Source organism: Paralichthys olivaceus, chromosome 8 (genome assembly GCF_024713975.1).
Source record: "Paralichthys olivaceus isolate ysfri-2021 chromosome 8, ASM2471397v2, whole genome shotgun sequence".
In the NCBI taxonomy this organism is placed as follows: Eukaryota; Metazoa; Chordata; class Actinopteri; order Pleuronectiformes; family Paralichthyidae; genus Paralichthys; species Paralichthys olivaceus.
In genome coordinates this window covers 18,032,333-18,269,988 of record NC_091100.1, presented here as the reverse complement: position 1 = coordinate 18,269,988, position 237,656 = coordinate 18,032,333, and the positions used below count along the sequence as shown (strand labels likewise).

General features: G+C 41.2%; 14 protein-coding genes and 2 long non-coding RNA genes across 20 annotated transcripts in view; 7 read left to right on the top strand and 9 right to left on the bottom strand.

The window, feature by feature from the left end:
* Positions 1 to 6,579: 6,579 nt before the first annotated feature.
* LOC109627561 (long-chain fatty acid transport protein 1-like) lies at positions 6,580 to 13,681 on the bottom strand. Its single transcript, XM_069530273.1, has 14 exons — positions 13,525 to 13,681; positions 13,208 to 13,385; positions 12,972 to 13,110; positions 12,160 to 12,415; positions 11,759 to 11,941; positions 10,739 to 10,808; positions 10,407 to 10,498; positions 9,927 to 10,036; positions 9,624 to 9,833; positions 8,749 to 8,872; positions 8,509 to 8,646; positions 7,674 to 7,838; positions 7,429 to 7,575; positions 6,580 to 7,350 (listed from the first exon to the last, which is right to left on the bottom strand). The coding sequence occupies exons 2-14, from the start codon at positions 13,375 to 13,377 to the stop codon at positions 7,193 to 7,195; spliced, it is 1,962 nt and encodes a 653-aa protein (XP_069386374.1). The 5' UTR covers positions 13,378 to 13,385; positions 13,525 to 13,681; the 3' UTR covers positions 6,580 to 7,192.
* A 611-nt stretch (positions 13,682 to 14,292) lies between these two features.
* On the bottom strand, positions 14,293 to 28,772 carry LOC109627560 (adhesion G protein-coupled receptor E5). Its single transcript, XM_020084155.2, has 17 exons — positions 28,396 to 28,772; positions 24,968 to 25,042; positions 24,436 to 24,594; positions 24,210 to 24,341; positions 22,890 to 23,033; positions 22,527 to 22,570; positions 22,138 to 22,248; positions 21,888 to 22,041; positions 21,621 to 21,740; positions 21,331 to 21,530; positions 21,025 to 21,192; positions 19,730 to 19,924; positions 18,458 to 18,675; positions 18,068 to 18,226; positions 17,380 to 17,560; positions 17,064 to 17,165; positions 14,293 to 16,592 (listed from the first exon to the last, which is right to left on the bottom strand). The coding sequence occupies exons 1-17, from the start codon at positions 28,427 to 28,429 to the stop codon at positions 16,551 to 16,553; spliced, it is 2,238 nt and encodes a 745-aa protein (XP_019939714.2). The 5' UTR covers positions 28,430 to 28,772; the 3' UTR covers positions 14,293 to 16,550.
* Positions 28,773 to 37,694: 8,922 nt separating this feature from the next.
* On the bottom strand, positions 37,695 to 41,585 carry LOC109627252 (basement membrane-specific heparan sulfate proteoglycan core protein-like). The gene is made up of 8 exons (XM_020083722.2): positions 41,435 to 41,585; positions 40,626 to 40,772; positions 40,014 to 40,148; positions 39,190 to 39,362; positions 38,909 to 39,095; positions 38,635 to 38,814; positions 38,276 to 38,542; positions 37,695 to 38,184 (listed from the first exon to the last, which is right to left on the bottom strand). The coding sequence occupies exons 1-8, from the start codon at positions 41,481 to 41,483 to the stop codon at positions 38,180 to 38,182; spliced, it is 1,143 nt and encodes a 380-aa protein (XP_019939281.1). The 5' UTR covers positions 41,484 to 41,585; the 3' UTR covers positions 37,695 to 38,179.
* A 2,179-nt stretch (positions 41,586 to 43,764) lies between these two features.
* On the top strand, positions 43,765 to 48,896 carry mvb12a (multivesicular body subunit 12A). The gene is made up of 10 exons (XM_020083703.2): positions 43,765 to 43,991; positions 45,290 to 45,379; positions 45,959 to 46,042; positions 46,176 to 46,275; positions 46,748 to 46,877; positions 47,016 to 47,156; positions 47,313 to 47,419; positions 47,508 to 47,566; positions 47,656 to 47,721; positions 47,844 to 48,896. The coding sequence occupies exons 2-10, from the start codon at positions 45,290 to 45,292 to the stop codon at positions 47,928 to 47,930; spliced, it is 864 nt and encodes a 287-aa protein (XP_019939262.2). The 5' UTR covers positions 43,765 to 43,991; the 3' UTR covers positions 47,931 to 48,896.
* A 1,030-nt stretch (positions 48,897 to 49,926) lies between these two features.
* Positions 49,927 to 52,126, bottom strand: LOC109627662 (uncharacterized). Of its 2 annotated transcripts, none has more exons than XR_002202608.2 (3): positions 51,992 to 52,126; positions 51,043 to 51,148; positions 49,927 to 50,046 (listed from the first exon to the last, which is right to left on the bottom strand). It is a non-coding gene; the product is annotated as an uncharacterized lncRNA (long non-coding RNA). The 2 variants fall into 2 exon arrangements; XR_011243911.1 differs by having other exon boundaries at positions 49,941 to 50,535.
* LOC109627661 (transcription factor AP-4-like) lies at positions 51,863 to 60,876 on the top strand. Its single transcript, XM_020084372.2, has 7 exons — positions 51,863 to 52,272; positions 54,988 to 55,153; positions 55,350 to 55,448; positions 55,742 to 55,912; positions 57,343 to 57,489; positions 57,617 to 57,787; positions 58,037 to 60,876. Exons 1-7 carry the CDS (start codon positions 52,184 to 52,186, stop codon positions 58,190 to 58,192), a joined length of 999 nt encoding a protein of 332 aa, XP_019939931.1. The 5' UTR covers positions 51,863 to 52,183; the 3' UTR covers positions 58,193 to 60,876.
* Positions 60,877 to 61,456: 580 nt separating this feature from the next.
* Positions 61,457 to 77,712, top strand: LOC109627431 (sarcalumenin). The gene is given in 9 exon segments (XM_069530819.1): positions 61,457 to 61,522; positions 61,524 to 61,599; positions 68,033 to 68,923; positions 71,752 to 71,853; positions 72,506 to 72,601; positions 74,112 to 74,228; positions 74,912 to 75,145; positions 75,490 to 75,839; positions 76,386 to 77,712. Coding segments are annotated over 9 exon segments (2,418 nt in total). The 5' UTR covers positions 61,457 to 61,471; the 3' UTR covers positions 76,887 to 77,712.
* Positions 77,713 to 81,888: 4,176 nt separating this feature from the next.
* On the top strand, positions 81,889 to 120,275 carry adcy9 (adenylate cyclase 9). Its single transcript, XM_020083952.2, has 11 exons — positions 81,889 to 85,724; positions 104,030 to 104,229; positions 104,936 to 105,043; positions 105,180 to 105,448; positions 106,062 to 106,164; positions 107,452 to 107,669; positions 108,567 to 108,726; positions 112,270 to 112,412; positions 113,204 to 113,233; positions 114,241 to 114,511; positions 114,687 to 120,275. The coding sequence occupies exons 1-11, from the start codon at positions 83,843 to 83,845 to the stop codon at positions 115,707 to 115,709; spliced, it is 4,407 nt and encodes a 1,468-aa protein (XP_019939511.2). The 5' UTR covers positions 81,889 to 83,842; the 3' UTR covers positions 115,710 to 120,275.
* Positions 120,276 to 120,804: 529 nt separating this feature from the next.
* LOC109627432 (uncharacterized) lies at positions 120,805 to 121,432 on the bottom strand. The gene is made up of 2 exons (XR_002202597.2): positions 121,290 to 121,432; positions 120,805 to 121,191 (listed from the first exon to the last, which is right to left on the bottom strand). It is a non-coding gene; the product is annotated as an uncharacterized lncRNA (long non-coding RNA).
* A 410-nt stretch (positions 121,433 to 121,842) lies between these two features.
* On the top strand, positions 121,843 to 164,389 carry crebbpa (CREB binding protein a). 3 transcript variants are annotated; one of them, XM_020083950.2, is made up of 31 exons: positions 121,843 to 122,132; positions 136,089 to 136,795; positions 140,885 to 141,064; positions 141,477 to 141,732; positions 144,069 to 144,182; positions 145,514 to 145,780; positions 146,113 to 146,212; positions 146,356 to 146,493; positions 146,604 to 146,721; positions 146,847 to 147,018; positions 147,284 to 147,346; positions 147,705 to 147,826; positions 148,962 to 149,174; positions 149,529 to 149,831; positions 150,155 to 150,334; positions 150,908 to 151,079; positions 152,450 to 152,568; positions 152,694 to 152,933; positions 153,352 to 153,440; positions 154,759 to 154,839; positions 155,519 to 155,575; positions 156,297 to 156,374; positions 156,466 to 156,533; positions 157,074 to 157,224; positions 158,402 to 158,548; positions 158,644 to 158,757; positions 158,888 to 159,053; positions 159,255 to 159,422; positions 159,694 to 159,855; positions 160,339 to 160,620; positions 160,835 to 164,389. In XM_020083950.2, exons 1-31 carry the CDS (start codon positions 122,045 to 122,047, stop codon positions 163,088 to 163,090), a joined length of 7,371 nt encoding a protein of 2,456 aa, XP_019939509.2. In that variant the 5' UTR covers positions 121,843 to 122,044; the 3' UTR covers positions 163,091 to 164,389. The 3 variants fall into 3 exon arrangements, with proteins under 3 accessions (XP_019939509.2, XP_019939507.2, XP_019939510.2); XM_020083948.2 differs by having other exon boundaries at positions 149,526 to 149,831; XM_020083951.2 differs by lacking the exon at positions 149,529 to 149,831.
* A 2,146-nt stretch (positions 164,390 to 166,535) lies between these two features.
* On the top strand, positions 166,536 to 179,311 carry slx4 (SLX4 structure-specific endonuclease subunit homolog (S. cerevisiae)). 2 transcript variants are annotated; one of them, XM_020084188.2, is made up of 14 exons: positions 166,536 to 166,745; positions 167,375 to 167,844; positions 168,179 to 168,377; positions 168,534 to 168,749; positions 169,096 to 169,319; positions 170,063 to 170,358; positions 171,405 to 171,663; positions 172,805 to 173,001; positions 173,126 to 173,272; positions 173,547 to 173,716; positions 174,015 to 176,437; positions 177,221 to 177,320; positions 177,533 to 177,844; positions 178,497 to 179,311. In XM_020084188.2, the coding sequence occupies exons 2-14, from the start codon at positions 167,430 to 167,432 to the stop codon at positions 178,861 to 178,863; spliced, it is 5,325 nt and encodes a 1,774-aa protein (XP_019939747.2). In that variant the 5' UTR covers positions 166,536 to 166,745; positions 167,375 to 167,429; the 3' UTR covers positions 178,864 to 179,311. The 2 variants fall into 2 exon arrangements, with proteins under 2 accessions (XP_019939747.2, XP_019939746.2); XM_020084187.2 differs by having other exon boundaries at positions 166,549 to 166,745; positions 167,301 to 167,844.
* Positions 179,312 to 179,313: 2 nt separating this feature from the next.
* mcrip2 (MAPK regulated corepressor interacting protein 2) lies at positions 179,314 to 184,513 on the bottom strand. Its single transcript, XM_020084189.2, has 5 exons — positions 183,928 to 184,513; positions 183,730 to 183,799; positions 182,488 to 182,621; positions 180,661 to 180,768; positions 179,314 to 179,769 (listed from the first exon to the last, which is right to left on the bottom strand). Exons 1-5 carry the CDS (start codon positions 183,977 to 183,979, stop codon positions 179,699 to 179,701), a joined length of 435 nt encoding a protein of 144 aa, XP_019939748.2. The 5' UTR covers positions 183,980 to 184,513; the 3' UTR covers positions 179,314 to 179,698.
* Positions 184,514 to 187,066: 2,553 nt separating this feature from the next.
* Positions 187,067 to 194,489, bottom strand: gde1 (glycerophosphodiester phosphodiesterase 1). Its single transcript, XM_069529906.1, has 6 exons — positions 193,940 to 194,489; positions 192,882 to 193,057; positions 191,290 to 191,395; positions 190,629 to 190,721; positions 189,388 to 189,599; positions 187,067 to 188,567 (listed from the first exon to the last, which is right to left on the bottom strand). Exons 1-6 carry the CDS (start codon positions 194,207 to 194,209, stop codon positions 188,420 to 188,422), a joined length of 1,005 nt encoding a protein of 334 aa, XP_069386007.1. The 5' UTR covers positions 194,210 to 194,489; the 3' UTR covers positions 187,067 to 188,419.
* A 24-nt stretch (positions 194,490 to 194,513) lies between these two features.
* On the top strand, positions 194,514 to 196,298 carry tmem186 (transmembrane protein 186). The gene is made up of 2 exons (XM_020084466.2): positions 194,514 to 194,655; positions 195,527 to 196,298. Exons 1-2 carry the CDS (start codon positions 194,653 to 194,655, stop codon positions 196,166 to 196,168), a joined length of 645 nt encoding a protein of 214 aa, XP_019940025.1. The 5' UTR covers positions 194,514 to 194,652; the 3' UTR covers positions 196,169 to 196,298.
* A 2,182-nt stretch (positions 196,299 to 198,480) lies between these two features.
* On the bottom strand, positions 198,481 to 201,365 carry hmox2a (heme oxygenase 2a). Its single transcript, XM_020083835.2, has 6 exons — positions 201,283 to 201,365; positions 201,055 to 201,175; positions 200,045 to 200,212; positions 199,486 to 199,809; positions 199,238 to 199,364; positions 198,481 to 198,862 (listed from the first exon to the last, which is right to left on the bottom strand). Exons 1-6 carry the CDS (start codon positions 201,363 to 201,365, stop codon positions 198,735 to 198,737), a joined length of 951 nt encoding a protein of 316 aa, XP_019939394.2. The 3' UTR covers positions 198,481 to 198,734.
* Positions 201,366 to 232,732: 31,367 nt separating this feature from the next.
* The window catches only part of cxcl12b (chemokine (C-X-C motif) ligand 12b (stromal cell-derived factor 1)), a 13,232-nt gene continuing 8,308 nt past the window's right edge, over positions 232,733 to 237,656 (bottom strand). Inside the window, exon 4 of the mRNA XM_020084401.2 lies at positions 232,733 to 236,157. Coding sequence (XP_019939960.1) covers positions 236,118 to 236,157 — 40 coding nt within the window. The 3' untranslated portion in view covers positions 232,733 to 236,117. The remainder of the gene's footprint in view (positions 236,158 to 237,656) is intronic.

The window sequence follows — 237,656 nt, the reverse complement described above, 5'->3', positions numbered from 1 at the left end:
GCTGTCAACAACCACCTGATTTACCTGCATACACACACACACAAACACACACACACACACACGCAGGCACGCACACACGCACACACACACACACACACACACACACACTTTCTCTCTCACACACACACACTCTCACACACATACATAAACGAGTGCATTTATTTGAATAGACTCAAACAATAGCTACAATGTAGACAGTCAGACTGGCTGGCAGATAGAATCTCTAGTCTAATAGCATACCTGTGATGTGTCTGCACATGTCATCCATTAACTCTGCTCTTGTATGGAGGTGCAGATTTGACAGCCAGAAACAGCCAGCTCTGTCCTACACCCCCAACCACCCTCAAATACCTGGAGCATAAGTCACAAAAAACACAACACATACATATCCTCAAAAATATATACGCATAACCTTAGAAAATTTGGATTTAAATATGTCTCACAGGATGGTGGATCAGGGGACGGGGTGGGTTGGGCACCATGTGTCTGTTCCTCATGTTGGTCAGGAGATTTGAGCTTGTGGCGTCGATAGAGAAGGTTCCAGGTTGCCCATGACGTCAGTAATGTGCTCTGTTCTACAAAACAGGATGAAATGTAATGATTGAAAGCCGAGACTGACACATCTTGATACCCTGGCACAGATTCTGGCTCCAGATTTCCGTCTTTATATACAGTCTATAGTCTTCACCAGACTGACCCTTCTTGGAGATTTTTCAGGTAACGTGTTAGAGAGCGCTCTCCACCACTATTATCAAAACGTAGAATGTGGGAATATAGTTGATTTCTATGTGACTCTATCACCTACTATCTCAACAAGGGTTCACACGCACACACAGCGGATGCTGTGGGTGTTTGGTAAGCAGCTTTCTCTTCCTTTGCGCATGAATGACAAAGGACAGAGAGAGAGGTTATATGAGGATAAGGTTATTAAATTTTAGATCTCAGTTTGATAAACACTGAGCAGACGAAGCGAAACGTTTATGTTTACAGTCAATACTTGAGAAACACAGGTATAACTCATACTCAGCAGCAACATTTTAATTAAATAGTAAATTGTCTGTATTTATATTGTGCTTTTCTTATCTTGATGATTTGTTGTTCAGTATCGTGCCCAAAGACACTGGCATGCAGAGGAGTGGGATCAAACCACCCCCCTCTACTGGTTAGAGGACACCCCCGTTCTAACCCCTGAGCCACAGCCGCCCAAATTAAACAGAAATCACTATTAAAGAGTGACTGAGGATATCTCACAGAACTCGGAACAGGGACCAGAGAACTATACCAGAACTATGATGTTGTGTCGCTGATATTTATATGCAAGGTAAAGTTAGTCACTTCAATATTGTTCACTGTTACGCCAATCAGTGTCTCCAGGAAGAGTTGCCAGGGCTGTGTGCAGCCTAGACAAAGCATAGCTAAATATTTATTTAAAGCTGAACGATGCTGTGATGATACACAAGTGTAAAACAATTGCAGCTGAGAAAGTCATTATTGGCGCTCCTATGGGAGAAATGTTGGATATGTTGACATGAGTTCAATACATTTTTAATACTCTTTTAATTTCACTTGATGTTACAGTCTCTGCTTTTGCCACCTGGACAAGCTGCTTCTAACATCTGAGGTTGATGAAAACTCCAAGCTGCTGCTGCTGCATCTCTAGAGAACTTTGAGAGTCCATTGTGTACACTGCTTTTTTAAGAGGGCGGGGTTTATATAGATATTGCTAGTGATTGGGCAACACATCTGACGCACCCTCAAAATGAGAGAAAACGTACCTCCGGGTCAGTTGCACACCGTCTAGCAAACATGTCGTTCAGCCAGGAGCAAAACAGTGAAACGTTTGGAGATTAAAACTGTAAGTGTAAATCCATCACAAATGGACGTAGCCACTTGTTGCAGGGGACGGGGTGAAGTCTTTGTCACATCATCAGCATCTAAGAAACAAATAACGGAACTGCAGACTAATATCAAAAGAAACATCTGGTTAACTGAGTAAATTATTTTCCAGGGTGTTCGGTATAATCACAAGTGTCAGATGAAATCCTGTCAAATAAAAACTCTCTGTCTCTCTCTTTTCTTAGCTTCCTGGATCTATTTCCTTTTCCTCTCTTTCGCACTCATGACTCATGAAACCCTCTTCTCTCTTTTTTTAGTTTCTCTGAGCGTACACCTTGTCATTGTCACCACCTTAAATAAGCCTCTCTGACCTCTGGCTTGTTCCAGCTTCATTTGTTCGACCCCTCTGGCAACATAATGTGGAGACATGGCAAGTTAACAGATGGATGGAAGTGATGGCTTTTTGCTAAATGAGCACATGAAGGACTTTTCATCCCCTGAGGTCACACTGCCACTGCCTCAGCTCACACATCTGCAGCTGACAGAGAGTATGGGCTGAGTGAATTGTCACCAACCTGACAGCAATGGCAAAGAGGGCACGGGGGGGTTTTGCAGCGCTTCACCCATCCTCTCATTACCTCGGAGTCCAGCCATAAAATCCATTTTCTGAGCACAATGTGACTAATATTAAGTGGCACGACGCAGATCAGCTGTAATTGAGCCGACTAATGACAGAGGTGAGCAACCGTAAGAGGAAAATCGTGCACTGCGAAAAATGAACCGCAGGAGCTCTGCAGTGATGCCTTCCACTGCGCCAAACACAATTTCCTGGAGAGAGAGAAATAACCCTCAGCTGTCTGAACAAGGAACGCAGAGCTCTATATAAACTGGAAATACATGCAAACACATGCAGAGACACCGTGGTGTGTTTTCATCTCGTCAGTGAGCGAGGGGCCACTACTCAGCCAGTTTAAGTATGTATGTTGTAACAAATAGTGCAGACATAGATAAGTCTAGGATAAATGATGAAGGATAGCATCTCGGTTTTCTTCAAGTCTGTAACAAAACAGTATGGATCTGCTCATATGATCATAAAACAGTACTTATTCACAGATCCCCACTGAACACTGTTTCAGTGCACGAGGACAAAATTCACTTTCCTCTCCCTGTGAACAAAAGGCTCACCAATGTGTAATCAAAGTTGATGTCAGGCTTCAGCAGTTGTTGTAACAAAATCCACTCCCGAGCCCAGCTGGGAAACACAAAGTGCCACTGAAGTGATCACAATTTGAAGATACCCAAGTGAGTGGACCAAGTCAGATTGCAGATGCCTTAGTTCACCTTCGACTAATTTCAACTGGACTGACTATGTTTTTCACAGAGGAAGAGACTGTGGATCTTTGTTACCTCTGCCAGTGAGATTCTGTTTTCATAGGCATTTGTTTGTGTGTTAGTCGCTGGACGGATTAACGTAGATTTATGTATCTTGAAAAAAAAGTAGTTGTGGTAGTTGATTGATTAGATTTAAAGTAGATTTAAATGTGCTGTCATTAGAAGACTGTTGGGCCTTGGTGGAGGTATGTGCTCTGTTAAGAGCCATAGTTTTTTGGGGTGTCGCTTCATGCCAAGTTTTAGCAGGAATGAATACAGCAACCACAATGCATTTAAGTATATCAGCAATGTAGTAAGACTGAGCTGATGTGAACTCATTGAACCTGCATACTGGAGCAGTGAAATGTGATTAGAAATGTTGTTTATTTCAAATCTAGTCCTCACTATAAATAAATTTCAGGTTTTGCCTGTTACAAAGTTTCCATGATTAAAAGTTCATTGACACATACTGAAAGTCCTGTCCATCTCTTTTTAAAGGTACATTTCATGGAGAATTATCTGTGATTAATCTGTGGGATGGCATCACAGTAATATCACATATATCTGCAAATAGAAAAAAGCTCATACTTTATATTTAGTTACACATTAATCATCTATTTCACTTTCAATCACATGATTAAATGAGTCATGACTTACCTGTCAAAGCTAAGTTGTTCTACATGTGCCCAGGATATGAGCAGCTCAAATTATTCAACGCCAATGAAACTGGATCCATTCAAAACAACTCAGACTTGGCAATCAGTTCAGTACATGAAGTATTACTCTATTCTGTACACTCCAACTTGCAGACTATTTCACTTTTACTATCACATTCTAAGTCAGAGCGACTTGAACTTGATTAATAATAAAGATACAACTATTTTTAAACACGGTATCAGAGTTTATATTATATATTTATTAGTTTATTTGAAATTTTAAAAATAGACAACAGTCTTTATTACACACAAAATAATTTAACAAACATTAACAACTACATTTAAGAAGAACTTCATCACGCCAGAAATTTTCATGCAAACTCTGCCAGTCAGTGAAAGAGCCGCTGCACCACCATGAGTGGAAATGGGTGAGAAATGATGAGCAAAGGCCCAGGAAAGAATTTGGCCTCGGGATGTGATGATATAACATAAATCACAGAGGCATATATGTCAGACTGACACTGCAAGGTGATGAATGGCTGCATCTGGTGTAGGCATGTTGGCTAAACTTCAAGTCTGAGATGGAGTCTGAACTGCACATGCATCACTGATCCTGAAACACAGGGTCCCACTGCTCCTCGCATGTGTTCTCTCTGACACAAACCAAACATATCTGAAGGCTCCGACCACCAGTAGCCCCCCCTCCACGAGAGCTGCTTATTTCCTCTCCCTGGATCAGAGGGAGAAGGCCACATGTCTCCGGTTGGTTGACTCAATGTGAGGAACATGAAGAGAGCCTGTCTATGCTCTGCTTGGATGACCTGGAGCCTTTTTGTAAACAACATGCAGCTGTGAATCGTGTAGGACACGGAGTTTACCCCTTAACTGAGGCTGCAACGGACTGTGAAGAAGGAATCTAGTATCAGTAAATCTCTAAAACAGTTTCAGTGCACCGAAAAGTTTAATTCTACTAGTTAGAAAAACAATTATTGATCGAACTCTTGCAAGAAAAAGAAATATTAGTACAAAGCAGGGAGGAAAAGAAAATGCTATTTAATAATGAACAAAATGCTTTTCATTCATGACAGTGAAATTGGATTTAGAGGTAAAACAATGTTGGATGTTCAAAGACTTAAAAAATAAGTGTGTTCTTGTTTCTTTAATGTGTATTTATCTGTATATAATTGGTGCTGGATTATTCGTTGTGTTTTTTCTTCAGTGTACTTTCAGTGTATTTTCCTCTATTATATCTAGGATGTGACTGTACTATCTCCTTTCCTGTTATTCCCCAGGCCTATAAATGTCTTGTTCTTCCTTCACTTCAGGTTAGTCACCCTGATGAAGGTCACTGTGCTGGAATTAATAGGTGATTTTGTTTTCTTTACCACAATGAAGGCTTCAAAATGCCCAAAAGGGTGGTTGGATTATTTTATTTTTCCGTATCTTAAACTCACACACACACATTTTCTTCAAACAAATCAACTTTTCTATAAGACCCCCCCATCACAGTTTTATTTGTCCATGTTTCATATGCAGTTTAATCACAGTGTCATGCAAAGTATTCAAGATGCAGTATTTCACAATAATAATGAATTATGCATGAATGTATTTTTTAATAATATAAAAGAACAATAAGCCCCATTACTTATCTTGTGACCAGTGAAATGTATATTACAATGCCATGAGGGTACCACTGAAGTAAAAGGCTTTAAGCAGACTGACTTGTTCCTCCTCTGTACTCCTGAAAGCCACAGAACATCATGCTAAAGGATCAGACACAGAGCAGCTGGCAGGGATTTCACTGTTTTCCACAAGGACACTTCAATAGGGTAGATAATCGCCAGTAAGAGTGTTTGAAGGCATTTTTTTCTGGTTCGAGTCGCGCCCGCTGCTACAGAGCCAAGCCAAACAGCAGCACGGAGAAATCAAATGACAGTGGAGCTCTCAACAGCAACGGCTCGTCCAAGATTTGAACCCTATCTTTTACCAAGACAGAGGGGGCCCCCTCATGACATTTTACATTTTAATTTAGATGCTTGCTGCGACCACAGCAAGAAGATATTTTAACCAAGACGCAGTCAAACATTTTTTCATCCTCTGCAAACATTCATTTTCCTGCCCAAACAGATGCCGCCTTGTGTTAATGCAGGATTAGTTTATCCAAGCAGAATTTAGAGTGCGTTTTTAAAGAGGCACCGAGGTTGAAACTGAGCTGGTAATTACTGTTTCTATCCTTGTATCGAATGTACACGTTTAGATCTCATGTCACATGGAATTTGACCTGCACATAAAGCAAGATGATGGTGGTGTTTCTGTAAATACTGTCAGCATACAGGGCTGACTAATGAATATGTTGCAGGGGAACATAAACTGAATCTGTCTCCTGTACTGAAAGGTAGGTTAAAGTTGTACTCAAGCAGCAAGGCCTGCTTTATAATCAAATGGTACAGTTTCCACAATGTGGCCACTTTAAGCAACATGACTGAACACAAGTTTCAAACACGCTGGATGAAGGGATGTCTTTGACCTCCCGGTGTTCCAACAGACACAGATGGAGCGGCATTTCAAAGTAATTCTCCTTTTGACAACTAGGAGGAGCTGAGAACATATACTTAAATGGACTGAAGGAAAAGATGGCTCACATTTAAAGTCACACCTGAGTTTCAGATTCATGTGTGATGTAAAAAAAAGTTTAAATGATCAAATAACATAACCGTTACAGGCTTTAGTATGTTTTATTAAATGTATTTTACAGAAAATGGAATTACATGAACACATAGTATAATACAGTGCATTACGGTTGGTTCATTTATGTATGTATACAAACAACCATTCAATCATCAGTGCCCCAGAACATTTGTGTATCTCAAACTGACATTTCATGTATTATAGATTTAATTTAGGGTCCAGAAAAAGGACTATTCTCAGATTTGCAACAACAGACCTTTCCGCTTTCCATGTGGGCCACTTCAGGCAATGATGCAGCTCTTCTGGTCTTCTTATGTTCTGAACAAAATACATGCCAGCAATTTCACTTGTGAAATAGCAAATGTGTCTTTTCTGTCAAAAATACAGTGCTCTAGGTTTACAATCCTGATGTGAACCTTAAGGTTGAACCTTTGGTTGGCATGCGGTATTGCTATGGCTTTACACATTTTGTCTTATTGATCCAGGAAGCAATCCATGTTTCCACAGTCATCAGGGATAATCAAGATGTATTCATTATTTCTAGGAGGGAAATATATCTGTGTATTTTCTTTCTTTCTTTCCCTTTGAAACTTACAGTTCATACTATCCTCTTCAACAGTCTATCTATCCATCCTCCTGCCTCATAGACGCACCTCTCCCTCATTGATGGCACGGTACAGTTCATCTGTAACAGGCTCGTAACTCCCGGCCCGACTGTTCAAAAAATATATGTCTTCACTCGACTCTTGTGGCCTGTATCCTTCTCTCTGTAGCCGCATCTTCTGAATTTTGAAAGTACCTGAGGGCAAAGGTTAAAAAATAAGTTGACAGTACTTTATTAATGAGTGTATTTACACGTCCTTGCCATGTTTCTCACCTGTTGTGTCAACAGATGGCATGAGCCGAAGGAAAACAGGTCGTGCGTAGGATGGCAGAGCTTCTTGTAAAGCGATCCCTAATGCTTCAATGTCAAACGGGCCTCCTGCATGAGCAATGGCTGCCATGCCAGCCTTTCCCTCCACACCTGCACACGGTGACGGAATAAGCAGAGGTCAAAACAATTTGACACCCACATAAAACTGTTAATCTTTTTTTTCCCAGTGTTTTTTGTCTCATTTCTACCTGGTACAGAAATTCCATAGACAGCGACATCAGAGTGTCCCAGCAGGCCACTGAGGACCCCCTCCACCTCTGTGGTGGACACGTTCTCTCCTCGCCATCGAAACGTGTCGCCACTGCGGTCTCTGAAATACATGTAGCCATATTCATCCATCACCAGCACATCACCTGGAAGACAGACAGAGGCAGAAATAATAAGAAGTAGACACTCAGTAGAGTGTATATCTCCGCCAAGGCCCAACATTCCCTTTAAGAAATCCCATTTAAATTCACTAGACTGAGAGTTTATTTGGATCTGGACCAAATGGCACACATTCATTTGTCCCCTCAAGATACCTGATTTTTTTTATCACCAAGATCCATAAATGATTCTCTGGGAAATCAAGGAAAAGTTGAAAAAGTGAACAAAAATCTAGGATCCACTTGCTGAATTGAATTGGACACCAAAATTGAATGGGTTCTTTCTTATGGGTCACGCCCCACCCCTCCACAAAATTTCATTGAAATCACCTGAGTAGTTTTTTGTTTTTTCCCACTAACTGACAAATAAACATAGACGAAAACATAACCCCTTTGGCAGAGGTACTCTTCATCATCATCATCATCATCATCATCATCATCATCATCATCATCATCATCATCATAATAATTATATTCCTCATTATCATCATCATCATCACCCACAGGGAGTGCAGGGAGCACTGTTAAAAGATTCCTAGTATGTCATCAGTGACTCTCCTTCACCTCAGGGCAATTTAAAGTTAATTAATTATGTGTGTCTGGACTGTTTAATCATCTCTATTCTGACTGTATATTAAAAAGACAGAATAAAACATGCCTGAGACATAAGCAGTGTCTCCGATCTTGAAGACATCTTGAGCTATTTTCTGATTGGTGGAATCCTGATCAGCGTAACCATCGAATCTCCTGAGCGGATCAGTGTGGTTGATGTGTCCCATTAGCATTCCTGGCTCACCTGCAGAGAGTCAGAGATGGGAGGGGGGAAACATTTCATACTCAAAATTCTACTTTTATAAAACGTTTGTTTGTTTGTAGTGTTGGGGTGGTGTGTTCTCACCAGGAGGACAAGGTACACAGAGTCCCTGTGAATCCCTGAGCAGCTTCCCGTCCTCCTGCATCCTGACCAGTCTGATGGGGTAGAAGTCGGGCAGGATGCGGCTGTTGAAACCACATGACCCCACCTGGACATGTGATAACATATGTACATGAGATAGAATGAAGCTGAAAAAACTCTTCAATCTATACTTAGAGCAACACACACTTCAAAATGATAATGACAGTAACAAACTTATAGGAAGAAGTCTGTCACAACTGCACTATGCAACTCTGGTGCCAGAACATTACGACCTGCTTTACGACATATGTCATACAGCAATAACCGGAGCTGGGCTAGCAGCCATAAGAGACAACTAGTTCTCCATTCTTAATGTGGACATAATGGCAAAAACAAAGAAACATAAGAGGACAATGTATGAGGAAACAAAGAAGAGGAAAGGAAAAATGACAGAGTAAGAAACCAAGCAAGAGTGTCGTCAGAAGCAGGTGAACTAATTTCAATAGAGGTTTAGCAAGTTAGCAAAACAATTCGATGTTATTTGATGCACATCATGCTCTGACATGAAGAAATGCATAGGCTACTTACTTGCAGCGTTAGCTTGTGAGCTTGTATGCTGCTGTTCTACTCTGAGGTGAGTACAGTGAATGTGCAGATGATTACTACCAGACCCCAAAAACTGTGTGAGCCTTCTGAGGTGCCAGTGTCTCCGTCAGCTTGTCAACAAATGCGTGTGTGGCTGCATGCACGAGGAGGCTCAGACTGCAACTCTTATTTACGACAGTGGATAATGCATCCAAGATGTAGGGGGAGTATAGCCAAGAACAGATTTTTTTGTATTGTGTCACTTTAATTCATTACAAAAAGCACAAACACACCTTTCCATCTATGTTGATCAGGCTGCAGTTGCACTCTGTGGCCCCATAAAATTCCCCAACTCTTTGAATTCTGAATCTCTGGACAAACTCTTCCCACACAGAGGGACGGAGGCCGTTACCAAAGGCAACACGGACTTGATGATGTGCCTCAGATGGCCGGACCGGCTGAGCCAACAGGTACCGGCAGATCTCACCTATGTACTGGATCACCTAAAACACACAAGACAGATCAATAATGCCTTCAAAAATGTGACCAGTCAGTATTGATTCAGGAGCATGTTTCCTATGGCAGTGAATACTCACAGTGCACTTGTATTTAAAACAGTCATCCCAGAAGCGAGTGGCTGAGAACTTCCTCCTGATTACAATGGTCAAACCAAAGAGCAAACACTGTCCTACACCCATGATGGTTCCTGTTAACATCCACATGAACGCATACTCACACAGTCATAAATAGTTTAAATTGATAAAGACAAAACTCATTCAGGTTTTCCTAAAGCTTAACATGTGAGCCTTTACTTTCAGTAATCTGGTCAGAAACATGGACTCAGATGTCACCATTCAACCGATTTGACTGTTATCAGACCATTGAATGGGAATATGCTAGGAGAAGCCTATTAAACCCACTAGTAGGTTCATGTTGCTGTTATCAGCCATGTATTTCAGTGAGCCAGAGTAAGTGGAGCCAAGTTTGCTTACATGACTGCCACCAACGAAGAAGATGTGTTGCTTATGATGCCTATTAGCAAGGAAAATCTGTCACTCAGGCAAAAGATGGCCTACCTGCAGAATGATACAGTGGGAGGCAGTTGTATATGATGTCATCATGTCGCAGGCCAAAGGAGTGGAAACCAAAGGCAGCGATGCGAAAATACCTGACAGGAAAGATGGGAATAGACTGACATTCATCTTCACCACAGCTCATCTCATCAGGAGACACTGGTGGCTCCTGATTCTAATTGAAACACTTGTAAATGCAGTTGATTATGACGTCATGATTTTAATCTACCTACTGCTCCAAATGTTTCTACTGTAAGTGTCATTAAAAATGTGCTTTGTCCAAAGATGCATCATTGCAGAAGAATCAGTTCAGAAGAGATCACAAATAAACTCACCGACTGTGCACCACCACAGCTGCCTTTGGCATTCCTGTTGTACCAGACGTGTAGATGTAAAAGAGTCTGTCTGCACAGAGAGAGACATAAAAACCCAGCTGTTACAGGAGCTGATTTTCATAAGGAATGTTAAAAATGCATTTCACCTTCATGCTTTGTCTTTTGTTTATTTGCTTTGTGTCTCGTGTGCAGAATGCAACCTCCATCATTCCGTAACATGTTTCTCCCAACCTTTACTCTGTGTGACAGAGCGAGCAAGCAAAGACTTGACAAGGAGCTACTTAGGAATGTTATGTGATCACACAGGTGAAACAAAACAGTTAAGCAAATCAATAGGAGAAACGTTGACATTCAAAAACTTTGAATTTAGGACATACTGTCTGAAGAAAGAGAAGAAGGTAGGATTCAATTCATTTTGTAGATTTATTTTTCTCTAGATTTAAGTTTAACAATTTAGATTATTCAATTAATAGTACTTGTGGTTTATACGTTGTTTATGTTTCCTGGAATCTGAGGCAACATTGTTGTTCTGGTAAAATAAACAGAATACATATTGTCTTCTGCTCCTTGATAGATCTGGAATTGGGTGCACCTTGTATGCATGTTATGTTTGTGATGATAAAGGTTGGCGAAGTGATATGAGGTATGAGGTAAGATGTGATGTAATGTGATGTGAAGTGTGTGATTTGATCATTAAAAGTTAGATGCAGTGGCACAGATGCAACTGTCTGTTAACTCGTGCTTTACCCAGAAATGTATGTTACAATATCTTTCACAATATGCTGGAATTTTGTATATCAATCAATTTGTGGGGGTTGATGATTTATTAGACAGTCGTATGCACATGAAGAATAGATTCAAAAGAATACCAGAGATTACAGTCTGGCTGTGAGCAGTTTTGCTCTTGCAGGCAAAGACTTGCTGCAGAGAAGAAGATGTTGCAATCAAAACTATTTGATGTGTAACACAAGTCTATAGTCTGGCAACACAGCCATACATACACACTCTTCAGACCCTCACCGTTAAATTCCTTCCTGAGCGTGAAGTTTGGTGGGTGTTTGGGTGAACAGGCCAGCAGGGCATCAAGGTTCTGGACACTGAGGCTGTGAAGCTTCACCTCCTTTTCCTCCTGCTGCTGCTGCTGCTCACCACTGCTGAACAAAACCATGCTGGGCTGCAGAGAGCTGCTCACCTCTGACACAGCTTCAGCGTCACCAGAAGTTAAACGTTACAAATGCAGAAGTAGCATGCTGCCACACATTATTGCATTAACTGAGAGCAGCAATGTATCTTCAGCCTTGCTTGATTTCATTTTTCTCTTTAGTTAAGTATCAAACTCGACACAACTGCATATCAACTACCCATCACACATAACTGAACTCGCAGCATCTTTATCTCTTTGATTTATGATCTGTTCCCACCTTCCGTCAGCTCTGTCCCAAACACCATTGCCCGAGCACCAGACACACTGATGCAGTGCAGCAGCGAGCGCTGTCGAAGGTTGTAGTTGATGAGTGCGGCCTCCACGCCAACTGTAGCGAGACCCAGCCACAGAGCAACCACTAGAGGCTGGCTCTCCATGTACAAGGCCACCACATCACCCTCAGCCCAGCCTTGTGCCAGCCCCCAGTGTGCCACAGCATGGCATCGCTCCTGTAGTTCCCTGAAACTCCAAACCTGGAACAGAGTGATAAGGGAAAAGTCCAAAGTCTGTGCAGGGTGTTTGTGTTTCATTTCCATGTCAGTGGAGGTGGTGATGTCATTGATGCTGCATTTATTTGTTGTACTTTTAGTCCTCATCAAATCTATTAAAAGAGAGCATATAACTTCCATTTCAGCTTCTCATCATTGATTTCCGGTACATTTTAGACTTGATTTTAAGATTTTATTGCTGACTCTTAAAGCCCCTTCTGGACTTGCACCAAAGTACATTTCAGATCTTATGTCACTATGTACGGTTGTAACCTGAGGTCTCCATGAAGGCCCTCTTTATCCTCTTTTAAATCTCACTTACAGACACATTTTTATAGATGTCTTTTCTCCTAGTTCTGTTCTTACCAAAAATGTTATGTTTTATTTTATCTTGATTTTACTCTTTTCTTATCTCTTTTTATTTCTGTATCTGTACTCTATTGCTGTGTGATCTTCTAATTTCTTTAATGATTTCATATTGTTTGCCTTCATGTGCTTTTCAAATAAAGTTTATTATTATATATTACTGGTATGTCTTTACCTCTCCTGTGGCCTCATAGATCAAGGCCGGTTTGTCGGGGTGCCGTGTCACTATCTGGCCAAACAGGGAAGGGATAGTGCTTCTTTTTCGCAGATTACTCTTCATGGAAAACCTCACTCTGAGTATGACAACTAGACACCTTTCAGATGGAGGAAAGACAGTTAGGACTAGATAGGACTAAATAGGACTAGAGTGAGAAACACACATGCACAATCATATCCACACAAACTACTTACATTAAGTCTCTTTTGATGGTGCGTAGAGCCACAAGAATGAACTTACAGGAACCCCTCGAGGCCATACAGAGCACCAGCCCCACCGGGAGTCCCCAGAACAAGGGGAGAGACAGCAACTTTAAAGCCCCCAAAACAGTGAGGCACAGTATGGCCCCACTAATCGGATGCATAATGTAATCTGTGGAAATACAAAAAGTGACTCCATGCAGTAATTCAACCAAAACAAACACACTTCTTATGATTTGATGAGAGGAAGCTTATCTATACAGAATTTTCAGCCCTCACTCATCAAGAAATAAAATAAGTACTTGACTTACCAGCAGCAGTTGACTCTGGAGCTCCTCCACAGGTCCTTATAAAGTGAATGTCAGCTAAGTTTCCGGTCAAGCCACAGTGTAGCAGCTCAGAGAAGCTATCTGATGCTCGCAGAGCAGTTGTCAGAGACAGAATGCCTGATAAGTGGCAGTGCTCAGCAGAGAGCAGCGCAGGTTACAACTCATGAAGTCCTGCGTCAGTGTGAAAATGCTCCTGTGTTAGTCAGAGTGATTCATTACCCCTGGGGGCAAGTTGTGATACAATCTCAGTTATAACACCACAAAAATACAAATTCTGAAGCCATTGATGTGGGATTGCTGACAAATGAAAAAGGTAGATGGTAAACAACATTCCTGCCTAAAAAATACATAACCCTAACCCCAAAAAAGAAAAGGCTGAAAATGAATCTGAAGTTTTGGCTTCAGTGTGTAGGGAGAAGATGAGTTCAAAAACTATTTCTCCTAAATTTGGAAAGATATCACAATTGCACAGTTGCAGTGTGTGTGTGTGTGTGTGTGTGTGTGTGTGTGTGTGTGTGTGTGTGTGTGTGTGTGTGTGTGTGTGTGTGTGTGTGTGTTTGTGTGTGTGGTCCTCATATATTCTTATATATTGCTTTCTAACAATTGGAAAACTTGTTGGCAAATTCCAGGCCTTTATGCTGAATCAATTAAAAGTAAACATGGTTCAATGATCTTGCAGAAAAACCCATGTTCCTTGGTCGTCTAACTTAACTAATGTTAACATGCTGCACAAAGATTTTTCACACGAAGTAGAAGTGAATGTTTTTATTTACTGCTACATGTTCTTTAAAGAAAATACTACCAATGTACAACAAAATAAAGTAGAAAAATAGGTTCATATACCTCCAAACTACAGCATATAAAGTAAATTCTAACAAAAACAATCTTACATTCACAAAATTCTGCATACAGCATGGTAGCTTTTTCACAGAGAAATACATTTCGCAATGTATGAATAATCCATGTCATTGGTCAAGACACAGTTTTTGCACTCACACTTGAGAACCAATCTATACAGATGTGGCATTCATTAGGGTCTCAAAACAAAAGGGAGAAACAATTTCAATGTAAACAAATCACATAAAAAGAGATTTTAATCCAAAATATCAAAAGAATCAATGTCTTTCAGATAATCCAATCAATTTCTATCAAAAAGTTAAAAAATATATATTTGTAGAATAAAACTAAGCTTAACTTAAAGAGTTCTGGTTCTGTAAGTGGGACTGGATGACTCAAGGGTGTGCTGGATGATCATTTTGTACAATTAAAGTGCAATTAAATACAATTTGTACAACTCCCATTAGACTTCATCAACATGGCTGAAGTTCTCATTTCAGGAATGTGAGACCTTACACTCACTGACAGTGTGTCGAGGCACAGGCTAAGTTGTATAATCACATTATGATTGCAGGAAGCTGCAGGCTTATCACAGGGGTGGGTCTGTTTTGTGATTGGTCAAAGCAGTCATTTTGGACAAGATTACTTTGTTTACAATTTCAAGAATAAAAGAAGTTTCATATACACAGATGGAATTAGGCACAGCTCATTTGCAAGCCAAGATAGATTATTTAAAAACAGCCATAAGTCCTTTTTAAAAAAGAACCTATTTTGTTTTAAAGCAAGTAATAACAGACAGAAAATCCTTGCAGACGCCCACATGGGAGGAGCCGTCAGAGGCACTTCATGGGTAATTTTCATCATCAGTCAGTTGTTACCACTGGCACAGCATACTTTTAAATACAGTACATGGAGACAAAGATATTCTGTGAAGCCCCCCTGAGCAAAAACACCCACCTGTCCAGATTTTTACATCAAACGTTTATATAAAACTGTATGCTCATGCTTTAAACAAATTGCCTTGTAGCCTACATAATGTAGACTTCATAGTCTGCTCTTGGAAAATAAATAGTCTGCATCACTATCACTTTTAACCACTCCCATGAGTAATACAGCTTATTCTACAACAGTGATATGTTCTGGTTCAACTGATAAGCTACTAAAATATCTCCACTTTCACTTACAGAGTTCCCAAATAAACACTTTTAGCTTCTCTTTGCTTGCTGCAACAATGACAACATGTAAAGTATTAACTCACACCAAAATAGAAATTCAGTCATTATCAATATACTTAAATTTTACCATTAGTGATGTACATGATTATCAGTGGGTTTGGACGTAACTTCTGCAAGTAACATGTTTGTTTAAAGCATAGACTTTATATGAAGATGGACGACACACCTGCTCCCCAAAAGTGAAGCCAAAAATTCTTGATTGCCCCCTGGTGGCTGGCTGCAGAATAGGCCTATAGGAATAGGAATAAATCCTTCCTCTTCCATGTTAGAAGATGGTGCATGGACCAAAGTACATGTCAAGTACATTCTTCTCAAAAAAGGTGTCTGTCATTTTAGGTAGTTCCTATCACACTGATGTAAGTTTTGTTAGTTAGTAATTTTATACCATAAAAATGAGGTGAAACAACATGATTGACAGCTGAGACTGACTCAAGATTGGTCATGCGTAGAACCCCACTATCCCCTGATGCTAACTCTGGCTCCCAATGCACAAGATGGCAGCTTTTATATCCGTATATTTCCGATATTTTGGCTTAATTTTCAGGACAGTGGGAGGAAGTGGAGATGCTTCGTCCATCTTTAAAAAATAGTCTCTGATTTAAAGCAACATTTTTCTTGTGTGTCCTTGGTGCAGGGTTGATGTTAATTTCTCTTTGATGAGGCCTGAGCAGATAAAACTCCCCACTGATTCCCAAGTGCAGTGCACAATCATTGTCAATACCAAGACACTGTATGTTTGTTATTCCTTAATTTAACACCTGTCTGTATTGTGTATTTTTTTTTCTGTACCTTTGTCTAGCATATGATTTTGCTGCAATACACAACAGCAAACCAGAGTTTAAACTCACATTCAGGTGAATGAGTCATGACTGAATTTTTATTTGAAGTGATCCAAATCGTTCAAGGTCTAGGAGGAGGAATAAAAGACGGACCTCTTTATATTTGGGATTCACTGGTGTGCTGCCCACTTTTAGAGCCCTGAACAAACAGAAAGAAGACAGGTTAGAACAATGGTAAGATAATGTGTCTGCAGTGGTGGAAGAATGTAAATAATATTTCACTGAATTAGATTGTTTTTTAGTAGTACCTTGTAAGCTATACTATCGTACTCACTTTTTTAAAGTATGAAACATTATAGTGCTACCTCTAACGATTACCATTGCTGCTCCCTTCATCTTGGTTAAACATTTTCTTTTGTATAAATACCTCTTTTATCATCAATGTTATGTTTGCTAAGCATTGTTCAGAATCACAGGTTCATATCAATATGGAAAATAAATAAATAGGTAAAAAAATACTGCACCAAAATATAGACTTAAAATCATCACACTTTTTCTGTCACACTGTCAATATAGTGGAGTATATATATATATGTTTAAGTAACAGCAGTTGAATAAAAGTGATAATGTCTTGGAGATGACAGAGTGTGTGTAATCACTTCATGCTTACTTGTGACTGAGTGCTGGAGGGATTGGTACTGCTGAAGTCTGAGTACCTCTTCTTCTGTGGTTTGCAGATGCAGGAGAGGAAATGTGCGTACTCATCTCTCACCTGCAGAGGTCAGTAAAACATCAGGGATGGAAACAAAAGTCCACTGATTATCTACTCACTCATTTTATACTTTTTTAAAATATCTTGAACACATTTAACAGCTCCCAGTTACACACACACACACACACACACACACACACACACACACACACACACACACAACCTAACTATAAAATAAATTCTTGTGTGTCAGAGAGTATCTTATGTGCCCTACCTGTTTGGACAGTAGGCAGTGCAAGATGAAGACTAGCGCCCCCTGCACGCTGTTCAGAATAATGAAGATATACGCTGCCACCCTCTTGAAATGCATGGTGCCATCTTGGAACAGTAAGGTCCCAAACACCCACATGAGACCCAGTATACACATCTGGGCTATAGCTGTCACTGTGAATGCTCTGGATGTGGGTGGAAAAGGCAACAGATAGAGAATGAAAGAGATTATTATCATGAATTCAAAGACACTGATGACTCACTCACCACTTCAGTTTCTGGAAAAACCCCTGAAAAGTGAAAGTAGGACAAAAAGGGTTCAACAAAGTATCTACAGGACACAGACAGTGCCCTGAAGTGCCTCAATCAAATCAGCAGCGACCTTATCGATAGCCGGTACGCCCATGCTGTTGTGTTTTGTGATGTGTTATTGTGTTTTCTTATCTGCAATTGTAATTTCTTATTTGCTGTTGTTTTCATATTTGTCGTAGTGATTTGTCGTTGTGATTTGTGTTGTGTTTTGTGATATGTTGTTGTGTAGTTGTATCCCCATGAGAGAGCAGAGCTGGTAAATATATAAATAGAAAATATTCCTGACGTTTTTCCATCGATGTATGTCTCAATTCCTTTCTCAAGAGAGGACGCACAGAAAACAAACTTTGTCACACAGGAAAACAAACATAGAGACTCACTTGATTTTGTTTAGCTGAGAGACATCCGGGTTGAGGCTGTTGAATTTATTGGCAAGCTTCCAAACAGTGATGATGAAGAAGAAGACATTGGTGCCGATGATGAAGCACACAGGGCCAACAAAACTCCAGATAAGACCGTCCTCCAGAGACAGCCAGCAGCTGGTTAGAAGGAAGCAAGAAAAACATGTTCATGATAAGGTTTTCTGTTCATAGTTGACAGATAACAGCAGGCCTTTGTAATCCACTGATGTAATCGCTATAACACAAGCAAGATGTGCAAACACAGAGGCACACACACTTCCCTCTGTCTGTGTATCTTCTCTGCACTCACTCAAACACACACACACAGTTTTTATCACCACCCAATTTATTTTTTCTTCACAGACTCACAATTTGTCAGTGCCGTATCCTTTTGGTCTAATAATGGCAGATATGATGACGATGACAAGGGGCGTCCCATAACCGGCGACAAGTAGGTACAGGGGTCGGATGGTGGTATTGAACACCAGGACCACCATTCGGTAGAGCTGCACGCCTTCCAGCAACATCCAGGTGAAGACTCCCAAGAAGAAGTAATGGAGCATCGCTGCAACAAACCTGCAACCGCCCTGTAAAGTAATGTGACAACATAAAGAACAACAAGATCAGAGAGGAAGGAGCACTTGATAGAGAAATCTTTGACATGGCATCTACTGCTAATGTGATAAAGATAATACTTTAAATTAGAAATGTCTAGACAACAGCTTTTTGTAATGATTAAAAACTAATGAGTTTAATGAAATTATTCATATATTTTGTATGTAAAATACAAAAGTAACTGTATTCAGTAATATTTTCTTCTGACATATTGTGGAGATGTGGTCATCAAGGGTCTATTCATGGCCCTTTACTGTTTCTTTCACATGTTACCATTGGATCAAGTTATTAGTAACTTCAGCTTTTGTCCAGCATTTTTATGCAGACATAAGTCTACTTATCCATAAATCCATCTAATCCATCTGCTTCAGTTGCCTTACTGGCATCCACTCTCACCAACATAAACCTAAACCCTTTTGGGACCTAATGTCCCAAAGACATTTTAGTAAAACCATCTAATCAGCTATCAGTTAAATCATGAATATTGTCAAGATCAGATCACTCCTTTCATTCAATAATGCACAAATTCTCACTCATGCCTGTGTCCCCAGCCTTCTAGATTACTGCAACTCACTATTAGCTGCCTCCAACAACACAGTGTAGTAAGGGTTCTTACAACAAGTCAAAAATATGATCACATCACACACATTGATTGAATGGCTTTGCACCACTTTACCTTAGACCTTCTTTGTATACCGTTTTTCTTAAAGAGCTCTATAAATAAAGTTTATTTATATCAAATATTCAAGTAAAGCTCTCTGTACTTATGTTTACCTTACGCCACTGGATAAGACACAGGTATTATTTTGGCTCATTCATTGTAATAGGAGAAGAAAACAGGGTTGAGGATTATTATTACAGAGTGGCTGTTATAGAACAGGTGGCTGCTATAGAACAGGAAGCTGAGTGAAATAGGTCAACCCAGTGTAAATATTTCAACTAAACTACATTCTTATTAATGATAAAATAAGCAGTCAGATGATTCCTCCACATGATGGAGGTAAATATTTGCTTTTACGAACATACCACAGTCTCAGTTCGTGAAATGCCGGCCAGGAAGATGAGGTCAGCCAGAAAGAGGCAGATACAGAGGTGCAGGTGGATGGTGGTGCGTGTCCCTTGGATGGAGCGGCAGAACATGAACGTCAGGATGGCCAGCAACAGACACACGATGGAGATGATCAGCATAATTTTGTTCACCAACAGGAGCCCAAACGTTTCCTAGAGGAGAAGACATGTCAGATCCTGATGTGACTAACTAGACTCATCAGGTGATGGTTCACACTCTACATTTAACAGCTGCAAATAGAAACAGAGTTTGTGAGAGTGATGAAATGATTCTGCTTCTGTGTTCAGCTTTTGAAAGACTTTTGATTTGTATTTAGACCCTTGGAGGAAACGTTTTTAGGACTTCTGATGTGTTTGACTGACTTTTTCTGGACTGTTTGATTTCTTTGTGGAGGGTAATGGTGCAGTGGTTAGCACTGTCACCCCCCACAGTCCAAAGACAAGCATATTGCAGTTGTGCTAATTGGAGTCTCTACAGTAAATTGACTTCAGGTGTGAGTGTGTAATTTCTGTTTGTCTACCCTGCCTCTTGCCAAATGTCAGCTGTGATGGCTCCAACTCTCTTTCTGACCCTGAAAGGATAAGCAGTATCGAAAAGGATGGATCTTTTGTTGGACTCTTATTGTGCTGATGGAATTTTTGTTGTCTTTCTTTCTCTTGGCTTTTGGCTTTGTGTCTCTGTTGTTTTGCATATTCTTAGACATTTCTTCTTTGTCTTGGTACTTACACCTGTGTCTTATTTCAGATAACTTCCTGCCTTTGTTTACCTGCCTTGCCTTGATTAGTTGTACCTGGGTCTACTTAACTTTGTGTATTTACCTACCATAGTTATTTACCTAAGTCAGAATAAAGATTAGGTTCTGTCCTCACATCGGCAGTTAGATTCTCACCTGATTCGAGACGTGACAAGAGACGGGTGTTTTTACACAGCATTACACAGCAGTTTAGCCCATATTTACCTCTACCAATTGTTTGTCTGTTACCTAGCACCATTGGTCAAAAGCTCCTTGACAGATAACTACAGAACTTGGTGGAAGGATGTCATATGGGTTTGTTGTAGATCAGGATCAGGGGGCAGATCCAGGAATGTTTTTAATTTCCTTTAACATTGTGAGATAGGGCATTTTGTTGACATTTTCACAGATCTTGATGAAATTCAAAGGGACTGTTAGGCCTTAATGGTTGTAATGTGCTCTACTGTGTGCCATTCTTGTTGAAGGTTTTTTTAATACATTGGTTTGTGTCCTTCTTACCTCAATGGGATACAGGGCCATGAGCACAGCAAAGCTACTCAGATGTTCACATGTACACACAGTGTGTGTGGCGTTGGAGTGCTGTTGATAGCAGCCATCTGTGGACCAGGCCTCTCTCTCATTCCAGTAAGCACAGATGAACCTCACCTCAGGGGACTCCTCTGTGTTCTAACACACATAACAAAACCAATATGTTACAGACAGACAGTTTGTTTTATTCACAACCTCATATTTGATTACTCATAATTGTTTAAAATAAGTAACACGGATAGAAGACACTTGAAAGACTGGGACAGGTGGAGCTACCTCTAAATGTCTGAGTGTGATATTGACAGAGCGACTCAGATTCTGAGTGGAGGGATTAGAGACCACAACAGACACAACTCTAGAGAAGATCTGGAAGGACGGATCCATGCCATCTTTTTCTTGTCCTTTAAGCTCCTCAAAAGACCTGTTCACCGAGTTGTGAAGGTTCTTATAGCTCAGCAATGCAGCCAAAGCAAAGCCTGTGAAAAACAAATATATATGGTATTTCACGGTAGTCGTGACTTTTGTCAGAAAAGCAGATGAGACAAAACAGGGGAAGAAGAGTCTACCAGGGTATGTTCCTGTCCCTGATGCTGTTTCCCAGTCGGTGTAGAGTGTTGCGTTCTCATTGGTCAAATGGATCAGTCCATTGGGTCGTGTGTTTCCCCTTTGAACAGCAATCTCTGCATCTATTCCAGCAAATAACTCATTACAAATCAACCTGCACAGTTGAAGTTAGCTTCCAGAAACATTTCTATTTTCATTCATTCATTTATCATTAAAGTTAGTGGCCCATGTGTTCTAATGGGCAGAGCTGTGCTGATGGAAAATGTTACCTGTCTCGGTGGTGTTTATCTTGGTGTGGTTTTTTTTGAGCTGAGGACCAATGAACATGATGGAGTTATCCACTGTGCTGAGCAACACGCTCACATCCTCACCTCTGTCCTGACGACCGGGGGACAGGACGGCATTGGTGGCTGTAAAAAGTTTCTGTTGTAGCACAAAAGTGAGAGGGGGTTTAAGAATATTGCCTGTGTTTTTGTGTGTGCATTAGTGTGTGTGTGTGTGTGTGTCTGATTTTCTGACCGCCAGTAGAGCATCTCCATCACCCATCTCTTCACTGGCAGCACTTCGATTGGACAGAGCCAAACAGCTGTTTCTCATCAGGGACAAAATATTTGCCAAGCCTCCGAGCAGCTGAGAGAGAGAGAGAGAGAATAATAACACCATTCAGCCCGATAGTAAACCTCACATACACTAAACCCTGCAGGGCCACAGTGTGGTCTAACTAATATTAAATAAAGGAAATGCTGATTAACAGGATATTTGACCCCTGGGATGCTGGACTTTAACTAACTCTACATTCGAAGTTGCCTAAAGGAGGACGAAGGCTTGAATAAATCTGGTATAAAACCATAACACGTTTTATTTATCTCTTGACGTTGCAGTTTTACATCACGCTACGTGCAGCTTACCGGTGTAGGTCCACTATCAGCCCTGAAGCCATCACAGTTAAGCTCTGGAAACATGGAAACATCACATTAAAACATGTGAGTTTGATGCTTCATCACAGTATGATTAGAAAGTAGAGGAGTGTTGATACCACTCCTGTTGTCTTGTGATTCATAAACCACAGAGTACTGTGACATTAACAAGTTACCATGAGAAGCAGCATAAAGGCAGAGCGAGCATTCAGAGCAATGAGGCAACTGTGTTATGAAGCTTATGCAAGGAGGATGAGAACAAGTAGAAGCTTAACATGAGGAAATAAAAGCCATTCAAAATGCACTACTATGAAATTAAGTCCATACAGAGGAACAGTGTACACCTACACTAACCTGAACATGGAGTCCTTTTGTTGCCGTAGTTGGTGTATCCTTTTTGACACTTGCACCAATAACTCCCTTCCTCGTTCTTACACAAGCCTCTCTCTCCACAGATGTCCTCTCCATTAATTTCAGCTTTTTGACATTCATTTATGTCTGTGAAAGGATAAGTAGAAACAGTTCTAAATATATAATGTATGGCTTTGGTCCATATTGGAACAAACATCAAAGTATCTGAGGCACAGTGGAGCCATTAGGATCTTGAGAAAGGGTTCTGGACTTGCCTGGATGGGAGATTTTGTTTCATTTCATTCAACATGCAACACTATTCGTATTTGCAGTAGGAAAGAGATGTCTTTATTTTATGATACACTTCATAGCTAAATCTCAATTGAAAAAAATTATGCAGGACATTTCCAAAAATCAGCTCCGGGCAGACAGATTTCCTGTTTTGGAAATGTTCCTTAGGTGGAAGAAAAGAATTAGGCTATTTTAAGTTTTATTTGAATGATAAGGATCATTTTTATATGACATCATTACTACATGTATGTAAAAAAAAATGTCCACTAATAATCTGAGGAGTTGTGAGACTAATCTGACCAGTGACTTGTTGTGGATGTGAACTGTACACGAACTGGACGCATATCCATTTCCTCCCACTGTCCAGAAATGAAGACAAAATATCCCTGATGCAAACGCTGCCATCTTACACAATTAGGTTAAGCCTGTGCAACAGCCATCTGGGGATGGAGCCGCAGTAGCAGGGCTCTGCTGACACATGTACTTGACCATTCGAGATTCAGCTGTCAATCATGATGTTTCACCTCGTTTTTGATAGCATCAAGCAACTAATGGAATCAAGAAACTACTATGGTTGTGGCTATTATAAGCAAAAATAAAAGTGCACAGTGTTATGTGTGTTAGTTAGTATTAACGTCTTGTATACGCCAAACAAATGTTTTAAACCGAAACTTTTTACATGCGTTCTTAATGGTGCTCCATCTGGCCATGTCAAAGTGTTGCTTTTCACATATGGACAAGGACAGAATTTTTATCTCAGCTGAAAATCAAAGTTTAGTTGTACGCTCATAAAGTGACAAAATCGCTAAATGTGAAAAAATAAAACTTAAGAAGGAAGATGACAATATGTCAACTTCCACTTTTCATGATTTCCTTGAGTATGTTGTTTTCTCAGCAAAATCCAAGCACAGCAGAACTCTTCTTAAAGTGCAGTCAGGATTTGTGTCCAGGAGGTTTTAGCTTTATTTCTGGATAGTGGGGGGAAGTTGTGTCGACCTTAATATACAGCAACACAAAGCTGTAACTACTCACCTCTACAGACTTCTGTGCCATTGTTGCCACTGGTGTAACCAGATTCGCAGGTGCACTTGTAGCTCCCAATCAGATTAGAACAATTACCCGCACGGCCGCAGATTTCATCGTTATTCATACACTCGTTCATATCTGACAGAGTGAAGATGGTGGTAACAATGAGCATAGAGAAGCAACTGGTTGCACACACACACACACATTCACACACACACACACACAAACACACCTAGGCACTGTCCACTTGTCAACTCTCCACCGGTGAAGTTGACCTTCCCAAGAGAGTTCTTGAAGCCCTTTAAGCACTGACAGTAGAAACTGCCAATGGTGTTGTGGCAGCTTGTGTGGTTCCCACACTTATTTTGCCAGTCTTCACACTCATTGAGATCTATAGATTTGAATACGAAAAAACGAAGAAGAGAGGAAAATACATCAAAACATGATATTTTAAGCAATCTCTCTAATCAGCATTTTTTCTTCTACCTCCTCTGTGCACCATGATTATCACTCTGAAGTTACAGCACTGCCATCATGCCAGGAATTTGTATTTCTTTTAGCTGCTTGCTTTTGAATTGTGGTGATCGAGGAATTTAAACCTCCTCTATTTATGTTTTCATTGTAAATTGCCCTGGAAATGAGCATTGCTTCGATGCCTAAAAAAGGAAATAACCAAGTGGAGTGTCATCAGAAACATTTGTTTTTCAGGTAAACTCCAGTGACAGAGGGGATAGTTAAAATCAGAGGTCATAGTAGATTATTACCAACACATTTCCCTTGTTTGGTTTCGTAACCGTTAGAACATTCAGGGAAACATTTCTCCAGCATACACAACAAGCCTGCAGGGGAAAAAAAAAAGGCCAGTTAGTTTTATTTTACAATAGAGGGAGACGCTGACAATAGATAGATAGATAGATAGATAGACATACTTTATTCATCCCCAAGGGGAAATTCTTGAAATGATGAGGACGACACATTAGTTAACATTTATTAATATTATACCACAAGGGAGGTTTGAAAAGGACACTTCTATTTGAGTTGGCCACTTAAAAAAAACTCATACTAATACTGTAACCATGCTTCCTCATATTTGCCCCTGCAAAAATCCCTGCTCTTAATGCCAAATATTACAAAACATCCTGAGAGTGTTTTTATTCTCAATTTAGGAAGTGATTTTCTTAATCAGGCGCCATGAAGGGTCCTTAATTTACACAGAGGGACCAATTACATATCCAACATCCATGCAAAATTTCTTTAAGGTGCACATTTAAGTCATTTCTTGTTTACTTTTAGCTGATGAATAAATCTTTCCTTGGTCAAGAAGATTGCATCAAAAAAGCTTAGAAAATGAAAATCTTTAACAAAATGTCATATTTATTATTACTATTTGTAAGTAAGTGAGTACTTTATTTAAAACTACAGACAGGACAGGGGCATTTCAGGGGCCAATCAGATTTTAGCCCCCCCCCCCACACCGAGAAATTGGATTTTATTCTAATATTAGCCGAATGCACGTGTTTGTGTGTCTGTGCTGTGTTCATCGGAACATGACTGACAGTGTATCTCTCTCTTTATGCTTGAAATTGAGGGTTTGTACACTGTATGCTTATTATGTAAATAATGTGACTCCCTCCTCCTGCTAAGTTCCACCCATGACTCCCTGTATAATAGATTGTCTCCACACCACTGCAGACACATGTCACATTTCTTTGACTCAGGAGTCACTGGTGCAGCAGAGCACAGATCCTGCTACATATGGTGTAAGTCAGAAAATACATCCAGCTCCCTTCCCTGGGATAGAACACAATAAGCCCTCTGTTGTTGTTGTGTGATGAGGCCGGAGCTCTAACAGTAACACCACTTTACCAAAACCAGACAGAGTGTGTCTAACTGAGTAAAACAGTGGGATTGATTCTAACTTTATCACCACACAACTGCAAACAGACACAAGGCCTGACTTCATGTGACACTGAGTTTCATTCATCAGTAAGAATAGATTGTCTCTCACAGAATCCGTCTCCTCTGTCTCTGTGTAAGCTGCACTTCTCTCTGTCTCTCTCTCTCTTGCTGTTGCTTTACATTTGGGCCTGAGAGAAAGTGGAGGTGCGCAGCTTCTTCCTCTGTGCTCTCCACAAAGTGATTCATGTTTTATTACGTCTCAGCTGGATTTTTGTGAAGCTGTGTTTACAGGCCAGAACCAAAACATGATCGCTCACTCTCAGGGTGTTCAAGAGGCAGCTGCCAGACTCTTGACCAAATCATGTACGCAAGATCGCATCTCCCATATATCAGCTTCCCTTCACTGGCTGCCTGTGTGTTCAAGAATGGATTTTAAATATTGCTGTTGACCTTCATGGCACCAAGCTACTTCACTGAGCTTCTAAATCATTCCTCCCCAATATACTGTATAATGATGAGGCCATGATAGATATTCCTCGGTCAAGACTGACCAAAGAGGACCAGGCTTTAACATGCTTGTTTTTATCTATTATAATGTTTCTTTTAGCCTGTTCTTTTTATCATTTTATTTCTTGACTTTGATTTTTTAGATTTTATATTAGACTATATAATTAGCTGTCTCCGATTTTGAATCTTTTATTATTATTTAATCATTTAAATAAGTTTTTGAATTATGATTATTCTAGTTGTCTTCTATGTTTTGTAATGAAGTGCGGTGCTATTTCAACTATTTCATTATTGTAATGATTTTAACTATAATTATTATAATTATTATTAATACTCATTTCAGAAATTAGGGTAATTTGTGTTTCTGTAAAGCTTTAAAAAAACGGTTCTGAGAAACAATAATTCCTCTTTTGTTGGATTTATTTTTTATTGATCATAATTATAACCTATTCTTTTTTCGTTTTGTGTTTTTTCTTTGCTTCAATATAGATTTATTGAAAAAAGCAGCTAAACAAAATCTTTGGATTAAAAACTTATGTAATATTGTCATGCTGAAATATTTTTGTGCTATAATTGACTTTTGACCTTTGGTAATTGATTATCTACACAGTATCTTGTGTTGTAATTGCATACTAGGTTTCCTATACAGTATATGCCAAAGCCAAAGAGTTCAAATCTAATAATATATTATCTAATACTGTGGCAACCAGTTTCGATTTACACATCTAGCAGTGTTGCTACAAACATGAACTAAACAGTGTGACCCAAAAATTATGCTTTAGCTGTGAAATCAAACTGTGGCTTGAAGATAAAATACACTTATAAATAAAGATTATTACTTTGTATTAAGCATTTTGTTTTACATCACAATTTGCACACATATATCAACTATCATAATACATAAAGGCTACGGTCTGTATAATATTTTAAACATTGTGAAACATGGTAATGGTGTGTATTTGATAAATAGCATGAACTTTGGTCCTAGTACTGTGTGTTTTAATATAACAATCAACATATATCTCTCTATATAATAACATAATTTAATAACATTTCTATATACTAAATCATCTATGGCAGCCTATACTGATGTAACCACCTTAACTTATTCACAAATCTGCCAAGTGTATAATTCTTCCAATCAGGTTTGTGGTTTGTTTAGAAAAGGCTCATGTATTCTTCCTGTGGTGACTCTGCGGCTGCCATCAGGCCTTGTTGATTCTGACTGACATGTTCAGTGCAGCATCAGTGCAGTGACAGAGGTTTTTACAACACAGCAGCCACCCTGACCTCCATCCACACTTCACCACTGTTAACACGGCTGCACAGCGCTCAGTGCCTGACAGGGTTAACATCACTGATGCTGCCCAGGTGAACAACAGTCAGCTTTTTTATCCATCCATCCATTATCTATTTATCACTTTAAGGGCAGTGGAGGGGATGCAGCTAGAGAGGTAGGTCTGAATATAAAGAGGAACAACCATTCACCCATTTGGTCAATCTAGAGTCTCCAATGCACCTAACACCTACTGTATCTACGTGACTTTGTACTGTGAGAAGAAGCAGGAGATGAACCACAAAGACACAAGGAGAACATGCCAACAACAGAACCAGGGTTCAAACCAAGAACTTGGAGGCTCTTCTAATGGGATATACTATGTCTGCTGAAGAAATAAGGGGAAGTAAATTAACTGAAGTCTAACACAATGTCTAAACTTCCATGTACATTTCACGAAACCTTCCCACACACACACACACACACACACACACACACTCACACACTTACCGAGAATGAGTAGCTCCTTATTCCCTACCCCCATGGCAGAGGCAAACAGTGTCCCACACGGAAGACAACTTTGTCAGAACAATGTATTCAGTTGTTGATGTCCAGTGATCAAAGTATTAGGTAATCTCACAAAAAAGTCCAGAGAGATATTAGGATTTTCAGATGCAGCTGTTGTCCAAGAGCAGCGCAATCCACAAAGTATGAATAAAAAGTGTAAAAGAACTGAAAAAGACTAATGTAAAAGATGAGTCCTGGATGTAGAAGTTATATTTATATTTTTTGTGAGGGAGGAAGCATAACAGTGAACCTTCAACAGCATTCTTCCTCTCTGATTCAGATTCAGACTCTCAGTCTGAGCACACCCTGCCCACCCCCCCCCCCAACCCCCACACACACCCCCTCCTGCTCTCTCTCTATGTTTCCCTCCCCTTCTCTTATGAGTGTGGCTTTTACTCCTTCAGAGTGCTCCTTCTTGCTCTTTTCCCTCGCTCTGTTTCTTTTTCCATGTGTCTCTCACAATGGCAACGTATCACATTGCCCTGCACAAACCCCTCCTCTGTCTACACCACGGTCTTCCACATCCCCCCCCCCCCCCACGCTCCAATGTGGCCTCTATTTCATGAGCTATTTAGGAGACTCTCATGAGAGAGAGAGAGAGGAGGGGGGGCACAGAGACTGGAGAGAGGCCGATGACTAACACTCAATCCAAACAGCTGCTGCTTTACTTGAGTTTTGTCAGTAATCATAGATTCATTCCCCTGTATACTCCCTCGATTCTTACTCCATCCAAACCGCCTACTTCCGTTCTCAGAGTTCAGCCTTTCACCCAGAGCCAGACATGTTCTCACAGACAGAGGACAGAAGCAGGATAAATGAAGTACTTAGAATGGCCTGAGTCTCTGAGTTAAACCTACTAAGAACATTATCAGTTCATCAAGGAGAAGATTCATAATGACTCATCAAGCACAGTTGTTAGTTTTAACTTTAAATGAGTTAAGCACCTTTTAATGTCACTACAGTGACAATGACAATAAAGTCTTATCTTATCTTATCTTATCTTCTGTATGTGAGAAAGCAATAAAAGTCTGAATGAGTTGCTCAAGGACATTCTGCTGAGTTTTTAGTCTCAGCCTCCAGGGGAAAACTCTGGATAATGACACCATGTGGGAAAACAGGATGAGTGCGAGAGAATTCACCGTGGGTGGGCGCATTAATGACGTTTCTAATACGCATCCATATCCATGACATTGCACCTCTGTCATCCACAGTGTCCACAGTCAGCTGTAGAGACTGACCAATAGACAGAGCAACCTACTGATGACGTTCACCGTTGTCTGAGGGTTAAGGCAGACGTAATGAGAGGTTAGAAACTGTAACGCTGGACCAACGAAGGAATCAGAAGATCAGAATTGAATTGAAACTGTTTGCAAAAGGCAGCTGTTAGTAACGCAATAGATTGCATAGTCTCCTGAAATTATGTTGTAAGTGAGAACGCATAAAATGACAGAGTTGGCCTTAGTTGACCTGGAGTTTTTTCTCCCAGCCCAAGTTTTCAAAAACGTGATGTATGCAAAACTGTATGTATAAACACAATTACTACAGATATCTCAGGACGAAAAAGAGGAAGCATGCACGCAGAAGACGCAGACAAAGATGTCAACAGAAAGACGATAACATTCAAGAGGTTTGACATATTCAAGCTTGGCCCTTTGACTTTAATATTCTTCAAATGATATTTTATCTGGACTTATGATTGAACCAGATGAGTTTAAGGTAGGTCCAAGCTCTGTGAGACTGTGAGTCACCTGATGGAAAAATTAATAGGGCGCAAGAAAATAGCTCCTCCCAGCTCACAGCTCTATACAGTTAATATGAAGAAGTAGACTAGCATTTAGTTCTAACTCTGGCTGCTTAGCGTAACATTACACACTCATATTTTCACATAACTTCGTTTGACATTTCAGAAGAGTTTTAGGGGAATAAATGACGTTGATGTTAATGTAACAATACCTTGGATAACTGATGAGACACTTGCCCAATCCAGTGAAGAGCAGAACAGAGCTGCAGTGTTTCAAATATGACATACAGCACTTTTCTTACCAAAGTTAGAAAGTTCTTCACAGAAGAAAAAATGGAGTAGATATGGTAGTGTCCAGGATCAGGTGACATTAGGAAATATTACAGTGGATGTGTTAGTTCTGAACATGCCTTTTATAATGCTCCATGTGAAATCCAAGAAGACAAATGCAGCGGGTCAATTTTATGCTCTTGGCCTTCTGTTATAAATAGCATTCCCTTACTACTGTAGGTAGAGAGCCACATTGCTTGGCATGCAGCAGAAGTTAGAGCACATAAACACTTACACATTTGCTCTTGTGTTTTGAAATAAATGCTGATTACTAGTTAGAACTCTGTTTAAATACAGAGTACTGCTCTTACAACCCTCTGCCTGCACATTAGCAAATGGTCAGATGACACATCACAGCACGGCTGACCCAAAAACAAGTAAAACAACAGCTGCTGTGAAGGAGAGGACCCAGGAATCCAGATGGGAGGAGGATAAACCAAAGACATTAACTGAGAGTAAGAGGACAGTGTACATAACAAACAAATGTAAGTGTAGGTAGGTGAGTTGTCATACACTAACCTACACATTTCTTTGATTTATGTGGAGATAGCGGAAATGCTCAGAGATCAGATGTTCTTGTTGCAAACAGCAGTGACTGATGCAGAACCGCAGCATACAGTTGCAAAACATATCCTGCTGTATAACACTTTCCACTACAGGCTGATGGTCTATCTTCAGATGCAATCTCATACATGGTGAGAGAAACTCAAGCTGATACGATCTCTTTTCCTCCCCTCAGTCTCTTATCGTCTCTCTGTCTTGGTTTTGCTAAGCACCGACTTGACTCTGTTGCAGTTTTTCATCATATTCTTGCCGACAGAGCAGAGGGCCAGACACACAGAGACAAATGAGCAGACGCATGGAGACAGAGCAATCACGAATCGCTTGGAGGCAGGAAGAGGATGAGAGAATAAAAGTTCATGTCCCTTCAACATCTGTAATAAGAGCAAGTAAAAAAAAAGGCAGATGCAGCTTGTTAACAAAGTGCTGGTGTGTGTCTTTGTGTGTGCTTTATTTATTTTTGTTATGTCTTTGGGACTTTTTTCAGTTATAAACAGTGACCTGGTCTGGACCAGAAGACCTTATGGGGACCAACACCTGGTCCTAATGGGACAAAACATCATGTCTGTGCTCCTGGTTAAAGAGATAGTTCACCCAAAATGAAAATTCACTCATTATATACAAGAATACCAATGGAGGGGTGGGTGAAGAGTCCACAAAAAACATTAGGAGTTTCAGGGGTAAACATCGTTGCAGCCAAATCCCAAAAAATTGGTGACCATTTGTTCAAATGTAAAATATTGAATGCCTCCATACTGCTTGTGTGGTCTTATCCAAGTGTCCCTAAATGGAGGCATTTTAAGTTTGTTTTTTTAACGTTTGAAAAAGCGGTCGCCAATTATATTGGATTTACCCCTGAAACTAACGTGTTTTTTCACTTCACACACGCCTCCTTCGGAACAGAGGTGAGTAGCCAATGAGCACATTTTCATTTTTGGGTGACCTATCCCTTTAAGGTCAGTGGTAAGAAGTGAATAGTGGTTAGGTTAAGGTTTGAGTAAGGCATGTATCGGTCATGGTTAGGGTTAGGGAAAGATTTTGGTCAGGCTGTCCACAATAAATGGAAGTCACTACCGTCTCCTAGCAGTGCAAACTTGTGTGTGTGTGTTTAGATGGTGTTTATCCATTGAGCTCTTTTTTGCCTCTCATTGAGTCAGGCAGTTGAAACCAACTGTAACTTTATCTGCAGCTGAACTACATGGTGTGTGTGTTTGTGTGTGTGTGTGTGTGTGTGTGTGTGTGTGTGTGTGTGTGTGTGTGTACGTCTGTCCACTGACCAGCAGTCATAACCAAAAAGGAGAAATGACAAAAATGTGTTTCATTTGTACAAGACTTACTGGATATAAGGAAGCTGTTGCACTTGACCTTCTCCTTGTGATCATAAATCATGTTTAAAACAAGCAGAGTTGACCAAAGTACTGTACAAAAAAATCAAAGAATAGTTAAAGCCACCTAATAAGCCTGGGATTAATTCACAAACACTTTGTTGAGGGCTGTTCAGGAGAGTTTGACACATTATAATTTGGTGACTGATTTAATAAAATGGCTCAACCCAAGAACAGAGGACTGAGTTCTGACTCAGCTCATTGCTGCTCTTGTTCCGACTCGCGTAATGCCCAGAAATACACCTAAAACTTCCACATTAACTTTTCTACTTGAGTAAAAGCTAATACTAAAAACTAAATACGTACAAGTAAAGGTCTACTGCATCATTATTGCTGAGTCTCAGCCTCAGTTCATTTCAGGTGTTTCTTCACCAGTGATGCTGCTGCTGCAGGTTCAGTACTTTCATCAGAGGAGGCGGGGCCTAATGTTACCTGCCCACTCTGATTGGATCAGTGAGTGGAGTAAAAAGTACAGATATGTGCAGATTAATGTAATGGAGTAAAAGTGAAAAGTAACGGAAAGTACAGATACATGAAAATTGTACTTACGTACAGTAATGAAGTAAAGTAAAGTAGTATTTTGTTACATCCTACTACTGGTGATGATTTGCACATATTTCTGTTGTATTTAATGTTTCTGCAGAATCAAATATTTATCAATGTTTGTCAACTTATCCACCATTTGTTTTATGAGAAGTTAATACAAGAGAGATCTTGCAATACAAAAGCATTAGCAAAAAAAAATCATAACCAAACTGATACTCTCCCCTCACCGCCTTTCTTTCCTGACACAGCATGTGTGCACCATCCGTCCATCTAAAATAAATAACTTATTGCTCCAGGTGTAAACACATGTGCAGATTTGTCTTTGATAAACATGACGTACCTGATGGTTTTTCCCAACTTCCTCTCATTTCGTTTTTTGTTTCCACACAGCCTGACTCACCAGAAGGAGAAGTTACATGTCTGCAGTATTTTACAATTGTTCTTACTGTTAGGGTGGGACCCCAACCCAACCATTGGGCATGGGAGAGAGCAAACGCTTCCCACTCAGGGGTGACAGGGGAATGAAATATTAATCCGCTGCTGTCAACTACAGACCAACTGTCAGTGACAGTGTAGGATAACAAAATTCATCGCCATGGCACGTCAACGTTGCTCCACTGTTACATCACATGACTATATGGTGGAAAGTTCCAGGACTTTGAATTGATGCTGTGGAATAAAGCTTTATAATACTGACCGATGTTACAGATGTTAGTGCCCAGAGCTGCAGGCACACACACTCACACAAACAGGATCTTTCCATAAGGAAACTGAGTTTATGATTACACAGTTGAGGGACAGACAAGCTCTGGTCCACTAGTATTTCATTTTCCACCGTCGAACATATCATTTAGTTTGAAAACCTGAGAGGATTTTACTTTTTTTTTCCTCACCATGCGCTCCAATGCCACATCCTCATACCTCCCCCTCACATCCTTTTAGACACATTTCTTCTCTTCTTTCTGCCTATTTCTTCTCTCTCTCTCTCTCTCTCTCTCTCTCTCTCTCTCTCTCTCTCTTCCTCCATCACTTTTTATTGTTCATTTTAGTAAATGTTCTTTTGACATTTTTACCCTTGAGGAAAATGTAAAAGAAAAAGAACCAGTATGAATCATTTTCATATCTTTATTTCTAGTTTCAATACAGTAAATTACCTATTATGAACAAATGAATCACATGTTTTCATATGAAATGATGATTGATGGTGAGTCACTAATGGTCACTTGACGATAGAAGATAATTGCAAAGACAATAGCTGTTTTCATTTTATCAGATTTTAGTGTTTTTGCTGGATTACTGTTAAAGGTCCAGTGTGTAAGATTTAGGTGAAAGGGAACTATTGGCAGATTTTTAATATAGAATAATTCTCATGATGTTTTCACCAGTTCGTTTCATCTAAATTGTATGAATTGTAGTTTTCTTTGCTCCAGAAAAGACCCTTTATATTTAAATACTTTATATTTACATCGAGGGGGTCCTCTGTACGGAGGCCGCCATGTTTTTTACATTAGTCCAGACTGGACAAACTAAACACCTTTTGAGTTTTTATGACAACTAAAGGCGGTCACAGTTTCTTTTTCACTTTTGGAAGGAGAGATGAGGTGAGGGGATTTCAACTGCAACATGCAATTTCAACACTAGATATCACAAAATTCTACACACTATACTATAACACAGTTCTTTACAATATACTTTTCATTTTTGTAAAGCCCTTCTGTAAATGTTCGGTTGAAAAAACAAAGGATGTGAAGCAACATGCTGTACATGTTGTACCTTTGGCTTTCGATCAGTCTGCTATTTTTAGTCAGATGTTTTTTTCCCCCGACCTCAAGCAGCTGTTTTCTTGTGTCACAAGTCACAAGTGACATAATGTCAAAATGAAAAAAAGCTTGAAGCCTATGTAGGCTGTATTGACACCACCCTGCAACAAGCAGCAGCCTCTTTGCAGCGGCATTAAGCTGGCAGTGTTTTAATGTGCTATTTTAAAGTCTGTAAGACAAATAAAATCAGAGAAACAGATCATAATTAACATATCAGGGACACAAAGATTAGTTTACTCAGTTATTGTGATGACCCCACTCACACAGGTTTCTCCGATTTTCCCAGTTTTACCAAGGATGGTGAAAGTGAGAATTCAATATATTGAGTCACCCAAATCAAGTTCTGTTATTTATAGATGATGAATCATTTACGAATTTGATTTGTTTGGAATATCCTGAGACCTTGTCATGATTGGTTCTCTGAATTGCTTGACCGTAAAGAAAATTAAAACATATCTTGCATTGTTTCTCTGTTTCAGAGCTGATGTCTCTGTGATGAACGGTGTAAAAGGGGACCACAAGTTGTCGAGAATGGAAACAACAGAAAAATAAAGATGTTCACAGTGCAAGCTCTGTGTAAAGTGTCAAACTAACATATGTGTGTGTGTCTGTGTGTGTTTGCATGTGCGTGCAGGTGTTAACCAGCCTTTCACAACCATCAAAGCTTATAAACCAAAATGCAGAATTCAATATTGAAAGTTAACAACTCTTAAGTGCAGTGGCCTACAACCTTTTTGGCTTGTGTGAAATAAACTATTGTTAACTTTAAATCTCTTGGCAGTTTTTAAAGTTGAATGAAATTAAAGTGTAAAACTTCCACAAAGTGAGGAATTTTGTCTCTCAGCTTGAAAATGGAAGTATTGTGTATTTCACAAGAGAAGAATAGTGAGATAAGCCAAGAAGTTTATATTTTTCCCTTCTCATCCCATACAGTGTTCAAAGCAAGGACAGCCTGAAGGGTCACAACCTCATGACTGGGATTAGCACTGATTTCCTGGCTGTAGATATGTAAAGGTTGTGTTTCAAAGACCTTTATATGTTTCTTTTTTCTTCCATATAAGGGAGAAGGCTATGAAAATCGCTCCTCTGTGTCATGCAGCCTATTTTTCCATCCTTAGTGACCTATTTGGCCAAGAGAATGTCTCCTTCCTGTCAGCAGTCAAGCCCCACTTTCACAGACAACTTCCTCAGTCTGTGAAAGACAAAAATGTAACAGTTAAACACTATTTTTAAAGAGACAACGTGAGTTTAGATATAAAGCAAAGTGCGATATGCTCTCCATATCATCGCATCGGTCTGCCTTTATATCTTATGCAGAATATGTGGATACAAAAAAAAAAACACTGCTGCAAAGCTGCAAGGTATCTGGGTTCACCAAGTGAAAACCACAGCCTCCCATCACACCATTTCCACAGGACGCTCTAACCTCATTGGGGTGACGTGGTTTTTGTTGCAGCAGGTACGGCATGCTTAGTATTTTTCCAATGCAGTAAAAGTTTGTCATTATTATTACTGTAATAGAATGTGAAGAAAAATGAATATGTGGGACTTTGTTTTCTCTCTTTGACTGATACGGCCATGACACACCATCTGTTATCTCTGCCTGTCCCCACCTCTTAAGGCCAACATAAGCAAAGTGTGGTCTAGAGTTAACTCTGCTGTGTTTTGTTTCCATCAACTCCCCATTCCTCAGTGGCTCTAAGAAGTGAGGGGGTGAAGCGAGGTGACATACGATAGATGTTTCCTCCCCGACCTGAAGATGTTGTAAAGATAGAGAGGAACAGTGGAAAGGCTGAGGCCTGTAACTCCATGGAGGTTGGGAGGTTTTTACAAAGGAGGCCTGAGTCACCCCTGGGTCCTGGCAGCAGCTCGTGGAAATGGTCGTTCTCTTTCAAACCCCCTGCTGTAGCCATAAAACCTAAATGTCGAGCTAGCACCTCATATAGGCAGAGCTGTTTTAGATTTCATGCAACCAGCATAACCATCGGTGCTTCATCTTGCAACACGTCTGTGTGATCAAACTGAACTTTGCCTGTTCAGCAGGAGTTTACAGTCCATATTTACACAGAGAGCTGCAGTGATCGGACAGATGCTTTTATTCTGTTTATGGACTACATGGAGGCATTTGGAAAACAATAGCTTGTTTGACTGTGCACTGCATCTGTCCCTCGGCTTATTAAGGGTGTGAGAGCTCAGATTGCTCTTTTTCTGGCTTGGAGACAACACAAGTGCCTGAAAGTCGAATGTAAATCATTTTTTTATTTACATGTTAAACCTGATTGGTGACAGTGAAGTTTGTTTTGCTTCGAGTGATGTTCATTCACATTGTACCTTGTAATGCAATCATTTTGATGAAACTATTTATGTAACTAGAATAGCACTCAGAAGAGCCCAATAGTATTATGAAACCTCATTCAAATTCACTAGATATGGATTTTTATTCAGATATCTGCACCAAATTGCACAAACTCATAAATCAGTCCCCTAAATATGCCAGATCCAGATTTCATCAAGATAAGTGAATGATTCTCTAAGAAAACAAAAGAAATGTTGAAAAATGCCCAAAAAAATGTTGAATAAAGTGAAAAAGAATAATTGCTGGATCCGCCCCCTAATCCAGATCCACATCAAAATTTATTGGGTTCTTTCCTGAGTTTTGGTCGTGATCCGTTCAGTAGTTATTGTGTAATCCTGCAATCTGACAAGCAAACACACTCTAATGAAAACATAATAATTATTAACTTAACTGCGAGGGAAGACTTTTAGCATCATTTAGCAAACTTACAGGTCTCTGACACCCCTCCCTCTGTTAATACCTTTTATCTACAGTCCCTATCATGTATACACTGTAAACAACAATTTCATAAATTATTCCCAACTTTATTGATTTAGCATTCGGTGTCACAATAAAGACTTTCTTTTTTATTATATCAGATTGTTGTTTGTCTTGTGGCCTCATTTCAAACAGTGCAACAGTGTAAACTCAGCAGATGCCATGAAGGACAGGGTGTAGAAGCATTCCAGCAGAAAACCTCCCACAGACACTGCAGCATGTCAGACGTCAGCACAGACTTCACACAGAAGAGAAAAGCTCTCTGAAGCCAGATATGTGACAGAAGCAGCAACAGCAACAGCATCCATTTTTTATAAAAGTATAAAATTAACTCATATGCACAATAATACCAAACATCTAAACTGTGTTGCTGTCTAACCTTCATTCATCAAAGTGTGAGAATCGATAAATATGATTCTGTGTTCAAAACATTTAAAAAGTAATGGATCCAGGCTTGTAGAAATTGGATTGAATCGATGGATTGTCAATCAGACAATATGACCACAATGGATTAAGCTGTAAAAAAAAAAGAAAGGAGACAAGATGAAGGAAAGAAAGAGTCGATTTTAACGGTCTTTAAATTGAGCAAACATAAAGGCTAGCTCACGCTTTATGATGACTCTGGCCAGTGCTTCACTGGAGCCGATGTGGTTGGTTGCCCCACATTTGTATGTTCCGCTGTCGCTCAGTTTAACGTGAGCCACCAGCAGCTTTCCATCCTTTGTGGTTACTGCTCCTGGGGGAAGGCTGGCCCGGCCCTCCCGGCTCCACACGAACTGCATGGGGTGAGAGCCGTGGGCGAGGCACTGCAGGCGCAGGGAGTCCCCCGGCCGAAGTCTCACCTGGTCGGGCAGGCAGGTGGCATATGGAGGAGCTGTGTGAAGGAGAAGACACCTTTTCTTAACCTGAGCAGGGACAAAGAATGTGGATCTACACTATCTGTTATACTCTGCTTCTTCCACTCACTGTCCACCTCCATCTGCGTGTACGCCTCACTGTAGCCATGGATGTTGGTCGCGTTGCAGATGTATTGTCCTGAGTCTTGTCGCCCCACACTGGTCAGTGTCAAAACACCACCGACCATTGTGTGTTTCCATGGCAACGGAGCTCGCAGCTTGGACCAGGTGATGATAGGAGGAGGGGAACCTGGGAGGAGGAAGAGAAAACAAAAGTGAGGGGAGAAATGAGAAGTGAGAGCAGAACTGTTACTGAAATATATTTGAGCACAACAACATCTTACCACTGGCCTGACACTCCATTGTGACTGTATGTCCCTCCACCACCGTCATCTCTTTAGTGCTCACTGTGGCCACTGGTGCTCCCGGCCCCCCCTCAACAATGACTTCAACTTTGACCTCTGTCACCCCTTCATTGTTCTCAGCCTGGCAGATATAAACTCCTGAGTCCTCTGGACGCACCGCAGCCCACTGAGGAATGAGATTGCAAGTATTGTTTTATATCTATTCAACTAAAATGAGGAAATTAATTCAAGTTATTCTTATGCAGATGTTCGGAATTCACCTGTATGGTGTTGACATCGTTTGTTTCCGTGGTAACCAGCTGCAGAGTGGAGCCTTGGCGTATCCACTTCAGCTTGGGGAGTGGTCTGCCTGTGGCACGACACCCAATTGACACAGGGTCACCAATCCTGACATGCAGGGGCCCCGCGGGTGTCAGCCGCACTTTAGGAGCATCTGAGAAAGAGAGAGGACACAGCGATACGATAACATTCATCCTTCAATTTTTAAATAGACATCATGATCTTTTAAGTTTATATGGCAAATTGTTGGGAAACTGTTATTATTATTGTTTTTATTTTTATTATCATATACTCATCTAGTTATGGAGCAACATTATCATTCATTAGGGGTCACTTTTCAGGTCACTTGCCAAATTTTGGTTCTGTATTTCTTCTCTTTTAGCTCTTTTTTGGTCTCAACCAACTCTTCGGGGAAGAAGCTGAGTCTTTAGTTGCTAAATATTGAAGTCTAACTGTGTCTACCTGCAGTACTTCAAAATAATATGTGATGCACTCACACACAAGTGTTATGTTTGGGGCTTCAGCATTGATAGTAACACTCCAAAGTAAACTCTCATCTGAAATCAATTAATCAGTTTCCCATTGTAGACATGGGTACTGCACACTATTTTCATAAAGTACTTTGTATGTTGCCTCAGTCACGGCTCTACTTTCATAACATCAGCATAATTAATGTCAAATATAATACCATCTATTTTGAACTTTTTGATAGTATATATAATAGTATAGTATGCAATATCTATTCATGGGCCCCAGAGTTGCTCACACACAATCAGTCGTGGAGAAAGTGTGAAGACAGGCTTACATTTGACGTTCAGCACAGCTGTGGTGGTGCCGCGGCCTGCAGAGTTGGCTGCCACACAGCGGTACTGGCCCTGGTTTCCGGCTCGGGCGTTAGCAATAGTCAGCACAGAGGAATCAGGACCAACCTTAGCATTGTCTGTAGGGAAAAAAATCACTTTACTTTGTACTTCCAACATTTTAAATTAGAGCAGAAGGATTTCAAATAAGCCAATCAATCTTGCAGTACATGTATAGGTACTGGGGGAAGGTGTGTGTGTATTTGTGTAGACACCATGTGCATTTGTATGTACTTTACATGTGTTTCTGTGAGTGGATATGTATTTGCATGTGTATATGTATGCAAATGTGTACTCTGGTCAGTTGTACTGCTGCATGTGTATATGTATGCAAATGTGTACTCTGGTCAGTTGTACTGCTGCATCTGCAATTCATGTTATGGTCTAATTCTAATGTTTTCTGTTTGTTGTCTTTAAAGGCTCCTCTACAGGCATCAAGGGTTTAGCAGTTGCTATAAATTCTGTGATGCATTGCATTGGATTATTACTGTGCATTTCTCTATTTATTATATCGGACCCTATCACATAAACATTCAAATTTGATTACTGCCCCTGACCTGGCAATGCTTGGTTATTGGCTCTCCTCCACTCCAGTTGGACTGGCTGTGCACCGCTCCCAACTTGGCACCTAAAGCTGACAGACTCCCCCTGGCGCACTGTGGCAACCCGGGGCTCCACTGAGACGACAGGAGCCTGGCCAGCCACTGCACAGAGAGAGGAGAGCTGGTGATACCACACATACGCACACACATGTTCTATGAACCTTTAGTCAGGTCTGGGATAAAAGCGTGTAAACAAACAGCAACCCAAAGCAAACAGTCTGAGCAAATACACTGATTGAACAGAAGTTATTTGATGGCAAAGGAAAAAGGAAAAGTACAAATGAAATTTGTAAATTTCTCTTCAGAAAGTGTCACGTGTGTGGTATGTATTATGAATAATCATTAACATCATTAACGTTAGTATAGTCAGTGTATACAAAATTGTCCCTGTGTAGATTATTCTACTGATATGTCGGGAATCAGAGTTTTCAAACTTTCTTATGGAGCCATAAAATAAAAGAAAGTCGTTCCAGAAATGATTCTGCTTAAATCCACAAAAAGACAGACAGACAAAGAAAGGACTTTTTTAAGTAGAAAATGATTCTTATAAAATCTATTGACAGCAACATTTGTGGATTATCCAGATTAATATCACATATTGGTTTAGTTGCTGTTCGACCCTTTAAAGTACAAAAAGAATCCACTGCACATCTCTACAGGCATCACGCAACAGAGAGGCTACAACAATGAAAGACAAACCTGCTAAATCCACAATATTGCAGTCGATGTTTCTTTGCTGTTTTTAAATCAAATCAGATTCGTACCTGAACATAACAGTGAGCAGAGGATCAGAGCCCCAGGTGATAAATCCATGGTGAACAGAGAACAACCTCACTTTCTCCCCACAGTTAATCCCCTCTCTCTGTCTCTCCGTCTCTTTCTCTGTCTCTTTTTCATACAATCACTTTCAACCTTTAACCCCTGGCTTACCATTTACCCCTCTCCTATTCAAACACTGTAAGCTTCAGTCGCTTATGAAGCATTTCATTCCAATGTTGTTTTTCTTATTTTTTTAATTAGTTAATATTTGCTTGCTCACAAAAGTTATCTTTTGGGCCTGAATGATGTCAAGTGAGTCAATTCTAATAAATAGCTCATGTCACCGACATTACATGTGCAGACATTGTAGGATATGTTCTGTTGAAAAGAGCCAAAGCTGGACTTAAGGATTTCATTTATTTTACTTGTGATTAACTACAGTACACAGGGATGTGGATTTAACTTTGTCATTCTGCTTTCCAAGAAAATGATTTAGCTACGTGCGTGTGTGTTGACCTATGAACGTAGCCTTACAGCGGCTGATCAATCAGACCCTCAGACTTTTCGCTTTGAGGCATAAAAATAAAGAGAAATAAACCTACGATATCAAAAGCTACTACTAAACTTCCAGATCAACAAAACTGTGAAATGTCACAAAAAAATCCAAATGGTTTTTGAGTTCTGCTTCAGAAACAATATGATTAAAGACCTACTAATGGACTATATCTCCTATATTATATTCTGAATCATGAGATAAATACACACACAAATGAACAAGTATCCTTCATGCACACTCACACAGAGCTGTTAGTTAACACCAGCTCTTAAGGAGTCACTAAACACCCTTTGAAAAATGAAGACTCGTTTTAGGGGTTTTTAATGTGCACAGTTGTGCAAATTGTCTGGCAATTAGAATGTGGTTCCAGAGATCGTTTCATTCATAATCCTATAACAAGTGCAATGACCGCCTCCTCACACACACACACACACACACACACATGCAAACACAAGAGTCTTGCAGCAATGACATCTGACCAACTAATGTGGCAGATTAACCAGATCACTCTAAGCCTGCAAAAAAGCACACAGACACACACACAGATACACACACACACACACACACACACACAGATACACACACACACAGACACACACACACAGATACACACACACACAAATCAGAACAAGGTATATATTTATATTCATATATACATGAATATAAATATATATGCAAAAGTATGTATGTGAACATAAAACACAACAACAATGACGATGAAATGGAGAAATAGTGCAATGATGCAGAGTGCCGGTTTCGTTTTAAAATACTCCATTATGAGACAATGGATATGTGCTGTACATTGTCGCATACAAGTATTTTCCAAATTGGGTTCTGGTGAGGGTAGATTTCCGTCTGATGCAGATTGATTTCCTATTTTTTATTTTAAGATTAATTAAAGGACATTAGTTCAGATATGACTTCACATCAGCTCAGCTTGTGTGTGATCAACCAATGAAGCTAAATGTCCTCACACAGATGGAACAGTCCACTTGCTCGCAACAAAAAACGGTCTGCGGTCTGTTCTTCATGTTGCCATGTCAACAAGGACCTCCAGTCACGTCTCCAGTGTACACATGAGCACACACAAGTTGATTCAGACGAGTGTTTGAAAGAAGGTGTGTTTCCTGTAGCTACCAGGCAGTAAACCTTTGGATCAGTATGTCCTCATAATCCATACTATGGACTAAACCTGTGTCTGGAGGATTATTATAAACAAAGATAAAGAAGTATTTATATATATATACATATATATATATATAAACATATGTATGTGTCTATGGTTGGGTGTATGTATGTAGAGAAGACAGAGGTATTTAAAAGACAGCTGTGACATGGGAGGCAGTAGCTCAGTCCATAGAGACTTGGCTTGGGAACCGGAGGGTGGCCGGTTTAAGTCCAGCATGGATGGAAGTTGGAGAGGTGCCAGTTCACCTCTTGGGCACTGCCGAGGTGCCCTTGAGCAAGGCACCGAACCCCCCAATTGCTCCCCGGGCGCCTTCATGGCTGCCCACTGTTCCGTGTGTGGTCGGTGTGTGGATTGTGTTCCGTGTGTTCCGTGTGTGCTGTGTCCACACTGATGGGTTGAATACAGAGGTCTAATTTCCCCATGTTTGCATGTTGCATGCTGTGAGTGGGATCTTATTCTTAAATCTTAAACATGGACATGTTTATTCTAACACAGGTGTGATGCTGCCCTCTTGCGTTCAGCTTCAGACTTGAGTTGGTGGTATTTACGTCTGACCGTATGACGTCATGCCCCGTGGCCTGACGGGAGTTGCAGTCAGAATGGATTCACTACTTCCTGCTTTGACGAAGAAGACCAGGACGTTTCGACTGGTCCCTAAAAAGTAGTTTTCCTGTGGAACGTCAGCTTCCTGAAGAGACAGAAGCGAGCACACACTCAGAGTGAGTTTGTCTCTGAAGGAGTTCACTTGTTCACTCAGCACACGGGACCTGAGCTCATTTCAAACCAGGAACAGCGAAGTTTAGTCAAAGGAACAAAGGTGAGCTCAACTCTTCTTCTCATGGAGGGACATGGAAAACGACTCAACACTCCCTGTTATTATGAATCGTGTAAAACTGTGGGAAGTGTGATCGTGTTTCGTCTAAAGCAGTGAAACTGTCAACACGCAGCCAGGATTGATTCACCTGTACATGACTCGTGTGACTTCACACCCTGATACTAACTCACACTGATGGGTGCAATACACTGGTGTCTGGTTCGAGTAACGAGCTCTTTGTTCGATCAGCCGATATTCTCATACTTCTTGTTCACTTCCTTTTCTTTTCCTCATTGTCATTTATTTATTTAACTTTAGTATTGATCGAGTTTTTGAGGATACAACAAAAAAACAACAAAATAATGTTAGATTATCATCATCCAGGGTGATTAAGATAAATGCATGACAATAATAAAAATATGTAATGATAAAACAGAAACAAACACAAAACAGCGATGGTTGCAAGTGTCTATTCTGAGGAGGATCTATATAAGAATGCTTTGTTTATTGATGATATATTTTTTCTTACTCTGAGCTGATAGGCCAAAGGTGTCATATTATATATATATATATATATATATATACATATATATATATATATCTTGCTTATATATTTTAAAACCACTGTGAAATAGTCAGGGTTCAGAGACCTGATTTTCATTTTATTTACTAAACTTTTCTCCATCTCATGAAAACTGAGGTCAGTTTCAGCCTCTGAACGTATAATAATCAATAATAAATATCAAGCAATTTTCATATGTAAATGAGAATATGTCATGAGGAGAACTGGTCAGCAATTGAAATCAGCAAACTAGGAAGGATGTTTTTGACTAGAATATGTTTTTTATCAAATAAACTTTAAAAAGGTTGGTTAAACAGTCACTTTCTCATGAACTGACTCGCTGCTGTAGTCAGGATGAATTCTTGCACTGAACACTTTCCCTCTGTCCTTGAAAGTTTAGGGTTGATGCAACTATTTAGACTGAATTGGCTCTTTCTGTCCCAGACAATGTTGCCTTGAGATAACAGATTTTTAGGCTGGGAATGGTAGCCTGGAGGACACAACAACTCTCATGATGCCATCAAGTTCAGACAGAGCACACACTCCTGCCCCTACGCCACCACAATCGTGTCGTCTGTACACCCGCGAAAATGCTTTTACTGGAATGTAACATTACTGAAAACTGCGGACAGTGAAAAGACTGACAAGATTTTATTTACACATCCATGTGTGTGCCCACCATTCTGTTCTCTTTTCCTCCGAACTTCCTGATAAACATTTCTTTCCTTTTCTCCCTCAGATGTCCATGATGGAGCGTGGGGTCATCCGGCCAATTACGGCAGTGGCGTGGACCTCCAACACCAGCACCTGCCCCAAAGACTTCATCATGGTACAAGCAGAGATCTAGAATAAAGGCTTATAGAGAGGGCCATACACAATACCTCTCTGGAGTGTTAGACCATTTAGGTATAGCTTCCAAATAAATATGAGTAGTGTGAGAATCTTTTATTCCTTGACTGATAAAATTATGTTAAAATGTTATGTCAACAATGTCAGATACTGAGAAAATGGTGCAACAGTTGACATAAAATTGTACCAGACGTAGCTGCACACTTCATGTAGGTCAGTTTGTGTTTTGATGAACTGTAAACCTGACCTTCAGAAACACGCTGGTTGTTTAAACGTTCCTTCAACTGACTGTAAACTTCCTCTTCAAAACATCCTGACAGAAAACCAGGATGTTCTGCAGCTGCTCAATGTAAATGTCTCATCATGTTATTTGAATGAACAACATCAACAATCTATTATATAATAACTGTTTTCTGAATGGCACCCATTGGTGCAGGGTTTGTTTTTCTCTTGTCTTCAAGTGGACATGTGTGTTTCTGAATCGCTGCTTGCTTCTGATAAACAGGTATATACTTAGGCCTCGTTCCGTTGACTCTTCTCTCTCTCTGTCCATCTGCAGATCAGCATCACAGAAGACGGATCAGCGGCGAACTTCACACGCAGCTTTGCGATAAAGTCTGGATATTACCTCTGTTACAGCAAGGTAACAGTTCATCAGATTAAAGAGACACTTTTCATAACCATTTTATTTCTGTCTTGTATGTATGTTTTCTTTTGTTCTCTGCACTCGTCCCTCCTGTGGTGCACACATGGACTGAGTCTCTCTCTTTTTATAGGACTTGAATGGTGGTATGGTGATTTCTGACATTCGGCTTCTCTCAGACAAAGACTCGATTCCCCATGGTTACTGCTTTATCGCAGAGCACCTTGAAGCAAGTGAGCATGCACGCACACACACACACACACACACACACACATTTCTATATTTATTGCAGATTTTATGATTATGTGTCTTATTTACTTTTTGGATTTTTTTATGTTCTCTCGTTAGCAGTTTTAATATGTGCACTGAAAACATGGAAAATTCACGGCATTGGCGTACTGATGGGTGCACAAAATTAAATAAAAACAAAAATAATACAAATAACTCAGGGTGAAAAGAGGTGTCATACATTTAGAAGACTGCAAAGAAGATGTGAACTTGTAAAGACACGTTTAAAGAGATTTTGGTGAAAAGGGCCAAAGCCGGTGTGGCTGTAAACAAAAACACATGATGATTTCCACAGCAGAATTTATACGTCATGTCCCGCCTCCTGCGTGCTCTACCCAGACGCCAGCGTTCGCCTGAATGTTCTGGACATTTTCCAGAGTTAATGTCTGAAAAGGTTTTTCTCTGTTTGTGTGTCAGAGGCCTGTGTCTCTAAGAAGAAGCGGGTGTGTGCGCGTGTCGTCCCAGTCGGCAGCGTTGACACAGCTGTGCTGGACATCAAACTGACAGCCAAAAGCAAAATGATGTTGCAGCACTACACATACGTGGGGTTGGTAGCACACACACTCCAACATTTGACTTGCACAGGTTGTGTCGATGCATTTCTTAAATCCCATCAACAGAGATGAGCTATTCTCTTTTGTACTGTACGTTTATCAGTGTATCATTCCATGTGTCCTCACCACAGAGAAATCAATGGTTACGTGTTGTGGTGCAAAAAGGGACCGTTTTCTAACCCCATGCCTCAAGCCAAACCCCGAAGCGTGAGCTTGGACATCCGCAGAATCTCACTGGATCAGCAGTTTCCTCCTCTGCCCCTCAGACCCAGGTATAACACTTTTTATAAGACATGACTAGATAAGATAACAAGTCAGAGGGATTTGAAAAATCATCATTTGACTGTGTATCTCGAAAATCTTTTAAAAAATAAAAGTGCATGAATGATTATTTTATTCTTGTAATATCTTTGTATTTGTTTCCACAGCAACCCCCCTCCACAGCCGTATGGTAAAATTAGTCAGAGACGCCGCAGCCTTCAAATCAAGGACAACTTGGACAAACCTGCTGACAGCAGCATCCAGGGAATTACAGGTACTCAATACTGTTATGGATGTGTCACAGTTTGTCACTGGAGGCAGCCCACTCACACTCTACTGTAACCCCCCCCCACTCTCTGCAGCTCTCGATGGAGTTCCCTTCAGTCTGCACCCAAAGTTTGATGCCCAGGCGAACGGGACGGTGGGTTTGATATTGATGGATTCCATTTAAAAACACAGCAGTGTTTTTGTTGTGGTCCCTAAACATGTGCTGACATCTCTCTCTCATAGGCTCTTCAGCTGAACTCTCAAATAAACAACATTCGTATAAAGTCCCTCCAAGACATTGAAAATGAGGTAGGCTCACATGTGACACTTGATATCAGCCAGATTGTTGAGAACATATTGTTCATATTGTTTAACCTGAGAAGTGATGCTTAAACTTTTGGATGAATGTACTCACTGTGGTATTTCTTTAGTATAACTACACATTTGCTGTGGAGGAATTTGCTGCCAAGAGGACCAGACCATCTCTGCCAGCAGGAGGCGTCACATCAGCTCAGTGATCTTTGCACTAGTCAATATCAGGGTTTCATGCTTTACTCTGTCGATGAAGGATGATCAAACCTGCATTTACGTTAGTAATATAAAGCTTTAAAGGTCATAATTTATCATAACGGAGCTGTTGAAGGGTTATTAAAGGTCACTACTATTCTCAATGACACTGATAGTCATTTGATGATTTTAGATTTCTGTTTTTTTTTTTTTGACAAGATTTTGTCAAATCTTTAAACATTCCAAGTTTCTCTCTGCCAAAGGAAACGCCTGTTTGAATGCATGTAATCATAACGTCTGAACACATGTTCAACTGTTTACTTTTTGTAAGAATGCAGCCTTCATGGATGTTAGGGAGTTTAGTATGTAATGAATCTATGGACCTGTATAGTATCTGCTGTGTATCTGCTCCTCGTCTGCAGCATCAAGCCCATCTTCACTTTTACTAATGTCATTTTTGAAAATTGAGAATTATTGTGTGTTAAAAATTAAGAATGCACTTGCCATTTATTTAAGATGTGTTCTCCTGCTCTGTTGTTAATGATGCATGTGACGCATCTCGGAATATTTTCAATTCTGAAGTATTTCCTGATGTGGAGCTGTAATACTATGTCAGTGCTTTGTGGAAGAGTTGCTGCATCTGATTATCTGCAGATAGACTAACATATCTAAATGTAGGATGGAGTGGATTTCTTGTATGAGGAGTAGCCCATTATTAGGTTTGTTGTATTCCAAAAAATATGCTATTTTAAGGTGAAAGGAGGAAGGTTATATATGTTGCGCTTTGTGTTTGTCATACTCAAACAAGATAGGTGGAGAAAAGGGGAGAGAATCATTTTTATAAATTTGGGCGGGAATAAGGGACAAATATTTGTATATGTCCTTGTACAATATATAATATATAATTTTTTTAGTTTTTACTATGGTGTTGTAAAGATTTATTGCATGGGGAAAAAATAAAAACCTATGAAACCCTACTTCAGGTGTGTTTACTTTACTTTAGCTTTTTATTAAGGAACAAACTTTTCAGCATCCAGGCAAATTTCATGAAGTAAGACTATGAGAAACTCAGAAACGGCTTGAGAAAGTGGATTGATGACAAGCAGTAGGCAAAGAGAGGATGAAACAATACAATACAGGTAGAAATATATATTATCGTAGCTCGCTGTGAGCAGTGAACATGGTAGGTTGAATTGAAGACAAAGAAAACCATGTCTTGACCTGTTAATTTAGATAAAGTTGAATGGGCATGTACTAAGTTTCTTTGCAAGGCTCCGCGTCAGTCACTGTTTGAACATGAGTACACTGGAGTAAACTACAACCACAACATCCCACTGAGGAACACCAGGCCGTCCTGCAGGTGGACATGAGTGTCCTGCAGGTGGACATGAGTGTCCTGCAGGTGGACATGAGTGTCCTGCAGGTGGACATGAGTGTCCTGCTCAATGGAATCAGTGGCTGGAAGCGTTCTGTTTTACTCCGAGTCCTCTTCTCATGAATGTCTTGTCTCAGGAATGCCTTGAGGGGATTTCTTCAGTTTTGGCTCATACTTTCACTTGACCTTAAGTTGGACTGATTCGATTTTGTTGATCAGAGATCAAAGGTCACTGTGACCTCACCAAACACGTGAGGAATTCATGCAAGAATTAAATTCAACACAAATGTTGAATAAGACAAAATGATGAGGTGTTGATATTTTATATGCAAAAGGTCAACTTCACTGTGATGTCATTATGTTTGATGCACCATGTGATGAAGCTCACATTATCAGCCCTCTGTAAAAAAGAGTCACTGACTGAAGACAGCTTCTCATTGGAAAGTATTCACTGGATTCATATACTGCAGTTTGACGACAATATATTGAAACCTTACCTTTTACTTACCACTTTACCACTAAAAAACAGTTACACACTAACCCTTACCTTAACATACACATTATCAAATTCCTTAAACTCTAAAGTCTTCACTATATACACATGTATGCACAAAACCACGAGCCAGTAACTTTTAGTTCAAAAAGGTTTTTTTAACATGTTTATTTTTTTAAGCCTCAAACTAGCATGGATGCAAACGACAGGTCCAACATTTTCTGAGCTCTAAATCAGAGGAGCCTCTGTAGAAGATTATCTAGACCAGTCAAGATGAGAGAGAACAGGGTTAATTACAGTAATTAAGAGGTTGTGATAATTATTTTGCCGAAAAGATCCGGGAAAACAATCCCTGTCTGTCCCTACACATGTAGATTTATCACTCCAATTAAATAAAAAAAATATTTATCTCAGGATTAGACATTTTTCTTTTTTCAATTCAGGGTTAACAACTAAAAATCATTGTTGTTGTTGTTGTTAATTATTTTGGATCCACTCTATTCATTATTTCCATTACTATCTAAAATTTCATTTCACTGACAGGTTGTTTTGCATCTATGCACAAAAAGTGTGGCCCTACAGTTTTGACAGTATTTGTCCACGTAAATGACGAAATCCACATTGTTGGAAACAAACGTTATGGTGCAGTACTGCCACCTGCTGCTCAATGCTGGTCTGTTCATGCTGTCAGCTCTAACATAGAGGACATTACCTCATTGTCTCCCTCCATAGCTAAATGTTGTCCAACCTGGAAATGAATGCACCTTTTAATAAATCATCTATTTTTCAGTTTGCAACTTTTGTGTTCAAGGAGCAAAGTGGGCATTGCAAACTACAACTTCACACAGTTGTGTGCATGTAAGGCTACTAAAGACTATTTAAATGATCTAATAATATATTGCTTCATTTTAAGTCACAGAGGCACATTTCACTGCTGCTAAAATTAATTATGAATTATTAATTGTGTCTAACAGGTTCTAACTATAAAATGAAAAGCTGATTTTGACCAAAAATGGAGAAATGCATTTTCTATGGTCATTTAAGTTATTAGTCAACTGTTCTAATATGCCTTTTATTAACACACAGAAAGATATTGTTTGAACAAAATAATGTAATTTTCACATTCTGTGCTTTACAGTATAGTGTAAAAAAGTATTAGGTTAGGTTTTATGTTTGGAGCCAGCACTGGATAAAAAGATTGGTGAGCATCTATTGATGTGGATCGAAGATGTAATAGTAATAATACAGGTGTTACCTTTAGATCTTTATCATTTCAGTTTTCTATCTGGTTGAGTCATGAATTGATTATCCAAAGGGACTGGTCCATGGGCCCAATGGCTCAGAGGGCCCCTGTGCTTTACCTGCCAAATGTTACAGACACACAAACAACCACAGAGAGACCCAAGGAGATGGAAAATGATGACAAAATACAGCCACAACATGGCGTGAAACAACCACACACACACACACACAATCACACAAAGAGACAGAAGACAATAGATACAAATGGGGTTTTGAATCATGTTATGCAACTGCAAATAAATACATTCAAATGAAATGCAAACTATAGTAAACTTTCAGCATTAGTGATGTAGTGTTGTTCCTTCCTCACTGAAGATAGAAGAGGTTTATTGACACACACTGGCTAAAACAAATGCAATCATGTATAAAACTATAGCAACAATAAACTGGCTATAGTAGTAAAAGACAAAACAACAGAAAAACCAATATACTGTAACAGAATAAAAAGTGCAATTATGAAATAAATATACTAGATAAGAACACTCAGTGTGAAGATGTAAAAAGAACAAGTGAATACACACAATAATAATAGTCACTCTTTTATGAAGTGGATCAATTTCATTCTTGCAAACAAACAAAAACACACACACACTCACATATTCATATATGCATGTGTGTATTTGTATATAATGGCTGGGGTATGTGAGGGCTTGATTTGTTCCACCGCATTTACACAGAAAGGTTTGTTTGTTCTGTTTTCCGGAAAACGGTCTCTGATTCCAACCAGCTGTTTCCCGCCTCACATGGATCAGCTGCACGCACACACACACACACAGAGTAGTAGGCGGAGGCAGCAGACACACACACACACACAGTGAGGCAATAGGCGGAGGCAAGAGGCCACACACACATTGGAGGGAACCCCATCAGCTGTGTGAAGAAGCAACACAGCTTCAACTTACGTGTGTTTTTGTGAGCGCAGCTGTCGAACATCCACACGCTCCTGCCGCGGGATCCGCAGACATGCGCCGCTGAGGAGACGCGTGAGATCCGTGCGGGCGAGGAGCAGAACATCGTAGCGAGCGAGCGAGCGAGGGACGCGGTGGAGGCAGAGGAGACGGGAAACACGGGCTGGAGAAGGTGGCTGTGAAAGCATGGAGTATTTCATGATGCCCACCGAGAAGATGTCGTCCTTGCAGCAGTTCAAGAAGACGGAGAAGGACGTGATCGGGGGTCTCTGCAGGTGCGTGAGCAGATCTGCGGCTACACACCGCGCCGCTCCTTCATGTGCCCGTAGCGCGTGTCTGTCCCCGTGTGTGTGTGCGTGTGAGAGCTGCGGTCTGACTCCGGTTAGCATGCTAGCCGTTAGCTCCGCCGCGGTACCCTGGCGGCACGGTGGTTGTGGACATTAGCAGCTTGTTGTGGCAGCTGCCGCCGCGCTCCTCGGCGAGGGGACACGCGGTGGGTACCACCCGCGTTGTTACGCGTAGCTCCCCCCTACGACATGTTGTGCGACACCGGGCGCGTTTAGCAGCCGCTCGGCTCTGGAATATGTAAATCCTCCGCACGAAGTCAATACATCTGAGTCCAGATGAACAGCAACCACGTGGTAGTTAACGAGCTGCCCGCCGCCGCGCTGCTCTGAACACAATCACATGTCGGAGAAGACACATTTGATCACACAGCTCAACTCGCTTTATTGCAGTGGTGTGACGGGGGATTTGGTGTCGAGGGGGTAGATAATGACCTCGTGTGTTTGTGTTTCCTCGTCGTTGTAAACCTCCGTGGTGGCGTAGCGTGCTAAAATTAGCTTAGCCTGGCTAGCTAGTTAGCTGGCAGTGTTTTGCTGCTGCGCTGCGGATGAACACACGTCGGGGTTTTCTCTCACGTGATCCCGCTCGTTTTCACTGTCGTTCACAGTGTTATCAGCTGGCGGGCGTGTGTGCGAGTCTGTTAGCGGCAGGCTAACGACGCCGTGCTAGCTCAGTTAGCAGGAGGAAAGCATTGTTCTCCATGATGCCAGGGGGCCTGCGGCTGGAGCGGAGTCACATTTCCCCCCGCTGCCGCCCAGGTGCGCCCTCCTCCGGCCATGGTGGAGGTGCGCAGCTCCTGGCGGCCCCAGCTGTCAGCGGCGGATTTCATCTCCTCCAGACACGCTTACACATGTGGTTGTTTCCTGTCTGATCCATCCCAACCAGGGTTTTTTTTAATGACTTTTAGTTTATTGTTTTTTTCCACAACAATGATCTCAAAGGTTTAGTGACAAGAATTTTAGCAAATTGACGAAAAATCAGAACCAGGTAAAAGAAGAATAATGAAGAAAAACAAACAACCCATAAAACAGACAAAGATATGCATCAATACACTCACATGTGTGTAGCTGCAGTTCTCACCTATACAAGCAGACCTTACAAAGTGTATCTGTTATAGAAGTATATAAGATCATTATCAAAGTCCTCCACCTTATCAAGTAGATCTGATTGTTTTAAATGTCCCCATGACGTGAGCACATGTTCAATAAATAACCTTTCATTGTTGATTAATTTAATCCTAATATTAACTTTTAAATGTTGCAGCCACCATGAGGGGTTTATCCCATTGATAGATATATCGAGGAGCTTTCAAAATAAAAAACAAGTACGGATATAATCCATTTCAGGAATATAGAGCTTTTGACATTGTCTCGACTGCTGTCTGTGCTTTTAGTTGATTTGTAAACACTCACTCACTTGTAGACACACAGCTTTAAATCAAGTCAGACTATTTAAATTTAGCTCCCCCCCACACACACACACACACTGATCTTTTTGTTGAAACAAGCTCGAGCTGTGCCCTCTGTGAGACCTTTGTCGGTGTTGTAAACATCCCAGATCTGGTTCTTCAAGTTTGTTGTCTTCTTGGTCCCATGACCGTCTTTTTGCCTTAATGGTTCACCTATTTCCCAGCCTGAGTAAATATGTTATGAGATGGTATTGCCACTATAGCATCCAGCCTCATGGGGGGGAGTTGAGTGAGAGGGCACCGAGTTCAGTCAAACTCAGAAGACCCCCATGCAGCTCGCCTGAGGAATGTAGAGAGGTCAGGAGTGAGGTCTGTTAAAGCCGCAGGTTAAAGGTTCTGAGTGTCAGAGATGGCTGATGATCATGAGTTTCATTGTTGCAGTGCATCAGTTTTATTTATCCATCCGAAAATTAAGGATTTTTTTTTTATCTATAGAGCTGCAACAACTAGTTGATCTAAACACATTTTAAACTACAGCTTGAAAATATTTCAGTTTTGTTAATTGAAAGAAAATTTGATGGTTCTCAAGTTTGAGAAATGATTGCTTTTCTTGATTGTTGATTATAGTGAACAGAATGTTTTGGGGTGATGAGTAAAATAAGTAAGTTGATAATGTCACCTTGTGAAAAATGTTCAGGGGACAAACCGTTCTTTTATTATCAAACAAATAAAGGTACAGTGTGTAGAATTTAGTGATATCTAGTGTTGAAGTTGCAGGTTGCAGCTGAACACCCCTCACCTCACCCTCTCCTTCCAAACATGAAAAAGAACCTGTGGTGGCTTCAGTTGTCATAAAAACTCAAAAGGTGTTGTGTAGTTTGTTCAGTCTGGACTAATGTGAAAAACATGGCATCCTCTGTAGAGAGGACCCCCTCCATGTAAATATAAAGTATTTGAATATAAAGGCCAATAGAGCCATTTCACCTAAATCTTTCACACTGGACCTTTAAGTAATTAACTAAGTAAGTAAATCATATAAACAATTTTGAAAGCAGTCTGATCAATACTGAAATCAACATTGAATACCTTCTTTTTGATGCAGTACCACATGTACATTTTAATGATGATATTTCCACAATTTATCTATGACACGATTATGTAAACAAGGAGCTTATACAGCCTCATTGGGGACAACACTTTTATGGACTGAATAGTGATCATCTTTCTTTTTCTTCAGCCTGGCCAACATCCCGCTCAGTCCGGAGACGGCCCAGGACCAGGAGAGACGAATCCGCCGCGAGATCGCCAACAGCAATGAACGCCGGAGAATGCAAAGCATCAATGCCGGCTTCCAGTCCCTCAAAACACTCCTGCCCCACACAGATGGGGAGAAACTCAGCAAGGTGTGAACACTTGACTTGTTACGGTGTAGATTATAACTCAGGATGATGAATCTTTAAAAGCTGGGGTACAGGTGTTGGGGGAGAAATTACATTTTTGACACATTGGTCATGATTGTAGTCTCCTCTCGGCTTCAGCAACACTTTTGTGAGTCTGTAAGGTTAAATGTCCATGTGCTGCTCTTTTCATTTCTGCCAGGCGGCCATCCTGCAGCAAACATCAGACTACATCTTCACCTTGGAGCAGGAGAAGACACAGCTCCTGGCACAGAACAACCAGCTCAAGCGCTTCATCCAGGTAATAGCTGGTGCCATATTTTTTACCTTCTTTGTGTCTCTCCATGCGGATAAAACCAGGTTGCCCTATCCCATTTCAGACTGATCATATATACTGTACATTACCACCACTGGCAGGTTTACCTTGTTCACATGCACGACACATTGAAACTGCAGAAACTAAACTTTAGCTTCTGATTTCCTTTTTGACAATGAATTTTTGTTCTTTCAAATGTATTCATGTTGTGGTTCATAAGTTGCAATATGCACGTTGACTCTTTTAAATTGAACTCTACGTGGTCTCTGTTATTTCAGGAGTTCAGTGGTTCGTCACCAAAGAGGAGGCGGGCGGAGGAGAAGGATGAAGGGATCGGCTCTCCAGACACTCTGGAGGAGGAGAAGGTCGAGGAGTTGAGGAGGGAAATGTTAGAGCTGCGACAGCAACTAGACAAGGAGCGCTCGGCTCGAATGCAGCTGGAGGAGCAGGTGAGACTTTATGACTCATGTCCTGTTTGAGTTCTATACTCAGCTAAATCAAAAGGTTCTCAGCATTTATTTCAGTAGTGAAAGAAGAAGTAGATTTAACAATGCCAGTAAGTTTTTCATTCTCAGACTAACTTCACGATCTGATCCGTGTCTATGGTTTGTGATGCTTTGTTTCTATATCTATTGTCAATTGAAGCTGAAGGCCACACGATGAGGATCATGATCTAAGACAACCATAACACATCCTCTTCCTACTTAACACTGCTTCTATTCCAAATCAAATTTTTACATTTTAAAACAGGCAATTGCTCAAGTTTCAGTTCAATTAGAAATAAAACCTAATAGGTAAACATAGAAAGAGGAAGTATCAGAGATGGAAATGAAGTCCACATCTTTAGGTCACAAACTTATCTTATCTAGAGGTCTCACTGGGTATTAGATGTCAACATATACAAACCAGTTTTTCAGATATAGCAGCCATTTTTACCCCATGTGATCACCAGTCCACTTCAACATGGTGGGAGCTGCTGGTGATGACAGATTTGACCATCCTCCAGCCAATGCCTGGCATCCTGCTCACATCCTGGATCTACCTGAACAGCAGGTTATGATAGAGGCAACTCAATAGTTGGTAAAGACAAACAGAAACTTTAACAGGAAGTGAAAGAGGAATGTAAACAGAAGGAAAGATGCAGGAGTGAGATATTTCTCATGAGTCTAAAATAAGAAGGGGGAGTAATTCTGTATTTTTTATTAATAGAAGATTTCACTGTGTGTGTTAAGCGTCTCATATTTTAACACTTGCACTCAATGCTTGTCTATCTTATTGTATGAGGGGTAGAGAAATGAAACACAATTAAAACCAATTTTCACAACTCAGGAACTTTTTAAAGGGGGGTTACAACAATTTTAGTATTGTATTTAAGTAAGTTAATAACAAGAAGGCAACATTTATTATTACTGTTCCAAAAGTTTGCAGTTGTGAAATAGAGTCGAGCGGTGAGGATGATTTTGAAAACATTGGGTCCATCCAATCCTGAGAAGCCGTCGGGAACAAAGAGAATTCTATCCTCTGATCAACGAGCTGAGAAATTATCTTGAACGCATCCAAGTCTATTTGTGTGTGTTGTCAGTGGTCCAGTTTGTATCATTACATTACACATGCTTAAAAATGCAGCAAATCAAACCTGTTCAGAAAACAGTAATGGCAGACTAAAGCCAAGTGTGTAAATGTGATTATTGATCATATTCATTTTTAGATTCCTAATATGTAACACCAGTTCTCAAGATTATTGTGCTACCACTTGAACCGATTGTTATATTTGCTCGGTTTTTTATGTATATTTGCTCAGTAGTTTAAAAGCCTTGGATGTGTGCGAAGTGGTGTTTGATATAACAAACATACCTGTGTATTTTGTGTGTGTGCACAGGTGCGCTCTCTGGACACCCAGCTGCACCCAGAGCGTCTGAAGGTGATCACCCAGCAGGTGGAGGAGGAGCAGGCGATCCTCCAGAGCCAGACGCTGTTACGGCTGCAGCAGATCCACGCTGTCGACAGGCAAACACACAGTCCGCAGGTTAGACCAGCAAACACACACACACACACACACACACACACACACACACACACACACAAACACAGAAAAGACACAAAGGAAAAATGCATTTTTATTTTAGCTCATTCATATCTTGTCTGTCCTCCAGGTGCTGTCTGCTCCCACTCACCCCGCCCCAACCCATCACCCCACAGTCATCGTCCCAGCTCCGACACTAACCCAGCACCCCCACCATCACGTTACCGTGGTGACCATGAGTCCGTCTGTCCACACCAGCACTGTGTCCACGTCCAGACAGAACCTGGACACCATTGTGCAGGTACGTGTTTGTTGTACTTTTTGGGGAAGTTTTGAAGGGTATGGTGGTTTTTTTTTTTTACTCCTGTCGGATTGGGTGCTAGTTTGTAAAGAAGATTACACATAGCTGAACTGATTACCACGAAACTCTGTTGAAGAATGTGATGTGGGGAAAGAACCTATTCGATGTCGGGGGGGGATTCAGGTTTTTTTCCTCCTGTCATTTCTAGATTTAATTATTTATTCTGTTTTCCATCGTCTCTCCTCTCAGGCCATCCAGCACATTGAACGCACTCAGGAGAGGAGAGCCAGCGCCGAGGAGGAGCAGAGACGAGCCGTCATCGTCAGCCCCGCCCACGCGGCCATGGACACCGCCTGCTCAGACACAGACACCGACACAGAGGGAGAGGACTGCTCAATGAACTGATCCACCCCCACCCCCCCCCAAACAGACACACATACACCCTCTCTCTCTCACAAACACTTAAAATGCCTACTCACTGTAAAATTCCCTCCAGGAGCTTGACTACTTTTTTAAAAGAGAATTTGTCTTTGGCATTATCCAAACTCCTACATCCAGTGGTTAAGCTCAGTGTCAGTCTTGTACTGTAAAATCTCTGAAGATTGAAAACATAGGATGGTCAGCGTGTGCAGGAGGCTCTGTGGGAGTTCTCGAGGCTGTTTTTTAGTGTCTGAGCCGGTCTGTCGCTACTTGAAAACTTAAGGGTCTCCTCTCGTAAACAGCTATCATTCATCCGTCTGCCCTACCCGTCTTTTGTGTTGGTGTGTGCTACCGTCACAGCATCAGTAACCCGTCGTCACTGGCACACTGACAGTATTATTTTTGCTACATGTTAATGGGTTTAGTGTAACGGAGAGTTGAATGTAACGACACAATAAGCAAGCAGCTCTTGATTCTGAAAAGGGATGTGGAGTTGCAGTTATTTCTTCCCCTGTCTTGACCTTGTTTTTTCCTTTATCTCCTTTTAAACCCAACTTAAACTACAACAGAGGGCATTTCAAAATTTTAACTTTTGGGAAAAAACACACTTAATCGCAAAGTTAAATTGAGAAAATTCCACCGGATTTACTTGAAGAAAAAAAAGCCCTTAACAAATAAGCTCTGGAGCTATTTACATGAATCATCTTTTGGTTTTATTGTTGTCCATGTGTTTGTTCACTTTTTCCTTCGTCATTGTTACTGAATGTTTAAGGTGAACGTTTTGTTATAATGAGATTAACAACTTTAAAACTGGAGGTTTGGAGGCCTTCACATGAATTCAGAACTGTCTCAACCACAGTCGGCCAGTTGATCTGTTTATTGGCTGGTGATGGTGGTTGTAGCTCCCCTAGACTAAAAAAAACCAAAACATATTTGGTTTGTGAACCTGAAAACATTTACCAGCATTTTGTATCAGATGGGCGTTGATTTTTAATCAATTTCATACAATCTCACTGAATAGGATTTTGTGAAAATGTAAAGTCCGGCTGATGTTGAAAATCTGAAAAGCAGATTTTGAGGATTGACATGCGAACGAAGCATGAAGGCTTCCAGTGTTCCCTCCAACTTCAGTCTTATCTTCTGCTCTTGGTTTGTAGATTTTAGTGACTATGCACTCGAGTTTTTTGCTATTTATGCAAACCCATATTCAGTCCATTCGTCGGTGCCATTTATACACGAGGTGAAGTTATCTATGCATCGTTGGTAGGTGTGCACATTACACCTACAGTACATGTATGAAACTTGATATGCTTGTATCAAAGAATGTAGTCGTCTCTTTTTCAAGGTGATTTGTCAACCTGGTGCTCCACGGACGAGCAGTGAACCCAAGGCCAGAACTATTTACGTAACTTCACACTTAATCATGTTTCCTGAATTTGTTGTTTCCATATTTTGGAATTAAAGCAGGGGATCAGGGAGGATACAAAAATGGCAGCACATTCTATGTTGTTGCGTTGTGATATTTGCTCACTTCAGAACATAAGAGGTTCACTTCTCACTGAACTCCATCCCAGAAAGCATCACTTTAACAAAATAAAACTGTCAAACAAGAATTCGGCAGCTGTAGTTATTAACTTAGCACGGTGACGATAGATCATGTTTTTTTAGTGCATTAAATGCCCCAAAAAAGCGCTCCATCAGTGAGACTGAAATATGAACCTAAAAGACTGAACTGCAGATTTTCCTCTACAAACTCCGTCTCTCTTTAAATCGCATCGAGTCTGTCCACCTCATGTTTCGTCGTTTGTATTTCTCCCGGGAATCTGACTGGAAATCCCTGCTCCGGGCGTCTCTCCTGTCACACTCGATTTGATTCGCCGACTTGATGCTGTAAACATTCCTTTTCTTTGGATTTATATCTCGTCTTTTGATCTCTCTACGTGTTCTGTTGCCAATTGAATGCATGTTACTAATTGCTGTTTCCTCTTGTCTTAAGTGGGATTTTGTTTTGACATTTAGTTTATTTTTTGTGTTTTACATCTTTTTTTTTTCTATAATCACATGACTGATGCGTTCAGTGTGAAACTGTCTTGTGTGGACGCTTCAGTTGCTGACGTCAGTTTTCATGTCCGGTTAGATTAGTGTTTTTTCATGCCAAACCAGGGGGGAGGGGCTCATTTTGTTAAAGCATTTGTTGTTCTGCAGACAGAAGCTAAACCACAGCCGGAGTGTAGCTGAGGTTTGTTGTTGGTCAGAAAAACACTTGTTTCTGTACTTTGTGTTGCAGCACTGCTGTCTTTTGGTGGAACTTTGCGATATTTGATATGAAGCACTTGCTGTTCTGTACTGCCTGAATCAATGATGAGTAAGGTTGTTTGTTTTTTTTTTGCCATTTATTTTTCGTAAGCCCTTCGCTGTGACGCAATTTGTCATCTGTCTATTGTGTACTGCTTTTCTGACTTTTTCATTCGTTTGTATTTGTCCCGTTTTCCATTTTTCGGTGACAAGCTATTTTTTATACATTTTTTTGTGTGATTTTTGTTTTGTTTTATTTTTTTCCATCAGTCCAGGTCGATGAGAAGCTGTTATATTTTGTTTATAAAAAAACTTGGGTAAACAGGCCTTTGTAAAGATGAAAAAAAAATAAAATTTGTACTTTTTTTATTACACCTCTTCTGTTTACTGGAGTTCTTCACATGTGACCCTTTGACCACCAGGTGGTGATTTTGAGCAGCCTCATTTAGCAGCAGCTCGAGGCCTAACAGTCCACTTATGGGACAAAATTTGAATCCACTAGATCTGGACTTTTAGTTGGATCTGCACCATATTGCACACATTTGTTAATATGAGCCTGCTAAACATGTAAGAGTTTTTCATAAAGATCCTTGGCTCAGGCCTCAACCATCCACAACATTTGTTGGTAATCTCTTGTGTAGTTTGATGAAAACTTAGTAAAATCAAACAAACAAAAACATAACCTCCCTAGCAGAATGTACTACAATGGCAACTTCATCAAATCCCATCAGTGGCCTAATTTCAATCAAGCTTCACCAAATTGAACACACTCCGATATCGGTCCCCTAAATATGCTGGATTTTTTAAAATCAGGATTCATGTATTTTCCACTGGCAAATATCAAAAATGTCCTATCTCATCAGTCTTTTCCTGTTTCTCTCTGACTCAACATTCCTGATTAGACCGGGCAGCTGCTGTGACACACAATGTCTGATGTGGGTGCAGTTGCTGCGCCCCACCTCCACAGACATGCCCTCTGACCTTCAGCCGGAGGTATATATAACGGCGGTGGACAAGAGGACGGCCCCTGGCAGTCAAGATGAAGGCTCTGGTGTCTGCGTGCTGCTTGCTGTCTCTGCTGGCCCTGTCTGCTGCAGGTATGGTGGAGGAAGATATGGCTGAAATATTAATGTGTAGCTCTGTTAGATGCATTGAGGGAGTTATTTCAACAGGTGTGCTGTGCAGAGGGAAATGCTGATCCACTGCTTTTGGATGGCTGCTGAATGAATTTGGAGTGTCATTGAACCTATCAGAGCTTTATGTACCTTGTGGAGACTTGGAGTGACTGTGGGTAATGATGTGTGAGTCATTAATGATGGAGCAGCTAAAAGATACATCTGGGTTTTTGAATTTTTAATTTCATCCGTGTAACACAATGATGGAAGGTATGATTATTTTGGACCCGTACACGTTCTGTTATAAAACATCCAAAAGCAAATATCTTGTCAAAAGGGGGTCTGTGATCTCTTGTGTCAGTTACGGATCCTTGAGGTGCAAAAGATTGAGAGCCACTGCTATATGTTACTGTGTGGTGCAGTGCAGAGCTTTGTGCCAATGTCAGGGCTGAGGTGTGACACCAGCTGATGGAAACTGTCCTGTCTGCTGCTCATTCTCTGTGCCCTAGAGAGAAACGCAGCAACAGAGTGGACTTGGACTCGCTTCTGGTCTCACACTCTGTGCTGCAGCCAAAAAGCTGAAGCTGGAAGAAATAGCTTCATTTTTTCCCCCCACTCCATTTCTTTCACCGTCCTTTCACAGCAGTTTCACGCCTGAATGCAACTCCACTCTGCCTTGAGGATGATTTTTGGCATTTCACAGAAACTTTTGTTCCCTGTTAAACCAATAAATTAGTTTGAACTGAGAAAATCTGAAATTACAGCCATTGACACGTTCATTTGAGGTTTCCAAAAGTTTCAGACCACTGTCATGTGATCCTTGGTTAAAGCTGAAGCAGAGAATACCCTTGTCTGCCCTTGGCACCGACTCATTTTGGTCTCCACAAGTTGCCATAGTCAGGTGTCTTGCACCAGTCGTCATTAGATACTGTGTGCACTGATACACGTCTCTTTAAGACCTCCAGGAATGCACAGATGTGTTTATCATGTATATATACACATGCATGAAGATTTACTCACATGCTAGAAAATATAAAGGCATACAGGAGTACAAATACACTGTATTTATTCAGCTTAAGCTTCACCGCCTTTAATGTCTCAGTAGAGCTTCATCACTTCCACTCTGCTCTGTCTACAGAGCTGCTAATCTCTCATTCCTGTAGGCCAGCTCTGAGTACAGGGGATGTCCCAGCTAAAACAGGCCTGAGAGCCACAGAGCAGAGGGCATGTAGGACCAGGGTACAGTAGCCCAACTGTTGGGCTGTTAAAAGTTACATAACTAGAGGAGCAAGTGCTCTTCAAAGTCGAGGTAAAGGGGAATAAATGGAAATAGTGACAGACCCCAAGTGACAGCAGCATCACAAATAAATAAATACAAATCTGTCCCCTGTGAAATCAAATTAAAATACCTAAAAAAAAGTCAGATCCTGTTATGTTAAAGAAAGTGAAAGAAAATTCCTGGATTCACCCCTTGATCCAGATCCCTCACCCATACCACGTCCTTCCACCAAGTTTCATATTAATCCGTCCTGTGGTTTTTGTGTAATCCTGCTAACTCTCAAACAGTTGCAGATGAAAATATAACCTTGCAGATCACAGTGCAATCCGAAAGCAGCTCGCCTTGCTTGGGTTAGCCAGCCATTATTAATTAGAACGGGTGCTATGATGGGTGCAATTCCTTTTTTTTCATAAATGAATCAGGAATGTATAACCACGGCTGTTTGCATGTATGTTTGCATTCCTGGTTACTTTTGCTTTAAGAGGAGTAGGCTAAAAACACAAAATGTGCATGTGTGCAAGCAAATCAAGTCATCATTTATTTGGCCGGTAGTTACACGCTGAGCAGGTTGTATGTCATCATCCCTGGTGCTGATGCATTTTACTGTTCTTGGTCTGTGAAAAGATCCTGCGTCACGCTCGGCCACAGCGTTACAGGAATGTGTAGCAGCAGGCCGGCCTCATGACAATCACAGGGAGGAGAGGAGCGTCACACTCTCTGAAAATAGGAGTGGAATTATCTCCCCTTCTTTTCACCCACTGACTCATTGTGGGACTATTTCTGTCTCAAAGAGGCTCCATCCAGCACCGCAGGCACCTGTCCCACTCTGTCCCACTCTGTCCCACGACACCGCATGCTACCCAGGCTCCACTGCAGCAGCAGCAGGAGCCCAGAGTGAAGAACCACCACAAAGGCACATTACGTTATACTTTGATAGTCAAAAGATCTTCACACTGCACAAATAAATCCTCTTGTAATGAGTACACTACATTAGAAACAGCCACTAGCAGCCAAAAATACATTAATACTGCTTCCAAAAGGGGGGGAGGGTGTGTCAACATGCACTAAATATTTTGGAATCACTGATAAAAACAGAACCTGACTGAGGAACTGCAAATGTGGTTTTCCAAATTTTATTTTATTCTAATTGATCGTTTTTGCTTCTCCCCTCTTTATTCTGCCAAACCGGACAGAATCTCTCAGAAATTCCACTGTCTTATTTTCACGTGTTGTGTCTCTCATGTTTTCCTCCCTTGCTGCCTCATCTTTTTCCGTCTTCCTAATTTTGTTAACTTTAATTCAATTTGGCCTTCCACAGCTCCTCGCCCAGCAGAAACTGATCCCTCTAGTTTGTCTCCATAACTATCTCAAGGCATGCAGGGTGGGGGGAGCAGTCGGTAAACTAAATTTAGCTTGTACGATGGCAAAAGCCTCAAGTTTACATGATTCATGTGAAAAGCAATTGTTTTAAATCAAACATGAGCTCTTTCAGCAGTGAGAGAGATGGAGCGTTTGTCTAATTAATGACGTCTAATGACAGTGTTGCTGCTTCCTACACAAGCCAGGCAATAAATGGATCATTTATCTCATCAGATAAAAGAGAAACAAACTAGTAAACAGTCATTAGGGACTGACCTTGTTATGTAGTGTCACTTAACTCATCCTCACCTACTCACTTCAGGATCTTGGCCACCAGCCTGTTTTTCCTGTTACAACACAGACGATGCTGCAGCATTATGTCTCTGGACAGCGTCCAACTCGCTCTCATGGCTCAATCAGATCAGCATCCAACCGCCCTTCTCAGGTTACCCCTTTTGCTAATGCCCAGGTCATTCTGTTTCACTCGTTTAGGAACACCTACGGTACAGTTAAGTCTGGCCAAGACACGTTTTATGAGCCCCCCAGGCCACGCTGGATACCAGAGTGCTGGACAGGTCTGGCTCACACCTCGACCCCTGTCAGTTACAGCCAGCAAGTGCACGATGAATACATAACTGTCTCCTCACCGTCTGCAGTAGCTTCATGGCATCCTGTTAAAATCTCACTGCAAAGACGATCAGCAGATCTGTAAATCTTCAGTTCCTGCCTCAGGCGACCTGTGTTGGACATCATTCTCTCTTATGATTTTGATTTGAGGCATAAACTCTTCAGCCTGTTAGAAAACATTTCCACTGTGATCAGTGACGGCCAAGATGAACACTGGAGAGTTTGACTGCCATGACCACATTCTTACCTTTGCTCAGACCTGACGTAAGCCTTTATGGATTGTGACTGTTAGTTAAAAAAAAAAGCCAAGATCACAGTGCAGAAGACATTATAGAACCAAACAGATTTTCACACAGTCTGCAAAGAATATGCTGTGAGAAAATAAGGTTGATGTTCTGGTCAACTATGCTGACAATCCTGTTAGAGGTGACAAGCAATGTCATTACAACAAAACTGTCTGCTGTGGGATTCAGGGCCTTAAAAAAGGGGAAACCCAGATAGCATACAGACGTGGGCCACACCAGGTAATGATGCAGCACTTGACAAAATGGACGAGAACCTTAAGTGGCCCATGTAGTAAATGGTAAATATGGCCCAAATAGCACAGACATATTCAGGACACCTTTGGAACCTTTGATTGACATGGAGTATTGCTGTGGCTTACCTGTGGCTAAGATCTGGCAAATAGGAGTGGACCCCACAAGTGCTATCATTCGATACAGTATCAGGGCCAGATGACAGTGTGGGCCAAATCTTGGTGGGCTCATCTTCAAGGCTTTACAATTCCAAAACAACCTTATCAACTTCATCATAGATTCACAGAAGCAGTACACGTGGAGGTTGAATCTGCAGCTGATGGCACAGTCTCATTTTGATAGAGTTGCTCATGTCAGCCAGTAGTTGCAAACACCTGTGAGGCTGTGCGTGGCCCTTTAAGAGTCAGGACTACAGGCCGATTGGTTGATTGGTTGGTCCTAGTTGCTGAAGCAGCTTTTCTCACCCACTTATTCATTACCCCCTATAGTGACTTCTATGTAGAGGACTATGTACTGAGCTCATCAGCAACAACCTCTCGCACTCTACTCGGCACATTTTCTCTGTGAAGGTAACTATGTAATTATAATAATATGCAAAGCATGTTGGAAGTGGAGGTCACATGACTGCTGTCACAAGCACTTACCTGAGCAGGTGAGCGCCTGTGTCTGCTGCCTCACACATTCACAGTAACCTGCACCTTTGTTGCAGAGTGTTCTCTGTTCAGTTGCCGAGTGTGTTATGTAAGTAGTTAATATCAATTTGTTGACGTTGTTTGATGAAGTAAGATTATGATTTGATTTGAATATGTTTGATTCAGAGCTGTATATTGATTTCTATATTGTGGGAGAATCTAGATGCTGATTTGTTTGTTTCATTGTAGAAAATTAAGCCACAATCACCTGGTTTATTCAATAACTCACACTAAGTATAATAAAATAAAATAAAAATTGGTACAATTTGTAAGCTGACCCAAATATAGACAAGGGGAAAATATACTTAAAGCACTTAAAAACCAGTGTTACAATAAAGAAAAAAAACGTTAAAATAAATAAAACCTTAATGGATCAAATGTATAGATAAGACACAAGCACCTGTTAGGATACAGATAAAGTTAGGCCCATAACTTTATGGTTTTGATTCACTCTTATGCTTCTCGCCATTAGCATCGTTTTCACCCCAAACAGACGGATCTGTGTGAATAAGCCCTGCAAATATACTTTGCCTCCCAGCGCAGCGAAAAAACAGACACTCTTAGCAACTATGGACGTACTGGAGAATATTTCTCTTAAGGAGTTGGTGTCGACCAAAAACAGAGCTAAAACAAATATTTTACCAACAATTGCAAGGTTTCCCAAAACATGTCTCCAAATGAATGATGACTGGTGGATGTGTAAATAATCAGCCAGTTTCTACCAGTTCGTCTTAACATATGTCAATGTTGTGTTCACAACTTGTTTTGAAAACCAGATATTGCGAGTTTAACAGTGTAAGACTATCTAAAGCTGTCATCACACATGCTAGCTTCTTCCTTAGCAATAGTTTGCTCATGATGGGCACCAGTCCAGAATCCTTACGTACATGTAAAACCCGTAACAGCTGCCTCCTGACCCTGTCTTGTAACTCGAACTGTAGACTTACATTTAGCTGCCTGATATCACATTGTGTGCCACTATGCGTCCCTCTGTCGTGAACCACTCACAGGCAGTTATAATTAAATAGAGGTTGTGGCCTTGTGCCCCTTGTGCACTGTGGTTGTGACGAGTATCTAATGTACATGTATGCATATGGTGCAACAGTGAGGGAGTTCCCTGTTTTAGATATGATTGCTTTGAAGCCATATCAATAAAGACATCAGACATCAACTCTGCTCAGCATCATATGATGTTTGTTGTCTGTTTACCTGCATCTGATCTATGTGATTGAGCAGCTTGTAAATGTTCTCTGAATTTTATTGACCTAAAATTAAGAATTAAACCATCTTTAGTTGTTTACTTGATGAAACTTAATGTCAATAATCGAACTAAAAGCCCAATAACCCAGATTTAATAACTTAGTTGAGTTAAAAAGACTATACAGGAAGTTAATGTTCCATATCAATGGCTGTCCTAGGCCCAATTGTAATATATATAGGTTTTATATATTTCAGTTATTGTGTGTTGCTGTTGTTGTTGGGTATTAGAATTTTTCTTTCATATAATGACGAGGGATGGACCACTGACAGTCATCCTGATCCCAGGCCTATAGTCTACAAACCTAATTTATTGATTCACTGATAATTATTGATTTGATATGAATGTAACATGTTGATTCAAACCCTATGAGACAAATTGTGATTTGTGAATATGGGCTATAGAAATCTAAATTGATTGATTGAGCTTTATAGATGCATATATGTTTGGGATAGTTCCTCAAATCTCTGCTGTACATTTAAATACTTCCTCCAATAAACATTCTGATTTCATCTCTTTTCATTTTTACCAGACTTTGGTGGTTAATATAAGTGAAGTTTAGGTGGTCTACTGTCTGGGAGTCAAAGCTTAAACTGAATTGTTTCAAAAAGTAACACATGTATTTCTGTGTAATCACATCATCTTTCTTCTGTCACCCTCACAGATCTCCTGACAGGAGCCTCTGTCCACGATGTGGATCTGCAGCTCCAGCAGCCAGAGGGAGACCTCTTCTCCTGTAGGTGTGACACAACGGAGGAGCACTCTAGCCAGAGCTCCTCCAATGACACTCCGGCCCCAGAGAGGGCCATGTGTCAACCCTGCTCACCACCGCCAGTTTTAGGCACCAAAGAAGAGGAGCCAACCTCCACTCCAGAGCATGAGGAGGAGGAAGTAGCTTCCACTGAGGAGGTGGCAAGTGATGGAGAAGATGGGCAGGAGGAGGAACCTATCCAGGAGAGGGTAGAAGAGGAAAGAGAAGAGGTGATGCCTGAGGAAGCAACTTACGAAAAGTCTGAGGAGGCTGAGTCATCGGATCAAAGTGTGGAGCAGGAGAAAGAAGCCGAGGCTTTGTCATCTGAAGAAGAAGAAGAGGAGGAGAAAACAAAGGAAGGAGAGGATGAATTGTCTCATGAGGACAAGGAAGTGACAGAACCTCAGGAAGAAGTTGCAGAGGAAAAGGAGGAAGCTGCTGCTGAAGAAACAGTTGAGGGACCAGAGGGTAAAGACACAAAGGAGAACACAGAGACAGCAACTGAGGAGGAGGAGAAAGTAGTGGAAACTGTTGATGAAGTCGTGGAGGAGGAAGCTGCTGGAGATGCAGCCGAGGAGGTCGCTGAGGCTGAAGCTGAACCACAAGTAGAACCAGAGGAGGTTGTCGCAGCAGATTCTGTACCTGAAGAAGCGGAACCAGAAATCGCACCAGAACCTGTTGAGGAAGTAGCTGTGGTGGATGTCCCAGTGGAGGCTCATGTTGTGGAAGAGGCACCTGCTGCTGATGTTGTTGTTGAGGAGGAGAGAGTCACTTCAGAGGAGCCTGTAGAGTCTCATACCAAAGGTACATAATAATAATATAATACCATAAAACTCTTTTCACTGACACCTCAAGCCAATGTCTTGTCTTCAGTCTCAGCTCAGAGTACAGGAGGGATCCTGTTGAGGTAAATATGGCCTCATCCTTTTGTTACTCTTGTAATTAATGAAACGCGCCGTGATCTGGTGTCTAGGTGGTGACACTTGCTACCAGATGATGGCTGAGTCTTTTTCTTATTTCAGTTTGTAAGACAAGATATTGACAAAACAAAACAACGACAGTGAATACAGGCCAGCTAACAGAATGGAATGACAAAGCACAGTGTGTGATGAAAATAACTATAACAATGATCATGATGATTTGGCAGAGAGCGTAAGAAGGGACATTTATAAAAATACTAATAACCTTATAATAATAATAATAATAATAACAAAAATTATCATCATCTTCTCGGAAAAAATAACTTAAATATAAATAAATCAAGCAATTTTACAAAATGGTGTATTCATTATTATGTGGTTGTGTTTTGTTGTTAATAATGAGAATAATCAATCATAATGCTTAGAGTCATAACAATGTCAATTCAGTCATGGTGCACACTACCTTGTTGTGGCTGAGTCGGAAAAGGTTTCACATCTCTAGCTCATATCGTACTTTATTACTTCTTTACTTGGACATCCATACAATCAATTTTAATGTTTAATTTAGCTTTTGATTCTTTGCACACTGTGAGTTAAACACAGATATATTATATTGACCATGCTTCATATTCATTAGCTATACCATGCATCCTTAGTAGTGTGTAAAAATAATATGTGGTGCATTTACACAGTGTTCGGTGCAAGCAAGTAAATAGTCCAGTACTTAACCATATAAAACCCCAACATTTTTACACCTGTGTTGTTGTATCTCCACCCCTCCACCAAGGCCACTTTATTACCATATACTTTATGCATGTTTTTTAAATTGGATAGATCCGGACCAAATTTGCCCCTCCATAAATATCAGCACTCCACACATGCTAGATTATTTGAGAAAACCAAACATTTGATAAATGTCCTACTTCACAATGTTAAAGAAAGTGAAAAGCATATTGCTGGATCTGCCCCTAAATTTAATCTGCTCCAAAATTGATCCTTCGAAAAAATCCTTTTTTGATCCATACCACATCCTTCTATCAAGTTTCAAGACATCAGTTTAGGTGTTTTTACATGATCCTGCTAACAGATGAACAGCAATGTAAACATTACCTCTTGGTGTAGGTAATAAAACAACTTCAAAACATGCAGGTGGACGGACATTTTTTAACCTTTGGACAGAGCCTGGCCAGCTGTTTCCACCTGTTTCCAGTCTTTATGATAAGCTAAGCTAGATGGCTTTTGGCTGTAGCTTCTAACCTTAAAGTCATGAGAGAGGGTGTCAATGTTCTCATCAAAGTGACAATGAAAATTTGTTGCAGGCCATATAAACCAAAACTAAAATCAAGTAAAGCTGGAGGAAGATGTGCACTATTCATATTCTAGCAATCCAAACATTATGAATATGTAAAGCATCTCTTATGAGATCAAAATCCTGTTTGGAAATGTGAATAGTTTCACTGGATACATTTAACTGGGTCATGAAAATGACAGCAAAGGTCTCAGTCTTCTTCTCTTTCTCTCTCAGGTATGCCAAACAGCCAGAATGTGACACTGTGTGTAGCTAAAGAGGAATTAGCAACAACCTCTGCTACAGAAATAAGTGGACTGAAATAGCAGAGGAAATGAGCGGACAGATAGACAGACAACAGCATGATCTAACAGTTGGGGCCTGTGCTCAGCCCAGGTGTTCTGGTCACTCAACGCTGAGGAAGCCACTTACATGCGGCGTCACATTTATTCTGTAACCGTGTTTGAGTTCTTGCTGTGAGTTGTGTTGGTGAATGTTAGTGGATAAGAGGCTTTGGTTCGTTCGACACGTAACATTGTCAGCATGATGCCAAAGAAGTAAGCAAAATTGTTTTCAAGGCCTTCTTTGTCAGATGTCTAATTTCCTATAGTCAGAGGTTTAATTCATGTCAGGACAGAATGAATCCAAATGAATAAATATCCGATATTTGTAATGTTTGGAGAATTTAAAGGTTCAGTGTGTTGAATTTAGTGACATCTAGAGGTAAAGTTGCATGTTGCAGCTGAACGCTCCTCATCTCACCCTCCCCTTCCCAACATGAAATAAAACCTGTGGTGAAGTTCAGTTGTCATAGAAACTCAAAAGGTTTTAATTTGTCCAGTTTGGACGACAGTAAAAAAAACATGGCAGCCTCCACAGAGAGAGGACCCCCCTCCATGTGAATATAACGTTTTTAGATATAAAGGCCCATTCTATGGTAAAGAAAACAACAATTCATATAATTTAGATGAAACACACCAGTGAAAACATCACTAGGATTATTTTATATTCAATTACTGCCAGAAATCCCTCTCAGCTAAATGTTACACACTGGATCTTCAAGTACAAAGAAAGGAGGATAAGTTGCATAGATGCCATTAAGAATGGAGTGGAGGTGGTTCTTTGTAATATGCACCTAGTAAAGAAGATCCTGACTTTGTCAAAGAGCTGAACAAAACTTTGGGGGCTAAGGAAGGGCAAATTATTTTATCTGGGGATTTTAACAAAGCACTGGATCCTATTGTTGATAGAAGCTGATTTCAGGGATCAATTATACCAATGATGAGTTAAAAAGTTGGCTGAGGACCTAACTATGGTTTGTCAGTTCAATCTAGGGACCACAGACAAATTGTCATCTGTATGGGAACAGATATGAGAAGACTTTTGACCATGACAGTTGACTGAAACTCTCATCCTCTGACCAGGGCAAAAAGCGGATAAGGCAGCGGGCTCGACCAAGAGGGACCGCTCTCACATTGAGGACACACTGAAACTGGCCACTGCTGAACCCTCGGCCAAGTTCTCAGGTGAGAGACAGATTCATATCATTGACATGGGACTGTGCTGAGTCCTTCATGCGAACGAGAACAACCTCTACCACAAGCACATCTGTACCCAAACATGCCAACACATCCCCCTTGATCAAAAACGGCCCCTTTTGTAATAATAACCATTTCAAATGTCTTTGGCTGCGGAAGTGCCCGAAGTTATGGACTGAAATTAAAATGAGGCGAATGTTTTGTGGACAATAAAGAAAAAACAGATGTTGATGAAAGTGAACGAATGGAAGTTTGAGGTAATCTTCGGGGCTTTTCTGTTGAAACTATTGTGAAAATTGCTTCATGATGTCTCAGTCCTGAGGCCTTTTATAAGTGAGTGCAGCGTGCCGACATGGCTCAGGCAGGTGATTCATCAGTGCAAAAGTGCAGCTCGGCATGGACGCCTCTCTGCTCTGCTCAACCACGTTCATCTTGTGCTGCAGCCAAGCAGAGGCAGCCTCTTAATTCACCTCAGCTTAATTCAATCAACTTTTCTAGGGCAATTCATCACATGCTGCCAAAGCAGATGTTGTAATCAGCAATGGTAGCAAGGACATCAATAATCCTCCTCTCCAAAATGACTTCTCACATTATATTCCGATTAATACATCCCATTTCCCCTCTCTCTCACCCTCTGCAGCTGCCATGAAGAAGCTGTTGGACATCTACCGCACAGCCATCAAGCCAATGGAGCAGGCCTACAAGTACAACGAGCTCAGGCAGCATGAAGTCACGGGTAAGATGCAGTACTGCACAGTTTGCTTTAATAGACAAATATTGCAAACAAGTGTATCAAGGTTTTACTGGTCATCTGCAACAACAGAAAGCTATGGGGTAAATATCATGCCATATTACATTAAAAAAACGTCTTTGAAAGGTTGAAACGTTTTGAAATTTTGCCTCTAGGACCCGACTTTTTTTCAGACCGTTAGTTTATGAGTTTTGGATCAAATCAGCGGGACAAGGCTGCAAAAAAAATCATTTTTGCAGAGATTTGAGGGTTTTTTTCAGTCAATCAAAACATTATGCACGGCTCTGCAATTAATCGACTCCAGTTTTCAGGAAAGTAACAGTTGTTTATAAAACCGTAAGGAGCAGCACATCATACCTGCTCACCTGCGTTCCGCTATCAGCTCACCACACTTTTGAATACAGACAGAACAGTGGGGAACCAATGTAGTCATCACAAAGTAGAGAAAGAGGCAGGAGCTGACATTATTCAAACCAGACACACACACACACACACTCAGACACACACTCAGTCTGTCTGCTGAGGATTAAAGGGGACGTTGTGTTGGCCAGACTCCGGACTACTTTGTTCCAACACTTGAGGCCAGAGAAGAGCTTTATTTATGCTAAGGAGCAGGATGAGGCAGGATGTGTCCTGTGACTCTGGGACACCTTGTGGTGCACAGGGGAAAGACACAGACAATCAAAACGACAGTCATCTAAATGTCAGCTTATTTTTTCATTAACTGTACCATTAAATTAAAAAACTTTGACTCCTAATTTATTGAGCAACTTCTCGGCTTGTTGCTTTTTATGCTATGAGGTTTTGTGTGTTAAATTGACCTTTTGGCCTGAGGGTGGCACTAGAGAGCAGCTCATGAAGGGTCATGGGAGTGTTTTCAGCAGTTATTAGAAATCACACTGGGTGATATGGCCATAAATTATATCAAGAAAACCAACTTCCTATCAGTCGATATCGATAATTATCACGATAAATGTCAGATGATTCTTTCTTTCAAGTTAAAAGACTGATATTTGCTTCTGAGTGAAGGCTTCTTTAAGAGAATGATAAACACTTTATCAACATTTTATAAATTTAAGGAGAATCAATTATATGTTTTACCTCCTCTCTGTGTTTACACAGTGCATAAGCACATATCAATTAGCTGAAGCTTTTATCCAAAGCAACTTACAATAAATGCATTCAACCATGAGGGTACAAACCCTGAGCAGCAAGAATCATGAAGTGCATGAGCTGCAAAAAAGCCAAACTACAACGTGCTACATGTAAGTGTAATATATAAGTGCAACTAGCTTTTTTTTCATATAGTTATGGCTGCATCTTAATAACAATGGTTGTGCAAAGATTCAAGAGCACAATATATTTTGACAACTCATTATAGTATACTGAGAAATGACAATTTTTTTGTAAAGAAGATTTTTTTCCTTCTGTATGTCTTTTTTTCCCAATCTTTCTCATTCTGTCTCTCTTTCTCTCACACTCACTATCATTGCAGACAGTGAGATCCCCTCTAAGCCCATGGTTTTGTTTTTGGGCCCCTGGAGTGTCGGCAAGTCTTCCATGATCAACTACCTGCTGGGTCTTCACGGCACCTCCCAGGAACTCTACACAGGTTCATACTGAAACAAAACAAAGAATAGAACTAGTGTAAATCATCAGGGTTTTGATGAATTTGTTTACATTTCTTGTTTATTCACCATAAGAGCCACCACATCCTGCAGAGGCAAGGAAAGCTGGCAATACCTGGGGCTCCAAGTTAAGAGGGGGCCCCCAAGAGCAGCTGATCCACAGCAATGTCCATTTTGAGAGACTCCCCCACAGTCATTGTTTAGCTACGTACAGGAGACTGCAAGGAAACCTAAGTTGAACCTGTGTGTTAGCTTCCGCTAAAATACAGAATGACAGTAATACAAGTATAGGAGAGCCCGAGATGTCGCAGCCAGTTCTACAGAAATACCTGAAGTTATCCACATAAGCTAGTTGTCATAAAAGACTACGTAAAGCTATAGTGATAAATGTCAAGGAATGTATTGCATTGATCAATGGTGTGGTTTTTTACTTTAAAGTTATCTGGTGTCACATTAAAAACTAGCTGGAGCAAAATCACAGTTTTTTTTTAACATTTTCAAATAATAACATCTACTTATTAAATTAAATGTATCTGGTAGGAAATAGTTAATCATAATGTGAACCTATAGTTAAACCCTTTTTATTCTTTTCTAAAAGTTAAATTTAAAGTTTTGCCCTATGTATATTTAATATATTCAAATAGTTCCCTCTTTATTCTTCCACCAGGTGCTGAGCCCACAACCTCTGAGTACACTGTCATAATGCATGGTGAGAAGTTTCGGTCCATAGAGGGCATCGTCATGGCAGCAGACAGCTCACGGTCCTTCTCGCCCCTGGAGAGGTTCGGGCAAGGCTTCCTGGAGCGGCTGGTGGGAGTTGAGATGCCCCACAAGCTGCTGGAGAGGGTCACCTTCGTTGACACACCCGGCATCATTGAGAACCGAAAGCAGCAGGAAAGAGGTTATTGTTACTGATGGAAATGTTTTCGCATCAAATCAGCAGGAAGCAAATATCAATTTGTTTATCTTTGTCTTGTTCCATTGTTGGGATAAAATATGTTTTCTTTTTACCTTCTAAAATAGCTTTTGGTTTCTGGCAGCATGATTCACTCGAGGAAAACCTCAGCCTTGTTCATACATTTATGTCACGTGCTTGAGGTGAAAGATCAGTAGCATTCAGGGGATGAGCCGCGGTGTAGAGGACCCACTGATATACAAAAATTTTGTGTCTTATCCGTCATGCTGCATTTTTGGAATTTTACAGAATTGGAAATTATATTTTTTTTTTATCCCTCCTATCCTCAGGTTACCCTTACAACGAGGTGTGCCAGTGGTTCATCGATCGTGCTGATCTGATCTTCCTGGTGTTCGACCCCACCAAGCTGGATGTGGGCGGAGAGCTGGAGATGCTGTTCAAGCAAATGAAGGGCCGCGAGTCCCAGATCCGTCTCATCCTCAACAAGGCTGACAGCCTCTCCACCCAGGACCTGATGCGCGTCTACGGGGCCCTATTCTGGAGCATGGCACCTTTAATCAACGCCACAGAGCCCCCTCGGGTTTATGTCAGCTCCTTCTGGCCCCAGGACTACTCTGCTGACACCAGCAGAGAGCTCTTCATGAAGGAGGAGATCTCTCTGCTGGAGGACCTCAATCAGGTACAACTTCCTGAATTGTTTTAATTTACAATATGATTTATTTGGTTCAATAGGGTTTTTTTTTCAACCATGTTTATAAATGTGGATGTGTAAATGAACGGCACTTACAAAAACTTTGAAATCGGCCTCTCCTGGCTAATCTTATGGGGAAACTGTCCACACAAAGGGCTTTGTCTTGGTCTTGGTTTCTAAGAGTCTGACTGGCAACATTGCACATCCCACTCAATGAGGGCCTAGGTGGAAAAAATACATGAAATGAACAGAAATCGATTTAGTGATTGCTTCACTAAACCATGGGTACAATGAATTTCAGTGACGGTAATGTTTTTTAAAAAGTGAAAACCATAATTGTGATTTTTAAAATAACATTCATGTTGCCGACATCATTTGAAAACGGCAGTGCTTAGTGGGACTGTCATTTTCAGTTCAGTGGAAGCAGTAATCCTCTCAATAATTCAAATTGTGTGTCTTTCTGTCTCTCCCCCGCTGTTTATTATTTCTTTTTCTCTCTGTCTGTTCGTGTTCCTCTTTCTTTCTCCCCTGCAGGTGATCGAGAACCAGATGGAGAACAAGATCGCTTTCATCCGCCAGCATGGCATCCGTGTTCGCATCCATGCCCTGCTGGTGGACCGCTACCTCCAGACCTACTACGACAAGCTGGGCTGGTTTAGTGACCCCTACGAGGTCTTCCAAGACATTGTCAATGACCCTGACAAGTATTACATCTTCAAGTCCATTCTGGCCAAGACCAATGTCAGCAAGTTTGACCTTCCAGACAAGGAGGCCTACCAGGACTTCTTTGGTGTTAACCCCATCTCCGGCTTCAAGCAGCTCTCCCACCACTGCAGCTGGTCCAGAGGCTGTCTGCTGGAGAAGATCGAGAGAGCCATCTCGCACCAGTTGCCAGCTCTTCTCAGCAGCGTCAGCAAGACCACAGGCACTTCCGCCCCAACGAAGGCTGCACCGGCAACACCGCCACCTCTCCCTGGCACCTGCGAAGGTCCCGGGTGTGAAGAGAAACCCAAGAATCGCTGGAGGAGGCAGTGAGATGGAGGGGAAGGGTGCAGGAGGAGGAACAGAGGAGGCAGATGGCAGCAGCAGAAGCAGCAGCCAGAGGGTTTCCTGAAGTAATCTCCTCTGTTGTCATGTTCAGGACTGGATGTGGGGAGACTGAGCAGAGAATGAGAAAGAAAGGGAGTAGAAAATGTGAAAAAATATAAAGCACCAAAAGGATCTGAAGTCAGAAAGTATTTAAAGATACTCGTTAGTGCTTGTTTTTATCTGTATGCGTCATAGGGAGGGGTTTTACCAAACTATGACAGAAAATGTAGATGACAGAAAATAAATAAATAAATATTCAAATACTTTTCTATGACTGTATAACTCTCTGCTACTCTCTGTACAATGAAAGTGTTTGCGTTGAGTATTTTTGTAAGACACAAAAGTGTAGCACAAGAGGCATGTAGTCAACTTTCTAAAGCCATTGCAGTCTGCAAAGTGTGAATGTGTGCAGAGGTTTTCTTTTCTTTTCTCCACCCTCCTCCAACAGGGAGAAAAAATAAAAAGCCTTTATTTCTACATAGCTGCTTGTGATACCGTATGTTTGTGAAATCTGAGATTGTTGTTTTCTTGTGTTGTTGAAAGTTATTCTTTTCTTATTCCTCACTGTTTTCAAGTTTGTACATTATGTATTCAAGTGTCTTTCTTCAGAGAAATGTTGCCACTCCATCGTTTGTTTTGTTTGCAAAGTCTGAAGATGGTTTGTCAAATCTGCTGTGCTGTGTATTTACAGTTAAACCAGTGTGGGACATTGTCACGTCAGGGCACATACTGTATTTCCTCATTATTGGGACAATAAAATAGATAGAAGGGTTCTCTGTGTTTTATTTAACAGTGATTATTTACTAACTAAAAACTACAGTAACTTAGTTTTTTGTATGACGCTATTCCAAGTTTATTATAGAAATGATTTGTTATCATAACTAATTGCACTCACTCCAACACAGAAAACCCATTTAAACTTTTCAAACGCTCAGCTTGATCAGGACATCTTCGGATGTACTTAGTTTTCCAATATATTTATGCTTTCAGAACTATTAAAAGAGAAATGTTTCCCATTGAAATTAAGTTATGAAATGAAGTTCAATTACTTAAGCATAGACTTTTAGCTAAAGACCTAATAAAAGCTTTAAACACTCACAGGATTTTCAGCTATTTCATTAAGCTATTTCAGCCTAATTCAACTTTTTTATATTTTGTAAAGTTTGATGATTTTTCTTAGAGCCTTAGCTCATAATAATGGTCTGTGCATCACAGTGAAATGGTGATATATGTAAAATACATGTGAGACAATTTCGAATTGATTTGATTTTTTCCACACATTTTTTCCATTTATAAACTGTGACTTATAGTTGAATGTTCAGCTTCAACCATAGAGCAACTTTTCTGAGTTCTGAGTTCCATAACTTGATGTTTAATTAATAACTTTCAGTCATTTGAGAACACAGAGGAAGGAATTGCAACTAAATTTGCATATTGTAGACAAACACAAACAAAACAGCCCTTTCAAGCAAGTCTGACTGATGTGCATTAGAAGACTTAAGAGCACATAGTTCAACAAGAAAATCTCTAATTATCAAAGATTTAGCAATGAACAAAAATAAAATACAATAAAATAATGGATATCTGGTAATGTATGGTAAGTTTTGTTCAGGCCTAAATCCTCTTTTAGCTGCTTTAAGATTAGACAGCTGTATTTCTACAACTGCAAAACTTTACTACACATTCACAAAGTTGAATTGGCCAGATTTATATTCCTGTGTAAATAATTTTTGGACATGTGCACAAAAGCTAATAAACAACTGCAGACAGAGACATTATCTCTGAACAAGCTTCATTGATCCATATTTCTTTACATTCTTCATGCATTTCTTATATCATATTCTATATTCTTATGATGCATTCCACTTCAAATGCTTCAACTTGCTCAGAACCCAAAATCACACTCCCACAACAGTTTCGAGTAGCCTTCTGTACCTGCACAGTCCTTGTGTATATATTTATTTCTATTTCACTCCCTTGACCTGTAATGGGCTTGTCTGGACATGGCTGCTGTGATCTCTTGAGAGGTCCAGAGAGGCTTGTGAGTCATGGGTGCACAAAGGAAGATGACAAGCGGCGGTTTCTAACTCAAATAATGTACTGTCAGCAAAAGGTTAACTTAATTCCATCAGACAGTGGCTAAACAAACAAACACAGGTATTTTCAGTTGAACTTCTTATTCTCTGCCTTTACTGTAACATAAAACTCTTGCTCTGCTGACTATGGGAAATGTAGTCACTTAACCGGATGCCATGACGGGTTGTAGTCTCTGCTGCAACCACTGGGAGGGGATGTATCTCCCCTGGATGACACTCCCTCTCACAACATCACACTACATGTAACCTGGGTATGTCCATCAAAACTGAATAATCTTTTTTCTCTTGGTCAGTCATTCACTGTATGAATGTGTGTGTGAATGGGTGAATGGCAAAACTGTACTGTAAAGTGCTTTGAGTGGTCATCAAGACCAGAAAAGCTGCTCTATACGAATACAGACCATTTACCAATTTACCATTCTGAAAATATTAATGTTAAGGATATAAATCTGCCATACACAAGAGAATGTTACTAATAGTTATCAAATTATGTTTGTGATGTATTTCAGCAACAAAATATGCATTGAGTTTTTTCAAACATTTTCAGTTGTCCCACTTTATCAAATCTGATTGATAATTTGGTAAAGTTCATTTCACCAGAGCGGTCAGTATAATATCTGACCGCGACCCAATCACACACATACTACATTGACACACCTGGACATACATAGTAGATGTTTCGAGAGTAAATACGGTATGTTATCATATTTATTCAAGCCTATATTCTGTGTGTAGTCTGTGTTTCCTGGGCTGACAGGCCGTACTCCCAGCTTTTAGTCACAGTGTAAACACAGACTTATCAGTGTGGCTTTATCAACTCTGTATACAGACCTCTCTTGTAAGCTCCTCAACACACACACACACAGACACACACACTCATGTCTATAATGAGGGTTATTATTGGATTCAAAGTTTAAACATGATTGTTTCTTCAAAGGTCTTTGTTCAGTTTATTAGCAGGTGGCAATCAACATCAAGATACTGTGTCTTCTTCAACATCAGCATTCAACATTGAAACATCAATATATATTGTAAATATACCTTACACCACACTGACGACAATGACAAACAAGTCATTCATAAGCAGACAACTTATACCACTTTTATAAAACGACTAGTTTCTAAGTAATAAATTAATAAATTATTCAAGTGTCGACACAGTCTTGTTCAATAGCACCGAGTTATTTCAGAATAATTCTCACAAAACAGCCCCCACTAAGTTTCACACTTAGACTTAGAGAAGTTGCTGCAACAAACACCAGTGTTGGATGGGATAAGAACCTGTTGTTTCATGGCATTAACTAAGTTAAACTAGCTTGTGGCATTATAAAGTAATGTTGTAGAACAACTCTGAAACACTTTACAGTTTTTATCACATGTAAAACTGATGAAAAATTACCATAGGCTCAAAGTAGTAAGATAACAGTGAGGGTTGCTCATATTACTGGGGTTAAATATTTAGCTAGAACACTGCGTACATTTGAATTAGCCTAGGATACTGAAACAAACACCAAAACCTGACAGGAACTGTTAACAATTGTGACAATTTATGCAAACAATTGACGGAGAACTGGCAACCGACACATTTTCTCACCTTGTGCTTCTTCTTTGGGTCTTGCTTCGTGCTGGATCATCAATTTTTCGAACCTCAATGTTCTGATCTCAACAGGCTAACAAATTACTGAAAAGACACAAATCTGAAGCTGCATGCATCGATTTTCATTTTTATGATGTCATCAATTGGACTTCTCAGAAAGTATTTTACTATTTTTAAACTACAAAAACACAAAACACTTTATATTATGATGTAAAAATAGTATTTTGATATAAAAAATGAATCAATTTTCATCAAACCTATCAAATATGACAAAATACACTATTTTGTATTTCAAATATGTATTTCAAATACATGTATCATAAATACTGCTCATCCCTGACAATGAGTTTGTTTGTTAAATAAGCTCAGTTTTCATGAAATTAACCCCCATAGCTTGATATGTATGATGATACATGAAATAAATGTTACTGCATGAAATGTAGCCAGTGTAGCGAACAGTGGTTAGCTATTAGCACTTTGTAATTATGATAATTATTGTTGTTCAAAATATTAAATAAAGGTTACAGGAGTTCAATACGTGAACAAGTTTATCTTGTCAACCCACAGCAGATTGTAAAATATTAACCATCGAGGTGAAATCAGCCCATTTATCTAAAAACATCTTTTTTTCTGATGCCATGAGGAAAATTCGGTAAACCACAGAGAGACAGGAGGAGGGTCGTTGGGGTTGGATGGTTAATATATTGATTGGTTGGTTGGTTCATTGATCGATTGACAGATGTCATTGGTATACTTGTTTTAAGTTTTTGTTTAATTTTCAGAATTTATAACCTTTTTATGATTTTATTTTTTCCCCGCAACTAACTTAAAAAAAGTTCAATTAAACCAAAAAACACATGAAAGCAAAACTCCTTTCATCTGTTTCTGTCAAACAGGCCATAAACGTTATCTTTAAATCACGTGTGAAACATTCTAAATTTCTTATCGACCGGAAACCGTGTTTTCTCTCACACTAAGCTTCGCTTGACACGCTTTTCCCACAAACCCACCCCGCCAGCTGAGGGAGGATCTCAGACCCAGTCGCAGCGAAGATGGTGGCAGGTACTGGAGTGGAGTTCTCCCGGGGAAGACGGAAAACCAGCCACGAAACTCCCGCTGAGGGTCTGCTTTCAATTTAGCCCCCCCCCCTCCTTCCCAGGCCCGGCAGAGAGACTGGTGGAAAAAAAGGGGGAGAAAAGGGTGGCAACCAGCGGCGGACGGAAGAGGACGCACCAGAGCGCACAGTGTTGTGTTTGTTGGACCCACGCATGCCAGCGAAAACTAGCGCTACCCAGAGCTGAGGCACTGGCTGAGATACGTTGCTGTTGTTCGTGGGCTCGGTTTTATGTTTCAACATAATCTCATCGAGAACATGTCCGAGGGGTCTCCTGCATCGCTCTGGGGGATTTTCTACTCCTTTGCTCTGGGGGAATGCGAGGGCAGGAAATCCAGCCTCAGCTCCAAATAACCAGAGAACTGGGTCTCCTCTCCAAACGCAGGAAATACGGCCTGGGAACGAAAAAAAAGTTTGGGAGCTTTTGGAAACGAGAGAGGGGCCTATCGCTGACGTTTTACACGCGTTTTACCACTTGTTTTTTTTAAGTGTTGCGTGTTTTTTGTATTAAGCGCTGCTGTTGCTGCAGTAAGTTGGAGAAGATCATTCAAATGTTACACGCCGTTGGTGTTGTTATTGCAAGAGTTTTGATCATCACTATTTATAGACCAGCCTGTTCCGACCGAGGCAGTTCCTCATAGCTGTAGCCCATGTTTTGCCAACTGCGCGCAACAAGTTGCAGACACTCCCAGCAGAGGCAAACCTTCGCCAAACCGGGGCCAGCGGATGGTGTTTTCTGCGCTTCTCTTCGCGGATTACGCGTCTTCTGGTTGCGCACACGCCTCCCCCGACCCCCTCATCGGAAGGCAGAGGGGGAATAAACGGTGGAGATCCGGAGAGGGAGTTCAGGAAAGGACGGGGCTAAATCCGTGGGAATAGGCCTGCCTGTCAGGCCTCCCATGATCGGATTCTTGGACTACATGGACAGGGCTCCGAAATAACCCAGTCTGGAATATTTGCGAGGGCCCGCTGGATTAAAAATGGAAGAAGAGTGCATGAGAAGAAGAAATGCAAACCCATAGCGCACCCGAGCGACACACGAGAAGGGATGTAGTGGAAGGTAAAGCTGCTTGGATTACCACTCATCTACTTTTTTAAACAGTTTACCTACTTTTTAATTTGGCATTAACCTTTTTTTCACACCGTAGCTCTGAAGTCTACAGAGCAAGAGAACAGATAAATTATTACTGGCCTATATTTTTCTAATAGTGTAGATGCTTTATAATTTTTATTGGAGCACTACTAGTTGTTCATTACAATACTGGGAGTGTTTTCACGAAGGCAAAGGACGAGCACATTGACAGTTGTGGAGATAAGAGGGACTCAGTAACTTTTGGAACTCGCTCGCTGCGCACTACGCCAACTGTTGACAGCCTGTGAGTGTGTGCTCCTGTACAATGAAGCCCTGGACCTGAGCGCTGTTTTCCACCTTCTCCCCTCCACAAAATCACAGTTTTCCCGGAATGAAGAAAGAATCTGGGCATTTTCTCCTGAAGCTGATCTGACTGTGTGATGCCAGCAGCATCGAGATATTGCGCACGTCCAGAGGAGGTGATTTCCAGTCATGTAACGTCAGGAGCGAATGGTTGAAGGCGTAAAAGCATGAGCCCGTTGCATCACCGACCAGTCGTTTCCGAGAAGGATGTTCAGTTCAGAAGGCAGAAGGAGTGATGACAGTGTTTTTACCGCAGCTGGAGAGAGAGCCGGGATCAAACCCAGAGCCTCTTCGGAGGAGGACGCATGTGATGTGAGTACTGACGCAAACCGGGCTTGGATAATGACCTGCTCAAGAAACTGGAACGGTGCGTCTTGTGTGAGTGAATGTGCAGACTGCTGTGTGCGTAGAGGAGACGTCTGTGCGGCGCTCACCATTCATGCAGCGTGATTATTCCAACGAACACCTTTGCTCTCTCTCCCCCCTTCTCCCTGTCACTCTCCCGCCGCCGCCTCCCCCCCTCCTCGCCGTGCCACATGTGCACACGCGGCGCCCACGCACCGCGTCTTGTTGCCTGAGCGGCATAAGAAGATATTATTAATATTCAGCGTCCCCCCCCCTCCCCTCCAACCATCGTCTCCGCGTCTCAGAGCAGTCAACATGGCCACTCTGCAACATCACCGGCCGCTCCTCGTGCGTGGCACTGAAGTCAGCTGCGACTCCCGCGGGGATGGCGCCATGACCGTGCGAATTACTAACAGCGCGCCACACGCGCATCAACGTGAGCCACTGAGGGCTGCCAACAGTGGGGCAGGAGGAGGAGCTGGAGGCTGTGGTTCTGTGAGTAAAATGAACCCTGACCTCCACAAATACAGCATCTCCTCCAGCTGCAGCTCAGCAGAGTCCAGGCCTGCTGTGACCTCCAATCCCAGGGTGCAAAGGAAGGCGCCGCCGTTGTTCGAGCGCTCTGCTGCCCAGTGCTGGGACCCCAAGTTTGACTCCCCGATCCTGGAAGAGGCGTGCCAAGATAGGTGCTTTCCTCAGACGCAGCGGCGCTTCCGCTATGTCCTGTTTTACCTTGCAGTGGCTGCTGTACTCTGGGGGGTGTACTTTGGGGTCAACAATGACCGATGCAACCCTATGACCTTCCTAGCCCCCACAGCCTCCTTTTTGGTTCTTCTAGTGCTCCTCTTTTTCTTCACCTTCACCCAGCCCTACACATGGCTGTACAACCAAACCTCCTTGGTCCTGATAGCGGTCACCTTTGCCATCACCTTAGCCCCACAGATACAGACTGCTGGTTTCACTAAGCTGGAGTGGGCTGGTGGTGGGAATGCCTCATATCGCTCACCAGACGAACTAACACAACCTACAAGCCACTGCATCTCGTCTGTGGGCACCTTTTCCCTGTGCATGGAGGTTTTGCTGTTGTTATACAGTGTCCTCCATGTCCGTCTATATGCCTCTGTGATGCTTGGGCTCCTCTATTCTATATTATTCGAGGCATTAGGATGGCTGCCATTGCTTCAGAGGAGTCATGACACTGCCAGCTTGGGAACAGGGATAGAGGGTTCAGGGGACACACTCAGCTGGCTCGGCCCGGCCAAAGCTCTGCTTCACTTGTGTGCTCATGTCATTGGCATCCACCTGTTCATCATGTCTGAGGTTCGTTCCCGCAGTACTTTTCTCAAAGTGGGCCAAGCTATCATGCACGGCAAAGACTTAGAAGTGGAGAAGGCCTTGAAGGAGCGCATGATTCACTCTGTGATGCCACGACGAGTTGCAGACGAGCTGATGAAGCAGGGTGATGATGAGGGCGGCGGCGAAAACTCTGGCAAGCGTTATTCCTCCGGTGCTTGCTCTGCCTCGGCCATCTCTGTGGGTGGTGGAGGAAGCTGTGGAGTTTCACAAGCCCAATGTTCCACAAGCCCCAAAAATCATGCTCACAACAATCACAAACGCAAGAAGACCTCCATCCCCCGTGGACAGATAATATTTAGGCCCTTTAACATGAAACGCATGGAGCCTGTCAGCATCCTCTTTGCAGACATTGTGGGTTTCACCAAAATGTCTGCCAATAAGTCAGCACCAGCCTTGGTGGGCCTTCTCAATGACCTGTTTGGACGTTTTGATCGGCTGTGTGAACTAACCTGCTGTGAAAAGATCAGCACCCTGGGAGACTGCTACTACTGCGTAGCAGGATGCCCTGAGCCCAGACCGGACCACGCCTACTGCTGTGTAGAGATGGGCCTGGGTATGATCCAGGCCATCGAACAGTTCTGCCAGGAGACATGTGAGGCTGTCAGCATGCGTGTTGGCGTCCATACTGGCACCGTGCTCTGTGGGATCCTTGGAATAAAGCGCTTCAAGTTTGATGTATGGTCTAATGATGTAAATCTGGCTAACTTGATGGAGCAGCTAGGTGTGGCAGGCAAGGTCCACCTGTCAGAAGCCACTGCCCGATTCCTGGATGACCGTTACCAGAGCGAGGATGGGCGGGTGGCAGAGAGAGCTGGCCAGAGTGTGGTGGAGAAACTAAAGGGTAAGTGGCTCTTCTGCTATGCTTCCATGTGTTTAGGAAAATCTGAGCCTCCGTGTAAAGACGTTAGATATCAAAGAAACTCAGAGGTTCTCACAAAGAGGGTATTACTGGTCTTGAACACATGATCCACAGATAAATGACTTTAAGAGATAAATGTGCTATTTAAAACTTACCTATGAGTTTATCTTCAAAGTTCAGCGAGTTTGTGATAGCACCTTGAGCACTGAACAGGTGATTAAAAAGTGTGCTGCAAAGGCTAAACACACATACGATGAGGCTATTTTACATTTCTCACACACACAGGGTAATGGTTGAAAAGCTGTGCATTGTCTGAACATGGTCATCAGGGTTTTGTGGGGTCACTACATGTCTCGACGGCACTAGAATGTTATCTGACCAGTTAGTCTTGTTGAAACAGTCTGCCAACAGAAGCAGAAGATCAGGCTACAAGATCAAGAGATTAGAGCACCAGGAAGACAGAGGTGTTTGGGTTCATATCAACTGGATTTCATTCAGTAGCACTCAATTCATTGTTATTCCTTCTGTTTTTACATATAGAAACAGAAATGAGATGACAAATGTTTTTCTTCAAGTACAACAGATGGACATAAGATGCTTGCTGCAGACCAATGTCAACAACTTGCATAGTAAAACTATTAATGGTTGGCCACGGCAAAAGGATAACATGATGAGTATACATTTGGAATATACAGCGGCTAAATGGCTTCAATACTTCACTCACTTATTAGGTTGTTCAAAGTATATCAACTCCATAGGCTTTTAACTGTGCTGTCTCTGAGTGTAGCTTGTTGCTGTGGTTGGCCTGAATGTTGAATGCTAGAGATTGCAGTTGATAACAGGAGGGCTAACCAGCTTTACTGTGCCGTGGTAGGTATTGTCCTGGATTCCATTAGATTAAAGAGTTGATCATCACACCCCATGTAGGAATAGTGGTGGCGTGTTGCAAAATTAGACTTGCCTGTCTGCAATATGTCCATGTTTGCTAAGTGTTACCTTGTTTGCTTTTTTAAAATCAGGATTTTTTTTAGACAACACACACACACACACACACACACACACACACACACACACACACACACACACACACACAGCCAGTCTGCATCAATACTCTGTGAAAAGCAACATCTCTCTAATCTCTCCAGCAGGGAATTCCTCGTGGTCCTGTCTAATCTTAGGTCTCTTGCAAACAGAGACTGTCTGTTCTATTGTCAGGCCTTATGTCAGACTGTATTCACACTTGGCTCTAAACGGTACCATCACTCTCTATTTCCAGACTAGTGAACAGCAACAGAGTGAGATATTGACAGGTTTTGTCGAGGGATAGAAAAGGGCAGAATGGCATCAAGTTTCCCTCTGAAACACAGACCCACATGTTCCTGCTCAGACCAGAAGACAACCTTAACAGTTGGTTTGTGTAGCACAGAGACGGGTTTGTGTAGATAGATCACCATAGTCTTATTCTGAGAGAACACTTCTTGTTGAGAGAAATAAATAGAATCACAGATGCAGCATTGCAACTGCTGTCTGGTGTTGAGTGGCTGGAGAAATATATCTACAAGGAGTTAAACCGAAAATGATCAAGATCAAATCAGTTGTTTTAGGTGTTGTGATGTTTAGCCTTGTTTATGTTCGTTGTTCCTTTCCTTGCACGCGGTGGCACGCACCAGAAATGGCATAATTTCTGCTGGAGCACGCCCTCCTTTCGTCTGGTCTAGACCCTATTAACTTTTTGGATTGGGCAAGTGTGGCACATCTAGCACAAAATGAATGCCAATAAAGTAGCATAGACATTCCCAGATGGCTCCTGGAGTGTGATTGCAGGGACTGTTGATACGACTATTGAAAATCCTCTGTGAATGGATTTTCAAGGCTAAAATAAACATTGCACAAGCCAGAAGCGATGATCCTGGAGGAAATGAGCAGGTACCCAAACCGTTCTGTCTGCATTTCCTTATCTTCTTTGCCTTTTACCGGCAGTGTTGTTAAGCAGGAGTATGAAAGGGAGAGGCGTCGTGTCAACGTTGGCGCATCCAATGTTCAATTCGTCAAGCATAGCCGCAGCCTCAGTGTGCTCCTCTTTAATTGAACCAATTTTTAAAGAGGTTTCACATGATTAGAACACAAAGTTTTAAAGTGTTGCCTGTTGGCGATTTACAGAGTTCATGGTGTTGTTCCTCTCTGAGGATGTCAGAACCATTCACCCTGATAAACTGAACCCAATGTCAATTCTAACATATCATTTTCTCTTACAGCACTTATTGACTTATACAGTCAAATGCTCCTCCTCTCTATCACTTTCCATTCTCTTCCCTTGCATTTAAAATATTAAAACACAGCAGTTACCTGGTTTGAAAGAAGTTGGACAGTAGTTAAAACAAAAATTCCCAATTCAGACAGTTTCCAAAATTAGTTTTTCTGAATATTTTTGTCTCTTGCACTTGTTTGATATGCTCAATATTAGTGTGAGTGATAAGCTGAATAATTTGGTTACTTCTTTCATCCCCCCCACCCTCTTCTAAATGCTTTGTCTGTCATTTTCTTTTCCTTCCACATCTCTCCTTCTGCTTTTCATTTGCCTCCGTTTTGTTATCTTATTTATTGCCTCACTCTCACCTGTCACCCAGGCCTGTGCATGTGGTCTGTTGTGTAACAGTGCTCCAGTGCTGTCTGTCTCTCTTTAGTCAAGGCATGCTACAGATCCCACAGCAGGCTGAATGAGTCGCCTCAGATAGTATGCTGTCAACGATTCTCGCTCTTAGTCCCTAAACACCCGTCATCCCGCTCTCCTTTAAAACAACAACCAGCAAACCATGACTTCTGCCAGGTATACGCCAGGAGCGCTCTCTATGTAATCCGTGAAATGTATCGTGATTCAGCAGCAAACAGTCTCCCAGCTCGGTGCAGCGCATGTAAGGGATGAGTCATATCTCTGTTGACAAATGCATTAATTATGCAGGTATGGAGGGAATTAAAATACAAGGCAGACATTTCCAAAGCTTGCAGCATTTCAGAGATGATTAAGAAGTTTAGGTGAGTTAAAGTTTGAACTGTGCAAAATCTGAATAACTGCACAAGCTAAGTGTACAGGGTGTTTTATATCCACATTCAAAGTTTGAAGCTGTTTCATGAAAATTCAAAACTTGTGACAAGATGGCTCCCAAACATAAAATAAGGGATATTTGGAAAAACAAAGTTGGACTCATGCTTTCAAACTATTATTACTGTTATTAACATACTTACTACATAAATTGTTCATCTGTAGACACAAGCAAAAAGCACTTTCTTATGATGACTCCAGCCGTGTATGTGTAGATGGGAACTGGAAAACATTACTAAAAAAACCACTCCAACCGTTTGTTCAAAGCCACTTTTAAAGTGGCTCACAGTTAATTTGAAATGCTTATTGCTCAGAGTCATTGACATGTTTGCTCGCCACACAAGGGTAATTGCATTAATGGTTGCAATTTCTTTGGAACCTGTCTAATGTGCTACATCCTTGTTTACACAAAACACTGTCAGGATACACTGAGCGACTATGAGACTACTCCGCTGTTTACACACACAACACCATTGTAAATAGGAACATAGTCTGTTTAACAGTTGCTGCAACTTGTTTTTGACCAAATCTATAAAACCAGTCAGTCAATTAGTAAGTGACATTTACGCTTTTAGACCACTCTCTCCTAAATCCTTCAATGGTAACCCAGTGATCATCCCCTCTTGTCTTGACTACACATCCATTATACTGTGTGTGTGTGTTACTAGGTCTTTATATGAAGGCTCTAGCAGCAGGACATTACTTTTGTCCTCACCTGTCTCCGAAGAACACCTACATTTATTGTACAGAATGAGACTGTTTTTTTCTGTGCTAACCGTTATCTGAATCTCACTTGGGTCAATGGTTGCGGCCGGGTCCCCCTGCTCGACATGCTTGTTTCTCCTCCATCCTCGCTAATCCAGTCCTGTGCCGTCTTTCTGTTTGCAGTGCACAAACACACTCCTATTTCACTGCAGGTGTTGAGGACTGCAGTTTTCTGCCCTGGGTTTTTGTTTAGCTGGTCTTTATATCCTGCCTCTAACTGCGGCGTTAATGCCTTTTTAGGTTCCACTTCTCAAGTGTGGTAGCTCAGGGAAATGAGGTCGTGGAGTTTCCAGGCGTGAGTGTGTGTGTGTGTGTGTGTGTGTGTGCGCATTAGAGGTCTTGATTTATATTTGAGAGTGTAGAATAGAGGGAGATTGTACAACTGCAGACTCAAGGGCTTGAACCATGAACTGTTCTCATGGTATCGTACAGTGACACTAGCAGCTTTTCAGTTTCAGTCTGTGAGTCTGGAGGTACTTTCTGTGTGTGTGCAAATGCATAGGTGCATATGTCTATGTATCGTTTTATGCCCCCATGCCAGTGTGGCAAAAAAAAAAATCTGTCACCTAACTATGCAAATGGCAGATCCATTAACCATAAACAGGCCAAATCCACTGGGTCATAGATTTTGCTATTCTACTCTACATCTGTCCACTGTTGTCCTGCAAACATCAGTGACATGTCTGTTTACCAACTGGGTCACTGTGATGTTTCAGTACAAGCCACCATATGCTTACTGCCTCTTTGTAGACTTATGAATAGTGTTATTGATTGGCAGTTTCTTCTCTGGAGACTGAGGACAGTGGAAATCACCTCTTTCCCCTTGTTGTCTCCTCAGCGGTCCTGGAAATTCCTCATCCAGATCACCATAATACACTATCAGCAATTCATTCACCCATTTATCTAAATGTAATGGAAATACATTGTGTGTGTGTGTGTGTGTGTGTGTGTGTGTGTGTGTGTGTGTGTGTGTGTGTGTGTGTGTGTGTGTGTGTGTGTGTGGTAATATAGATAAGGCATTGAACAAAAGACTGATCAAAGACTTTGTGACTTAGATACTTGAACACATACACAAATAGATTTATCACTTAAAGGTGGGCACAGGGGTTAAACACTGATTCAGGTCTTAAGTGTTCTTTGTACTGTAACTCCCTGTGTGCACGTTTCTTTTTTCTTTTCTCTCTTCTGCTTTTTGCACTGCCCTCCTTCTGCACTGTCACTCTCACCACATTAAACATACCCTCTGTGTCTTTGTATGCACACAGTTGTCTCCCTGTGTGTCTGTGTTACATGTGCCTTTGTGAGAAAGTGACGCTCTGTATAAAGTTGCCTGCTGGCCTGTGACCCATCACAGGGCTGCTTCTTAGAGTCGCTGTCACTACAAGCTTCAGGGGTCAACCATGATAATAAATCCCACGGTTCTGCTTTTTTAAAGGCTTTCTGGTCTTGATTCGTATCAGTGGTGGTCAGTGAATTTACATGTTATTCACCTTGTAGTGCCACATAATCATGGGGTGTAACACCCGGGTATAATCGGTGTGTCTGCATCGGGCTCTTAGTGTGTATGATAACAGAAAGAGAAGAAAAATGCCTTGACGTAGTCAGGAGAGATGACTTCTTTTAGTGGTGATCACTTATAAGTTGATTTGTTTCAGCAGCATTTTCACTACTACTTCAGACTTTATCCTACAGTATCAGTGACGGTCATCTCTGTGGTGAGAGTGTACATGTGCAGTCAAGGAGGACCAGGGTTCATGTGTTATCTCTCACCTTCTCTAGCTGAGTCTGAACTGGGCTTCATGTGACTTGATGGTGGAAACATACCAGAGAGGAAAAAACAAAAAATGTTTGACTTTTTAGTTAAATTCCTTTGATAGGCTTCTTTTTATTTCTCTGTTGTATTTAGGATTCTGCTTTGATTAAAGGTACAGTGTGTAGAATTTAGTGATATCGAGTGTTGAAATTGCATGTTGCAGCTGAACTCACCTCACCCTCTCCTTCCAGACGTGAAAAAGAACCTGTGCTAGCTTCAGTTGTCATAAAAACTCGAAAGGTGTTTAGTTTGTTCAGTCTGGACTAATGTGAAAAAACATGGCGGCCTCCATAGAGAGGACCCCCTCTATGTAAATATAAAGGGAGTATATTTCTGGAGTAAAGAAAACTACAATTCATACAATTTAGATGAAACAAACTAGTGAACATCATGAGGATTATTCTACATTAAATGTCTGCCAATAGTTCCCTTTCAACTAAATCTTACACACTGGAGCTTTAACACTGAGTTATTCTCAAAAAATGGAAGTATAAAAGACATATTTTAATTCTTATTATATACAAGATCATATTTTTCCTTTAAAAGAATTACCAAAAATTGATGAAAAAAATAAAACTGAATACAGATGTCTCAGTGTGAAAATATGAGCCAAAGCTGTCATAGATGTACTGTAAAATAAAAACACAAGATCTCCATAGTGGAATTTACACGTCATGTCCTGCCTCCTGTCATGCTCTGTCCTCCTGCCAGAAATTTACAGATACTTCCCTGTTGTTGTGAATGTGTCTGACCCTGAAAATCTCCCACTGAGAAAACTCTGGAAAATGTCCAAAACACTATTTTTGCGGACATTTTCTTGAGTTCATTCCCAAACATTCCCAGTTATAAGAAGAGGCCAGCAGCTCCGATAGCAGGAGCTGTCCACAGATAGCTTTCTCTCTTCTCTTTTCTCACACACACACACACATCCATGTTCACTTTAACTTGTCTTTCCAGGCCAGTTTGCTGTCCTTGTGAATGCATTGTGCTATTTTTAGTAGAAGTCTGAGGATTACATAAGTGTTTTTGGCACATTACTTACAGTCTATACGTGTGTGTTGCCACTATTTATTATCTTATCATCTTTATTGTGGCCACATTAAGCCTTGTAATGATTTACTGTAAAGTGACATGTGACAGTTAGATTCACACCCGACCTTGTCTCATTTGATTTTTTATTACACTGAGTTTTATTGTCTTACTTCATGCCTGCACTGGGTTTGGCTCTGGCAGCAAAACGTGTTGCTAAAAATACCCAGAAAATATTTTGGCATTCAGGAGATAATGATACAGCCGAACACTAATGTCATGTGAAAATACAATTAAAAGCTCATGCTCTATTGGTGTTGTTAAGTACAAAAAAGGTGGGGAGGGAGAGCGAGAGATTACATAAGAAGCAGCTCGGACCACCAGGCCTTTTTACACCTCTGTACTAATGTGATTTTGATACGGATACACTGACCTCGGCCTTGTCCTGATCATACTCTTCCTGGGACAAAGGGCAACCTGACACACCTACCAAACTGTTACTAATTGACCTGTTCATACATAATGCCTGACTCAGAATAACAGAGGTCAAAACATTTTGTGTGTGTGTGCCAACTTGCTGGAGAGGAGCTGTGTTTAACAGCAATTATGAATAATAGATTTGGAGAGTTCAAAGAAAATCCTGGTGGCATTTTTTACAGTCATAATGTCTTCATTTAATTGTTCAAAGCCAGTGGTTTAAAACATCCAAACAAAAGCAAAGACGAATTCACTTTGTCCCTGAGTTCATTGGACTTGTGCAGTATGCTTGTATCAACTTGAACTTAATAATAAACTAGAGTGGCACGAAGAAGAGAACATGCCTCCCAACAGTCCCCTCATGAAACCGCATTTATATTCAATCAATAGGTACCCATTTTTATTTACATCTGCACCAAATTGCACACACTCATAAATATCAGTCCTCTAAACATACCTGATTTTTTAAAATTAAGATTCATGAATTATTTTCTGAGAAATTAACAGAAATGTTGTATAACGCTCTATCCCTCAATGTTAAAGACAGTGAAAACAAAATCCCTGTAGTCTCCCCGTGATTCAGATCAGAACCATAAATGAATGGGTTCTTCCTTGGCTCATGCCCCACCCCTCCACAAAATCTTTTTGTTTTTGTGTGATCCTGCTAAAAAAATACAAAGAAGATGAAAACATGGGCGAAAGCATCTTGTTTTGACTATATTCTCATTGTTAGTGGAGTCCTTCATATGGTGGAGGGGGAGTTGTACTTATACAACATTTAATTCCAGGGTGGGCCAATGTTTTCCTCAGCCTGCTACTTCAGTCAAACATTTCCCCAGCGCACCCTTTGGTCTCAAAGAATCACCATGAAGTCTTTTTGTTCAGTTTGTTGGTGGAGAACGACAGCAAGAGTAAAAGTGTGAGCCTTACATCACTGCTTACAATACAACTGGGATTTCATTGGATTTTGATCAACTGAGGCCATGTTTAGAGGAGAAGCAGCATTTCTATCTATGTACTGATGGATGTCACCATGTTACCATCTGCATTTCCAGGCGGGAAAATCTGCGTCAGTTATGTTCTACCAGAAAAAGCAAATGAAGCGCTGGTCCCTGGTGGTCTGTGGAGAGAGAGAGAGAGCTGTGTGACATTAAAGGGAAGAGGAGAAGAAGATATTTTCTATTCATAACCATTTCTTAAGGATTTCTCACAGTACAGCTCATGGAAGCAGGGGAGGTGTGTGTGTGTGTGTGTGTGTGTGTGTGTGTGTGTGTGTGTGTGTGTGTGTGTGTGTGTGTGTGTGTGTGTGTGTGTGTGTGTGTGTGTGTGTGTGTGTGTGTGTGTGTGTGTTTAAATCTTTTTGTGGACAATTTTAAGCATAGATCCTACAAAGTTAGGACAGTTTGACCAGTCTTGACTTTTTCGATGGGCTGTTTTAGGGTTAGAATGAGGTTAAGGTGAGGGTTAGGCATTTTAAAGGCATGGTTAAAGTTAAGGTAAGGGGCTAGGGAATGTATTGTCAATATGTGTCCTCAATAAGATAGAACTCACGTGTGTGAAGAACTCATGTGTGAGTGTGTGTGACATCTTGAATCCATGGCATAGAGCCGAATGAATCACACTGTGACTCAAATGAGACTTTTAGGTTCATCACCTTAAAGGAAGTTGTGTAAAGTTTAGGTCTTAGAAGGAGAACAAACATCTGTTAACTTGCTGCATGTGTACAATTTATCAAGATACAAGATGATGATAACAAGAGTAAATATGTGGCCCAGTGTGTGAACAAGTGTAAAACTAAGTGACACGCAAGTCATCATTAGCGTCCCGACCTTTGCAGCAGGACCAAGGTCTGTTGTTTCCTGCTCAAGGACTGTCCTCTGCTGCAGAGCGACAGCCTCCCGAGAGAAACTCAGAGCCCCCGTGAAGTGAGACACTAAAATGCCGTCTTAACCGCTGTGTGTGTCTGTTTGTGTGTGTGTGTGTTGAGAGTGACGCAGTGATAGTGACGCAGTGATAGTTGCAGTGCGTCATTGCTTGTGTCAACCCACTGCGCTACATATAACACACACACAAACTTGCAAGGAGCCGCTGATAAACAGATTGTGGATGATGAAAAAGGGACATATGTATTCTTTCATCCATCTTGCCTTTATTACACAGATCAGCGACAGGAGGGGGTTGGGGTATAATTTGGATTTTATTGATGCAAATAATAAAACATGCCTATCAATCTGCTGTTTAATCTTGATAATTATTTAATCTTGGTTTCAATTCATGTCATTTATATTTTTTCACATTGCGTTCCACTCTTGTTGTATTTGGGAGCTGGTTCCTGTCAGAATAAGTTCTTGATGTTTGAGATGGTGTGACAAAGGTCCTGTGTTAGACCGAAAGCCAAGAACTCGTGTTAACGGGGTACATCAGACTTCCCATGGATGTTCTATTAATTCCCTCAGTTGTGAATTAAAAAGAAAAGCTGTATTGAGGTAAATGTCCAGACATTTTTTGGAGTTTATCTTTCACATATAAAGAACGCAGCAGCATTCACAAAAGCAGGAAAATGTTCGGGGCATTCAGGCGAGGGATGGAGGCTGGGCAGAGCATGCAGGAGGCATGGCATGACATAAACTCTGCTGCATAAATAAGGTGATTTTATTTACAGCACATCCACACAGACGCCCGCCCCTATCACCAAAAGCTCCGGGATCTCCCAGTCATTGTAGACATCTTTGTTGGTGTCTTCTACATGTATGGTGCCTCTTTTCGTGCTGAGATATTTGGATTTTTTAAATTTTTGAGTGAGTCGCGGGCACAGTTCTGACCCAACCCTTTGCTGTGTGTCTTCTCCAATTCTCTCTTCCCATTTCACGCTTACTATCCTGTCAAAAAAGGCAAAATGCCTCAAAAAGCATCTCATTAACATCATTAGCACACCCACTCGCTGGCTGTTTCTGGACGTTTTCCTCGCTTGGACATTCTCCTGACATTTTATTTGGATCTGACAGAAAAGTTTATGGAAAATGTCCGTGCGACTGACTCAGACATTTTTGTTCTCATATTTATCCTCTGCAAAATTTCTGGAAAAATGTCCAGACTTTAATGCATCTCTCAAAGCAACTAAAGAGAGAGATAAATGAGGTGGCGAGAAAAAAAAAGGAAAGGGGAGGAAGGAGTGGGAGAGAGTGAGGAACTCCCTAGACTCAAATGATGGCACAAAAGAGGGAAGGGGAGGGATGGGAGGGTATTTGAAGGAGTATAGTGTGAGAGTCTCATCCCTCAGTTCAGTGTGTCCAAATATGGAGGCATGCGCTGTTGCATTGGGGCCTGTAGTCAGGACCCACCACAGACCAGTGGAGGGGAGAGGGTGGGAGAAAGAAGAAGTGAGCAGAGAAAGCAGAAACAAGACGAGTAGTTAGATATAAAGGTAGTAAGAGGTGGAGAGAAACGTGAGGTTTGGCAAGACAAGAAAGGGAAGAATTCAAGACGAAGGTTAGAGATAGAAGTTGGACGCTACTGGAGGGCCGAGTCTCTGAGAAGGGAAAACATGTTGAAGTCTATTTTTAGTGCTGGAGTTGTTTATTTTCTGACTGTTCCAAGCAGTGACATGAAAGTGAAGAATGTGAGAAAAGGTTAGATGAAGCTGGAAGAGAGGAGGGGAAGTTTCGCCGCTGTCTGTCTTCTCCAAGTCCTTCTCCTCTTCAGTTTTTCAGGTTGACTCAGGTTGTTTTAGAAGTGTAACTGGTTTGAGTAACTGTTCAAGTGCCTCCCTCTGTCTTCCATAGTCACACACATGTTCACTTTTCAGTGTTGTGGGACCAGAGGGAAGCTGGCGACCCGTAAGGTCGAAGATCATTTGTCAGGAAGTGCAGAGTCCGGATTGGGATCTGCCCTCTGGGGATTATATGAAATGTCAGCTTCGGTCTGAAACGTTCACCCAGACGCTCTCACAGGAAGGCTGCCGAATGGGGCCTGTCTGTGCGTTTGTGGAGGGACTGAGGTAAGCGAAGATGCGGTGTCACAGACCTGAATAATGCTAATGTTGGTAAGAGCTGATGTGAAATGTAAGGCTGCAACTACCAATGATTTCCATAGTCAAGTAAATAGTCTTTTCTTTAACAAATTCATTAGTTTTCACAATGATGTTAGCAATTTGTGAAAAAGAGCTTTCACAGGACGTCTCCATAGTCCTAAACCCCGAAATATAGTTATTTAGAGTGATATGATAAATATCAGTAATTATCACAATATAATTTTCATCAAAAGTACTATAACAAGAGTTCAATAAATATCGATATAATGGTTATGCATTGTGCAAACACAGTGAGGAGGTATAACACAAAATTGATATCAGTCTCTGCCCCTAAAGAAAGTTTAGAACCACAACCTTTACTCAGGAGCAAAAATCTTTAAAGGTCTGTAAACTTTAAAAGAAATAATAATGTGACATTTATCACAGTAATTATTCATATAGCCTGATATGAAAATGTTTATCTTGGAATAATTTTTGGCCATTTCACCCAGCCCAGAATCCTTGAATCATTGTGTTTCAGAAGCTTGTGGCAGCATATTTTCCACACATTCAAATACTATTTTCTTTTCAGCTTAAGTTCAGTGTTTTTTTTATGTGTCAGTGTGTCAGGAAAGCAGGAGTAACAGAGTATTTTTTTTTGATGAATGTGTATGCGTGTATGCGTGTATGCAATTGCGTTTGCGCGTGTGTGTGTGTGTGTGTGCGCGCGCGCACGTGTGTGTCCACAGTGCGCATGGTCTTCAGGTGTGTATGTGGAATTTGACAGCTCAGCTATGCTTCCTCTCCATTCATCCCTCTGTTCATTCATAGATTGATTCATGTGCCTACACACTTGGTCTGCTCATACTGTGTGTGTGTGTGTGTGTGTGTGTGTGTGTGTGTTTGTTTGTTTGTGTGTGTGTGTGTGTGTGTGTGTGTGCGCACGCCTATGTGTGTGCGCTTTGGATGGATGTGTTTTCAATATGTGAGAATATGAAGTGCAAAGAGGACCGCAGTGCACTACCTTGGATGAGTCATACACGTAGGACAGGCCAGGTTTGTGTGTGTGTCTGATATCAATCCAGTTTGTCTCAGACAGAGCCTCATATTACCTGGAAAGGATATCTTGTGTGTGAAGGGCTATGCTCTTTAGTGGATGATGTTTGTTTATGAACACAAACACAAAAGTTGTTTGATAAATTCAAATTTCTCATTCTCCGGAGCCACATTCATGCATGGATCACAGCAGCCTCCACATTTAGGCTAAAAACATGGTGATCTTGTTTCGAATGTCGTTGTGTTGGCAATCATGACTCGGTTTTCCGCAGTCTTTGTCACTCAGGTGAATAACATGCATCATACCTTTGTAAGTAAATCCACGGCCCCACTCATTTTTGGGTATAGTGTTTTGGTGCATCAAGGCCGATCTGGACGTTCGAAAGGTTTCTCACTATTCCACTGGAACCACAACTCACCCACCAACCCACCAGGCACTCGTCCTTCCTGGTCTCACCCAAAACCATGTAGGGCAGAAAATGCTGCTGGACACAGGTATTCTTGCAGATTGCTCAAATAATAGCTTGGCTATACATGTAAGCAGTTGTTTCATTGTAAAATGCATCATTTAACTCCTCTACACCTGTTAGCAGAGACAACAGGGTCAGCGATGCTTGGAGAACGGCACCACAACATTGCATATATATACTGTATATTAAGATCAGATGCATACCACGCACACAGAAATGTTCTGCAATGGAAAAGAAAGTTTAAAAAAAATCCTTGATCTGCCCCTTTAATTGATTCTGCCCCAAATGTTATTGGATTCTTTGTTGGCCCATATCCCGTCCTTCCACCAAGTTTTAAAAAATCGTCTAAATCGGTAATCCTGCTGACAAACAGGAATGAAAACCTATGAACCTCCTTAGTGGCGGTGAAGACGATTAAGCCACCTCAAATTTAGTAAATTCCATTCTTGTTGTCACACAAAGTTCATGCTGGGATCTATAGGCTCCATCCAGTGCAGTTATGATTATGCACACTATATGTATGTCTGTGTTGTAGCAGTGATGGTCGTAGCAGCAGCAGCTGTCCTCATCTGAACCCTCTCTCCTGCCAGCTGCTGTCAATAAATCAATAAAAACCATTGATCTGAGACTTCAGAGTGCTCGTGTCACTTTCTTTCCGATAGTGCTGCCCTTACACACACACACACACACACACACAAACAAGCACACATGCACGCACGGAGTGATTCAGAAGAAAGGGATTTAATTTGTTTCTTAGAGCTTTAATTGTCACACAGAAGATACATGTAGCACTTAACTGTACATATAGTTAATACTTGTACTTTTACACACATTAACCTCGGTTCATTGGAAAACTACTCATTTTAATCTCCGTCTTTTTGTCCAGCTTTTAAATGCCCGCGCAATTCAAGTGAGAATTGGGCCAAGCCGTCAGAAAGCTGAAATGGAAGTAGACGAGGAATGCAGGTTATGTGAGGCATGCTAAACTCAGTGACCTTCAAGGTACTCACGGTTCCTTCCTCCTCATCTCTGCGCCGTCGGCTGCTCTCTCTGCTTTTTGCTATCTCCTTTATCTTTATCTCTGCGGTGTCTTGAACTCGTCAGCATTGTTCCTTTCATGCAGGAGAGTGAGAAGGAAGATTGCAAGATGCGTGCCTAATGTAGCTATCCACCACAACAGACATAGCTGGCTTTCACTGACGCTTTTGAGTTTCTTTTAACACTTCAGCAGTGAATCTCAGCCACCTGCAAACTGGAAGTATGTACAATATGTTTCATTTTGAGTTTTTATGACCTAGGAACTATCAATACAAGTTGTTGTCACTGGGATTTGCTGTGATATGTTGATAGACTTTGTGCCTTTGCTATTATGGAAGATTTTACCTTTGTGTAACACAGAAAAAAAAAAGCAAAATTACATTTAGCTCCTTCAGTTTATTGGGTCTGGTATTGACCACGCTGCGTCACTGTTGCACTCTTATAACAAACTGGGACACCAACAGAGATGATAAGAATAAGACCAAGCCACCAAGATGAACATTAGATGCACAAAGTAAGCGTTTTTACTTTACTTTTACTTCGAATGTCACAAAAATTATATTTTAAGATAATATAGGAATTTTCTTTGAGCCAACATCTAGAGAAGATGAGAAGTTGGAAGAAGACCATAAAGTGTATATAAAGATGGACAATGTTAGAGGTGTACTTTGACTTGTTGGTTTGTGTCCCATCCACTAACAAGGAGGTAGTTACCTCTACCACAGGATAAGATCTAAATCATTACTGTTGTCAGGGAGGTTATGTTTTCATCCGCGTTTGTTTGTTCATCAGCAGGATTAGGCAAAAAGTACCGGATGGATTACCACAAAACACTTGGTGCAAGGATGCGGTATTGGTCAGGGAAGAGAACCCATGAAATGTTGGTGCCGATCAAGAGGCTTAAACATTGTGAGATAGGGCAACATAAGGTGATTTCTCAATGTGAACATATTTAGGTGGTTGTTATCGATAAGTATGTGCTATCACCAATGTGTTGTAGAGATGTAATGTGGCTTAAGCTGTAAGGATTGTTTTAATTTAAGCGGACTGTTCCCTCATTTGGTGTTTTCCTATGTTTACACCAGCATGTGAATGCCCAGTGCACGTGAGCGGTCTTCAGATTTATCAGGCTTGTTAGTATGAACAGGTAGATGCCAAAACGCTTGTATGGACAGAGTTCGTTTTAGTTTGAAAATGTAGTTATGAAGCCTTAATTGTGTCCTGCTTTCCTTACTGTTTTTCCCCTAAATTGTTTTCCTTGATTTTTTTCCAGGGTTTTTTCACTTATGTACTCCATCAAAAAATGTATGTGGTTTTAAATTTTTTCATAAAACACAGTTGAATAAATCTTGTCTTACATGAGTTTAACAGCAGTTTAACTGAACTTCTCAGTCACGTATTGAAGTTTACACGTTAATAGCTTTTGTTTTAAGTTTCCTAATACAACGTGTAACCAGTAGATTGTGGTTTCTGACTGTGGCGGATGCATAAAAGAGTTCAGTGTTTTAATGGGAAAGACTGGAGGAAAATAATCAATCTTCTAACTTTTAATGCATTATTTTATAATTATTTGATTATTTCCTGTCTCAGTGAGCGACTGGATATCAAGAGATCAAAATAGAAAGAGGCAGATGAGCCATCATTAGTGAATTCACAGCCTTATGGTTGGCTTGTTGTGCAGAAGGTGCCTGTTAACATCCATTAAAATCTTGATAGAGTTGAGTGCCTATGAGCTAATGGACAGCAGAGAAAAGCAGTGGAGCTTTGCATGAAGGTCCATTACATTAAAACAGTTTTTCTGGGTTTAATGTTGTGGTGTGTGTGTGTGTGTGTGTGTGTGTGTGTGTGTGTGTGTGTATGTGTGTGAGAGGCTCGAAATCTCATAAATGGTCTTTGTTGCTGTTTGGCAGAGAACTCAAACCCTAAGATAGGATTGTTGTTGGCCTAAAGGCTTCGGACGTCTGCCAAGTCCACATTGTCCTTGGGCCCGGAACAAAACACACAGTGCTTCCAGTTTCTCGAGATGAGTTCATTGCATTCATAACTGATTTTATTTATGCAAACAAGGAAGCTGGACAAAAGTCTGGTGAAACTTTTTCATGCCCATTGGTTCTGCAGTGGCTGACTTAACCTCTGGTGTATTGTTGTATATGGTGCTGACGACAGATTAACCTTGAATCAGTGAAACAGTCAATCATAGAAACTAAGGTTCTGCCAGTAATGAGATAAATTTATGATTGTTAAGACAAGTCTGTATAATCACAAGTGTTTTATACGGTCACTGTTGGTTTCAGGTGGAAAAAGCAGCACAGCCTTTACTGATATTCAAACTCAGGTCGCTGTTCTACAAATGTCCTATTTGTTATTAGATATTAATGTCAAACTGCCTCACTAAAACATGTGAAAAGTGGAGAGAACAGATGAAACGGATTAACCTGTACAGAAAGGGAGGATTGGAAGAGAGGGACGAATGATTACAGCTGTAGATGCATCCAGTGAAATGAGAGACAGACGTGTGTGTGTGTGCGTGTGTGTGAACACACCTACTCAGCATCAGACTGACGCACATGCCCTTCACATATGGGTTGGGGGCTCATCAGTCACTCTTACACAGACGGACACATCATCACGTTTCTTCCTTTTTCTGTATAATAAAACACTGATGGTCGACCTGAGCTCATGCATCACAGGGAGCAGAGTTTCAAAGTTAATACGATGCTGTGTCAGACAGGGACAGCACAAAGTTTCTCAGAAGATAATCCCAAATAATCCTGCTTGTTTTTCCGTGTCATTCATGTATTTACAAAAAGGTTTTAGCCAGCCCCTTGGGCTCATTCACTTTGGATCATTTACAAAGTCATTTCAAAAAAAGAGAACTAGATAAAAGCTGCTTTTTCCACAGTTAGGTCTTCAGTTGCAAATTTCATTTTTATGATGGAGCAAAAAAATATTTGAGCTACAACAAAGCTGATAGAGATGATAGTTTTACCTCAGCCAAGGAGGTTATATTCTCTTTATTTAACATTGTGAGAAATTCACAGTTTTACATTTTACATTTTCAGCAATTTCTCAGAGAATAATTCATGGATCTTGAAATTAACAAAATCAGGTACATTTAGAGGACAGATAATTTGGTGCAGATCCAAATAAGAATCCAGTTCTAGTGAATCTAAATGCGGTTTCATTAAGGGAGTGTTGGGCCTTGGATGAGATTTGTGCTCTAATGAGTGTCATTCTAGTTTATTTGATTGATTTTTATTTAATATTTGTAAATTATCTGCTGTGATAATCCAACCATAATGAATTCAAATGCATTGATACATTATTTCTCCGGAATGAGCGTCTGCAGGGTTCTTGTACACATGTACGGTGTTGAAAATCACTATCAGTCTGTGCTGCAGGGACCACTCATGCCCAGAAGAAGCCAAATGAGGGCTTTGTTTTCTGAGTTAATCATGTGCATAATAATGAAATGTATGAGGAGTGATCAGTTTGAGGCAGGGAGCCCATAAAGACTCCTGTATGTCCCCTTTATGGTCCACTAGTTGCTTCTCTGGTCATCACCATGCTAACAAAGGTGAACATCTTTAGCTGTTTGAACAAAGAGGCCAGATCGGCAGGTTACTGTGTGTTTGGTCAGGCTGATAGCGGCTGGCTGTGGGCCAACACTTTTATCCACTGTTTGTGTTTTGTCTCGTTGGCCCTGCGGCAGTGTGAACACGGCCAGAGCTCTGGGATGATTTGCAAACATTGTTGGTGAAACAAGCAGTGTTGCATTACCTCCTGCTTGTGCATGAAACATGAGTGGCTTACAACTGCAGGTATGTCTGTAACTATAATAATAATGATAATGATAATGATCCTAATTTTGTACAGCTCTTTTCTCGACAAAGTTACAAAGAGCTTAACAAAAGGACAAAACAATCAAATAAAAAATATATATATGTTATTATAATAAATTATAAAACAAATAAGAATTCAAATTCAGTTCATATTCAAGCTTAATAGAAAGCTATGTTTCCTTTGTTTTCTACAAAAGTCAAATAAATATTTTTTTAATATTTCACCTCAAGTTTAGTCTGATCAGCAACTAAATAAAAAGATTATTCAATAATGATATGAAGTATAAAACAAAGAACCACAAGCTATTTGTCTTTTTAAATTTACTAAAAGACGTTTTAGCAAAATTATAATCTTTCTTGTGTGGTTGACTGATTTATTGTTTCGCAGATGGAACAGGCAGCAGTCCTCACATGAGAGGATTTGTTGCACAGTGAATTTTTTGCACAAAAAAATAATTCCCTCAAGCTTCCTGGCAGGTTTGAATTCTAATGCAATGATGAAGTTCAGTATTATTACCATCACTTTGACTTCTGTGAATGACAACAGATGCTGGAGTTGGTGGAACTGCTCCTGTGCCACTGGTGCCTCTTTTCTGTGTTTTTCTTCTGTCACCTTTAAGTCGAACCAAGAAAATAATGAAAGTTGGGATTATGAAATTCTAACCAGAATGGGTTTTCTGTTTTTCAGGGCTGCAGACCTACCTGATCTCAGGGAGGAAGTTGGAGCTCGATGTGCAGTGTGGCTTTTCTCAGGTGGGACTGCCTGCTCGGGATTTTGCTGCAGTCGGACTGTCCTCCTGTCCTCAGTCCCACACACCAGACCTCATCCCTGGGGGAGCGCAGGCTGCAGAGCTCCTACTGCCCCACCAGCCACCAGACAGGATCGGGGTAAGTCAGGTTCAAAATAAAAAGGAAGACAACTCCTGATGATTGTTGCACCAGTTTCTTTACTAAACTAACCTTCACAGTGCTTGCACTTCATGATAGCTGTGCTTTTGGAAACCTACTAATTTTACTCTCCACACTCTCCAACAAGAAGACAGTCCTTTTCCATTACTTCCTAATGGTAATGATGTCAGAGACGATGCCCTTTGACTGAGACTGACTTAACTGTCAGTCTGCTTTCAGACATGCACTGAACTTTGGAGAACCTGCTGACATTTTCCGGCTGTATATGAGAACCTAAATGTCAGAGTGAGAGGCTCTGGACTTTCCACAAAATTTCTTGGGCCAGTCCCTTAGTGAAAACTCTGCAGAATGTCCAAAGCCGCCGATGTGAGAACTCAGCATGAGATACTCCGCAGGAGTCATTGCGAAAAGAGTGCTGTTGATGACATTTGATGCAAAAAGGAAAAACAACAATCTCTGAGTTAAGAGTGGTTCCATACACGTAAAAGAGGTTAAGAGAGCTGCTGTGATAAGGGCAGACGCTGGTGTTGATGGGCTGCAACAAAAACATGTGATCTACACAACGTTGTTCATATGTGAAACGCAAACTCTGGAGAAAGTCCTGACCCAATTCTGAAGCCAGTCCAATACAGTGCCTTGGTTTTATTAGTCAACCTCTCCCTCGTTGTCCTTTTTCCCTCTCCAGCCTCCCTGTGTGTCCCGTAGCGTGGCCTTGTCTGTGGGAACAGAGCAGAGCGAGGATGTGGCTGTGTTGAATGGCTGCCAGGAAGAGCACAAGACAAGTAGTGCCAAGGTAAACATGCATGCTTGCACAGTAAGTGCACAAGTGCACCTGTCAAACACTCCTCTTGTGTCCTTCGTCTCCATCTCCCCCTCCATCTTCTGACTCTTGTCTCTCTCTTCCTCTTTGCTTTCTTCACCTCCTCCAGTTCATCCCAGGTCACAGCCCCCGGGCGGCCAACGGTCTCCTGAGTCCCCCACTGGAAGACCCAGTGCGGGCCAGCCAGAGCTCCTTGTGTGACATGCTTCAGGAGAAAGAGAAGAAGACCAGCACGGGAACTGGAACCAGTCTAGGCATGACTGGAGGCACGGGGACAGCGGGTCCAGGTATGGACCACTCTGCCCTGATTCAGCTGCGTGCCAAGAGCTTCAGAGAGAAGAGCGACGTCCACTTTGTGGACGTTATCAGAGAGGACAGGTAAGCATAGAGGCTAAAGGTTGAAACTGTAAAATATATATATACATAACTTTTTAACGTTCCATACATGTATGAAAAGACCCAACATTAACACTGTAAATGGCCTGATCACATAATAGAAACATTTAAACTTAATTTGTAAAGGAACAATTCCGTCCCAAGCTTTTTGATCCACATAAACAGTTGATCCTATATACTTGATCACTATAAGCAGTGTCTACTGTATTAGAATGGTACTCAGTAGATCACACCTCTGCAAAGGCCTAACACTTCCCTTAAATTTTAACGGGTTCTTCCCTGACCAATACCACATCTTTCCATCTGTTTCTTTTTTTTCTTGTGCTGGAGGGGTGAAAACATAACCTCCTTCCATTTGCTAACCCACCCATCGAGTTTGACAGATAACACATGAAGATAGGGACAAGCATTCAAACTCACTATGCTCTTAAAAACAGAATCAAGGTGGATGCAGTCCATAAAAACTAACCATGCACTCAAAGAATCTGACATTCATTACTAAGTTATGCACTAAAAAGCAATTTGTAATTTTAGTTTTGTATTGTTTCAGTACAATTTGATTTCAAAATTAAACTCATATCTCTCTGGTTCACAGCCTGATGAAAGATTACTTTTTCAAGCCACCCATCAACAAGATCAGCCTCAACTTCCTAGAAAGAACTCTGGAAAAGGCCTATCGCATCAGCTACAAGGAGGAGGTACACACACACACCCCCCTCAGTCTATGTTAGTGCACCTATCACACTGAAGCTGCTTTCAGACATGCACTGAAACCTGGAAATTTTCTGTTTAACTTTCCGGAGGGGCTGTATGTGAGAACATACATGTCAGTTTCCAAATTTTCCAATTAGCCCCCAAGTAAAATGTCTTGAAACTGTCCAGAAGATGCATAGCAAGTGAATGGGTGTGTTGATGACATTTCTAACATGTGATGGATGCAATGATAAAAAAAAATATGATATAATAAATACAAATATCTCATTAAGAAAAAGAGGTGTCATACATGTAGAATACAATAGACAATGAGATTCCAGAGCTTTTGGTGAAAAGACAAAGGGAATATTCTGACTTTTTCTAATTTACCTTTATCTGCAAATATATTTGTTAAGTCTGTGTGTGGGGAAATAAAGCACCAACAATCCACGAACAGACATGGATATCAGATAAACCATAGTTTCTAAACACATCTAGGGGTCTGTGTGTGTCTGTGCAAATGTGTGAGTGAATGGGTTAGGGATTGTTGTAACTTGTTTCTTGTATCCCCCCCGTTTCCCAAATTTTCTGCCACATTAGTGCCACTCTCACACACCTGGGACCAGTTCCAGTTGCCCCGCTATGACCTCACAGCCTTGCAGCCCTCTGCTGTTACACCAGTATTACTGCAGGACCAAAAAAAGAAAACATGCACCAATAAGTTTGTTGTTCAGTTTGTTATAACACCTATAATTATAATTTGTATAACAGCTTTCAAAAACAATTAAATTCAATTACACAGCATACGATATAAAACGACATTAGGAAAATACATGAAGTACAGAGATAAACAATTCACAACATAATAAATAGAATAGAATATAGATATAGCTTTTATCCATATGTATATGGATAAATATATATAGAATATAGAAATAGAAATAAGTTTTATTGTTTTATTGTCAAATGTTTTATTTTCTCTCTTTGCTCTCAACTTACTTTATCTATGAATAAAACTGGTTGGTAAACTTATATTAATAATAAATAACTTATACTAAATTTATGGCCATATAAAAATTAGGAATCGATTCGAATTCTCTAATATCGCATTGTCAGATACTAAAACAATGATGTTTGACTTTTTGGTGAGAATTCCTTCATGCTTTTAAATCGAATAGTTCATTGCGTCTCTCTGAGCTCTGCAATCATCTCTAGATGTTAATACTGGCAATCTAAAATTTCTGGGAAATTTGAGCCTCAGTGTCTAGTTTTACATTTATCCTCCCCTCCAGGTTGAAAACCAGGTTCAGGTGCAGACGTTTGCGAGCTCCTCCTTCAGCTCCTTCCTGGACGTTCTCCTCAGCTGTTTTGTCTTCTTGGCTCTGACCCTGGCCTGCTTCCTGCCACCTCTCGTGAGCCCAGCCAGTGTGGGCCCTCCAGCCCACGCAGCCCTGGCCCTGGCTCCCCTGGCCGGTCTGCTGGAGCTGATCTCTCTGGTGCTGTCCATACGGTGAGACGACACAGGGATCGACGTCGTGTTTGTTGGTTTGCTTGTGTCTGTATGTGGGAGTCGCTTCTTATGTGTCAGAATCAGACAGACACGTTCATATAACATATTAATCGTCTCAAACTTGAAACAAAAAGGCTGGAATCAGTGTTTTCCACATTTTTTTTCCAGGCAGAATAGAAAAGCCTCCGTCACTTAGGCTGCTGCTGTCAGTGTTGTGCCATCAGGCTCGAAGAATAGAAAAGTGTTTGGTTCATGTTGGCTGCTGCAGTGATTGGTTGGAATAAAGGCCTGTATCTCCAGGGCCTCAGTGGTGCGGCATGTGAAACCACTGATAGACCGTCATGCAGCTCTATGACTCACCACTGACACCAAAGCAAATTATTCTATGTTGTTTGGCGGCAACACCACAATGACTTAACTTCCCTGTTCAGATACAACTGGCTCAAGCACAGGCTTTTGTGAAAGACCAATATGGGCTCAGACATTGGTATAACATCACACAGGTACCAGGTATTACATTTTCCAGTATTCAATTGCAATAGATGTGTTTATTTTGTGGTGTGCTTTCATAGCTGTGTATGTGCCTCAGTGGAGAGTATTTAAAAATGAGTTAATTCCCATTTATTGCCATGCCTAACTGGGCAATAAATCTTCATCTTCTAGCTGGGAATTGGGCAGCATAGTTGTGTTTAATAATGTGTCTTGATTAAGGACTGATGAGAATCTGCTGCAGTTTTTCCATTATTGAATAGAATGAGGGCTGGGAGGGGGTGAGAGTTTCAGGGGAAAGAGTAAATATGTTTTCCTTTACTCTGCTTTCTGTGTAATTTTGATTTGTACAGTTATTGCACAAGTTTTGTGGATTTAACTTTTCCTCTCCTCTCCTCTCTCATGCAGTATGGCCTTTTATCTGGAGGAGGTGATGAACTGTACACGCTCCCTGCTCCTGGTGGTCTCTGGATGGATTCCCCATCATGTGATTGGGGCCGTGTTAGTGTCCCTCCCTGCCATCTCTGTCTTATCCCATCTCACCTCCAGTGTCCACCTGCCCCTCCAGGTAAATGTGCATCAGGTGGTGGCATTGGAAAAACCAGAAAACACTCACAAAGTATTAAATAAACAAAGTCTGCACTGTAGTCTGGGCCCTTAACAGTATTTCCATCACTGTTTTAAGGGCCACATAACATTTTCCAGCTTGGCTGGTGACAGATAAAGTCATCAGTTCAGGAAAAGTCAGTTAAGAGGATTTCCAGTGATTCTAATAAAGTAATAGTAAATACATTTCCTATGAAGAAATATATACTTTGGTACTAATGTTCACAAATCAGGGCTCCCAAGTCTGCTCATACTGTTTACATCCTACACTGAGCATCCTGCAGCATAATCCAGTGAAAATTAACTTGTGGAAGTGAAATATTACATTTGGACCCGGCAGTGAGTTCAGACACTGAAGCTGGTAAGATGCACAGGTTCACTAAGCTCCAATAGTAATCATTAACAAATCAGTGTAGAGAACATTCAGCTGCAGATTCTCATTTTTACTCACTTCTCAGTCGCTGTTAAGTAAAATAATGTTTTGCAGGTGGTTCATCACAGCAGTGCACACTCATCAAACCCACTTTCAGTTTGTGTGTCTCCACACACTACTGTCGGAGCTTGTCAATGATTGTTTTTGAGAGGAGAACTTCATCTGTAACAACACTTGACAACCCCAAGTGTCCAAGGAAGAGCTTCCTCAAAAACCAACATGTGAGATGTGAGAAATCGTCTCTCAAGTGGATCACATCACTGTGAGGGGTGGGATTCTCCCAACTAAAATTAAATTTATGTCATATCAGTAATTTATAAACTGACATCCAGTATTTGGATCAAAAATCCAAACATAAATGAAGTGAAGAATAACTTTACAGTATTAAATGAATGAGTAATTTTATATTCAGTGGGTTAAATGGAGCAGTTTATATTATAGACATTTATCTGTAAACCAGTTATAAAGACATGCAGCACAGGGCCGGGTTGGAACTGACCCGCTGCAGGGGAACTCAAACTTTCACATGAAGAGTTTCTGCAGCTCAATAAGAATCTTAGGTAACGGGGCGCCCACACTACCAGGTGAGATAATGGGAGCCCCATTACCTGAATATCTAAATGAGGTAATGTGTCAACATAAAGCACAACTTCAGCAGAGGAAAACTCCAGATCTCATCTGTCCAGAAAATATCAAACACTTTCCGGTTGCAGCTCAGTATTTGCCGGCCTTTCATCTTAAAACAAAAATATTGAATCGTTTTTTTCTACAAAAATCTTAAGACATATTTTAAACTTTAGACACTAAAAGGTACTACTCTTGCGCTGCTGCTGTACCAGTACATAGAGTAGTTTTCAGACATGACCTCACGATATCCTTAGAATTGGGTCCAGACATTTTACATATTTTGGCTTTCACAGATGCACAACGCAGCAGGACGTTCTCCACTCGGACACATTAACAACAGCTCAGGAATCTCTGGAGTGCTCGGTGAGGGGTGGTACAGCAGGCAGAGGCAGGATGTAACGTATTAATTCGGCGGCAAAGATCAAATGTTTTGTGTACAGCAGGTTAACACTGGTGTTGGCTCTGTTTACATCTTCAATGTTTTCTACGGTGTGGCGCAGCTTTTTCACCCTGAGATATTTTTATTGTTTTTTTTAATATTTGCATCTGTTGTTGTGTTAGAAACGTCTCCCGCTCTTTTCTCACATCGGCTCCTCCAGACCTTCTGTGGACTTTATACTTGAGGATCTCTGTCTTTCAGTGAATGTCTGAAAGCAGCAAATGTCACTGCTTCCTCCTGCTGCTCCCAGAACTACAAAGTCCATCACCATTAGCCTTGCAAGTGATCAAACCACTGCTCCCACTCTCCGTACCACTGTGCTGTGACTGCGAATCATGTTTGTGGTACTATTTGTGATTTCCGAGCTATAATAGATTGTCTTCACTGATATCCCTAAGCTAAAGTAAGCAGAGAGGGGTCTGGCATTTTGAAAGCTCGCCCACAGATGTCTGAAGCCAGAGATCCTCGGAGAGCCGCCGAGCCATAAGCTGGCATTAACACTGATAGGAACTGTCGAAGGAAAATAGCTCGGAGGCTTCAGGAGGCTTCGGCTGTGGACTTTGGCACCGGAGATGTTGACATTTCTCCTTCTCTGAGTCCTGCATTTGAGAAGATTGAGAGCAGCCATTCTGTGCAGCGTTTTTGTTCTGTTTCGAGTCAAGGCCATAACTCTGTGCAAGTCTGACTCCGGCCTTCCAGCTTTTGAGCCAACGGCTGCTCGCAATATGTGTGGTGTTTTGATATCTTGTTTTTCAAGGATTTTTTGTTTTAGCACCCCATTTTTCTGTCAGTTGACTCTCCCTCCGTGCTCTGTCTCAATCTTCCTGTCTCTCCGTCTCTCCGGGGCTCACAGATCAAAGCGTTACTCTCAGGGAAAGTTGTTAATTAGATCTTGCACTTTTCTGGACATTCATTCTTTTGAAGATGTTAAGACCTGATAACGGTGCTTGAGGGGGAGAGAGAGAGGTGTGACGGGGAGGGATCCAGTACATGAGTCGGGATGAGGGGGAGAAAATACATTTCTGCTCTGTTTTCTTCAACAACCTGTGAGGTTACTGCTGCTGTCTCCATGTGTGTTTGTGTGACTCAACCCATGCATATGCATGTTTCTCATCAAATCCTCTTCATTGTTGTTGAAGGATCTTTTCCCTGCAGTTGATTAATGAAGAGTATTTTTGCTCAGGATTTCACAGTTGGTTTAGACTGAACATTATATTTAGATTTTTGATCCCTGTTGAAAAATGGTGCAAAAGTAGTATTCCTATTCTGAACTAACCATATTTACCGGCATACTTATTACTTGTGCTTGTACTTTTACACTTCTTTTGCATCTTTTTTGATTTTTTAATAATATAGTGGTATATTTATTTGTAGATCTTCCTTTGTAAATCAATAAAGGTACAACTTGATTTTAGGATGACACTTTTTTAAATTTCGTTGTGCCCACACAATAACAATCAAGTTCTTGAATTTTGAATCTGGTGGGTTTCACAGCTCGATATATTCATCTTACTATCTCTATATATATATCTAACTGGTCCTCTTATCTCTGATGAATTATTAAAGCAAGAAATTTTATCTGAATAGGTCAAATTGCTTGAAAGCTTTTTCAATATATGTTATTTAGTGACAAAAGGTATTTTACAAATACAATTGTTATGAGCAGAAAAGTATCCAGGGCAGAAGTCGTGGTTTGCAGTGGCACAAAAGAAGAAGTTTGATGTACTTGAGACTGCATGGTAATATAAGCTGTTTCAGCCATGTGCCAACATTAGTATATAACTATATAACTTGTTGTTAATTATTAAGGCCATTTTACAGCAGATTCCACAGTCTTAAACGTAAAGATACATGTAGATGTTTATATATGTTTTTTAATTAATATAGTTATATTTTGGTAACTAAACAGTGGTAATCCACACTGAATAAAGCTGTGGAGAATCCTTTTCGTTGTTTCCTTTGTTTCTTTCTTAAGCTACTTTAACAGCTAGGTGTTTTTTCCTCAGGTGACCATGTTCCTGTGCTGTGCCACCATCCTGGCTATCATCCAGTACTGTAACTTCTGTCAGCTCAGTTTCTGGATGCGCTCGGTCCTGGCCACTGTCACGGGGGTCGCTCTGCTGCTGCTGCTGTACAGCCCCATACACAGGTACAGATGAGCAACCACCTGTTATTTACACATACACACAAATAGACAGTATACAAAGATGGATGACATGCCAGCTCCAAAGTGAAGCCAAAACATCTCGATCACCACCTGGTGTCTGGCTGCAGTATAGGTCATATATCCTGCTTCCTCCCTGTTAGTGGACAGGATATGGATCAAATTTAAAAGTCTAAGCACATATTAATATGCCATCTGCTGTAATTGTTAACACACTGATGTTTGTTCATATGTCGAGAGCTGAGACTGACTCACGATTGATTGAGTGCATGCATCACAGGACCTCAATGCCCCAGCTCCATCCCTCGATCACTACTGCACAGTCTCTGGCTCCAATTGCACAAGATGGCAGAATTAGTAAATGGGATTCTTGGTTTCATGAAGTGGAGACGTTTCATCCATCTTTATATACAGTCTATGATCCACACAAATATCAAATGCAAATAAACATGACCCAGAGAGATTCGCATCAGGAGCTAACAAATGTGTGTATGTGTGTATACATCCACACTTGTGATACTATCCACAGTATGTACAGTTTAAATACTTAAAATACTATGAATTGTGTGTTTGTGTGTGTCTATATATGCCTATTTGATATCATAACATAACATCAACCTGTTGTGCCAGTAAAGAGGATTTTATTTTAATTGAATTCAGGATCTGTATTATATGTGGGTTCATGTGTGTGTTTATAACTCTCTCTCTCTCTCTCTCTCTCTCTCTCCCTCCCTCCCTCCCTCCCTCCCTCCTCACACCGCTCTTGTCTTTTTCAGCTCCGGTAATAACAGCTTGCCAGTTCATGGGTGAGTGTCGCTGTGGAAACAGAGAGATTTGATGGATGAGTGACATTTGAGGGGTCACAATGACACGTCTCTTTTTTATATTTTTCATCACTACAGCTCTCTCTGGCTTTTACTCTTTCTCCTGCTTCTCCTCTCCCCTGTTCTCTTCAGTCCTTCATTGCTCTGTGTGCACCAGCAGTAATGGCTGCTAAATGTCAATAGTGGTGAAAATGCCTTACAGCAAGTTTATCTGAATTGGTTCTATTGATTGAGCTTTATGATGCAGTGAGCCAAGTTTAAGTCAACTTTGCAGTCGGATGAAATTCGGTCTCATACACTCTTACACTGAGGGTATTGGCTTAATGAATTTTTTTTAAAAGTGTGCTATCCGTTCGTCTGTCTGTCTATCTATGAATATAATAATTTTAACCCTTATCTACTTCCACTTATGGATTCCTCACATTTCCCCAAATGTCTTGACACCAAACTAGAAATTAAAAAATATAAATTGAAGTGGAATTAATAACCCCTTAATTAACTCAGAGGTGGACATGTACTGAGGCTCGAGGCTTCTGCAGTGGTACTTTGCCGCATGTCTTCCCCTGTCTCTCTCTCCCTTTCACGCTAAGAATCTGTCCTAACATTGAATATCTTTAAATTATAAAAGAAAGGTTAAAAAATAAAAAGGTGGATATACGGACGTGCAAACAAGTTTTGAACACTGAGTGTGGTTTATTGAGGCCAGTGGACCAAACATGTATCTCTCCCTGCTCCACAATGAATTTCAACATTGGTCTAGAAACATGAGGGACTGACTCTGGCCATCACATTCATTTTGGCTGGACCAGAGATTTTCCACAATAATGACGTATCACCCAGATTTAGCACACATCATCTCACAATAAACTCTGCTCTGGAAATATCTGTATCTCCTTTGTTTCCTTCTGCTGTCACCTCCTAGTAACGTTCATCATAATGCTTTATTCCCACATTTCTCTGATCACTTCTCTCCCTGTTTCCTCTCTCAGTCTAAACATCTCCACATTGAGTGATGGTGGCTCAGAATCAGACCCTCCCACACGACCTCTCGACCTTTTGGTCCCTGAGGCCGTCCTGGCTTTCTTCCTGCTTCTTCTACTGGTCTGGTTCCTCAACCGAGAGTTTGAGGTCAGCTACCGTCTCCATTACCATGGCAACGTGGAGGCTGACAAACATCGCTCCAAGATCCAGATGATGCGCGACCAGGCCGAGTGGCTACTGGGCAACATCATCCCCATCCATGTCGCTGACCAGCTCAAGGTTTTTGTTGTTGTTTGACAGACTTTCCCCTTGTTTAATAATCCAGAACTTTTTCAGAGACAAAAGTATTGTCTTCTTAGTATTTTTTTTTATTGAATGAAGGAGAAAATTGATAAAAGACACAGAAATATTGCCTTTATTTTCTCTCCTAATGTTATTGTCTCTGTTTCCTCAGGTGACCCAGAGCTACTCCAAGAACCACAACAGTGTGGGCGTGATCTTCGCCAGTATTGTGAACTTCAGCGAGTTCTATGAGGAGAGCTATGAGGGTGGGAAAGAGTGCTACCGTGTCCTCAACGAGCTCATTGGAGACTTTGATGAGCTCCTTCGCAGACCTGAGTTCAAAAGCGTGGAAAAAATCAAGACAATCGGCGCCACCTACATGGCGGCGTCGGGACTGAACGTCCAGCAGTTGGCTGAGAACGAAGATGACTCTCCGCACGCACACCTGAGGGCTCTTTTCAACTTCGCCCTGGAGATGATGGGCGTCCTAGACGACTTCAACAAGAACATGCTCGGTTTTGGTTTCAAGCTCCGTATTGGATTTAACCACGGGCCGCTGACAGCGGGGGTGATCGGCACCACTAAGCTGCTCTATGATATCTGGGGAGACACGGTCAATATCGCTAGCCGCATGGACTCCACCGGTGTGGAGTGTCGGGTGCAGGTGAGCGAGGAGAGCCACGCTATGCTTAGCGCCATGGGGTTAGAGTTTGACTATCGAGGTACTGTGAATGTTAAGGGCAAAGGTCAAATGAGGACCTTTTTATACCCCAAAAGTGGGGAAAGTATATGTCAAGATTGCATGGAGCAGGCCATCGGAGGAGCCTCGTCCATGGCATTACCGGCCAATAAGACTTCAGGATCTGTTGCTCAGGCAGCTGCTCCTCCTCCTCCTCCCGTCCCTACTCAGCCCCAAAGTGCTGTAAGGCCTTCAGGAGCAGGGCCTGAGCCTGTCCCAGCTCAGTCTGCAAAGATGAGGGAGGAAGGATATAGGGACGCTCCACACCACCACGGGCAGTCCACTGCCACAGACGTTCACCCCCCTCCCCGCTCTGAACTAGGCCCAGAACCTAGTGCAGCACAAATACCCTCCCAGGTGCAGCCTGCTCCTCTTGCACTTCAAGAGGAGGAGGACGAAGAGGAGGAGGCTAATGAGCTGACAAAACTCAACGAGGAGTTTTATGCTCGTCTGTGATTCCTTCCTCTCCCCTCCCCCCGACCTCCTGTCCCCGATCTGCGTCCCAGGGACTGATTGCAGGTGTGGGGCAGGATGTCCCTCCCATTAGACAAGTGTCTTCAGCATGGTTGAAGTAGAGGGAGTTTATCATGCCAACACCAACAGTGGTCACAGTAGCCACAGTAGCGATTAACGTGGCCACTAACATCTTTCACAGGAGTGCTGGGGTGGGCTAGACCTGTGTTGAGCACAGCAGTTAATTAAATAGAAAAGGCTGAAAAGGATTAAGAGGGAAAAGAAGTTTTTTTTGGAGTTGTTGATGTTTTTTCTTATTTGTTTTTTTTGTTATCAAGTGCCTTCAGGACTAGAAAGTGAACAAACAAATATGAATGCTGAACAAAGTTTTAACAATCTTAGACTACGGATCATGCTGTGGTTTCTTACTCCATGCTCTTATTTTCAATGCAAGTATTTCTTAAAAGACTCATTATTCTTGTGCCATATCATTTGTTCTAACTTGATCAAAGCCTTGACCTTATACTTAAGGGAAAAAGAGATTCTTTATTAGTGCCAGTGCAGTGTGATGAGCTGAGCAGGAAAACTAAGGGAAGAATGAGGGACTCACGTGAAGCAGTGTTAATTTATGTGTTCTTGACATTAGAGCTTAAAACATTATTCATTTGTCCTAGACTCAAATGCTACAAAGCAGGCTGCATAGATTTTAGTTTGTGTAGCAGCTAAATGCACATTTTAAGCACAGGTCTTGCACAGTTTTTTCTCGACCACTTGTATTTGGTAGTTATTACCGGGAGAAGGCTTTTAAGATTTTTGAACAAGAGTTTTTGTCTTTCACAACAAGTACAATCAAAAGCACAAAATCAGAATCAGATAAGGGAATACAGATTTGAAAGAAAAGGTGATCTTTAAAAAGTGGGATCATTACAAAAGCAGGAAGGCACTTTAAATATACTTTAAGTGATACTCCACATTTGAGTAACAGACTCTCACCCCACGTAGACCAAAGAGGCGGCTGTACAAATGTATGTTAGTCTAAAAAAACACAGATTGCAATTGTGATCAACTTCAGTTGATGCTGGTTAAATTTGATTTTGCAGAAACGTATCAAACCAATCCTGCACGATAATCAAAGATGCAATATCAGGGTCATATTGATGAAAAATGAAAAAAATGGAATCGGAGATTTCGAGAAATATTTTGTAATATTACGTAAACAAAGTCACAAAATAATGAAAATAAAGTCGTAATATTGCATGAGTAAAGTTGTAATTCGAGATATAAATAAAACCATTTTGTGATGTAACCAACGTTACCAAACATTTTCTCCTCCACAAAAGAAGCAACGTACCCCAAGTCTGTGTGATTTTATTCCTTTGGAATATACACACTTTCCTAGACAATCTGTTCACAGTCCTGATGACTTGGTGCTGATGTGAAAAAAGGGAAGTGTTTCATTATTTGTAAAATTTATACTGAAATATGACTTGATGTGCCACGTTCCTCATTTTAACATGAGTTGAGCTTCTGTTTTTCCCCCTTTAACATTACATGTAGCCTAAACTACTACTTAATTCTTAAATTCTCCAATTTCCCCCCCCTTTAAATTGTCGCAATACTCTGTCGTAATAATCCACTTTGTCTGCTGTCCGACATGTATTTCCATAAAAGTACAGCAAAATACTCTGCTCCAGTGTCGGTCTGCTTTTTAACTGGGTCAGAACAACTTTAAAGGAGCTGAGCCTCACAGTTGGATGCTGTATGAAAAAAAACTAACTAAAACTTTTTTACACCCACGGATAAGGCTTACAGAAATTTTATATTTTTGTTGTTGCTAAAAAATGTAAAATGACAAGATGAAAAGACCAAAACCAACAAAGTTACTGCATCTCTCAACACTTCCTGACTCTCCTCTCCTCCCTCACGGCTCTCAGCCCAATCTTTTTAGTATTTTGGGGCGTGATGGCAGGAACGACATGCAACAAAGGTGCCCAGACATACATGAACTGCAGGATGCTGTGGTTTATGGTCAGCAGCACCTTAACTCATAGGCCATCAAGGCAGTAAATTGTGTATTTGTTGGGGGACTATTTTCAGTGGTGGATTTGCTGTGGTAGTTTGTATTTATGGCAGCAGGACAGTGCATGTGGGATTAACTTAAAATAACAACTGACCCCTTATTAGTTCAACAAGGGAGTAAGTCTCCCAGCACTAACAGTGGACAACAATGCACCTCAGAGAAATGAAATATATCAGGCTCTGTCTGGATAAGAAGAGGATGTGAACAGACTTAAACTTTAAATCCACAGTGGGGTGAGAGTTTGATACATAGAATACGTTTAGGGTGGAGTAGGCACTGGAAGTGAGACTGTGAGGGACAATCACTGTGTAGTTCTCGATAAATGATAGGGTGGTCCATGTTGCTCTGGGTTGCAGTATCATAGCACAGATCAGCTATGATCTCTGTGTCTTCTGTAAAACCTCAGATTCAAATTAAGGGACATTTTTGCCTTCATTGCTGAATAAAAAGAAATCAACATCTTTCCGTCCAGTAGATTTATTCAGTAGTTCAGTATTGTCTGCCTTTAGTGATTTGTCGTTGAAGGGGTGGGACTTTTCACTTTGACCCTGTTATGGCCCCTTCATTTACTGGAGCCTCTACTGTAACAATATACTTAAATTTTGCCACTTTAATTGAGTGATCTATAGGTGCAGTGCAACCTAAACTAGCTGATTGTTTTGTGGTGCCTAAAACTATGACTGTATTTTTTGGTTACTTTGGTTTTCAGAAAGTTTTTTTATCATGCTGTTTTCATAATGAGAGTAGATTATGATTGTATGTTTGATGAAAGTATGCTTGTTGTGCAGGTTTTGCTGCATTTGTTTGGACAATTCCATCTTTTTTTTTTCTCTTTGCTCTTTTCCAGTTCCTTCATTCTGTCATTAACTGGCTGCCTGGAATAATATGTCGGTGTTCCCATCGAATACCTGGCACATCTGAAGCTCTCTTTGCTCTTTTACTCACTTCATGCTTTGTCCTTACTCCTGAAAACACTTCTTTCCCCTTAGCGTGTGTCTGTGTGTGTGTGTGTGTGTGTGTGTGAGAAAGATATTTAAGTTTTATTCCAATTCAAAGTAAATCACCCATGAGAGATTACTGTTGATGTGAGTGATTCAAAAGAAAAATAATCAATATCATATCAACTGTATGGCCTTTGTTTAATTATGATTTTGCTGACACTGCCTTATCTGTAAAGGATGCACAAAGTTGCATTCTTTGAAAGGGAGAAGAGACAAATCCTAAACTTTGCATAATGACTAGTTTATGATTTGCATAAACACGCACCACCACATCTTTTTAGCAGCAGGTCAACATTTAGGCTTAAGAATCTCCCTTTTGAAGCGATGGCCACACACATAGAAACAAAGACAGAATTGAAATATCTATTTATATAGCCACCCACAAGCATTAACAGCATTCTTGTTTTCCTCTGCCACTGCGCACTCCAAACATACACAACCAGTGCCTTTTGAATTATGAATATGTCAGCTGTGATTATTTGTATCAAATGATCATGATAACCCGAGTAGTATAAAAATCCAAAGACGTTTCTCTATTGGAAATGTCCCCAGAATGACACAAAAATAGCTACATGAGATCTGCTCTGCAAAATCTTTTTCATTGCTTTTCAAAAATCACATCTTTCGCTCCGCTATTGTAATTCATATTGTCACAACACACGAAGTAAAGGAAACAAATGAGCATCCCAAGTATTATTTGTGAAGGAAGGTTTCTTACCCAATGGACAATTTTCTTCTTTGCTCGACACACTACATTTTAGCTTGATTCTGTACCATACTCTCATCCTTTAATTTCATTTCATTTTGTCCTCACTTATGTTGAACATTACACACGGGATTCCTCAATTCACTCATTTCGGGTTGTTTGGATGTCCTCCCTTTTGACTGTGTGTGTGTGTGTGTGTTACAAGGTTTCTTTTACTTTGGGCAGAGGGAAAGTAGTGGCCCCAGACATCCAGTGCTGCGTTTGGGAAAAAAATGCAATCAATTAAACAGCTGAGTGCATTGAGGAGAAGTTAATTCATCCCGTTTTGTTGAAGAAATGCGATTCTGCCCTGTGGCAGAAATACAAGAGAGAAGCATAAAGGAATGTTTAATCAGCACTAAAGGCATCACGGCAAAAAATAGAGTTGCCTCATCACTCATTTAAATAGTGACAGCTTAAACTCTTTTCAGTGTAAAATGTTTTCGTAAATTCAATCCGTATGTGTTTTTAATTAAACTGGGACAAAAAAATAGATGAGAGTTATTTGATTTGAAATCTTTGTTTATTTGCTTTATGTTTATGAATGAGATGTATTATGTATGTTTTGTGCACATTACCCATGTATCATTTATCAACACATGATCGTAATCTGTACACATTTGCACAAAGCACTGTGTTTGTACATATGCAGTTATTTTATGTCACATATGATTTTTTTATACATGTGCATGTGTCAGATTTTGCCAGAAAACAATGAAAAGAGACACATATTATCAAACTGATCCAATGTGTGTCTTATTGAGTAAGTGTGAGTGTAATTATTATATTACTCCATTTTCCAGTAAGAGGGAAAAAATTAAAGCAGACAGTCTTTGAGTTCATAGTGAAGTTTAAAGTGAGGATGGGTTTATGACAAAGGCAGATAATCGGAATGTATTTCCAGGAAATGTCAGGAGGGGTGGATGGTTTTGATCGACCAGCGAATGACCGAAATATGGCCTAGATAGTGTGTAGATATTGTGCTGGACTCTAAATAAGAAGGTTATTTGTTTTAAGACATCTGTAGTCATTCACTTCTTGCAGCAGAGTAGAAGAAAGATGAGCGTAGACATTTAAAAAAAAAAACAGATCAGTAAAATGTGATTAAAAAATGGAAACCTGACTTTTGTGCATTTTGTTGTAGCTGTACTCATCTGCAGGGAGGAGTGACATGGCCTAATATACTGCTGCACCTGTGATACAGTAAATAATACAACTACTATTACTAATAATACTTTTATCATTTAGTTCAAGCTTAATAAATCAAGGATGTCAGTTTAAGCTAACTTTTTTATTTTTTAAATTAAAAACAAGTCTCTTCTACCATTATGCACTTGCCACAACTGTATTGAATTTGATATAATTTAATGTTATAACTAATTTAACAAGAATTATTCTATTTACTACATTAAGTCCAGTGCAAAGTGAATCCACGGGTTACATGCATTTTTAAACACTTAAAGCAAAGTGTGTAATTGTTAATATTCATTTTTTAAACGAGTTACTCGTGTATTTAAACAGTAAAGTTCATGGAGTCATTCATTTGTGGAAACGTATTAGGTCAGATCTATGGCGGTGCTGTAGCGCCCCCAGCGGCTCACCGCGGCAGTGTTCTCACGTAGGGCGTGATTGCGCGGCCCCTCCCCCTCCACCGCCGATCTGGAAAAGAAAAAAAAACTTTTTTGTACCGAAGGAATCAACAGCCGCCATCTTGTCGAGGCTCGGAATTAGGATTTCTGTCCAACACTGGTTTTTACCTAGAAATCGAGCGTCCTTTCTGCGCCATGAGAGCGTCCTTCCCCGAAAAACGGAATCTTAACGTCGCCTCGGAGACATTTTGAGAGAAAAAACGGAAACTGGATCGGTGGTCGTCGGGCAGAAAAGCTCCGTGAATGTGATTTCCCCTTCAGAGTGCGGCGATTCAGCCCCTGTCGCCGTCCGGGAGCAGCATTGTTTACCAGGACAAGCGGAGAGCAGGTCGTGACTTTCGAGGTGGTTTGCAAAAATACGACATTTTTATGCAATCGCGCATTTCTGCGGAGCTTCGCGCGATTTTTGCACGAAGAAATTTGACGTCACGCAAAATGGGCACTTTGAACCTCTAGAAATTGCGACTTTCCCCCCGGAGCGGTGAAATCCACCAGATGTTATCGCATCGTCACTGTGAAGTCGGCTCTTTACATGGGGGATATTTTATTCTGCGGTATTTAACGATGATAATGTGGGTGTTGGGTGTTGGATTATCATGGGGTGAATGGCGGTGGCGAAGCGGGGCGCTATTGCATCTCTTTTGAAAGACACGGACTCTCGCAGCGAGGAGTAGCTAACGCTAACAGTTAACTTAGCTGGTAGCAGGCAATTAGCTAGCTACTGGCCAGTTAGTTAACGTTAGCAGGCTGCCAGCTTGCTAATGCGCTAACCGGGGAGGTTCGTGTCGATAGAACAACTTCCCTGTCACACGGTAAACACAACTATAACAGCTTCAAACCTGCGGCCGGACAAGAGAGCGACTATGGCTGAAAACCTGCTGGACGTCGGACCTCCCAACTCCAAGCGGCCGAAGCTGAATTCACCTGCCCTGTCAGCGTCTGATGGACAAGGTAAAGGCCTCGCCACTGTCTGCTCATGCAAACACACACAACACTCCGGGGTGATCTCCACTTCTTGAATTCACAGGGCCACCCTCGCTGCACAGTGTAAAGTTAGCAGGTCAGCTAAGTGTGCTGAGCTGTAGTAGTTAGTGTCGTTTCACTGCATTTGCTGCATTGTTGTGGATTGCCTCTGTGGAGCATGCAGTTGCAAGGACCTACCCTGTACATTCAGATGCCAGTTTATTGAGTAATGCAGGTCCTGCAACAAATTATAGTCCCATTTATTAACACGCTATGCAGTTTAACCAAACCAACCAAACGACAGTAGTATAAAGTACCACCTCAGAAGAGATCACTGAGTTAAGCCTCGGCAAAAAGGAGGATTATTGCCTCAGTAGAAGTTGGATTTCTTGCTCCATACTGTTTATGTATTTATTTTTAAAAGGTGTTTCTCATTTTGTCAACACTGAGTTGGAAGTTGGTGTGTAAGAGACACTCGTCCAGCTCAGATGCATGGTAAGACTGTGGTGTGCTTTATGTTTATCTGGCACATGCATTACTGCAGGTAACGATGACACGTTAGAGACATGGTGATGTCTTAGACCTGATCGTCTGCCATTCCCAAACAATGCACAACTGGCTAAAAAAATCACAACCCTACTAAAAATCAAATACAACTTCAGTTCATTACGTACTGTGCATCTGACATCTGCATCTAATATAGATAATCAAAGTTCTAGGCTGCTCTTGCTTAAGTGGATTCATTACTTAGACAAGGGGTTACGTTGTATTTATGCATTCAGTGCTTAAGTCTGTCTAGTTTGTTGATTAGATCTTAGTTGCCAGCAAGAGGGGAAAATGGCTGCTAACAGTGTTTGATACTGGTGCTTTATTCAGGTACCAAGTGTATAAACATTTATTAACTCAAACATTTCCATGGGCACAGCAACTCTAGGTAAAGGATATGAAGCCACACACCCAAGTGGATGTCACTGCTTTTTATTGTACAGTAGATATTTCACCTGCTGAAGGTTCTCAAGAGACGTGTGTATTTCTAGACACATGCATGTCTGATTTTAAGACAAACCCTATAGGAGCACAACCCAGTATGCAGTCATACTTTCTCTCTCTTGAGGCGGGTGGTTTTTGGGGGAAAAGATCTCTAACCTTTTTTAAAACCTATCTTCAGACGTATTTTTCTGATGTAATGATATGTTGTTCTGTGATATGTGTTTCTTGGCGGCCTGACAGATGATTCTCTGATTTATTTCTGAGTTAAAGAGGTTGTTCGGAATTTATTTTCACTGCGACAGCAAAATCTTTATCAGCAGCCAACTCCTGTATGCTAAACTGTGTATACTAGACTGTGTTGGGACTCATTTAGCACACATACTTTAGACGGATGGGTGGGATCTTTTGCTTATTAAATTTAGACCGGAGAATTTCATCATACAACACTGTTACCTCTGCACCAGTTGACGTTTTTGATATTAAAATGAACTTGAAGCAGTTTTTGATTACTTACTCAGTCTGCTATTGTAGAGTTAAGACACAACCCAGACTAAGTCCAAGTCTTAAAGCCCAATTCAGGCTTCTGTGTTGAAGCTACGACGTAGCTTACACGGAAGATATTCAACAACAGCATAAAAACTGTACCGCCAAAAGCGTTTCGGCAGTGTAATTGCAGCGTGGCTCACACACACCTATGCACAACTATAAATGCTTGGTCCCGTGCAGAGGCTACGTGCGTACCTACTGCGCTGCTTCGACACAGAAGTGTTAATTGGCCTTCAGTCTCCAGTATTTGTGTTAGTCCAACTGGAGTCCCAATTACCTGAGTCAGGGTCTGTGATGTAATATCAGCAAGAGTTTGGCATTTCTTTAAGTTTTTAGCTCTAAAAAGTCAACATTATTCAAACATATTTTTTTCAGGGAAATAGTTGTATTCATTCCAATTATGTATGTTTTGGAATCATAAGCTGCTTTCAGACATGCACTGGAACGTTCCTTCATATTTTCTCTGGAGAAGGTGCATGAACGCAAATGTCAGAGTGAGACACTTAATCCACCTGACCTCCTGGTAAAAGTCAGTAGAAATCCAGGAGATGTCGATGTGCGAAGGGGATTTACCACTGGATTCACCTCGGGGTGATGGTGCTTCTAGCACGCGACAGACACAAAAAGAAAACAAATATCTCCGGGTGAAAAAGTGGCGTTACACATGAAGAAGACACTGATGAAGATTTCGAGAGGCTTTGTGGTAATTAGAGCTGACGACAGTGTCGGGGTGCTGTAAACAAAACCATGTGATCCCCGCAGCGGAGGTAATATGTCACTTCCTGTCTCCGTCTGTTGCACCCAGGCTGCTCAACCTCACGCCTGAATAATGCGGAGGATTTGTTGCTGTTGTTAACGAAGAAAATCTTCCACTGTGTTGTGCATATGTGAAAAGCAAAGTCTGAGTAAACGCCGTAGCCGATTCTCCAGATTTTACCCCAAGGTCATGTTGGAAAACGGCTATATACTGTGATATTTATATGACTAGATTAAGCAATACTTTTGTAGTTAAATTCGGTATCATATATTTCAAATAGCATGCGTTGTTATTTGAATTAAATTCTGCCTAGTTTGGAAGACAGATAATTCACTGGACAGCCTTTCAACAAAAAGTCACATCAACAATGAATTACAACGCCTGTCCCACATGGCAAAGGCACCACATGTCTGCAGTGATCAATCATTTAACTCGCCCCGCCTCATCTATAGATTTTGCCAGAAGCAGTTGGGACTTAACAGACCCCATGGGACAGCACTGGGCAACACTACCATCAGCCATAAATTACTGCAGATAAAGAGTTGGCATTTACTCTTTGATGAGTGTCATGCCTGGAGCTTTGTGAGCAGCACCCCTTGGCCCTGACCTTTGGCCTTTGCCTTTTGCAGTAGAGCCTGGTTTGAGATGCGTGCCCCATTTTGGAGTGTAATATAGCACATTTTAGAGGGTTTGTGCTTGGTGTATTTATGTGTGCGGTAGAGATACTGCATGCCTTCAGGGCCTGTGATGTTTTTATGTATTCAGGGATTGTGTTTTTGGGAGGTTCCTATTAATTGTTGTGGCGGAGGGTAAACACGTGCCCCCTGTCCTTCTATTGAAGCCATCTGTCACCCTTCAGGGTCCCTCAACTCCCCTTGCTTCCCCCTGTCCATACGTAGCACAAGTTGGTTTATTAAGATGTCTTGATGTTGTAGTGACTCATTTGAACTTGGGGCAGAGTCTGTTGTTTAAATGAAATAATTGTCTTTAAATGGCTCATTGTCTTTAGCCAGTCAAGCTCCTTTTTCTGGTGAAGTCAGGATTGATGTGGGTAGGATGAGTCTCAGTGTTCTTTATGTTGATCAAAGCAGCAAGTGTACAAAATCGTATCTTCAAGTGAATACTATATCCAATTGCGCACCTTTGTATGTGTATGCACACGCACAAGCTTCTCTCTTTCTTTCTCTCTCTCTCTCCCTTGCGCTGACTGGCAGACGCACACAGAGACACGCATATATACACACAGAGAGATACACCGCCTCAGCTGACGTGTCTGACCTGCTACCGTTACAATGTCGATTTGTTTGAAATGACCGCCTCATTATCAACACTGATCGCCGCATAATGATCAATACTTTTCTTAAAAAAGAAAAAACACAGACACACGCACTCACACAAACAAAAGTCTCATCAGACACGTGTAAACTCCAACTGGGAAAAAACGAATTTGTAAACGTAGGCATGTATGGAGACCTGGAGGAGATGGAAGTGCGCACTTGGCGTGGTTTGCTGTGTGCAGCATGAATGGCAGTCACAGAGAGGAGCAGAAAACACTGTAACTGGACTACTTGATCACGACAACCAAATTATTTAAACAGAATTTGTATAGGAATGGTTCACATGGGATGTCTGTTGAGGTGGGTTTATAGTCATGAATCACACTGTCAGAATGTGAGGGAACTTGTTGTATCACCTCTACGTATTTTATCCATCCATAACTGCAGGATTATTAAATTCAGAGATCTATAAATGTTAACAGAATTATATATATATGTGTGTGTGTAAGAAAGGTAAATATTATACATCACAGACGGCTGTCAAAATTGCTCCAAAATGTCGTTCGAATATTCGCTCTAAAAAAACACATATATTCGAACCATTCTAATATATGCGCATGCATCCATGTCAATAACAGGAGGATAAACTAAAACAAGGAGACATAACTACTTGTATAGATATTTTTAATCAGTTTTAACATAAAACATACCTACACATTACAAAATAAGTAAATTAACTAACCGTAAAACTTAGACCGTAAAAAAAGACCGCTCCGTCGCTTGCCCCCCTCTCTCTCTCTATGCGCGATGCGCATACTGATTTAAATAAACAATCTGTTAATAACGGTCGGTAATAACCATAGACTGTAAAGGTAATAATGGGTCTCTGTGGCTGACGTGAGCTGAAGGTAGTGGGAGTGTATGTTGCGAGTTTAGGGGGCACGTCAGCCAGAGCTGTAGTGAGTGTGTATGTGAGTGATTGAGTGAGTGAGACTGCTGCCTGCTGAACAGCGGGTCGCAGGGAGAAGGATATAAAGTGCCCGTGTTTCGGCTACCAAACTCCGCCAAACCGATCCGAAACCAGCTCAAATTTGTATCCACCCGCCTGACAACCGTGGTCGCGTCTCACTTTCAGCAGTGAGTGACGCTGTGCAAGTGGAACTCCTGCGGCCTGTACTGTCATGCACTGCGCCCACTCGCAAAACAGCCGCTGATGTGTTTTTTTCCAAAGTAGAATATTAATTTTCACAATCGATTATTCGTTTTTTTTTTTTAAATATTCGAATATATATTCGAATTTAGAATATTCGTTGACAGCCCTATCACAGACATACCTGTCGGCATATAAACCAAAGTGCTGAGAACTTGTGTTTGTACTGGGATGGTTCGGTTCCTCCAAATCCTTCCATTCACACGGTTACTTCACACATCAGTGGGATCCTAACCTCCACTCTGGGATATTATTTGGAATGGAAGTGAATAGTTCTTCTTTATTTTATTTTTCTTTATATGTGAGTGATCTTCAGTGCGCTCAGTGACATTACAGTCACGTTGACTGCAGCGATTTTACACACACACTCGTCCTTGATGATACACGCACATGTGTTAGAAAATATTAAAAACTATTAATGGCTCGGCAACTCCGCTGTTTAATGGTATCGTAATTGAATGTAATTGGCTGTAAGTTAAATTTTTTTTATTTATTTATTTAAAAAAAAAATAGTTTTCAGTTGAAGGTTCTTATGGAGCTGTTTTGTCGCGCGAGCACAAATAATGCTTAATCTGCTTCAGTTCACCACCTCCCAACTCCAAAATGTTTGCACACACGAGTCAGAGTTAGCATACAAGTGAACTCCTGTCGGGTTCCTTTTTATAAATCCAAAGGTTTGCGTGGGAAGTGGTCACATAGCTTGTCTGCGGCACACAGCTAGTGAGTCCTGAGCAGGGATCGATAGTTCAGACTGTCGAGATCCACCAGTTTATCGCGATTAAGTGGTCAGCAACCACTGCTTTACACAGTCTCCAATGAGGTATTTTGTTGAGTTGCATGTTGTTTTAAGTGATGGGCCTAAATTTTGTGCTGGTGCTCCTGAAATTTTCAGTAAGGAGCACCAGTGCTACTAGTGGAAAAGGTTAGTCTGGAGCCCTGGGCTGGTATGATACTGTAGATGTTTTGCAGGTATTTGCTTCTCAAGGGTTGTATGTTAAGAGTGGCACTATTTTTAGTTGTGCTGTATAAATTCAAATACTTTTGAATGAATGAGTAATAAATGAATTTCACTCAGAAATCAATGTTGATAAAAAATAATATTTCTATCTTCTACATTTTTTTTGTAGAAATGTGGAAAATCTAAAGTATAACAACTTTTTCATAGCACAGTAGCTGTGGTTGGCAGTAATTTAGCCTCTACCTTTATCAAGTAGTCATAATCTTCCTGTCTGTGGTTGGTACAGTCAAAGTCTAGGTTTGCTTGAGGTCAGATGGTTCGGATAAAGTAGCAACTTCAGGCCTAAAAGCAGTAGTGGGGATGTTTTGTTACAATCCTTCATATTCATTTGTGAACCTTTGTTTTTTTTTTACCCTCCATACATTAGCTGTCAAAAGTGGAACAGAGGAAGTTTCCTTACGCACAGCACTTTTTTAGTTAATGATGGTGTCAATGTGTGTTATTGAGTAATGTGTGAAGAGCTACTTAAAAACAATGGGCAGCAGACCCTTTGTTAATTTAGTGTCCTAAAATGTTGGTTGGAAACTGAATCAAAATTTCAGTTTTTTGCTACATTCAAGTGTACCTCTCACATATATATATAATATAATATATATATATATATATACATATACATATATATATATATATATATATATGATATATATATATATATATATATATATGTATATGTATACACACACACTCACCAGCCACTTTATTAGGTACACCTTGCTATTACTTCTGCTTTCAGAAATGCCTTAATTCTTCGTAGCATAGATTCAACAAGGTGTTGGAAAACTTTCTCTGAGATTTTGGTCCATATTAACATGATAGGATCACACAGTTGCTGCAGATTTGTCGGCTGCACATCCATGGTGCGAATCTCCCGTTCCACCATATCCACAAGGTGCTCTATTGGATTGAGCTTTGTGACATGGTGCATTATCCTGCTGGAAGTAGCCATCAGAAGATGGGTACACTGTGGTCATAAAGGGATGGACATGGTCAGCAACAATACTCATGTAGGCCGTGGCATTTAAACAATGCTCAATTGGTACTAAGGGGCCCAATGTGTGCCAAGAAAATATCCCCCACATCATTACATCACCAGCACCCAGAACTGTTGATACAAGGCAGGATGGATCCATGCTTTCATGTTGTTTACGCCAAATCCTGACCCGACCATCTGAATGTTGCAGTTGAAATTGAGAATCATCAGACTAGGCAACGTTTTTCCAATCTTCTATTGTCCAATTTTGGTGAGCCCGTGCGAATTGTAGCCTCAGTTTCCTGTTCTTACCTGACAGGAGTGCCACTCAGTGTGGTCGTCTGCTGCTGTAGCCAATCTGCTTCAAGGTTTGACGTGGTGTGCGTTCACATATGGTATTCTGCATACCTTGGTTTTAACGAATGGTTATTTGAGTTACTGTTGCCTTTCTATCACCTCGAACCACTCTGCCCATTATCCTCTGACATCAACAAGGCATTTTCGTCCACACAACTGCCGCTCACTGGATATTTTCTCTTTTTCGGACCATTCTCTGTAAACCCTAGAGATGGTTGTGCGTGAAAATCCCAGTAGATCAGCAGTTTTTGAAATACTCACACCAGCCTGTCTGGCACCAACAACCATGCCACATTCAAAGTCACTTAAATCCCCTTTCTTCCCCATTCTGATGCTCGGTTTGAACTTCAGTAAGTCGTCTTCACCACGTCCAAATGACTGAATGCATTGAGTTGTTGCCATGTGATTGGCTGATTAGCTATTTGTGTTAACAAGCAATTGAACAGGTGTGCCTAATAAAGTGGCCGGTGAGTGTGTGTAAAAAGCCTTTTTTTTTTCTCTCTCATTTTCTAGTCACATGTCAGAAATGTCATCAAAACACCCACTCGCTTGCACTGAATTCTGTGGAGGATCTCTTTCGAATTGTTTTTACGTGGGGGCTGGCTGGAGAAACTTCCGAGAAATTCTGTAGCCTCTGACAAACAGCCGTTCCGGAGAAAGTTAGGGTATTTTTTCGGAGTTCAGTGCATGTCTTAAAGGTACAGTGTGTAGAATTTTGTGATCTCTAGTGTTGAAGTTGCACGTTGCAGCTGAACACCCCTCACCTCACCCTCTCCTTCCAAACATTAGAAAGAAACTGTGACCGCCTTTAATTGTCATAAAAACTCGAAAGGTGTTTAGTTTGTCCAGTCTGGACTAATGTAAAAAACATGGCGGCCTCCATAGAGAGAGTCCCCTCGATGTAAATATAAAGTATTTGAATATAAAGGGTCTTTTCTGGGGTAAAGAAAACTACAATTCATACAATTTAGAAATGAACTAGTGAAAACATCATGAGGATTATTCTACATTAAATTTCTGCCAATAGTTCCCTTTCACCTAAATATTACACACTAGGCCTTTAAAGCAGCTTCACTACTGAAGAAAAAAGACTTTGCCTATTCCTCTCTGTAAGTGAAACAGAAATCCTATGTAAACTCTAATTTAAAGTTCCTTCTGTAAAATGCACAGTGAAGCAAGATGCTCTGTGGTTTCTGTGGACTATATCTGCCTGATCTCCTAGTGTACTGTCCGTAGAAATCCAAAAGTCGATGTGTAAACACAGCAGGGGATGCCCCTGGATTCACCGCGAGCAACTTTGTGTGGGGGGATTGATGCCGCTTCTTACAAGTGACAGATGCAAAAATGAAAGCAAAAGAAACAAAATATCTCCTGGTGAAGAGCAGTGCCATACACGTAGAAGACACAGACAAAGATATCAAGAGAGTTTCTCGTGATAAGAGTGTAAGTGTGTTGTAAACATCATCACGCAGTGGGGTTAAAATGTCACTCCCTCCCTCCTGCAGCTGTCTGCTGCACCCGGTGACTTCACCCCTTGCCTGAAAAACATGGAGGATTTGATACTGTTGTGAGTGCATCTGTGTTGAGCATGTGTAAAAGGCAAACTGCAGGTAAAGGCCGTAGCCAATTCTCTGGATTTTACCTGGAGGTCATGTTTGAAAACGGCTCTACAATGCTGTGAAGGCCTAGATTTTTCATTCTTCCATACAACAAAATAAAACAAATCTACTAATTCCAGAAATCTCTGTCTGTGTGGGCTGCATATCTTGACAACCCGCTTGTCTTATCAGCTTCAGACTTGGCACGTGTTTTGTTAAGGGCCAGAGGAAGGGCAATCTTGAATGCATATGTTGCATCCAGTTTTATTGGATTAAATAAACATACCCTCTTTTGTCCAATCCAAGGAACCTTATAGTATTTTTATAAATGGAGAGTACAGATTACCTAACCTGCTTTAAGTTGCTTTCTGTCTTTTCCTGCTGTAAGTGAAAGGCTACCACCAGCCATGCTGCACCTGTCCCTTCAGGCAGGGAGCTAAGACCAGAGGCAAAATGACAAACAGCCCCAGTCTGGACCACTGCTGGGTATTTATAACTACTAACTCTCAGGCAGGACCTACAGTGGATATGATAGTAAAAGGAACGAACATTAAGGCGATCAGTCAGTTAAGAAAGGGGGATGATAAGGAAAGGATCATAAAAATGAAGGATTAATTGTAAGCAAATGTAACGAGTGTAATAGGGGTAAAAGAGCTGTGTAAAAAGAGTAGGGCTGTACTCTAGTTCTGTCTCCCCTCCCCCTCTTCATGGTTGGGGCTCCCCTGACAGCATGTGGCGCTACCTAACCAAAACATTGCTTTGCATCATTCGTCTCCAGCCAAGAAGCCTGGGGGCAGGGTCCCACAGAGTGTGTATGTGTGTGAGTCCATTCAGAAATGAATGCAGGGCCAGACCACAGCACGTGTGGTTGAACTGAATGCTGAGAGCATCCATGTGGCTGCTGACTAGAGAGGAGAGGCTGAGAAGTGTGAGTGAAGGAGATGACGGATGGTTCCTTCAGCCTTAAACAAGCGTCTACAACATGGAGCACCTGCTTGCTGGATGCCAGGGACAGACAGCGGGTAGTGTGGCAGATCCGGAAGGCTGTGTTTACTCAGGAAAGGCCCAGTGCCCTCATTAAAGACAGGATCCAGACTGAATCTCAATGAAGACATCCAACAGCAGCAGACGGCAGATGGGACAGTGACTGCCTCCTTCTGTCTGCTCTGTACTACCCTCTCCCATCCTGTAGCATCAAGACCCTGTTTATCTTATTTAGATTAGTGAAAGGCTTGATTTGATTTGAAGATTTCTTAGATAAAAGTCACATTCCTCAACTCTCACTACCTCCAGCTGTGTAGCTACAGTAAATTGTTGCCTCTGTTAACCAAGGTGCTGCCAGACACTACCATGTATACTGATCATGTTTTGTTTATTTCAAGGCAAGAATGTGTTGTTACCTTTTTCCAAGATTAATAAATCACTTCACTACAGGCTACAAGTTGGTTGGGTATGAAGACAATTGTTTTTGTCTACTAAGTCTTGGGAGGCAACCTAATAAAACATTTTGCAGGTAGACTGAAAACAGCCCTACATTAAAGCAGTGCAAAGCTCCACCACCACTCGAATCAATATGGTTTACACATGACCCACTAATTCTGGGGGTAAATGTTAATTCATATCAAGGAATAAGGATTAAAAAGTTACCAACACATAGAGCTGGGCGATAAGACAATATCTATAATAATCGCGATGTAACTTTTCATTGATAGAAAGTAAAGACGTGTCGATATATCGTCGATAGAAATTTATCCCATCGATGTTTTCATGGACAAAATGAACAGCTGGAAAATGTGGCTATAATAGAGTTACGCCCACACCAGGTTAGGTTGAAGCCCAGAGAGATTAGGCAGAGCAGCAGCACAGGTGTTAATGTTAAAGCACCACTAAAAACATATCTGTTCTCATTGGCCTTCTCCTCGAGTTAAGTTTTTATCCCAGCTGACTTTATTTCATTTTATTATGTATCTTATATTTTACTTTATTTAAAAATTTCTATCATTCTACTTTCTCTCTCATTCTGTTTATTCTGATGTGTTGCGTGTTACTATCCTCTTGTTGTACCTTGTACTGTGAAGCACTTTTGTCAGCCAAGTTGCTTTAAATGTGCTATATAAATAAATTTGACATTGACCATCACCGATCACAAGTTATTAGGACATGTACATGACCAACTATCTGTTTGTTTGATTCGATCCAGAGTTTATGAGAAGCATGTTTAAGCTGGCTACACAGTACGAGATGTTACGTGTCACGCACAGTCAGGTCATAGATGGTGAATATCCCATGTGAATATCAATTCATGTCTGAAAAGGGACAGAGGCAAGCGGGGTGACACACACTCACAGACAAAAGTTTCTCCTGCAAATTATGACGTAATGCTGTGTTATAACTTATTTGTTGCAAAGGAAGTGACACCCTGTTTATCCAGGAACATAAATAGGAATTCTTCAGATATTTGTAAAGATCCGTTCTATGTGTGAGTGATTAGAAAACATCAGAGAAGCAGAGTCACTTGTTGACCAGCAGAGTAATGAGCCTCAATGCAGTGGAGCTGATTAAGATAAGATAAAACTTTATTAGTCCACACACTGGGGAAATTCAGTTGTTACAGCAGCAGGTATGTCAGAGTTAGGCTGACAGAATAAAGAAATAGAAAAAGGCAATAGAGATATCGACAGGAAAAAAAATATTGTGATAAAATCTTTTCCATGTGGCCCAGCTCTACCTATACAGCAAACTCCCATTCTAATAGTAATATTGTTGTCAATCTCTGAGTTCATGAGCTATGGCCTGACAACTAATTATCGTCTGGAAGAATCAACCACAATATTTTTTGGCTACCGGTGTTGATGGTTGATATCGGGGCTAAGACTATGTCTTCCGTTCAGCGTACACGGTTTACAGTCAGGCTAGTTTTTTTTATTACATGAGCCAAAAACAAAACATTTTTGGCTAATCTCTATTATTAGCTATCTGCATATAAATGCAGATTAAATTAATAAGACGATAACTGATGTATTTTAGTCAATGCATTTTTGCTCTCCGCATGAACTGCTTACCAGTGGGCAACCAAAGCCTGCTCAAATGCGATTGGTCAAACCAAAAAACAAAAACCAGAAGGCTTCTGGCTCCAAAATCCCCTTGTCCCTCGCCTGCAGTAGAATCTGTTTATAGCTATTATATTATCAATCACTTCAATGGATAATAATGTTAAGTAAAGTACTTTACTAATTGATAGGATTTGCAGTTTGTTTACTATGTCTTACTGTTGATGTTAATGAACTTTGATCATTTTTACAAGGAGTTGTATTGCAATTAGTAATGCACACTTGAAGGCAGCTCCAAAAATGAAACTTAAAAGGGTACATGTTGTTTGCATTGCAAACGCTGCTTTCTGTCCTCTCGGTTGCTTTGTACTGTATAATGTAACAAAGAAAAAGAAATGGTGGTGAAAACAATGACTGGCAACGTAATCTGTGAACTTTCTCAGGGAATTGTCTGGACTTTTGGGGGGAACTCTAAACGTACTTGTGCAACAGTAAGTCATCGGTGTGAAACACAGTGGCCACTGAGCAGTACAAGAGCCTGTCTACAGACATTTGCCAGCAGTAAATGGATTAAACGAAGCTTCGAGGCAAAGAGTTTGAATTGATTATGTTTACTCGATGAGTTACTTGAGGAATCATTTCAGTCCTAATTGCAAGATGGTTAGGGCTGTAACAATGCTCCAAATCCAAGGTTCAGTTTGACCTCCATTTTGAACAGTAAAGAGAACATGTTGGACTTGACTTGACATAAAACTACATCACGAAAATAACCAAAGAATAGGAAAAAGGGTGTGTGTGCATGTATGTCTCCCACAGTCTCTGATTTCCTCCTGACTCCAACTTTAGCAACGAGGCATCTGCTCCCGAGCAGCGACAACGCACAGACTTTACAACACACTTTTGTAAAGGTAAAACAGACGATCCTCTACGATCTCCACACTCCTTGCTCTGAAGATACTAGTCACTTCTGTCTGTTGGTTCAGATTATGAAGGGTTGCGGTCCCAGGGTTATGATTGGATTGAAGTGTACGCACACATGCAACAGGCTGCACCTGCTGCTGTGTCAGCATCAGGGGTGAGGCAGTGAGACGTGTCGTGGTTCTGTCTTCGTGTACCGAATCTGTGGAAGTCTGGACCGCGGTTTTGGTTCGAGATTTGATACACCCCTAGTGATGGCAATACAGAACCAAATATTTGTAGGCCGGTTAGATGAAAAGCTGAACGTGAAATGCATTTTCATATAGCGAGAATGTCCACATACCTCTTACATGTTGTGAATTTTATCAATGATGATGGCTTTCACTGTGATTTATTTCATATTGTTTGAATTCACAGTTTGGGGTAATAGTACACACCTTCCAGATCAGCTGTGAAAGTAACACTAGAAAGATCTAGAAAATTATTCCGTTGTACCATACTTCTGACACAGAATGCAACACTCAAATTGTAATACAAAAATAATGGTAAAGGAAATAAATCCTGCATACTCTCACACATTGAATGCAAACAATGAAACTCACCCAACTCATTAGACTTTGCTTTTTAATTCCCACTAATTGATTAGTCAAACCGGGGTATTTTTTTTATCGAGGACAGCCCTAACGAACACACACCTCCTCCCTTTTCACTGTCTTAATCACTTCATCTCAAATCATGGCTCCCGAGGCACTCAACATCTTGCTCACACGCCTGGATGCTGTTATACAGATAATCCTCTACTGCCCAGCAGAAACCCTGAGTGCTGCTGGATTCTCCCCTGTCACATTGTGTTTGTCAGACAGTAGACACTTTTTTATAATCATGCTACATCTCGTAACCCACTTGTGCTGCAGGGACAAGGCCGCAATGCAACACCACATGCTGCACGCTAATGTTCCATAATTGGGAGTGTTAATGAACATGTGTATTGAGAGAGGGGGTCAACTGAGGAATAGGAAGATATTTGTTTTATTTTTTGACGTTATTGAATGTTCTGTTTGTGAATTTGAGGCTGAGTTTCCAGTTGAATTATGGAGAAGATATAAATACATAGTAGTAAATGCTTTTTTACAGGCAAACCAAATGTTCCCTACGAACTGCGTATGGGCAACATTTTCAATATGATACCAACAAACCTCTCTGAAATCCAGTGTCAGTTTATTTAATTTTTTCTTCTCTTCCTTCTCTCTTAGATCTGGGATCACTATCCTGGGATGATTTGGAGAATGACCTACCAGATGAATTGATCCCTAATGGTGGCGATCTAGGCCTGATGGGTGGGATGCCTTCAAATGGTGGAGCAGCACCTGGAGCTGGGCCAGGTGGCACCCCTGCAGGCCTTGGTGGTGGCCCTGTAGTCCCAGATGCAGCTGCCAAGCACAAGCAGCTCTCAGAGCTCCTTCGAGCTGGTAGCACCTCCAGTATCACAGCTGCAGGACTGAACTCGGCGAGCCCTCAGTCAGGCGGAATAGGGCCTCAGCTGGGTAAACCACTGGGTAAGAGCCCCCTTGGGCAAGGCTCCCCCAACAACCACCCGTCCCCCCAGGCCCAAAAAGCAGGAACACCAACTGGAATAGCAGGACAGAACAACAATAATACTGCAACAATGGGTTTCAACCAGGCCATGATCAACAATAGCCAGGGACATGCTGGGCTGCTGACCCAGGGAGGGAAGCCCCAACCTGGGCAGGTGATGAACGGTGGTCTCGGACCTGGAGCTGGGAGAGGACGGGGAGCAGGAGTAGCAGGCCTGCAGTACCAGGGAAAGACAATGCAGGGAGCCTCGGCAGGAGCCGGAGGAGCACCTAGTGCTTTGGCAGAGACTCTCAGCCAGGGAGGGCAGCAGATGGGAGCTCATGCCACCCTTAATGCAGCCCAGCAAGCAGGCAACATGAACAAGGTGAGTCACAGCTCCATTTCCATCACGGTTCCCTTCAGTGTAGTGTTTGTGCATCCACATGTTAGGTGTGGATCTATCTAAGTGCTCTATAGATATTGAGATTGGACAGGATTTTCTTTTAAAATGTGTAATGTATTTGGTAACTTCACTGTTATGAATTCATTAAGATTGTGGCCACATAGGAAGCTACATTGCGCTTTCAAGTAGGGATGTCAGGATTAACCTGTGCGAGCTACTGAAACATTAGTTGAGAAGAGGGAACTGAAGTAACTTATTTCCACCAGAGCTGGACAAAGAACTCCATCGGAGTGTGTGTGCGTGCGCGTGTGTGTGTGTGTGTGTGTGTGTGTGTGTGTGTGTGTGTGTGTGTGTCAGGAGTGGCTGACACACACACCCTCTCTCACTCTTCCTATTAACCATTATAAATGTAGCCAAGGATTTAATTCTATCCAATAATGAAAGGTTATAGTATAATAAAGACATGAAGAATGTGGCTTGAACCAGGACACGTTTAGTTTTTCAAAATTAGTCAAAATGTCGCTCCCATGAAAGAACAACTACCATTGCTGACCCTTCAAAATAAAACTTCCAGACAGCCACACAGTTTATGACAGGAAAAACAAATTTAGTGACCAACCTTCCACAATAAGGCAAATAAATAAATTGCTTACATAAATTACTTTTATATAGATAAACGTTACGCTACAAAAACTGGATAAGGTGTATGATGATAATAATACATATTTTAGTTAATAAGCTTTATTTTTGGCTATCTATTAGCTTTATATTGCTTGTTGTGAGTCTTTTTTCTTCTATAGTATCGATAATCTTGAAAACCGTGAAGCCGTGATATTTCCTCGGACAATCGTGGCACCAAAATTTTATATCGTGACACCCTAGTTGTGTGTCTTTTTCCTTCTATAGTACCAATAATATATCGTAGAAAATCGTGAAACCATGATAATTCCTCTGACAATAATCGTGGCACCAAAATTTCACATCGTGACATCCTTACTTTCGAGTACTATCATCTTCACTCCATCCATGAGTGTGTTTAATAACGTCCACGGTTGAGTCTTGAGAAGAGGACTACTTAGTTAGATATTGTAGTTTTATCAATTCTTATGGTTATGAAATTAATTAACCCTAACCCCTAAAACCTGTTAATCCCCATGTCCCTAATCACAACACACACAGATGCAGTGAGCTGCTGAGAAGAGACTTTTAGTGAGAGTCAACGTGTGTGTTGAGATTTATTCTTGAATAGAGTACACATGCTATAACCACAAGAAAGATTAGAAGCTCACATAGAAGTATCTTTGAAGGGACTGGCAGTATTTTGAAGGAGGAGGCCTCAGATGTTCTCCTGTGAATATCATGTCACCAACAGCTCAAGAGCAAAAAACCACAAGATCCAGTCTTTGTGTGTTGCTTCCGCTATTGTGCTTTAATCGCAGGTTGTAAATCTCTTTCTGGGCATTTGTGTTGGTCAGAGGCCTTTGTCACTCCTTCCTGCCTCATGCTCCTTTGTTATTGTGTATGTGCGAACACTCCCCTTGCTTTCTCTGGCTCATTGGATGGCTGCTTGCCCTGTCAGTCTCACAGAGGAGGACAGGTATTGTAAACCACTTAATCAGTTAGAATGACATAGGCCGATTGCAGCGAGGAAGGAGGAGGGGAGGAAGCTCAGCTGTGTAGTCAGGCAGGGCAGTAGAGCGGTGAGATGATAGGTGGCAACTGTCCTGCCTGCTGAAGTGTGGAGTCTGTCAGAGAGTCAGGGGGGGCGGACTGAATGGAGAAAGCAAAGCAAAGTGGGCGTTCATTTGTGTGTTCATGTCCGCCTGCTCAGCTGTGTTGAAAGGCTGCCAGTGTCTGGTCGTCTCAGCTGGCTCTTTTTTTATCTGGTCTGTTGGAGCGGTGTCAACAGCCGCAGGGGATACAGCCTGGCCCGGCATGTCGGGGGTCTGGTCTGGTCTCCCAGCAGCTCTGAAGATGGGAGTGTAGCAAGTTGATCAGTGTGTAAAGCCTGGAATTAACAAGGCTTTTAATCACTGGGCACATCACATGTGGATGTATGCAGTCATGATTCTTGAAAGTGGGCAGCATGGGTAAACTCACTCTCATAGCAATTTGTATTGCAATTACTCAGTTTGTATTTTATTACACCTAGCTTAAACTAAAGTCTAATATAACAGCCCTGCCATAAAGAAAAAATACAAATATATATAATATAATATAACATATTTTGTATAATAAATAATTAGATTAGATTAGATTCAACTTTATTGTCATTGTACAGAGTACAGGTACTGAGACAACGAAATGCATAAATAATACAAAATATTGATACTTAATAAACATTTTCTTACCTGATGACATTATTGGAATCATGAAATTGTATATTATAACAGCTGGGTATTGTTTTTCATACCTATACCAATACATTGACTTAAATAGTGCTTTCTGAAAAATACTTTTATACCTTTATGGCAATGATACACACTTGTGCAACAACAAACACTGTAAATGCACACATTTTCTGCTACCAGTGTTTTCCCTACATGCATTTAGCAGCAGCGGTGCACCACTACTGAATTACTACCACCGCTGCTGAACTGACTTTATTTTTGTCATAACACCAAGCACAGAGTAGGCTTGTCGCGATAATTACTCTTATCGACGAATCAAACGATATATAAACAGGAACTTGATAATTTTGCTGTCATGAACATTTAGCCATTCATGTGGCTTCTCTCTGTGTCTGAAAGCGAGGCAAAGTTCACACACGCGCACACCACACACACACACTGGACCGGCCCCGCTCACATTCACTCACACAGAGCGAAACACACAGTGAAGCAGCTGGAGGTGAAGTGAAAGCATTTTGGGTTTAAGCTGGATGAGAGGAGAGCCCATTAACCAGGATCTTAGGTTTGCACACCTTACCTCCGCTGCTACAACTCCATCCTAGGGCAGGCACTGGATACTCAATTGTATCTAAGCAGTCAGTTCTGTTTCATAAAACTAAAGGATTCAAAGTTCAGTACCCAACCCAAAATAATAATAATAATTTTACAATATTGATATTTGCCATGATTAACTTTAAACTGTGTGTTAAAACTTAACTTTGCTTCTAAATATCAATTGTTTCAAAAAACCTTTATAAGATTGAAATACAATATAATAATAATATCATCACAACACTGTTCCACTGAAATAATCTTTTTTTTTTTCTGGGAAGAGGCTCTTAAGTACAAACAATTCTCAGGGGTCTTGCTGAAGAATTAATTTGGATGACAACCCAACAGGATCTTGAGAATACGACTGCCAAATTGCACTTAATTACCTGTCAGAGTGGCTCACAGCTAATTACAAATCGAAGTAGGTAATCTCTTACCTACTTACTCCAGAGCCAGAGTTCTCTCTTGTGGATCGACTTTAAAAATTTTGCTGCTATCTAGTTGTAGAAGAGAGGGAGGAGACAGAGGGGGAACATTTTGAAATGTGTCTGTAGTCGAGGGATGGGGAAGTCCATCCTGCCAGTAGCTGGTGTCGTACTGAGCTGTGCCATAGCATCAGTGAGCTGGTTTAGGCCTAAACAGCACAGTTAGCCTGGCTATGTTGGTGCCTGTGCTGGCAGAGGGGGTCTTGTAATGACAAATTGGCTTTAGATTTCAAGGAGAACCTTTATTGGCATATTGGTGCTGCTTTGACAGATGTAGCAGATTATGAACACACAAGAAAATCATCATCCATCATATCATCTGGACTTCTCAGAGTTCAAATAGAGTCACAAGTCTTTGTTTATGGAAACGGTTTCATTGAAAACATCACATCATTATCACATAAATGTTAACCTCTGGCTAGGTAGAAGTAGCGTGTAAATGACTGGTGGATACTGTGAGTTGTAATCTGCCAGGTAAACGTTCAAGCTTATTAAATCAATACGTTAAACTTGTAAATACTTTGACCAAGTTAAGTCAAGCCTTTGTAATGTCAGCATTGTAAAATAGCTTTTCCTGCCAGTCTTTAGAGATAATAATGCTTTACTATTACATTTACATTTTGCTCGATAAATCTGTTTTCCAGATGGGCCTAGGAAGCAATGGGGGTCCGTTTGGCACTCCACCCTACGGTCAGGGTGCCACTGGGCCGGGCCAGCAGCTAAACCCTCAGCAGCAGCTCCAGAACAAGGCTGCTCTTGCCAACAGTCTGCCACCCTTCCCCAGCGAACTCAAAGGGGCTGCTGTCACAAGCGTGCCAAACATGGTTAGTGCTTTTTACACATTCAGGCATTGCCATACAGTTACTCAATATATTTATAAACGTACTGTACTATTTAAGTGTTATAGTTTCCAAGTTTATTGTTGACAAATTGATTCATTTTATTAATTAAGATACAAGGACCACACCACGTCTGTGTCTTGATGTTTAAATCTATTTAACAGCTCATGTCTATTTGTCTGTAATCAGTGTTTCCGTGTCGATTATATATTTAATAAAGATACAAGCTTGAATTTTGTTCTTCTTTTAGAATTTTCATTTAGTGTTTGCAGAACTCGTACAATGTTGTCCATCGACTTATAAGAATTGGTAGCACCACAAGTAAATGAGATGGACAGCTTTATTTTAACCCATTACAACTTTCACATGTCTGCCTTTTTCTTTGTCAACCATGCAGCAGCCTCAGCAGCAGGCCGCGATGCTCCCCCTGGCTGGCAGCGGAGGTGTGGCAGTGCCTTCGGCAGGACCTACAGCTGACCCAGAGAAGCGCAAGCTGATCCAGCAGCAGCTGGTCCTGCTGCTTCACGCACACAAGTGCCAGCGACGGGAGCAGGCCAATGGGGAGGTGAGGGCCTGTGCCCTGCCTCACTGCCGCACCATGAAGAACGTCCTCAACCACATGACCCACTGCCAGGCCGGCAAGTCCTGCCAGGGTGAGTTGGCATATTTGAAATAAATAGGCGCGAATTAAATCGATGACTTCCAGGTGTTCAAAAGTTTAAAACAATTTTTTGATGCGTTTTCAGTGTTCATTGTTTCATTGAAAGCTCTTTTTTAATATATGATATATGTATTAATCGCAGCCATAAATTAATCAGATCAGGAATTATTGATTTATTCCAAACAATCTAAACATTTTAGCTTACGTCAGTCATTTCCAGTTATACCTCATTAGTTGTGCAGACTTTCTTTCTATCATCTTTTCAATGAATTGATCAAATTTTATTTGGATGGGCCATATTCACAAATCACTATTTGTCTCATAGGGCTTAACAATGTGCGACAGCCTCTGTTCTTAAAGTGATAGTTTACCCAAAAATGATAATTCACTCATTATCTACTCACTACTATGGAGGGGTGGGTGAAGTGTTTGAGCCCACAAAACACTACTGGAGTTTCAAACAGTGTAGCAGCCAGGTGGCTAAGCTTATGGACGTTAACATTTTTGACAGTCCCTGAATGTGTAAATGACAACTTTTGGAGTCAAATATGATTGTCGGGGCTTGCAGGCACCAATATCCCCAATATCTTCAGTTTAGCAGTTCAGTCGACTGCTAAACTATTTACTACTAAAACTCCATAAGTGTTTGTGGACTCAAACACTTCACCCACCCCTCCATCGGCAAAGGGGTGAGTAGATAATGAGTGAATTGTCATTTTTGGGTGAACTTACCCTCAACAAGAGTAAAATCTCCATTAACAGTGGAAAAAACCTCAGAGAGAGCCACATGTGAGGGATCCCTCTCCCAGAACGGACATAAGTGCAATATAACTGAGATCAACGAAATAACAGTATATACATTGATTAGAGGCAGTTTTTAGAAACAGTTTGTAACATAATGGAAAAGTGTGTCAATGTTTTAAGTATTCGTACATAAGAAAATGTCTGATAGAAATGAAGGGAGCAGCTTGGCTATAGATTGTCAATTTCTGTCTGCTATTGAAACCCATTCTTCCTGTTTCACCCTTAGCATTGATGTGATGAAAAATTCTTCTCCAGCTTCTCTTATTTAAGTTTGACTCATGTGTTTTTGCTGTGCTTGGACTCTAAAGTTATATCTTAAGTCAAACACATTTAGAACCGAAGGTGCGTGAAGTGTAAAGGCGTCTGTGTTTCTGCTCTCTGCATGCCAGCTCATTTCCTCTTGCCCAGGATCTCTGCTTCTCGCAGTCACTGAAACAACAGTGGCGTGAGATTTTGTTTCCTAACACGTAGTTATCATCTGTAAAATTTTACATTCATCTTGTGTCTGTTGGCATTGTCAATTTTTCACCTGAAGAAGCCCTGGAGTCTGCAGACTGCTTGGTTTGGCTTCGGACCTAAATTTGATGACTTTTTCTTTGCATACATAGTCGCAGAAAACCACCAAAGTGATAGTGCTGCTATGTTTGAGTTTGCCAGTATTACTGGCATTCTCACAAAGAAAATATGATCTAATTGTGTTTTTTTTTCCACAGCCCTTGAAGCTTGAAGACATAAGTGTATATGGAGCTATAGTCAAAAGTACCAGGCAGCAAGCAAATTTGATGTTAGCCTGCTTATGATTTCTTGTGAGAAATCTAGCTGCTAGCACATCTAGTGATGTCACGATATGAAATTTTGCTGCCATGATTATTGTCAGAGGAAATATCACGGTTTCATTATTTTCACGATTACTTATACTATAGAAGGAAAAATACACACAACAAACAATATATAGTGTATAGATAGCTGATAATATAGCTAATGAACTAAAATATTTACTGTTATAATCAACAATATCCAGTCAGTTTTTATTGTGTAACATTTAGCTATTTAAAAGTAATTTATTTAAGCTTTCTTATTTAGTTGCCTTATTTTGGAAGGTTGGTCATTGAATTTGTGTTTCCTGTCATCATAAGCAGTTTATCTGTTTTGGACTTTTATTGTGAAGGGTCACCGACAGAAGTTGTTCTGTTTTGGGAGCGAGGTGTTGACTAGTTGTGAAAAAGTGGTAAACTGTCCTGGTTCAAGCCACATTCTTCATGTCCTTCTTAAACTATTACTTCTCAGTGGGTGAATTAAACTCCTGGCTACATTTAAAATGGTTAATAGGAGGAGCGACAGAGAGAGCTTCAGTAAACACTACATGGATCATTACTGGGTTGAATATAATAACCATCATATTGATTTCATGGGATATTGTCCTAAGCATTGCTTCAATTACTGGTTGGTGAAAATCGTCAGGATAAAGGTTTTATAACTTGCTGCTAACTTTTCTCCCTTATCTCCTTCTGCTTTCCCTTGTAGTGGCTCACTGTGCGTCGTCCAGACAGATCATCTCCCACTGGAAAAATTGCACACGACACGATTGTCCCGTCTGCCTGCCGCTGAAGAATGCCAGCGACAAGCGCACCCAGCAGCGTAAGTACGAGTAGCTGGCTCTGGTCTGCTGCCACATAAACATTGTCAACTCTTCATCTTTTACCACACTCACCAAACACGAAGTTGAATTATCTCCATTGACTGTATTTAATAAGTTGGACGAAATGGAGACATTGTAACCTCTGAGTTTGTTTAACAAAGGCCTCAGTCTTTTACACAGCCATGACAGGAAACTATACAGAGCTTTAATAGTCCACAGTGACATCTTTAGAAAGAGTCAGACCTGCATGTTGCTTTCCTGAAAGCAGTCAAAAATGTTTGTGTGTAGAATGTGTTTACTTATAGCCATTCGGACAAGTCTGGCAGTTTATTTCTAGGCTTATGCTCCTCCGCGACGACTTAAAGCACTTGATTAGTAAGAGTGCGGTCCTGCTGTGCCTGTAATCTGACACACAGAAGTAGCAGAAGTGTGATGGCGGGACAGAGGGTGGAAATGGAGAGCGTGCGCTCGAGAAGTCCCATGCAGCCATTGGCTGTTGTGCTGTTTACCGCCACTCCCCACTCGAACAGAGCTGAGTCTGACACCATCTACCTCGTACAAGAACTGTTTTGTTTTTCACTCGATCCATGTTACTGTTATTATGCGCTCACAGTCTGTTTAGTTTTTTTGCTAACCACTGTTTTCTTCTCTGGATTACCTAATTTAGTTGCTGGAACATTTATGTTAGTTGCTTAAAACTTTTTTTCTTCCATTTTAGTTCTGTTTTCTTTCTTTAATTCACCATTGTGCCCAGCATCTTTCATCACTTAGAGCATTCCAGGGTTGGTCTGTCCCCGTTTGGCTTGCATGTTAAAGAACATGATGCTGGGGCTTGTGTCTCTCCTGCCAACGCAAACAGAGCGCAGTATTACTTTGTTCTGCCTCCTCCGATCTTTGTCTTTGCACAAATGGAGTGCCTTTTTAGTTCAACTAATGCCTGAACCCAGAAAAATATGCTAATGCTATGTCCCCTGAAGGGATTTATTCATTTATTCAGTTCACTGCTTTTCAAAGCGTTTAGCCTTATGTTAATGTTCTTACTGTATAATGCTGCCATGTTATGACCAGCTTGCCAGAGGTCAAGGTGTCAAAATGCATGTGAATTTTTTGTCACCTGTTTTATTCTACATCTCAGTCATGTTTTCACCAAACCAGACACTTTTAATATATATTGGGCTTGGCACACAGCATCAGCATTTACATATTGTTTAGGTACTCACCCTGTTGCAGCAGTAGAGTAAGTAACATGGTCAGCACGGCAAGCTGATAACAGTATCGTCAGTATGATTATCTCGGTTTTGGATTGATGAATCTTTCTCTCTTTCCCCAGCTATGCTGAGCTCTCCCAACACAGGCCTCCAGAACCCCATGTCTTCGGTTGGAGTGGGCCAGCCCAGTGCTCCCACCATTAATACCTCAGCCCCAATAGACCCCAGCTCCATGCAGAGAGCCTACGCAGCACTTGGGCTGCCTTACAGCAGCCAGGCCACTGGGCAGGCCCAGCAGGCTGCAGGCCCAGGACAGTCAGCAGGGGCACAGAACACACAGGCCCAGCAACAACAGCTTTCGCAGCAGATGAGACCAATTAATGCACTTGGTAAATCCAGACAAGCTGATTTTATTTCTACGTTTTCTGTAAGCTGTCTAACATGGTATTGTCTGTTAAATTAGTCTGTATGTATTGGTTGGCTTTTGCATCTACACACTGCTGCAACAACACTCAATAGGTGTGAATTATAAGAAATGAAAAAGCCCTAAAAACGGATTAAGACAGAAAATCATAAATTTTAATACTTGCAGTCATTTTAACTTGTGTTTTGTGGTGTAGAGTGCACTTCAGTTACAAACGTGGCAGCTATTCAATTGTATTTCCTGAGCTTGATTTTGAAATCAGGCTGTGCTATTTGCTCACAGAGTTCTATTTTACAGGTAACCAGATGGCTCTTGGAGGTGCGGCAATGGGTGTGAACACTTCAGAACAGACAAACCTGCACACAGACTCCCTTCCCAACTCACTCAACACTAACAAGTTAGTCCCTGTCAATAAGAACTGTCTTCATTCGCTGATCTGATTCATTTGTTGAATTGAGAGCAACATTTTATATTTAAACCTAAATGTTCTTAATTGTTTGTCACATCTTACCCTCTTTGTAACTCCTTTTCCACATCCAGTCAGCTGCTGTCAGACGGGTCATCTGTGGGATCAATGGGCAACCTACCCACAGCAGCACCTATCCCTGCCACAGGCACCAGGAAAGCCTGGCATGAGCACGTCACTCAGGACCTGCGCAATCACCTCGTACACAAACTGTTAGTACATACCCCTGCTGGATGTAACAGCTGAACATAACTAGTTAGTCACCTGAGTTGTTACTTACCACTATTGACTTAATGCTCCAAATTCTGCTCTTGTGTGGCAGAGTACAAGCCATATTCCCTACCCCTGACCCGGCAGCTTTAAAGGACAGACGAATGGAGAACCTGGTAGCCTACGCCAGAAAGGTGGAGGGAGACATGTACGAGTCAGCTAACAGCCGGGTAGGTCTTTTAAATGAGTCCTCAACTAAGCAATGACTTTAATGGGTCATATAATCAAGGCCATGCACAATGCCTTTTTAGCATAATATATCCACAAAGTACTTTACTATTTCCTTCCACCACAGGATGAGTACTATCACTTTCTGGCTGAGAAAATCTATAAAATCCAAAAGGAATTGGAAGAGAAGAGGCGATCAAGGCTACAGAAGCAGATCATCAACCAAGCACCAATGGCCGCTCAGGGGAACCAGCCGCCTGGCCTCGCGCAGCCCAATGCATTGGGCCCAAGGCCACAAAGTCAGTAGAGATATAATAACCGAATTTCAGGTTTACATGTTATTAGTTAGTTTTAATGATAACTCTGCCTAAGACTAATTAGACACTGCTGACACTCCCATATAATTTTATAAAGTTGGGAATAACTATGCAATTCTTAAATAAAAACATGGATGTTCTTGGACTTTTTCCTGACAGCTGCTGTATCTGGTTATTCATATATATATATATATATATATATAACCTCCAGCTATTTTTGTTAATATATTTTGTTTTTGTTTCATAGATGGGCCTGTTCCTCTCCCGAACATGCCAAATCAGATCATGAATCGCATGCAGGTTTCCCAAGGTACGTCTTGCATAGCACATGGTAATTTAATTCTCAGATCACATAGAGATTCAAATAAAACAGCTGGCGGTCGGAGAGAACATGGCACAGGAATAGATGAGCAGGACACAAGAAATTTGGGTAACATTTGTGTGAAGTGAAAAAAAACAAGAGTAAAGGAGCTTGTAGAAAGTAAAGATGGGCTAACAGAAGAAAATCATTGAGAGAGGTCAAACTAAAGAAGTCTAATCACTGTGTAGCTTAAGCTTCCAAACTGCCCTCAACCTAAAGAAATCTATAAATGTTCACCATTATCTTTGCATTGTCTTGTGCTTGTGTGTGTCCATTATTTTACATTGTGGCCCACTCTTCTGTCCAGGAATGAACCAGTTCAACCACATGGCTCTGCCAAATGCCCAGATAACCCAGGCACCCATGGGAGCCAGAGCTGCTTCACCTATGAACCATCCACAGCAAATGAACATGAGCTCCGTCCCAGCGGTGAGGAGGGCAGGGGGCAGAAGGGAATGCAAATCACAGCACTCACACATGCATGCATATCCACAGACCCATACAAGTAACATGAGCAAACCGTGGCTGTCTCCACAAGGTACCTCTGCCCTATTAAAAATGTAGTTGTTCAGTGTTTGGAGAATTTTAAAAATGGCCTTACTGTACCAGGTTGTCAAATAACAAAAAAGCAAATGCCCTGCTTTTAGCAGAGGCAGTTAACTTGAAAAGAAAAGAGCTGGTTACTATGTAATTGGATTTTTCTTTTGTGTTGCTACACAGTGTGGCGTATAACCGAACTGTGAAAGTGAGGCACTGGAGAGCCTTTAGGAAGCAAAGTGTGGCATAGAGGCACTGACCTTTTTAGTAGAAAATAATGTGCCCTGTTGGTAAAGAAAAAGACTGCGGCGAACACAAACTGACATTGCCATTTTGGTCTTTTCGGACCTCAATGAAAGGCAATGTGGCCAGAACAGCACGAGAGATACCAATTTAAATATTAACGTTTTTGTTTGAGAGTCTTTTCATCAACATAACAAAAAGGCAAAAATTCAAATTATATGTTGATAAATCATAAATAAGATAAATCCTTGACATGACATTTTGAAGTGGTAATTTCCTTTATCTCTGATACTAATCAGTAATGTATTCATTATTTCAAACTGAGACAGTACGAAGGTTAAAAATCACAAGTTGAATAGGTTTTGATTCTAAAATCGATTTACATTCCTGTTCTCACACTCCCTGTCAATAGTCAATGGTTCAGCACATTTTAAATGATTCAATTTAATACATTTTCCTAACTTACTTAAAGGATTTGAATTAGATTACGACAAATACAAAGCTCTTATTCATTTTTACTAACAAAAACAAGAAGATAATCTTAACACAAGTCTGACTTTGAAGTTTAGGGTAATTCAGATAATAAATAAATAGTAAATGTCCTACAGCCACCATATTGCACACCCTCACACAGCCTTATTGTAGATAGGATATAATTAAAATACATCATGCTGCTGAAATATCGGCAATGTGATTGATTTTTAGCATCGTTTGGTCAATGGAAACCCTCTGAAGAATTTCTGCCACTATGGTCATAGTAACAACTTTTTTTCCTGCCTTGTAGATGGGCATGTCTCCCTCCAGGATGCCCCAGGCACAGGGCATGATGGCCGGACATGGTGGGGGCAACATGGTGGGCCAGACGGCCAGCCAGGGACAGTTTCTGGCCCAGACCCAATTTCCTCCAGGATCTGCTGCAGTCGCTGCTACAGGTGCCATGAACGTCACAGTTGGCCCTGGCATGGGTCAGCCACAGGCACAGGCTGCTGTCACGCAGGTGAGATGGGGAGAGAGATGAGGAGTGTGGAATTGTGAACCTAGTTGGATAGCTGATGTATTTGGCTCTATTCGATAATGCTATTGCTTTTAGAGAGGCTACAAAGTTGTGCTAATTACAAATAGCTGCTGGCGAACTAAAATCAAACTATCTTAACAAATCATACTTCATCCTAATTGCACTTTAATTGTTTTCGGAACAATCACAAGATGCCCTCTAAATCCCAAATTGTGTGTGGTGTTGTTTGACGTTATGATTGTTTGTTTGTCTGCTTCTCTTGTGTGTGCCTGTGTATACGTGTATGTCCGCCTGCCTTTGCGTGTGTCTGTATGTGCGTGTTCTTCTCTCCAGCAGCAGCAGCAGCAGAGCGCTAACCTCCCCATGAATGCACTTGGCCCCTCACTGGGCCCTCAGCTAGCCTCCTCCCAAACCCCCTTGCACTCCACGCCTCCACCTGCTGCCTCCTCCGCCTCCACGGCAGGGGGGGCCACTAACCTGCCGCACCCCCAGCCCTCCAGCCGCAGCTCCACCCCCACCCTCCCCGGCCCTGCCCCAGCCCAGGGTGCCACCCCGCCCTGCCCCACCCAGCCCCAACCCCAGGCGGAGCTTCCCACAGCAGCACAGACGCAGCCCCCGCCTCAGCCCCCTACTACGCCGGTGAGACTGAGATCCTCCGCATGCCCTCCACTCTGAACTCCTGCCTGCTCCCGTGCAAACTCCCATCCCTCTGACTGCCATGTATCAATCCGACCCATCCACATCCACCTCTCTGTCTTCTGACTGCATCTTCACTGTTTCTAGCATCCATCACACTGGACGTTACATCTTTCAATTTAAGGCAGCAATGAAATCAATGCGGGATGTGTTCATCTGTGTGACAGCTTCAGTCCTGCATGCAAAAAAAGCAGTGCCACTGTTGCAAATACCTCATATTTGTCTTTTGTCTCTCTGCCACTGTCCCTCCCTCCCCTGGATTTTAGCTGTCTCAACCAGGAGCCAGTCTGGATAACCGGGTGCCCACACCAGCCTCAGCCGCCAGCGCTGATCTGCACTCGCAGCATGTCGGAGCAGACCTGCCTGTCCAGGAGATCAAGGCAGAGACGCACCACGACCAAAAGGAGTTTGAGGCCGCTGGCGGCAAAACTGAGACCAAGATGGAGGTAAGTCTGGACTGCATGGTTAAATACAATAAAATTGTTTGTTAAACAGCATGTGAAACCCCCCTCTGATGTCAGAATTGGAAATAAAACAAGTACACCCACTTGTCATAAGGATTAGCCAAAGATTTGCATGTATTTGATCTCCAATTCTTACCCTTACGATTTGATTTTACCCTGTGTGGATTGAGTTGAATAAATATATAACACTGATATCTGATATTGTAGGTCTCAAGGCATTTGTATTATTAATTGTAAACTTAGTCTGGACTCCACACTATCAGTCACCAATAAGCTTCCATCGGTACTAAACAGTTGAATAAAATCAAGAGCCTGGCTGATTGAGGAGCAAACTATCTTGTCATCTATGGTCACTGCAGCAGTAGGATAACACAAGACACACAAGCGCAATTATCATCAAGTGTAAAACATATTTCCAGATCGTTGTGTGGTATAAATACTGAGAGAAATAATTCTATTATCTGTCATATGGATTCAGTTATCGATGCCCTTTTTGGTGTAATGGTTTAAAACCTAACCTTCGTTTGACGAGTCATTTTGCCCGTTTTTCTGTAGACCGAGGAGGACTCTGCCTCAACGTTAGTGAAGAAAGAGGAGCCAGAGGTGAAGTCGGAGCCAATGGAGGTGGAGGAGAAAAAGCCGGAAATAAAGGCAGAACCCAAAGATGAGGAAGAGGGTGGAGCCAACGGCACAAATTCCTCATCCCCCTCTCAGTCAAGGAGGAAAAGTGAGTCTGAAGCCACGATAAGAATAAAACTGAGTCTATGATTGATTACGAACGAGCTCCACTCAGTGAACAGAGAAGGGGTTTTGTCATCGTCAAACACCCACACTGTGCCAACTGTGAGACCAACTGTCATGACTTATTTTTAGTTACCAAATAAGAAGTCAGTCTACACACTTGCTCATCAGCTTAACTGCTGAAGTAGAAGCGCCACTATCCACCAGAATATCTACAGCCGCACCATTAACTTCAGCTAGCATCATTAGATCTTCAGAGGAACTTCAAGATGTTCTGATAATATTTGTTCACTTACAGATACTAATCCCATACCAGTGCATTTAAAAAGATGTCAATTATATTATGTATCTTAACAGCTGAATTGTACTAAACCTATACTAAAGTGATGATTGTAGTCATTGTTGTGTGGCTCTCTACACAAAGAGTACTTTGTGTAAACAGCTGTTGAAATGCAGCCACAGTGTATATTATATCACAAAAAACCTTTTAAGTTCTAAACATTACAGTGACAATATAGAGCAGTGCAACAGCAACTTTAAAACTAAAGAAACCTTGGAGGAAATAACACTAATGCCACCCCTTTAAACTGAAGTCATAATATCGCTCAGTATACATTTAGTTTACATGGGGGAGTTTGCAGTGGGAAATTTTGTCAAATGCTGGTATTTTAGCTAGCACTTGCTAAGACTACAATACCAGAAATCCCTTGTTCTTCGTTCCTCTAAAAAAGTTTTGCTAGGAGCAGCAGAGGTGATTTTGGGGAAAACACAGGTTTTATCTAGGTGAAACTAATATAATTTAAAGATGCGGCATTTGATCGATACATAGATCTGTGTACTTGATAGTATCCGTTTTATTTCCGATGCTGTTATTGAACATCTCCACTTCAAGACAACCCGGAATTGTTATTGTAGCTTCAGTATAACTTGTTATAACAACATTATTAGTATTGCACTGAAAGTCTTCTTTGAGTTTGTCAGAATTTTGCACAACTAATAAGGGGGCTGTACAACTGCTATCATGATAACTACTTGAAGGAAACCTAACTCAGGGATTCAGTTACAATTGGTTTGCAGGTAAGAAATAATGTTAAATTAAGCAATAATCAAAACTCTTGGACTGGCACAGAGTGAGTAGTGCTAAATTTAATGCTCGGTCTTTTTTAGTGAGTCTGATGTATTTGTGAAGGCTATTTTATGTTTTGTTCCAAAATTGTCTTGAGGGATAAGTTAAATATGTGGAACGATATATTACAGTAGTTTTTTTTTGTTGCTTCCCTTCATATTTGATGCATTTTTTTCTTGAGCAGTCTTTCTGTGTAATAGTTCCTTAACTTTCCATTGCTTATTTTTCAGTCTTTAAGCCCGAGGAGTTGCGTCAGGCTCTGATGCCAACTTTGGAGTCGCTCTACCGGCAGGACCCCGAGTCGCTGCCCTTTAGACAGCCAGTAGACCCCATGCTTCTTGGTATCCCGGTATGTAGCACTTACACACTTGCCACCTGATGTTCTGACGTGAGTGGATGTCCATAATTCCGCTGCATACTCTTAGCTCTTTTGTCAGCAACACAAAAGTATTTATCTGTCCCTTCTTTTTCTAGGACTACTTTGACATTGTCAAAAACCCGATAGATCTTTCCACAATAAAGCGTAAGCTCGACACGGGCCAATACCAAGAACCCTGGCAATACGTTGATGATGTCTGGCTGATGTTCAACAATGCCTGGCTCTACAACCGCAAGACATCACGTGTTTACAAGTACTGCTCCAAACTGGCGGAGGTGTTTGAGTCAGAGATCGACCCTGTCATGCAGGGCCTGGGCTACTGCTGCGGGAGGAAGGTGAGATGGAGGGAGCAGACTAAAGGAAGTTACAGAGACTGGAAATGGAGAAGGAAAGACTGGAAAATAATTTATTCCTCTTCAGCCATAAATAACTGCTAAGTTCAGGTGTTCAAGTTACTAGAATTCAATGACAACTTCTATTTCCAGCACTTCTTGTGTTTAGTTTGGTCAAACATGTAAAACAGATTGACTCAGTCAATAGATCATTTGTTTTATTTTTCACCCTGTGATTTGAATATTTTGATGTTTTCTCCACGCTTTGTCCACATTGCTGAACATCAACTGAGAGATAAGGCTAATTTAAATGCTAAATGAAGACATGTATATTTATAGATTTTTCTATTTTTCAACGATTTATCGCAAAAAATAGTTTCACATGTTCTGACCCCCTTCCTGTTTTTGTTTTTATCTGCAGTTTGAGTTTTCTCCACAAACCCTCTGTTGCTATGGCAAGCAACTCTGCACTATACCTACTGGAGGAACATACTACAGTTACCAGAACAGGTGTGTGTGTGTGTCTGGACACATGATATGTTCTATATTAATAAGCTTTCAATAAACAGGCGACCAGTGCTCTATAGCAGTGGGGGCTGGGTCTCATCAATGTAACATTGTCGATCACAACAAACCGTGCGTTCACAACAACAGTAACTGATTATGATTCTCCAGTTCTGCGTACTGAGTCGTGCTTCACTGAACTTTGAATAAACAGGTGAACAGCTCTTCGTGCAGCAGCGGTATTTATTTGCTGCGGCTCAATTACTGCAGGTCACTTTTACACCTTAAAGAAGGCTGCTACCAGCATTTCCACAGGTCAAGTAAATGGCCCATAGGTTTACAACAGACACTGCACTAGTCTTTGCTACTATGATTGGCTGTAAATTCAACTCTTTGTTGAGTATAAAATAATATTGCTCTTGCAGTAATTGTAATCTCACTGAATCAACGTACACACCTCACACATTTGCATGTAGATTTTCTTATCAAATCTTTTAATGGGGGATGAATGCAGCATTTGAACTGTTATCCATCCCCCTGCAGTCTGGGATCCGTTTCTCTATAGCTCTGGTGCTCTGGTGGGACGACTATGGTCTTGACAGTACTGTCATCTTGACACATTTAATGGCTCTGCCTCTCAATCCTGGCACAGCATGGGACGACTAAATGGCTTTTGCTCACAACAATACTTATTACCAGCCATGTCCCTGCATTGCATCCCAATCCCATAAAGGGAAACAGTGAAGACCCTAAATCCAAAAGAGTGTCAAACAATGAAAGCATTGGAGCGTGTGTTTATCGTTTTTCGCTCAGTATTTATCAGGGGACTGAGTGAACCCAGTGTAGCCGCCCCCTCTTGTTCGACAGATGAAAATATAACACACACACAGGCCACAAACAGCATTCCCCATCATAGCTTTTTCATCTCAGCTGAAAGCCAACAGATAATGCTTTACAACACATTCCCTTGCCCCCCCTGCTGTATAAACAGTGTAACTACAGCCTTTTTTTGACACTTTGACAAGGTACTTTGAGAGCGGAGCGGCGCAGCAGTGAAACAGCACAGCCTGACAGACAGCATGAGGCTCCTGCAGCGCAGTCCATTTACACTCTCAATGGGAGCGCTGGGGTTCCCTGCTCACTATTATAAAACATGAAAGACAAGTGTTTTTTTGTGCACAGTTGTATTAGGCACACGCCAACAAGTAGCTGAATATGAGACATTTCAATTTAGTCAAAACAAACAAGGATCTATATGAAAGTGTTTTTCAGCAGAGTTGATAGTTTCGTTTGTGCTGAAAGTTGAATGTGTTGTGTCTGCCAGGTACCACTTCTGTGAGAAGTGCTTCAATGAGATCCAGGGGGATAGTGTGACGTTAGGAGATGATCCTGCACAGCCACAAACGTAAGTAAACTGTCTTTTGTTTCATCCATTTAAAAAAATTATAATAAAACACGTAGTAGACCAGTCATTTTAGAAACAGTCAAGAGGAGGCCTCTACATTTTTTTATTATATCTGAAATTTGTAAAATTTTTATCAATTATCAGTCTTGTCCATGAAGATATTTCCTTGTATTTTATAGTGGTTGACCGCCTAGTTAATCAAACTTTGCTCTAATCATTTATTTGCTTGTCCTTCAGTTATTAAATGACAGTTATGAAAATGACTCCAGGTGTTAGAAACCATCATTGTTAACCTGTTGCTTGCAAGATATCATTCTTCACTGGGACTTAATATTCATGCTTATAATTGGTTGCAATTAAATTATAGTAAGTGTTTCTGGTTTTTAGATGTTTATTTATACATTGACAGTCCACATGACCACACGTTGGGTATGAGCTGGTCGGCAACTAACCGTGGTTGGTGGTTCGATCCCCAGTTCCACCATTCCACTTGCAAGTGTCCCAGGGAAAGACACTTAACCTTAAATTTCCCCTGACAACTGTATCGGCAGTGTGTGATATGAGAAGCACAGCATATAGTAGTGCTATATGACTGAGTGTGTGAATGCGGCTTGTGCTACGAAGTGCTTTGAGTGGTCATTAAGACTGAAAAAGGACTCTCCCCTTTTCTCTCCCTCAGAATGATATCAAAAGACCAGTTTGAACGGAAGAAGAATGATGTACTCGACCCTGAACCGTAAGTGCACACAACCCCACACCCTTAAACAAGTGGGAAGAACACAGATAGAAAATTCCTTCTTTGTGTACTTACTTTCTAGAATTTACTATGATTAGCCTTGAAAAATCATTGTACTTCTGTTTCCATTTGCCACTTTTATGTTGCAGATCACATCTTTTAAAAGTTATTTTCTGTCACCCACATCTGGTTTTGTTTTTGTGCCTGTGGTTCACAGTCTGCATATTTTCTCTCTGAACCTTTTTGATCAATCACATCGGTTTCAGTGAAGCCTCAGGGCAACTCAGCAACGCCACCTGCTGAGTGGAACGTACATCTCTGCTTGTCCAGTTTTTCCACCAGAGAACGCAGGCCCCAAGTTCTCCGACACACTAAATGCTTTTCTCATTGTGACTTAATGTTAAATCAGATGCAGAATAATGGCCTTACTGAACCTCCCACAAAGGCACACTTGCATTGGCTTGCTTGCAATTGTGTAACGACTGGAGGAACATTGATTTGAATGGAGATGTTTGAGTTTCTTGCTGTTTCAGCAGTAAAGATATCAACATTCATACATGACTGCATCAGAAATATGATGTGGAGAGTTTTCAAGAGCTGAACAATATTTTTGCATTGAAACTTTTCAGTAATTCATGTCAGAACAGTGCATTGAAGTTGTCTTTATAATTAAGTGCATTTGAAAATGTTAAGCACTGTATGTGTCTCTGCTGTTTTTCAGGTTTGTTGAATGTAAAGATTGTGGACGTAAAATGCACCAGATTTGCGTCTTACACTACGAGGTCATTTGGCCGTCTGGGTGAGATGTTTAACTTAGCTTCCCCTAGATTTTCTTTTACATATTTAATGTGCAAATTATAACAAAACGTCTTAAATTGATCTCTTTCTAGATTCATCTGTGACAACTGTTTAAAGAAGAGTGGAAAAACACGGAAGGAAAACAAGTTCTCTGCAAAACGTTAGTGTTCCTATTTTATATTCATTTAGTTTTTCTGACAAGTCTAAAACCCGGAAATATTCATCCTAACACATGACTGACACATTAAGCATCATCCTCACATTTGACATTTTAGCTTTAAAAAAAATAGAAAAAGATTTACTGAAAACTACAAGTTATTTTTACAATATTATTGATTGATCAATTGACAAATTGACCAACTGATCAGCTTTCCCTGTAATGTTCAGTGCAGTTTTCAAAATGTCAACAGATTATTAAAGTTTTTTTCTCACAAGCACACGAGGTAATATAAACTCTCTCTTATCTGAACCTTAGTGACAGTCACAGCTTTGTTGTAGGCCTTGTGCTTTGATATTTGTAGCCCTTTACAACATCTCTGACCTTTGTATGGGTATAACTTATAAACAGATCTGAGCTCTAAATACCATCACTAGTGCCACAATCATCCGTTGTATTGCTTTCCTTATTTGCTTCATTTTAAGACACCTGCAGAACCTTTTAGAATTGATCTAATATCTCGTCTGTGTTTGATCCCTGTAGGGCTGCAGTCAACTAGATTGGGAATGTACATAGAGGACCGTGTGAATAAATACTTGAAGAGACAAAACCACCCAGAGGCTGGAGAGGTGTTTGTGCGAGTGGTGGCGAGCTCCGACAAAACGGTGGAGGTCAAACCAGGCATGAAAACCAGGTGAGAGCATCACTGACTGCAGATAGATGGGTGACAATAATGATTTCAGGACCAACTCCCATGCTAAGAACAGACTTCAAATTCTAACTCATGTATGCTTTTGTTTTTAATTTTTTTTTAATAAACGAGACAACAAGATGAGGGCGGCCATAATGTTGTAGATGACCTGTACCTGTCTCACACTCTTAGATTTGAAGATGCACCCGGCACAGTTTGTATTGACCTAAGCTGATTCTTTTATTGTCCCATACAAAGCTGAATGCCCTCTATAAAGCTTTTACACCACTTAGAGTAATAGTGGAGCCTGCTGGTTTGATAAGACGGGGTTTACACCCTCCCTGAGTACCTGAGTGGTTTACTGTTTCCTCATACAAGATCAAAGTCTGCAATGCTCGTCCCATCCTCACAGGGCGGAGGCCCTCATCCAAAAACCTGTTATCTTCAGCTGGACTGTTGCTTCTTTTATTGACTCAAGGCTTCTTGACCTAAATCCTCCCATTATGTTTCTTAGTGTCTTATAAACCAGTAACACACAAGCAAATGTCTCAGACAGCTTGTGACTCTTGTTTCCTTTTGAGTCACAATAAGACGGAGGGCTAACCATTGATTAATCACATTTATCTTATATGATATTTAAAAAAACACCATGTGAACATGATATTTAGAAAGAGGTTGGAAACTTGATTTTCAGTGGAGGGGGTCACCTAAAACCACCTGGTTAAAGGTTACATACCTTTACAAGGTGGGTTGAGTATCTTTACTCCCTGGCCAAATAAAGTAACTATAAAAAGTCTGCAGCTTTACTCAGTCCACACCTTACTGTTTTGTTCACAGCAGCCTCTCCTAACTTCATATCACCCCCAGATTACATATTTAAGTTTCCAATTATCCAAGGCTGATTTTCAGGAAATGTTCTTTGTTGCTATGTAAATAATGAGAACTTAATATAGACATTTTCATATTTCCTTGGAAATTTCTTCTAGTTTGGCACAAAATGTCACTAAAGGTCAATCTCACTGTGACCTCGCAAACTATGTTTTTGGCCTTACCTCAGTATTCGTACACTTAATGCTTTTCATTGAATCGCTATGTAAATTATATGACTCTAGGCAGAAATTAATGTAAACTTGACTGCTTGGTGGATGAGGTGGTAATTCTATTTTCTTTATTTCAACAGATTTGTGGATACAGGTGAAATGCCTGAGACCTTTCCCTACAGAACCAAAGCACTTTTCGCCTTTGAGGAGATTGACGGTGTGGACGTTTGCTTCTTTGGCATGCACGTGCAGGAGTATGGCTCCGAGAGCCCATTACCCAACACTAGGTCTGTACATAGAATTATTACATGTAGTATATGGCAGTAGAGAGATGGGATTTGACCTGTGATATTTACCGTGGTCCTCCTCTTTTCCTCTACAGACGGGTCTACATATCATACCTTGACAGTATTCACTTCTTCAGACCTCGGATTCTACGAACAGCAGTGTACCACGAGATCCTCATTGGCTATCTAGAATATGTCAAGAAACTCGGGTAAACCTCACCCTTCTAATCTGCTTCACCGCTCAGAAGTTTACAGCATGGGGAAGAGTCTTGGGAAAGAAGTTTTTGATTGGCTCCTTTACTAGGCTAACAGATCTCCTCATTTTTACACTGTCTGCAGGTACGCGCAGGGTCACATCTGGGCATGCCCTCCCAGTGAAGGAGATGATTACATCTTCCACTGCCATCCTCCTGATCAGAAGATCCCTAAGCCTAAGAGGCTGCAGGAGTGGTACAGGAAGATGCTTGACAAAGCCTTTGCAGAGAGGATTCTTCATGATTACAAGGTACAGGGGAGAAATTTACATGTTACATTCAAAATATCGGTTTATTGCTTTAGTCTTGTTTTGATTTACTATTTCTGGTCACATCTTTGCTCAGATTTTGTGAATTGTACCAGTACTAGTCCAAACACATCGAACCACTAAACATAAAAGCTCATCATGTTAGATCATTTAACACAAACACAATTCTTTTATCATCCACAGGACATCTTCAAACAGGCGACAGAGGACCGACTGTCCAGCGCCAATGAGCTGCCCTACTTCGAGGGCGACTTCTGGCCCAATGTGTTAGAGGAGAGCATCAAGGAGCTGGAGCAGGAGGAGGAGGAGAGGAAGAAGGAGGAGAACACGGCTGCTTCTGAAACTCCTGAGGTTAGAACTTTGTATGATTGTTTGATAACGTGGTACTATAAGTCCACTGTTAAATCATATTGTCTTTCACAGCTGTTTCGTCCTTAAACATTCCTATACAATATGAATATTATTTCATACAGTACTTTTTAAAACCTGGAATATTGTTATCAATACGTTACATTATTGTAATAACACACAGCCCCAAAACCCTCACTGTAATTAGAACTAACTGGGCCAAAGACTGTCAATCATGCACACGATAAAGGAATATGTTGTTTTTTTCCTACAGGGTACGCCAGGTGACAGCAAAAACGCTAAGAAGAAGAACAACAAAAAGACCAATAAAAACAAGAGCAGCGTGAGCCGAGCCAATAAGAAGAAGCCTGGGATGCCGAATGTAGCCAATGATTTGTCCCAGAAGCTGTACGCCACCATGGAGAAGCACAAAGAGGTCAGGCGTTTATTTGTTTTTTCTTAATTTACGTGAATTCAAAATAATGTTAGTGATGTTTTTGGTTCTTTACTTTTTAACGTAATGTTAAATGTACTTTTGCACTTGTAATCTATTAAAGGTAAATCTTTGAATACATAAATTTGAGCTGGCACTCTGTGTTGAGGTAATCAATTACTACATTGGGCCAAATTTAATTTGATATTAATATAACTACAAATAATTAAACAAATCTGAACTATACTAAAATCTTAATTTTGTAATGGGTGGTATAATTGGGTAAAAGTAAATATTTTAAATGGTTAATTAATTTAATGGTAAATTATCTGGTTTTATTTTGCAGAAATAGTCAATAGATGAATTGACTTATCAAAAAAATAATAGATTTGTGTAATCAATAAAATAAGCCCTAATTTAAGTACTTGTTTTACTTTTAATTATGCTTTGCTGACTCAAGTGCGTCTTTATTTCTCTCTGGTGAAGGTGTTCTTTGTCATTCACTTCCACTCTGGTCCCTTGGTCAACACCCTGCCGCCCATTGTTGACCCCGACCCTTTGCTCTCCTGCGACCTGATGGACGGCCGTGATGCCTTCCTGACTCTGGCCAGAGACAAGCACTGGGAGTTCAGCTCCCTCAGGAGGTGCAAGTGGAGCACCATGTGCATGCTGGTTGAGTTGCACAACCAGGGACAGGATCGTTTTGTCTACACTTGCAACGAGTGCAAGCACCATGTGGAGACACGTTGGCACTGCACCGTGTGTGAGGTGAGTTGCTGCTATTTTTGTGCCTTTCTATGTTTTTCACAACAAGTCACAACAGGTAAAACAATTAGGTGGAGGTCCATCTGGTTTCTGATATACGGACAAGGACAAGAGTGGAGTTGATCATAGAGAATATATATGGCACTTACGATTCATATATTTTTGAAACTTTTAAACTCCTGTAAATGACTGTGTCCCTCTCCCGCCCTTTTTTCAGGACTTCGATCTTTGCATCAGTTGTTATAACATAAAGGGCCACGAGCACCAGATGGTGAAGTGGGGCCTCGGCCTGGACGACGACAGCAACAGCCAGAGTGGAGAGGCCTCCAAGAGCCCACAGGAGAGCCGACGCCTAAGTATCCAACGCTGCATCCAGTCCCTGGTCCATGCTTGTCAGTGTCGCAATGCCAACTGCTCTCTGCCATCCTGCCAGAAGATGAAGCGAGTGGTCCAACACACCAAGGGCTGCAAGCGCAAAACCAATGGTGGCTGCCCTGTCTGCAAGCAGCTTATTGCTTTATGCTGTTACCATGCAAAGCACTGTCAGGAGAACAAGTGTCCTGTCCCGTTCTGCCTGAACATCAAGCACAAGCTTCGCCAGCAGCAGCTGCAGCACAGGCTCCAGCAGGCCCAGCTGATGAGGAGGAGAATGGCCACTATGCAGGGCAGAACCATGCCGCTGCCATCCCCTCCAGCCTCAGCTGCCCCCAGTACCCCCACTTCCCATGGCCAGCCTAACACTCCCCAGACACCCCAGCAGCCACTCTCCAGTCAGTCGCAGACCCCCAACTCAGCAGGCGTCATGTCCCCTTCTTTTTCCAATGCACCTCGCAATGGCCAGCCTCAAGCACCAGTATCCCAGGGCAAGCCTGGGCCCCAGGCCTCCCCTCTACACCAGCAGCAGTCTCCTCTTCCCCAGCCACCTCAGCAGATGCAGCAGCAGCCTCCCCTTGCTGCAGTGAAGATGGCACGGCACATTGAGATGATGGCACAGGCCCAGCAGAACCAGCAGAACTACCGGGTCAACATGAACGGCTTGCCCATGAACCCCCAGCAGCCACAGCAGCGCATGACTGGCCCAATGCAGCCACCCATGCAAATGGTGCCTGGGCCCCGGGGACCACAGGTCATGCAAACCGGAATGGCCCCAGGACAGTGGCCTGGAGCTGCAGGGCCCATTCAGGCAGCTCAGACTCAACAACCAGGTCTCGTCCCAGGCCAGACGCCACAGCAGGCCATGACCATGCAGAGAGCCATGATGACACCAGGGCAGCAGCCTCAGCAGGGCCAGAGGATGCTGATACCACAGCAGCCAGGTGCCCGGCCTCAAACACCCCAGAGACCTGGTGCTATAGCTCCCAATGCCCTGCAGGACCTCCTACGCACCCTCAAGTCTCCCAGCTCACCGCAACAGCAACAGCAAGTTCTCAACATCCTCAAATCAAACCCTCAGCTAATGGCTGCTTTCATCAAACAGCGAACAGCCAAGTACCATGCCAACAATCCACAGCAGCAGCAAGCAGGTCAGCAACAACAGCCCGGCATGCCTGCAATGCAGGCCATGGTCATGCCAGGAGGAGCAGTGCAGAGGCCGGGGATACCCTCTCAGCAGCCACAGCAACCTCCTGCGCAGGGCATGGCAGCTTTAGGGGTTCAAGGGCAGCTGTTGAACACAGCACACAACACCAACCCCCAGATCCAGGAGCTCTACCGTCGGCAGCTCTTAAGACAACAACAACAACAACAACAGCAGCAGCAGCAGCAGCAGCAACAGCAGCAGGGAGTGATGCCTCAGGGCCACCCTGGCCAGTTCCCTGCACAAACGCAGGGTACGGCAGCAACATACTCACAGATCCGCATGCAGCAGCAGCAGCAGATAGCCATGCAGACAGGCCCAGGAGCAGCTGGGGGTCCCATGGGCCAGCTCCCACCCTTGTCTCAGATGGCCCAGTCAGGCATGGGGATGGAGCCCACCCAAAACTTGCTGCATCAGCGAATGCTCCAACAGCAGCAGCAGCAGCTTCCCCAGCAGCAGCAGGCCGTCCTCAAGCAGCAGATGGGCTCCCCAGCCCAGCCCAGCCCAATGAGCCCCCAGACCCACCTGCTGGCTGGCCAGCCCCAGGGTGGAGCCCACCTCCCTGGTCAGCCCACACTAGCCAACACCCTCAGCAACCAGGTCCGTTCCCCTGCGCCCGTCCAGTCCCCCTGTCCACCGTCGCAACAGCAGCCACAGCCACCACATTCCAGTCCATCGCCGCAGGTCCAGCCCCAGCCCTCGCCACACTCGGGTTCCCCGCACCCGGGCCTCGGGGGCTCGCTGCAATCCATGGAGCAGGGACACTTGGGGACACCAGAACAGAGTGCCATGCTGCCGCAGCTTAACACACCCAATAGAGCGGGGCTGAACAGTGACTTGGGGATGGTGGGAGATGCTACAGGGGACACTCTGGAGAAGTTTGTGGAGGGATTGTAGCATTTCTGCTGGGAACACAATCTCACTCCCAGTGACCCATCCTCCCACTGCTCCTCTTCCTCCTAGCTCCCGTTCGGACTCTTTATGCTGTTCGCTTTGTTCTTTCTATGGTTGAGAATGGTTTTTTGTACTAAGTAAAAGTTTCAGCTGTTGTAAAAAGAAAATTTGGTCGAGAAAAATACAAATAAAGTCAACACTTCTGGGGAATTGTTTCCTAAACCCAAGTGGAAGGGTATTTCCAGATGTTGAGTAATTTGCAAGATGCTTCTAAGATAAAATTTAAATCACAAAGAATATATTTTTTGGTTGAGATCAAATGTGTTCAATACTCAATTTTATTTTTGGTTTGTTTTTGGTATGTTTCATGCCTTTCTCATTCTTCTTTCTTTTTTTTAAAGAAAATGTACAATTTCATTATATTATTCATATCTTTTTATTTTGTACCTTTGGAAAAAAAACTTAAAGCATTTTTGTGTTGAAACTGTAAAATAATTTGTCTGGGAATTGGGCCAGGTTTTTGTTCTCAAACTGTCACTCCTGGCAATTGTAATCTAGTGTTGTACCATTACTCCAAGACGATGCGTTCAGGGACAGAGACTGCTCCCTTCCTCTTTGTGTGTATGAAGAGCACTCACTTGTATTAAAACTAGGAAATGGACTGCGCCAGGTTGTGTATACACGTGCATGTATGCAGGCACACATGAAGACAGTGACACAAACCCTCACAGTCACTAAGAGAAACACAGCTTTGACTGGTTTCACCAACAAAGATGACAAAGGACTGCAACCTACATCTCAGTAGCCTGGAATTTGAAAAAAAGAAGTGTCTTGCAGGTGTAGAAAATTGTTGCTTTGACATTAAAAAGAATTTGTCATACATTTTTGTCATACAAATGTTGTAAAGTGTAAAGAGAGTGTGAGAAAAACCAGCCCCCTAAGCTGAGGTGGAATGATCACCGGTTGTTCGTAGGCCACATCTTGGATGATGCCCCTTCCTCTAAATTTTACACTAAGTCGTGTGTTATCTAGGGATGAAGGACACGTTTGAGATTCACCCTGGAAATATGTTAAATGTTCTGTCAACCCTCATTCCTCTCACACGAAAACTTGAATTAGGGGGAGTTACTTTTTCTCCTATTGTAAATCAAGTTATTAAGCAAAATACTATAAATATAAGGAAGAGAGAATGAAATCACTGTATATACTGGTTAAAGACTCATTTCTTACTTATATACCATATTGTTAAATAAACTGTGTGCAACAGAAGAACTCCAGTACTCTGTTGGCTAAATAATGAGGCATCACTCATGTTGGTTTGTGTTTGTTTGTTTCAACTTGGCAGTTTCTTTATTGTCCGGTCAGCAGCAACAATGTAGAGAAAAATTACTAGTAAAAATCTCTTTCTCAAATATGCAACTCTGGTTGAAGCCCTACGTCTGCACATTTCTGCAGCAAAAATTTGATCCTGATGAAACATAGTTGTGAGACTATTGTAGATGTCTGATTGGAAAGGTGTGCACATTTGCAAGTTTTGCCACTGAGGATAGTTTGTTGTGATGCAGCTCTTCTAAGATGGAGCTTTTTGGAGAATATAAAAAGGTTCATTCCGTAGGTTTTGTATCGGTTACTTGCAGGGATGTGTTGAAGGTTTAATACTCATCGTTGTCTCACCTTTTATTTGATTCAGTTCAGTCACTTCCAGTGTAAAGTATAAATAAATGACAAGGTCAGCTCTGATCGAGTATAAAGTAAAGACTGCATCAAATATCCAGAAAACACATTGAAAATAGAACAAATAATGCTTCCAGTCCTATTGGAAAAATATTTTTTAATTAAATATTTTGAACCTATCAAAATAATTCAAGAAAAAATAGAAGATATTACACATGATTCAGAACCAGCATGTGATTCAAGTCATAACCTTTGTTAAAATCTTTAATGTGGGTTAAAAATCAGTCGTTTTCCAAACATTAACTGGTTTTATGAGATGAAAAAGTTGTCATACTGCAAGTCATGAAGAAAAACAGTTAATTCAGTGATGTTTTATTCTTCAAACTTTACATTAACAATAATCCAATATATCATGTTATAAATACATGTATATCAATATGGCTTAAATGTGAGACATTTAGCTGTTGCCTATTTGACATCTTAAGAACTAAGTTAGATGTAAGTGTTGGATTTAGTTTAGTTGTTTTTTATCACTGATGATTGCAAAATGAAAATGACCTTATTACTATTATTAGATGTATTAGACTAAAAACTGAGGCATGCTCAGCTCAGGATCTCTGATGGGAAACTTAAATCAATTCCTATTTGTGAATAGGAGTAATAGGAGTAACGTTTGTCTCTCACTTTAAAGTTTAAAGGTACAGTGTGTAGAATTTAGTGATATTCACCCTCCTCTTCCAAACATGAAAAAGAAACTGTGGTAGCTTCTGTTGTCATAAAAATTTAAAAGGTGTTTAGTTTGTTCAGTCTGGACCAAGGTTATTATAGTTTTGAAAATGTCATTAGTTTTTATTTGTATTTAGTTTTTCAGTTTGCTTTTTTATTTCAGTTTAGTTTTAGTTAGTTCAACAAGTGATTTTGTAGTTTTAGTTTAGTTTTTATTTTGAGGAATCGACTAGTTTCAGTTTAGTTTTTATTTAGTTTTAGTTTTTCCAGGTATTAAGAGAAAGCCTTGACTTGTAGAAGCTGAAAAAGGATGAAACAATGTGTGACACCAAATATGGTTTATCAAGTCCTTTCATTTCATTCTTTAACCATCACCTGCAGGACAGGCAGTAATCGAGGGAGAAAACGAAGCTGAATTTATCTGCAATTCAGTTTGGTTTTAGTTAGATTTGCATTGTTCATTGTTGTTTTTATTTAGTTTTCTTCTTTTTTGAAATTGTCGTTTTTATTTTTATTTCAGTTAATTAAATATTTTTTTCATTGCTAATTTTAGTTTGAGTCTTAGTTTTCGTTAACTATAATAACCCTGGTCTGGACTAATGTAAAAAAGATGGTGGCCTGTGTAGAGAGGACCCCCTCGATGGAAATATAAAGTATTTAAATATAAAGGGCCTTTTCTAGGGTAAAGAAAACTACAATTCATACAATGCAGTGCAAACTAGTGAAAACATTGAGGATTATTCTACATTAAATTTCTGCCAATAGATCCCTTTCCCCTAAATCTTACACACTGGATCTTTAAATAGTTTGATTTAGAGCCACAGCCACTCAGATCGTAAAAGGGCCTTAATGTCAAACTTTGTGTTGGGGTGAAAACACGGTTTACACAACCTTTTGGAAAGATTGAATGTATCACGTTTCACTATGTTGCCTCGATGGATGAACCTGCTCTGTGATCAGTCATTAACAGTCATCGAACAAGTTGGGACAAATCACTCCGCAGCTTCAGTCACGTGACCTGAAGAACGATTTATCATTGGTTGGCTCAGGGTCACATGACCGGAAGCTCGTAATGACGCGGTCGAGTGTGAGTCGTTTCAAAATGTAAACACACCTCGCTGAGCTTTTCTTCTGCTTTATTCTCCAGCCGATGGACACATGAAGTCATACTCGATTTGAAATGGCAGGAGAGGGACTCATGCAGCAGAGCCGTGAGCCACGAGGCGGAAAGCTAAAGAGCTAATTCATTAAAACCTTGGTGAGTCTTGTGTATTAGCATGAGCAGCTAGCCGGCTAACTGATATTTTCACCATAAACAAACGATCTCAAACGTTATTTCTGTGGAAAAATGCTCCAATTGAAGCTACGTTAGCTGATACAAGTTTGTATGAAACGATAACTTTGCTGTTTTATTAGATATTGCTAACACGCCCCTGCTTATGTAGAAATGTGTATGTTGTGCTAAAATTATGAACAGGGCATTTTAAATTCCTGCAAATCCCTATGTAAATTCGTGGAGACTTTTATTTTGAAGGAAATAGTCTGTTTAAGTCAGTAAAATAGAGTAGTTGATTTTTTTATTGTAGAAATTCTATTCTATTATATTGAAATGTGCTTTATATAGATTTGTCGTGAAGTTACTGTAAGCCAACAAGAAGTGAAGGTGCTGATATTAAAAAACTAATTCTTCAAGAGAGAGCCTGTGAATGCTCTGTTTCCCAGTTGCAAGTGTTTGTTTTTATGCATAGCTATTTATGATATTGTGACATTTTTCTCAATGTAATTTTGGGTTTAATTCTTTATTTTTTCCTAGGTAGGGTTGTGCTTCTGTCTCAGAAGGACACCTCAAACCCTCCATGTTCCAACCTATACCATCTATATTTTCAGGCTGGTCGTGACAGCAGTGCCATTGATCTTTCAATGGGAGCAAAACCTCACCATCATGGACGACTCTGACCAGGATTTTGTAGATCTCTGTTCCAAGGTGCTGAAACGTGTACGCAAGAAACCAGGTGAGGCCAAGCCACCACGGGGAGCAGAGCATCAGTCAGCCTCCAGCCAGGCAAGCGAGAGTGACAAGAGGAAGAGAAAAAACAAAAAGGATGGTGACTCTCGGTCAAAAGTCACGGGGACCCAGTCTGTCTGCACTGGAACTGGCTGTGATTCAGGAGAGGCTGGGTCTTTGGATCTCCCTTCAGGAGCTAGAGCTGAGAGAGTCCTGACAGCGAAAGACAAAGTGCTTCTCAGGATGCAACAGTTCACGAGAACCAGTCCTCAGAGGATGGTGCACAGGGACGTGAGCCAGCCAACAAACCACGAGAACAGCCACACTCCGAATCCACAGGCACAAGGACAAGGTGACATGACATGATGCTATTTGAACAGGTTTCTAATGCATCCTTTACCCCAGCAAGCAGCAGAGACACATGCCAGGCTTCTCCCCCTGCTCCTTTAAAAAGTATCATCGTGTGTGATCGAAGTAATTCAGCTTGTTTTTCACCGCCACCTTTCCTTGATAGACAAAGTGTAATGTGAGCAGGGTCGCTTGTCTGGACAAACCAACAAAGATTTCTCACCTGGCTCTGCAGGTCTCTTAGTGTGTATTAGCTCATGGTTCGCTTGTGCTTTGGTTTTTCATCTCTTGTATCTGTCTGTGTTTTGGATCTGGTCCACCCTCGAATCTGTGCGCAGATCCTCCAGAACCCTGCACTTCTGGTCTCCACCCAGACAGTGACGAGGCGATAGCCCTGCGGCTGCAGCAGGAGCTGGACAAGGAGGCAGCAGAGGCCGAGGTGTTGGACCTGGAGGATGGAGGCCTCTTCTTCTGCCAGATCTGCCACAGAGACTTGTCACACATGACCCCAGAGGGGCGAACGCAACATACCAACAGGTTTGGACATCTATATTTTTATTGTTGGTGCTTGTTTGATGATCTGACTCTGAGAGATTTGCAGCAGAAAAAAATATTTTCACTTCTGGACTGCAACCCATAGACGAGCGAATGACTGTTGATCACATTGACAGTGAGAATGATCCCTCATTATAGGTGTTTAGATGACAGTGAAGAGAGCACCCCGCACCCTCCTCCTCCTCCTGCTGTCCCTGAATGTCCAATCTGTGGTAAGAAGTTCAACTCCCAGAAGAGTCGCTCTGCCCATCTGAAGCGCTGCTCCTCAGACATGGGGGTAGCTCCTGCTGTTTTGCTGCAGGCTTTGCATAGACAGGCTGAGGAGACCCAGAACGTCCCAGCTGTCATCCCAGCGTGAGTCAGCCTCATTATGTCAGACCAGATACAAGACAACACCTTAATTAACCTCTGAGCTTACTGTCAGTAAAAATAAGTGATGCGCCTGCTCCATAAAAAGTTTTTGGGGGCTTTTGATGATGACTGTTATCGTCCATGCATGGACCAGGTTTCTCTAATTGCTGGATTTGATTGGATTCTCTCTCTTGACTGATTAACAGAGAGAATGTTGAACCATGTCATGTTTCATTGCTTCTCTTTTCCTACAATATAAAGATCTTGTTTTCATCCCAAAGTAAGTTTGTACTTACAAAGTTAAATTAAATATTTCTATAGCCTTTGTGTATTATTTTTCCTCACACAGACGCACACAGCCTGGAGGCACTAAAAGGAAAGGTCATTCCAAGTCGGGAGTCCCAGCGAGGAAGAAACCCAGGAAGAAGACCGATCCCCTGGATGAAGACACCATGGTGGCTCTGGCTCTGTCCTCCTCCCTGCTGGAACAGGAGAGAGGGGCACAGAGAGAGTTAAAAACAGAGGTCTCTGCCTCTCTCATGCCTCCAGTGCTGAAATGGCAACCAGACACAGGTAATGTGTCTGATAAATTAATCTCAGATCAGATACACTTTTGTTTCTGGTAGGTAACATCATCCTTAGAGATCATTTTCATAGGATTCCGCCTTTTTATTTGCTTTATTCTCTTCTTTTAAATCAGTTGTGTTAAGACAGAGGAAACCAAATGTAGGAACTTAGTTAATTATATGTTAACAGTCAAATTAACAGAGGAGTTTTTAAACTTTGTCATGTCTGTGAATTTATTGGGTTAATAATGTGGGAGTTGTAAAACATTTTTACTTTGAGTAATCCTTAGAAGCAGTTTTCTTGTTGTCTTTGTCATTTCTAGAAGAAATATTTTAGAACACAATCTGTGTATTCCGTGTCTGCATGTGTGTGTTACCTTTGGCGAGGCCTAAAGTTGTGTCTTTACTAATATCTGTTGGACATTTAACATGCACATACATGGCATAAAATGTGGCAAATGATTTGTTTTACAGTACAGTTGTGTTATTGTCTGGGTAGTAGTAGCCCAATGCATAGATGATGAGTAAGAATTATACTTAATTACCCAATTTATGTGCAGATGTTGGGACTTTGAGATGTTTGTGGTCTCATGGTGTTTTTCAGTGCTATACGAAGGCAACTGGACTCCAGATAAGAACTGAAACATCTTCAAGAACTTCAAGCGAATCCAGTTGCCTTTGATTAGCACTGAGAAAAAAGTCTCTCTTATGCAGACGGCATGTAAACCGTGTCTCCTCTACCTGGTGCAGGTAAAGGGCGCAGAAAGAAGAAAAAAGGAGCCGTCCCTCGTCCTCCCCCGCTCCTCCTCGTTCAGGATGCTCAGGCGGCCTTGGTGAAGCTGCAGGAGCGTGTTTCTGCTCTCCTCCTACACAGCCGCCCCCCCTCTCCCCCCACCCCGACCCGTTGCCCCAGCAGCCTGTGTGGCTGGAGCAGTGCTGCACCTCTCTGGCAGAAAAGCACACTGCTGAGCAGCAGCTTCACCTGTCAGTCTGATTTCTACACCCCAGAGCTCAGAGAGTTCATTTCACCTTGGGAAACCCCAAAGGTGAGAGAGATCACAGACTTGATTACATACAAAGTTATATTATCGTTCATGTCTCAGTGGGAAACAGAAATGAGACTGGAGTTAACACTGTCTGGTCTGGTTGGGCAGATTCATATTGAAAGTGTCTGAAATGAAGGGAATTACTGTCCATTGTTATTTATCAGTAGAGTCTGACAGCAGAGCCAACGTTCCAAATTTGTTTAGTAAATTTATCAAGATGCCTTTTAAACCAAGAAATATAGGGGCGTAAAAACCAAGCAGGACATAAATGTATTGTGATGTATTCATTAAAGAGAGAGACAGTTGCACTGGTATCTGCTTCTCATATATTTTGTCCTGTTGACTTCACTTTATCAAAAATCTTCATCCAAAAATGCACCAATGCAACCAACCCACAAAACTGACTTCACCTGTGTCCCTGAAAGAAAACTAGCAATCATTTGACAATGACCTGAAAAAACACTGGTATAACCAGTAGCATTGCACTTCACTATTATTACAGTAAAAAGAACGACATGAATCAAAAATGCTACAATGTGCTTTTGTAGGCTTTCTTTTAATCCAATACTAATATATTCACTATAGATAAATTGGTCTCAGACCTTTAGACCTCACTGTACATGTATAGTATGTGACTATAGATATAGAAATACAACACTGCTTGTCATCACTGTCTTCTGCTTTTGGCCTCAAGTTCTCTTTAACATCACACTTTGAATATAAATCTCTTTTTGTAGTCTTTTTTGCCCCTTAGCAACCCCCTGCAGATACTGTAGGTTCATACATACACTATTCATTGTGGGAAAACTGATCATGTGACTGGTGGTCATAAAATTCCTCTCTGGTACCAGGTTGCTTCACATAGTATGTGATGTAAAAGTTGTCATTTTCAAAAAGGGGCAGAAACTCAGTGTTTTGCTGGTGGGTGAGTTTAACTGACTAAACAGATCGTAAAAAAGAATAAGGAAAAATAAAATATGGGCTGACGTATATATTTTGCATCAAAGCAATCTAAACCAAACTAAACAGATCTCTTCCACCTTTAGACTGCTGCAGCCCCTTTGAGCGCAGGAAACAAGTCGGAGTCTTCTCTCCGACCTCTGACTGAAGGAACTCCTGTGGCAGGGACCAGGACCTCCACCCTGCCTTCATCCTCCCAGACTGCAGCCTCCTCCTCTGCTCCCTCCACCCCGGGCACAGGGCAGCTCCCGGTGGGCAGCCAGACCCTTAGGGACCTGATGGAGCTGGCTGAAGATGGCATGACCCTCACACAGTGTGAATACATGACCTCGGGCACTGACAAAAGTAACACACGTACACACTTTAACACAAACTGTATTCTCATTAATGGTGTGTTTACCTTTGGGGGGATGCATTTATCCTGATGAACAGTACAGTCAGTCACACCATCTGTGGAAAAGATATCGTTAAAATCGGTTAATGTCAGTAAAATATAAGAAATCGTTTAATGACAAATGTTTTAACTGCTCAGCTTTTGTTTAAAAAAATTGTATTTCCTTGAGGGAATAAGACATTAATAACATTCTCCCTTCTTCATACACAACTAGTGCTGGTCAATTAACTGAAAATGTATCAAAACTGACATTTATAACCTCTAAACAACTTCATTTTGCTCATGTAGGTGAATTCAGGTAATACTTTCCTCTATGCGTACATTCCCAATCTGTCAGGTTTCCACTAAGTTCCGTACTGTATAACCCTGCCTTATGTCCCCCCTCCTCACTCCCCCGCTGACCTGCGCTCACTTTACATGTTTACTATAAACACAGACACTAATCAGAGGTTATTAGGACCTGAACAATCCTTGAGTTTAATTTGTTTTTGTCTAATTCGCCCTTGAGTTTGTGAGACACGTATTTAGACATTTTGCTAGCACCTCATCTGCCACACAACACGAGACTTAACATGATGCACCCAGCCAGGACATCGCAATGATCCAGATTCATGATCCGACATCATCGATTAATAAATGTGGTCGTCACTTTCTGTGAATGCAACAGAGACAAGCGGACCCACACATTCTTGCAGACAGGAGAGAAGTTCTTCCTGCTGATTGTGACGCAACGCAGTGATTTAACTTTGTTGTTGAAGAAGAAGCGACTCCCTGTTTATACAGGAACATAAATATGATTTTATAAAGACCAGCTCTACATGTGAGTCATTAGAAAAGAGCCGAGGAGCAGAGTCACTTGTTTACTGGCGCTGAGTAATGCACCTAATCAAGGTATAAGTTTGAAATAATCGTGATATTGATTTGAGGTCATGTTGCCCAGCCCTATACACAACTCTACAAAGACACATTCCTTATATTTCCTTTTTTTTGATTGGCTTATACTGCTACTCTCTGGTAGCCTGTGGGAGCAACTTGCCAATTTTTAATGCTGCATAGTTAAAGTTCTGATCGTGATTGTCTTTGTTCCCACAGATGAGCAGAGCAGAGCCAGGCTGTCCACAAACCTTTGTCTCAGCGGTTTTGTCCTCGAGGAGGCAGAGGAGCAGGCTGACCTATGTGTGAGCGGCTTCCTGCCAGAGACGGCACACACACGCTCAGAGAACACACACAGACGAGCACAGAGGACAAGTGACCATCCACGTGGAGATGAAGAGCGAGGCCACCAATCGGTAAGACCAGCCATACTCTCATTAACCTGTGATTCAGTGCAGATTGACTCACTAATGGATACACGATGTCACCTTTCGATTTCCAATTAAAAACATTGATTGTGTATCCTTGGATCTGCTGTAGGTGGCACTATCGAGACTGACGTCAGACCTGAGCAGCATGGTGAACAACCCTCAGCTCAGTGATGTGCAGATCCAGGTCGACAGTGGAGACATCTACTTTGCCCATTCCTTCATGGTGTACGCTCGCTGCCCCCTGCTGGCAGAAATGGTAAAAATTATCCAACATGGGCACAGCCCTGTTACTAGATCAGAGATAAATAATTGATGTGTGGACCTGTAGTAATCAAATCCAATCTTTTGAAAAATTATGAAGAATTTTTGTTTTTTACAACACAATACAATAAAGACAAATTCCCAATATCAAGCTTAATATTCAAGGGGAAAAGTGTTACACAATATTTGCCCAAGAATTTCTATCTACTTTACTCTTTTACTTTCAACTCATCATTTCCTCTGTCTTCCGTCCTTCGATCCTCTCACAGGTACATGAAAGTGGTTTCGGGGTGCAGGAGGAGGGTTCGTCTGCAGCCCAGAGGGTGTTGATGAACGACGTCCCGGGACAGGCCGTGTTCGCTCTGCTGCAGTACCTTTACACGGCCCACTGCTCCATCCCAGCCTCACTGCGACCTCACATACTAGAGCTGGCATCAAGGTTAGTGTAGAGATTGAAGCACAGAACATGCACTTCGATCAGTGTGTGATGTTCCTGTTCAACTTCTGGTTGAGCTAATTTGATTCCCTTTTTTGTTTTCCTGGTTTTGATTCTCTCATTTATTCAGTTGTGCATTTAACAACATACTTTTGTAAAACAAAAACTCTCATTTACTCTGAACTGAGCTGTTTTAAGGCCATAATCACAAGGAAGAATGACCCCTCACATGAAACCAAAAAATCTACATATTTATTCTATCATTAATGCGGTGACTCTGTTCTTTCTGTGTTTCATTAAGGTTTGACTTGCAGGAGCTGCACCATCTTTGTGAGTCACCGACACCTGGACAGGAGGCAGACTACACGAACCAGAGCGAGAACAACGACCAAACAGACCAGGCCTTCATGGTGCTGCTCCGCTCTATGTGGAATGAAGAGGATGAGGAAGATGAGGGATTGGATACTGATGTTGGAGATGATGAGGAGAGAAGGTTGGAAGAAGATCATCAAACCGATGATGTTGCATCTGGTGAGCGAGGAATCTGTGAGGACCAGGTAAACGAGGAAGAGCTGGAGGAGATCTACGAGTTTGCAGCAACACAGAGAAAGAGGGAGGAGGAGGAAGACAGAGAAGAGGATGATGAAGAGGAGGAAAAGATCGATGATGGAGAGGAAGCACTGACAGAAGCGAAGAGAGAGTTGAGTAAGAAAACTACAAAGCCGAACTCTCAACTTGAGCCAGACCCCAGCCTGGATCCCACCTACAGCCGCCTCTTCTCAGACACTTGGGGAGTCTACGAGGACGAAGACCCCTCTTCCACATCCCCTTCAACCTCCAGTCTACCAAAGACAACCACCTCGCAATATCAGCAACACCAGTCCTCTCACAAACCCTCATGCGAACTCTCCGGCAGAACTTTGCTCCAGTCCTCACCAAGCGGATTTGATGACTTTTCCCAGAGCCCTCAACCTACGACGTCCAACCTCCCTGTCACAGGTCTGTCCCCGGGTCAGGCGGGTGACTCAGGAACAGATGCTGTTGAACTGGACGTTTCTAAAGAATGTCTTTCTTTGAAGCGAGAAAGCCAAGGTTCTCGTAGTATTTGTGTTCCTGTTTCTCCTGATCCACCTCCGAAGAAGAAGGAGCCAGAGCTCATAGTTTTGTCCGACTCAAGCGAGGAGATGGAGGTAGATGTCGCAGTTCTTAGACCCTGCAGTCCTTTGTCACATTCTCCTTGCATTGTCCAGAACCTGCAGAGTTACACGCAAATCAAGCCTCAGTCAATCCCAAAACCTGTTCAACCGCTCATGGAGAATAAAGTGTCCCACTGTTTAAAGGTAAATGCAGGTGATCCATCTGCAGCCTCGGATATATGTCATCCAGGTTCTGGTTGTGATCCGAGTCCAGACTGTTCCCCTGAGGTCTCCTGGCTGATCCCGTCCACACCGGTGCAGCATGAAAGATGCGGCAGGACCAGCTCCTCCAGGTCCAGCTCCACCCAGAGCAAAAGCAGCATATGCAGGACGCAGCTGTTCCCTAAAGGCGATTCGTCTTCTTCACGCTCTTCTCTCTTCTCTTCCCCTGCCCTACCACTTCACAACAGACTTCACAACTCGAGCAGAGTTTCTGCCCACGTTGGCCCAACAGAGGGCAGCGTTCCCAGGTTGAAACTGAAAGAGACAGCTCCCTGTAGCTCCAGCTTGGATCTCAAATTTTCCCCTCAAAGAACCAGTAGTGATGACGGAAATAAGAACAGAGAAGTGTCTGCAGTCATCCCGCACAAACTTAAGCCTGCACTCCTCTCAAGCTCATCTCACCGTCATCCCTTCCAATCTTCCTCAAAGCAGGAGACACCCCAGTACGTCCAACGGCAGCCCTACAGCAGCACCCCCCTGCACACAGAGCTCCAGCAGCCCCCTGTTCTTCTTGCTGCCTCCCCGCTCAACAGCAGCCTCGACAAGCAGCGGTCAACAAGTCAAGGGAGCAATAGGGCGTCATCTGAGAGCCCAGAGAAGACAGAATTAGGGAGCTTTCATCTCTCCCCCTTGTCCTCCCCCTCTTCATCTCAAAGAGGTCTTCATAATTCACAGAAACACAAGTCCTCCAGTGAGAGCCAACGTTCTGTTGAGTCCAGCAGTCATGAGAGCACAGGGGCTGAGCTCAAGAGAGGGGGAATAAGAAATGAGGGGGCAGAAAGAGAAAGCAAGTGTAAAAATAAAGACTCACGTGTTGAAGGACAACAGGAGGAGGCAAAAGAAGAAAGTGAGGAGGCAGAGATTGCCGAGTCTAGTTTGCAGCAGAGCTTCATGGACGAGCCTCCCATAGCTTTCAATGACTCGTGGGGCCTTGACGCCTGCGTGGAAGCCAACACAGGCTGCTTCAGTCTGAGGCTGGAGGACAGCGGGGGATCCAGCCGACAGGAGCGTAGCCCGGGACGAAAAGAAACAACCTCTGTTGAATGTCATCGTCCGCCATCGACTCGCTGTATCCAGTCATCGAGCAGCTGCAGCGATTTGGAGAACTCCTCTCCATCTAAAGCCCAAAGTGCACAACCAACCACCAGTGCACTGGCTCATAGAAACGCTTCCTTCACCCCGTCACCACCAGAGCAGAGCAACAGCTTCCTGAACCCACAAATGTGGGACAGCTGGCAAGAGGAACAAGAGGAGGCCCTTCCTCTCTCTCAGAGGGTGAACCCTTCTGCTCAGCTCAGAACACCAGGTATGAAGTCGTACTTCAACCTCAGTGCTCACAGAATCAAACAATCTGAATCTGAACATCCTACCATGAGTAACATCTTTTAAGGTTGGCAGGATGTTGATTTACAGAGCGTCAAAGTCTATATGTTGGATCCAGTTAGCACGATCCTTTCTTCATTTCCTCTTTCCCCACACTCCAATTCAGTAGGTGGCGTTAATGCACCTTTAGGCAGGGAGGTTTGATAAATATGATCAATATGATTTTCAATCTATAACAATATAATGGTTATAGTTTGAAAACAGTGCGGAGGTATAACAAATAATGAAGAGGAGTTGAAAACCACAACCTTTACGGCCACATCTTCCAGCACTACTTCTACAACAGAGTGTGATAATGGAAATGTTTCATCCATCCAACATATCCATCAGCAGATACTGAGGCTCAGGTGTCCGTTCCTTAGGGTCAAGCAAGAGGCCATTTTTTTGTCACTGATGTTTGACAAAATTCTTGTGAGAATTCTGTTGTTTAGTTAAAGTTACGCTTCAGTGACAGCAGCCTCAAAAGACCAGAGGGTAATTCAGCCCCAAGGTCAGCTATTTCTAACAAGTGTCAGGTGAAAGAGTCACACTTCTGTTCAAACATTATTTGGCTCAATAGACATCTTTACGGTCTGTCTCTGTCCCCATTCTAAAATGGTGGGAAACAGGAGTTCAGAAAGCTGGTAGATATCTTTTGGAGATTATACAGTATTATGGTAAAGAAATCAAAGTTCTAAAGAATATCTTCTTGTTTCTGTCTCAACAGCATCATCACACAATAGAAAACGCTGCTCTGTGGTGCCCGTCACTCCCATGCCCCACTACTCTGACATGGACACACCGGACCTCAAGAACAAACTCAACAGGTCAGTCAGTTCCCTCTCATCTCGGCCCTCATGTGAAAGAGTCGGTGAACCTTCTTTAGCCTCATGTTTTTCTTTTTTAATCAAATGCTATTAACTGAGGAGCCTATCCGATTACCTGATGTCACTGTCAACTTAGTCTGTCTGGCTTTCCACCTCTTTCTCAGCTTGTTTTCCTCCCCTCCATCTGTTGCCTGACTTTCTCCTCTGTGCAGGTTCGGCGTTCGGCCTTTACCAAAGCGCCAGATGATCCTCAAACTGAAGGAGATCCACCAGTACACCCACCAGCTGGTCAGTTCAGACTCCGAGGACGAGGCAGCCTCTGCGGGGCGTGCTGCTCAGAGGAAGCCCCCCCCTAACACCAGTTCAGCGGCTGCTGGCAGCCAGACAGTGAAGTTCAAAGAGCCCAGAGCACCGGCTCCCATCTCCCCTCTGAAACAGAGAAGAGAGGAGGAGGAGGAAGAGCTGCTCTCTGCCTCACAGAGCTCCAACACCTCTTCAACAGCCGCCAGTGAAGAGTCTGAAAGGTACGGCATGAATCCCCTCAGGTGTTGCGCAGCTTCGTGCTTGAGTCAGTGCACAATTGTTGTGTTGCTTTACAGAATTTCAGAGGGTTCTGTTAATATTCTGCTCACTGACATAGACAAGTGTTCGTGCTCGTGGTTCACAATGACACCATGAAACTAAACCTTTGATCACTGTTAGTGTAGTCAAAGTGGGTCGAAGACGAATCTGTGGGCTGCTCCAGCAAATAAAGCATCTCACAGAGCGTCCAGTCTACCAGGATTCCTCATCATCAGTATTTTGGTTTTCCTGTTTTAAATTATTTTAAACTATTATATATCTGTGTATCTTGGACTATTGGTCAGACAAAACTATCAGTTTCAATCCTAGTGGGTTGTGGGATGTTGTTTCAGTCAACTTTGTGACATTCTTTAAACAAAATGTTTAATTGTGAAAATATTCAGTAGATTATGATACGATTATGGAGAAGTATTATTAGTAAAATCAAGTAAGTAACAGGGAAAATGGGGCAGATTGACAACATTCAAAAATCAATTTCCAATTAGGGGTGTAAGATGGTGAATTATCACATAAAATGGGAAAAGTACTTGGTGTAGTTTTGAAATAACTTCCATTGATAAAGTGTCTGATTTTTAACCACCTTCCTCTAATCAGGTCCAATCCAGAGCTGTGCCTCACTTCCGACTCAGACAGTGACGGTGGCATCTCTGCCTCCCAGGCTGCGACTCGACTTCAGGATCGCCTCCAGGCCGTGCGTTTCTTCATCCTGTCGGACTCCGGGCTGTACAGTCAGATCCTTCAGTACCAGCCTCTGGTTCTCTCCCAGCTCCAACTGCGACTCAAGGAGGCCGGGATCCGCCTGGGTGCCGCCAAGCTGATGGACTACCTGGACTCTCAGTGCATCACCTTCACCACGGCCAAGCCAGGCCACTCTGCACCCAGCCGCAGACGGGGAAAGAGGACGAAGGCGGCGGGTGTAAGAGGAACAGGCAGGAAAAAAACTGCTCCAATTTCACTTTAAAACACTGTGACTGAGAGAAGTGGCCGGTTTTACTTCAGTGTTAGGAACATCTGTCTGACCATGAATTTCCAGAAAAGAAAGGGGCAGCTGAACTTTAAATTATGAACAGTTTTAAAAGATTGTGTGTTTGCTCCTGATCGACTTTGTACTTGAATCCTCAAAAGTTCATCCACAGTTTTACCAGTTTTTTCAAATAGGTTGTTTCCTCAGGACAGGTTTGGTTTAAGGTTTGACTTACTGGAAAATAAAATAAATAAAACAAGGTAAATGTTAAAATGCTCTGTGGTAACCAAAATATATTTTTATTCAAAAATGATTCCTCAGTCAATCTTGATGTAATCTGGAGTGGCTAATAAATACATTCTTATTTTCACCTCTATTAATACCAAGTTTAGATTTGTGTAAATCAGCAAAATAAATCAATTTGAAGAAATTATTCCACACAGAATGTTTCTTACAAGCCATTTTACTTTTTTTGTTCTTCAGTAGATTCATATCCAAAGCTCAGCAAAGACACATACAGCAGAGCACTCTTGATAAAGATGGAAAAAAAATCTCACAACTTCTAACCAACACGTCACTCAAGTAAAGAGAGACGGGTCGTTTGTCGCAGCACAAAATGGAGTCCGCCCTGTGTTCACAGTCAGGTCAGCGTCGCTACATTCACGGCGGTTTTGTCTTGTGCACCCAGTTCTCTCTACGCAGCATCAAATCAAGATGACGCGTCGCAGATCCTGGAGACGGACTCTGCTCCTGCCGCTGTAACTCCTGTGACGCCTTTCGCCGATGGAGCATCAACATAGAGCTTCCTGTCCCGACTCGAAGCATCAACCGGTCATGACAGGTTGGCGATGTTGGCGAGGAAGCGCTGAGCCCACCACTCCTCCAGGTCTATGGGCACAAAGTCTGCACAGACAGCAAGAGAGACACAACAGAGGGGAATTAAAGTACAATCCATGTCCTATAACTTATTCATTTAGTTAATTCATAATGTCACATGAATACCAACTACAAATTTGTTATTAAAAGAAAAGAGGGATGACCAGTACAGATGTAAAAACCTAAAACCTGAGGGACTGCAGAAGAGCATTCATACTCAGTATTGCAGAATGAAAATGTTTTCGCTATGGAAGTTTTCAAATGTGTTAAAAATCTGTCAGAGGGACAATCAGATCTTTGAGCTGAATGTTAATGCTGATGATGTTTAATGTGTACATTTACCATTTTAGAATAGCATGCTAATATTTCCTGATTAGCACAATGTCCTGAAGCACAGATTTGCACATAATGAAATTTTGTCTAGATGGCACTGGAGGAAATGATTGCAGATAATCCTCAGGGCAATACGCGCTGATCAATCAATCAATAATAATGGTGAGGAAGAATCCATCCTAAGCGACTGAAATGACTTAGCAGAGCCACAGAAGAAACCTTAGTGTGTGAACCAGCAAGAGCTGGTTTATCTGGAACAGTCCGGTTCTCTGTGACCAGTGTTAAAAATTAAAGAAACTTGTTTCGACAGTCTCCCTCTTGCTACACATAAAGCCTTGGTTTGTGATTCATGCTGAGAGATTAGAGCAGCCATTCATGTTTCCTGTTGTGTTTAACTAACCGGTGAGATTACGGTTCAATGTTCAGCAGGTTACACAGCAGGAGGAGGGTTATCTGTCAGGCTGCTGTAAAACTGAGCAGTGACATTTGATTTAAAGAAGGTGGATTTACTTTGTTGTCGTTTACTTTAAAAGCTCACTGCATGGGATGATGGTGTGAAGTGGCAGAAGAGATGCAGGGACTTACTCTTCATTGCAGCACTGGGGGTCTTCTCAGTGTACTGAACGGGCCTCTGGTTGTCGGTCGACTTCCCGACGTCCCCGTCCCCAAGCCTCTGCTCCAGCTCCTGCCACGCTGCACACAGACAAAAACACAGCATTTAGTGTGCAGAGTTACTTTAAATGCAACAAAAGTCATCAGGTTTATTATTTATCTGGTAGAAAATACAACTAAACTAGAATGGGACTAGAATACATACCACCACCAAGGCCCAACAGTCCACTTGAAACCACATTTAAATTTACTAGTTCCAGGTTTTTATTTAAATTCCTCGCACTCATGAATATCAGTCCCCTAAGCATGTCTGATTTTTACATCAAGATCCCTGAATTGTTCTCTGAGATATCGACCAAAATATTTAAAAGAAAGAAAGTGTAAAAATAAAAGCCTGTTTTTCAGTTGGTTGTTTATCAGCTAGTTTCCGCAAAAACTACTAAATGGATTTCCACTCAACTTGATGGAGGGATGAACCATGGTCCTAAAAAGAACTCATTATATGTTGGCATGGGTCGGTCTTTAATTTTCACCTTTTTCTGAACTCACCCTTAACACACAGACATCCCCAAGACGTCACTTTCTAAAAGCCTCCGCTGCCTCAAAGCAGCATCTGCAGAGCACGCTCCACTTTCAGGAGATTATAACTTTAAAGTGGATTTGCAAACACTAATGCAGCGCAGCACACTTAGAAGTAAACTGGACTGTGATGTGTGTTTATCAGCTTCACCCCCCCGAGATGCAGCTTGTGTAACATAAAGACGTCAAATATAAACAAAAGATTCCAGAAACCAGTTGTGTGTGTGCATGAGGGAGGTTGAAGGACAATGTAATCACGCCTAGCGATATTTGTTGGTGGGGGTTATTTTTTCAGGCCCGTCAGGTTTTCTGCCTTGAAACGAGTCGACAGGCTGTGACAGAGGTTTTTCTTTAGGTGTGAGCGCAGGGGAAAAGGAAGAAGCTCTTTCCCTCAGATGATCTTTAACGTCACAAAAGAACATCACACAACTGGCAGCGCTCCAACAGTAACACAGACAGCTGGTTCACGCCGATTTAGCCCCACACAAGTCATTCATTTCCACCAGGGCATGAGAGTACTGCCCAGTACTGAGGCATGCTGGGTAAACGCGAATAGTGCACAGTGATGGTTTTTCATCATCGTTGACTGATCTGAGGCCTGTGGACAGTTCGTCTCCACCTCACACATCATCAGAGCTTCTATTGTACGTTTGTTTGTTAAAAAAACATGTTTGTTCGACTCAAACTTAACAAGTTAAATTATCACAAGGGGGGCTGTCACAAGCTAAACCTGTAAACTATCTATCCCCCATTCCAAATTAATATTTAATTTCATAGGATAAACCTACTTTAAAGGGAAAGATAAAAGTGTAAACCTATGACAGGTTATCCTGACACTAACACCCAGTACATCAATATCAGTAACTCCCAGAGCTATTCCCTGTAAATTAATCCCATATAAAAATAGTTGCAGATTATTTTTATATGCTACTTACTTATCAAAATATCAACAAGTCATCTCACCTCTGATTTAAAAGTTTTGTCAGCTAGATTTTCTGTTTTAAAATGGTTTAAATTTAATATGGATTGAATCAATCTTAGCATCTGCAACCTCAGTGCAGCTTCTCAGTGAGGAGGAAATGTGTTGTCCAGTAGAAGAGAAATTGATTTGTCAAAAGTTGATCCTCACAACCTCTGATGTTGTAACCTTGAGTCAAACACCTCCAGTGTCTCCTGGCGTCATGATCTACAACCTCCCATCTGTTGATCCGTGAGCCTCACCTTCATACACGAATCTGACGTTCTCCTCGTGTGCTGGAGTGAATCCCTCTGCTGGGCAGCTGGCCTTCTGCGTGGCTGCGCCGTGGTAGCGCTTCCCATTGAGGCGGTTGAACACGATCTTCGGGGGTGGAGAGCTGAATAGACGAGAGGGCGGTTATCACAGAGTGTCAGCTTGAGGGGTTCAGACAAAACAAAATACACATGGACAATCCCAATATGTACTGATGATGCAGGTCGGCGGGTTAACGTCAGGTAGCTTCATGGTTCCCAGACTGGCAGGTGGATTAGTTAACTGTAGTGATGCTCACAGGCAGAATATTCTTTATTTACCTTTAACGAAACAAATATGAACTAATTCTCAGCATTGATTTGTGCTTAAAGGTTCAGTCTGGGCTACAGTTAAAAACATGGCAGCCTCCGTAGACAGGACCTGCTCCAGATGTAAATATAAAGAGCCCATTGTAGGGGAAGGGAAAGAACCATTCGTACAATTTAGATGAAACACACTGGGATTATTTTATTTTCAGTTTTTGCCAATAGATCCCTTGCACCTAAATTCTCTGAACCTTCAAGCGTCCAAAGGTTCCTTTGTTAATCCAAGAATGCATTTGAACAACTGCCAGGAAAAGGCCATGTAATGTGCTGCAGAATTAAAACCTCAAGACTTTGGTGGAGAGGAGAAAGAGGGAGAATCATGATGCACAACCATCAAGAGCTCAGTATCTTGCTGAAGACACTGTTTCATACGTAGTGGAAGCTCTGGGGATCGAACGACTTACCCTACTGGTTAGTGGACGACCCACTCTACCCCCACCTCTCAGCATTTGGTGCAGATCCACATAAAAATCCAGCTGTGGTGAATATAAATGTGGTTTCATGTGCAGACTGTTGAGTCTTAGTGGGGAGGCACATAGCATCTATAGTGTCATTCTAGTTCAAAATGCAAGACACCTTGTCATTGCAATGCATTGTGGTTAAATGAGGATTGTTGTTGGTGCATTAATAACTTTAGTCTTTGCTTAAAAATGTCACCTTTTATCATGGTTTGTATTAGTAATGGTTGTATTAGACTGGGGGGGGGCTTTAGCCAGGAGTACATTTCAAAACCTACTGAATAGAACACACACACACACACACACACACAAAGAGAGAGAGCTACCCGAGGTCACCCGGGTCACATCATTACATGATCGCTCACACGCACGCGCACACATTACACAAACACGGACACACACTACTTACTTGGACGTGAGCCAGGTCGTCGGCCTGAGCTTTAAGTCGCTGAACTTGCTCTCGATCTGCTGTGTTGGACCTGACAGACAAAACCCGCAGAGAAATGATCCACGTGCTCAGTTTGTTATGAAGCTGACGTGACGTTGCATCATGCGGACAGTGCACACGCACACACACGCACGCACGCACACACACGCACACACTCACCTGTCCTCCGCTGTGTAGCAAGTTTGCTGGGACCTCTGGTGATTGTGTACATAATGTGATGTAACCTGCAGCAGCGCCAGCGTGTGTGTGTGTGTGTGTGTGTGCGTGCGTGCGTATGCGTATGCGTGTGCCCACTCCGCAGCTTCCTCTGTCCTCCACCTGACGCAGTCAGAACCCACCGGACCGACCCGTGTTCCCCGGCCCCGCTGCTCCTCTCTCGGGCCTGACGCCTGCAGCAGAGTCGCTGTGTGGAACCTGTCGCGCTCCCCCTCCTCACCAGCAGGTGTTGAGCCGCGAAGGCGTCCGGGCTGCTGTGTAGGTCACCCAAGGAGAAAGCGGCTGCACATACCGGGGATCAGCGGCAAGATCTCCCGGAGAGGAGGAGGGTAACCTGTGGTTCCTGACGCCCGCGCACAGTGACACTCCGAGCCGGACACTCTGCCCTCGCTGCTCCGCTGCTCCGCTGCTGCTCCGGGGCTGACTGCGACTCCTCTGCTCCCTGACAAGGACACTGCACACTTTAGATAATTCATCAGGACGGAAACACACCATCCTTCACCAGCGTAAAGCGCAAAGAGTCACTGGCACACACTTCCGCTCCTGATTTTCAAAATAAATGCCCAGCATGTGTTTGTTACGTCACTAGTGGTGACGTAACAAACACATTTACTTTGTTATTGTACTTAAGTACAGTTTTCATCTACCTGCACAATACTTGAATGAATCAATTCAGCTCATTACACAATTTGTCTCATAGGGCTTAACAACAGTCTCTGTCATTAACCCTCAATAAGAGTAGTATATCAAGCAGTCTCATTGTAATCATATTCCACGATGAGCTGCCACCGCAATTCACAATCCATAATTACAATCTACCATCACAATCCACCACCACGATCATGATCCACCATCACAATCCACCATCACGATCTATGGTCCAAAATCAACACCTACAACCAAACATCACGATCCACTTAAATAGATTTATTTTTCACTTTTACGTTTATCTGAAAATATCTATATTTTCTTCTCCTCTTAATTTTTTACAAAGAATTGTGTTAAATGCTCACATTGTTTTTTTTTATTCTTAAAAGTAATCGACCCTGCCTTCTTCAATGAGAGCAAAGCCACAGCAGCAGCATCATTCTGGGAGAAACAGCTAAAATGGATTTGAAAGAGACCATAAAATGCAACATATATTAAAATACATACAAAAGCCCAAAAGAGAAAATAATCAACAAATCAAGGTGAGAGCTCTCAGCAGTTAAGAGGCTGATAGAGCTCAGGTGTGCAGCATTCATTCCTGCTCCTGTGATCACGCCTGTGCACATGCCCTCTTGGTAAGCAACAAACTTTTTGTGTTTTATTTAAAAATGTGTGATTGTCAGGGTGCAAATGTTACATTCATTTTATATTGTGTTAATCTGCCTTGTGTACTACTTTGTTTGTAATAAAACGGCCAAGTATATCTGCCATGGAATTCCAATTTTCAACCTACATTGGGGTATTGCATACAGTTTCTGATGAAAACATTAAAAATAACTGCAATTCATCCATCTGATATTCGACATCCTGTAAATCCAAATACAATGTACGTGAAGTGGAAGGTTGGGATTTTCTTTAACACTTACACTGAGTATTAGTTTTATATCTCTGCTGTCACAGTGGAAAATGTGGTTGTTGTCATTTTAAATCAGCAGCATTCTTTAATAGAAGTTTGTCCTAAATAAAAATCAGGAATATCTGAATTATACTGGGTTTATGGAAAATAAACAAACTGCTATAGTGTTGTAAATAAACGTTTTCTGAAAGAATAATGCACATTTATGTCAAAACCTGAGAAAATAACCCAAAACTACAGGAGCGTTTTCTGTGGCTGTAATAAAATGATCCTGATAAATTTACGTCCCAATGAAACTGTCACTACTTGACCATTAACCATTCCATTCTAAATCTATAATTACACAACTGTGCTGTTTCACTGTCGTTTCACGGTTGTCCTGCGTGTGCGGGGCTTTTACTTTGAAGTTGAAAACTCCTATATGCGCCCTCGTTGTTTCCGGTCGGACTACTTTACGCAGGCGGGCACCCCCGTCCTTCAGTGACGTCACAACACGCCCCCCTCAGACAGTTTTGGGGGCGGGGCTGCAGGATCACCTTTCACCTATAAAAGCAAATGTTCACACAGAGAAGAAGAATGTTTATTGTGCAGACTGTGCAGGTTCTCCTGTTCCCTAAACATTAAGAAATAACTAATGAAGTCTGACAGCTGATCAGTTGGCACAACAGCGTGCATGGATGTAAACCGTCCACTTCATGTTGCGTCAGGTCTTATTTCTTTTCACCCCTGTGAGACGTCAGCTAACCTGTGGCGTTCAGGTGACAGTAGCTGAAGATCAGCCGGCACCAGCAGTGGCTCAGACAGGCTTATCCAGGGTGATATCCAACATCCCCCTCGTTCATCTGCACCATCTGGGTCAGTCGCCCGAGTCTCTGGGCCCAGAAGTTAATCAGCAACAGTCCACAGTGTCAAGTGTTTTTCACACTCCTCAATTTAGTGCTGAACTACTTGATCTTTTTAGTTTTACAAATCTCCTGGCAGCCGTGTGTCAGCGAGAGCAGCTGACAAATGGGAACCATTTGGCGTCTCCGGATCTCAGCTGTTCCAGGGTGCAAGAAAACAAACAAATGTTCAAGAGAGAGGTGGCAGGAGCACTACATCCTCAACCCACTGGTGCTCATGGAAGGGAATACACAGGCTCAGAGACAGCTAAATGCCCCAGGCCATCACACTGTTCAACTGCTCTAAACTGCCATTAGATTGCACCTTGTAATATTTGCACTACCACTAATCTGTATTACTTACATTCTCATTCATTCTACTCAGTAATATATTTTAGTTTCTAATTTATATTTTAGGTGTATTTTTTATTACTTAAGTTTCATTTTATTTTGTATTTTTTGCTTGTGTGGAAATATTTATTTTTGAGCCTGGTTAGAAGGGAGCCTGTGACCCAAGAATTTCATTACCAGCGACTACTGTATGAAATTGTTGTGCACATGACAAAGTCTTGAATTTCAATATTCTTGAATTAAATAATGTGTTTGAGGACATATAAACCACAATATCAGTTTGAAATGAGATATCCAACATTTTATTTAATTCAATCATTCATCACAATATTCAACCAGGAAATTATGATTTATTTTTTATATTTTTTTATTATATAAGTTCTTTAAGTCTCAGTTCTTATAGTGACAATCTAATGTATTTAAACTTGTCAAGTCTGCTCAGATTAAATTCTGCATGGATCAACCACAAAAGCAGCTGAGTGTAAAAACAGAGATAGTGTAGCATTCAGTCTGAAAGCGTTTCTAACAGAGACTAAAACAGGTGTAATAAAACAAATAAAAAAATAAAAAACAGCTTCTAAGGCCCTGAAGTTGTTTCACTGGCACAGTTTACATATGCACCTTAATGCATGAGCACTGCTGTTGGTGTTAGCAGTTACACCTCAGCTTTTTCTGCTATGAAACCATTTTCTGTTTTATTTCCGTCTCCTTACTGCCCATCACTGCACCGTTTGTGAGGAGCTGCTTTCGTATACATTTCAGAAGTCAGTCCGTCACATTCCCCCTCAGACGTCAGGGTCTCATTCCTCAACTCTACTGCAGTTTAAAGCCTCACAAATCTCTGTACATTTACTCAATTTCCTGCTACTACATATTTGATTGCTTTGGTTATGTGGCGCAACAAAAATTTGACAAAAGCTGCTCTGCAGACACAGTGAGGTCCTCCACCAAGAAGCAACAACAAAATTAGATTATTTCAAAATGAAACTAATACTCAGCTGTGTAATGAGATTGAGTTGTCTCTGGATGTAGCTGCCCCACACTGGCCTGTGCAGCCATGTAAGATGCAAAAACTAGAAGCTGCTGTTCCCTTCATGACAGTAAATTATTGCCACAAAGTGACAGAAGCTCAACAAACCATATATTATTTTAAAGTAAATTTAAGTTGAAATTAAATGTATAAATGTTTATCGGTATTACTTTTAAATTCATTTTTCATGAGTGATTATCATCTGTAGGTAGTTAATTTCAGACTAATGGCCTCACTAAGTAAAAAGCACAGATAAGTATACAATGTGTATTGAGACAATAAGATGGAAGCAGTTACCAAGACAGAAACCCCATTGTATTCCTGAGAGGGTGAATACAGTACATTTGATTAAGGTCCATTATAGATGCATCCTATAAAAATGCTTATTGAAGCTATTATACAGATGTCTGAGAGAACTCATCATCACGTTAAAATGATTCAGTCCAAACAAAACCTGTTACGTGGCATCATGTTACCAAGTATGGCACCCAGTCTGATATGATTAAATCAACACAGTGGCTTCTGTGTGTTGTCTCACTTGATGACACATGTCAGCGATGAGAAGTGAAACATCTCGTCCAAGTGTGTTTGAGCATTTTCTGTCTGGTGTCAGTAATGAGGTTCACAGTCTTCCACCAGGCTGTCCGTGATGTAGTTGACTTGGAGAAGCTTGTGGTAATACTCCTTCTCCACTTCTGTGTTGACTGTCCAGGCTACAACCTCCACCCCTCTCTGGGCCCAGTACTGCACGTAGTCCCTGTAGACAGCACAGAGAATACACACACATATATATTTATACACACACAGTTAAATACTCTGGTATGAACAACAGGATTTATGCTACATATGTCGTTAGTACTTTCTTGGTACTTCTCTGGGACTTTGTTAGTACTTCTAGTTTACATTTCACTGAGTGAATATTCTAGAAATATATATATATATATATAAAATATATTTTAATGTCGTGCAATATTTAATAAAACAAATGCATATGATGAGGGATGAAGGTAACTTATGTCTTTCAGGAACATCCGTTAAACAAACACACTGTGAGCCAAATTATCATGACGCCATCTCACAGCCATAAAATATTTTCTTAAAGGGACAGTTCACCCAAAAATGAAAACTCACACATCATCTACTCACCACTATGCTGATGGAGGGGTGGGTGAAGTGTTTGAGTTTCCAAAACACTTTTAGGAGTTTCAGGGGTAAACAGCTTTGCAGCCAAATCCAATACAACTGAACTGGTGATCCATTCTTAAAACATAAAAAACATTAAATGCCTCCATACTGCTCCTGTGGTGTCATCAAAGTGTTTGTAAGCCCCGGGATTCAAATGAGACTTTGAATGACTAAAGTCCTCTGAGATCCTGCTGTTGGAGCTGAATGGTGGCATTAGTTTTTTCACCTTCGAAGAAGTAGTGACCATTTACTTAAATTGTATTGTATTTGGCTGCAACGCTGTTTACTTCTGAAACTCAAAGTTTTAGAAGTAGCTAGAGTAAATTTTCATTTTTCAGTGAAATATCCCTTTAATGTTCTAGTCAGGATGACTTTCAGCTGCAGGAACTCACGGTGAGACAAAGTTCTTCTGTATCAGGAAGGCTGAGACGCCACAGAGCTTCCACAGCACATGATGGTGAGCCAGGTCTAAACCTATGTCCATCAGTGTCATCCAGCGGTATTTCCAAAGCGAGGAGACTCGCGGGGAACCGTCTCCGAGCCGACTCAGACTCCACGGTCGGTGGGTCAATGCTGTGACCACCTCTGGGTCACTCTGTCTCATCTGGGGGAAGAACAGAGACCAACTGCTGTTTATGTTTGTTTAACAAAGTGGTGAGCAATGCATGTAGGCACGTTTTAGATAATTATATTTATTAGCAGTTTCAACTTTAAGGCCTATGTCAAGTGTAACAGAAGAAAGGAATATCAGATTCCCATGATTGCTTATCTTAATATAGAGTCTCAAACTACAGGCAGAGACAGTAGTTATCCATCGTCTTATCACAGCCTAGCTGAGTGTACTGAGCTCAATGCTGATAATCAGTTATCAGTTCCATATTGGTCGTTTGTAGTTTTATTACAGTGTCAACATTTGTATGACTGAGAGAACTACAAAAAAGAGACATTACAAAAAAAGAGACATTACAATCTATGAAAGCTGCCAAAACATTTCTCGTAAGAAGAAATAATAACATTAACAAAATTAGGATCTTTTTAATGCTTAAAATTCACATTATTAGATTTTAGATTATTTTAAGATGGCAGAAAACCCTGTTAATCAGAACCAGTATTTTAACAATGGAACATTGGGAGAGAGCAGCCTGTCACAAGATTTTCTCCTCTATTCTTACAGGTTCTTGAACCTGCACTACTTGAATCAGGGTGCTAATGGTTATATGCGTTCATGTTGATGCATTCAGATGGGACTAGGTAAGGTATAAGTACATCTAATGGCTTAGGCACATGCAGAGTATAGGCCACGAAAATAAGAAAAACTGCCTATGGCTGTTGCTGCAGATATGCAACTTAATTCAGTTATAGTGAACATAGTGTTTAGGCTTTGAGTCCAGCTGTTTGAGCCATGCTACACTATTGTGTTAATGCAGATATAATGGAAGGCAGTTGAAAACAAAGGATCATGTTTGGTTATGAAGGCAACAGTTCAGACTGTTCATTTCTCATTTACTGGATCCTCAAAACACAGTCACGGACAACTCGTTTAATTTTGTCCCTCTTGGACAAGTTTGTTTTTTCTCAATCAAGTAAACTGTCTTCTCTTTTCTTTCCTCACACTTTGCAGGCGTCCACTTACCCTGTAGATGACTTTAGGCTCAAAGGAGCAGACGATGCTGCTGTTGTAGAGGACTGGATGTTTCTTATACAGCTCTTTAAGGGCTGCTGCTGCCTGAGAGGAGAGTAGAGATGTGGTTATTGCAGTGCAGTCAACTGTTGGCAGTGTATGTATGTGTGGGTGTGTGTGAGGCTTTAAGTTGTTGTGTTTGTGTATCTGTGCAACCGCTTGGTGTTAACTAGCAGCTGTGTGTGCTTGTAGACACACTGAAGCCAGCCTGAAACAACAACCACCACGCAGCTCTGCATTCCTTACTCTAAAAAATGTGCTAGGTAAGCAATCACTTATCATGTGGTTACAAATGAATAACGCAAAATTTGAAGTGGTATGAGCTTTAGAAAGTTACAAAAAAAGGTAAAGTAATAACTTATAAAATTACTTTCCACCCTGCTTAATAAGTAAAGACATTTGGAACTACTTGATTCATTTAAACAACCCTATCCAACCCCTGCAGATATTTCATGATCACTTTGTACTGGAACGCAGTAAACACTATCTCTGGTCTATTTTAAACACATCAGCATTATGCAATGTTGACTGGATTCAGATCAATTGAATCAACAAAGTGTGACAGACATGTGCAGACTGGATATAATCAGGTTGTTGGTTTTGTTGGCTACACCTCATCTGGATGACCTTTGACATCAAAGTAGATAGTGAGTTGCAGTTTGATGCATTCCTCCACGGCCTCCTCCAGGGTCGGAATCTTCTCTCCAGCAAACTTCTCCCTGGTGATGAAGGACACAGAAGTGACACTGCTACGTCAGACTTGCAATATATATTTAACCAGATTAACAGGGAAACAAAACGTCTAACTATGTTTAACAGTGATTATCTCTGCTGTAGTGAAATGAAATGCATGTTTATGGTCATGAGAAGAACCAGACCGATTCAGCAGTGGGCTAATATGAGCCTTTCACAGATGCACTTGCCGATATGAAAAATTTTATTTCACAAAATAAACAAAGAGTAATCAAAGAACTACCAGGGACCCTACTTGAGTATAATTACATTAAAAACATGTGCACACTTAACGCTCCTGTGCCATTAAACATTTCTCGTCTTACTTATCAAATCTCCAGTATTATGTGAGAAAAGAGCACTCAATCATTGTTCTATGTGTGAAGGTGATGGAGGATGTTTTTGCCTTTGTATCAAGGATTAGCTTACTTCAATAAGATAATTGAGTCAAATGAAACTTTATGTAACCAAGGAAAGTTAGGTAAGTTATCTCCCCTCCAGTAGCTGACTGCCTGCAGTCATGAAGCTTTCAGTCAGGTGTTAACATTTCTCATGCTCTCATTTAACACTTGGACACCTTTGGTTTGTTGGTCTGATAGAAATAAACAAATGGAGCAGTCACTCATAACTTAATTAGACATCTCCTCTTCAACACTTTTTGAGCGTGGCAGATGACCTGTTATATTTATATACTCACAGTATTTGTCAGACACTGGGCTGAAAGTTTGTCATTTGAATATTTCTCACAGATTATTACTCCTATAATCACTTTCATAATCTCCACTGTAATATCTTGTTATGTTAGTGATTGAGAAGATAAATGCTGTGTGCATTTGCGTCTACTCCGGCTAAAATCTAACTTTTTGAGGGACTGTTTATCTTTTTTCTGTCTTGTGCCCCCTGGGTCACTTGTCCCCTGTGCATTACCAACAGCAGCTTCCCTCTTTCATTTCAATAAAAATGTAATCATCATTTCTGGGTTAATTACAGCAAAGCTTTTCTCAAACACGTCTGGGAGCTGACCAACATCTATTGTCACATTCAAAAATCTAAACTCTTTAAAATGATCATTCAGTTTCCCCAGCATCTTGAGCTGAGCAGTATTTTCTACAACTATATATACAACTAACTGTATTCAACACTTTAAATTCCAGCCTGCTCAACTTGTCAAACCTGCTCCCACACAAGATTTATACTCTTGACACATTTATAAAAAAACCTGCTCCCCTGCCATCCCTTAACTCACCTAACTCACTTCATTAAGCCAACAGTGACATTTTAACTATGCATTCAGCTTGAAATCACACACAATGTTTGAGTAGTTTTAAACAACATTTTTAAAATGCACCAAAATCAAGAGCTGCTTTAGATGGTTTTCATTCTGAAAATAAATACAAGCTGGTGGAAACACTTAAGGATGCATTTGTTTGGATGGATTGTCTGTATGTTCCTAGATAGATTCCACTTTCTTACCTAAGTGGATGTTTAGCAGCTGCATCCAGTTTGCGCAAGTCAGAAAGTGTCATCTGGCTGAGTGGTCCTGACCCGTTAGTGGTCCGGTCCACAGTCTCGTCATGCATGAGTATTGGAACGCCGTCGGCTGAGAACTCCAGGTCCAGCTCCACACCTGCTGCCCCATTTTTCCTGGCCTGGTGCAGAACAGATGTGAGAGTTGGAAGTTAGGTATTTCAGAAGGGTTTGTATCTGGTGATAATACTCAACTAATAAAATTGAAGCTCAGTTAGCTCTGACGTCATCCTGCAAAAATTGATTTTTCTGAAAACGTAAGGATTTCAACATTGTAGCTTTGTTTACAATGTGAAAACAGGTTTAGAAAAAATTGAAATGAAGAGACAAAACATGAGAAGAACACTTTAAAAGAAAGTAAAACAAAGCATAAGTTCCTCACAGCGTTTACAGCTGTCCTGTACATGTTTACTATAGTTCACTGAATATCAGCATGGGTGGTGTGTGCAGAGACAGTGGTTAAATAGGACATGATATCCTGATGGAGGGCTGCTGTTTTTCTCTAAATACTTTAACAGTACAGATGTAAATTCCTGCCAGATTACAGTACATGGACTGATCATGCCCTCTTTAAGGAGGGCCAGAGCAGACTGCAGCTCTTACACATGCTAGAACTACAAGCACACATGATGGACTGAATGCTAACTCTGGTTTAACTCTCCTAACTGTGAACACAATGGTTCATGTGCAAACCATATTCTCACACTGGACATATCTTCTTGTTTTTACACTGTATAAATTAGTTTTAATTACATATGTTTCATATTTTCTTACACTCTAGTATTATTATCCTTACACTTGGGTATTGCATGTTACTTATTATTACTTAATGATTCCTATTGTTGCCTCATAGTGCAAATGTCCTCATTGTGGAACTAAATTATTATCTGATCTATGTTTTCCATATGTGTCATTCCAGCCTCCAGTGAAGGTGTGGCTCAGGGCAGGAGAACCCCCCCCCCCCCCCCCCCCCCCCCCCCCCCCCCCCCCCCCAGTCCTCTCACCTCCCGGATGGCTGCTATCGTGTTCTCCGGTGCGTCGTGCCCACCGCCCCGGTGTGCCACCGCGAACACCCTCCCGGAGCCGACTGCGCCCTCGGCGGGGTGCAGCACCTGCTGGGCTCGGCTGGCTGGTACCTGAGGGAACCTGAACATGGCCAGAAACAGGTAGAGGGACGTGGTGAGGACGGTGGTCCACAGCGGGCTGCGGGTCCCCAGCAGGACCAGCACGAAGACCACCGAGTACAGGGTGACTTCATCTCCCAGCTGCAGCATCGTTACCCCCTGGTGTCAGTCTGTCTCCCCGAGACCACCGCTTAGTGTGCAGCTACTGTTAGCTACTGGTCCCGCTGATGTCTTCACATGCCCGGTGGTCCACCAGAGACTGTTTAAATAAAATGTCCAGTAACCGGAGCCGGGAGGAGAAGCTCCGGACTCAGGGGGAGACGTCTCACTGCGGCGGAACCCGAAGCTCTGCCGTGTAGTTTAATTTCTTAAAGATATATTTGAACAAAGTCTCAGATGAGAGTGACAAGAAAACAACAAGAAAACAACAAGAAACAAACAAGAAACAACAGTAAACGGTTTAAAGTACATCCGGGTTAGGTAGCGTGTACTTCCGGTTAGCTGAGGGTGAAGCGTTGTCTTTGGGGTGTCTTCAGAGGACTCGTGTCCAATCTGTCCATGTGCCTACTTCCTGCTTCACTCTGTCGCAGGTCATGGTGAGTTTCTTCTTCTTCTTCTTCTTCTTCTTCTCTCTTACACCGAGTTCACTGTTACACGCGTTGTTATGGAAGTCGAGATATTAGCCACTTAAGCTAACTACTAGCTGCTGCTTTGAATGGAATCAATGACAGCCCATACAGAAGCCATGTGTCTGTTTATAGTTTGTTATTATTTCTGTCTACCTCAGTTCATATATACCGTGTTACTTCTACACACACACACACACACACACACACACACACACCCCTACTCATATTGATCATTCTTAATATACTCAGACAATTCACTAGTTAACTCATCAGTTGGAGTTGTTTGGATTATGTAATATTGTTTTGTGTTGAAACCAATTCATTCATCAATCACAGTATTTTTGATGCACTTGTAAATCAAGCAATGGAATACAAGTGGTTTTATAGAATAAAACAATACCATGATCCTTGCACAGAGCAAAACAATAACGCTATCCAACCTCAATCTTTGCAATGAGAAGCACTAAAAGCAGGTAAACAGTTATAACATGATCAAGATAAATTAATGAAATACTGAAAGAGATGAAAAAAGGTTATTGTAGAATATTACAATGCTAAAAGAGATGATGCATTTTGAAGCAAAAGATATAATGTTTGGTATTAAAATGGAAAACAGACGTCACTTGGGGCTCTGTGAATTTGGGTTGGACATTTTTCCCCAATTTGCTCTTATTTGATAGAATAATCAATTCATTGGTTTAAAAATCAATCAACCAGTTAAAAACTGGTTAATCTGGTTCAGTTCACTTGCATCATTAGTTGCAGCCCTATCATAGTAAGTGTTGCTGCTGCATGTATGTTGAGGTCAGATGAACCTTTTTGATTGTTGTTTCTACAGATCAGATCAGTGTTGCTGTGCAGGCTGACCCCCCACATCCAGTCCTGTACCAGAGGATCATGTCTACTCGCAGGTCGGACACCTTGTGGCGTGCAGCTTCCTTCACCTGGTCACACCCCCCTCATACCTAAAATCACAGCTCTGGTCAGGTACTCGGACTTGTCCACACAGAAGTACACTATGATTTACACCCTGCCATACATTAAACATCTTAGAGCCGTGTCCAGGCTCAAACTGCTCCAAACTGCAATCACTGTGGTTATCGTGCCACCAGTGTTCTTCTTCTACATCCAGGGAGATGTGTCCTTCTTCCTTGTCAGCTACACAACGGGAATAGCGCTGTTTGCCGGTGCCATGCTGTACACCGCCAGTCACTTTTTCAGAAGGGTTGTGGGGATGATGTACCTGGACCCGTCTCAGACTACACTCAAAGTGTCCCACCTCACGTTCTGGGGCAGGCGCCATGATTTCTACAGCCCTGTGTCAGATGTTATGACCATTGGGGACACGGGGGACTCAGCAAAAGAGACAATATTGAAACTAAAGAGATACAGCAGTCCAGAGACATTGTACTTCTCCACTCACTATGGACGTGTGGTGGATCAGTTGGGTTTTCAGAAGGTATTTGGAAATTTAAAATGATGCAGAATTTTTTTTTTTGTTTAGATTTAGATAAGAATGAAAGTCAATATTTGTGAATTAATCAATGGACATAAATGCAATATTGTGAAAATGAAAGGGGTCTGTTAATAAATGTTTTATTCAATGAAAATTGTGCGTGAGGATGCATGTTTATAGGTTTCAGCTGCACTTTGGTCTTTTGAATAGAACAACACAAGTGTTGGCAATATGTTAGCAATAGTAAGATTACTTTTGCTTAGAAACCATTGACCTAATGTGAAGCAGAACAAAAAGTAAAATAAAATCGTGAATGTTTTACAAACAACACATGGTCTAACCTGCCTATCACTAGTAAAGCTCAAGTGGTCTCCTCTCTGGCTGTCTCCTGCCCCCTGGTGGCCTAGAGAGAAATTGCAGCAGCCATCAGAAAAACACATAAACCAATCTTACAGTGTATACAGCTAATGTGTTTTTGCTTCATCCAATCCTCTGACTACAAACAAACATGCACAGTACCTTTCTGTGGAAATAAATGACAAAGACCCAATTCTGTTAACGTTCAGAACAGCAAGTCTGATGACAAACTACTGGAGAGGCTGAAACTGATTCAAAATAATCACATCAAATCATAAAATATGACTAAAACAACCTTCCTTAAAATATGATTAAGTACGATGCCTGTGTTTAGCTGATTAATCTATTTCAAATAAAATCTGATACAAAATACACTTATATAAATATTGTATATAGTTAAATAATTGTATAATTACATGTGTAAGATATTTAAATATATGTTAATCCCCTGGTGCACACTCTAAATGTTGGACGCCTGCAAGCTCTCCATGCTTTCCATACTTCTTTATAAACATAGTGCCACACTTCCCCCTTTTGATCAGCTTCATGCTCTTGATGTTACCTGAGACACAGAGAAAGAGCGGCTGGCTCTCAGAGGTGAAGTTATGAGAGAAAACATAAATGTGATTAACACAGATGTAGTTCCCTTGGTTGCCATAGTGCGCAGGAGGAAACTGAACGTGTGCAGTATGTCCGACAGCTTTCTTGGTGATGTAGACGAGTCATAGGAAATGGTGACGATGACGAGCTGGAAACACCTTCCTCCTGGGTTCTGTGGTTTTATGGAGCAGCTGATGGTGGCATAGGAGGACTCACAATCCCTATCAATCGAAGATGAGGTGGAAATCACTGGTTGATACAGCAGATCTGTAAAGAGTTAACGAAGCAAGTCCCCTGTAGTCTGGGTAATGCTAGTGTGACATATATGTTTATATCCCAAAACACTGAAACTGGTGCAAATGCTTGAAAATCATCTGTTCTAAATTATTTTCTGTTAAAGTTGAACTAACGTCTGATGGTTGCTGTGATGAATAATGAACATAATGAAATAATCATTTGATCATAATTTAAAGGTGTCACTGGTCGAAAGAACTGAGCCACAATGCAGCTACACACCAGAGCTGCTGACTTCACGTCCCTCTTCATGTCATCCACTGGTTTCATCTCTACTCTACCAGCACAGACACTGCCTCCTCCCCCCCAACCTCACATTATCAGCCTCTGACGAGACAAGAGTGTCAAAGTTAATTCACAGCCATGGAAACATTGGATAAAAGTCCAGGGGAACTCTGCAGTTTTTTCATTATATCAAATTATCTTATTTTTAGGAGTTTGCCCAGTTGTCATGAAATTAGAGATGTTGAATATTTCAATTTAGCTGTGCTAATAGTAAATTAAAATTTCAAATAGACCGTTGGCGTATTTAATAACCTGCCAGCTGAGTGTACGTGCATGCTAAGTGACTGCAGCCCTGCAGCTTAGGAGAGACAGACAGCTACTGATGATACTGAAATGGTTATTGGCTCGTTGTCATTGTCATGTGCTGATGCCAACTCTACTTATGGACAGACAGGTTTACTCACAGCTGCTGTGCACATACAGCATGAACTCCAGCAGGGTCTGAATGGAATTTAGTTTTCCTCAGCAGTTTTTGTAATTGCCCCTGCAATCCTGAATTTAAAGATGTAGCTGTCATTACGGTATCGTATGTCCATTTGTATATCGAGCTTCTAATGCTTTCTGAAAGAGCGTGTGAGTGTTTTCAACTGTTTGTGAGGACCTTAAATGGTAGTTTTTAAAAATGATGTCTTCACAAGACTGAATCTTTGTTTACTGACTGACACTGACTTACACATGTGTGTCTCTAGACAGCAACATACTCAAAACAATGTTTACTTGACCTCCATAGAAAGAGTACTTATTATTTCTATAGGGTAACATGACTATGTAATCACTATTGGATACAGCAAAACCACATGCATCATTAAGTCTCTTTTATTTTCATGTCACTCTAAAGCTTCCTTTCAAAAGCTGGTTCACTGTTAATAACAATGTTTAAAGAATACAAATGTGCATTCCACAGAGTGAGAGAATATAAGAAGAAATGAAAACGGAGTAGTCAAAGTGTCTACAGATGTCAAATATTTGGCACAAAACTATATTTGAAAAATGTTGGTTTATGGTGTGCCACTTATCCCACTCCTGGTTATCGAGACAGTGAGTGAGCCAGAACTCACAGAAGGTACCAGGCAGTGAACCCAGCGAGGACGGCCACACAGGCAGCCAGAGCCACCTGACAGCGTGGATGTCTGAGAAGCATCATGACACACTGACACACATGGGGAAGATTTCCACTGGTGGCTGTGGGGGATGTAAGGGATGGAGATCAGGGGAAAAGAATATAAGAATAAGACAGAGCAGATTCAATGTGATGTCATGTCAATGACTTTAACCTCATGAGTCTACAGCTTAAACAGCCAATAGTTTACCATTAAGGAATAATACCTCCCTCCCTCCATCTGCTCCCATCCATCCATCAGCCCATTCCAAACAGGCATGTTTAGACCTTACTCAGAACTAGTATATTACTAGTATAGTAAAGAAGCTGCTGCTAAAAACATATTTCATAAATATACAGTAAGGAATGTAGCCTGTAAAAATATTTGTACCAGGGCCTGTTGCTGATTAGGGAAAAAAGGTGATTTTAAAAGGAAATCAATTCGAATGAAGTCTTACCTGGAGCATGGTTGGGAAACATTTTGATCTCACCACCCTGAATAATGTCTGCATGACTGTGTCCAAGACCTGGCTCATGAACTTCCTCCTCGATGGTCTTCCCAATCTCTTCAAGCTCTGTGAACATCTGTTTTCAAAATAAGGTAGATTTTTTCCAAATGATGTATTGTCTTGTGAGCGTTTTTTCTGCATAGTTCATAGTTATGTATTATCAGGACTCTCCCAGTCTAATGTCCCCGCTCACTCACCATCATGTCAAAGACAAACAATCGGTTGGACTCGTCCACGATCCTCTGTTTTGTCTCAGTGTCCAGTTCCAGCTTGTTAATCCTGCTGTGGAAAAGCTGCTTGAAGCCGTTGAGACTGTGGATGTTCTCAAACTGGTAGAAGTTGAGCCCCTCGCCGGTGGAGGGGAGCTTCAGTGCCTTCTGGGCCACTCTCCTGGCGAACTGTGCCCCTGCGAGGTCACCCATGTAGCGGGAACAGGCGTGGGCCACGAGCAGGACCGGGTCCTTCTCTCCCACCTCCTTGATGCGGTCCAAGCAGGGCTTGATGCCTGGAGAGATGCTGATCTGTGAGAAAAAACACAACGAACAGGGGAAGTCACAAACTTTGCTAGTTAGCCGATGAATGTCCATGTGAAGTTAGGTTTTGTTTGAATACATTTTTTGGTGCTATTAGAGAAGTTTAAGAAAATCTTTTATTGATATTTAAGTTCGGTGAAAAGCACTGACTGCATTAGAAGTTAAAAGTTGCAGTAGTTCATGTGTGAGGTTAATGGTGGTGCAAGAGGCTCCAGGTGCTCACCTGGCTCTTCCAGTCCTCTCCGTAGAAATACTCGAGATCCTGGGCCAGGGCCTCCTGCCTGTGAAGCTCTGCAGGGAAATAGACTGGCGAGATGTGAGGGTGATTGTTGTTCTTTTCCATCTCCTCCTCTATGGCCGTGTAGACAAAGTACAGAGCTGCTGCAGCTCTCTGACAACAGACACAGATATAGAAAGAGAACATGGGAGAGTCACAGATAAATGTCTGGTAAAGTCCAAAGGTAATGTTGCATCCGATCAAATGTTCCAATCACAGACTTTATATAGATTGGCGACATGACTGTCCTCAAATGTGGTGGTTGGCAGCAGTATAGATCAAACATCCTGCCTCAGAGTCAAAGTGCATGTTAAAAGTTAATTTTTCTGACAAGTTAGGTTTGAATCAGTCATATGATGCTATAAAAAATTATAAAATATTATGACTGAGACTGGCTTGGTTAAACACGTGTATCGCTGGGAAGGTGCTTCCGTGGCTGCATTACAGATCGCTACTGTATGGATCAAATATGAAAGATGGCGGCGTTCATAGTCCAGGATGTTTTGGCTTCATTTCTGGATGGTGTGGGGAAGGTAGGATGCATTGTCCATCTCTACAGTGTATGGATACAACCAAGACAAGGCATAAGTATGAAATGTGTCACTGTGACCCTGTATTTTATCACTACCTTAGTGACTTTCACTATTTCACCAAACAAAATTCTGGTTACCAAAATAATTAACACGTCTCCCAATGAATGGGCCAAGGTCCCAGCAACATTTGCTGATTTCCATTTTCTTTTTGCTCAGTTTGATTAAATTTCACCTTGTAAAATTTGACTTAAATAACCTTTAACAGTTTATTTCCAAAAAAACTAATAAGAATAACCACACTCGTATTAGAGAGGCAATATAAACTAAAGTCTATGTTGTCGAAGAAACTTCTGATGATATTCTCAGAGATTGGACTTATTATGTGTGACAGCAATGGAGGATGTACTGAGACTGAAACCCAACCTTGAATAGCTCCCTTCTGATGCAGCCTCTGAAGAAATCTTTGAGGTACTGGCAATCTTCCATTAATCTGTTATGGGACTCCTTGGTCCCCTCGCGTAACATTTCAAGGAGGTTGCTTGGACTTGATTGAAGGAGGTTAGAAAGACAGAGGAGAAAGAGAGACAAACATAAGGATGGAGTGCCAGTTACCAAAAAAAGCCTGCTTAGGACTGAGGTTTTCCGTCATACCTCAGAAGTTCCTCATCATTGTCATCCCCAATAATCCTTGCCCTGTGGTTTGTCACATGGTAGGATGTCACCTTGGTTTCCATCTCCCTGGTATAGAGGGAAGTTTAGGTTGTTAGCGTCCGAACCAAATGATTTAAGATAAAAGATAAATACTAACGATAAATCACACACATCACATGATGTCAATATAGTGTAAATAGAAACCCAGCCAAGTTTAGATAATCTTGTAGTGACACTACATCAGTCCGTGCTCTCAATTCAATTCAATAAGCAAATACATAATGTTAGCATGTGTAGCCAAAGAACTTATACAATATTAAAGACTAACAAAGAATCACATTAACAATTAAAATAGAGTAAACTGGAAGCAAGGCTGATGAGGAGGCTGCAGCACCTCTTATTGGCAAGAGGCCATAACTGCAAGGCCAGAAACATTGACTTAACAAATCAATAAAAAAAAAAACTAATTTTATTTTTAGTAACATTTTGACAGTAGTAAAGCAGTAGTCCTAAAATCATTCAATTGGATCATTTTTATATTAGCTGTGTCGGGTGTACATGGTATATAGTGAAGGACCTTACTCTGCCCCTGACTGGTTAATACTCATTACCATTTTTGGTTGGTTTTGTTTGTTTTGGCAGAGTTGGGCGGGTCGTGCCTGTGTTTGTCTTCACCTGCAATTTACATGACCATCTGGTTAACCCCCGTCTTTAAAGAATGCAACTAAATACGGCAAAGAATGAATTCAAACATGAAGTGAACTACCCAAACAAACATTTTCAGCAGAAACCACGCTGGAGCTGCTAGCCAGCAGCTCAGGTAGTGATGGTAGTTCAGTGCCCCCATCAGTCGATGGTGACAGAGAGTCTGCCTCTTGTATAATAACCTCAGGTCATCCACCATGATAACTTTTATTCATAGAACCTTTTTGAATATGCCATTAACAGGCAGTGGAGTTTATTTTTATAGGGATATTTGGGAACAGCAAAATTTATCCATTCATTTGCTACCTGCCCCAAAACAAATAATGTTAATTTTGTTAGTTCAGCTGTTCAAATTGACAGCTTAGAAAAGGAACTAATGGCCCATAGACTACTTGCAAGATGAGAGTAAAATTGTCCAATTTTCATGTGTAGAAGGACAAAGAAATAAATAATAGTTGATCCAATGTGCATCGTCATGTAGTTGTCTCATCCTAAAGTCTGTTGGCCATTATTGATGCAAAATCGGCATCTGCATCAGATATTAATTGTTAATATGCAAATTCTCTTGGCCAATTTCTAAATTAACTACAATATGCCAGAGTAGTACATGTCACAATAACATGCAACGTTTTTCCTTTGCTGCAAAGGCTGCTTTAAAAAAAAATCTGTGGCATAAATGAAGTGAACCCACTTCTCAAGGCATTTTCCCCTAATGTCTCTATAGTTTTCATATTGTGTCAAAACACAAGCACAGCCTGTCCACTGTTTACCACAATATATTTGCCTATTGCAATAAAATATTGTCTTATTATAGCTATAACAACAGTGGAGTAGCCAAAGATTTGAAACACATATTGTAAAAAACTATACTTCTTCTGTAAAACAAGCAACGCGCAGCAGTTTAAACATCATAGAAGCATATTCAAATCACGTCCTGTTTATGTTAACACACAAACATACATAATATTATTATAGTTAATTTAGAAAACAAGGAGAAATACTGGTTTACCTTTTTAAAACAGCTCTTGTCACAGTCTGTCACAGGGCAGGACACCACACACCAGGGGGTTTCTCATCAGAGCCTGTACACCAATCATGTTTCTCATAGCAGAAAAGAGGCGGGCCTCATAATGTTTTCCAGTATCATACAGATGCTAGGATACATATTCAATTTGAAATATTTAACTTCATACATTTTTTTGCAACTTCTTTATTTTTTAAGAGATTACAAAAAAGAGATTACAGAAAATTACAATTTCCTGTTTGTAAGTCTTGCAATTTAGATTATTACTGTAATAATGTAGTGTCCTTTTTGCACTAACTTATATTTCAATAATTAAAAAGAATTAAAAGGTTGTATTTATTGATGTTGATGTAAAACTGCTCAAAAAAATTAAGGGAACACTTAAACAACACATCCTAGATCTCAATGAATGAAATGTTCCAGTTGAAAATCTTTATTCATTACATAATGGAATGCGTTGAGAACAAAATAACATAAGAATGATCAATGGAAATCAAAATCATTATCCCATGGAGGTCTGGATTCAGAATCATACTCAAAATAAAAGTGGAAAAATCAGATCACAGGCTGATCCAACTTATGTGGAAATTCCTCAAGACAAGTCAGAATGAGGCTCAGTAGTGTGTGTGGCCTCCACTTAACTGTATGCATTCCCTACAATGCCTGGGCATGCTCCTGATGAGATGATGGATGTTCTCTTGAGGGATATCCTCCCAGATCTGGATCAAAGCATCAGTCAACTCCTGGACAGTCTGTGGTGCGACGTGGCGTTGGTGGATGGAACGAGACATGATGTCCCAGATGTGCTCGATTTGATTCATGTCTGGGGAACGGGCAGGCCATCCATAGCATCAATGCCTTCATCATGCAGGAACTGCTGACACACTCCAGCCACATGAGGCCTAGCATTGTCATGCATCAGAAGTAACCCAGGGCCCACTGCACCAGCATATGGTCTTACAATGGGTCTGAGGATCTCATCCCGGTACCTAATGGCAGACAGAGTACCTCTGGCTAGCACATGGAGGGCTGTGCGGCCCTCCAAGGAAATGCCTCCCCAGACCATCGCTGACCCACCGCCAAACCGGTCATGCTGGAGGATGTTGCAGGCAGCAGAACGTTCTCCACGGCGTCTCCAGACTCTGTCACGTCTGTCACATGTGCTCAGTGTGAACCTGCTCTCATCCATGAAGAGCACAGGGCACCAATGGCAAAGCTGCCAATCTTGGTGTTCTCTGGTGTTGGGCTGTAAACACAGGCCCCACTTGTGGATGTCGGGCCCTCATACCACCCTCATGGAGTCTGTTTCTGACAGTTTGAGCAGAAACATGCACATTAGTGGCCTGCTGGAGGCCTTTTTTTGTAGGTCTCTGGCAGTGCTCCTCCTGTTCCTCCTTGGACTAAGGAGCAGATAGCAGTTCTGCTGCTGGGTTGTTGTCCTCCTACGGCCCCCTCCACGTGTCCTGGCCTGTCTCCTGGTATCTCCTCCATGCTCTTGACACTGTGCTGACAGACACAGCAAACCTTCTTGCCACAGCATGCATTGATGTGCCATCCTGCATGAGCTGCACTACCTGAGCAACTTCTGTGGGTTGTAGACACCGCCTCATGCTACCTCTAGTGGCGAGGGCACTGGCAAAATGCAAAAGTGACCAAAAATCAGCCAGAAAGGATGAGGACAGAGAAATGGTCTGTGGTCACCACCTGCAGAACCATTCCTTTACTGCCTCTCATTTCCACCTGTTGTCTGTTCCATTTGCACAACAGCAGGTGAAACTGATTCACAATCAGTGTTGCTAACTGGACAGGTTGATTTCCCAGAAGTGTGATAGACTTGGAGTTACATTGTGTTATTTAAGTGTTCCCTTTATTTTTTTGAGCAGTTGTATATAGTTTTTCTCATTGACTCATTGACACGCTCTATACTGTAGTACCACTAGGTGTCACTAAAGTCCATGTAATGTATGTCAAATTTGTATCAACTTCTTAGCGAACATCTGATTCAGCAGTTGAGCAGTGCTTTATTAACCCAGGCCACATATTCATATGCAGCACAAGGTTAACGGCTCATTTCATAAACTGCACTGGTGATTATTTTTATATTGAGAAACTGCTGTTATGTGAATATTATGGGCTGTAAAATTAGATAAAGTCATCAAACTCGGCAGCAGCACCGTCTGACCGTCTCTGACTGCATACCCTCATCATTTGTTACTCTGAGTTATATCACCACATTCTTTGCTTGTCATTGCATCTTTAGAATGCAACAGAAAGACATAACCACACATCCCGCCCTGGCACCAGCGGGCAGTGCATGGGAACTGTATGGTTTACATGTCATATTTGACATTTTTGGGAAAATGACCTGCTGTTTACATTGACTGTTCTCTCTTGATCTATACATCTACTCGGCCTGAGACATCCAGCAGATAGGGGCTGTTATTGTGTGGTTGCAGTCACACCCCGGATAAAGAGCACCCTCGCTTCACCTACGGGTTCCCAGAAGAACACTTGAGAACGTGAACAAAGGAACAAAGGTGGTGGAGTGGAGCTTTTTCCTCTGTAAAACCTCCATGCATTGAAAGGGATTCTGGCAGCTCCGAGGGCTTCTTTCATGTCTTCAAGGGCCTTGGAGAGTCCCGCTTCTACTGGCTGGTGTCCTGCTCCAAAACGTCCAACTGCAGACCCACCTCTGTTTGTTTTTGTCATTGTTAATAACCAGGACGAGCTTCCTATGATCAACAATATTGCATTGACCTTGACTCCATCACCGCCTGAATGATTCTGCTTTTATATTCAATACAATTTCCTGTGTTTATGAAGGTTTTGGCCGCTTTTCTCTGACTCATTAGTCATTAACAATATATAGGAGGGCATGCAGCATTTTAGAACTGGTGTGTAATACCCTGAGGTATGCCTGACCCCTTGTGTTCTCCCAAAGAGGCATCTGTCACAGTGCAACCTGGATACCAACATGTTTGGATCACTCCCTATAAGTGCTAAACAGAGGCCATTGCTCCCTGGGGTTTGCATGACGCTGTTATGATCAACTGCCCGGCACTACCAGCTCCTGGTAACACATCTAGCATGCGGACAGCTTGTTCCCTTTCATTGTCCAACACATTCCAGATTGTTTTTTGGCACAATATTTTGAATCTTTATTACACAAAAGGGAAACCTTCCTGTCTGTGAAGGATTTCCTCCTGTTTTCAATAATGAAAAGGCTCCGGCAAAAATAATCCACAGCTCTATTCATTTAAGCTCAGTTAAACTTGAGCATTTTTGGCTCGTCATCATCAAAACAAATGGCTCATTTCCTCATTTACCAACATTAACTAACAGTACATCTTACTGTTATGTTTCAATTACATTTAAGTCTAATTTAATCTGAATTGTTCCACACATCTGTCAAAACATTTTTTCAGTGGGTTGACATTAAATAGAAATTGGGAAACATTTTGGGAAAAATATGCTTATGTGCTTTCTTGCTAAATGAGCAGATTAATATCAATTTAATGATTGGAAGCTATTCATGGTGCTCAAGCCAGGGGCCTGTTAACTTCATATAAACCCTTCAGACTTGCCTTCCCCAGCTTAACCCCCCCACCCCATGTTTTTATTCTCTTTTTATTGTCTGAGTATACCTCATTCATTTTTTCCCCCCTTTGTTTTAAAGAGTATATTGATTATATTGATTCATATTTTATCCTTCACTATGTAAAGCATCTTTGATAACTTTGAAAAGCTCTATACAAATGCAATGTAAATAAAAAAAATGGGTAAGAGTTCATTTGAAAAACAAAACAAAACAATTCTAACGCTGGTAACACTTTATATTAGGGAACACACAAAGTGAACATATCAACGCACTTGATTGTAATTCACGTAAAACAACTTTCTTACTTACCATCAATAAGCAGTAATTAGGAGGTTATTAAGGGAAAACTGTTAATCAATGGAGTAGTTGCAGAACAAGGTAATTAAGAATAAGGCATTAATAAGTGACTAATATATTAATTGTATATAAAGCAGCTTGAGCTGCATTTCTTGTATGAAAAGGTGCTATACAAATAAAGTTAATCATTATTATTATTATTATGAAGCCAGTGAAGGGCATTTCTGCCTTTACCGATCGTGGTTCTTGTTCATACACTTTCACTCGCTGCAGGACTTGCTGTGACATCATGTGAGATGGATCACTGAAGAGAAGTTTTAATATTTGAGAGGCCGACAAGGACAAAGGCATTAAAGTGACATGTGTATCTAACAAGAGTGCAAGGAGCAGACCTGTTCCCTCACTTCGTGCAGGATACAACACTATCAGTTTGCAACAGATTGGCAGCTACCAGCCATACTTCTCTGATTTACAGCCACAGAAAGTGAGTGTCTCTGTGTCTCTGGTGGGTGTCAGGGGTGGGAGCCCGGACCTTGGTACCATAAATCCTGGTGGCTGTGGTGGCCCTGCAGAGAGTGTGCTTAACCCCGCATCAGGTTTATAATTAGAAACATACCTCGCTGTGTTCTCGGGCAGGAAACAGCCCGGGCCTCCGTGTGTGTGTGAGGCTGTAGGCGAACAAAAAGAGGGAAGTGTACACATGGGGCAAGCATGTGATTTGATCACAGTCTGGTATTTGAGCGCCGCAGTCCCCTCGTTAGAATGTGCAGGTGGATGAGAGGACAGGATGGAGAGAAGCTATGACACGAGGGAAACCAATAGTCATACTTGTACTGTGTGTTTCAATTAGACGCCAGTGAACTACAGACAGGTCTGCAGCTTGACTCATAGTCTGGGAACAATGTGCTTCGACTGTTACCATGTATAGACTATACAGTACAGTTACATTCACATATATAATGTATAGAAAGGCATTTTTAAAGCATCCACATAAGTTCTGTTTCTTATCCAGTGCTATTTTGAGGAGCTGCTTACATTGAATTAAAATTATTTCTAAGATTTTTACTTCTTTTAAATTATGACAGGTTTCAGTAACATATTATTTAAATATAAGGATCTTTTATTTGTTTACTGATTCATAGTTAAGTGAAGCATGTTTACCATATTTATGTACTACATTCAATTTATTATATGCTGCAGATTTTATCCACACGTTATGTGGCGTTAAGTTTGATATTGGTTTTCCATAGATTAGTTTACGCTGTCATTACAACATGGTATAAGGATGTACAGCATGTATTTAGAGGTTACATCATTATTTTATTCTTCTGCAACAACAGACCTGTCTGCACTATTTTACGCTGATATCCTGAGACACACAATGTTGTTTCTTTAGGTCCAATTCTTGTGTTTTTCTATCCTTTTGATTTCATCTTTTGAATTACATGTTTTTTCTTTTAGTGTCTAAGGCCTGACATGGCCTGCAGCAGTTTATTCTCTAATCATGACACAACCTGTGTGCTTCTGTTACTGAGAGTATCATTTGTTTCGTTGTAACCCGGATAATTTTACTCTACTGCTCAGCCATGTAGGGTATTTGCTTTTTTTCACCCCCAACATTTACTGATCCCCTTTATACTTAGTCTGTGATCCACTATGTCTCCAAGGAAATCCATCACATATGGAGTTGGGACAAACCTTGAGTCTGTTAGAAACATTATATATTAGTGTTGGGAAATCCTATTTCACTCACAATTGGTCAAAAGCCACAAAGGACAGGAAATCCAGCTGATCCTCGCTAACACAAAATACACTTACCTCTATACATTCTTTTTTTTTTAATGGCACATCAATTATTTCTGTTGTATCCCAAACCTCACAAATATTAGTAGTTTAAATTGCTGTGTAGACTTTGCTGCTGCTTGTTTTTGCCTTTTTGCAAAGATGTGGATGCTTTGGGAGAGAAGACATAAGAGTTTGATGTGATCCAGTCAATCTGCAGAGCTAATGAAAAGTAAGAAATACGTTATTTTTAATCAAAGGAGAAAAAAGGGCAGATATTCTTTGTATGGACACACCACTTTGGGAAGCCATGTTTTTGGACATGCTTCAGGCCATCTTCTGTTTCACCGACTGTTTTCACAAAGTGTCTCGTCCCACCTCCCTGGCAGTTCAGGCCAGGGCAAGACAAACTGCTCGATAGTGGGATATGTTTGAAAACATGTTGAGTGAGGGATTCACTGGTTCACCCTGTGTTTAGTCCAGTAATAGTAGAGGGGATGTGTTGTGGGGTAACACAAGGCGAGGCTGAGAGAATCTCACAATAGACAATGATAATCTGCATCACAACATCCATTGTGTTGTCCGGTGAAATGTCTCCTAGTTTAATTCCCAGAGTCCAAATATTCCATTTTTTGGAATTGGACCCACTTTTTCTCAGCTTTTTGTTTTTGGTAGATATAACAGCACAGACTTCTTTCACCAGGGAACCCACAGCAAAAAACTTTCTATTTTAGTGTCTGGGCTTAAAGGCAGCACCAAGGGGACATTTAAAAATGCATTTCTTTTAAGGAAAAGAAAAAAATATGTACAAAGCAAAGAGCAGTTCCCTATTTGTATTCAGATATTCCCAGGTGACACAACATTTAATGCTTAACTTATCCTAATAAGGTTAATTAAGTGCTCTGCATTCATAAAGATAGGGACCTGTATGCAACATATTACATCAGCAACCTCATTGGGTAGGCAGGTTAAGTTCATGGGTTAATATGTGCAGCATTTGCACCAATTTGACATGCTGAGCGTACTTCCTCCGCATGGACCAAATCTTTGTTATAGAATTTCCCTCCCTAAAACAACGCATTGAAGCCAGCACGCAGGACGGCTTCACACACCCAACCTATAGAAAAAAACGTCTTACGGGCCATGCTGCACATTTGAATTCTTTGGGAGCAATGCCTCACCCAGCAGGGAGTTCCTGCTGAAAAGAGAAGTGCGGCTCAGCCTCGGAGACTAATACAGGATGGAGGGAGGAGGACTGCTCCGCTCCCAAGATTATGTGCCTGGCGTTCCCAGTGCCATTCCCAATCCAGTTTTACAATCCTCACTGCTGAGAGGTGAGAACAATCCGGTTTGACATCAGTCAGGTGTCAGATGGGCACGGAGGCGACTGACTGGCTGATTAAATGTGTTTACCTTGGCTCAACTCCTCAGACTGTCAGTCTCCTCTTTAGCACTGCAGGGGATTTCCTCAAGGTCAATCTCATCAATACTGAACAATACCTCCCAACTGAATGAGGGAGGGAGGTAGCAGGAGGGTGTGAGGTGGGGTGAGGTATGGTGGTAGGTGCCCTTCGGGTGCTGAGTGATGTATTCTGGTCAGCCATTGTAGCGCTGCCCCTCGAGGCTTCAAGTACTTACCTTGAATAAAGCACAATGAGCAAGACAGGAAGTCAGTATTTTGGTGTAGATCAACAGTTGGCAGGTTTATGGCTTAATCGTACTGTTATCTGCAGCAACATTGTGTGAACTACAGTTTATGAGATGCAGTTTACATAATGTAAATACAGTAAGAATAATGACTCCGTTATTCTAACGGAGTAATGAGTCTCTATTAGTTCTAGAGAATAGGCAATACAGTTCACTGGGAATGCAAACAATTTGGATAACACTGTACAATACACTGACCAACACCTTGACCCCTAAAGTATACACGCAGGACAACATTGGCATTAGTCGTTTCACTGTTTTACTTTTTATTTTTCATTCTGTTTTCATTCATGGTTTTTGTACAACATTGCTCTCCTCCCTGAAGACCGTTGATGAAAATGTCATTCAAGCGGCACTTTTTCAATTCAAGTTGAAGTCTTTGTCTGTGACTTCTATGTGACAACTCTTTTACATCCTGAGGTATTTGTTTTCTTTTTCTATTTTTTTTCAGTTGTTAGAAAAGTCATCCATTTGCTCGCTATGAGTTTTCGGAACTTTTTCCTGCTGTATTCTCATTTGGGCTCACTTGGACATTTTCTGTTCTAGATTTATGAATAAAATATTTGGAGTTCAGTGCATGTCAGAAAGGAAGTGCTATTTAACTTTGTATGTATCCACAGCAAGATAGGTTTTTGGGCTTTTTCAGCTTGTTTGGTTTCACAGCCAGTGTCAGACTGGCCATTTGGCATACTGGGAAACATCCTGGTGGGCCACCATGTCTGCGAGCTGGTGGACCTTCCAAAAATCCATAAAGTTCTTTCCAGCCCTGTCAGTCTCTTCGGTGGCCCCTCTCTCTGTGTGCCTGTGTTTCTGGGTGCACACACTGAGAGGATGCTGTGTGTGTGTTCACCGACTGAGCCAACTGGTTAATCACAACCAGGTTTTAGAGAAGATCTATCATCAGCTGAACCTCCAGTGAATTATGAACATCCCATCTTGAAAAAAAGACAGTGCTGTTCAACTGGAAAAACAAAAGCAATCTCTCAGAAACCCAATGGCACCATCTACTTTCCAAATACATATCCATAGATTGGCATACACATACACACATGCAGAAATGCCTCACACATATGGTAAGCCCCCCCCCATAACAAGGTAAAAGCAACCCTACCCAGATTCCCTTTCCTATGTTTATTTATTTTCTTCACCTCATTAATGTCACTATTGTTTGATTAGTTTAGATTAGACGCACATATATGACTGAAATGAATAAATAGTTCTCAAGCTGCATTAGCTCCAGCACTTATTCCACAGAAGAGTAATCCCCTGCAACAAATGTTAAGCCCTCATTTGGTTGTGTTGACTTCTGTTTTACCCTGATTACACAGCGGCTAGGTCAAATATCAGACCAGCGTGGTTTTACACTCTGCTTACTGTTAGTCATTTGACAGATCCCCATATCAGAGAAAAAGAGAAATCTCTGCCAGAAAACAATTCCTTTCCCAGAAACCTCTGTTAATGAGACAGTGTGGCTGATTGCTGAGGGGACCAAATGGAAAAATCAAATGCTTCATGTGTAAATTAATACCTAACATTTTTTAAGACAGCAGTAAAATCACAGACACTTTCCTATTCCCATTACAATAAGAGAATGGCTGTTGACAAATGAACTCAGTGCACGTTCATTTCTCAGCATCATCTCTCCTAAATAACTGTGGTCTTGGGGAAGAGGAAAATCAAAGTAATAAAGAAATGATATAGCAGTGATTAATACAAGTCTTTACTGCCTCTTCATAAAGATGTGCGTGAGATGAATGAGGAAAGGTTTGGCTATAGCTCATTTAAAGTAAAGTGTGTTTTCATATGGTCACAATGTTCAGGTAGTTACCTTGTCTTTCATCATCTAAATTCAAAAGTACAGTTTTTTTTTTTTACCTCTGCACAGAAATGATTTGTGTAGCATGTTGTCTTGGCTGAAAAGCACGATTGTGGAATAGATGTAGATGCAGCAATTGCAGGATAATGTACTAACATCATTTTATGACTGAGGTGCAACCTGGTCTTAAACAATCACTTATGATATAAACAATAAATATAGCACTTCATCGTTAACACATTTTCTTTGGTTCAGGTCAAGAAAACCCTGAAAGAGTTGGTTTGCAGTGTCTGATAGATTTTCAAGGGATCAGATAAAATCTTGGTATTTTAATACAAACTGAAAGCACATTTATTCTGCACAGACTTCACCCTGTTATAACCATCAGCTCCAGCCAGTAATTCATTGTTTCTGCCATGGTATTTCCATCTACACCCACACACACCCACACACACCCACACACACACACGCGCACACACACGCACACACACGCACACACACACACACACACACACACACACACACACACACGCACACACACGCACACACACACGCACACACACGCACACACACACACACACACACACACACACACTCACACACACACACACACACACACACACACGACTTAGATGTATGATCAACCCAAAATTAGGTCACGTCAATTATTCTTGCAGAGACACAACATGTTGGAAGTTTTGAAAAGTTTTGACATAGCCACGGATGGATATGTGAATATGGTGCAGGGACCTGATGATGTGTCATATGTCAGTAAAATAACCCACCACACAGTCACAGTCCAATTTGGTGACTTTTGCTTTAGCACCACCATAAAAGATTTTGACTAAAATGTCTTCACTCCTGGATTCTTTGCCAGTCACGTCCACAAATGTCAACATTAGTGATATTTTGATTTATGAACAAATACTTGCAGTATGCCATCATCATCAACAGAGGTGGTAAATATAATTTGAACCTGGTTAATTTGTGTTGTTTGTCCTGTTTTGAAATGGAGCTCCTGAGGACTTTAACCTCATCAGCCCGAAGACACCATCATTGTGTCCTAAAATATCTTGCATGATTCCCTACGACTCTGTGGCGCTTGGAGCCTCTCCCTGTGGGACCACAGCGTACAATCAGTATGTCACTTTTTTGTCATATTTGGGCATATCGAAAAAGAGAGAGAGCGAGAGGGAGTTCCTCCTCCAGATTCTCAGGCCTCTGCAGGTCTGTCTCAGTGGCAGAATGGACAGTTCCTGTGTTTGTGCCTGTTCCTGTCTCCCGCTGTCACCCTGAGGCGCGTCGCCATTGTTTCCTCATATAGCGCCGGAGGTCAGGACTGCTCCCTCGTTTGCTCATGCTCTCTCTCCCTCTCTCTCTCCCCCTCGACCTTGCTGCCATAGGCAAGGGAGGAGATCTGGAAGAGAGCAGGAGGTGAGGCTCCACACAAACAGGGCTGGTCTCACCTAAAACAATTAGAGATAGAGGTGGAGAACAAGCTGCACTGTTGCCACACACACACACACACACACACACACACACACACACACACACACACTGCTCACTTGCACATGCACACGTCCACCTTTTGTTGTACAGCAGGGGGATTCCAGGTTTTCTTGTAAACACTGCAGGTAAACAGACTGTGTGTCTGCACTCTGAGAATAGAAGTTGCTTTTACTCTAATCTACTCTGCTGAACTCAAATGTACTTGGTTTGATTCTAAAACATTTACTCTGGTCTTGTTCTTTAGCCAGAGCTGTATACATCACTTCTGATCTTGATTCATACCCAAGTCCCCGTTCTAACGTCTCCACTGCTTTTCAGTTTTCCGGTTCCCTCACCCCTTCCTTCTCTTCTCACATGTTATCCACTGTCTTGAGGCCATTGAATGGACATCATCAACACACATCTATGCATATGCTTGTATGGGCTTATTAACCTACTAGTAGGTTAAGAAGGTGCAGTTAAGTTAAGTGGGTGCAGAAGGTCTGTTTTCCCCATGACAGCTCTGTATGTTTCATATGGTCTCCTCTCTTCTCCTCTAACTACAGCATTTAGCACATGTCTCAAATCCAGTTTCCAACCACCTCTCTGATTGGAAGACATTAAAACAGCAGATGGCTGCACCCATTCTGAAAATAAACAGTGTAAATACAGTAAAGGTGGAAGGATGTAATATGAGTCAAGGAAGAAACCAATCACTTTTGTTGTGGATCTAGATCAGGGGAGTGTTTTTCACATTCTTTAACACTATGAGTTTCCAACATTTCCCCTGATTTCTCAGAGAATGATTCACGGCTCTTGATGAAAATAATCAGCCATGTTTCGGGGACTGAGATTTATAAGTATGGGAAATTTGGTGCAGATTCGAAAATATTCTGGATCTAGTGTATTTGAATTTGATTTCATAACTGGACTGGGCCTGATGGGCCTTGGAGAATGTATCCACTCAGTAGTTACCACCTAGTTATCTATTTTTTACAGAACCATTGCATTAAATTGTGGTCGGGCACTTGGCCATCCCCTCCATCATCATCATCCTTGAAATGCCAGTTGTTGTCCATCTTTCTCCTCTGAACAGATGTTGCTCAACACAATGTTCTGGTTTCCTTGTCAAATAAATATGCAAAGAATTGGATCTGGTTACAGTTAAATCGAGCTCTGATATTTCAATAAATACAGGTTGTAGCGAGCTGCTGTGTCCCTGCAGCTCTGCAGGATTCAGACTGACATGTTTATACAGTTTTCTCACCTCACAGAGAGCTTAGATTGGGGTAATTTACACATACAATTACCAAGATATTTGCACTGGCTCATGCATGCGATGCTCTCGTCATCCTCCCAAAATAAATTCAGTGTGGTCGTATGTTGGGTCATGAATTATTGTTTTTAAAGAAATCATCGTGGTGACCGTGTAAATTGAGTGTTAAGGGTCTATCATTATTGCTAAACTAATCTCTGCCTTGTAACAACCTGACCGCAGAGACACTGAACCTCACACAGTGCTATAATTTATTATGTGCGGAGCAGGCAGTGTCAGTGGGACATTTGAATTTGGTGGTTGGATCAAGAGTACGTCTGGTAGCTGCTGAGAAACAATAAAACATTAAAAAAATGAATTCAGCACATATATCGTTCATGTATGCTGTGGCAAGATTTAAAACATTTACCAGAGGCTGTAAACAAAACCCATGTTTTGGGTTCATTTTTGAGTGGTGGTGTGAAAACGTAATAGCAGTCTGCATATGAATGCAAAAGCTGATGCATTCCTGTAAATGGGTTCTGCCTCCTTTGCTCTCCACACAAACAGTTTACATGCAGGCCTTCAAAGCCTGCTCAAAGGTGATCGGTCTACTTTGTCTCTCACTTTCAGATTCTGCATATTGACATACTGAATCTGTTTATAGAGATTACTCTCACTCTATCCCTATGGCCAGAAGTATATTGACAATGTACAGCATAATACAATGTCATTAGAGGCAACATGTTTGTGTCTGACCTCTTTAAACATGCCAGTGCCCCTATGCACCAGTAAGGTCCTTCTGCTTTTCTATAGTTTGTTGTGGAATTACTTTTGTGTGATGTCTAACTCACATGAGCGCGGCTTGAATGGAATCTGCGAGCCCGGCCTTATCACACACTGCATCAGTGCTGCAATAATCACTCTAATAATCACTCTCAAAGTTTTGGAGTGAGTCGTCCAACAATCATATAGGAGTGTAACGTTCAGGTGTCCATGTAACATACATGATCACAACACTGCAGGGATCCCACCCACCCAGACCTCCATCCATTCATCTGTGTATCTCTCCTAAAGCAAACAAACAGTGACTATAGCTGTCCTTTATCTCCCTCCACATCCCTCCACTTTCTGTCCTGTGGAGTTATTTGCTCAGCTGGCAGCAGGCGGCTGGACTCTAAAGCTATGCAGACATACCCAGGTCCTCTCTGCCTTCGCGTGTAAAAGTGATCGACATCTGAAACACTCTTTTCTGTCCTCGACCAAAGATCGTGTCATATTTTCTTTTACACCTCCAACACATTTCCCCTCACCTAATGTGTATATTCAGCATAGCTAAATAAACAGTACAGGCAGCGAGGTCAGATAGCTTCAGGGAAAAATCAGATTAATAACACTTTAATAAATACTGTAGGGCATGTTTATCTTCTCGTATTTTAATATAGGGCTTTCAGAAATGGGTTAAAGTGCATTTGTGTCGCATTTTTCTTAACTTCAGGTAGCAAAGTCACATAAGGCATCAGATCTGACTATGAAATCCAACATTTTCCAGTTGAGCTCAAGTTCTTAACTAATGGCTGATGCCATCTGGTCCTAATGAGCAAAGGAAACACTCTTTACGTGAGCCTGACGTGAAAAGGAGTCCGCCATTTCCCTGTTCATGGGGTTTTGAGTTTGTCCAAACAGAGAAGCAACGTGTCGGTGATAGATTCCAGTCACGATAAGGAGGTTTGTTTTCACTTTGACATTAGCAATCTCCTGTTGACCTCGAAGCAGACAGAGCACCAGCATGTCACTTTTCTGAAGCCTCTGTTCTTCAGTTGACATTACTGATCATATGAATACTCCTCAAACACACAGGATCTGATAATCCTCATTGGATTATCAACTGCAATTATCACATACATGATCATGCATGGTCCACCCAGTGTGAACAAGTGCTGAACACAAAGTGAAATATTTCTTAAATAAGGAAAATCATACTGACCAATAACATTTTAAATCATATGATTATACTGAATTCTGATATGCTTAATAATAAATTCCACCCGCAGCCACTTTTCAATTTTTCAATTACCATGAAGGGAAGTATGAACAAAGCAATGAACAAAGTAATGTTATGTGTTATGGTGATTTCTTTAACGTTTCTTTTCCATTATCAACCTGAGTCACAACAAAAAAGAAGAAGCTGTATCACAAGCCACATCTTGTTCAGTCGGCTAGAACACATTCACTGTCATGTTACACATATTTAAGAGTGACATTAGGTCAGATTACTTTGAAATGTAGTCAGTAACAATACAGATTACATTTTTTGTAGCATAATCAATTAGATTGCAAAAAAAACAATTTATTCTAAAATATTTACTTTTGAATTACATCAAAAGCACACAGTGAATATTGATCCATAATTGGTTTGTTTCTAGTCTTGAACATTACCTAATAAGCTAAGCTGTCATTATCAAAACTATGCAACTGTGGAAGATGCAAATTAGCTCATGAGCACTGTGGTGAAAATGGCTGACACAAAATTCAAGATAAAGCTAAACCCGAGCTAGATCCATCCCACATTTTATTCTGCAGTGTTAGGGAACAGTGGTCAACGGAAAAGTAACATAAACAAAAGTATCGGTTTTACTTTGAAAAAAGAACTGTTGCAGTTCACTCTGAATGCTACATGAGTATTTTATTGCCAACTACCCTGACAATCAAGAGACGCTTCACCAAAACCCCAGTGTCAACCTACTAATAGTGGTTGATAGGTACAAAAACTACCTGCTGGTGGCGTCATCAAAAAAAAATGTAGGGACCAACAATTTCAGCACCATTCATCCTTAGGGGGTTGAGAAGTTCAAACAAAACAAAAGAAAATTTGTCATCCCTCAACACATTCCATTAACATTGATTTAAACTTCCCATTCTTCATCCTACGGTTGCACCACTCTAATATGTACCACCACAGGCCTGCTCTTGGCAGTGGAGCACCTTGCTGTCTCTCATGAATCTGACAGTGAACAGGACTTTCTCCTGAAGCCCCACGCCCTCCAGCCCTATAGGCCTCAGGAGACTTCACATCAGTCCGCTCAATCAGGAAAAATCACAAATAAAGCAGACATGACTGTGCAATGATGAATCACCTCACCACTCATAGTACATGAAAACATACTGTATATACATGTCTGCAGTGCACACTGTCAGAAGAATGAACCCATTTCCCCACAACAATCCTCTGTAATTGCGCTCCAGTTTAATTTGTAACAGCTTGACTCTCCCAAGTCCCGAAATCTCTTCTTTAGTGTCCAGATTCAGCCGACAGGGACCTGAACAATCTGCTGTCGGTGGATTTGTGCTTTTGTATGAGAACACGGTTTTATATTAACAGCGGGGTGCAGCACTCCTGAGATGTGGAAACAAAGGCTGCTGTGTGGGCCTGTTTGTGTGAACCTCGGCTGTTTCCAGATCATGGAGAGGACAGTTAAGGTGTTGCTCATCATATTTTAGATTCAGTAGACAATTTAACTACAGAAAATGTTGAAAATCGCCCTCTGAGACAAAAGATACAAATTCCTGTATCTGTACCAAATTCAGTGGGGTCTTCCCAAGTTTTGTGTAAATTTGTTTTTTGTGTAAATTTGTTTACAGACAACTTAAACATCCAGCTATTAAATTAATAATTAAAATTAAGCATTATGATAATTGCTATACAATAATAAATGCTAAATCCCTTTCAGGGTGCCAGTGGATGTCTGCCTTAGTTCCTGACCTCACCACTGGGAGTCTTTCTGCATGAGAAAACCCATCTTATTATGTCACAGCCTGAGTTTGTCTAGCAATTATCCCATAACTCTGACTCTCCTCATACTTATTTAATAGTGCATAAACATGTAATGTAAACAAGAAACCAACAGAATATATTTAAATGTTTATCCTGTGATATGTAGTGATGATAAACTCATTTATCTTGTCTTGTTAACATGTTTATAGGTTTGAATTGGCTTCCTCAAACATTTATTAAGGCCCATGTCAGGAGAGCAAACTTACTTTGGCACAGCAACATGGCAAAGCTCCTGTGGGTAAAAATTTAGTTTTTTGTGGACTTTGCACAGAATGCAATGTCTGTGCCGTTTGTTTTGTTGTGTCTGCTTTGTTAAACTGTGCACTCAGCATTTGCCCGAGCAGATGGCAGAATTTGGTTCTTTGAATTGAATAATTAAAAAGATATTTGATCAAGACTAATGACTTTTTAACACATGAGTTTTCTTCTTCAGTGGAGATCAGTCCCTCCTCAGTCAACAGATAAAAATGCGGCGTGAACGGTCATGGCCTGTTGACAGAGCTGTTGACAGAGACACCATCAGGACCTTGGCAGACACCCAACATATGGCTAAATGCCCTGTCATGCTGGTGGTGATATGCTTAACACACACGCATGCAAACATGAAGACCCCTCATTTAGGGTGAGGACACCGGGACACGTTAATCACTGTGTAATTGGCCTGGGAAGCAGCAAGAGACAAAAGGAGCAACACATCCCACAGGTCTGTGGCTGGAAACTACTTCTGATGTAGCCATTAGATCTGAGCTATACCGGGACGACCTGATCCCAGATTGGTCAGGGTTCAAACCACATGGGCACGTATGACTTGAGCAGCAGGTCGACTCTGCGCCAGCTGGACCATTTACTTTGTGTCTCTCCCTGACTCTCTCATGCTGTTGATCCCATCGAAAATTTAAAAAATTTAAAGAAATTAAATGCAAAAAGCTACACCCCCAACAAAAACACTAAATATATTATATTAAAGTTTACCCACAAGAGGAGCTTTATGTGTTGCTTATGGCATTTGCTTCCTGCTGCAAGATGAGATTTGGCAAAAATGTATAATATGAATTAAACTAAAAAAGCACAGATTAGTAATCTGTGCATGCATGTTTTAAACTTTTTTTTACTTCTCCTTGAAACTTCATTGATTCAATATAACTGGTAATGATTTTTTTCATCATTAGGCCAAAATGTGTTTTTTCCAATAATTTAGAGACAGCAAAATCATTTATTTAAAAACGTCCCACACAATTTTACCTGCTAAACATCAGTATGTGATTATTGTCCGAACAGACTGTGTATAAACATGGACAACAGGTCTCCATTTCCTCCCACTATCCAGTAACGAAGCCACTATATCCAGAATACGAACAATGCCGTATGTGGAACCAGAGTCTGAGCAGTAGCATTCAGGGCTGGAGCCACAGTAGCAAGGTCTTGTCAACAGCATATATAGCAATATACATATAGTACTTGTGGACCTAGTACATAGTAGATTTACCCAGGGTTCACATTTGGTTCACATACTGTTGTTTTTTGACTCTCCATTCAGTTTAGTTTTCACCATGTCATGCAGTTTGATTAATGATTATGCCAATGAATTCAAAGAATCTCCCAGATGACCATCTTCACCGTCTGCCAATACAAACTAGCTCTGGATTAATGAATGATGCCTTCCAGATGCCATATTCAGGCATGGCAGCACAAAATGATGGATTCATCAGAAAGCTTTGAACAATATATCTTGAATGTTTCCATGAAAGTGATAGATTTATGATTTTCAGCTGAGATCAATGCTCCACAGCAGGTTCTACTGTCAGAAAAAGGACAGATTACGTATTCACCACAGACACTCACACATCTCTGGACTTCAAAAACTCCATATTTCTCCAACAAAGAATGCACTGTCGTAGTGTCATGGCAGCCATGACACTACAAATCTAATTTCTCATTCAGATTGACATGTCCGTCCTCTGTTCCCCTCCCTCGAATTTATCAATGTGCAGTATGTGTGGCGGCAGCAGGCCACTTCCAATGCTGTCTGGCGTCTAGCCCTAGTGACGGCCCGTGCTCAGAGTTATGGATCTACCAGCTGTTTACAAGTGGCTATCAAGGCGTCCGGTGAGGACTGAGAGAGGACTGGGGGAAGCACCAGCGATCTTTATTTTGGTTTAGTGGCCTCCTGTGGCCGAATGAAATCCCCTTCAGATCAACCTGACCCCTCCCCTCACCTCTATTCAATATCTGAGAGATTGTCTGATAATTTCTCTGTTTATGTCCTGTGTTCTCTAAAAGGTACTTTGTTGTAAAACCTGTATTGTTGAGAGCACTTTATAAATACATTTGAGGTGAATCAGTTTATGTTTACACACACACACACACACACACACACACACACACACACACACACACACACACACACACAGTTCAAGGTAAAACCTACACCAGAATGAATTTTCATATGATGTATGTTAGAGGTGAGTTGCTGTTATGTTATATTTTTGACTGTCTGCTGAAGCTACACCTTTACTATTTTCAACCCTTTGCATCTCAGACTCACACAGAGTCGAGGGCACATATTCACTGATGACCATGTATGATAGTAGTTTAATAGAAGATATTAAAAAACAGATAAAATGCACTAGTTTTGAATGGAATTTGGTCACGAACAAACTACAATATGGTTCTGTTGATCTTGACATTGGATCAGAAAAACATTTACATCCTTTTAATTCAGCTGTTTTTCTTCTTTCTTCTTATAAAAACCATGTGAAATTAAAGATGCCTCAGAATGTCCTCTTTGCACGATGCCTGAAGTTCCTCTCATCAGATTGTTATCACACAATTTATTAATGCCTAATTTAAAAGTCCTATTGATCATGGACTGTGACACATAGTTTCACAACAAGTGCTATGATGACTGTTTGAAAACTGAGACTATGAATCTATGTAAATGACACAAATTTGTTTAATTTAACTTTGTTCTTTCACATACAGAGTTTAAAAAAAGCAAATCACATTGACATTGGTAACTTTTGCCAACAAAAACCCAGCTTGGCCGCTGTCTTCCTGTTGCTCTAAATCCATACACTCCTCATCCAAACCTCTCACCAGCTCGTTCCCAGTGCACCCTGATGTTTAACAGGGGAATAGTGTGTAGATTTGAAGTCTCAGCAGGATACTGAGAGATCAGCCTGTGTTTGTCCATGTTCACATCTATTATAAGTCTGCTCACGACTCCCTCAGGGACGGTTTTGCAGGGGAAAGCTAAACTATGCCACCCAAGGTGGTTCCACGACCCCTGACCTATGTGACATCGCTCTATGGCTGTCAAATCATGTGACCTGTCCCTCCACAGGAGGGAGTCACAGCTCAGTTCAAATCCAATGTGGCGTTTTATTGCACTTTCCCACCCGTGGTGAACACTTTGACTTATTTGTCTACAATTGCTGCAAATTGATAAACTCTGCACCTGAAAATTGCACCATGCATTGGTGTGTATGTACATGTTTGTATACATATACTGTAAGAGTGTGTCCAAGTATTTTTCCATTTTTTACTTTGTCCTTGTGGTCAGCGAACGTTTCTCATGAGAAGTGTCGTGAATCAAGTTTGACCAGCACAGGCAGTGGTCAATGTATTTTACTTCATAAAACTGTCAAACCATCAGTCATGAGAAAACCTCCTGAAAGTCTCTGATATTTACTTATTATGAGAAAACTTCTCATGACTGATGAAGGGGAAAAGATCCGTTCTTATTTATAGCTAATATTTCTTGGATGCCATGTAAGGAGGTGCCTCTGCATTGTTGCTGTAAAGACAACAGTGTTGCTGAGGAACATTTAGATGGAGTTTTAACCCTGTGTGGCTCTGCCCTGTAGCCTGACAGACCATTGTACAGTATCACAAAAACTAACTTGAGCTATAGTTTGACTTCAGAGTGTCATGTTATTGGTTTCTCGTATTACCTCCACCAAGGTGGTCATGTCCTCACCCCTGTCCATTAGTTTTTTTTAGGTTTTTTTTACCGAATACCCAGGGAATAATTCATGAAAATAAAAATCTGGATGAAGGGGATTGAACTCATCAGGGGAATGTAGAGACTTGGAGGTATGTGCTCTTGAGTCTGATTCATCTTTTTCTCGCATGTGAAATTCTGCTTCATTCTCACATTGTGCTCACATAGATCACAAACCTGTGTATAGGATGATAATGGAGTCCACTATTGTTAGTATGTGCTGTTTAACCCCATTAATACCACAGGACTGGCATGGACTGAAATGCAGTTGGGACGTTGACTACAAACTAGGCCACGTACATTGCATGTTTTCTCATGATGCAGAACTGGGATGAACTACGGCGGGCCTATATTCTACTGGATGCAATGTTTTTTACTTTAGTCTCAGACCAATGCAGTCGTCATTTTTCTGTCCAGCACCAATATTGTTTAAATAGAAATTGCACTTGTGCTCATCTGATTGTTCATAGGTGTGTTTGTCTCGGGGTGTGGTCGGGTGCATTGTTGGCACATTGATAACTTAAGGAAGCAGAACACGTATGTGCGTCTGATCAACTAAAACCTGGTCTGAAGCCATTGGTGCAGTATTTCTCTGTTTTTTTTAATTTTATAAATGTCAACATGCAGCAGTAATATTCAATGAAATTGGCTGATTATTTTCCCAATCAATGGCACATATAACAAACCTGTTTCCACTGCAAAGTACATTTTATTTCTGTAAATGATGAGGACTGGTATGGTCATTAAAACCAAATAAAAATTATAACATGTACGGTACAATTCCATATCCATAGAGTGTATGATTTCGGTCACTGTTTTTATTACTGATAAATAAAACACAAAAACAACCATGAAAACACTCATGCAGAGAAATAATCTGTGAACCTGTCACATCATTCATTTCAGCACGTGCACACCTGGAACCTGCCCTGCACAGTGCACATATTGGCTGCTGACCAGATGTGTTATAATAGATGTGTGTTATGAGCATTGTTGATGAGGGAATGGAAACGTGTCAGAGTGTTTTCCATCCACATGTCTCGGGCCAGTCTGTGGATTTGAACTAGCGACCTCACAGTTAACGAGCCTGCATATGTAGACGTAGATGCTGCGGTTGCCCTGCGAGGACAAACCCCCAAGAATAAAGCTGTAATACATGAGGAATCCCTAAAGATGTGAGATATAAACATTGCATTGACATTTACAATATATGTTTAATTTTCCATTGTAATAAGTGATGAAGATATGACTGAGATCTCTGCACAAACTTTGAGCCATGAGAAAGTGTTGATGTCAAAAAAGGCTTCTAATGCTGAATTATACGTCTTTTAAAGACTTAGATTTGACATGATTAAATAACTGTTCAGCTGCTGTTTCTCTCCAGTGGACATTTACTGCGTGTGTTTGCGTTTGGTCACCTCTCTGGAGTTTGTGTCGACATCGTGTACTCAGCATCACACCTACAAAATGAGGCCCTGTGAGACAGAAACTTATGAAACACATATGAGGATTTCACGATGTCCTTTTTCCCCCAAGTAAAGCAAGTTTACAATCTGGACTTCGTACTGGGTATGAGAAAAAAACGTAACCTCTCGAGGGTCAGCCAAGAAAGCCCAGTTTAATATATCGTGTTGTCTCACTGCAAAAACCACTGGAAGGAAAATATTGGGTGCTTGTTTGTGTTCTGCTTCTTGCCAAAGCCAAAAAAAACCCAAACTTGTCATTACCTTGCTCAGATTGCTGGTTTTACAGGGACGGACACATTTGGCAACATTATCACTCATGTACCTTGGCATTAAACCAAATATAACTCGAGAACAAACAACTACAAGCTTTACCTTATATTTCAGAATAGAATAAAAATTGAATAAATAGAACCTGACGATATTTTTAGAGGGGAGTTTGAATTGGCAAGCTGCATTTAATGTTGTATTAAAGCTTGGATTACGTCTCTTCAAAATATTAAAAAAACATAATAGAAAACATATGTTTCCATTGCAGGTTTATGTTTTCCAGATTTAGAATGAAAATGGTGTCTTTGAAGACAAAGACAAAGTTATATTCCTCTACGTTGCTGAATAAAAAATGTGCCTATACGCTGTGTTTTCAGACATGAAGTCCAGAAAATGTCCTGATCCAATTTTCCAGACATTTCTTGGGCTTTGCCTTTGACGGATGAGGAACGTAGCAGGAGGTCGTTCTGGTCAGACACGTTCACAAGAACAGGAAAGTATATGGAGCAATCAGGTGAGGGGTTGTGTCTGGGTATAACGGCGGATATCACGACACAGGCGTCGGCCCTTATCGTCAAAAGCTCTCAGATCTTGTTGTCTTTCCTTGTTGACATCTTCGTCAGCATCTTCTATGTGAATGGCACCTCTTGTTCATCCTCAGACATCTATCACTGGCTGTGACCTTTGCCTGCTCTATTCGTACATGAGTCACGCAGACATTTTCCAGACATTTTACTCGGACGCTGGCAGGAAAAGTTCAGGAAAATGTCCAAAGCAACATTTGCATTCTCACATACAGGGCTCCCTCGAGAATATTTCAGTACAAGCAGCTTACGTGAGGTGGAGAGTTTCATAAAGCACAAAGAAGAAGCTTCACACGATCTCCCGTCATCAGAAAGTGTTTCAAAATTGTCTCAGCAGATGACACAGCAGCAGCTGCTTGATGCAATAATATACAGAGAATAATGGTAAACAGTGACAAGAGAGAGCTGCAGCTGTAATGTGTGTTTATTTCAGAACTAAGGGCACGTTATGGTGTGCTTCAGAGAAATGCTGGCAGATTTGCCTGAACTCTGCTCTCTGTGGTTCATCCAACTTCAGAGAAATGTTTCTTTCAAAGGCGCCCGGCTCATAAATGCTTGTGTGTGGAATTTCACAATGAAAAACGCCCGTTTTAAGTAGTAAAATCAAATTCTCAATCTTCAGTTGCAGGCTTGGGCAAGTTTAAATTCTAATTACACACAGTTTTTAATCAGAAAACAAACTATGTGTGGAATCTAAATTCTGGGTAGCCTGTAGTTCAGTTCTGATGTGTTTGTGATATTTTCACAGATAAATATCAGTAAGGTTTCATTGAAAATATAGAAAATTCTCTATTACAAGTGCAAATAAATTAACATCAAATAGCAATTAAATTATAGCTAACAGTGATCTGAAAGAAGAGAAATGGCTCCTGACAGGGTTCATAACATCACTAAATATTATTTGATTATTATGACTGATCATTAATGTGCAAATAGCCTCATAGTTGTAGGTTCAGGTGGAGTTAAGTGCATCACATTTTATAACTTTTAACTTTTGCCAACTTGAATCAAATGACTTCAATTATTCACACACAGATTGGTTAATTAAGTTCCCCCCCAAATTATTTGGAAATAACTTGAATTGTTTCATCCAAATTAACTGTTTTATTAATATAGCTTTATAGCTATACAACTTTAAGTTGAACAAACTTTATTCTCTTGTATGTTACCATAATTAAAGTTACTTTTCAGTGCAGTAGAGTAGAAATACAGTGAAAAGTAGCACACAAGTGTTATGGCCATAGAGATCGTATGGAGCTCAGGATCCAGTTCACCGGTTCATCAGCTCATCAGGAGTAATGGGACACTCCTGGTGTCTCTCTCTCAGCTGCTGGCACTCAGCTGAGGCTGAGGGTTTATAAGGAGGTCTGGTTTCCTGGTTCAGTTGCTTGTTTGCTGTCAGAGTGTCAACACCTTCAGTTGCTTCTCTGATTTTGTTTTGTTGTTTTTGTGTTGTTGCTTTTGCTGATTCTTAGAGTTTCTGCCTGTTTTTATTTACTTCCCCTCTTTTCTCTGTGACTCCCACTGTCTTCTGGTTGAGATTGAATTCTTCTGTTATTTTATCTTTTTGAGTGTGTAGTGGTTTGTTAGATTCAGTGGTCTCTGTGTACCAGGTTTTGTTTTTCTTGGGGGGGTATAAGTGAAGAAAATTTCCAGCACTTTAAATTTGTGCTTGACTACATTTTCATTTGATCACATTCCACCACTGGTGTACTGGCCTACTTGTGAAGTGTTTGTTAAATGAGAAATAAGTACTGCCTTATTTGTTGGCATGTGACAGAAATCATTATCTGTTCATCAAATTTCACTGTGGCTGAACAGGCTGAGATTTTTGCTCTGATGAGTCCAAAACAAATGAACAAGATAGAAACATGAATTTTTCTTTCAAATTCCTGTGCAACTCTATCAAACTGCCAACATAGTATATTTATATCTGCCATATTCTGCTGTATAGGGGATAAATTGTGTAATTTTTTTAAAGTGGCGCTGTATCAGTGTGGCTCAGTGGTAACTGCCTGCAGGCCATGTCCGCTGTATAAAAGGAAATAGCTGGGAAGTCAACTCTCCACTTAGTTAATGATGCTTGTCTGTTGAATGCCAGCAGAGGAGCCTGATAACCAGGCAACAAAGACACAGTCTGCTTGGTCCTGCAGTGGAATGACTCATTAAATGGGGATCATTGCAAGGCTTTTGTACGTGACGTCTCCCAAAATGAGCTGTGAATGATGACATTCCTGTTTCTGTCCCTCAGACCTGTTTTTCAGAAAATGCTAATAAACAAAGATGTATCACATCCCTTTCTCCGCTATGGAACAACTGGGACCCATTTTTTCTTCTCTGCCTTTTTCTTTTGTTCAAATATAAGGGATGTCCCTGGATGGAAAAAGTGATCAACCTTTTTCCACTTGCATTACCCATGACCCTCCTCTCTGCTCCAGAGTTTGGGGAACATTGACCACTCTGTTGTGATGGATCTGAGGACATTCCAAAACCCCCCGGAGCTGTTTGCACTAATGCCTATGGATTTGATCGAGAAGAAGTGTGTTGTGGGATATGTGGTTTCTGTGGTGGCCAGAACTGTGAACTCTTTCATTCTCATTTCTCCCCCTCTACAATGGGACTGCCTTTGACTCTGTCAGATGAGAAGAGTGAGCGCTATAGGCAGCTCTAACCTCGTCTGTCTTTTTGAGTCTTTGTTTGCTGATGCTGATTGTTGATAGTGTTTAGGCCAAGGGTTGTCGTCTGCGGGGGGGTAACCAGGGTCTGCATGTATGCGGAGGGGTCTCCACACAGTTACCTCCACCAGGGCCCAACAGTCCCCTCATGAAACCACCTTCACATTCTCTAGATCTGGATTTTTATTTGGATGTGTAATGGAGAATATAACTGACTCTTCCCTGGCAATCAGTAAAAATATGTCAAAACTTAAATTATTCAACACTAAAGAAAGCGATAAATTAATTGTGGATTACCTCCTTTGTGGGTGCCAGAATTTAATGGGTTCTTTCTTGGCCCATGTTTCATCACTCCAACAAGTTTTGCTGAAATGTGTTCAGTAGTTGTTTGGGGTAATCCAGCTGGAAATTAAACAATTGGACACAGGGGTGAAAACATAACCTCCTTGGTGGAGGTAATGAAACACATATGTAGGCCTGCACTGACTTATATGAACACACAGTGACATATTAAAGTTTGACATCATGTGCAGTTTCCACTATGGATGTAAAAAAAATTACCATCAGTTAAAATTACTTCTCAAAGTTGATAAATAGTCAGCATGCTTCAACTTCAGTACCTTAATTTGCACAAGTATGTGTTACCATAATCAGGTTTCTGAGAGTCACAACTTTATCTGTGTGTGTGTTTATCTGTATATGTCTGGTTCCATCATGTTTGCTGAGTCTTTATTACTTCTGCCAAGCAGGTTACATTTTCATTTGTGTTTTTAGCATCATTACGCAAAAATAAGAGGAAGATTCAGCATGAAACTTTGGAAGGATGTGGTATGGGTCAGAGCAGAAACCATTACATTTTAATGCAGATCCAGATCATTCATTATTTATTTAACATCCTGATATTTCAACATTTCCATTGGTTTCTTGATTAAAAAACAGACATATTTAGGGAACTAATATTTATAAGTTTGTCCAATGTGGTGCAGACCCAAATACAAATCTGGATGTAGTGAATTTAAATGTGGTTTCATAGTTGTTGTGTGTATGTTGTGTTCTCAGGTTGACGTTATAACCTGAGCAGGAAACATCATATTAGTATCTACCTTTCCCCCTGGCTTTTTTTTCATACAGCGACTTTCTTCAGGAAACCAAAGGAATTTCACTACACACACACACACACACACCCAAACAGACCTGTGTGGTTTTACAGCCAACATGTTTCCTATTAACGTCTATTCAGGGGTAGTAAGTTGTTCAAAGATGTACAGTCGAGAGCCTCAAATCACGCCGGATTACCCCCAACCTCCAGGACCAAATCAGCCGAGCAATTTGTTGTCCGACCTGGTTATGTTGTCTGTCTCAGGTGATTCGAGTTGAAGGCTGCTGTGTGCTGAGCGAACACATGTTCTTTTAATGTGGTTACTGTTTTATTCACAGCAAGAGACCATTCAATTATGGAAAATATATCTCTTTACATTTTAGGTGTTTTACTTAACATCAACTTCACAGCAAATGAAAAAGTAGAAAAGGTATTTTCACCAGCAACAACAGAAGAGAACAGTGGAGTTTAGGGTTTAACACCATGACTTCTGCCTGTTACTAATTTACTCATTCCTTGGATTTTTCTTCCCTTATAAAAAGTGACATAAACAAATGAAATTGAAGATGAGTGGTCATACATTTTCATTCAAGCCAATAATCTGCTTTGTTGTTTTTATGTGTATTTTCATGATCATTTAGTCATTGGTTTAATTTGCACCGTATGGCAACATACTCTGCTCTAAGTTCCTGCAGCAGCGCCCCATAGGAAGAAATGAGCTTTGCTTTTAAGGAAGTTTGGAAAAGCAGGTTAGTGGGCTGGAGTAACTTATTATTGAAAGTATTCATGAATAAATAGAATATTAGTGAACACAGGGAAATTCATCAAAAACAGTGAATGCAGCCTCACAGCATGTTGCCACCCACTCGGAATAGAAACCTTCTCATCATCACCTGCCTGGAACATCACACCTCATCATTTTCTTGTGGGTTAAACAGATAAGACATCAAATCCTGTCACATTTAGACAGAGAGATATACAAGGCACATCATTTCAAAGTAAAACAGGAATTTAGAAGCTCCAAACAACTGGAAAACAACAACTGGTGCTCTTGAGAAAACAACCCCTCTGCACACCTTGAATCAATCAACTCTCAAACCTCCCGCTGCATTTAAAGAGCTGTTCGAGCACCACTTCTCTGCCAGAACCTTGCGGGACCACTTCAGCCAATATTGTCTTGTCTGCATTTTTGGAATCTTTATTTGCAACCTGCCTGCTTGCCAGAAATGAACCTGTATCTTTGTTCAGGAGCAGCTACTGCAGCCTGATCAGCCTGCTCACAGTGAGCCTCTCTGCCTCACCCAGTCCTGGAAAACTCTGCACCTTTTTGGAACTGAAGCTCTGGACCACAGATATTGTTACTTAGTTTGCCAAGGATTTTTGTTATTTCTGGTTTGGCCCTAATCATTTGCTTTGTCAGCTACTTTTTGAGTTTTTTGTAAATAAGTTATTATTTGTCTGCACACTGAGTCCAGTTTTCCCCCCAAAATATAACAAACATTGAGTGGAACAGCTCTGGACTGGATGTCACTTTACTGCAGAGCTATCATACATAACCCCTGTTTCTTGACAGTGTGATGTGCTCCCACACTGCATAGAGGACCTGATGATCCAAATGTGTTTTCACTGTCCCTGGCTGAGCAGCTGATCCATTCTAACACATGCAAACATACATATTGTCACAGCAGAGCTCAGACTCGTGAACAGAATATGACCAAAATAAAACTACACGAATCAAACAAGCCACATGTTGTGTTGTTGATGCAAACTGACAAATTAACATTCAGGGTGAAATCAAAATGTCAACAAATGGTGAAATGAGAAAGAAGCAAAGTTTTCACAGGATCATTTTGAAATAATATTTGGTCACTTTAAACATTATCTCCTCCGATAAATAAAGTTTAAAGGTCCAGTGTACAAGATTTAGGTGAAATGGATCTATTGGCAGAAAAAATAATCCTAGTAGCGTTTTCACTAGTGTGTAATCATCTAGATTGTTTTCTTCAGAGCAGCATGTGCTTTATGTAAAAGTCGCTCATATTTTGCTGCATTGTGCCAAACCTCTGCAGCCCCACGACCACATTTTTTAATTCGCTCACATCTGAAAAATGTCCCCGTTATTGCTGTGTCCTGAAATGTCAGATTTAAAAAGAATAAAAGTCTGTAACTTTATCACACCTTTAATGTTCAGCGATGGACCTGACAGACATTTTGTATGTTAGCATAATGTTATGCTGATTGAAAGAATGAACCATCATACTGTGTAATACAATTTGTGTGTCATGTGTACACTATTAAATATATTTTTATTTTATTATTGTCAGCACTGACTGTGCTGCTTCATCTGTTGATACTGTAAGTCTCTACATCAGTGTGTGTTTTTATTATTCTCTGTTGAACAGTGCGGCTCTCATTCAGACTCTAATTAGCCCACTGGACTCATTTTATTAGTCATAACTGGCTTGTAATGTTTTATCTGCTTTATTAAAAGGATTTTCACACGCTGAGCTGACACCTCTTTGTGTCTGGTTAGATTTTTTTACTCTTCAGCTGATCTGGATCACATCAATGTGTCAGTGAAAATACATATTAATAAACATTCAGTGTGTCAGAGTCTCAGCTGAATAAGCACAGTATAGAAATCCCATAATTATTTCTGACTGTGTCCAAAAAGGCCCAAACACGTAACTCTGACCCTGTAAACCACTTGGTCCACGTCCAAACCTTGTCTCATGTTCCTCGTATGGATCCGTGCAGAGGTCAGAGGACAGAGCTGTACCATGAAATGAATCTGCTCTACATGCTTCCACTTTATTAGAGCTGACAGCTTTACAGAGGCACACGAGCTCCCTGGTTGAGTAGTGAACCAGCACAAATAAATATTTTTGGAATCTCAGGTGTTAAAATATCAGACAGGTTTGTTAATGGGCATCACATGTGTCTTTCCTCTTTACACCTTCACTGGAAGAAAGATTTGCTGAATCTGTTTCATTTCTAAGGTGGAAAAGTGTCAAGTAATAGTCCCACAGAATTATTCAGAGTCTCGTAGCGTTCGAACACAATACCAGGCTGTTTGCGTGAGATTTAAACTCTGCGATGCTGATCTATATTCTGCTGAACCTGCAGCAGGAAGTCTGGTCCGCAGAGGTTGCCTGGTCTAGTCTGAGTTATTCTACCTCGCTGAGGTGTGGCACTGCCAGTTTCTATTATCTTCATCATGAGTAAATAACTCTGCATTGCACTCATTGACTTTACATAAGATCATCTTTAACCTGGTTTTAATTTTACATTTGATCTTCAGGTCTCCACAGTTATGGACTCATATGGGTTCAAACTGATTTTAAGTTTGTAAAGTGATGTTTATTTAAACTGTGTGAATAAAGTCTGTGAACATGTGATATCACATGTGGTTACATTGTGAGAAAAAGACTGCACAGATACAGAGCAGAAAACTGCATCAGCACTCAAAGTTCCCACACTGTGTGTGACCCTGAAGTTACAAATACAAGTCTGTTCATCTGAATCTGATTGGACGATGGTTATCCAATCACAGAGCTGAGCGCAGTGCTTCTGTTACTGGAAATGTGTGCTGGTCTTTAATAGACGACTCTGGGGGCTCCCACATCTTTACATACAAACACTGGATGTTAAATATTTACCATTATTTCGTCATTGCACTTCTAACACTATCAATTAAATGCTGTAATTACCACAGTGGCAATCTTTATTTCCTCCAGTAGAGAAAACTAATACCGTTTCAAAAATCACTTGCTTTAAATTGATCAACTAAATGCTATGACAAAAAAGTCTTGGATGAAAAAATGTTTTTCTGAAGTGAAGACAAACTGATTTTTATTTCATTTGACTTTATTGAAAAAGGGCTCGAGTATCAAAGCTAAAACATTGCCTCTTGGTTTACAATCACTAAAAATAAACAGGGTTATGTCTCAATACATCTCAGGTATATGAAGAATATGTGTCAGAAGCTGCCTCTAAAGAGGGAAAGTTATTTCACATTGTTTTGGGCTCCGGAGCAGAACACATGCACCCACTCTGACACGTGAATGTCAAAGAGATGTGAATGTGTTTTGTCATGAAAAACTGTTGTGAACATTTGGTCCAAAATGTATTTCATACACATATTTTCAATTTGCTGGTGAAGTTGCGTGTAAGTAAAGTTTTCAGTATATTTGGCAGATTAATGGTAGTTAATGTCGTGCACAATGGATGTTTGATGAGGATGGCTCTGACAGAACTATATTAAAAACACTTTAGGTCTGTTAAGTACAGCTAACTAGTTGTTGTGTTTAATTCACATAAATTATTAATGAAATGTTGCCCATACATTTTTCAAAGTTTACTACTTTTAAATGATGCAACTTCCTGTTATTGAGATAATTATGACATTATATATTAGAGAAGTTGAGCTTTACAGAAAAGACTATGCAGTCGTTTTTTCAAGATGTAACTGTGGCAATGCACGTCAACAACTTAGTGAAATAATATAAAATCAATGTCCATTAATTTCAATCGCATGAATGGGAATGAAGTTACACTTGTAAGACCATTGCACCGTAAGTTGAAAGAAAGAGTTCAAACTGGCCATGTAAAACAAAGAAAAACTAAACAAAGACCATTACGACAGGCATCAGGACTTCGATCACAATTTTTATGGGAAGAAAATTGGGCTCTAATTTTGCAGCATGGCAGCAGTTGAGTGAGATTGAATGAAGGCCTGTGGGATGCTGGGAGTGTCCAGATTGAAAGCACATGTCGGTTGCTCGGCTCCCAACTCAAAGGTTTTGTTCTGTTTTGGCTCCTTGGCTCTATTGACACATCATACATCAACCTCAGTAAGGCAGCAAAAAATCAAATCAAGTGTTGGAGGGGTACGGTCGAGCTGAAAAGTTTCTCCTGTAACTCCGTGACAGCCTCCTTTTGTTTTACATCACTATGTTTTGTACAGAACAGATTTTATTCTGTTGAACCATTTTACCTCCTCAGAGAGCAACAAAAGCCGAAAGACTATATCTATCTTGTAAGATGTTTGTATCCACAATGTAAAAAAAAAAAAAAAAAAAAAAAAAAAAAAAAAAATGTTAATAGATGGCGTTTTTTCCCTTTGGAGCTTGAATGTGTTACACTCTGTGATGAACAGATTGTAAACAGACCTTTACGCATGAGTGAAATATTGCATGAAACCTTAAAAATGAAGTTTAATGCCATTTTTTTTTCTTGCATTTTATGGAATCGCCTTCATTTAGTAGTAACTGCCTACTTTACATTGCATTAAAAAACATTTAGTAAATTTTACACAATATAAAAATAAAAGCATTACATATAAAAGACACATCTGATAATAAAGTGGCTCAAATATATATAAGAAAGAATGATTAAAAAAAACAACTTTTACTACTTAGCATTCCCTTTGTGACCTTTATGATTCAGCTTTACGTTCTATATGATAATTTAGCTTTTCATTCCTACCCAGGACAGGTGTTGGTACAAAAATACTGTGGTTAAATGTTGTCAGGACATTTACCCCCGTCCCTTTAAAAAAAACTTTCTTCAGAATTAGGCTACATCCACATTACTATGTTTTGGTTTGGAAAAGCATCAACTCTCTGCATTACTCCAGAGTTTTAGAACTGCAAAAATTGTGGTTAAAAAAAGTGTGGAAATGCTGCAGGCCTCGATTTAGTTTGAAAACTTCAGGGCTGCGTTTTAGTTTAGACAGAAATGTTTGGAAAAGATGATGTAGTTACGCACATTGTTGCCTATTTTGGTCTTTTTCAGTCACGACGTAGCCTTCACTGATTCGTCAGGCTCCCATCACATAACCCTCTCCCCGAAGAAAACAACCAGCATTAGCCTTGGCGTCTGTTGTCTTTGCTAACCACTTTTGTGCAGTTCAATTTAGCATTTTACAACAATACACGTGTAGAAGACGAATTACAATTCCCGTGTCTGACGGTATTTGAGCAGTGTTTGCCCTGTGTTTGTTAGTGGTCATTTGATATGCTTTGCAGGTGTGTTAGAACTGACGGGCATTAATACTGATACGGAGCCAGAACAAAGATCGTTTCAGTTTGAAAACACTGTGATGTTGTAGTAGGGATGCAGCTCTTCTACCTGTTTCTAGAAATCCATGAAATAGAGTTTTACTTTCACCTGTTCTTAATGCATATTTAACTGAATAAATATTTGGCTTTTGTTTACTATTTACTGTTCATTTAATGAGAGAAAAAGCTGCATTGATAAGTGTCGTCTTTATCGGTACAATATGTCCATTTCACTTTTCACTTCAGACTCCATCAACAGCGTTTTAACTATTGTGTGACAGGTTTCATATAAGAAGTCACAGCATCCCGCCTTAAATCTTGCATAAGATAAACAGTGAACTACAGTTACAGTATATAAAAGGCTCTGACCCCTTATACTGGATATATATAGCACCATAGGATCAGTGCTTGTTTCATAAACAGTTTGCATGAGCTTCATCTCTATTTCGTTCATGCAGCAAGCTCAAAGACAAAGCAAGACCATGTGGTAGCACGACCTGCCCTGATTGGTCGCCCATTAGGGGAGGGAAAACCTCACAGGCCAGCGTCTCAGTCTGCCACATGACCCCCTGGTCTTGGAGTAATGCCACGTTCACCAGTCAAGAGTTGAGGTATTTGTTTTGTTGTAAATAAAACCGATTGTTTTCACTTGGCTGAGTTCCTAAATGTAACACTTTTTCTGTTTGCCAAACCAGATTTGGACCATGAAGGTAGCATTACCCACAAAACCTTGCGTGTGCGACAGAAAGGTCAGTTTGTTCCTTTATAGACGTGTGAAGTTACAAAATACAATAAACACACAGTCAGAGTTAGTTCCTGTGAAGCACATTCACACATACACACTCTTATGTCAAAAGTCCAACGTTCACACACGCACACACACACACACACACACTGTATATCTGACATTAACATGCATCCTGTCATTCCGAGGTGTAACTGCATTAGGTGCTGTCACAGGGCGTCGGAGGTGACTACGTGGGCGTCCGGAGGGATCGGTGGTGGTGCTGCATGGGGACGGCACGGTTTGGCTGTGAAGTGCTGGTTCTGCGAGTGGTCCAGGGAGGTGGACGGGTACATACAGCGTGTTTACATGCATCCGTAGCAGTGACAGGGAGGTATATACTGCAGGTCCGGCACAGGCCTGAAGACATACACGTCTTCCCTCGTGTTTAGTTTTTCTTGTTGTTGCGTCTTCTGGATTTCTTCACCCTGGAGAGAGATTCATAAAGATGAGAATGTATGAGAGTGACAACAGCTACAGTCAGTTCTGAAATGAACGGTCATAGATTCTCTAAATATGATGCTATTAGACAACGATTAAGGAAAACACACATGAATGATCTGCTGTTTGAGGAGCTTATTTAAAAAATGTCTGTAGAGGATTGTGAATCTGGTGAACCTCACACTGCTCGGATACACTTCAGATGAAAATACTATACTTTTACTATCACTTCATTTGCCCAACTGCTAAAACTGTTAAACCAGTGGTTCCCAACATTTTAGCAAGAGCTATTTGGGGTACTACTTTTCTGATTGTGTAAAATCACATAATATTTAAGAAAAAAATAATTAAATTTAAAGTCGGTTTGATGTCTACCCAGTTCATCAGCTTACAACCCTTGAGATTTATCTGCGGACGTCTGGAGGAACCTGACCCACAGGTTGGGAATCACTGAAGTACTGACAGTAATCAAGTTAAATGGCTTAACCAGCTACAGCAGTGAACTGCTGCATTGGTAGATCAGGATTGAAAATGTGATGTTGTCTGTTACTGCGTCAGTCACCGGTGTTGTTTTTCTCTTACTTTGAATACATTTTGCTTAAAATATCTTTTCTTAAATTGGACTTTGAATTCAGTAACTGAGTGTTTTTGTTTCTACATTTGTGTAATTAAAGGATCTGAACATCTGTTACTAACTAACAGTAACTTATATAACTCCCTACAATAATAAAAACGCTGTTGGGGAACAGAGTCCAGGCAGCAATGATGATTCCTGTTAAAAATGTGCACTTTGTTTCTGACAGAGAATCTGTGTAACGGGGCACTTGTGAAAATAACATGGTGCTCAGCAGAGTCGTGGACATGTTGAGGCCTCTCGTCTTGGCAAAAATGAACAAAACAGCATATAAATGTCATTTCTGTGTAACTGAACATGAAAAGGGAGATGTTTGGTCATAAACCTGGAAGGTAAATATTCAATCTATGTTTATAAAATCCCTCATCTCTGCATTCAGTCATGTCTCTGCTCCTGAGGACGCTAGAGATCGTGTGGTTCAGGTGAGGATCATGGTTTTGTTACAGAGGAATTTCACAGTGAACTCACGCTCAACTTTGTTTATGTACAAAACAATAATCGTTCTGATCTCAATCGAAGCGCTTTTGTTTGGAGCCATTTTTCCTCAGATGGAATTTGAACACTTGGACCCTGTTCAGACCTGGTATTAACATCCTGAGTGATCCAATCACAAATGGTCAAGTTTTAAGTACAGGTGTGAACACACTGAAGACACATTAAGGACTCCTCTGAGGTCAGGTCACTCAGAGCACATTAGGAGGTGGTGTGTGATGCATGGGGCCATATACTGTATGAAGGACCACCTGCTCAGCTGACAGCCACTACACTTTCACATTTACCATACATTGCCTTATTTGTGTCCACCAGCAGAATATTAACACTGACTGACACTTTTTGATTTGACATCTTTTT

Excerpts from the sequence above, each read along its gene's own strand:
- LOC109627561 (XM_069530273.1), bottom strand. The coding sequence starts at position 13,377 with ATGCATCCGATTAGTGGGGCCATACTGTGCCTCACTGTTTTGGGGGCT. Across the intron at positions 10,499-10,738 it reads GCTGTGGTGGTGCACAGTCG|GTATTTTCGCATCGCTGCCT; the intron begins GTGAGTTTATTT and ends CTTTCCTGTCAG. Across the intron at positions 8,873-9,623 it reads TGATCAACATAGATGGAAAG|GTGGGGTCATGTGGTTTCAA; the intron begins GTGTGTTTGTGC and ends TCACATGTCCAG.
- LOC109627560 (XM_020084155.2), bottom strand. The coding sequence starts at position 28,429 with ATGGGGGTAGGGAATAAGGAGCTACTCATTCTCG. Across the intron at positions 25,043-28,395 it reads TAAGGAGCTACTCATTCTCG|GCTTGTTGTGTATGCTGGAG; the intron begins GTAAGTGTGTGA and ends TTTCCCCTGCAG. Across the intron at positions 22,042-22,137 it reads ATGGAGATGCTCTACTGGCG|AAACTTTTTACAGCCACCAA; the intron begins GTCAGAAAATCA and ends GTGCTACAACAG.
- LOC109627252 (XM_020083722.2), bottom strand. The coding sequence starts at position 41,483 with ATGGATTTATCACCTGGGGCTCTGATCCTCTGCTCACTGTTATGTTCA. Across the intron at positions 39,096-39,189 it reads ACGATGTCAACACCATACAG|TGGGCTGCGGTGCGTCCAGA; the intron begins GTGAATTCCGAA and ends CTCATTCCTCAG. Across the intron at positions 38,543-38,634 it reads CACGCAGATGGAGGTGGACA|CTCCTCCATATGCCACCTGC; the intron begins GTGAGTGGAAGA and ends TCCTTCACACAG.
- mvb12a (XM_020083703.2), top strand. The coding sequence starts at position 45,290 with ATGTCCATGATGGAGCGTGGGGTCATCCGGCCAATTACGGCAGTGGCG. Across the intron at positions 46,043-46,175 it reads ATTACCTCTGTTACAGCAAG|GACTTGAATGGTGGTATGGT; the intron begins GTAACAGTTCAT and ends CTCTTTTTATAG. Across the intron at positions 46,878-47,015 it reads CAGCACTACACATACGTGGG|AGAAATCAATGGTTACGTGT; the intron begins GTTGGTAGCACA and ends TCCTCACCACAG.
- LOC109627661 (XM_020084372.2), top strand. The coding sequence starts at position 52,184 with ATGGAGTATTTCATGATGCCCACCGAGAAGATGTCGTCCTTGCAGCAG. Across the intron at positions 52,273-54,987 it reads GTGATCGGGGGTCTCTGCAG|CCTGGCCAACATCCCGCTCA; the intron begins GTGCGTGAGCAG and ends CTTTTTCTTCAG. Across the intron at positions 57,490-57,616 it reads GGCAAACACACAGTCCGCAG|GTGCTGTCTGCTCCCACTCA; the intron begins GTTAGACCAGCA and ends TCTGTCCTCCAG.
- adcy9 (XM_020083952.2), top strand. The coding sequence starts at position 83,843 with ATGGCCACTCTGCAACATCACCGGCCGCTCCTCGTGCGTGGCACTGAA. Across the intron at positions 85,725-104,029 it reads TGTGGTGGAGAAACTAAAGG|GGCTGCAGACCTACCTGATC; the intron begins GTAAGTGGCTCT and ends TCTGTTTTTCAG. Across the intron at positions 112,413-113,203 it reads CTGTACAGCCCCATACACAG|CTCCGGTAATAACAGCTTGC; the intron begins GTACAGATGAGC and ends TGTCTTTTTCAG.
- crebbpa (XM_020083948.2), top strand. The coding sequence starts at position 122,045 with ATGGCTGAAAACCTGCTGGACGTCGGACCTCCCAACTCCAAGCGGCCG. Across the intron at positions 153,441-154,758 it reads TACTACAGTTACCAGAACAG|GTACCACTTCTGTGAGAAGT; the intron begins GTGTGTGTGTGT and ends TGTGTCTGCCAG. Across the intron at positions 157,225-158,401 it reads AAACCAGGCATGAAAACCAG|ATTTGTGGATACAGGTGAAA; the intron begins GTGAGAGCATCA and ends TTATTTCAACAG.
- slx4 (XM_020084188.2), top strand. The coding sequence starts at position 167,430 with ATGGACGACTCTGACCAGGATTTTGTAGATCTCTGTTCCAAGGTGCTG. Across the intron at positions 177,321-177,532 it reads CTCAAGAACAAACTCAACAG|GTTCGGCGTTCGGCCTTTAC; the intron begins GTCAGTCAGTTC and ends TCCTCTGTGCAG. Across the intron at positions 177,845-178,496 it reads GCCAGTGAAGAGTCTGAAAG|GTCCAATCCAGAGCTGTGCC; the intron begins GTACGGCATGAA and ends TCCTCTAATCAG.
- mcrip2 (XM_020084189.2), bottom strand. The coding sequence starts at position 183,979 with ATGTACACAATCACCAGAGGTCCCAGCAAACTTGCTACACAGCGGAGG. Across the intron at positions 182,622-183,729 it reads ACGACCTGGCTCACGTCCAA|CTCTCCACCCCCGAAGATCG; the intron begins GTAAGTAGTGTG and ends TCGTCTATTCAG. Across the intron at positions 180,769-182,487 it reads CGTCAGATTCGTGTATGAAG|CGTGGCAGGAGCTGGAGCAG; the intron begins GTGAGGCTCACG and ends GTCTGTGTGCAG.
- gde1 (XM_069529906.1), bottom strand. The coding sequence starts at position 194,209 with ATGCTGCAGCTGGGAGATGAAGTCACCCTGTACTCGGTGGTCTTCGTG. Across the intron at positions 193,058-193,939 it reads CGATAGCAGCCATCCGGGAG|GCCAGGAAAAATGGGGCAGC; the intron begins GTGAGAGGACTG and ends GTTCTGCACCAG. Across the intron at positions 190,722-191,289 it reads TCAAAGGTCATCCAGATGAG|GCAGCAGCAGCCCTTAAAGA; the intron begins GTGTAGCCAACA and ends CTCTCCTCTCAG.
- hmox2a (XM_020083835.2), bottom strand. The coding sequence starts at position 201,365 with ATGGAAACCAAGGTGACATCCTACCATGTGACAAACCACAGGGCAAGG. Across the intron at positions 201,176-201,282 it reads AATGATGAGGAACTTCTGAG|TCCAAGCAACCTCCTTGAAA; the intron begins GTATGACGGAAA and ends CCTTCAATCAAG. Across the intron at positions 200,213-201,054 it reads TCAGAAGGGAGCTATTCAAG|AGAGCTGCAGCAGCTCTGTA; the intron begins GTTGGGTTTCAG and ends GTCTGTTGTCAG.